Raw genomic sequence first — 277,244 nt, forward strand, 5'->3', positions numbered from 1 at the left:
TTTGTATAAAGAGTTGTATAAATAGTTGTGTAAAGAGTTTATTCTATATGTTTATACTTAAGTAAAATAAAACTAAGCTAATAGGGTGTCAGAAGTCATTTTTTTGTATGGTGAGATTTGTATGTTTATTAGTTATCTATTGCTACCTAACAGATTACTCTAGAACTCTTAAAACAACAATAATAATTTATTATTTCTCACAATTTCTGTAGGTCAGGAATTTGGGAGCTAAGTTCTGGTTCAGGGTCTCCCATAAAGTTTTGGGGACATGTCGGCTGGGCTGTGATCATCTGAAGGCTTGACTGACCCTGGAGACGTGTTTCCTAGGTGGCTCACTTACCTGGCAGGCCAGTGAGCTGCTTTAGTGTCCCCACACCATGGCAACTTGCTTCCCCAAGAGCGAGAAGTCCAAGAGACCAGGGCAGGGGCTGCGAGGCCTTTTATGGTGAGTGCCTGGAAGACACAACACTGTCACTTCTGCAGTTTTCTTTCTGTTGGTCACACAGGTCAGCCCCAGTTCACTGTGGGAAAGACCGCCAAGGATGTGCAGATAGAGGCCAGGGTCATTGGAGGTCACCTTAGAGGCCTGCTACCATAGTATATTATGCAAATTTGAGAAACACTAGAGTTTTTAGGGCCCCTAGATACTCTTCATGGCTCCCAATTACACTAAAGACAAGAAAATAATTTTTTCTTGTAGGAAATATAAAATTAGCAGGCTGTGGTCATCGTGGCTCTTGGACAAATGTCATGGATATCTTCGTGCCTCATTCCCAGATTATTGTTTCATATGTCAACAAGGAAAGGGATCCCTGGCTGGATGGCTCAGCTGATTGGAGAGTCTACCCTGTATGCCAAGAGGCTGGGGGTTTGACCCCTGGTCGGGGAGTGTACAGGAGGCAACTGATCAATGTTTCTCTCTCTCTTTAAAAAAATCAATAAACAAATCCTCAGGTGAGGCTTTAAAAAAATAAGGAAGGAGAATATGTAATGTCTACAAATTTCTCATTAGAAATTCTTTGTTTAGAAACCATGCTGACCTGCTTTCTACATTTCAATGAGAGAAGTTGTCAAGAATGTAATAATTATTTGTCACTAAGGGTGTCGTGCTTTTTAATCCTAAAGGAAGGTAAAGTTGTTTCTTGACAACCTGAAATTTTCAGTTTGGATTAAAAATTATAATGCGTTGACTCAAAAAAGATTAATCTTAGAGATCTAAGTTAGATTAGGCACATGTATTCATTCAACAAATACTTAATAGGCACCTATTATGTGGCAAGCACTTTTGTAGACACTTGGGAAGAGTCAATGAACAAAATAAAGGTCCCTGTCCTGTGATGATGGGGGCAGGAGTGGCTGCAGATGTAATAGAGAAACACATTTTACCAGCATGTAGAAGATGGTGAGCGATTCAGAACATATGAAAAGTAGAACAGGGTAGGGGAGTTGGGAATGTGGGACTGAAATGGGGCAGATTGCAGTTTTAAAAGGCAGTATTTAAACAACTGTTCAAAGTTACAATAAGCACTCAGGGAAGGAGTAGACAAAACCATCCCTCTATATTAACTAATCGAGATGCTCCTTCCAATTACAAAAATACTTTAACCTACAGAGGGAACTTCATGGGCACTCTCACAGACCTATAACAGAAATCATTGTGAATAACTTTTCAGCATCTTTAGATCTCACCACAGAGGTAGCCACCTACATCACCTATTCATAGGACCAGTGACCCTTCCTTCCATTTATGTTTTGTTACCTAGCCCCTAATAAACTCAAGACTAAGGTGGGTAAAAATTATGAGATAATAGATACAATGGAAAGGAGAAATGTTAACAACCCAGAGATGATACAGTCTGCAGAGTCATAGTCTAAGGTGTGAACAAGTTAACAGAGAATTAGAATTAGGAAGAGGCAAACCAGGATGATTGGTCACCAGGAGTATAATTCAACGTGGTAAGTGCTATGAGAAAGGAACCATAGAGTGTTAGGGCAGCAAAAGTAGGAGGTTTCTGACCCACCTCCAGGTACCCGAGAGGAGGCTAGCCCTGAAGCATCGGGTAGGGCTTGAAGTCAAAGAGGCCAATGAAGGTCAGAGTGTGGGAAGGAACATCTACACAAAAATAAATAAATAATATAAAAAAACAAACATAGTGATGACATGGCAATTAGGGGAACACAAGCCATCTGTTATGATCTTAGGTGAGCTAGGTCAGGGGAATGGTGAGAGGTGAACAGCAGGCAAAGGCCTGACTTTGGTCATGTGCTAGGCTAAAACACTCGGATTTTATCTTGAGGGCTCTGGGAGAGAATTTTTTTCCTGACTACAAAAGTAATACATGCTTATAAAAAGGAATTTGGAAAGTACAGAAAAATATAAAGAAGCTAAATCATACCAGATGCATATCATATATTGTTTTTTAGTTCTTTAATTAAAATATTGGCAGTCATATGAATTTATATCCATTTATTTTTATCTAATGTATAACATTTTTGTATTTAATTAGTAGTCTTAGAAAATAGAACTTTTTAAAAGATTTATTTATTTTTATAGAGAGAGGAAGAGAAGAGGAGGAGAGAAACATTTATGTGAGAGAGAAAGATCAATCGATTGCCTCTTGTATGTGGTCCAACCAGGGAACCAAACCCACAATCCATGCAGATATTCTGATCTTTTGCTTTGCAGTACAATGCCCAACCAACTGAGCCACATTGGTCAGGGCAGAAAACATAACTATTAATTATGTAATCATTTGTTCACACAGTAATTTCTTACCTTATCCCTTATTATTGGACATAATAGATTTTTCTAGGTTCCACTATAATAAATAATACTGGCACTTCTGTGCATAAAACTTCAACCACATTTCAGATGATTTGCTTATTTTTAAATTTTAAATCATGTTTATTCTATTACAGTTTTCTCAATTTTTCCCCCTTTGCCCCTTCCACCCATCCCACCCGCACCCTCCACTCCCACAGTCAATTCCCATTCTGTTGTCCATGTCCATCGGTCATTCATACATGTTCTTTGTTTAGTTGCTTCCCCTTCTTTTCACCATTGTCCTCTTTCCCCATCCCCTCTGGTCCCTTTCAGTCTGCTCCATGTTTCCATGCCTGTGGTTTATTTTGTTTGTTAGTTAATTTTGTTGAATAGATTCCACTTATAGGGGAGATCATATGGTATTTGTCTTTCACCGACTGCCTTATTTCATTTAGCATAATATTCTCCAGTTTCATCCATGTTGTCGCAAAAGGTAGGAGTTCCTTCTTTCTTTTTTTTTAAATGCAGATTGATTTTATTTATTCTTTTAAATGTCAAAATCCATCATAAAATATTGAAAAATTTAAATCCATTATAAAGTCTCATCAATTAAAACAATATAACACCAGCAAAGAAATAATCAAGTAGATCAATGAAATATAATGAGCATTCTAGAAACAAACATATATATCTAACAATGTAATATATTAATAAATTGATATTTCAAATCAATGGGTAAAATAAGGCTTATTCAACAAATAAGGTGCATGGACTGCTATTACTTGAAATAAAGCAAATACAGAGCTCTATTTCACACACTATACAAAAAATATTCAGGTGAGTTAAAAATTAATATGTAAAATCTAAGGAGTTTTAGGAGAAAATACAAACTAATATTTTTCTTACCCTGAAGTAAAATATTCAAACTGAGAAGCTATAAGTAAAATATTGACAATATGACTATATTAAACGTTTAAGACTATATAGGAATACACCTATAAAAAAAGTTAAAGGACAAGTAATAGAATACGAAAGTATTTACCATACAGCTAAAAGAGGTTAATAGTTTTTTATGTCTTTTTTAGAGAAAAAATTCTACAAACCTTTAATCAATAAATGGATAAAGAATACCAAAAAGTCATTTAAAGCTTTTTAAAAATAATAGAAATAGGCAAGAAATATACAAAAACAGGTTTAGTTTCAACAAATAATAAAGGAACAATTAAAATAACACATCATTGTCACAATCAGATTAACACATATTAAAAATATTGGTAGCATCAAGGATTGGCGACTGTGAAAGGAAGTGTGCATACATAGACTCTTTTTCTTCATCTTAAAGCATTCCCTTTAGCATATTTTGCAATGCTGGTTTGGTGGAGGTGTGTTCTTTTAGCCGCCTTTTGTCTGGGAAACTTCTTATTTCACCTTCCATCTTAACAGAGCCTTCCTAGGTAGAGAAATCTTGGTTGTAGGTTTTTGCTTTTCATTACTTGGAATATTTCTTCCCATTCCCTTCTGGCTTGCAGTGTTTCTGTTAATAAGTCAGCTGCTAGCTGAACCGGGGCTCCCATCTATGTTACTACCTCTTTTTCCCTTGCTGCCTTTAGGATTCTCTGTTTGTCTTTGATATTTGCCATTTTAATGATGATGTGTCTTGGAGTGGGCCTCATTGGGTTCCTCTTAAATGGGACCCTGTGTGCTTCCTTGATTTGTGTAACTTTTTCTCTCTTCCAATTAGGGAAGTTTTCCATGATTCCTTTTTCAAACAGGTTCTCTATCCCTTCCTCCTCCTCTTCTCCTTCTGGTATCCCTATTATATGAATGTTATTACGTTACAGGTTGTCCTGTATTTCCCTCAATGCCTCTTCATTGTTTTGAGTCTTTTTTCATTTTCTTGCTCTTTCTGGGAGCTTTTTTCTACCTTGTCCTCCAGCTCACTGATTTGATCCTCTGCTTCATCTAGCTTGCTTTTGATACCTTCTACTGTGTCCTTCAATTCAGAAATTCTATTCTTTATTTCCTCTTGTCTCTTATTGATAGCTTCCATGTCCTTCTTCCTGTTGATATAGTTTGCAGTAAGTTCCTTGTAGCTTCCCTGTAGTTTCTGGTAATTCTCTCTGAGCTCACTGAGCTCACTGAGCTTCCTTTGAACCATTGTTTGGAACTCAATATCTGATAGTTTACTTGCCTCTATTTCTTTTAATTCTCTTTCTGGGGATTTCTCCTTTCCCTTTGACTAAGAGGTGTTTTTTTGTCTTCCTATTATTTGTGAAACTCTCTTTTTTTGTTTCTGGTTCTTAAATTGATCTGTTTTGATTTCCTGACTTTGTGGTGTGAACTTCTATGGTAGGACACCACTGTTTTTTCTTTCTGGATCTTCCTCTGATGATGTCAGATGTGGTCCCTGTCTGACTTAGGCAGTCTGTTTGAGACTTCCAGGACTCTACTGTCTGTGGCTGTTTCCTTCAGCTGTTAATCTAGTCACTCTGCACTCAGCAGGCCAGCATAGACAACACAGAGCAGGGCAGAGTCCCTCCTAGGAGGCAGGGTCATTGGGTCCTCTCACACTGTTGCTGCTCAGGGGAGTGGTCTGCCTGAGCAAGATGGCTGCTCCTGTATGGGGAATGAGTCAGCACTGGGATCCTGCTGGCTACTCTCTCAGTTCTCTCCCTGAAGCCTCCTTACCTAGTCTCTCCTCAGGGGTCTCCAGCCCACTCTGCCCCTGCCTTTCCCGAAGATCATGGTACATGGCTGCAAATAAAAATTTATGCATTGTCCCTTTAAATGGCTCTTTACATTTCCAGCTGCCTGTCTCTGGCAGAGAACAACCCTACTGCTTTTCAAAGCTGGTTGTTATCTGTGTACTTTTTGGGCTCTGGTGCTACAGACTGGAGATCCCCGCTTATGGTTTATACCCCACTCTTCTCAGGGGGATCCAACTGGCCGTTTCAATATCCTTTGGGTCCTGCCACCCGCAGGCGCCCCATTCACCTTCTCAGGTCTCCACCGCACTCCTTACCAGTCAGGTTGTGCTGAAGCTTATTCTTCTGTCTGTCCAAGGTTACTTATAACTCCTCTCTTGCCATTGTTCAATTGTTTGTTCTAGGTGCTTTCTCCACAATTTAGTTGTAATTCTAGATTGGTCCTGGGAGGAGGTCAGTGTGACTTCCACTCACTCTTCAATCAGATGATTTTTTAAAATATTATTTCAAGTCTCTGTTCATACTGGCATTGTATTAATGTATATGTCTGCCTTAAATAAGTAAGTTTTATGTTATCCCACCCACCCCAGCATTTAAAAAAAATCTTAATTCAAAGGATAAAATATTTTTTCTAATGAGAGTGCATATATTTATGTTTATTAGCCATTTTTATTGCTTTTCTTGTAACTTTTCTGTGTAATTTTCCTTTTATCCATTTATATGAGCTCTTTATATATTAAGGATAGAAATCCTTTACATTCATAGTTGTTAAAATATTTTCCTCAGTTTTTCTGCCTCTTTTTTGTGACTTTTTAGGAAGAAAAACATTTAAAATTTTTATGAATTAAAAACATCAGTACTTTATCTTTTTCCATATTTTAGGGTGTATTTCTGATCATGGGATCTGATCAATATTCTTATTTGCTTGAATTAACTTTCAATCCATATGAAATTCATTTTGGAATGTGGTGTAATGTGAGGATCTCCTAAACAGATTTACTTATTTATTTATTAGCATAGCTATCTATTGTCTCTGAACATTGTTTCCTTGTTACTTTAAGATATCACCTTAATTTATTAAAATGTTTACACATAGTTTTTGGGCTACATTTTTTTGCACTAATCCATCCTTATACCAGCACCGCAATACTGTAATGATTGTAGTTTTATAATATTTTGGAATCCAGAGGGTAGTTCTCCTCACAATACTCTTATTTCTTACAAATATATTCTGTCTGATGAATTCTACACTCACTTTTTATACTCATTTATTGACCTTTCTCCTGAACTTTACGTTTAGTTAAAAAACTAGCCTTGGCTGGTGTGGCTCAGTGGATTGAGTGCTGGCCTACAAACCAAAGGGTCACAGGTTTGATTCCCAGTCAGGGCACATGCCTGAGTTGTGGGCCAGGTCCCCAGTCAGGGGCACATGAGAGGCAACCACACATTGATGTTTCTCTCCCTCTCTTTCTCCCTCCCTTCCTCTCTCTCTAAAAATAATAAATCTTAAAAAAAAAAAAACCCTAATGCATGTTTATAATGAACTCAAGAAATACTAGTGTAAACAAAAAATATAATCTCAGAATCCTCCTTTATCCCACCACTGTCTTTCTCTTCAGATTGGAACACTTCAGCATAGATATTTCTTCTTGTACGAATTCTCCACCTTTCTTGTGATGGGAAGGGAGGAGCACCTTCCCTTTTTAATCCCCAAGAATGCAATCTTTGCCCTTCATCCGTGTACCTCCAGAAGCTGTAGTCCTCTCCCTAAAGATCTGTGAAAGTCTCCAGGGTGTTTGCTTTTCCACAAGTTCATCATAACTGTACCTTGTCCCTCTGCTGCTCCAGTTTTCTCCATCAATTCCTTGAACCTGCAACGACTTCTTCAGGCCATAACACTTGTCCCTCTGCTTCCACCCCAAATATGGACACAGTACCTGTCTTCATCCCCCAAATCACAGCGAAGGCATGGCTGTCACATTTCACCGACTTTAGTAAGGAGCTGGGCTAAGAAAATGCAATACAGAAAGGGAAATTTAAAACTAGATAGGATACAGAATTGCTCCTCTAGTCCACAAGAGTGTCCCTCCTGTTGATCTCTGCCTTGGGTGCCTGCCCCCTTACTGCCACTTCCAAGGACCTGCTCATCTTGTGAGGGTCACTTCTTGCTGGTTCCCTCCTTTCAGTACAGGATCCAATTCTTACTGCCAACCAGTGAAGTTCAAATTTCCCTTAGAAACCTCTCAAGTAGCCAAAATGTACAGTACGTGGTTTTGTGTGTGCATTTCTGTAGAATGATTTTTTCATTTTTCTAATTTTTGATCATTAGTGTTTCTCTGCAGCTGTCAGTCCTTCACTTTTTTCCTCAAGGAAACCATCTTCCCTAGCCACTTACACAAAAAAAGTTCACTCTCTTTGGTGACTAGTTGGGAAACCTTTAAAACCAGAAATTTTTTTCTGAGGGTCTCAGGACCGTAGCGTCCTTTGCCAAGGGCACACACTGCCCAAGTAATGTGCACCATTGAAATGGTTAGTTCTCGATCTTTTTTTAGCCAATAGTTGAATTCTTTTAAGTGAAATGTCTACATGTGGCCATCAGATAATCTTTGTAGAAGACAACCTTTTGCACCACCAGGCAGAACTTTTAACCTCTTGGTCTGCAGCTTGTTGGCTCTTGTATTTTGATCTCTATGTGTTCAGGGCTTCTCCAAGGAGAGCAGGAAAACAGATGCTGCCGAATCATCCTACAAACGTGTGTTCCAGGAGGGGGAAGGAGGTGGTGTGACAGGAACAGAGTGACAGGAGGAAACTAACAGAGGATGCAGTCCGAGATGAAGTCTCAGCAAGATACAGTGAGAAGGATTTGGTTTCTACTCTGAAATGGGGAGTAGTCAGCTGTTGGCTTTGAGCAGAGGAGTACCATGACTGACTTTAGGTTTCAGCAGGACCTCTTTCGTTGCCGCGTCGACTGGCTCAGCGTGAAGGAGACTTACCTCAGGTACCAGAGGAGGAAGGTGATGAGTGTCATTTGAGCCTTGAGACAAGCTCCAGCAGTAAGGGCCAACAGGAATGGATGAGTGTTTCCTAACATTTCCTAAATGGACCAGGTCTATGGGAGAAGCACAAGGGTGCGCTGAGAAGCTGTGGTGGACAGCCCAGACCCCCTTCCAGGATGGAGCCTATGGACTGCCCGGACTCTCCCTGAATCCCTTTTTGGGAATTGCTCTTGGCTGAAGGGTACTGCCTTGTCCAAGAGTACAGTCCCTTTCCCTGGGGGAACTGCCTCAGTGACTAGTGACAGGGGGGTGAAAAGATTTGGGATAACTCCAGAGAGACAGCCTTGGCCTCTGCTGTAGCTGTGTCACGGTTCAGCTTCCCCCTCTGTGCTGTGCTGCGTCCCTTGCTCCTCGTCAGTGCATCCCCAAGAGCAGTCCCCAAGGAAACTGCTCACAACCTGAGTCTCAGAGCCTGCTTCCCTGGAAACCTGATCTAAGACAGTCCTTCTTTAAAACTTAAGTAAAACGATGCCATTTCTCAACCAAACACCATGCCGTGGCTCACAGATCACTCCCAGGGAAACCAAGTCCTGGTGATGGCCTCCAGGCCCAATGCAGCCAGAGCCCTGCACCCTCCAACCTCGCCCTTGTACCCTGCCCTTTGTTCACTTTGCTCTAGAGCTGAACTGGCCTCTTGTCATCCTTTGAAAATGACAGGTGCGGTCTTGTCTCTTTGCACCATTGGTCCTATTCTTCCTCTGATTCTTCATGACTCACTGCTCCTTCACCTCCTTCCGGGAGGCTACTTTACCTGCTCAGTGGAGCCCTCTCTGTCCCTTCTTCCTAAACCGGCACCCTCCCAACCTCCATTACTCTATTCTAGATCACGGTCACTCTCTAACATACTGTCCCATTTACCTATTTTTGTTTATGGATTGTTGTCTTATTGTCAACACAGAGCAGGAATTTTTCCCCTTCTATTTTGTTCACAGATACAACCCAGAACCCGGAGCAGTGACGGGAACTTTGTGAGTGCTTCACAAATATTTGTTGAACAAAAGAAAGAGCAGATGGATGAATTTGGGAATCTTTATCAATTTGATTGTAGAACTAACCCAGCGGTAGTGCATAGAGCAAAGGTGAACAGAGACATGAGCTTTTAGGTAGGGGAGGAGATTCTAAAGGATGCTGGGAAGAAGCCAGGATACAGGAGGAAACGGGAGAATGTATCACAGAAGAGGTGGGATGGGAGGGAGAACAAGCAACTGGGAACAGTGCAGTCAATACATGAAGCAAGGTGAAGGCTTGTGGACTGAATGTGTCCCCCAAAACCCATGTGTTGAAATCTCACCACAATCTGGTGGTATTATGAGGTGGGGTCTTTGGGAGGTGATTAGGTTACAGGGGTGGAGCCCCCAGGATGGGATTAGTGCCCTTATAAGAGGAGCCAAGAGTGCTGGGCCATTCCCTTTTATTGATGTCTACAAGAAGCTGGCGGTCTGCAGTCCTGAAGGTGGCTCTCACCAGAACCCAACCCTCCTGGTGCCCTATCTCAGATATCCAGCCTTGAGAACTGTGAGAAGTAAATATCTGTTGTTATAAGCTGCTCAGTCCACATACTTCGTTACAGCAGCCAGAGCAGACTAAGGCAAGGACAGAAAAGTGCTTCCTTTGTGACAGTTGGTGGGTAACTCAGTTTTGAGGAGCGGGAATGAACGGATGGAATGAGATGGAAGAGGTACATGGATTACTTTTTCAAGAAGCTTGGTTGTGAAGACAAGAAAGAAAGATTGGAGCTGAGCATGGGACGCAGATGGAAGGTCTGTATTTAAGTGGGAGAAAGAAGGTTAACATGAATTTAAAAAAAACAACAGACTTTATTTTTAGAGAGATGAGAAAGGAGGGAGAAAGAGAAGGAGAGAAACATTGATGTGAGATAGAAACATTGATTGGTTGCCTCTTGCATGTGCCCCAATCTGGGGCCAGGCCCACAACCCAGGCATGTGCCCTGACTGGGAATTGAACCAGCAACCTTTCAGTTTGCAGGATGATGCCCCGCCAACTGAGGCACACTGGCCAGGACAAGAATAACTTGAGTTTTAAATGATGTATGGAGAGGGCCAGTAATAACCACATAACTTCTCATCCAAATCAGAGTTTTGAGGGAAAAAGGAGACGGGACAAATGCTAAATTGGAAGGATGTCAAGACATTGGTATATACAGTCACACTGTCCCTAGCTGAGGTGCTCTCTGCAGGTCATTCCTTTGTACTTAGCAGGCCACTACATTTTCTAATGGTGGCAGAAATAAGCTTGCCTTTTTGCCTTTTTTTTGGTGGGGGGTAGGGGGCAGCAAACAAGTATTGGTAAAGGTTAGTTTAGTCACAGACATATGCTCAAAATACAAGATTTTAATTCAGATTTTACTTTGAGAAAGTTCATTTGACACCTTTTTAAGAAAAGAATCATCTCTATCAGCTTTCAAAGAGGAAAGACTATTAAGCAATTATAAAATGTTGTGTTGCATTTCACTGAGTCATTTTACCTTTAAAAGATGAACTTCTGTTTTCCTCTTAATACAGCACAATTTCTGTTAGTTTTACCCCTTCCATTTCAGCCCACATACTGCTATATCCACACATTTCTTATTTGTATATATAAACTTTTACTCAAGTTCAATTTCAGTAGATCTTGGAGGACCTTGCTATTGGAGACTTATAAATACTTAAATACTATTGCAAATGATACCAAACTTCTTTTTATTAAAGATAAGACTAGAGATGTCCAAAGATAAAAAATTTTGGAAGTTGAGAATGGCACAAGGAAAGAGCATACATTATTCAGGCAATCTTGGCAGAATCTAATGTCTTAGATTTAAGATTCAGAAAACTGTGTAAAAGAGAAAACAGAATTAGAATATTCTCTGCAGGTCCTTCAGACAAGTCCGAGGTCAAAGCCCAGATTTGCGTTTATTAGCTATGTGACCTCCAGGAAAGAACTTAACCTCTTAGGTCTCAGGTTCCTAATCTGTGAAAAGAGATTCAGGGCATACTTCAGTGAGTTGTTTTGAATATTAAATGGGAACACATATGGCGAAAGTCTATGAATGCTGGTTTCTTATTGTCCTCTGAACATGAATATGAAGACATGCAGGCTAAAGTTGGGCATACGCAACCATAGCCTTGGAAAAGATAACATGAAGATTAAGAAAAAGAAAACGAATCTAATAGTTGCTTTAAAACAAACAAAACAACAACATAAACAGAAAGGACCAGACACATCTTAATTCAGTAGTTTTTAACTTTACATCTCAGCTCTCCATTGTCCGGGTACATCTTGACACAGAGAGAAGGAATTTGGGGACAAAAGGTGTTCTTTACAACATTTGCATTAGGGCCAGAATCCACACTCCTGCTGAGTTTTCTGTGTTTTTAAATTTAGTGAACATATTACTCTGTTTCTTCCTTTAGCTCCTCTTTGGCTTAAAAGAAATGCTAAAAGTAATGCACAAGGTCAGTCACATCAGACAGCCTGGGTTGAGCACTCAGCTCTGGACGAGGTGACCCCCCTGGAGGCCCTGCTTCGCCACAGAGGTCAGTTACCGAGCTGGAGCCTTCGGCCAAACTGGAATTGGTAAAGCCAGAGTTCCTAATGGCTTGACAGAAAACAAGGAGTGTTCCTTGTCACTGTAAGGCTCCCTGAAGTGCCCTTACTACTAGAAAGTTCTCCTAGCTTTCTCCTGCGAGCACAGACGGATTTGTTCATCAGCTGGTTGAGTCCTCAGCCTCTGTGCACTGCATTGGCTCGAGTCTGCAGTGAGTATGAGGAATATGGTAGAGGGAGGAGTGTAGGGGAGAGCCTGGTGGGACATGGTGCTGGAAATGACCGCAACTACTGCACATGTAAAAACAGGGCTACGTATTGCACCTTGGAAGCAAAACTCACCTGTAGTGAAAATCAGTCCAACTTGGATAACATTCTTCCCTCCTCCCTTCCCTCTGTTCTTTCCCCTTTCCTCCTTTCCTCTCTATCGACAAACATTTATGTGTCTATATGTGCCTGGAACCCCGAAGGATACAAATGAGAACAAAGCACCTTGACAATTGTCTCCGTGGAGCTTCCACTCTAGCAAGGGAGGCCCACAAGGAACCAGCACACGACCCAACACGCGAAAAGAGGCTATTGCTTCTCTGGAACTGATCAAACGCCACAAGTCTGCTGCCACTGTGTGGGCATGACACCATCCCAGCTTCCTGCCTTTGCAGGCTGCACAACTAGGTTTCCCACTGAAATGAATAACGGCCATCTAATTTTTTTTATAAAAGAAACCTTTATAATTATAGTCAAACAAAAATATTAATAATGAGCTAGCCTCCCACTGCTGCTCAGAAGACGTCATAACTGTGGCATCTTCTGACTAACTTGCCCTGCGCTCAGAGCCCCTCCTGGGCCTCCTCACTGCGGCTCACATTGGAAACTGCTGCCCTCGGTGCCTTAACGTGACCGAGGGGCAGCCCTCCCTGCAGGGCTCGCCAAGGCCTGCAAGTTGTGCCCCAGGGGCTGATTAAATAAAGGCTGTGGGGAGCCGGGCTGTGTGGGGTGCACCTCCCAGGAGATGTAGGTGACAATGAAAACCAAGGAGGACCACCGGCTGGGTGTAAAATGAACTAAGTGAAGTGTCCTGAAAGCAAAGGAGGTGCGAAGAAGGAACAGGAATCATCTATGCAAGGAAGGAGGCACTGGGGAGTCCGGCAACATTAAACAGGGGAAGCGATTTGCTCTGTGACTCAGGGAAGAGAGGTTTTCCATCTTGTAATTGGCACTATGATTGCACAACATAAATTTAATACAGAAAAACTTAAAAGAAGAACTAAAATTTCCTAATGAACAATTTTAAAATCTAAGTAAAATATAGCCTTTTTCTCATTAATGCTTAATTGTCTTCAGTCAACACAGTCCAACTTGCACACTAAATCCTTTTCAGTGAGAAATTCCAGACCTTTCCACTCTTGCTCCTCTGAAAGCTCTGCTCCTCAGTATTCCTGTCAGCTGTGTGAGGTATACCGTGGCGGATTTCTCTTAGTCATTCTTCACGACCACCCAGTGCCCAGATGGCAGAATCCCGCCGCCTCAGACTCTCAGAGCGGCTGGGCACAGGCTTAAAGGAAGGCCCATTCGTATCCCCAATTCTCCTCTTTCTCCTCCTTGTTTGCTCTGTACCTTGAGATACCTCAGGAGTCTCACTCTTAGATCAAAGGAAATCAAGCTTCTCCCACACTTTTGTCTTCTGTTTAGAAATCAACATTGTCTTTATATTTGCCCAAGATACACTGTTAAAACTTTAAAGGTTTGTGACCAAAGTGCAAACAGAGAAGCCTTGTGGCGAAAGGCAGAGCTATTCTATGAGAAATTAATTTCAAATGCTAGAGAGAGGATGGCATTAGGTTTCCAAAATGGCATTACGTTAATTCAGCAGGAATATCTTAGAGCCATTCTGAGTCAGAGGACAGGATGATATTTTGATCTTAAAAGATAAAAGGGTAATTCTAAACAGCTAATTATGCATAGGGTTCATTATCCACACTGATACAGGTAATGTTAGGGTGACTTTTTCTCTGATGTGACTGACAGATCCCACCCCTAGCCAGTTAAACACTTTTTCCTTCTGGTTTATAAACAATGAGGTGAATGTCTCTTTCCTCTGATGAACGAGTGTTAAGGAAAAAAACCTATAATTACCTTCGGTGGAGATGGCAATTAGAGACTCTGGGGACCTCATCCGATCTTGGTCACACATTCGGCTGTAATATTTCTCAGAAGTCGGAAGGCCTGTTTGGAACTCTGTCACTCACCAAAAGCGTAACTTCGAATAAGCTACTTCATTTCCCTGGGCCTCAGTTTCTTTGTCTGCAGAGTGCAAACACTCACGACGACCTCACAGGTTTTTAAAAAAATTAAATCTAATACTGTGTGTGAAAGCCCTTGGCACCAGCAGGTGCTCAGAAACGTTCACTCCCTTCCTCCTGGGCGGCCAGAGGCAGGAGGAGGGGGGAGACCTGCGAGTGCGACACCGCGCCACGTCTGGAACCGCACGGGAGCCTGCGTCCTCGCTCAGCCCCTGGCAGGCGGCCGGTGGCGGCGCAGGCCGTCGGGGGCTGGCTCGCCGTGCTGGTCCCGCTCTGGGGCCCCGGGCTGAAGGGACAAGGCCTACCCAGGCACGTTCCCACCTCAGAGGCAGACGCAACCGAGGCCGAGGATGAGGGGCACCAACCAGAATAACAGCTGGGCCTGTCCGGGCCTGGGGTTTGGCCAGGTGCGCTCTGAGGAGCGGGGAGTGGGAAGCCGGGAGCTGCCGGGCGGGGGCTGGCGCGATGGCTCACAGACTCGGTGGTTCAGGGGAGGCCTGGGGAGAAGGAAGCACCGGGTGCGCAGGGGAGGAAGGGGCTGCAGGCCCTCTCCACGGAGAGGGATGAGGACGAGCCGGAGGGACTGCTCGGGAGGGGTGGTGGTAGTGGAGTGACACCTGTGAGTGGCGACTCCAGGAGGGACCCGGGCAGCCAGCTCGTCCAGGAGTTTATCCGGTAAGCCTGAGTCACGTGATGCCCCTGAGGCCCAGAGGCGACTTCCCTGCGCCTCCGGCAACGCCGGGTTCAGTTCTCTGAGTGGCACCGCGCCCGCCTGGGGGCGCCCTTCGCCCACCCGGTGATCCGTCAGCCCAGCGCTCGGCTGACTCGGGGCCTTCCCCGCACTGCCGGGAGCATTGTCACACTGGCTTCACTATACTTACCAGCTCATAAATGTCTTGACATTCACATCGTTTCAACACGTTACTAAAATTTCCTGTTTTGAAATGTAATCCAACGAATGATTCAGAGCGGGCTCAGGGGCAGAGCTGAGAGTGAGGAAGAGGAACGGAGCCTGCCGTGCTGAGGCAGGGGTGGGGGGTGGCGCTGAGCGGCTGGCAGGGACGCACCACAGAAGGGCAGAGCCTGCACAGTCAGGGTCACCGCCACAGAAGCCCAGGGCGCACCTGCCCAGGGCGACGGCCTCTGTCCCAGGGGACTCTAGCTTTCTGGGCCCAGTGGGAATTCTCTGCCTGTCGCGATTCCTCTCCCTTCCTGTCTCCCTTCTGTTATCCACTTGATGCATTTGGGGAATACACGCCAGCCCACATTGCTGTACTTTAACTGTGAGTGTAGAGTAAGTGGAGGCAGTCTGGCTGCCTCACCCAGGAGCTTCGGTCACTAGGGGGAGCAGCTTCTCATAACCTTGAAAGAGTCTGATGAAGCAGTGTCCTCGTAGCCTTGAGCCTGGGTGCCATAAACTGCCCCTTGGCCTTAAGCAGGCTCACATGTGCAGCGCATGCTAGCTTACCTCACTTTTTGGCCTGAGGCTGGCTTTGTTTGTGCTAGTATTTAAGAAGGTAGGGGCTTCTCACAGAGGGAGTGAGTGAAGGGGGCATTGAGGGAGTCGGGGTGCCAACATAGACATGGGTTTGTGGCCTTTGTGACTTCTGAATAAAGGCATGTCAAGCAGCCCCATGGCTCCACACATATTCTTCCATCTACCTGAGTCTCGAGTGGACCTGCCCAGCCTAGGGAGGCTGCAACACAGTGAGTGTGTGTGGTCACCAAAGTATGTGGTATTGTTTTAAAATTTTCCAGTCAAGATGGAGGCATAGGTGGAAATGCTTCCTCACACAACCAAAAGAAGGATAACAACCAATTAAAAAAAAAAAAAAGACAACCAGAACTGCTAGAAAACAAACTGCATGGAAGTCCGACAACTAAGGAGGTAAAGAAACACTCATCCACACTGGTAGGAGGGGCAGAGACAGGCAGCCCTAAGGAGAGGACGCAAGGCAAGGGGGTAGATCACACCAGTGACGCAGTGGCTGATGGAGCAGGGGTCCCACATTCACGCGTGGATAAACCGGGAGGAACAACTGGGGAGCCACACAGACCACGAAACCCTGGGTTCCAGCACAGGAAACTAAAGCCTCAAAACCTCTGGTTGTAAAATTCTATAGGGGTTGAGGTGCTGGCAGAAACTCCCAGCCTCACAGGAGAGTCCACTGGAGAGGCCCACAGGGTCCTAGAATGTACACAAACGCATCCACCTGGGAATCTGCACCTGAAAGGCCATAATCCACTTGTGAGAAGTGAGGGAAGTGATGGAATGTGAGGCAAGAGCCGAGCAAGTAGCATTGTTCCCTCTCTGGCCCCTCCCCCCACACAGCGTAACAATGTAGCCATGTGGGTTGCCCTGCCCTGGAGAATACCTAAGGCTCCACTCCTTCCAATGTAACAGGTGTGCTGACACAAAGAAATGTGGCCCAAATGAAAGAAGAGATCAAAGCTCCAGAAAAAGAACTAAGCGACCAGGAGACAGCCAACTTGCCAGATGCAGAGTTCAAAACACTGGTAATCAGGATGCTCACAGAAATGATTGAGTTTGTCTGCGAAATGAAGGCTAAACAAAGTGAAATAAATGAAAATATACGGGGAAGCAATAGTGAAGGAAAGGAAACTGGGACTCAAATCAACGATTTGGAACAAAAGGAAGAAATAAACATTTAACCAGAACAGAATGAAGAAACAAGAATTCAAAAAAATGAGGAGAGGTTGAGGAACCTCTGGGACAACATTAAACATTCCAACATCCAGAGCATAGGGGTGCCAGAAGGAGAAGAGGAAGACCAAGAAATTGAAAACTTATTTGAACAAATAATGAAGGAGAACTTTCCTAATCTGGCCAGGGAAACAGACTTCTAGGAAGTCCAGGAAGCTCACAGAGTCCCAAAGAAGTTGGACCCAAGGAAGCACACACCAAGGCACATCATAATTATGTTACCCGAGATTAAAGATAAGGAAAGAATCTTAAAAGCATCAAGAGAAAAGAAGGACAGTTACCTACAAAGGAGTTCCCATAAGACTGTCAGCTGATTTCTCAAAAAGAAACCTTGCAGGCAAGAAGGGGCTGGAAAGAAGTATTCGAAGTCATAAAAGGCAAGGACCTACATCCAAGATTACTCTATCCAGCAAAGCTATCATTTAGAATGGAAGGGCAGATAAAGTGCTTCCCAGATAAGGTCAAGTTAAAGGAGTTCATCATCACCAAGCCCTTATTATATGAAATGTTAAAGGGGCTTATGTAAGAAATACAAGAAGATAAACTATGAATAGCAAAATGACAACAAACTCACAACAATCAACAACTGAACCTAAAAAACAAATAAAAACTAAGCAAACAACTGGAATAGGAACAGCATCACAGAAATGAAGAGCATATGGAGGGTTTCCGTGGGGAGGGGGAGGGGAGAATGAGGGAAAAGGTACAGGGAATAAGAAGCATAATTGGTAGGTACAAAACAGACAGGGGGAGGTTAAGAAAAGTGTAGGAAATGGAAAAGCCAAAGAACTTACATTTATGACCCATGGAGATGGACTAAGGGGGGGAATGATGGAGGATGGAGGATGCAGGGTAGAGGGGAATAAAGGTGAGAAAAAAAACTGGGACAGCTGGAATCGCATAATCAATAAAGCATACTTAAAAAATTTACCTAAATGCATATTTTATATGTTGTTCTAAAACTCATTCTCCTTGTGCAACATATTCCCAACAGCTGTCTTATTTGACATATGTAGATCTAATTCATTCATTTTAACTGCTGTGTAGCATGAGACTGCATGATTGGATTAATTTTTGCATTTTCCCACTTACGCACATGTATGTAATATTCATTATCTGCTAGGAACAGTTCCAAGTGCTTCAAAAATTCTCATTCACGTATCCTCATAACAATAGCACTAGTACCCTATTTTATAGACAAGGAGACTGAGACACAGAGAGCATAGGTTACCCATTCAAGGTCACACAGCTAGCAAGTGGTAGAACCGGGATTCAAACCCAGATTATCTGTCACATTGGGGACTCCATCCTCACCCCTGGGCTGGGCTGCCCCCTTAAGGTGTCTCAGTTTTTCCCTCGTACAGTCTTTCTGCACTTACTCTTATGCCTACTGCCGCATGCAGAGGAGTGGAGTTCCTTTCTGGTTTATACCTGGAACTGGGGTTCCTGGGTCCAGATGGTCTCCATCCTGGGGATGAGTTTTTCCTGTGTTAACCAGAGTAGGGAAGAAGGAGTCGCAGTGACACTGAGCCCGGGTTCGGCTGCCTGCCGCTTCAAAGCCAATAATCAAGGGACAGGGGTTCACCGAAGCAAAGTAAGTCTATGCAAGAGCCGGCAGCTTGAGAAGATGACAGGCTCACGTCACAAAGACCATCTTAACAATTGGACCTGGGCAAGAGTTTTTGTAAGGACGAGGGAAAAATAAACAGAAACAAAGGAATCGAAAGGAAGTGCTTGAAAATTCTTCGCTGAGCGGACTACGTGCAAGAAAGCACAGCCTGTTCAGGTAACTGGTTGAAGGTCAGCGGATCTCCTGGAGCCTGAATGTGTAAAGGCTGGAGTTGGTTTCTATTGACGTTAGTTCCTAGGATTCGGAAGCAAACAGGCTGTCCACCCGCAGCCACGCATTGTTAACAGGTCACCATGTACAGAAACGACGTGAGGTGAGTGGCGGGGTGGGTCACGCTAGGGACAATGCCGGGGCTTTGTAGGAACTTGGAGCAGCTAAGCAGTCACCTCAGTGTTTTCTCCAGCTCCTAACTATGGGGTCCCTTCTGTCACTGTAGTCACCGAGAGGAGGGTCACAGAATGTGAAAATACGTTGAGAAAAGACGGAGGACAGGTGACCCATGTCAAATAAGCAACACTTCTGAATTTCTTCTCTCCCCCATCATTAACACACTTTAACACATCTGTCTAATTTCAGCCTGTAAATTTAACTCATTAGTCCACTAAATCACTTTTGGGATTCTGTATGTTGACCTAAATGAACAATTTTGAACACATTTTTGCAACATTACTACTGTAAGAATAGGTAGCTTTTTAAAAATTGAGGTATAATTGACATACATTATGTTAGTTTCAGGTGTACAACATAGTGAATTGATATTTGTATCTATTATGAAATGATCGCCACAATAAGTCTAGGAACATTCATCACCACACATAGTTACAGGTTTAAGTTCTTCTAATTTTTAAGATCTACTTGCTTAGTAGATTTCAAATCTGCAACACAGTATTATTATCATGGTGTACATTACATCCCCATCCATGGAGGGATGAACGGATAAACAAAATGTGGTATATACACACGAAGGAAATACAGCCTCAACAAAAGAAATAATGTCACGTGCTGCAACACGAGGGAACCCTGAGGACATATACTCAGTGAAATAAGCCAGTCACCAAAGGACAAATACTGTGTAACTCCACTTATATGAGGTACCCAAAGCAATCAAAGTCGTAGTAAAATGGTGATTGTCAGGGCCTGGGGGTAGGGAACGGGGTATAGAATTTGAATCACACCAGGTAGAGAAAGTTTGGGATCTGTTGCATCACCATATGCAGATAATTAACAATACTGTCCTGTCACTCAGAAACTGTTAAGAGTGTAAATTTATGTGACGTGTTTTAATACACACATGGAGTCTGAACTCAAGGGTTCCCAGGCATGTACCAGTTTCTGCCTACGGCTCCTCTGCCTTCTAGGACCTTCAACATCTCTGCAGAGCCCTACAGGTGACCCTCCGCGGCCCAGCCACTGTGCCCAGGGGCTGCCTCTGCTTTGCTGGACCCTCCCGCGGAGGCCTGACTCCCAGGCCCCAAGGCTTGAATGGGAGGCCAGTGGAGGCGTCGCAAACAAAGGCAGCTTAATTGCCCCGCCACCTTCAGCGCTCTCAGGAACAGGACATTTGTATTAAAAAACAGAAACAAATGCTATAGCGTCTTTTCAAACTTAAGAGGTGTCCCTTGACAATTTCTGTCCATTTTTTTTCCCTCTGAGGGTTCACTGTGTTAGATGATCTACTTTCCCTCCCCTTTTCTCCCTGAAGCCGCAGGTGAGAGCCACTGCGCACTTGCCCCTCCTCACTGACTGAGTCCAGGTGCGGATGGTGGGTGCCTGGGCCTCTTTTTCCCCTTGTGGATTATTCTTCCTAAAACCTGGATGGGATCACAGGCTCTCTGACATCAGACTCCCTGATTCAAATCACAGCTATCCTATTTGCTGCTTATGTTTTGTGAACATGAGCAACTGATTTGATTGGCCATTGTCAACCAATTGCTAAATTCTCAAGAGCTTTGCCAGCCTGTTGCTGTCCCGTTGGTAAGTTGATGGGACTATCTACCCCATGGAAACTGGCACAGACTGCAGATTGGTGCCCGCCCCCTTCCCTAACCCGGTTGTCACCATTTCCCTACATGCCACTGCTCAGTTCCCTCACCTGTGCAGTCGGAGTGATGACAGTGGAGAGTTCTGTGGGGGCTCAGTCGCAGGTGCTCACGAACGCTCAGGGATTGCCAGCTGCGCTGGGCGTTTCTCCATTTTGCGTGGCCCGGAGCCTTTCTGCCACAACTTCAAGCGCTCAACAAGCCACACCCAGCACACACAGTGGCAATAAAAGTTTTTTAAATATCACTTAGATCAATAAGGGCCTGAAGACCACTTGCTCATAACGGACAGGAGCTGTGTGGTCTGCATTTATGAGGCAGAAACACTGATGACGCATTGCTGTGAAAGAAGGATTCTGAATCCGCACAGATTGCTTCTGCTGCACGCATTGCACGTGGCCAGCTGTTAGAAGGACTTTCTCCTTCGGAATTCCTATTTGTCTTCTCCAAGTCAAGGCAAAGACTGTAACGATGGTTTATTGCAGCATTTGGTAGTTTAGTAAACAAACATATTCTAAAAAAATTTTTAGCTGTGTTAAAGTAAAATGTGCTGAAAATTCACATTAATTATATGCAAGTTAATAAAGACTTTGGTGAGCAAATAAGCTCTTGGTAATATATTCCTGTTACTTGAGTGCTAAAAATATAATATATATTATAAATATCTGACTCACTCTGATTACTAATTAATTAATCACTTCTGTGTATTTAAAGATAAATATTATACTGATAAATCTTAAGCTAACTTTTTTTTTAACTATCTATTGATTTTAGAGAGAGAGCAAGGAAGAGGGAGAGAGAGAGAGAAAAACCCTAATTTGTTTTTCCCCTCACCTATGCGCTGATTGCATGTGCCCTGACTGGGGATCGAACCTGTGACCTTGGCCCATCAGGACAATACTATAACCAACCGAGCTGCCTGGCCAGGGCCAAGCTCTGTTTCTTAATGAGTCCTTCATTTATTCTCAGAAGGTGGGGCCTTAATTTCTATAAGTCTTCATGATTAATGGAATATGTGTACTTAATGTAATTTTACCAGAATTCGTATCTTATTATAGAAAGAAAAGCATTATAATATATATAAAAAAGTGTTATAAAAGTCTATCATCACAAAATCATTACAGATTCCAAACCCAGGCTACTTGATTTTGGAGGAGTTTTCAACCAAGATGCTTAGCAGTTCAGCTCTTCAAATGATTGCTTTTTTCAGAAAAAATAGCCTGCTTGGGTGATGTTTTCAAACTGCTAGCTGTCAACAGGTGAAGGCATTTGAAGGACCAGGGAGCCTGCTCCTGGGGTGGAGGAGGCCGAACCCTCTGCCCGAGGCTGCTTCTCGCCCGAGGTCCTGCTGCTGCCGGGCTGACGCTTGCTTGCCCCTGGAGCTCCTCTGCATCGGAACAATAGGCCTTTTCTAAGCCTTTCTCCGTTAGTGGCTTGAGTCCGGTCTGAGCAATAAGTTTAAAAAAATTAATAAAAATAGATACCATCTCCTCCTGCAGAAAAGGACACCCCCAGAGGATGCTGGGGTCTCCGCAGAGTTTCTCGCCCACACTTCCGGCGCTCGCTCCTTCCGTCGCCCAGGCCTGGGCTTCCTGAGTCCGGGGCAGCCGGTCCCAGCCTGTGCCTCGCAGAAGGGTTTTGTCGCCACCCTTCCTAATGAGGCTGAGTGGGGAGCAGGGCCCGCCCCCGGCTGAAATCTGCATTGTCCTCCCGTCCAGTGCCCCCACCTCCCTTTCCGCTCTGAGGCGTCTGGCCTGGTGTTCCACCTGGTCTCCCCTCCCCCACCCCCACTGCGCGTCCCAGTTTTCAGGATCAGCCTTCCCCTCTGGTCTCCACCCCAAGGTCTTTTCTGGCCAATTCTAGTTCCCCAGACACTACATGAATCCCAATTTTGCTCTAGACTGTCATGACTGTCTAGACTGTCTAGGTCTGTCATGACTGGGGTTTGGCCCTGTGACCCTGCCCCATCGCTGTGTCCAAGCGTCTGAAGGTTGATGGGTCCCATCCCACATCTGTGTCCCCATGATGACCACCTGCTGGGTTTCTGCAGTATCGCCTGTCAAAAGCCCCAAGGCTCCTCGGGCCCCTGTTCAGCTGCCGACACTTTTCATGTGAACCTTGGCATCAGCGGGTTCCCCGCTGCTCCATGGGGCGGCAGAGCTGAGTGGTTGAGAGGCGCTCGGGCCCTCGATGGCCTGGGCTCCAGGTTTACCTGCTCCCACTGGGGTGACAAGGCAGACACGTAACCTCTTTGTGCCTCATTTCCCCCTCTTTGAAATGGGTTCATCCTAGTCCTCACAGGGCTGTTAAGCAAACCTATTTCCAAAGTGCACCTGGTGAGCTCTGCATAAGGATTTGAAAATTTTAGTTTGCTTGGGCTGCCATAACACGGTACCACAGACTGGGTGGCCGAAAACAGCAGGCATTTTTTTCCTCCCAGTTTTGCAGAAAAGAAGTCTGAGATCAAGATGTGGGCAGGTGGTTCCCTCTGAAGCCTCTCTCCTTGGTGTGTAGACGGCCGTCTTCTCCCTGAGTCCTCACATGCCCGCCCCCCGTGCGTGTCTGTGCCCCATGTCCTCTTCTTATGAGGACTCCAGTCATAGTGGATTAGGACCCACGCTCATGACCCCATTTTAATTTGGTGACCTCTGTGAAGATTCTCTCTCCAAATGCAGTCCCCTTCAGAAGGCCTGGTGGTTCGGACATCAACGTACGGATTTTAGGAGGACACAGCTCAGCCCATAACGATGAAGTAGTTTGTGCCCGGATCCTGACAGAGCTGTGGACGTCCACAGGGCGGGCCCCCGAGTGGTCTCTACAGCTCCCAGCCCCAGCGTCAGGCTGAGCGGCAGGTGCACGCTCCATGCCAGCCCTGCCTGGGCCCCCACAGCCCGTCTTCTGTCCCCTGTGGACTCGCACTGCAGGGGCAGGGGCCGGCCTTTGGGACCGCGGTCCAGTGTTCATTCGTTCAAGACTGTCAGAGGTGCAAGCCAAAAGAAGATCGTGGTAAAACCAGCTCACCACAAAAAGACAGCACCTCCTAGCAGAGGTTACTAAGTTCCGGCCACCGGAGAGGCCCTTAGTGGGTGACTCCCCTGGGCAAGTACTGTGGTCCCTTCTGAGGCTCTGAATGTTTTGCTAAATACGTGGAGCTCCTGCACTCAATATTATCATCACCCCTTTAAAGAGCGATTTTGACGTTTGCAAACGTACAGCTATAGGTTTGACTGCCTGCTCTGTTGATTACCATGAGGTCTTGTCTTCCCCGCATATCATGGGGTCCCTTCTCCAGAAGGCAGTTCTTGGAAGGAGGTGGCGGCGGGGGAACCAGGCTGCGCTCATGTGGAAGAAGCCTATAAGTCTGATGTGTCAAGGTGCTCGAGTGTGCTGGGCGCCCTGCTAGTGACTGGCGGGTTTTACCTTCTCTCCCTTTTTCCATGTGTCTTCAGTAAATGGCCAAGTCTCATTTTAAATTCTGAGTCTCTCTCTGTTTGGTCTTGTTTCCACACAATAATTGTTAACAAGGTCAGCCGGGTCCCTGTTTGTTGAGTGTGTGCCAGGCGGTGTTAACTGTTTACGTTATTTCATGGAATCCTCAAGAGCCCCCTGTGAAATAGGCCCCGGTGTCCTCAGCTCGCCAGGCGAGGGAACGAAAGCTCAGTGCAGCGGCAGGGCTGGGAAGTGCAGGGTCGGGATGTGAACCCGAGTCCCTCAGACTCAAAGCCCAGGCTTCTTGCCGCTCTGGTGTGTGTTTGTGTGTTTTACCTCCTACAGCCTCCTGGCTCACTCATTATTTGTCTGTCAAGTGGGGCCCGTCTTCTCTTATTTTCCTGTTCCTGTGTCATTTTAACCAGAGATGGGCTGATGTGAGTGTGTATTTATGAGTGTGAGAGACCAGTAAGGGCTGCGATGAGACAAGCAATCATTTGATCAGGAAACCAGGAAACAGGGGTCAGGAGAGTGGCATTGATGACAACGCATCAGGGACACCGATTTCCTTTGCTCTGCCCCAGGGACTGGTTTCCTTAGAAAGGAGTTGAATGAAGTCCAACTTGAAATTAAACAATAAAATAGAATAAATAACATAAAATCTTCAGCAGTTGATAAGCATTTTACCAAGTGATTTGGAAAAACGAGTCGGAGACTTAATACTTGTGCACACACCTGGCCGTGTAGCAACAGGTCACTTTCCCACGGCTCGCCCACGAGCGGCCCCCTCACCGGCCTCCATCCCCGCAGCCTCCACCCGCCCAGCGTGGTCATGCATGCACAGCATAACCATAACACAAAGTCAAGAGTTTGCATCAGGCTTTCCCAGAAGCTAGTTTCTTTAGTGGAGGGTGGAGGGGGTGAGAGCCTTCACTTCTGAGGTGCCCTGGTTTGACGACAGGCAGGTGTAGGGTAGCATCAAGTCAGGAGTGACTGGGATTCGAATCCAGCTACTTGGCAAGTTACTTCATCTGAACTTACCGCCTTGCGTGCGTCCGAGGAACATGTGGTATACAGGTGGCTCGTCCCCCAGTTGTGAGGGTCAAACACGAGCTCCTCTGCTGGGTGCCTGACGCCACAGGTATGCACGCCACAGAAAGGGCTCCCCTCCCTCCTTCCCCCGTGGCTGTCTCATAAGGCCTCTGGAGCGCCCACTCACACAGCTCGCTCGTGGAGAACCCGAAGAAGCACTCAGTGTCAAAAAGGTCGCGTGGTGACATTCATAATTTCTGTGGCTGCTGCTCGTCGAGTGCCTCTCATATGTCAAGTGATGTCAAGTGCTGGGGACACAGGTGAGTGAAGCCCCGATGGTTGGTGCTGAGAGGTCGTGTGCACAAATGGGGAACTGCAAGGCCCCGCACTGCAGGGACAGCTCCTCAGCGCAGCAGGAGCCCGTTCGCGGACCTGACGTGGTCAGAGAGGGCAGGGCAGGGGTGGACCTTCGGCCGCGCTCTACCTGAGGCTTAAACGATCAGCAGAGCTGGTGAAGGGCGGTGCGCCAGGCAGTGGGGGCAGCTGATGCAAAGGCCCTGAGGTGGCAGGGGCAGGGCTGCGAGGTGGCCTTGAGCAGTGCTGTGGGCTTCGCGGGGGAGCGAGGTGTGAAGGTGACTCTGGAGGGGACACGGGACCAGAGCAGGCAGGGCTTTGGAGGTGGGACACCTTCAAAGGTAAGTGGTTACAAGAACACTGGCAGGTGGCTAATCACCATACCTAGGCTTGAACATTTTGCGAATTAGTGAATTACTTACAGCTGGAACAGTATCAGGGGTAGGGGTTCCCTTAGACAGTGGGTGGCATGTCAGGTTCTGATCAGTGGGAGTGGACAGGGCTCCTCCACACTTCTCTCCGGAAACCCTGACTCTGGGAAGCGCCCTGCTGGCCGCACTCTCAGCTGTGCGCCTGCGGAGGGCACAGCGGGGTGCTGCCCAGGAGACACAGCTGAAACCGGGCGGGGCAGGGGCATCGTCCTGTCCTCCGTTAAAACCGCCAGTCGCCTGGTGCCTTCTCACCTGCTGTGCTGCGGGCTACGGAAGTGTAAACAGATTGTGTTTAATCTGTTAGCAAAGTCCATGTTCTTCTCAGGACCGATAGGTTAGTTGTCATTATTATTTTCATCTCCAGTTCGAACAGGCACCAGACAAAATTCCTTCTGACCTGGGTGTGCGCCCCTCCCCCAGCTCCCTCGGAGGGAGGCTGCGGACAGCTCTCGGACGTGCGGTGGATGGTGGAGCTCCACGGGGCAGGCGCGCAGAATGACCCACAGAGAAGGAGCCCCAGGACACAGCCAGCCGCTGAGCTCTCCCTGGGACCGAACCTGTCACAGCTGTGAGAAGAATGGCCAAGGCCACATGGCAGCTGAGAGCAAAGGAGACGCACGGGGACTCTTAGAAATCTTCAGAGGTCTGAGAGGGGGCTGAGGGCTGCTGGGTGGCACAGAGGCAAAGGAGTCATTTGCCTCTGTGTATCTACGGCTGGGTGGCCCAGGGGACTGGGCTACATGCAGGAGACACATCAGCGCAGAGCCGGCTGGTGCCTGGTGCGGCTCCTTCCCCGGAGGTGATGTTTGATATTCGGGCCTTGTCACAGCCACCCGCTCCGCTCATTCCTGACTGTCAGAGGCAGGAGGGGCTGGGAGGACGCCAGCTGCCTCAGTTACCAAGAGGACCCTCCGGGCTGGAAATCCCAGGGGGGTTCCTCACCGTTTTCCCAAAAGACACAAGTTCCACAGCCTGGCGTTCACACACCCCTGTTCACAGGGGACCTCTGCATGGTGCCCCAAGCCCATTCTCCATCCGGAGGGCTGTGGGTCGTAAGTACTTCCTGTTTCAAAGTGTTGTCAGAGATACTCTTAAGTGCCCCAGGATGATGTTAGACCTGAAGAGGAGTCAAGCCTGAGCAAAGTGCCAAAAAGACAAAAACAACAACAAAAAAACAGTAGAATTTTTGACTGCCAGCCACAAAAAACAACTTTTATTGAAGTATAACATATGTACAGAAAAGTGCACACATTGAATGTATACGGCTCAAAGAATTTTCGCAAACTGGACACGAGAAACAACATTGCAGAAGCCCCCCGGCCCCTCCTGGCTACCAGCCCCTGGAGAGTGACTGGCGGCCCCCCTACCGCGGCGCCGAGGGCTGTGCCAGGTCTCACACTTGACAGACATGGAACCACACAGCACAGACTTGCCTTGGCTCGTGTTCCCGTGCCCCGCGGCAGGACACAGCGGCAGGGCTGTTGGTTCACACTCGTCGCCCTGCAGGATTCTACTGTGTGAATGTGCCGTCATCTGTTTATCCATTCAGCGTGGGCACGTGGGTGCCTTCCAGCTCGAGGGTATTTTGAATAGTGCGTCTATGAACATAGTACATTTCTTCTGGTGAACACAGGCACACATTTTTGTTACATACACACCTTAGAGTGGAGCTGTTAGGTCATATGGTATGAACATCCAGCCCAAGCTACTTCAGGGAAGAGTAAGGAATTTATTGGCTGGATCTTGAGGGCTCAGAGTGGACAGAAAGCTAGAAAGGAAACCTAGGAAAATGGGCAGGCACCGAGGCAGCTCAGTGGGGCCAAGGAACGAGCAGGAATGCGCCGCTCAGGACTCCGCCGGCCCCCCACCCCGGGCGTGGCTACCCGTGGACCCAGCAGTCCGAGACGTCCCCGCTGGGCCACGGGCAGTGCTCATGCGATAAATCTCAGCACACTGTCGTGTCCGTGTCACTGGCCCTGGGGTCAGATCCCAAGCAGGGAGTCCATGTAGCTCACCCCGGGTGACTGGACACTCCCTGGCCAGTTGGCGCTAGGAAGGGGGTGCACCCGAGACACAGGGAAGGCCTCTCCACTTGACCGTCCCCAGCGGCGGGCACTGCCTCTCACTAACTTGCTGTGTAAGGGGTGATTCCTCCCTGCAGGAAGGGGGGTCAGGTGCTGGACGGCCAAATTGGAAACACATACCCAATGACACAGGGACAACTGCCTACCGCAGGTGCACTCCTGGCCACTCACCTCCTGATGGTGGCAAGAAGGGGGAGGGGACCAGTCACACATTTGTGTACCTCATAGCTCACAAGCCTGAACTTGCCTTTAAGAAGGTGGCCTTGAGTTCAGGGACACTTGGGGTCACGCCACACAAAGACCACAGGTTTGGAAGGAAGAGGTGTGGTAAAAGGACAGAAGATGTCACAAAGGGACGTAAGGCAGAGAGGGGAAGGAAGGCAGAATACGGACGGACAAAGTAAAGACGAACGGGGGAGTGGGAAGCACATTTTTTTTCTTGACCTGATTTAGCCGGTTTCTGTGCTGTCGCACTTTCGCAGGCCCTCTGATGTGCTTTTATGGATTGTACTTTGTTTTACCAGGTTAATGATGTTAACATGGACGACACAATAAAGAGACCCGAGTCATATACTGAGAGGGAGAAGGAGTTGACGTCTTACTTAACAACACTGGTATTATCAGTGAGCTTTAATGAAGAATGGGTTTCAACAAAAGCAGCAAAGAATAAAAATGCACTAAGACCATTTACAAGGGTGGTGAGCCATTAATTGATCTGAAAATCACATTTGCCTCTTTGTAGACACTTTTACATTAGCCTTCCAGCGGAGCCATGGCGCCTTTGAAGCCAGGCAGCTCTCCCTCCATTACAGAGGCGTCCGGTACATTTACTTGTTTCAAACGGTAATCACGGCTTTCATCTTTGTGGCCCCTCGCGGTGTCCTCCCCGGCAGAAAGGCAGGAGGAGCCGTTCGCATTATTAGAACGTCTCAGGAACCCACGGCTTGCTCACACAGCAAGCCCCGTCAGGACCAGGGACAGAGGCCGTTTCCCGCCGGCAGAAAGGACAAAGGCTGGGGGCCGCAGTGGGGTAGTCGGGTTCTTCTTCAGTGCGGTGTGAGTGCGACTTGGGAAGGGTCTGCAGGGTTGTCTCAGAGGAAACAAGAGCTGACTAACCTTCCACAGGGCAGCCATGTGCCATCTCCATAAACTGCAGGCACACGGGCCCGACATGCCTCCTCAGAGGGGAAGGGGCTGTGCTGCTGAGCGGCCGCTGCTGTGGAGCACACGACATCGGTCAGGCTGTTTGCGGGTCTCCCTACCTGCAAGCAGGTAGACCTGGGAGGCAGCCTCGCCCAGGGGCCTGGGAGGGCTCGGGCCAGGCTGCCTGAGCTCAAGCCCCAGATTTCCTGCTTGCTATCTGTAACCCTGGGGAACCATCACTCTTCTGTGCCTCAGTTTCCCTCTCTAAAACAGATATGCTCATGGCGATTATTTATTGTTGGAGGATTAAATAAGTGAGTACTTGTGCATGCCCAGGTCTGCTGTCTCTGAGACTCACTCGTCTGGGGCAGGGCCACCACGTGACACCCCGCAGGGCCCAGTGTTGGGCGCAGGATGGCTGTCGTTGACGCTGCCGGTGGTAGGACTCTCAGGAGGAGCCAGACGAGAGGGAGCAGGCAGAGGTGTTGTGTGGAGCGGACAGATGGCACCTTGGGCAGCTGGAGTCGCCACGCACATGGACGGCCAGGCTTGCTGTGGTGTCCACTCCACATCTACGTCTGTAGAAGGACCACCTCCAGAGTGGTCAGTGACAACCATTGGGAAACAGGGGCCTGGGCCCTTGGCGGCATCTGGGCCACACATGTTAAGAAAACCGTTGATGCGCGCTGGCCAGGGGGCTCAGTTGGTTGGAGCGTCGTCCTGTGCACTGAAGGGTTGCAGGTTTGATGCCCGGTCGGGGCACATTCCTAGGTAGCAGGTTTGATCCCAGACGGGGCACATGCAGGAGGGAACCGATGACCATTTCTTTCTCACTGTGGTGTTTCTCTCTCACTCACTTCCTCTCTCTCTAACATCAATAAATATGTCCTCAGGCGAGGGTTTAAAAAAACCCCAATTGATGTTGTGGGTTGTTTCTTCTCTGAAAAAAATCTTTACTTATTGATTTGAGAGAAAGAGAGAGAAGTGTGGGGAGAGAGAGAGAGAGGGAGATCAATTTGTTGTTCCACTTATTTTTGCGTTTATTGGTTGCTTCCTGTATGTGCCCCACCTGGGGGTCGAACCTGCAACCTTGGAGAACTGGGGTGACCCTCTAACCGACTGAGCTGCCCGGCCAGGGTGGTGGTTCCCTTTTTAATAGGATGATGGAAAAGCAGGAACTAGAGGCCTTCCAGGACTGTTTTCTCCAGGGAAGGAGGTAAAAATTTTACCTATATTTCAGTTGGTCAAAGTGCTCTTATTTGATGCTGAATTGTTGGGAGCGGGGGATTCTTGGGTATCCACCGGACCCCAAAAGGAAAATTATCCTTTTTCCTTTTGGGGTCCGCTGTATTAATTTTTCAATACATTATCCACTGAAAGGTATTGACTTGGTGTAATTAAACTTGGGAACTGATGTTTAAAAGTTTAAGCCCTGAAATCCATACTTATTTTTACTTGGCACATTTGTTATTTGGCTACAAAAATGTCTGTTTTCTTTGCCAATAATGAAAATACTTGAAAATGAAAAGAAAAACTAATGCCATGAAGAAAACCAAGGGACAGACGAGCCCGGCTCCCTGTGATCGTGGCTGGGCAGGGACGGGCAGGGACGGAGGGGCCTCCCTAAAGCTACGCACATGCGGGTCCCACGGGCGCCCCAGAAACGGAGGCGCTCCGGCGCGCCGGAGTCAGAGGATGGTGCAGAAGAACTTCTTCTCGCGGAAGGGGTTTTCGGACGCGGGCACGGGGATGATGAGAGGGTCCTCCCGGACGTGGGCCTCGCAGTACGCCAGGAGGTCCGCGGCTGCCTGGGACACCTGTGGGGACACAGCACAGGCTCAGGGTGGGGGGCCGGCCCCGAGGTCCGTGGGAAGAGTGGACACGCCCGAGACAGCCGTGCCGTGTGCGTGGCCAGCGGCAAGGCCGTGCCCGGCCTGGAAGGGGCTCTGCGCAAACCCGAGGAGACACCCGTCTCAGAGAGAGGGGACGCCGCCCCAGATGGCAGGCCCCCGCCCGGAGGAGGACGGAGCCGGAGCGCAGGAGCGTGGGGCACCCCTGCTCTCTCTGGCGAGCGGAGAGCAGGGCCCGCAGGCCGACAGCCCACGGTCGCTCTGTTAGACCGCCTCTAGACGAACGAGGCGGGGCGCTGGCCCTGGCCAAGCCGGTGTGACTGCATTTTCATTATTCACTGTCTTATTGCAACCCACTCTCATCAATGCATACTACAAGCACAAGTCTACGTAACACAGACACGTAAGCTGCGTAGCGCAGGCACACAAGACTCAGCTCGGGCTGGCGAGCCCCCCGCAGCGAGCGGGAAGCTCTGTGCACCACGGCCGAGCAGGAGCCGTGGGGGGGGGGGGCAGGGTGTGAAGTGTTCGCTCAAAAGCAGGCACTGTTACCGGCTCACTGTCCTTGTCAGCGGGTGGCCTGTGCAGGAGCCATCCTGCCACTGGGCTGCTGCGTGGCCAGCAAGTCGGAGGGTGTATAACAGTGCGATCAATGTGAAATCTTCTCCGGAATGGCAAGAACGCCCCACGAGTGAATGAAACAACATACAACATTCCGTACAGACAAGCCACACACATTCCCTCAAGGCTTTTTAGATGGGCCTGTCTTCCAAAATTTTACAGAAATTCTTTGATTTCCAGTGGCTGGACTCCTGCAAATACCTGCAGTAGAGATGCATAATGGATCTTCCCCTCCAATAAAACCACTAGAAGTTGGGCTGATAAGTCAACCTAAACCCCGACAAAGTCTGTTTGTTGGGAGTGTGGAACAGAGTAAGGGGTACAAGGGACAGCAAACTTCCAGTGCCTTCTGTGCCCTAAGCTGGCTGTGTGACCTTGGGTAAGTAACTCAACCTCTCTGAGCTTCAGTTTCCTCATCTGTAAAATTGAAGAGCGTTAGATATCTCGAGGGTCCCTTTAACTCTAAAAGTCCACAATTTTGCCTCTCATCACACCGTGGGCAGTATTTTAGATCCTAAATAATTGGTATTGGGTGGAGTGAGAGTGTTTGACATCTGCAGTGGCTCACAGGACACCCACCAGGACCCTCTCAGGGAAGGACAGGCCTGCGGGGGGCAGAGAAGTGACCCTGATGCCCACGCAGCTGCAGCGGGCACCCAAGACGCGGGAGGGTTAGCAAGAGCAGCAGCGGGGCGGGGTGGTGGTGCGTGGAGCCCGGGAGGCTGAGCCCTGCGTGCAGCCGGCTCGCTGCCACCTTCCGAACAAAGCCAGTGCTGTCCCCGCGGCCTCAGTCACGGCCTCCCTCCCCTCCGGCTCCAGGTCTTGCCGCGCCTCCTCCAGGGCCACCAAGTTAGGAGGCCCGCCTACTTCACCTAGTGGCACCAGTGGTGGCTGCCCAGGCTGGCAGACAGGACAGGACAGGCTGGTGGTGACAGCACCACACCCTCCTCTTCTAAGAGCCACAGGCCTCTGCGCCCTGCTGGGTCCCTGAGCTCAGCGAGCTCTTCCAGATGCCCCGTTCAGGAAGGCCTCCTCCGCCCGCCGCCCCGCCCCGGTCTTCACTGCTCCCAGCTATTTCATTTTTCAGATGTGCTTCCGTTTATTCAGAATTCTCTATAAACCTCATTATGTCATCCAGGAAGTATTTACTGAGAGGATACAGGGAAAGGATAGGGCAAGGCTTTTGCCTTGTAGAAGGTTTAAATGAGAAGACGCAAGTGTCATAAAGTTACTATAAGAATTGGCATTACCATACAAAGAACAGTTGGATGCCACTGTGGGTCCATGACAGGCAAGGAGACGGGGTGTCTGATGGACCCATCCAGCCCCGCATGGTGGCATTCACCTTGGAAAACCTATGCCCTTTATCCAGAGGCAAGTCCCCAGGGTCTGGGCCCTAAAATGTGATTTTCTGGCTAAGAGTGGGCCCCCTGCTGCAGCTGACCCATATTACACAAGCTTAAGGGACAGCCGCATACAACCATTAATAAGAATAATGGCTGGCAGTCACCGAGTGTCACGACGTGCCAGTCGCTGTGCTAACTGCAGCGTCACGTGAATTACCTCATTCAACTCTTTCAAGTAACGTTCTTAAAGCCACTTCCCAGATGAGGAAACTGAGACACAAAAGTTATGAAGCTCGCTCAAGACACCTCTCCGGTAGGAGAGGAAGCCAGACTCAGAAGGAAAGCAGCCTGGCCACAGAATCTATATTCCTGAGGCACCTGATTAACTGATCATGAAAACCAAACGGCCGCGTGCTGGCATGTTCTCCTCTGTGCGGCCAGCACACTCCCTTTTTATAGACCTGCTCTCTGGGAGCACACGTGACCGAAGACGACTCTTGCACCTAAAGTGTCTTAGGTTGTTCCGTGCAGTCTGGCCGAGGAAACCCTACCGTGTAAATCTCCTCGGCTGGGATCTGCTTCCTCTCCCCCAAGCCCTGGCCAACGTCACTGCCAGGACTCTCCTCCCTCTGGCTGTGACCCACACCCTGTTAAAGCATCTAACCAAGGAGGTCACCAGACTGAGGACGCTCTAATGCACGGCGGCCCACAGGAGCTAACTGGCACCCAAGCCACTGCCTGCCCCGGGACCTGAGAAAGTGAAACTGCAGAACAACCAATTACAAACAGCCAACTAGGTTTCCCCAAATAAGGGAACCAATAAAGTAATGCCTCTGCCTTGTTCCCGCCTCTCCTCTGTAAAGACCTTGTCCCAGCTCATGTCAGTATAAATAAATTACTGTATCATCAAAGTATCTCGCATGACCCCACAAGTTTCTTGGGATGTGATCTGAACAGATAAATACTTGTAGTGAGCATCTTCATGTTCTTATAATGAAAGGCAAACTCCTGACATATGCTTGGGGTCCAGGGATGAATTCACCTAAATTTTCTCTTAGGTTCAGTGGGAGGGTTTTCTAATCAGCCCTAGATTGACTTTTATGGTTGAAAATTTCCTTCAAAATATATAAAATATTGGTTGTAGATAGTGCCAAATCCTGCAAAACTGCCATCTTTGAACGAGATAGATGATCCACATTTAAAAAGAAAATTTTAGTCTGGTTGGAAGTATAAAACTCCCTTACTGTGTAGATTTTCTCACCAAATCTCGTCTCCTTTACCTAAAGCCCTCTGTTCCAAATTGCTCAGAGCATCCCTGTCTCCTCTCTATGCTACTGAACTGTTAAGAGTTCCAAGAAAACAGATGTTGAAAAGAACCAGCAAGTACAAACAAGGTGGCAGCTAGGTGGATGTTACACTCACCTCCTCCCAAGACCAAACTGGAATTACAACTAAAATATAGAAAAACCAGCCTGAATAAGCAACTGAAGGCCAGCTGAATATAAGTCTTATAACTGAGGCCTTACAGAAGCAGCCACATTGAGACTGGTAGGAAGCACAAAGATGTGAAAAGGGCCGGCCCCAGCCACAAAGGGGTGCGGCTGAAGTTCCAGAGAGACATCTCAGCTGCAAAGTTTCCCCCTCATGAGTGTGGGGTCTTAACCCAACACCGGGCTCCCCAGCCCAGAGCACCAGAGCTGGGAAGAGGTGCCCACGTAACACCTGGCTATGAAAATCAGTGGGGATTGTCTGCTAAGGAGAGACAGGAGTCTCCTAGAGACACAGGCTCCCTCATAAAGGGCCAATGCACAAAATTTTGTTGGCCGCCACGCATCCTGGGCTCTGGCAGAGAGAGGGCAGAGTAGACTGGAGCTGCATGAGGAGAGACTGGGGTTTGTGGCTCTGGGAAGAGAGCTGAGAGGACAGCTGCCAGGATCCCTGTGCTGAGTCCCTCTCCAACATGCCATCTTTCTTGAGTGAAGCACTCCCCTCTTTACACCATAAACGTGGGGGAAAGCAATCACTCTATCATGCAGCACTCACAATCTGCTGAGGCATCAGCTCCCTGGACCATGGTGTAGAGTCTGGGCAGACTCAGGGGGTGTCAGTGACTGAGTGGTGTGGCTTTGGGGTGGGGTCCATTCCACCCACTTTCCCATGAACCTGACTGATGCCGCCCCTCCCAGAGGAAATCCTCTAGTTCTACCCTCTTGACTCCTGTTGACCTTGTCCTGCTGAGGTCAGGGAAGAATCTGGGAAGACAAAGGAGCAGAAAATACCAAAGAGAGCAGCAAAAAGAAAAAGAAAAAATGAAGATATTTGTCCTGGCTGAGTGCCTGGGTTGAATGGAGTGTTGTCCTGTACAACAAAAGTTTGAGGGTTTGATTCTCAGTCAGGGTACATGCCTGGGTTGTAGATTTGATCCCCAGTTGGGGCATGTACAGGAGGCAACCAAATGATGTTTTTCTCTCATATTGATGTTTCTCTCTATCTCCTTCCCTCTCTCTCTAAAATTAACAAAACATGTCCTTAGGTGAGGATTAAAAAAAAATAGGATAGTTTAAGGGACCCTTGGGACAACATGAAGTGCTGCATCATAGGGGTACCAGAAAGAGAAGAGAGTGAGCAAGGGATCGAGACCTATTTGAAGGAATGATTGAAAACTTCCCTAACCTTGTGAAACATCTGCATCATAGAGGTACCAGAAGGAGAAGAGAGTGAGCAAGGGATCAAGAACCTATTTGAAGGAATGATTGAAAACTTCCCTAACCTTGTGAAAGAAAAAGATACACAAGTTTAGGAAGTGCAGAGAGTTCTAAACAAGAGGAACCCAAAGAGGCTCACTTTAAGACACAACATAATTAAAATGGCAAAGGTTAAAGACAAAGAGGGAATCTTAAAAGCAGCAAGAGAAAAGCAGTTAGTTACTTACAAAGGAGCTCCGATAAGACCAGAAGAAAACTGGCATGAAATATTCAAAGTGATGAAAATCAAGGACCTACAACCAACTACTTTACCCAGCAAGAATATCATTTAAAGTTAAAGAAGAAATAAAGAGCTTCCCAGACAAGAAGAGCTAAAGGAGTTTATTACCATTAAATAAGTATTATAAAAAATGTTGGAAGGTTCTTCTTTAAGAAGAAGAACAACAACAAAAAAAAGAATATAAGCTTAATTCTTAGCTTATAAACATAAGCTAAGAGAAACATAGTTAAAAGGATAAAATAGCAATAAATACATACCTATCAATAAACACTTGAAGTGTAAATAACTTAAATGCTCCAATTGAAACACATAGGGTAGCAGAATGAATAAGAAAACAAGACCCATATATACACTGTCTACAAGAGACCTACCTCAAAACAAAATATGTACACAGACTAAAACTAAAGAGATGGAAAAATATATTTCATGTAAATGGAAGTGAAAAAAAATGCTGGGGTAACAATATTTATATCAGACAAAATAGACTTCAAAATATAGGCCATAACAAGAGACAAAGAAAGACATTATATAATGCTAAAAAGATCAATCCAACAAAATGATATAATCCTTGTAAACATTTATACACCCAGCATAGGAGCACATAAATATATATAAAGCATATCTTGATGGACATAAAGGGAAAGATCAATAGTAATATAGCCATAGTAGGGAATTTAACACCACATTGACATCAATGGGTAGATCTTCCAGACAGAAAATCAACAAGGAAACAGCAGCCTTAAACAACACACTAAATTAGATAGATTTAATTGAAATCTTCAGAGCATTTCACCCCAAATCAGTAGAATATGCATTCTTTTCAAGTGCACATGGAATGCTTTCTAGAATAGACCGCATGTTAGGACACAAAACAAGTCTCAATACATTTAAGAAGACTGAAATCACATCAAGCATCTTCTCTGACCAAAATCGTATGAAACTAGAAATCAACTACAAGAAAAAAAAAAACAACCCTGAAAAGCACACAAAGTCATGGAGGCTAAATACATGTTATACCATGTTATTAACAATGAATGGTTTAACAATGGGATCAAGGAAGAAATCAACATCTACGCTTAAACAAATGAAAATGAGAAGACAACAACCCAAAATCTATGATACACAGTGAAAGCAGTCCAAGAAGGAAATTCATAGCATTACAGCCTACCTCAGGAAGCAAGAAAAGCTCAAATAAACAATCTAACTTTACACTTAAAGAGACTGGTAAAAACCAAACAACCCCAAAGGGAGTAGAAGGAAGGAAATAATAAAGATCACAGCAGAAAGAAATGAAATAGAGTGTAAAGAAACAATGCACAAGATCAATGGAATCAAGAGCTGGTTCTTTGAAAACATAAACAAGATTGACAAACCTTTAACCAAACTCATGAAGAAAAGAAGAGGGAGAAGAACCAAATAAATATAATCAGAAATGAAAGAGAAGTAACAACTCACTCCACAGAAATACAAAGGAGTATAAGAAAATATTATAAACAACTAAATGCCAACACATTGGATAATCTGGAAGAAATGGATAAATTCCTAGGAACATACAATCTTCCACAATTGAATCAAGAAGAATCAGAATCTGAATAATCAGATTATAAATAGTGAAATTGAAGCAGTAATCAAAAATCTCCCAACATTACCCTGGCCAGTGTGACTCAGCTGGTTGGAGCATCGTCCTGTAACTGAAAGGTTGCAGGTTTGATTCCCAGTCAGGCACATACCCAGGTTGTAGGTTCGAGCCCCAGTCAGGGAGAGTACAATCCCTGCCCCACAAGCATAGAATCTCCAGTCAGGGTGTGTACAGGAGGCAACTAATTGATGTTTCTCTCTTGCACCAATGTTTCTCTCCATTCCTCTTTCTCTCTAAAAAAGCAATGAAAGAATGATCTTGGGTGGGGATTAAAAAAAAACCCCTCCCAACAAATGAAAGTCCTGGACTGAATGGCTTCACAGGTGAGTCTTACCGAACATTCGAAGAGGAAATAACACCTATCCTATACAAACTATTCCAAAAAATTCAAAAGAAGGGAAGACTCCTAAGTTTATTTTACAGGGTCAGTGTTATCCTAACTCCCAAAACCAGATAAGGACACTATAAAGAAAGAAAATTATAGGCCAATATTCCTGGTGAACATAGATGCTGAAATACTCAACAGAATATTAGCAATCCGGATCAGCAATGCATTAAAAAGATAATATAAAATGATCAAGTGGGCTTTATTCTGAGGGTGCAAGTTTGGTACAATATCCATGAATCAATCAACATGATACACCATATAAACAAAATGAAGGCTAAAAACCACACTTATCATAATAATAGATGCAGAAAAAGCATTTGATAAAATACAGCACCCATTTATGATAAAAACTCTCAGCAAAGTGTGGACAGAAGAATCATACCTCAACGTAATGAAGGCCATATGTCACGACCTACAGCCAACATCATATTCAATGAGCAAAAGCTAAAAGCATTCTCCCTAAGATCAGGAACAAGACAAGAATGTCCACTTTCTCCACTCTTATTCAACATAGCACTGGAATTCCTAGAAACAGCAACCAGACAAGAAGAAGAAACAAAAGGCATCCAAAATAGAATGGAGGAAGTAAAATTGTCATCATTTGAAGATGACATAGGAAATCCTAAAGACACCACCAAAATCAACTAGAGCTAATAAATGAATTAGGCAAAGTAGCAGGATACAAAATTAATATTCATAAATTGGCAGCATTTCTATACACCAATAATGAACTATGAGAAAAAGAAACTAAGAAAACAATATGTTACTATTTTAACATAAACAAATAAGGTACCTAGGAATAAATTTAACCAACGATGTAAAAGACCTGTACTTGGAAAACTATAGGACATTAAAGAAAGAAGTTGAGGAAGCTACAAGTAAGTAGAAGTATATACCATGTCATGAATTGGAAGAATTAACATCATTAAAATATCCATACTACCAAAGTAATCTATAGATTCAACACAATTCCTATTAAAATACCAATGGCATAATTCATAGATCTAGGACAAATATTCCAAAAATTTATATGGAACCAAAAAAAAAAAAAAAAGACCCCAAATGGCCTCAGCAATCTAGAGAAAGAAGAAAAAGTTGGAGGGGGTCACAGTACCTGATATCAGACGATACTACAAGGCCATAGTAATCAAAACAGCCTGATACTGGCATAAGAATAGGCATACAGATCAATGGAACAGAACACAGAGCCCAGAAATCAACCCACACCTATATGGTCAAGTAATATTTGACAAAGGAGGCAAAAGCATGCAATGGAGTAAAGACAGTCTCTTCAATAAATGGTGTGGGGAAAATTGGACAGGTACATGCAAAAGAATCAAACTAGACCACTAACTCACACCGTATATAAGAATAAACTCAAAATGGATAAAAGAATTAAATATAAGTCACAAAACCATAAAAACCCTGGAAGAGAACAAAGGCAGTAACAACTCATACGCCTCTCCTAGCAATATTTTTGCTGCATGTCTCCTAGGGCAAGGGAAATAGAAGAAAAAAAATAAACAAATAGGACTACATCAAACTAAAAAGCTTCTGCACAGCAAAAGAAACCATCAACAAAATGAAAAGACAACCCGCTGAATGGGAGAACATATTCATAAATGATACATCTGATAAGAGGTTGATTTCCAAAATATATAAAGAACTTTTATAACTCAGCATCAGGAATACAAATAATCCAATTAAAACATGGGCAAATGATCTGAATAGCTCTGAAGAGGACAAACAGATGACCAGTAGACATATGAAAAAGGCTCAATGTCACTAATCATCAGAGAGATGCAAATTAAAACCATAATGAGATACCACCTCACACCTATCAGAATGGCCATCATCAATAAGTCAACAAACAACAAATGTTGGGGAGGATGTGGAGAAAAGGGAACCCTAGTGCCCTGTTTGTGGGGACGCAGACTGGTGCAGCCACTGTGGAAAATATTATGGAGCTTCCTCAAAAAATTAAAAGTGGATCTGCCTTTTGACCCAGTGATTCTACTTCTGGGAAGACACCCTAAGAAACCTGAAACACTAATTCAAAAGAATATATGCACCCCTATGTTCACTGCAGCATTATTTACAATCGCCTAGATTTGGAAGCAGCCCAAGTGTCCATCAATAGATGAGAGGACAAAAAAGCTGTGGTACATTCACACAATGGAATACTACACAGCTATAAAAAATAAGGAAATCTTACCTTTTGTGACAGCATGGATGGACCTGGAGAGGATCATGCTAAGTGAAATAAACCAGTTAGAGAAACACAAGGAGCATATGATCTCACTTATACGTGGAATCTAATGAGCAAAATAAATGAACTAACAAAATAGAAACAGGCTCTTGGATACAGAAAACAGAGTGACGGCTGTCAGAAGGGAGGGGTTAAGGATCTGGATGAAAAGAACGAAGGGATTAAGTAAAAAAATAAAAACAAAACAAACCTCATAGACATAGACAACATATAGTCATTACCAGAGGGGAAGGAGGGTTGGGGGAGGTAGAAGCAGGTAAAGGGGGAATGAACGGTGATGGAAGGAGATCAGACTTTGGGTGGTGAACACACAATACAATGCATAGATGATTTATTGTAGAACTGTATACGTGGAACCGATAAAATTTTATTAATCAATGTCACCCCAATAAATGCAATACAAACTAAAAAGAAAAAGAAAGAAAAAAAGACAAGAACCAGCAGCCTGGGAACCACTGTGGAATTTTACCATCACATTTCAGAGGAAACGAGGTGATTAAAACAGCCCAAGTTAGCACATAATCCCGGTAGCTGCACTATAATTACAAGCTTCAATGATGGGAGAAAACGTTGCAATTACTATTGTCACATTCCACGACAAGACAGATGACATAATTACTACTCTGGCAGTGACATCCGCTGCATTTACCCTTCGCATCTACAGCAGGGTGCCTCACACCTATTTCTCAGCACTCCCGGTATCTTTAACAATACTTGGAATCAATTACAAGCATCTTTGATGCCTGTTCCTCCCTCCACCCCAAGAAAACAAAGCAGGGGAGTGCGGCCGGGCTGCGGCCCCCAGGTGCCGGTGTCTCCGCCAAGGTCACACCTGGCGCTCACCCCAGCAGAAGAAACCTGCTGCTGCCCCCTGCCCCCAGGGAACCCTCAGGACGGAACAGGTCTGTGCCTCTCCTCTAAGTTCTGAGCAAACACTGCCTGGGGAATCCTTTGAATTTCCTTTTCTTTCTTCTAACGTTGGGATGCATTAGAGGTCAACACACAGTTCCTGAGGCACCATGCACTGAACGTTTGTCCCCCCAAATTCCTCTGCGGAAGCCTCAGTCTCCAGTGCGACAGCATTGGGGGTGTGTGGAGGTGAACAGGTCATGAAGGTGGGACCCTTACGAATGGGATCAGTGCCCTTATAGGAGGAGACAGCAGAGAGAGGACCTGTCTCTGTGCCGGGCGCATGAGGTCACAGGAGAAGGCTGGCAACCGTCCGTAAACTAGGAAGAGGGCTCTCACCAGAGCCTGGCTGTGCTGACGCCCAGACCTCTGGCTTTCCTGCCCCAGGACCGGAAGAAGTGAATTTCTGTTGTCCAAGCCACCCGGCGGGGCGTTCTGTCAGAGCGGCAGGAGCTGATGGAGACATGGCTTCCATGGTCCCGGCAACAGCTTTGTGTGGCTCCAGATCAGCACCGGCAATCCTCAACAGCTGGCCAGCGGGAAGGGGCGTCTGCTCACCCCGGGGTCCTTGGATGCAGATGGCATCCAGCTGGGAGTGGAGCTGTGTGTGAATAAATGAGTATTCTAACAGAGAGTACCCCTCTGAATCCTTAGTCAAGTGTCCAAAATAATGGATTCCCTACTGTCATCAGCATAAGGGGTTTTTTCCACATCAAAAGCTGATTGCAATCCTGACTGGCGTGGCTCAGTTGGGTGTCGTCCCGCAAAGCAAAAGATTACCAGTTTGATTCCTGGTCAGGGCGCATGTCTAGGTTGCATGTTCAACCCCTGGTTGAGGTGTGTGCAAGAGGAACCAACCCTTGTTTCTCTCACATTGATGTTTCTCTCCCTCTCTTTCTCCCTTCATTTCCCTCTCTTTCTCTCTTAAAAAGAAAAAAAAAAGTTGATCGCACATTGAGAGGTAAATCTAAGATACTTGAAAGCAGTTTTAAAATTCCCAGGTTAACTTATGTAAGAGCCTTCACCACCAGAAGATACAGGCCCTCACTGAGCCTGTTTAGAACGACACAGATCCAACCTGGACCTTGATGTAACCAAACCTTTCAAAAGGTTAGTACATGTCCCATCTGACTCTGACCCCCGTTCCATTATGATGTATCCCTCTTCTCTTCAAAGGAAACTCTCAAATTCCATTATTGTGCACTTTCACCAAAAGAATAATTTACCTGGTGATAGAAGCTAGCAAGTCACTCAAAAGGTTTCTGGGACTTGGTTAGAGGTGAAAGAGGAACATAACCAGTAGGATCCAGCTCTGCAGTGTTCTAGAAAGCCAGTGGCATCTCTAGGGAGGGAGCACAGGCTGTGAGTCAGGAAACAATGTCCCTGGCTGAGCCGCCCTCAGCACTAACGAGCTGGTCATCTGGGTGAGACCAGCTCTCGGGAGGAGCCACAGCTGCTGGCCTGTGGCGAAGTGACTTCATGGGCGCTGTTACATTGACGGCGTGTCAGCGTGTCATTATGCATTTGGCCTCTCCGGCAGGGCTGAAAGGACGTTTGAGAAACAGAAAGAGGAAGTTTCTCAGGAGTTATCAGGGCAGCTGGAGGCCCACATGCCCCCAACTAAACAAACACCCCCTCAAGGTAGGGGAGCCCTTTTTGTTTTTCAAACGCACCTTATGTAATTCAAAGATTTTTCTCCTTTTCTCTGGTACCTGTTCTAGAATGACTCATTCGTATTGCCTTTTCTTTGAGTTTATTTCTAAATTTGATTGTAGAAAGTTATCGTCTGAATCGTTTAATTTCTAAAGGATGAAGATGTCTGGTAGAGGACAGGAGACTGGCGGGAAGGTTTAAACTGAATTGTAAATGAGCGCAAGCTGGAGCGAGGAAGGGCACCCAAGGAGTTCAGCCAGACACACTGGACGCGGACCTAGAGGCACTGCCTCTGGACTTCTGGCTGGGTTAAATGACAGAATTTATACTTATTTTCTTTTAGAAATGTCACTCTTTTGGCCTTAACATTATTAATCATAATTACATCCCTTCCCTGGACTTCCCCATACCCTTTTAATCATCTGCCAGTCACCTCTCAGAACAGGACCAGCTCCCAGGTTTTGCTCTTATAATTTTAACCCTTTGTTTTTCATGATAATTTTTTTTTTTTAGTTTTATTGATTGGGAAATTTTTACCACAGAAAATTTTCCTTTACAGATTTTATTTATTTATTTTTGGGCAGAGGGGAAAGAAGGGAGAGGGGGAGGGAGAGAAACAGGAATGTGTGGTTGTCTCTCATGCGCACCCCCACCGGGAACCTGGCCAGCAACCCAGGCACGTGCCCTGACTGGGAATCGAACTGGCGACCTTTGGTTCACAGGCTGGTGCTCAATCCACTGAGCTGTACCAGCCAGGGCACACATAAAAAATTTTAAATGCAGTCAAAACGTTTACTTTATGAACTGGATTTTGTGATACATTTGGCCTTTCCATATTCATATTATAAAACACTTGCTTCTGTTTTCCTAGTGCATTTATGGTTTTGTTATATTTAAGTCTTTAATGCAAATTATAGACTGAATTGTTTCCCCCCTCAAAACTCAGATGTTAAAGTCATAATCCCCAAAGTGCCTCATTCGAAGGTAGTACATTCAGCAGGTAATACAGGTTAAATGAGGTCATAGGAGTTGAGCCCTAGTCTGATAGGCTTGGGTATGTTTATAAGAGGAGTAAGCACCAGAAAGTTCTCTCTTTGACTGAGCACAGAGGGCGGGCAGTGAGAGGGGTTGTGTGTCTGCAGCCAAAGGAGAGAGGGCTCAGCAGAGGTCAACCCTGTGGGTGCCCTGACCTTGGACCTGCAGCCTCTGGAACTGAAAGGCAGTTGCTGTTGCTTGAACCACACAGCCTGGTGTTCTGTTGTGGCAGCCTGAACGGACTCATAAAACCCATCTGAAATTTATCTGGATAGAATTAGCGATGTATGCAGCTTTATTTTCCAAAGCACTAGCAATTCCCAGGAACATTTATTAACAATCTGTTCTCACTGAGTTGAGAAGCCGTCGGATCACAGCCCAGATTCCCTTGCGCTTCGGCCCGTTAGGGACTTACCTCCCCGTCTGTCCCACCGAGCTGCCTGCTGCTAAGGGAGTGTCATCGGCCTTTCAATACTATGACTTTTTAGCACATTTTGATACCTGGGTGGAAAATTCTACATATCTTCCTCATTGAACATGCATACTTTTCAAAAAATAAACTTCCTGGATATTCTCCCACATTTATCCATCTAATTAAATTTTAGAATAATTTAAAATTTGCTTTTTTCAAAAGCAGAAATAGAATTTTGATTAGATTTGCTTTCCATTTGTATGTTAATTTAAAGAGAATAGACATTTTTGCAATACTGACTCTGCCAATTCAAGAACAAGGTATCTTAATCCCTGGCTGGTGTGTCTCAGTGGATTGAGTGCAGGCCTGTGAACCAAAGGGTTGCTGGTTCGATTCCCAGTCTAGGGCACATGCTTTGGTAGCAGACCAGGTCCCCAGTACAGGGCATGCGAGAGGCAGGTACACATAGATGTTTCACTCTTTCTCCCTCCCCTTCCCTCTCTAAAAAAAAATAAATAAAATCTTTAAAAAAATCCCAAGGTACTACTGTCCTTTTTTCAAGTCTTCCTTTATGCCCTTTTATGTTTTGAGTGTATTTATTTATTTATCCCTCACCTGAGAACATGTTTACAGATTATAGAGAGAGGGGAAGAGGGGGAGAATGAGAGGGAGAGAAACATTGATGTGAGAGAGAAAATATCAACTGGTTACTTCTTGTACGCACCCTGACCAGGGACTGAACCCACAACCTGGACATGTGTCTTAACTGGGAATTGAACTCGAGACCTTTAGGTTTCGGGATGACACTCGAAACAACTGAGCCACACTGGCCAGGGCTCAGGCTTTTTCCCATCATTGCCACCATTAATTTCATTGCATATGGTCAAAGAATGTGCCATTGAGTGCTGCTTATAGAAAACTGTAGTGTTCTTGGTAGTTTCTAGGTAAAATTATATATCTCCACATATATGTACTAGACAAAAGACAAGTAAGCATACATTGATAAATAAAACTAATAAGGTTGGTCTATCACATATATATTAATTTTATTTATGAATACATGCATACTTGCCTTTTATCTAGTTTACCCAAAAAGGACTGGGAAAGACATACTAGACTCTTAACCAACTAGTCAATTTTTCCTGACATTTCTTCATATTTTGCATTGTATATTTTGATATAATTGGATCATACATTAAGACTATGTTCAGCTTTGTAAGAAACTGCCAAACTGCCCTCAAAAGTGGCTGCACCATTTGGCATTCCCATGAACAATGAATAAGAATTCTTGTTGTTTCACATCCTCACCAACATTTGGTGTCAGAGGTTTGGATTTTTGCCATTCCATTAGGTGTATGGTGGGAGTTCCTTGTTGTTTTAATTTGTAATTCCCTAGTGATATATGATGTCAAACATCTTTTCATATGCTTCTTTGCCATCTGCATGTTCTTTGGGAGGCATCTGTTCAGATCTTTTCCTTTTTTTTCTTTTTTAAATGGGGTTGTTTTCTCATTGTTGAGTTTTAAAAGTTCTTTGTTCATTTTGGATATCAGTCCTTTATCAAATATGTGTTTGCAAAGATTTTCTCCCACTCTGTGGCTTGTCTTTTTACACCCTTAACTTTTCATAGAAAAGTTTTAAATTTGAATGAAGTCTAGATCAGCAGTTTTTTCCTTTGTGGATTGTGATTTTGATGTTCCATCTAAAAACTCATCACCAAACCCAAGTTCACCTGGGTTTTCTCCTTTATTATCTTCTAGAGGTTGTATAGTTTTGCCTTTCACATTTAGGTCTATGATTTATTTCGAGTTAATTTTTGTGAAGGGTGTAAAGTCTGTGTCTAAATTCATTTTTTCACATGTGGGTGTCTAGCTGTTCCAGCACCATTTGTTGAAAATGCTATCCTTTCTCCATTGTTTTGTATTTGCTCCTTTGTCAAATATCAGTTAACTATATTTAGTGGGTCTATTTTGGGCCTATCTATTCTGTTCCATTGATCTGTCTGTCCTTTTGCCAATATCACTCTGTCTTGATGACTGTAGCTCTATAGTAAGTCTTGAAGTCAGGGAGAGTCAGTCTTTCAACCTTCTCTTCTCCTTCAATATTGGTTGGCTATTGTGGGTTTTTTGGCCTCTTCATATAAACTCAAGAATCAGTTTGTCAATTATCAACAAGATAACTTGCTGGAGTTTTGATTGGGATTGTGTTGAATTTATAGATCAAGTTGGGAAGAATTGACACTTTATTGATATTGAGTCTTCCTATCCATGAACATGGAATATCTCTTATTCAGATCTTCCTTAACTTCATTCATGAATTTTGTAGTCTTTCACATATAGATATTGTACGATATATTACTTTCAGCCTAAGCACCTTTATTTTAGGTTAATGTCTAATGAAAAATATATTCTATTTTTTTAAATTAAATCTGAGAGTCTAAATTAGTTCGACTTAATACTTATTATTAAGATAGATATATTTGGTATTGCTTCTGTTGTTTGTTTGTTTCTTTCTTTCTTTCTTTCTTACAGTCTCTTTCATTTTCTAGTTTATGGTTTCCTCCCATGTGGAAAACTATTTGTAACATAATATTCAAGAAACTGTTACTAATCAATAAGAAAAGGTAAGTGCCACTGTAGAAAACTGGGCCAAAGGTAGGAACAGGCAATTCACAAAAGAAAAATTTAACATATGAAGTTAGTTTAACCACAGTAAGAGTCAATGAAATACATGTTGAAATAATAAGGTATCAACAATCAGGAAAAGGAGGGACAGAAAGGTAGCAGCGAGGTGCCAGGAGCCGGGAGCCCTGGGTCCCTGTCCCTGTGCTTCCACCACTTTCCAGCTGCCTGGTCCTGGGCAAGTTGCTCAGTCTCTGCAGACCTCAGTCTCCTCTGTGAAGTGGGTGTGTTAGTAACAGCTACATACGGAACTGTTGCGAGAACTAAGCACATTTAATATAAAGTTTTCAGAACAGCAGATAGTAAGCACTTAATAAATGTTGCTCATTCTTACTACTTTATTATTATCTATTATCTGTCAAGTTGAAATGGCTTAAAAAAACGGCCCTGGGCAGAGTTGGGGGGGACAATCTCTCACATTGCTGATGCAAGAATGAGCTGGTATCTCTTTTCATAGAGAAATCTGATACTGATTCAAGTACTTCAGAATATAATACATCCTTTGACCAAGCAATTTTCAGTCTGTGGAAATTTATCTTAAAGGAACAATCAGGAGTGGGCAAGTTTTATCTACCAGTGTGTTCACTGTTGTACTTAAAAAAAAAAAATACTGAAAACTTGGAAATAATGAAATACCCAAGAATAGGAGACCAGTTAAATAAGCTATTGTACAATACATCAGATGATGGAGTAAAGAGATACTAAAAAATGACCTTTTAGGAAAATACTTAGTGGCCTGGGTATATAATCACAATGTACTGCTCAATGATAAATCTGTTTACAAAAAGTGATAAATGTACATTATAACCACAATTTTGTAAAAAGAAAAGCAGGTAAACAGCTAAATGGAAAAACATGAAAATATACTAGTTACAGATCATTTAAATTTTCTTTTTATACTTTTCTATGTTTTCCAACATTTTCTAAAATAACTACCATTTTTATGAACAGAGAAAGAGCATTATTCTCCAAACGAGAGCGAAAGCCCCGGAGGCAGACCTGTGTCTGCACAGCCTCGCTGCGCGGCCGGCAGGTCTCCCCCGCGGAGCGCGCGCGCCTGCGAATGTGACGGACGCCCTCGCGCTCGCGGTGTGAAAAAGGAACCTCCGCCGAGTTAGGCAGCGTGTATGTAAGAAAGAGCTCGAACACCTGGGCATTCAGTTTTTGGGCCCTGTGTTCCCCGTCTAAAATACTGCTGACCATGTATTACTCTCTTCTCTCTGGAGCACCAGAGGCTAACACCTCAGTGTCAAAACCTAAGTGGAATACTCCTTTCCCCCCCATAAAGCTCTTCCCCTTTTTCAAACTGTTTTCTCCACACTTTCCTACCTTTGACGGAGGACCGTCATGATTTGTCCTGACATCGCTCTGGTCCGGGTGTCCCCGCCGGCCAGCACCGGCCTCGGGCCGACGCCTCGGGCCGTCCCCGCCGCACCGGCCCGTCGCGCCCTCAGGCAGACAGCGCAGCTCCGTCTGCCGGCCAACAGTCCGCGACAAGGCCTGTGCTGACACAGCGCAGCCTCAAGGCAGCCCTTTTCAGGTGGGGAGCACATCCCGCAGACGTTCCCGCAGTGGCGGGGCCTGGCCCCCTCCACCGCTCCGCTCCCCGCCCCGGCAGGTCTGGCAGCTGTTTGCAGGTCACTGGCCGAGAGCCACGGGTGTGCGGAAGGCATCCGACCACGTCCAGCGCTCACGCGGGATTGACCCCACCCAGCAACTGCCCTCTCCCCTGGGGCAGGAACACCAGGCGCCCTCAGGGGTTCCAAACGGAGAGGCGGCTCCCAGAGGCGCCGCGGGAGCCCAGGCCGCGGCCCGCGCTCGGCCCATGCCCCTCCGGGGGGGCCCAGGCCGGCCCCGCAGCTGGACTCCCCGCAGCCTGCACAGGCCTGGGCTGGAGCCCGCTCTCCACGGAAGCCTCCCACGCGCCGCTCAGCTTGTACCCGCCGTGACTGCTACACAGGTGCTGCCCACGTTGCGATCGAAGTCACGTGCGGTCCCCGTGGCAGGGCCGCGTGCTGCTTGCGTCCCCAGGGAGCGAGGAAACGAGCCCGTCACGGCTCCGGGCGCTCTCTCCCCGAAGCCCTAAAGACATTCTGAAACAGTCATCTTTTCCGTGCGCTCGCTTGTATTTATTTAGTTATTTACTGACTTACTTGGACCCTGAGCATTATCGTCTGAGCGTCTGCTTTCGCGAAGCCACGCAGGCGTAGGTGCTGGACGCCCCTTGTGCCTATGGTAACATTGATGACGTTTACAGCTTAGTGGCTGACACGGGTTCTCAAAGAGGAGCACCCACCTTTGTTGGGAGACGCCCGGTGAGCTTCCGGGCAGGATGGAGCAGAGCCCTGGCGTTGCGGAGAGAGCGGGCGGGCCCTGGGGGAGGGGCGGGCGGGGGTGGCGAGGAGAACGCGGCATGCAGGCGATGAGGGCTGCGCGTGCCGGGTCTCAGCCCGGCTGGGGGCGGGGGCTGGCCGTGGGTCCCGGGCCGCAAAGGCTCCCTCCCTTCTACGCCCCCAGAGCATCTGGAACAAAGTCTACATCGGCACTAGTGCTTTTGTGCAAACAATGTTTTGAGGGGGACAAACAGGACCTCAGGATAATAGTGGGTATTTTGAATACATTTTTTCTCTATGAACTGCTCAGACCTCTCTGAGTTCACACTAGTACTTTTTATTACCTTTTCAACCCAAATAACTGCTTAATGTAATTTATCTTTTCCTTCTCTTTGCATTAGCTGATCTTTCAGTCTCTTGAGCTGAGAACACCCTCCCTCCCTCCCTCCTTCCTTCCTCCCCTCCCCCCCTCCTCCCCCCTTCCCCCCTCCCTCCCTCCCCCCCCCCCCCCTCTCCCCCTCCCTCCCTCCCTTCCTTCCTTCCTTCCATCTCCCCTCCTCCCCGCAGACACTCCTCCAGAGGCCATGGAGCCCAGACGGGACTCTGCAGGTGGCCGCACACACGGCGCGCACACACCGCACACACGGCGCGCACACACGCTGGCTGTGGGTCCCCTTTCTGCGTCTGTGCATGTGCCTGCTGTCACTGGGCTGTCCTCCGGGCCCCCGCCTGTGGCACGTCCACCTGGGAGCCAGCTCTGTGGGACTATCTGCACTGGCTTTTCCCAAGGCCTCCAGCTGTTCCCCTGCAGCCCGGGGCCCCCCGCCAGGGCCCCAGGCCCAGTTCCCTTCCTGCGGCTCCCACACAGTCGGCCTGTCCTCTCCTCCCTTCGCCTGGACCCGACACCCCGTCAGGGTGCGGACGGCTCCTCCTCGCCTCCTCAGGGCGGCTTCCCTCTGCCATCCACCCTCCAGGCTCCCTTCTTCCTCCTCCCCTGCAGTGACCTCTCACCCACCTAGAAAGCTGGCTTCTGTCCCCCCCCCCCACCCCACGTCATGACTCTTCTCCTCAAGGTCCTTAGCAAGGTCAATGTGGAGTGTCCTTGAAGGCTCCCTCTCTTCCTGCAACCTGTCTTTTTTGTCCGGCTAATTGACACCAACATGCTCTTTTTTGCTGCCAGGAGTTGCACCAAGCAGATTTCCCACCAAAGCCACGGAGCCCTGAAGTGAGGCGCGTCTAGTGCCTGAAGTCACGTGTGAATGTCAGGCCCACATGGCAGTTTACAGATGTTGGTGCAGATGTGGAGAAACAACCCTCGCCCACCGCTGTGGGGAGAGTGAAATGCTGCGGCCTCTCTGGAAACAAATACAGTTTCCTCAAAAAGCTGACTTCCCATGCGGCCCAGCAATTCCACCGCAGGGCCACACCCCGGAGAACGGAAAGAAGGGGCGCGAACCCCTGCACACGCGTGTTCACAGCAGCACTGCTGATGAGAGCCAGGAGGTGGAAACAAGCCAATGTCCACCAACAGGTGAACTGGTAAATGAAATGTGGGTATCGGTACAATGGACTGTTCTTCAGCCATAGACGGAATGAAATTCTGACTCTACCCGAATGAATCTTGGGGACATATATCGAGCGAAACGAAGCAGACGTGAAAGGACAAACACTGCGTGATTCCACCTGCATGAATGAGGTACCTGGAGCAGGCCAACCCACAGAGGCAGACGCTCGACAGGGGTTGTGTGCGGTGGGGGGCGGCTGGGAGGGGGAGGAGAGCTTGTGTCAAATGAGGAGAGTTTGTCTGGCACAATGAGAAAGTTCTGGGGACGGACTGTGGTGATGGCCGCACAGCGCTGCATCCTGCGTCCCTCCCGAGACTCCTCCGCGGTCATGTCACCTTCTGCGCGTGGCTCCCGCCTCCTGGGACAGGGCGCCCGGAGCCCCAGGGAGGGCGGCGGCTGTCCTGCGGCGGCCGGAGCGGGCTCCCAGGCCCCAGAGCACGAGGGGAGCACGCACTCTGGCGCGTGAGGGGAGGTCTCGGCGGCGAGGGGGCTGCAGGAGGGACTGCCCGCGGGCCGGCAGAGGCTTCAGGAGCCGCCCAGGGCGCCGGGGCCTCGGTCTGTTGTGACTCAGAGGCCCGGCAGCCCCTGCTTTTGTGCCCACAGAAACAGGGAGCCTGGTCACAGGCTCTCATCCCGTCACAGCCAAGGAACCTAAGCGGAGTCTCAGAGCCTCCTGCCTGCCTCCAAGTGGCATCTGGAGAGGAGGCGGCTTCCTCTGGCTTCCGCCCTCCCACTACACTCGCCCGCAAGATGGGCAGGGCTGGAGCGGGCCGGCCCCTTCCTGCACTTTCCCCGAAGGCACATTTGACTCGCACAGTGCATGGCTCAAAGCTTCACTGCCCAAGGCGCCCCTGTCACACCAGCCGGTACTGGCTAACCGCAGAGTCACTGGATAAAACTATGGCTGATGTCCTTGTGGGACTCCTCGCTGCGGGCACGACAACAGAGCTGCGAGGACTGGGCTTACTCCCAGGGGCCCCTCCCAGCGCTCGCGCCCGCTGTGCATCACCTGGACCCCTGGGCACACTCGGCTGCCAAGCTCAGCTAGGGGACCTTGGGGTGGGGGACTGTTGTGGGCGGGGCCTGGGCCGCGGGGCAGCCAGTGGCGCTTACCTTCACCCGGTCCATGCACGCCTCCATCTTGAGCTGCTCCACGGCCTTGCGGGCCTGCGAGATGCTGATGGTGCTGTTGTTGGACATGCCCTCCTCCACCCTGCGGCCCTGGAAGAGCCCAGGACAGAGGGTTGCGGTGCTGCTTCCCCAGAGCGGAGGCAGAACCCTCCTCGGCGTCGCCCGTCTGCCACCTGCCGCGGCCTGTCTGGCGGCACGTTCCGGAGCACAGTCCTGGGGTGACAAACGGAGTGCCCCGCCAGGTGACAAAGCTTTTGTTTGTAAAGACTCTCAGCCGGGGGAGAAGGAGTAGCAGGTCACAGACCGTCCACTTTGCTGCCCCCACGACCGTAAGAAAGACCTTGACATCTGTAGAGTTTGATACTTTCTTAGTATTGTGATAAGCCATCCATTCCCTAGCGGCCCATGAAGTTGGCCAAACACATTGCTTCCAGCACCTTCTTTCCATGCCCAGGAGGAGGACCTCCTTTGTGTCCAGGTGGGGTGGGGCCCCAGCACCTGGGAGCGAGATCCACGGACTCTCATGTCTCACTTCCTCTCTGCCAGCCCCCGCCCCCTCGACCCCACCCCTGTGTCCCCTCCAGACCACGTCCGGGCTCGGGCACCACCCTCTGACCGCAGCCTCGAAGCACCGTGTCCCCCACGCTGTCACCTCGATGACAGCCTTTCCACGCTCTGGACACCACGACAGGCAGCTAAACGACAGGACCCAGCACTGCCATCACGCGCTCCCAAGAGCTGTCGTCTTGCCTTCGTCCCTAAAACCTGACATGTGCCCTCCAACTCTGCACTGCTCCGCTCACACTGAAGGACGCTGTGTGGCCCGAGGCCGGGGCTGGTGGATCAGACAGTCACAGACCGGCCCTAGCGCGTCCTCAGAGTGGCCGGGCCGTCGCCCCCGGCTGCCTCACCCCCTTCCCCTCCTGACGGGCTCAGCCCTCAGTCTCCATTGCTTCCCTCCACATCTGTCCTCGTGTGCTGAGTGGGTGACCTCGTTCCCACTGAGCAGAGACAGGCAGAGCCTGCTCAGCCCTCTCCCTGCCTCGCCCGCTGTGTCCTGGTGTCCACCCAGCACGGTGGCTGCTCCCCTGCGCCAGCGCCTGCTGCTGGCCATCCCCGCTGCTGTCCCAGCCGCTGTCCCAGCCAGCAGAGCCTCCGAGACGCCACTCTCTCCCTGCCTGCCTCCTGCAGCAGGGCCAGGGCGGGGAGCTGTCCTCACCAACGGGACACGTAGAGGGGTGTGCAGGGGACTGGCAGAAAGGGCTTCTCCCTGGCGGAGGCAGGAGAGGACAGACCCGGCCTCAGCTGCCTGACTGAGTCTGGGCACACTGACCGCTGGGGACTGACCTGGGGCAAGGCCAGGACCTCTGCAAGACACTGACCCACGGTCCTGCACGGGGTGGGTCCTGGGCGCTCTGCTCCAGCCTGCGAGAATATGTTCCTGGCAGCCAGGCCACGCGGTGGGTTGGTGTTGCTGGAAGTTCCCTGCCCAGAGCCCATTCTCCACACGGGTGCTGCCCCTCCTGACGGCTCTGCCCCTCACCCCGCTTTCCCCATGACGTCCTTGCTCCTGGTGCCTTCTCCTCAGCACATTTAGACCTTCTTCACCTTAAAACCACCACCAACAACAAAGCAGAAAGCCCTCCTGCCCCCAGTCCCCACTCCTGCCCAGGAGGGAGATGGAGCGGAAACTAGAGGGGCCCCGGAAGGGCCCGACCGCGCTAACTGCGGCCACGTGGAGCACCCGCCAGGAGGCAGGTCCGGCACAGGTTGCAGAGAGCCGGCCCACTCACCCGCTTGCTGCCCCTCAGCCCGCGGACCCGTTTACAGATGTTGCTCTTGTGGCCGGCAGTGACCGCATGCTGCGTCATGTGTGGTCACACTCTCTCTCCATGTGTATGGGTCCTCGCAGCACATGTGCAGGGACCTGGCCCGAGACCCGCAGCGCAGGCGTCTGCACGTCAAGCCGCTGGGCCGACTCCGGCAGGTGCGGAGGTGGAGGCCCACGCGGCTGGGGTGCCCTCGTGTCACCCAATCCCCTGGCACAGCCTCCCGGCATCTGCAGGGCTCTCAAGATCAGTCCTTTCTGAATTTTCCTGGGGACCTCGATGACAGGCTCATTCCGGCTGGGAGGCTGGGGGCCGGTCCTGTCCCGAGGCTGCATTTCTAACTGGTCCCAGTTGCTGCTGGTCTGCGGCCCACGCTGAACGGCCGGCTCCAAACCCCGCGACGTGACACCAGGAGGGGCACTCCGAGGCCAGGCCCAACGCCCTCGGTTTCAAGTGCAGGAACATGTTCAGGGAGGTTCAGTAGCTGAACCCAACGCCCCTCCTGGCCTGGCCACCCTCCTCATGCAGTGCGGCCTTCAGGGCAGAAACAGGGGTCTGCCCCCACATTCTACCCCCACATCTGGTCCACGCTGCTCTGCTTGGACAGGCCCGCCCTCGAGTGAGCCTCGCCTTGCCCGGCTCGGAAGGGGCGGCAGGGCCCCCGCGCCCAGGGCAGGCAGGGCCGCCCGGCGGCATAGCTGGCAGGAGAGGAGGAAATGGATTTGCCAACCGGAGCTAAAGACCACCGAGGCTTTTACAGATGTGACCCCCAGGGGAAGGTCCCCGAGCCCCCGACCACCTGGCCGGGTGCCCCTCAGCCCCACCTGAGGACCACTCCTGCCCTCCGAGGCCATCCAGGCACCAAGTGCCAGCGCGACCTGGTAACTGTGTCCCTCTGAGTGTGAGCATCTACACCCCACGTTGACCCCAGAAGGAAGGCCGGGAGCGGGGTTGTCGTGGAGACAGAGCGGAGCTGACCGTGTGCCCTGGCCGCCGCTGGACCCCTCCGTTGACTCATGAGCGTTTAGCAGCAGAGGCAGAGGGGGAGCGAGCCCCTGCTTGGGGGACAGGCCCTGTCACCCGGGGTCGGACAGCTCCTTGTCCTGGGCGCCCCGAGTCCTTCACTCATGGGCAGGTCCCATGGGAGGTTCTGACGGGCTGTCCCTTATGCACAACTCGGCAACAGCTGGGGCAGCAGGCGGGGTGGGTCCACCCCCGGGCTGCTCCCTGACTGCATTTGGACGCAGTGGCTGGAGTTTCTGGGTGAGTGGACGCTGTTGTGCCTTCTCAGCCGCCCGCCCTAACAGGGCTCCTCTCCGCGGGCTGTCCCTATGCCTTGTCTGGCAGAAGGGCCGCAGTCTGCGTCCCTGCGAGATGCCTCAGGGATGAGGGACAGCTTCTGCCAGTGAGCACGGACCCGCCCCTCCCGGGCCTGAAGGGACCGACCAGCTTAGGCGAAAGGGGGAGGTGGGGTGCTGGCCGGCTCCCCGCTTGGAACAGGGAATAGCTCTTTTGTTCAGGGGGGCGCCGAGCTTGGGACCCCGGCCAGCCCTGCACCCACCACGATGGCTCGCTTCCCCTCCCCCGCCGGCCCAACTGGGGGCACAACAGGGGTTTGTGAGGGGACTTGTGAGGTTCTGTAAGGGCCGCCCCTGCGCTGGGGTTGGCGGGGGCGGGTCGTGGGGGCGAAGACAAGTGCTGGGAGAGGGAAGCGCGCTGGGAGCAGCCGGCCACCGCGAGGGTCCTGACGCCCGCCCCACCCCAGGCCCGCCCGTCACTGCTGGAGAGGCACCTGCTCTCCAGGGGGCGCCGCCCTCACACGGGACTCGCTCTTCCTTACCTGCTGGGAGGCGGCACGGTGGCACCCCGGGCAGGGGACAGGCTGGTGGCAGCAGCTGCTGACGAGTCGGAAGAGAGGCTGGTTCAGGGCTCCGGCCCTGCGGCTCTGCAATCACAACCAGAGATGAGCGCGGGTGCCCAGGGGCGCAGTGTCCCGCAGACGGCCCCCGCCCACCGTGCCCCTCCTCACGCTCAGCTGCTGTCCCCAGAGGCCTGCGGACGCTGCTACCAGAGCACAGGTGAGCAAGAGGCAGGAAGGCAGGGCCCCAGCCGCCCGGCCCCGCCACAGAGGCCGCCCCGACCCGCAGCCCCTCCCGCTCGCCACCCCGCGACAGCCCGATGCCGCCAAACAGGAACCGGCGTTTTTTCCTTCTTATGAAAAGATATGTCCATTGTTGAAAATGAGAAGAAAGAGACAATTAGAGAAAAGAAAGTAGAGACCAGATACAGCACCTTGCCTCAGAAACAGCTCTGGGTAACTCACCGACGCACACTGTGCTTACATGTTAGAAACAGCCCGACTGACCCCAGGGCTCTTACAAGGGGGGTTCTGTTAGAGGGCTTTACGGGTTCTTTAAAACTGGGGACACCCTACAGAGAGGTGACAGCCCAGCTCCCCCTGCAGCAAGTCGACCCCCGGGACGGGGCCACCTGGAGTCCTGCTTGAGGGGTGGCCCCCAGGACGGCACGGTTTTGGGCACAAAAGTTGGGGACAGGTTCTCCTAATGTTAGAACCACCATTCACTGACCACCCCTCCTCCCCAGTTTTAAGATAAACTGGTTTGAATGGTCACAAAGACTTCACACACTGGACATTTTGGAGTGTTCCCCCCGATAACGTGGGTTACACGAGCTTCGAACAAGGGCTCTAACAGGGCGGGAGACCCCAATTCCCCCCAAGTCATAACCACTGTGGCAGCGGAGGGTGTGGGCTCTCTGCATGTATAAGGGGGCACAAAGTGGCATTTTACCTCATGCGACAAAACTTTGCCCTTTCTCACAGTCACTCTGGGATGGAGATGGGTGTCCAGACCCCTGAGGGGAGCGGCAGAGAATGAGGTGCAGCCCACTTGCTCCATGTTCACAGAGGGAGCATGTCCTCGAGGTCCCCTCTGCAGGGGCACAGCGACCCCCACTCCAACTTGGACCACGCTGCGGAGAAAACGGTGGCGGCCAAGCCTGCTGCGCCCGTGCCAGTTCGCTGCACATGGTCGGGGAAGGCCGCTGGCGGCGATGTGCCTGGGCCAGTGGACCGGATTCCCAGGGTTGCTGTGACAAATGACCATAAGCCAGTGGCCCAAAACCGTCAAGACATCAGCCTGGCCAGGCGCCTTGGCTGGCCGGCGCCTCGCTGCGGGCTCTGCCTCCACCCCCTTCCCTGCGTCTCCGCGCCCTCTCCCCTCCCTCTAGGGACCCCGGCCGCTGGCTTCGATGCCTGCCCTGTCCAGTGTGGCCTCCCTAACTAAGAACACCTGCAAAGGGACTATTTCCGGGCACGAGCATTGGAAGCCCCAGGCAGGCAGAATTGGGGGGGGGGGGGTCACCATTTGACCCAGTATCGCGAGGAACCCAAGATCGTGACTACAAGTCTGTGCCCGTCTCTACAAAGAGCACGCGCGTTTTGTCCTTTGTAAGACCCCTGAGAACGTGGCGCCTGCTCTCAGGAAAACATCGGTCTCCCGAGACTGTGTACAGACAGGCCTGCCTGCGATCTACCCAAACTGCGTGCGCCGTGCAGCACACGCGGTGAAGCCAAAACGCCCACACGACTCAGCGGGCCCTGCGCCCGGCGCCCGAGAACGCGGTCCTGCCAGTCCTCCGTCCCCCCAGCCAGGCCCTTTCATCGCGTCCGCAGCCGGTCAGGCACCTCGCCCGCCCGCGCCGGGCCCCTCCCGGGCGCTCCTCTCCGACGGGGGCTGCCGACGCCAGCCTGGCCCTGTCCCGCCGGGAAGGAGCTGTCTCCGCAGACGGACCAAGCTGTCCCCCTAAGACGAGGCGGCCGCGCGCTCCGGGCCCCGCTTCCACAGACGCCCGCTGCCGGCCGCTGCATGTCACCGCTAATCGTTTCCTTTTTTAAAGTACAAAATATACGTTGAAACGCTTGAATTAAAAAACGTATTGAAGTGACATTGACGCGGCATAAACTAAATCATTCTGAAGGGAACGATCGGCGGCGCAGACGCAGCGCTGTGCGAACACCACGCCCACGCGGCCGCGTGACGTTTCCGTCGGTGCAAACGAGCGCAACTCCGCCCCTCCACCCGGGCCGGGGCAGCCGCCAGCCTGCCGGCCGTCTCCACGGAGTTGCCTGTTTGGAACTGCCGTAGAAATGGATTCACAGCGGGCGACCCTTCGTGTTTGGCTTGTTTCATTTAGCTAATGCTTTGGGGGTTCATCTACTTTGCAGCATGTGTCAGTACTTCATCTCTCGTTATGGCTGGATAGTATTCCGTTATTTGGATATACCACACTTTTTTACCCCATTCATCCCCTCGTGGACACTTGGGCTGTTTCCACCGTCGGTTGTGGTGGACAGGCTGCTGTGAGCATGACTCTATCTGTGTTTGTTCGAGCACCTGTTTTGAAGCATTTTACCTTCCCTCCAGCAACATATTAGGGTTCCAATTTTTTACATCCTCACTAACATGTTTTCTGTGTTTTTCACTGTTGAAATTTTAATCATTGTAGTCGGTGTGAAGTGGGTCTTCATGGCGACTCTCATTTGCATTTGCCAAAGTGATGTTGAGCATCTTTTCATAGGCCTGTTTTCATTATTTACTTAAAAGAAAAACCCTGACAACAGAAAGGTTGTGAGTACACACATCTTCCTGACCCCCTTGAGTGTCAGTGGCCCACATGACCCCCACTACCCCGGGGAACTCTGTAGGTCCTATAAGCCAGGACATTGTCTTACGAACCATCAAAGTCAGGAAGTTAACGTTGACAGCGACTGCCACCTAATCGAGACACTCGATTCAAGTTACCAATAATGTCCTTTATTGCAAAGGGATCCAATTGAGAACATGTTGCATATAGTTCTCATGTCTTAGGATGTCCTTCAGTCTGGGCTTGTGTCATGTTTCCTCGTGACACTCAGGTATTATTCCTGGGCACGGACGCTCTGGAACACGTGCTGCGTTCTCGTTTCCTATCAGGTGGCACAGGGCTTCAATTTGTCCTGTTACTGATCTTTTTCCCACATCATTAAGGTGGTGTTTGCCAAGTTTTTCCACTCTAAAGCTATATTTAAAAAAAACAAACCTGCCCAAAGATATGTTTATTGATTTTAGAGAGAAATGGAAGGAAGGAAAGAGAGCAACTTTGATGAGAGAAACATAGATCAGTTGCTTCCCATATGGACTCCAACTGGAAATCAAACACGCAACCTAGGCATGTGCCCCGACCAGGGACTGAACGTGCAACTTTTCTTGGTGTATGAGACAACATTCCGACCAACTGAACCACCCAGCCAGGGCAACTTATACTTTTTCATTTTGAAATTGTGGGAACATACTTTGGAAGTATGCAAAATTGTTCCTCGAGCCTTCAACGTACATTGATTCTTGAACGACACAGGTTTGAACAGCGTGGGTCCACCTGGAAGCAAATTTTTTCAATAAATATACGGTTGACCCTCCATATGCCCAGGTTCCACACCTGCAGATCCAACCAACTGGGGACTGAAACCAGTATTTCTGTGGGGGGGAACCCATGCATGAGGAGCGCTGACCTTATGCATGTTCTACGCCATGTTATATGAAAGACCGGATCGTCTGAGGATATTGGTATCTGCAAGGGTCCTGTAACCAATCTCGCATGGGCACCATTAATAACTGTTTTTAGGTTTTTGGGGAGTCAGAAGTTACACATGGATTTTTAACTGCGTAGGGTGTTGGGCCCCTGACCTCCGCCTTGTTCAAGGGTCAGCTGGATTCACTCGCTGGCTGGCGTCAGCAGGGACTCCGGTTTTGTTTGTTCAGTGGGCTATCACGCGTTACTGCCAGTACTCGTTCTGATTCATCCGCTGGCCCAGGTTCGGCCGGCCGGGAGCCGCCAAGCTGGGGCCTGTCTTTCTCCTTTGCATCACTGTTCTTCGACCACGGTACTCGGACGATGCTCCTGCTTTAAGTTCCTACCAAGCCCGTGTCTCCCCCTCCCCTGGCCAAGCGACTCTGCTGCACCTCAGACAAACGCTGCCAAGCCCTTGGGCCGTTTCCAGCGTGTCAGAGGAGAAGGGCCTGGCTTCCCAGGCCACCTCGGCTGAGGTATCCAGCTGCTCCGGGTGTTGGTCTTGTGCTAACAGAGCCGAGCATTGACTGTGCGTGAAAAGGTGTTAAGATGTGAAATATTTACAAACGTAACGGGCGGCTCCTGTTATGGACTAAACTCCTCCCCGTTCATATGGCAAAGCCCTATGGCCGAGTGTGACTGCTCTTGGAAACAGGACTTTAATGAGTAATCAGATTAATGAGGTCATACGGGGGGGCCATCATCACATAGGACTGCTGTCCTTAGAAGCAGAAGAGACGCAGGACCCCCCTCGCTCTCTCCCAAGCCCCTGCCCCCACCCTTGCACAGGGGAAGGGCCACGTGAGGACACGATGAGAAGGTGGCCATCTACGAGCCAGAAGCAAGGTCTCCCCAGGAGCCACCCCTTCCGGCACCTTGGTTTTGGGTCTCAAGCCTGCAGAGCCGGGAGAAATAAATCCCTGTTGTTTAAGCCTGTGGCGTCCCCTGTCGATAGCCCAGGCAGACTGATTCCGCTCCTCGCTGCTTGTAAGACGAAGGGCAACTGCTCTCGCCCGCCCGGGGCGAGGCCCGGGGCTGACGGCTGTTCAGAGCCCGGGACTGCGGTGGAGCACAGCCCCAGCTCGCCAGCAGGGCGGCGCCAGGACCGCGCACGAGGAGTCCCCGAGACGTTCTTACAGCAGCTCGAGAGCATCGGGAGCCGTCTTATCCCCAGGTCGTAGCGAGGTGCCAGGTGAGACCCATGACGTCATTTGCGAGAGACCCTGCCCCACAGAAGGGGACTGTCTCCACGTGGCTTCCAGGCCTCAAGGCGACATGCCACTCACGAGTCTCCAAAACTTGGGGAAGCCCAAAGTGCAGTGTCCACATTAGGTGTCTGAAGTTCATTCATAGCTGCTCCCAGTCCACATGTAACTTACCAACCAGGAGCCTTTTTTATGATAAACAATGCTGTCTGACAACATAGTTGGTACACACTGTCTCGCGTGGTTTCCAGGGCGTGGCAGGGAGAATAATGGCTTCCCAAAGATGCGCACGTCCTGACTCACCTGTTCCCATGTTCTGCTCTGTGACGAGGGATTAAGACGCCAGGCTGGGAATCAGCAGGCTTTCAGGTAGGGAGGGTGTGCTGGACGGGGGGCCCAGCGGAAGCCCCAGGAGGGAGGCAGGGGGGTCAGGGTCCCAGGCAGAGATCAGAATGCCCCAGGGAAGATGTGTGGTCCCTCGGGGCTGGATAGGGCAAGAAATTGGATTTTCCCTTAGAGCCTCTGGAAAGAACCGTTGTTCTGCCAACACCTAATGTTAGCCCAGTGGGAACATCCAGAACCAGGATACGTAAGTTTGTGTTATTTTAAACCCCTAGGTTTGTGGTACCCCAGCTGCAGACCAGGGCAATGGAGTAACAGCGCTGGGCGGTCAACAAGGCCAGGTTCTCAGAGCAGGGACGAACCTTTCCCACAGGCACCTGCCGCACAGCGGGCCCCCGTTCCTCCGGCCTCATCTTGGTCCCGCCCGGCTGCAGCAACGCTTTGCTGGGGCCATAACGCGGTACCCCAGTCTGGGCGGCTCAAACAACAGAAATGAACGTTCCCACAGTTCTGGGGTGCGGAAGTCCCAGCTCCGGATGTGGGCAGGGCTGGTTCCTCCTGAGACTCTCTCTTTGGCTTTGCATGTGGCCCCCTTCTCCCTGTGTCCTCCCTCTGCGAGGGCCTGTGTCCTCATCTCCTCCTCTGAGGACCCCAGTCAGCGTCAGGACCCAGCCCCATGATCCCATAATCGCCTCTTTAAAGGCCTGTCTCCAAATACAGTCACACGTGGTGACATTCTGAATTTGATGGGGGACACAATTCTGCCCATAACTCCGTCCCTTAGGCCCCTCATATTCATGTCCTTCTTACACAAAAAATAAATTCACACCCATCCCAACAGCCTAAATGTTAGTGTATGTCAACATCAACTCTAAGTCCAAAATCTCTTCTAAATCTCACCTAAGTCAAGTGTGTATCAAGTGTGGGCGAGAGGACTCACCCGGAGGCAAAGTCCCTCTCCAGCTGCGAGACTGTGAGCCCAGGCCAGGTGTCTGCTTCCCACACGGGCGGGGCGGCCGGACGGACCTTCCCACCCGGAGGCGGCGCAGCCAGAGCGGAAGGGGCCGTGTCCCGGGAAGGCTCACCCGACCGGACGCCGTCTCCGTGGAGAAAGCTATTTGTACAAAGTGGGGAGTGACAGAGAGAAATGATGCTTTTGAGTTTTGCATGTAATTTTTAATTAAGAAGAGGACAAATGCTGTCATCTTTCAGCTCATTGCTATATTCAAAAGAATACATTTTCTGTAAAATTTCTAAGGGCAGTTAATTTTCTCACTTCTGGATAAATGATCTTATGTAAAAAAAAAAAAAAAAAAAGAGAGAGAGAGAGAGATGATTTTGTGCCAAAGTATCAGGATGTTACTTTACATTTTGTGTGTGTGAGAGAAAGACAGGTAGGTGTAAGACCAATGTGTGAGGAGCACGTGTGTGAGAGGGAGGTGTGTTTGAGGGATGTGTGAGCTGCGCGTGAGAGAGGGGTGTGTGTGTAATCTATTTCCCATTGCCTTTGCTTTCTGCGAGTAATGAAACTACTTGCAGAAAATCCCTAAAAATCCTCTGAGGACCCGTCCAATCCCTGCCCCTTCCCGTTCACACAGGGACAGCTGTGGCAGGCTAAAAACAGACGCGGCCCACGTCTTTACAACTTTTGCTCCCAAATTCTGGGTAGAGGGAAAAAGCGCCATGGCCACATGTAGAGGGAGGCTGGCTTTGGAGTTAAATAGCCACCAGGCAAAAACACCTGGAGCACCCAGGCACGCGGGAGGGAGGCCGCTGTGTTGATGTGTTGATTTTGGATGTCTGGCTTCCAGAACTGAGAGAGAATAAATTACTGTTGTTTGAAACCTTCCAGCTTACGGTGATTTGTTTCCGCAGCCCCAGGGAACGAATAAACTTGGTCATCATGTGTATACAGTGACTCCTTCCTGTGCTTCATTCTTACCACTCACACCCGCACTGAAAAGTAACTGACACCAACGAGATGAGCAAGCACAGGCAGAAACTTTCTGCTGCCTTCAAAGTACAAGGTCTGTCTGGAAAAAGTCCAGCCACTGTTAAGATAACGAGAACAGTTTGCATGACATCGATGTAGCTGGGCAGCCAAGGCCAGTGGACTGGACTGCGCATGCGTGAACAATGACGCCTCCACTGTACTAGTCGGTGGGGGTGGTAGATGCTGTTGAGTGAGCATGCGCATTGTGTGGCTATTGCATTCAAAATGACTGAGTGAGTAGAGCAATGAATCTGCATCAAATTTTGCATTAAGCTTGAACATTCCTCTGTGGGAATTATTTGGCTGATTCAGAAGGCCGCAGCTGTGGGCAACTGGTGATTGGCAGCTTCATCATGACAAAGCACCCACTCATGCATCATGTCTTTTACAGAGTTTTTTGGCAGAACAACAAATCACCTGGGTGACTCAGCCCCCCTACAGCCCAGATTTGGCACCTTGTGACTTCTGGCTTTTCCCCAAACGAGAATCACCTTTGAAAGGGATGAGATTTGAGACGGTTGATGAGATTCAGGAAAAAACGACAGGACAGCTGATGGCGACTGGGAGAACTGTGTGATGTCCCAAGGTGCCTACTTTGAAGGGGACTGAGCTGTCATTGTCCTATGTACAATGTTTCTTGTATCTTCTTCAATAAATGTTTCTATTTTTTTATAGTACATGGCTGGATACATTCTGGACAGACCTCATACTTCCTGCCGGCAAGAGGATAGATCATATACATTAAGAACATTCAGAACTGCAGGCTATGGTAAAAGGACACCATTTATGGATGCCATTAAACAGGGTGATTGACTGATTTGAAAACCTGTACCTTGTACTCACCAATCTGCATGATTCAACTAGTAGTCCCAGAGGGTGGGGGCAGGGGGTAGAGCGAGCCTTGGCCAGAAGTAGGAGGAAGAGTGGAGTTACCCCATGACCAGAGTGGCCCTTTCCACTAGCCAGGCAGCTAGGGGTGGGGCAGGGACTCAAGCCTTCTCAGGTGAGGCAGGTGAGGCAGGTGTGGGGTTGGCAAGACCGCAGAGCAAAACGGCCACCCGGTGGCCTGAGGCAGAGGGCTCAGGGGCCGCCTTGAGGAGAGTGTTTTGCCAGAGGCAGGATCCAGGAACAGCAAGAACCACCAGCCTCTAGGACAAGAGGGGCACCTGTCCCCACACCTTGGCCCCCCGAAAGTTCTAGGCGGACCCTCAAGCAGCCCAGAGAGCCTGGGGACACCTTGTCAAGCCTGGGATGAGAGCTCCTTGCCAGCCAGTGGGATGCCCACTTCAGTTAAACGAGAAGTCTCACTACCCCCCGACCTCCACCCCAGGTGGTGGGTGGAGGTTCGTACCAGCCCATCCACCTCGGTGCACTGGTGGGACAGCAGCGTCCGCTAGGGGCGGCCTCCCTGCGGCAAGCCAGCTGCCGGCCGATGCCTGGCTCAGCTGCTGCCCTGAGCCCTCCTCTGCCTGCTTTGATCCCAGGGCTTCCACAGGAGACCCCTCCAGGCACCTGGCCTCGACGTCTCAGCCAGCTCATTGTCTGTCTCCAGGCCAACACATCCTTGAAGGCTGACTTCCTTGGAGTCTCTGTGACTGATCCTGGCTGCCAGAGCACTTGTGTTAACTGCTCCCCCAGCCCAGGGAACGGAGCTGGACCCGGACTCGGTGCAGCTCCCCTCTGAGCAAAACCCGCGCTTGCTGCCCGAGGACTCACTGCAGCCAGGCACTGGCCTGGTGTTCATTCAGGGAGCTAATTAGAGAACAGGTGAGGGAGGCGTGTATGTACGAAAGGCAGAGATCCAGGAAAAGCATTACATTTATTTTACTTTTGACCACATTTAAGGTAACGGCTGGCTTAATTCTTCTGAAATGTCAAACAAGAGACTTGTAAAAATATTGACACCAAACTCCCTCCATGCGATATTTAAAAATTAAAAAATTCCAATCCAGCCCCGGAGTTGGCCGCCTGAGTTTACTGTTAGGTGCCTAGAACTTTCCATTGTCTTGCTTTCACTTCCCCTGTTTCTTCACTGCACCACCCTTCCCGCTGAGGCCGCCTCTACTCATCTTCCAGGCCCTGCTCAGGCGCTGCCACCCTCTTGGAAAAAGCCACCAAGCTGGCCACTCCCGTTCCTTCTGGGCTTCTCACCATCCGCACTGCACTGGGCCTTCAAACCACTGTGAACCTGTCTCTTCTTCCTTTCCAGACTGCCGGCTCTTTCGAGGGTAGAGTCTGCTACGTTCATTTCTACATGCTCAGGGCACCTAGCAAGTGGTGTTCTACTCAGTAGACGGTCAATGAACTAAATGGAATGCAAAACAACGAACAAAAAGCCCGTATCAACTCTCTTCTCTGAGTCCATGCCACAGGTGCAGGAACGGTCGTGGCCCCTACAGCGTTTTGTTGTTTTTTATTACAGTTTACATTCAATTCTGTTTTGTACTCGCTTCAAGTGTAGAGACGGTGGTTAGATAATCACATACTTTACCGAGTGCTGCCCCGACATTTCCAGTACCCACCTGGCACTGTACATAGTTATTATGATATTATTAACTATATTCCCTGTGTTGTACTTTATATCCTGTGACTATTCTTTAACTATCAATTTGTACTTCTTTAAAAAATGTTTTAAACAAATCCTCATTTGAGGACATTTTTTCATTGCTTTTTAGAGAGAGGGAGGGAGGGGTTGGGGGAGGGAAAGAGGGCGGGGAGAGAGAGAGGAAAACATTGACTGGCTGTCTCCTGTATGTGCCCTGACCAGGGGTCAAACCCACAACCTTTCGGTGCATGAGATCATGTACCAGCCAACTGAGCCACACCAGCTGGGGCCTGATTTGTGCTTCTTAATCCCTTCACCTTTTCACCCATCCTCCCAACCCTCCTCCGCTCTGGCAACCAACTGTCTGTTCTCTGTATCTAGGAGTATGTTTCTGTGTTGCTTTTTCATATTGTTCTCTAAATTCTACATGTAAGTGAAATAATGTATTTGTCTTTCTCTGACTTATTTCACTTAGCACAATACTCTCTAGGGCCATCCATGCTGTCACATGGGGTAATATTTCCTTCTTTTTTATGGCCAAGGAGTATTCCACTGTGTATATGTATCACATTTTCTTTATCTAATCATCTATTGGGCGCCTGGGTTGCATCCATTTCCTGGCTATTAAAAATAATGCTACAATGAACACAGAGGTGCACATGTTCTCTTGATTTAGTGTTTTGGGTGTTTTTTTTTTTGATATAAACCCCGAAGTGGAAGCGCTGGGTCATAATGCAGTTGCACTTGTAATTTTGGAGGCCCCTCCATACTGTTTGCCACAGTGGCTGCCCCAGGCCGCATTCCCACCAACAGCGAGTGAGGGCTCCCTTTGCTCTACAGCCTCACCAAGTCTTGTTTGTGGGTTTACTGATGACAGCCATTCTGACAAGTGTGAGGTGATATCTCACTGTGGTTTTAATCTGCATCTCTGATAAGTGACGTTGAGCATCTTTTCATATGTCTATCAGCCATCTGTATGTCCTCTTTGGACAAATGTCTATTCAGGTCTTCCACCTACTTTTTAATTGGAATTATTTTTTTTGAATCATGTGAGTCCTTTATAAATTTTGGTTATTAACCCCTTATCAGATGCATCATTGGAAAATATCTTATTCCATTCAATGGGTTGTCTTCTCTTTTTGTTGATGGTTTCCTTTGCTGTGTAAAAGCTTTTTAGTTTGATGTAGTTCCATTTGTTCACTTTTTTAAAAAAGATTTTATTTTTAGAGTGAGGGGGAGGGAGGGAGAAATAAAGGGAGACATTGATGTGAGAGAGAACTATCTATTGGTTGCCTCCCGTACTCACTGTGACCAAGAGCTGAACCCACAACCCAGACACATGCCCTGACAAGAAATCAAACTGGCAACCTTTTGGTTTGTGGACAAGGCCCAGTCAAGCCACAGAGATCAGGGCTGCTTACTTTTTCTTTTGTTTCCCTTGTCCCTTAGGGAAAAAATATCGCTAAGAGAAATATCAGAGGTTTTACTATATTTTCTCCTAGGAGTTTTATGGTTTCGAGTCTTACATTTAATTCTTCAATCCATTTTGAATCTATTCTTGTGTATGGTATAGGGAGGTGGGCTAGTTTCATTTTTTTGCATCTCTCTCCCCAATTTCCCCAACATTACTTATTGAATAGACTGTCTTTACCCCATTGTATGTTCTTGCCTCCTTTGTCGTACATTAATTGACCACGTAGGTGTGGGTTTGTTTCTGAGTGCTCTATTTTGTTCCATTGATCTATACGCCTGTTTTTAGGTCAGTCCCATGCTTCTTTGATTACTATAGCCTTGTAGTATAGTTTTATATCAGGTAGTGTGATACCTCCAATGTTTTTGTTCTTCCTCAAAATTGCTGTGGCTGTTCGGGATCTTCTGATTCCATATACATTTTTGAATTACTTGCTCTAATTTTGTGAAATATGCCATTGGTATCTTGATAGAAATTGCACTGAATCTACAGATTACTTTGGGTAGCGTGAATATTTTAAGGATGTTAGTTCTTCCCATCCAAGAACACAGTGTGCGTTTCTATTTCTGCCCCTCTACATTTTGTTCTAACACTTTGTAACAGCCTGTCACCTTGCCCTGAAAAGATTATATCAAGTGAAATACGTCAGGTGGGAACAAACTAGTAAGACAGCTCTGGCTGGTGGGGCTCAGTGGACTGAGCACTGACCTGTGAACCGAGCACTGACCTGTGAACCAAAGGGTCACGGATTCAATTCCCAGTGTAGGGAACAGGCCTGGGTTGCAGGCCAGGTCCCCAGTAGGGGGCACGTGAGATGCAACCACTCATGGATGTTTCTCTCTCTCCCTCCTTTCTCTTCTCTGGGAAAAAAAAAATTAAAAAAAAAAACCTTCCTTAAAAAACAAACTAGTAAGACAACTTAGCAAATTCATAGAATATTAGACCCTGTCACCTAACTTTTTGGAGACTACTTAACAACTTAATGGCTTGATCCTGGGGGGAGGGGAACCCAGCAATGTAGATTTTGTTCTAGATTAGAACAATTTATGACCAAATGACTCGAGAGACAGCCAGCTGTCTTCCGAGGAGGAAGAGCCGACACTGAGAGCTGTCACCCTCTGACACGGCCGACAACTCGGTACTTATATTCACAGATTTCTCCATGGTGCCTCTTCATACTGTGTGGACAGACGGATCTGCGTCACTCAGGCGAGCTCTGCACGAAGGAGCGTGTTTTAACAGCAGTGGGGGGAAAAAGACGTATTACATGAGCTCGAAAATAATCTGGCCATATGCATATTTTCCAGGAAAAAAGACGCAGAGTCTGACACATGTTTTTCCTTTACGTGTCGACAGGTTGCTGCTGATCCTGGCAAAGTAGTTTTGGGGGTGAACCGTCCCTGAGTAGCAGAGGCCGGGTCGCAAGGGGCAGAGCTGGGCTGGAGGCGAGCAGAGGGAAATTCCCCCGGCCCAGCAGCCGGAGACGCCACGGGCCACAGACCGGTGCAGCTGACCTGACCCACGGCAGCACCTGAAGGGACACCGGTCCTCCTGGGCCGTGTGGCTGGGTCCCGGGACACCTCTGGGCAAGACAGCGAGCCAGGGGCACTGGCTCTGGCTATGCGGTGAAGAGGGACCAGAGGCGGGAAAGCTGTGAGTAAAGAGACACAAGACAAGGCTACTAAAAGCAAGAAAAATGGAAAATGGGCATGTGGTCCAGCTCACGTACAAAGTCTTTGTAAGTAAGTAGGGAAGGATGCAAAGACCAGTGTCCACATCCAAGAGCAGGAAAAATGAAGGTCTGGTCCAAGGAAAGGCTCACCGGGACCTTCCTTGGACAGGAGAGTGGGCATGCAGTGACGGCCCCTACCCAGTCCCCCTGGTCACTCACCAGGCCCCATTCGGCAGGGCGGGTGGGGGACCAGAGCTGCCTTGTGCATCTACCTGGGGAGACCCAGCCTTCCCTCACCGCCCTGTGGAAGGAGCAAGGGCGCTGGGAGATTCTTCCACAAGACGGCATTGTCAGTGAACACAGAGGACCGGAATTACAAGGGATTCCATGGACAGGGTTCTGATGGGTTTAAGTCTACAGGTCCCTTCTAAACTTAAAAAATAAAATAAAAATAGCAGCCTCCCTTATAGCAGTACTTCTAACAGCTATTGACTCACAGATGAGATGTAAAGAATTCAGCAATACATTGAAGTTCCTTTTTACCTCGTTGATGCCCACTTGGAAATTAGCCATTTACTCGGCATGACACCCTGCACTCAGTGGGCAGCGGGTCCGGCGTGGCTGATCCCGAGCCCTCGGCAGGAATCCTGGGCACCGCTGGGAGGAGCCAAGGGCTGGAGGAGGGGCCGCCTCCTCTCCTGTGTCCAGCCAGCTGGTGGCTGAGAACTGGTGGCACTGCACTGTGAGGAGCCCTCCGCTCACCTCCACGTGGGGACCCTGGGGGTCCTCCCTCTCACTGGACAGGCGAGCCCAGGCCAGGAGTAGGGGAGCAGGCTCCGGGCGCAGACAGAGCATCTCGCCTGCGGCTCAGAGCTGCCTCCGAAGGCCGCGACAGACAGACAGACAGACAGACAGACAGACAGACAAGGGTATCCCGCTCCTCACCTTCTCAGCAGGTTCTGACGGCTTGTCTCAGGGACATGTTGGGGACTCAACGCTTTTGGTTTATCTGAGGAAGGCTGTCAGGAAGGGAGGACCCCAAGAGCACCTAGACGGAGGACGAAGGCGAGGATGGGCCTGTCCCGGGACACCTGTGGCCGGGGGAGGGGCTGTGAACAAGGCGAGGCAGCGTGGGGCCTGGGGGACGCAGGTGGAGGGAGTGCAGCCGGCCCCGAGCCGCAGGCCCGCAGCCCGACCTCCCCGCGCTGTGAGCCCACGCCTGCAGCCGCCTGTGGCCGCGCAGGGCCACCGTCACCCGTGCTGGTGCCTCGTTCTCCGAGCGTCTCCCACCAGCAGACCCTCAAAGCACTGGGGTCCTATCCGCACCCGAAGCAGAGGCAAGTCGCATCCAAACCACCCCGCGTGACACTCAGGCCAGAGGCCCAGAGGCTGCAGGCGCCCCTCCAGCAGGGCGGGGTCCCCAACATCTGACAGGTGCTGCTCCGTGGCTGCCCCAGCATCTACTTCTGTACTTGGGGGGCACCTCTGATCTGGAATCTTGCCCCCTACTTCCTTTTTTATTTTTAATGCATGTTTTACTTTTATTTTTTCCTTGAAGAGGCAAAATAATGCAGGAGGAAGTGGCAGCTGGTTTCTGTCCCCTCTCAGCAGGGCACCTCAGCCCAGCCGCACCTCTCGGACCTTCGTCAGGAACGGTGACAGGTCCTGCCTCCCAGGGCTTCTGAAGAGCTCAGTGCGTGAGGTACGTGGACGCTTTTGTAAACTACAACATGCTAATCGAATGTGGGCTTTTGCTCCTTTGAAAATCTAAGCACGACCCATAAATACTTGGAATACAAATTAAGGAGATGTATCTGGAGTAGTGGATCTAGGTGACGTTTATTCTGTTTAATATTTAAAAAACAACCTTAAAAATACTGCCTCAAAATTCCTCCCACCGCTTTTCTCAGTCACAGACTGAGGGACGGGGGATGCTTTGTATGAAGAGCAACAGAATTAGAATGAATAAAAGAATTACAAGGTAGAAATAGATGTCTGAAGATTGGAGAATTTTCGATGTGTAAGGGTGCTGCACGTAAGCAGTGCCTCTCCTCGACTACCGGGCGGGGGACCGGGGGCCGCTGAGGCATTTTCAAAGCACCAGAGATGGAGACAGAGTGGGGGTCTGAATCAGCAAACGGGGCCTGTAATGGGGAGGAGGCGGAGGCCTGGATCAGCAAACACCGCCCATGTGCTGGGTTCATCTCCTGATGCGCAGGCAGCCTGAGGGCCTGCGTCTCAGTCCGGGCCGGCACGGCTGGTGAGATGGGCAAGCGCAGGACCCTGAGCCAGCAGACGGCGGAACTTTGCGTCCTGCGCCTGCTCTTCATTCACTATGCAGCTTTGGGCCATTATTTAACCTCCTGCTGTCTTCAGCTACAAGATGGGAAGAGAAAACGTTACATTGGTCTCCTGTGGCTGCTGCAAGGGTACCACACACTTACGGCTTGCAACAATGCAAACTTATTATTTTATAGTAAGTTTTGTAATTATTTTATAAGTTTATAGTCTGGTGTTTGGAGGGCACAGCTGCTGGGGGTTCTGGGGAAGAGTCGACTTCTCCTGCTTCTGGCGCTGCTGGCATGGCCTGGGGCCCCTCTGCCCTCAAAGCCAGCAGCCCAGTGTTCCTGCCGCTCTGGCGCGGCTGTCCTCCTCTCTAAGGACACGTGACGACAGCGGGCCCACCAGTTAACCCAGGATGATCTCCCCACCTCAAGAGTCTGAACTTAACCACCTCTGCAAACTCTCTTCTGCTCCGTACGGTAGCAGATTCACAGGTCCCAGGGATTAGGGTGCGCCCATCTTTGGGGGTCCACTGCTTTGCCTACCACGAGAGCTGCCAAGGAATAAACAGCCAGTACAATAAAAGACACTTAGAGCCTGGCCTGCAGCAAGCACTCACTAAATGCCAGCTGCTGCTATTATTAATGTTATTTGCCCGAGCAGAAACCCAGCCGGGAAAGCCTTCACCCACTGGCTCGGCCCCAACCCACACCCCGCTGTCCCCGGCCAAATCCTGAGCCCTCCTGGAAGCCTTCCCTGACCTAGGCTGGGTTTGGGGTCCCGCACTGTTCAGGTGGAACCTGTTCTTGATTCTGTGTCGTGTCAGAATCACCTGCCTCCCTCGCTAGAGGGTCGGCCTCTGAGGAGCGGGGCCTCCTTGCGCCGTCTTGGAGCTCCACCCCCGACACACAGCCCGGATGCATTGGCGGCTCATTCACTGGGTCTGGCGTCTGCCCTGAGTCCAGGCAGACAGGGGTGGGGGTGGGGTCACCCGGACCACAGGGCTGCTGCTGCCAGCGGCGGCGGAAGGGGAGGCAGGCGGGTCTGTGCTTTGGGGTCACCACGCTCCACACTGAGGCTATTCTTCAGGGTGCACAGCTGGTTCCCCAGTGAGGAGGAAAGCAGGGAAAGACGGGGCCATGCGCTCAGCTGGAAAGGAGACCCGGGCCCTGCGGTGTTTCAGCCGCGCGATGTTTGCAGGCAGCCCCTGCCTCCCAGCTCCAAGGGGGAGAGGCCGGCAGAGGAGACAGAACTGGGGATACTTCCCTAGTCTGGGGGTTATCACATGCAAGGAGGAAGGTGCACAGAAATCACCTGGTTCTGTGGGTTGTGAAACACAGATTCCCAGCTCTACCCCAGGCCTGTGGAGTCAGAATGGCCAGGGCCAAGGTAAGAAGTGGCAGTTTTGAAAAAACCACCCAGGTACGACTTCCCATCAAGGTGGTGACGTAGGTAAATGTGGCTCGCCTGCTCACACAACCGCATCAAAATTACAGCTAAACTACAGAACCACCATCATTCAGGACGGTCAGAAATTGGGCTGAATGGAAGTCCTACAACTATGGAATTTAAAGAAAAAACCACATCGAGAGTGGCAGGAGGGGCGGAGATGCAGAACAGCCGGCCCCAACCCCCTGTGGCAGATGAAAACTGGGAGGGGTCTCTCGGGGGTGAGAGGCCCCAGCCCAAGTCACAGGGCACAAAATCTGAGCTGCAGAGGGGCTGAGTCACCTGGGTGATTTGATGCTTCACCAAGAAACTGCATGAGAGGTGGTGCATGAGCAGGCACGTTGTCATGATGAAGCTGCCAGTCACCCGTTGGCCACAGCTGCGGCCTTCTATGTCATTGGAATAGTTTCCGCAGTTCAAGCTTAGTGCAAAATTTGATGCAGATTCATTGCTCTACTCTCTGTCATTTTGAATGCGATGGCCACAAAGTACACATGCTCAGTCAACGGTGTCTACCACCCCCCCTGGCTAGCAGAGGGAAGTTGTCATGGTTCATGCATGTGCATCCCAGTCCACCCTTCCTGGCTGCCAGGTCACATCAACGTCATGCAAACCGGTCTTGTTATATTAACAATGGTTGGACTTATTCCAGACAGACTTCATATATGCATGACCCATGGACGTGGACAACAGTGTGGGGACTGCTGGAGGGAGTGGGAGTGGCTGGGGGGAGGGGGGCAGAGGGGGGAAATTGGGACAACTGTAAGAGCATAATCAATACAATATGATTTACAAAAACCACCCATGTGACCGCTCTGCAGCCGGGCTGGGGGACCACTGGCGGGTCCGTGCGGAGTCGTACGGACAGGCTGGGCTGCCAGCAAACGGCTTCCGAAACAGGTGTGTAGAAACGGAGGGGCAGCCGGTGCAGCCTGTCATCCAGCAGCAAGTCTGCAGCTGCTCGCCAGGCCACGTGTCAAGGCACAGTCGTCCCCGACGGTGGGGACCGTGCTCTGAGGCCCTCAGCAGAAATCGGCGGCTACGGACGGTATCAGGCCCCGCGCGTTCGTGTGAATGAAGCGCTTCCTGGCTGGTCTTTGGCGCGTCTGGGTTGCTGGCGTCGCCACTCTGCACAGCGACATGGGCACCGGCACTGCGACCCCCCTGACAGGCATGGCACCACCCCAACGGTTACTATGTGACGAGTGGGGGGGAGCACCCACAATATAAAGACGCCAGACAGAGGGGCGACCCACACCCTGGGTGGGAGAGAGCAGGACGGTGCGAAATTCCATCATGCTTCTCAGAATGGCGCACAATTTGAAACTTAAGAATCGTTAATTTCTGGAATTTTCCATTTTTAATATTTTCGGACCTCAGCTGACCACGGGAAACTAGAGCCACAAAGGGACCACGGCACCTGAGTCTTGCTGAGCTGTCTCCTCGCCCGTCCAGGTCTGCAGCAGAGGGGCTGGGTGGCCTGTGCTCTCGCCAGCCCCCAAGCTTCCCAGCGTGGGGTCGGGATCCAGCCCTCCGGGCGCCTTGGGGGGCTGGTCTCTGGGTCTGTGTGGTGTCCACAAAACAGGGTGAGAGCCCTTCATGCTGTGTCATGCTGCTCCGTCTGTTCCTGAGTTATGCCACCAAACACTCCTCTTGGGAACGCCACGCCCCAGCTGCCTTGTGCGCTGGGGCGTGGCAGCAGGCGCCCGAGGGAGCGAAAACCCGGCCCCGCCCAGAAGGGCAGCTGGGCAGCACCCGCCCGCGGCCCTCGCATCTCGCCTGCTCCCCTTCTCCTGGGCTCCGCACGCCCGTCGCCTCAGTCTCGGCCGTGAGCAGGCTCTGCAGGTCTGCCCCCCCGCCCCCCGCCCCAGGTGCCTGGCTTCCTTCCTGGTTGCATTTTTTCTCCCAAGCACTCGTTACAATTTAAGATGCTTATTTATTAACTTGCTTCCTTAGGTTACTTTTGATTTCTGACTTGTTGGTCTGATTCCTCCACTAAAATGTAAATTCTGTGAAGGCAGGACTGTTTTGTTTTCCACTCTGCTACCTGCTCTCCGGTTGCTGCTGAGTCCCCAGCACTTAGAAGGGGCAGCGAGAGGAGAGGGAGAAAGCCCACCCCAGGGCGTGCCTCACAGCTCCCGAAACGCGGGGGGCAGGGGCGGGGGGAACAGGGAGGGCAGGGAGGCCTGGGTTGCCATGGTGACTGTGAAGCAGGGCCACCAGAGCTTGGGGGCTAGAAGAGGGGGACCCGGAGGTTTCAGAAGAACATAAAACAAAAACTCCTCTCACCAAAGGCTAATGAACTGCAGCCCCAGCGAAGCTGGTAGGAGCAGCACCAGGCCAGATGGGCAAGTGTCAGGGACAAAGAAGCACAAACAAGAGGCCAGGCTGGAAGCGCTGGCACAGGACATGAGTCACCAGAGCAGGTGGTGGTGGCGCTCGGAAGCCTCAGGGACTGTGGGGCGCGGGGCCCCTTCTGAGGGACCTCACCACATGAAAACCTGCATTCGAAGAAGTCTGCATTTCAGAGTAATCTCTGGTTTGCCCAACACGCGCAGCTGCTCTTTGAAGCCCCCACTGTGTGTACCGCCCCCTTGGAGCCCCTGGAACGTCAGTCGTCCACCAGTGGCTTTGCCTGGGCACCAGCGAGCCCTCTGCCTGTGTCCGGCCAGACTCCTGCTCCTCCCGGACGGCCCCTCCTCACCTGCCCCTCACGCTCACTCCCTCCACCCGCCTCCTCCTGCATTCACTAAGCCAGCTGTGTTGCCCTGCAAGGTCAGCCCCGAACTGGGGACCCTGAGCTCCCTGGACATCGGCTCCTCCCTCCCCCTCGCCTTCAGCCAGCCATGCTGACCGGCCGGCAGGCCTGAGGGCCCAGGGACCCACGGCGGTCCCCCCGCGGCTTCTGCCTGCTCTCCCTCCGTCTCCGTGCCCTGGCTGGCTCCACGCGGCATCTGAGGGCCAAGGCAGGACCCGCGAAATCCTGCATCTGCGCAGCAGCCCTGGGTCCCTGCCCGCAGGGCGCAGCCTCCCACAGGCACCCCCTCCCCCGCACGCCCGCAGCCCCTGTCACGCTGGTCCCTCTGCTGGGGAAGCCCTTCCTCATCGGTGTGGACTGGAAACCCGCCCTCAGCTGCCAGGGCTGAGGACAGGACCTCGCTGCCTGGCCCGCCCCGCGTCCCACTGTGCCGGCGTCACTGCCTCCGCCGCCCTCTGAGCGCGCCTGTCACAGCATCTGTCCAGGGGCAGGGACACTCCCGGGTTCTGTGACAGGCAAGCCGTGTCTGCTTCATCCCGAAGTTGCAGGGAGGCCCCTGGGGCCCAAGCTGCTGGGGCCTGTCTCAGGAGCCACAAAGGAAGCCTTCAGATTCACACGGGTATGGACGGCCTTTAGAGCCTCGTCCGTTGCTTGCAGCAAGACACACGCACGGAGGAAGCTGTTCCGTGGTGTCTGGTGATTGAGGAGAACGTGGTTAGCAGCAGAAAAGCACAGGAAAACCAGAGAAAGGCAGAGCGTCCGGGAAGGCTGGTCACAGTGCGGACCAGCAGGTCTCTGGGATGCAAACTCCACGATAAACAAAACTTCTGTTTAATAAAGCTGTGCCTGGGTCCGGCCCAATGATCAGCTTATTGCAAACATGGTTCACTACACCAAACTCTAGCCCAAGGAGAGGGTTCAGAGAGAAACCAGCGGGTTCAGGGGAACCTGACCCATCAGAGGGCACAGTGAGCCTCAGGGACAGGGGTTGGTCCCTGAGGCAGGACACAAGCGCTCTTGTCCAGTGTCTGCCTTCCTCACGGTCGCGAGCACGTGGAGACAGGGCTGAGCGGCGGCAGAGGGTGTGCTCGCTGCCGTCTGTACCGAGCGGGCACGGATGAGCCAGTTCCACCAGACCGACCAGGAGGAGGAGGATGGGGCTGAGACTCCAACTCGGGGCCGGGGCCGGGGTGGCGGGTCCAGAGCGGGATCTACCAGGGACCCAGAGGGTCTAGGTGAGCAGAGACTGCAGTCCCGTTGGATGAAACTCAGCGAAAGAGCAGAGCACAGAATGCTGACAAGGCCAGCTAATGGCCTTCGCCTCCCCTCCCTCCAGAAACTGTCTGGTGGCTGACGTCGCTGTCCGTCCCTGTGTTACCTCCCTTGAGGTTCACCGCGGGGGTCTCTGCTCCCAGGCCTGCCGCTGCCCGGAAGTGCTCGGGTCGGCTCCCGCGCCCCTGGCTTCCCCCGTCGAACGTGCACTTGTACACTTCGGTCACCTGTCCCCTTAACCAGGGTGCGGCCCCACAGCTGTGGGGGGTAAACAAGCAGCTGCAGATGGCAGAGGCCCTGGGCGGTGAGAGCAGCTCTCAGGGGCACAGGGCAAACAGAGCAAACCAAACGGAGTAGGACTCCTCACGCTGGCCTGGCGCACCCCGGGCTGGGGGCTGCAGGCTCCGCTGAGGAAAGGGCTTGGTCTCTGCTGGCCATGGGGAAGGGGATCCGAACGCCCCACCCCAAACGGGCCACTCTGGCACAGGCAGGGTTTTGAGCTGAGGGCAGTGAAGAGCCAGCGGCACAGCAGGACTGCCCTGGCCTCCCCCGCAGGACCTAGCTTTCCCGGGGTGCGGGCTCGCCTGGCCACCTCCCACTGCCGAGCAGGCCGGCGGCCTCACCGGCCGGCCGACCTCCCCAAGCCAGCCCTCATCTGCCGTCTGTTAGTCACCTTCCCAAATTTACCGTCTCTAGGAACTCAGTGTCCCCGCTGTCTTGTCACCTTCCCACAACTTCTCTCCCTTTGTTTCAATACAGGCGCCGGGCCTCCGCCCCCCTGCTTGGCGGCGCGGCTCTCACGGCAGGCCAGGCGACCAGCCTTTCCTGCTGTTCTCTCTCCTGCTGTAGCTTAATTCACAGGCCGCAGACACGGAACCTAAGAGGACGGAGGAGAAGTTTCCTTCCTCCCCTACTGTTGCCATCAAGGCACGCAGAGCAGGTGCCCCCGGGCGACAGGACAGATGGCCCAGGCCGGAGCGGACACAGGCTGCAGAGACAGCGGTCCTCGGGCTGGTGTGGACGCTGACTCAGAGAAAGCAAAAACGGAGGCTGGAGGCCCCTGTAAGAGGGGTCGCAGATAAGAAGGGGGGTCTCCCGCAGTAGAGACTCAGTCTGTGAGGGTCCCGGGCTGCCGGAACCTCCCAAGGACAGTGGGTGTCGGGGGAGAAAACAGCTCTTTGCAAGGGGGGCTCATGATTTGATTCTGGGCACAGGAAGGCAGGCCCTGTTGCCTGACCTGGAAGCAGACCTCGCTGCCTTTGCCCCCGAGCAGCGTCAGACCTGGGCCACAGCTTCCGTGTCACGGACAACAGCCTGCTGGCCACAGGCAGCCCTCGGCGCCCCGCCCCCGCACGCCCCTGCTCTTTCCCTCCTGTTCTCTAATTCTGTTTCTCCTGCTTGGACCTTCACGCAGGGGGCGGGACGTGGGAGCACATTTATTTGTCATGCGACACCTTTTGTGGCAGTTATAAAAGTGTTCTAATAAGAACTCCCCAAACCCTGAATGATGTTTCCTTCTCCCCGCCGCCATCCCCTCCTTCCTCCTTTGGGGGCGACAGGACGGGGTGGAAGCGAAGGCCCACAGCGGCACACACTGGACGTGCGCGCCAGGAGGATGCGCAGGGACAAACGAGAAAGTGGAGAGGCGCCCCGGCTGGGTGGAGGGCTGTCCTCCGCGCTGTGCGCACGGCCTCAGCAGAGAAGGCAGGGCCCCGAGGGATGCTAACCCACGTCTTTGACGTCTTCTCTCTTCCCTCCCAGGCACCAGGGAGCAAAGGTCTGAGAAACGTGAGCCAAGCGGGCAGAGGAGCCTCCGAGGCCCTGGGTGTCTCACCCCCTCCCCTGCTCTTCCCCGTCCCGGCCGCTCTCACTTCCGTGGGCAGACGCTTGTCCTTGGTTAGTTAAGAAGTCGCCACCGTCCACCAAACACCCTGCCGGCGGTCACCCTGTGTTTTGCTAAAGAGAAACGGTGCAGCTGTGGTGTGAGGACTAACGAGGCCGCCCTGCGATGCGCCCACGAGGCGCTCCCTCCCCACTGCCAGCGGACCCGGCCTCCTCCCCGCCGGTCCCCCCAGCCTGGGCCCTGCCCGGGACCCTCAGGGCCGCGGGGACGCTCGCTCCCCCGCGGCTGCAAAGACCTCCGCCGCCCCGGACGCCTGGAGCCCGGGCACGAGCACCACGCCTTCAACACACGCACGCTCCCCTCGGCGCAAGACCTGCCGCGGTCTGCCGAGGGCCACCACGGACGCCGGGCCCAGGCCGGCGGCCCTTTGACCTCACAGAAGCCCCCTGGCCGAGCGGGCGCGGACAGTCCAGCTCGCGTCTGAGCCGCTGGCCTCTGCGGCCTCGCTCTTTCCTCTGAGGCGCTTTTCACCAGCAGCGTTTCTCGCCTCCACTTCCTTCCCCAAGTGGAAGGTTCATCTGCGTTTGTTTCCACTTCCGGCCGCTTCCTGAGGACACCTGCTCATTCTCCCCGCCGTTCAAGCCGGGGGGCCGGAAACTCGCGGCAGCACGACGCCCACTTTTATACACGACAGCGGGCCGTGGTTTTCCTTCTTCTGACACTCATTCAGCTTCTCTCACTGGCAGTCCAACCAGCCTGGCTACTGTTAAAAGGACATTTTATAGTATTTTTGGTGTATTAAAGAAGTTAAATTTCAGTTTCTGGGCTACAAAAACTGAACATATAATCTCTCCACCTGGATAGTAAGTCTCTTTATGCCTACGTATGCCTAGAGCCAATAAAAATACCAAGTAAACAAGGAAAATCTGCAAGATCGGAGAGTAGTATATGCTCACAAAGGTGTTCTGAAAGCAAATCAGGTAATGTCTTGAAGATACTGTTCCAAAATTCCATGAAGAAAAAGGGCAATTAAAATACATTGCATTTTAGGCATTCTCTTATTCAAGTAGAACAAAAACGGGAGGAACTGAGAAAAAAATGTGAGAGTGAGACGTGGCTATAAATAAAGGAGACTGGTTGTGGTGTAGACGTCAGTCATTTCTCAGCCATTTGGCCGCCCCCCCCCCGTAAGCGGTGGGGCTGCGCGTGCGCGCGTGCGGGGGCGCGTTACACACAGGCGCTCCGAAGGCCCCGCCGCGCCCCCAGACGCAGCCACTGGGGACCTGCTCCCCCAGGGACCAGGGCCCAAGTTCCCACCTGACGCTCCACCATTTCCGAGAAGGTACAGAGATTTGGGGGCGTCGGGGACTGCCAGTTTGGCTGTAAAAACTGGAAAAGGCACATGTGAAAGCTTTTTCCTGGTTTTCCCACCACCGACAAAGGCGATGTCTCGCCAGTCCCGGCCGTGGGAACGGCCCTTCCGCGGCGCGATCTCAGGGGCTTCGCTCGGCAACCTCCTGCAGGGAGGCTGAGGCCTGGGGCCACGTGCGGACGGAGGAGCAAACAGGAAGGCCATTGTCCTAAATGGTCATTTCAGCCTCATAACCCCAGTGCGGCCACTCCTTGAACTGGCACAGCACCGCGGCACGCCTCGTGTTTACGCCGACACCGACTAGTGCTACGCCGGCCTTTCCCAGCGACTGGTCAGGGAGCCAGCTTTACACTCTGGAAACAACCCACAGTTCACAGGTTCGGGGTCTCCTCTCTCGGGACTGAAAGGCCTTCCACCCGGGGTTTCCCCTGCAGCCTCTGCGGGGACAGGGCCAGGTCCTCACGGCGCCGCCCACCCCTCCCCCGCACGCAACCGCCAGGGAACGGGCTTCCCCAAAGAGCCCCGGGGCCAGCGCTGAGCCGGGTCCGCTCACGGCCGCTCTGAGGCTCCGGCCCCTGGGTTCTGCGGTCCCCCTGGAGGCCTGGGACGCAGAAGGGGGCACTGGCGCGTCTTCCTAGGGACCAGAGTGCAGCCCAGCAGGCCTCTGGCTGTGACCAGCCTTTTACAGACCTGGGAGGGAACGGAAAACCGGGAGAACTGGGGGTGCGGAGGGGGCCTGGGTGGCCACCAGCCACTTCACCACTTGATCAAACTTTCACATTTCGGACTTCCTAATACTCTAGTTCAAAATGCACAAAATAAGCAAATCCTCCTAAATTAAGTCGCCTTCTCCAGCCACACCTCTGCCCCTTGTCCTCCCGTTATTATTTCTAAGGCAACCAGAAAATCAGACCAACGCTCCCTAAAGCCACCGGGTGCGCGCCGCGAGCGCAGTGCAGCTCAGCACCAGCCGCGGGGACAGACGCCATAGGAGGGGACAAAGCTTCGCCTCGTCGTCCTCGGAGCCGCTTTGAGGCAGGTGTCCCGGCTGTCAGGAATCAACAGAACTTCTGCTGGTGCCCACCGAAAGCATTTCCCCCAATAGAATGACCAACTGGCCAGCACAACCCTTCCATGACGGTCTGGTTCAACGGGGACGCCGCTGCCGAGAGAGGAGCGACCCTCCCTGACCTACATATGGACACGGATCCCCGGGAGCCTCGCCGCCTCCGACGCCGACCCCAGGGGACTGCGGGGCGGTCCGAGCGGCCCGTACGCACCTGCGCTCGGCGGAGAGCCCCGGGTCAGGGCAGCCGCGCACCTGCCGCCGAACCTCTGGCTGCGGCGTGTCGGGCCGCGAGCTTCCGGAGCGCGGCAGCCCCACGGGCACCGGCACCGCCCTCCGGCTCCGGGACGTTCCGCCGACTCCCGTTCGTCTCCGCTCCCCCGAGCGCGGAGCCCGGGCAGCGCCGCCGTCCGCACCGCCCTGCCGCCGCTCACGCGCGGGCTTTGTCTCCGGCGCGGCGCGCGCGGGGGGCCAGGCCGCGCGGCATCGCCCCGTGGGCGCGTGCGGGGAGCGGGGGCCGTCAGCTGTCGCGGGCCTGGGAGCGGCTGCAGTGGCCGAGCGCGAGCCAGCGAGCGAGACCCGCCGGACGCTGGGCGCCTGTCCGATCGGCCCCGCCCCTGGCCCACGGGGGTCGCGGCCGCTCCGCAGCGGGGTCTCCCCGGGCGCCCGGGAGGGGCTGGGAAATCCCGCCCGCCGCCGACGTCACTGGTGCGTCACCGGGTCTCCCGCGCCGGGGCTCCGCGCCCCCAGCCCCGCGTGCCCCGCCTCGCGTGCCCCGCCTCCCATGCCCCGCCTGCGGCCCCCGCCCGGCTGCCGGCGCCCCTCGGCCCCCGCGCCCCCCGCATCCCCAGTCTGGCTCCCCGCGCCCGGCTCCCGCGACCCCGCCAAGCGCCCCGGGCCGGAGCCCGCCCCGCACTCCGCCTGCAGCGCACGCCGCCCGGGGCCGGGGGAGGGCAGGTGGGGTCCCAGTGCCCGCGGGTTCCGAGACCAGAGCCTCCCGCGGCCCTATCTTTACCTGGGGGTTCGGTCTAGTGACACGCTGGGCTGGGCGCGGCAGTTCACACGCATCACCTGGGAATGCGTTATAGCCCCTCCCCCCACCCACCGCCGGGGCAGTAACACCTGTGCGCGCTGACACTTACCGGGGAGGCCACGGCTGCTCGGACTCCGTGACGCGAAGTGCAGGAGGTGCGGGGCGCGGAGGGGCCCCCGGGAGGGAGAGCAACTGCGACTCAGGCGGGATCGCGCGCCCGATATTCGTGGGGACCCAGAGAGGTTCAGCGCAGGGCTGGGGTTGGCTTTTTTCATTCAGCCTGAGAAACGTTACAGGCCTTTGAATAATGAACTCTCTAGGTAATTTACTTTTACGTAATTATGATATAGTTGGGTTTTTTCCTTGTTTTATTTGTTGAATTTATTGGGATTACATTGGTTAATACAATTACATAGGTTTCAGGTGTACAATTTGATAATGCATCATCTGTGTGTGTTCACCACCCCGAGTCAGGTTTCCTTCCGTCACCATGGAGCCCCGCTTTACCCTCTTCTACCCCCCGGACCCTCGCGTCCCGCTTTCCCTCTGAAACAGTAATCACCGTACTGTTGTCGGTGTCTATGACCTTTTATTTTTATTTTTATATTTTTGCGTAATCCCTTCACCTTTTCCACCCAGTCCCCCGAGTCCACTCCCTTCTGACAGCTGTCAGTCTGCTCTCTCTGAGTCTATTTCTATTTTGTTAGTTTATTTTGTTCATTAGATTCCACATATAAGTGAAATCATATGGCTTTGTCTTTCACTGACTGGCTTATTTCACTTATCATAATGTTCTCCAGGTCCATCCACGCTGTCGCAAAGGGTTAGAGTTCCTTCCTTCTTTTTTACAGCCAAGTAGTGTTCTATTGCATAAACGTACCGCAGCGTTTTATCCACTGATCTCCTGATGGCCACTTGGGCTGCTTCCAAATCTGGTCTGTGGTAATTAATGCTGCAAGAAACATAAGGGTGCATGAATATTTTTTTTGAATTAGTGTTTTTGGTTTCTTTGGATAATTCCCAGAAGTGAAATTGTTAGGTCATGTGGCAGTTAATTTTTAATTTTTTGAGGTAACTCCGTACTGCTTTCCACACTGGCTGCACCAGTCACCAACTGTGGCTGCATTTCCACCAACAGTGCATAAGGGTTCCCTTTTCTCTACATCCTCCCCAACTCTTGTTGTTTGTTGACATATTAGTGGTGGCCATTCTGACCCGTGTGTGGTGATATCTCGTGTTTTTAATTTGCATTTCTCTGATTAGTGATGTTGAGCATCTTTTCATATGTCTGTGGGCCATCTGTATGTTGTCTTTGGAGAAGTGTCTATTCAGGTCCTTTGCCCATTTTAAAAATTGGATTATTTGTTTTTTTGGTGTTGAGTTTTATCAGTTCTTTATAGAGTTTGGATATTAACCGCTTATCAGATGTATCATTGGCAAATATGTTCTCCCATTCAGCAGGTTGTCTTTTCATTTTGTTGATGGTTTCCTTGGCTGTGCATAAACTTTCTAGTTTGTGTAGTCCCATGTGTTTATTTATTTATTGCCTTTGCCCAAAAAGATATGCCAAAAAAATTGGTATGAGAACTGTCCAAGATTTTATAGCCTATGTTTTCTTCTAGGATTTTTATGGTTTTGAGTCTAACATTTAAGTCTTTAAATCAGTTTGAGTTTATTCTTGTGTGTGGTATAAGAAGGTGATCTAGTTTCATTTTTTGTACATATCTAATTTTGCCAACACCATTTATTGATACTCTATTTTACCCAATTGTATGATCTTGCCCCATTTGTCAAACATTAATTGGCCATAAACATGTGAGCTTATTTATGGACTCTCTGTTATGTTCCATTGATCAATATATCTGTTTTTATGCCAGTGCCCTGCTGTTTGGATCACTGTGGCCTTTGGTATCTGGTGGCATGACTCCTCACACTTTGTTCTTTCTCAAGATTGCTGTGGCTATTTGGGGTCTTTTGTGGTTCCATAAACATTTTTGGAATATTTGTTTTAGTTCTGTGAAATATGCCGTTGGTATCTTGATAGGAATTGTGTTGAATCTATAGATTGCCCTGGGTAGTGTGGACATTTCAATGATGTTAATTCTTCAGTCCATGAACACAGTGTATGCTTTCACTTGTTTGTATCATCTTCAATTTATTTCTTCAGTGTCTTATAATTTTCCAAGTACAGGTCTTTTACATTCTTGGATAAGGTTATTCTTAAGGTTTTTTTTTTTTTTTTGATGCAATTGTAAATGGGGTTGTTTTCTTAGTTTCCCTTTCTGATAGTTCATTATTGGTGTAGAAAAATGCAACTGATTCCTGGATATTTATTTTGTATTTTGCTAGCTACTTTACTAAATTCATTTATCAGTTCTAGTAGGTTTTTTTTTTTTTTTTGGAATCCTTAGGGTTCTCTGTATACAACATCATGTCACCTGTAAATGACAGTTTTACTTCTTCCTTTCCCATTTAGATGCCTTTTATTTTTTCTTCTTGACTGCTGCTGTGGCAAGGACTTCCAGTGCTCTGTTCAATAACAGTGGTGAAAGCAGGCATTCCTGTCTCGTTCCTGGTCTTAAAGGAAACACTTCTAGTTTTTGCCCAGTGTATGCTGTTGGCTGTTGGTTTGTCATATATGGCCTTTATGATGTTGATGTAAGTTTCTTCTATTACCATTTTTCTGAGAGTTTTTATCATAAATGGGTGCTGGATTTTATCAAAATCTATTTTGCATCTGCATCTATTAATATGATCATGTTATTTTTATCCCTTATTTTGTGTATGTGGTGTATCATGTTTATGATTTGTGGCATTGTATCAATCTTGCATCGCTGGAATAAATCCCACTGGGTCATGGTATATAATCTTTTTAATGTATTACAGGATCTGGTTTGCTATTATTTTTTTGAGGATTTTAGCATCTATGTTTATCAGGGATATTGGCCTATAATTTTCTTTGTAGTGTCTTTGTTTGATTTTGGACTTAGGATACTGCTGACCTCATAAAATGAGTTTGGGAGTCTTCCCTCCTCTTGAATTTTTTGGGATAATTTGAGGACAGGTGTTGTTTCTTTGAGCATTTGGTAAAACTTCCTGTGAAGCCATCAGCTCCAGGACTTTTGTTTGTTGGGTGTTGCGATTACTGCCTCAGTTGCGTTAGTTGTGATAGGTCTGTTCAGGTGTTGTGATTCATCCTGATTGTTTTGGAAGATTGTATGTTTCTAAGAATTTATCTAGTTCTTCCAGATTGTGCAATTTGTTGGCATATAGTAGTTCATAAAATTTTCTTACAATGCTTTGTATATCTGTGGTGTCAGTTGTTACTTCTCTTACATTTCTGGTTGTATTATTTGGGCCTCTGTCCCCTTTTTTCTTGTTGAGTCTGGTTAAAGGTTTGCTGATCTTGTTGGTGTTTTCAAAGAACCAGGTCTTGGTTTCATAGATCTTTTCTATTTTTTTAAATTTCTATTTCATTAATTTCTGTTTTGATCTTTATTACTTCCTTTTACTCACTTTGGGCTTTGTTTGTTGTTCTTTTTCTAGTTTCTTTAAGTATAATGTTAGATCATTTATTTGAGATTTTTCTTGTTTCTTGAGGTAGGCCTGTGATGCTGTGAATTTCCCTTTTAGGATTGCTTTTGCTGTGTCCAATAGATTTTGGTTTGTTGTGTTCTCATTTTCATTTGTTTCAAGGTATGTTTTGATTTCTTCCTTGATCTCATTGTTAACCCATTCATTGTTTAGTAACATGTTGTTTAACCTTCATGTGTCATGTATTTTTCAGGGTTTTTTTTTCTTGTGATTGATTTCTGGTTTCATACCTTTATGGTCAGAGAAGATGCTTGATATGATTTCAGTCTTCTTAGATTTATTGAGACTTGTTTTGTGTCCTAACATGTGGTCTATCCTAGAAAGTGTTACATGTGCATTGGGAAAGAATATATATTCTTCAGCTTTTGAAGAAATACTCTGAAGATATCAATTGAATCCATCTGATCTAATACGTCATTTAAGGTGGCTGTTTCCTTGTTAACTTTCTGTCTGGAAGATCTAGTCATTGATATCAATGTGGTGTTAAAATCCTTTACTATGACTGTATTACTGTCAATCTCTCCCTTTATGCCCATCAAGATTCCTTTTATATATTTATGTACTTCTTTGTTGGGTGCATGAATATTTACAGGGATTATATCCTCTTATGTATTGTTCCCTTTATCATTATGTAATGTCCTTTGTTTCTTACTATAGCCTTTGTTTTTAGTCTATTTTTTTAGATACAAGTATTGCTACTCCAGCTTTTTTTCCTATTTTCATGAAATATATTTTTCATCTTTCAATTTTGTTCTTGTGTACATTTTGTTCTGAGGTGGGTCTCTTTTAGACAGTGTATATATGGATATGGTTTCTTTATCCATTCAGCTACCCTATGTCTTTTGATTGGATCATTTAAACCATTAACATTTAAAGTGATTATTCATAGGTACATGTTTATTGCCATTTTATTCTTTATAACTATGTTTCTTCATTCTTCTTCTTCTTAAAGGCCCATTAACATTTCTTGTAATACTGGTTTGGTGGTGATGAACTCCTTTAGTTTTTTTCTTGTCTGGGAAGCTCTTTATCTGTCTTTCAATTCTAAGTGATAGCTTTGCTGAGTAGAGCAATCTTGGTTGCTTTTCATCACTTTGAATATTTCTTGCCAATCCCTTCTAACCTGTAAAGTTTCTTTTGAGATATCAGCTGACAGTCTTATGGGAGCTCCCTTGTAGGTAACTAACTGCTTTTCCCTTGCTGCTTTTAAGATTTTCTCTTTGTATTTAACTGTTGGCATTTTAATTATGATGTGTCTAGGTGTGGCCTTCTTTGGGTTCATCTTTTTGGGACTCTGTGCTTCCTGGACTTGTATGTTTATTTACTTCACCAAATAGGTTTTAATTTTCTTGTTCTCTCTCCTCTCCTTCTGTCACTACCATGATGCAAATGTTGGTACACTTGAAGTTGCTCCAGAGGCTCCTTATACTATCCTCATTTTTCTGGATTATTTTTTCTTCTTGCTGTTTTGATTGGTGTTTTCTCCTTATATTCCAAATCATTGATTTGATTCTCAGCTTTATCCACTCTACTGTTGATTTCCTGTAATTGTTCTTCATTTCAGTCATTATATCCTTAATATCTGGCTGGTTCTTTTTTATGGTTTCTATGTCCTTTTTTATGCTGTTGAAGTTCTGAGTTCATCGCTGCCCCTGTGTTCATTGATCATCCTTATAACCAGTTTTTGAACTCTGCATCTAGCAGAGTGCTTGCTTCCATTTTGTTCAGTTCTCTTTCTGGAGTTTTGTTCTGTTCTTTCATTTGAGCTGTATTTCTTTGTCTTCTCATTCTGGCAGCTTCCTAGTGTTTGTTTATTTATTTCTATGTTTCTATGTATTAGGTAGGGCTGCTACGACCCTTTGGCTTGGTAGTGGCTTAAGGTACTAGGTCCAGTGGCACAGCCTCCTCTATCACCTAAGCTGGGTACTTGAGCTACTCCCACTCTGTGGGCTGTATACAGACAACTCTTGTAATTGAGCCTTGATTGCTTTTTCCAGGTCAATGGGTGGTATCTTCCCAGGCAAATCAGCAGCAAGGATTGGCTGTGACCTTTGATCACCATGAGGATCAGCTGTGCAGAGGCCTACTCCACAGAGCAAGAGTTACTTCTACATGGCTCTGGTGCCTGCTGAGCCTGCCCCTTGAGTGTGTCACTTGTGGAGGTGGTTTGGTGGTGGTACTCTGATGTGGTCTGTAGCTGTCCATTGGATGCGCAGTCTCTAGGGCGTCCCAGGAAGTGCATGCCAAGGTCAGTCACCACCTGTGTTCCATCTGGTTGTAATTTCTTTTTAATTTCATAGTTGTGGGACTTACATTCAACTCAGTTTCTGGTGGTTCTGAATAACGGTTGTTCTATAGTTTACTTGTAATTTTAATGTGGTTGTGCAAGGAGGTGTGTTATATTTACCTAACATCTTGACTGGAAGTCCAGCACAGTCTTCTCAATCACCTGAGCTGGATGCTCCAGGAATGTCCCTTTTGTCAGTTATATGGTCTCTCCTGATATAATTGTATTGATTGCTATTTGTCTGTTTGTGCGTGGGTTAAACACTCAGGCTAACTGACTGTGAGTTTCAAACCCAGCCATAATGTATGAGCTGCTGTGCAGGTTGCAACCACATGAAGTAGAATTAGCCTCAGCAGAACTTGGTGACTGCTGAGATCTTGTACCATTCATCAAGCTAAATGGATCCTGCTCTGATGTTGTCTGAAGCTGGCCTCTGGGTGTGTTGGTTCTTAGGCCTCTTGGCAGGGACTTTGGTTCAAGCCAATGTCAGATGCAGACTGTGACTGGCTCTGGGCAACCTGTTTGGAGGAATAAAGTGATCCACATTTTATGGTTGCCTCTGCTGGACCTGGGTGTGCATGTGAAAAACAAAGCTGTGCACCATGGCTGGCTTTTACCAGCACCAGGCCCAGGGGCAGGTCAGCAAAAGTCCCAAAGCACCCTGAGATCTTCCTTTGCCTGTCTCTGCCCGCTGGCTGCCTATTAGGCTCAGTTACTGAAAAAGCCTCCAGTGGTACTCAAGTTGCATGAGATAGGTTCTCTGTGAGTCACCTGGTATGGGCAAGTGGTGTTCACCAGATCCATACAGGTTAAATCTTTTTGCTTGTGTTAGGTCTGAAACTGTTCAGCAAGCATCCCAGGGTATACCAAGTCTAGCTGCCACCTGCTGGGTGCTTGCACACCTTTGTGGTGGGATGGGGTCATAGAATTGTCGGGGTGAGGCCAGCAGAATTTTTTAGGCCCAAATACACGAAGATTTGGCTATGTGAAGGGAGGGTTCTGCACTGCTTGGTCATGCAAGGGAATAACGACCCCCATCCTAGAATTACACAGTTCGGTCTGTCCCAGATTCTGCTCAGAGCCTGATCTCATCAGGGCAAGGCTGCCAGGAGTCAGGAGGGCATGACTAGTAGATCTCCTGTGAAAGGGAGGTACTGGTTAGGTGTGGTTAGGGCCACAGCCTCAGAGCCACACAACTCAGTCTGTCTTGGATTCTGCACTCAGCAGGAGTCAGAAGAGTGGAGCTGCCATGAGCCTGGAGAGTGGGGATAGCAGATCTCTTGTGATGGGGAAGCACCAGTCAAGTTCATAGGACAGTGGGGTTAATGGCCCCCATTCCAAAGGCACACAACTCAGTCACTGATACCCCTGAACCTTCCTAGATTTTACATCCCAGCTCAGGCAGCTCACTCCTCAGCAGGGTGCAAGATCCACGCGGTGGCGGGTGGCAGGGAATCCAAAGATTGGGGCTACTGTATTCCCCTTGGCTAATGCCATATGGAGGGGAATGCATCCTAGAAATATGGCGTCTGTGGTGTGGAGGACTCAACGCAGGTATCCTGGTGGCTGTCCCTTCAGCTTTCTCTCCCCAAACCCAGTCTCTCATCATGACTCACCTGCTCCACTCTCCCTCTGCTGGAGCCCAGGGTGAGTGGCTGCGAATGAGATTTTGTGCATTGGCCCTTTAAGAGGGTGCCCATGTCTCTAGCAAACTCATGCCTCTCTCTTTCATTTGATTTCAGCTCTTATATTCGGTTCTTTAACCCATTTTGAGTTAATTTTGTGTTTGGTGTCAGATAGTGGTCTAGTTTTATTATTTGGCATGTGGCTTTCCAGTTTTGCCAGCACTTTTTATTAAAAGAGACTTTCCTTTCACCATTGTACATTCTTGGCTCATTTTTTTCTTAAAGGACAGAATTCCTGCTGATTTTCACAGCCAGATGTTATATGGGTTCCTCCTTCCGACTCTGGTGCACTGGGCTGGGGAGCCTGGGGTGGGGTTGATTCTCGACGCTCTTCATGGGGAGCCACTTGAAGCTGAGATTTCCCTCCTAAAGCTTGACCATCTTTGGGAGTGGGGCCGGCCCCTTTCACATCTCTGTCCTTCCTACCAGTCTTGATGTGGCTTTTTCTGTAAATCCTTTGTTATAAGACTTCTATTCAGCCAGTCTTCAGTTAGTTATTCAGAGAAAGGTGCTTAATCCACTGAGCCACACCAGCCAGGGCTCTTTTATTTTTATTTTAAAAAAATTAATTTTTTTATTGAGGTAATTGCTTAGTAACATTATATACACTTTAGATGTACATTGTAATTCAATATCTCTATGTGCTATTGTATGCTCAACCACCAAAAGTCTAGTTTCTATCCATTACCACATATTTGACCTCTTTTAACAATTTTGCCCACCCCCATCCCCTTCCCCTCTAGCGACCACAGTTTTGTTGCCCTATTCAGGAATTTGTGTTTTGCTTCGTTAGTTTATTTTTTTATATTCCACACAAGTGAAATCATATGGTAAGTCTTTATCCTTTTCTGCCTGACTTATTTCAGTTAGCATAATACCCTCAAGATCCATCCATGTTTATGTAAATGGCAGTATTTACTCTTTTTATGTTGAGTAATATTCCATTGTGTGTATATACCACAACTTCCATCCAGGAACACTTAGCTTGTTTCCATATCTCAGCCATTGTAAATAATGCTTCAGTGAACATAGGAGTACGTATCTTTTCAAATTAGTATTTTCATATTCTTCAGATAAATACCCAGAAGAGGAATTGCTGGACCACATGATAATTGTATCTTTTTTCTTCTTTTTCAGGAATCTCTGTACTGCTTTCCACAGTGGCTGCACCAGCCTACAATCCCACCAATGGTCCCTGAGGGGTTCCCTCTCTCCATATTCTCTCCAACACTTGCTATTTTCCATCTCTTTGATAACGGCAACTCTAACCGGTGTGAGGCAATAACTCACTGTGGTGGTGATTTGCATTTCCCTAATAATCAGTGATATTGAACATCTTTTCATATGCCTGTTGGCCATTTGCATGTTTTTTTTTGGAAAAATGTCTATTAATATCCTCTGCCCATCCTCCAAATTGTTCATGATTGTTGTTGAGTTTATGAGCTCTCTCTGTATTATGGATATTAACCCCTTATTGTAAATATCATTTACAAGTATCTTCTACCATTCGGTTGGTTGGTTGTTTTGTGGATGGTTTCCTTTGCTATGCAGAAGCCTTTTAGTTTGACATAGTCCCATCCATTTATTTTTGTTGTTTCCCTTCCTTTTGGAATGAAACTCATAAAAACTCCACTGAGACCAGTTTCCAAAAACTTAAGTGCCTGTGTTGTCTTCTATGTATTTTTGTGTTTCAGCTTTTATATTCGATTCTTTAACCCATTTTGAGTTAGTTTCGTGTTTGGTGTCAGATAGTGGTCTAGTTTTATTATTTGGCATATGGCTTTCCAGTTTTGCCAGCACTTTTTATTAAAAGAGATTTTCCTTTCACCATTGTATATTCTTGGCTCCTTTTTTCTTAAGTGAGTTGCCCAGATATGTGTGGATTATTTCTGGGCTCTCAATTCTGTTCCATTGGTCTGTGTGTCTGTTTTTCTGCCAGTACCAAGTCTTTTATATTCACCATTTCTGATGCAGATCATTTGTGAAGATCCAAATTTCTCTATGGTATTTCCTGCTGCCTGAAGAACATCTTCCAGTGTTCCTTGTAATGTAGATCGGCTGGTGCATTGTCTCAGCTCTTGTTTGTCTGAGTAAGTTTGTATTTGGCCTTCATTTTTGAGGGATCTTCTTCTAGCTTGCCAGTTGGAGCAGTTTGAAGGTGTTAATCCATCACGCTCACATAGTTTCTCATAGGAGATCTGCAGTGTTTTTACCTTCTCAGCATGTAGTTCATCTCTCTCTGTGTGCTTTTAAGGTTTCCTCTTTATCATTGCTTTCCCAGTATGATTATGAAGGGACTATGAAGTGGTGTTCTTGATATTTATTCTGTTTGCTAAGACCAGTTTAATTTACGCTGGAAACGAGCCAAACTTTGCCACAAAACAGTCTTTTCTAAACTCATCTCCCATTAACTTTGTTAATGAGAAAAGCAATAAGCTCAGCACTTGAGTGAGAATATTGTAGCCCAGTCCCAAATGATCTAGTCATTTTGGCCTCAAAGGACACATTGTATTATTTAATTTCTCTCAAATAACTGAGTTGAAAGCCAGTGTCCCCAAAGTGTCAAGATAAATATATTTTTGTTCAAGTCATATAACACAATAAAATTATTGGCACTTCCTTCCCTACTCAGTGTATATTTTGTATTGGAAAATGTAGCTGCTTTTAAAAATTTTTTGATTTTTAGAGTGAGGGGGAGAGAAACATTTTGATTTGTTGTTCCACATATTTATGCATTGATTGGTTGACTCTTGTATGTGCCCTGACCAAGGATCGAACCCACAGCCTTGGTTTATCAGGACAATGCTCTAATCAACTGAGCTGCCCAGCCAGGGACGTAGCTGCTTTTTAAATTGTGCAGTTTGTGAAAGCTTTCACACTAAGATCGGGAACACGACAAGGATGTCCGCTCTCACCGCTTCTTTTCAACATCGTATTGGAAGTCCTAGCCACAGCGGTCAGACAAGAGAAAGAGATAAAAGGCATCCAAATAGGAAAGGAGGAAGTAAAACTATCATTGTTTGCAGATGACATGATAGTGTACATAGAGAACCCTGTAGACTCTACCAAAAAACTCCTCAACCTAATAAGTGAATTTGGCAAAACAGCAGGATACAAAGTCAACATTCAGAAATCAAAGGCGTTTTTGTACACCAGCAATGCAATAGAAGAAGAAGAAATCAGAAAAAATATACCATTCGATATAGCACAAAAAAAGATAAAGTACCTAGGGATAAATTTAACCAAAGACACAAAAGACCTGTATGCAGAAAACTATACAACATTGAAAAAAGAAATTAAGGAAGACACAAATAAATGGAAGCATATACCGTGCACATGGATTGGAAGAATTAATATCCTCAAAATGTCCATACTACCCAAAGCAATTTATAGATTCAACGCAATCCCTATTAAGATACCAATGACGTATTTCACAGAAATAGAACAGACATTTCAAAAATTTATATGGAACCATAAACGACCCCGAATAGTCGCAGCAATTTTGAGAAAGAAACACAAAGTAGGAGGGATCACAATACCGGACATCAAACTCTACTACAAAGCCACCATACTCAAAACAATCTGGTACTGGCACAAGAACAGACCCATAGACCAGTGGAACAGAATAGAAAGCCCAGAAATAAGCCCAGGTCTCTATGGACATCTAATATTCGACAAAGGGGGCAGAAGCATAAAATGGAGCAATAACAGCCTCTTCAACAAATGGTGTTGGGAGAGCTGGACGGCTACATGCAAAAAATTGAAATTGGATCATCAGCTGACACCATACACAAAAATAAACTCAAGATGGATAAAAGACTTAAATATAAGTCGCAATACCATCAAAGTCCTCGAGGAGAACATTGGCAGGAAACTCTCAGATATCCCACGCAGCAATTTTTTCACTGATATGTCTCCTAAAGCAAGGGACATAAAGGAAAGAATAAACAAGTGGGACCTCATCAAAATAAGAAGCTTCTGCATGGCGAAAGAAAACATCAGCAAAATGAAAAGGGAGCCAACCGTATGGGAAAATATATTTGCTAATGATACATCAGATAGAGGTTTGATCTCCAAGATATATAAAGAACTCACTCGACTCTACTCCAAGAAGACAAACGATCCAATCAAAAAATGGGCAAAGGACCTGGGCAGTCGCTTTTCTAAGGAGGAGATACAGAGGGCCCAGAGGCATTTGAAAGGATGCTCAGCATCACTAGCCATCAGAGAAATGCAGATCAAAACCACCATGAGGTACCACCTCACACCGGTCAGAATGGCCATCATAAACAGATCCACAAACAACAGGTGCTGGCGAGGCTGTGGAGAAAAGGGAACCCTAGTCCACTGTTGGTGGGAATGCAGACTGGTGCAGCCACTATGGAAAGCAGTGTGGAATTTCCTCAGAAAGCTGAAAATGGAACTGCCTTTTGATCCAGTGATTCCCCTGCTGGGACTATACCCTGAGAACACCAAAACGCCAATACAAAAGAACCTATGCACCCCAATGTTCATAGCAGCAGTTTACAATAGCCAAGTCTTGGAAGCAACCTAAATGCCCATTAGTAGATGATTGGATCAAAAAATAATGGTACATATACACAATGGAATACTACGCAGCAGAAGGAAAAAAAGAAGTACTAAACTTTGCGACAGCATGGATGGAACTGGAGAGCATCATGCTAAGCGAAATAAGCCAGGGGGCGAAAGACAAATACCATATGATCTCACCTATAAGCGGAACCTAACCAACAATGCAAAGATGCAAGGAAAATATGACCAGCAACACTGAAAGGAAAAGAAATCAACAGAGACAAGAGGGAAGGGGCGGGGGGCAGGGAAAGGGAAGGGAAGGGGAAAGTCAAGGAACATATAGCAAGGACTCATGGACAAAACCAAAGGGGAAGAGCTGAGGGAGGGAAGGTGGGAGGGGGCAAGGGAAAGAGGTGGGGGGGAGGCAGAGACAAATGTATTTAAAAAGTAAATAAATTAAAAATAAATAAATAAATTGTGCAGTTTGTAATGGGACCCCCTTGATCCTTCCTGTTCGGCTCTCAGAGGACCCTGTACTCCACCTTCACAGCCCTTACCTCGCTCTGTAACTACACAGTGTGTGTTGTCACAGCAGGTTCCTTCATAAGCCTACAACCCCCAGGAGTGCAGGGAACACCTGTATCCTCAGCACACAGTAGGGGCTCCATACAGATCTGCAGGTGGCAGATGTTCTTCTCTTTAAAAGGAGTGGTTTCGCCATGGGCCTGACTGAAGTCCATTTAAGGGTAGTAAAGTTTGAAATATAAAATTTCTCACAAAGACCAAAATTAAGAAATGAAAACTATCCTTTCATAGTGACAAACTCATAGAGGAGCTAAACAGAGTACTTATGTGTGTTATAAGAAAGCCATCAATATGAGATCTGGTCATAATGTTTAGATTGTATAAAGAATAAGTCTTCAAATTTATGAAATTTATTCCCAGCCCGAAGTGGCAGTGTATACAAAGGGAAGAGCTTGTGGTAATTTACAGAAATGTTTGCTACAACATGCACATCATGAGGTGTTTCAAACATATACATATTAAGTTTCATGCTGAATAAATAATCCCCCCAAATTAATTTGTATTTTTACATAAAAATATAATATTGCACTCTAAACAAGACCAGTTGTTTTGCATATTTCCTCTTTAGATAAATGATGAAATTCAGCCTTAAAAAAAAAAAAAGACTGAGTAGCAACACTATTCTAAGGGGACTAATTTGAGGTTCTCAGTAGAAAAATTAAAGCTAGACAATAGCTGCAATTTTTTTTTAACAAAGCAAATCACTTCAACGTGAACAGGAATAATGTCATCTCTGCACCCGTCTGGACCTCAGCGCTCACAACTGGTCTGTGTGAACATGATCGAAATGCAGCCTGTGTGGCGTTCTGACGCGCGTCCGGGCTTCAGGTCACAATCACCCACGGCCACTTGCTGCTGCTTGTGTTGATCTTGATGCAGAGACTTGGAATTTGTTGTTTTATACAGTTTTTAAGTACAGTGTTTTAGAAAGTTTGGAAGTTATAAAAGTAGTTCTGTAAACACCATGTGAGTCAAAGTTCCATAATAAGCATGCCAGTCATTCTCAGGCAAGAACACGTGTTTTAATCCCATGGTAACATGTCACTCAGTTTAATTAGCAGTGTCTTCAAAGCCAATAAAGCAGCACCCATGTAGAAATACAGCCGTAACCTCATGGTAGAGACCACTCCAAGACTTTCAGGAATTCTGTCCTGAGGGTCGCGAGTTTGCTGTGGTATACAGTTAGATGCTTCCATTGTTCTTCAAACTCTCAGGCGGTACAGGTGAGTGGAAGAACCAGAGTGGAAACTGTTTCCTAAACGAATTATTCTGCCTCATGTTTAAAACAAAGTGGGTGGTCACCTCTTCTTTTGGGAAAGAAACATCTTCCTGTGCATCAGTTAAAATGCCTCGCCTGGACTGGATTATCACCACTGGGCAGACGCCCTGCCGGCGGAGGCTTTCTGCTGCGACCGGCTAGGCTCTGCGTGCTCTGTACAGGGCAGGCATTCAGAGGGTTCTCATGGGTTTAAATCTTAGTGACTCCACTATGGGGAGTTGGTATCTAGTGTTATGGGTTTTAAGTGGGCTGTTTATGAAGACACGCAACGTGTCTGAAGTCAGAGATGCCCCGCTCTTATTTGTGGCTGTCAAAAAGTTCTGGTTCTCCTCAGAGCTAAGAAGGCAACTGGCAGAAACTGCGTTTTAATATTGAGATTCACTAGCAGTCTTATTCAGTCTGCGGACACTCCACAAAATGGTGCAGAGGTGCTTACAGACCAATGCACTTCTCCAGGAAAGCCATCATCGGGCCCTGGATTCTTTAGCCTTTCCTTTTTCGGGGTGGGGGGTTGTCTTGGCATAAAACCTTCTAAATATAATTTTTAGAGTTTTATAAACAATTCACTAACCAATTTAAATTCTATTGGCCCTTTTGGAATAATAGAAAAAGGGGTGACCCCGACCTTTTCTTTAGCGTACCCCTGTAGAAAGAACTCTATGATTTTCAGTTGCTACGAAGGACCTCCGCCCTTCTGGTCAGTGCACGCCGCCACAGCCCTCCAGACTGCCACTAACTTAGACCGAAACTTCCTCCCGGGGCCCTGGGAGGCTGCAGAGTTTTGTGCCAATGAATAGCTTTTATAATTATTTGGGAGGTTTGTTTGGTCATCCATTTCTTCAGGTTCAACCTCCTAAAACGGGTGAGGTCACAAACCTAGCATGGAGTTCATGTGCTCAGAGAACACACAGCTCTCGCCTTCAGCCGGCTGCATAGCTGCTCAGGAAGGAGTAGAACATGGGCTGCTTCAGGCGCTGCTGGTCCTTTCGACACCAGGCAATCACGGTCCCTTCACTGTTAGCTGTGTACAGATGGTGGCCGTCACAGGAAAATGTGAGGCTGTAAAAAAGGAAAAAATCCCATTTGTACAGCATGTCTCTTAAAATTGTATTAGCCTACTGGTGATCGTATAGGGATTGGTGTGAAGAGGTTACAGTGTCTTTATTGGAGCAGAGGGACCCGAAATGACTGCCTGCAGCCCACTGGCTTCGACTGTGATTCTCACATAGGCAGTGGCTCTGCTGCCACGTTTGGGATGCTCCTTATAACCAGGTGACACAGAACAGTATCAGCAGCCCAGAGACCAGTACGTGTCATTCCTTCCTTTCTTATTTTCTTGTTCCTTCTCATTTATCCTTTGTTACTTAAACAACTACTTCAGTATAGGAAACTAAAAAATGTAACAGTACTATATTTTTTCTTTACAGAAATAAATAATTACAGAGATATTTTATTTCCTTGAAAGGGAAAAGGGTAAAAATATAACAAATTATTAATTTAGGTTCATAAACTTTAAATTTAGCATTTTAAAAATAAAGTAGAATCTGAATCCCTTATGTCCGCTCCAGTTTTTAAAGTCAACTTTGTTAATGGAGGAGAGGACAGCTGAGTGTTTATCAGTCTTGCCAAGCGCACTCCTGCAGCTCCCAATCACCATGATGGTGTCTTCAACAGGGAAGGACACAAATATCCCCTCTACAGTTCAAGAGGCCTTCCCTGGGCACCGCCCCAGTGCGCCAGCCTGTTACACTCAGTTCCTCACTCGGACTTTTAGCTCCACAAGGACGACTGTGCCACTGGGTCCTAGACAACCTGGTGCTTGATAAATGCGGCCACTTACAAGACGCTCATCATAGGTCCGAGTGCTTTAATCTCTCTCTGAGAAGAACGGTTACAAAGTGTATTATGAAGAATGGGGGTGGTGGGCTTACCTTACAATTGGCTGATTTGATTTAGGAAACGTGATTTCCCGCACAGGCTTTAGGTCCCATGTACTCCATAACCTAGAGATGAAAATAGTTGCCATCTAATTATGCAAACTACATTTCCTTCATCAAGAAAACCTACATACTTGCTCATTTGTTAAAAAACATCTAGAAGGGAACACAATAAACAGTTAATAGCAGTTACTTCTGGGAAGTTTGCAGGGGTGGGTATGGGAGTAAGAAAACCTAACTGGATATATTTTTGTATTGTTAATCTTTAACTGTTAACAAACAATATAAAATTTCACAATGGCACTAAAGCCATCTTTATTGCTTCTACATAAAACAGGAATAACTGAAGAACTTATATTGTAAGGTGACTCTTAAATTCTAGTGGTTCAATATTAATCTTCCTATATGTTAACAACTCATTTTTGAACTGCAGGTCCTTGTGAACAAAAGCAGACAGAGATCTGGGAGCATCTCACCGCACGACCCCGTTTTCCAGGCCCCCCGCAATCACGTTGACAGAGACACCCTCCGGCTGGTTGGAAAAGGCCACGGAACAGATGATCTCCCTGCAGTGCACGTGTCCCACGAGGTCCCCGTTCACCGTCCACAGTCTGAGGTCGCTACCTCCGCCAGCTGGAACACCAAACCAGTGCGGTCACCAGGGGGGCAGCTCCCGCCCTCCACCCTGGGCTCTGGGCATAGCCTGGGGCCAAGCGCACGTTAGTGATGAGGCTGGCAGGCAACTCCCAAGTGCAGAATGAACAAATGAAATCACTACACTGTAAGTCACAGGAAGCTCTGCGTCTTTCTAGACACAATAACCAGTAAAAAAAGGAAAAAAAAAATTGCCATTGAGAGCAGTGAGGTAAATTAATCATGAATCATAATATTTCAACACATGAACTGCCAAATCTGAATCTGAAAGTACCCAGAAAGCTAAACAATCTTCAAAAGGAGAAAATATTCTGTGAAATCTATAAGTGACTTGTATGACATCTGAAGAAAAAAAAAGTTACCTGGGTAAAAACTAATTCTTAAAAAAAAAAATTCTTTAGAATGTCTAAGATTGTCTTATAAATCAATGCCTTATTAAGCTAATTTTCTTCTTTTCACAGACACTGACTAACCGAACTTTCTATGGTTTTCCATGGGCTGGAGGAGGCAGTATTGCGGCCATTCTCTGTGAACAGGCTTTTGCTGCCTTCCTTGGAGACACATTCAAAGGCTGACAGGGAGAAGAGGGCGCAACAAAGTTTGGAGGCCATCATGTCGTGATACTACAGTTGATTTTATTTCTCAATTATAACTAACATAAAGGCAGAGGATTTATGTCTCTCCTTCATTAAGGCAATGAAAAGATTTCATATTTTATAGCAAAGAAACAAATACTGGAAATACTTCTTTATTTACAGATATGCTAAAGACCTTCAAATATCACGATCCAAAATACCTAGTGTGTTGCACATTATTCACAGTAGCTGAAAGGTGGAAACAACCCAAATGTCCATCAATAGACAATTGAATAAACAAATGTGGTCTATCTGTGCCAGCAATTTTCAACCTTTTCCTCTCATTGCACACATCAACTAATTACTAAAATTCTGCTGCACACCAAAAAATATATTTTGCCAATGTGACAAAAAAAATAGGTATAATTTTGATTTATAAAAAAATAAAATTACCTTTTTGCTCCGTATTGATGTTTTTAAAAAAATCAGGTGCCTATGCTTTGTATATAGGGATTTCCGTTACTAAGAATTAACTAATCAGACACAACCTTATTATATGACATGACCAATAAGATGCAACTCTGTTATATGACCTATATATTTATGATTTAAGACAGGCCATTCACACTGGATGGCTATTGTTGTGTTGGCTGTTGTCATTTTTTTTTATTTGACAACCAAAGGGAAAAGACGTCAGTGCCCCTGACTAAATAGTCAGATATTTCATGTTTTAAACATTCTTGTGGCATACTGGTAGAAAATCATTGATCTATACAATGGAGTAATATTCAACCATAAAAAGTAATGAATCCCTGACTGGTGTGGCTCAGTAGGTTGGGCATCATCCCACAAACTGAAAGGTCGCTGGTTCGATTCCTGGTCAGGGCACGTGCCTGGGTTGTAGGCCAGGTCCCCAGTTGAGGGAGTGCAAGAGGCAACCTATCAATGTTTCTCTCACATATCAATGTTTCTCTCCCTCACTTCCCCTTTCTCTAAAAATAAATAAAATCTTTTTTAAAAAGTAGTGAAGCTCTGACACATGCTAGCTACAACATGGATGAACCTTGAAAACATTATACTAATTAAAATAAGCCATACATAAAAAGACAAATGTTGTATGCTTCCATGGCTGGAAAATATCTAGAGCAGGCAAATTCAGAGAGACAGAAGTAGGACCGAGGTTCTTAGGAGCTGTGGGGGAGGGAGGAATGGGAAGTTACAGCGTTTCTGTTTGCAGTGATGAAAAAGTTTTTGAAGTAGTGGTGATGGTTGCACAACATTGTGACTGTAATGGTGCCACTCAATCATGTACTTTTAAATGATTTAAATGGCAACTTTTCTGTTAACTGTATTCTAACATGCACACACACACAAACACTCAAATTTTAAAATATCCAATGTTCTACTCAGACTTCTGATTGTAAACTATTGATTAGGAGATTATCTAAATAAAGCATCAAGATGTAGGAGATGATAAACTCATCTTTCCCACAAGTAGATTACATTTTACTTTTTCTTTTGAATTTAATATCTGATAAAAGATAAAAAAAACCCTATGTGTACTAGTGAGGTTAGAGGGCATATTAAAGTCATTGACTACATGTCTATAAAAGTTGATACAGGGTTTGGTCCCTGTAATCCCCGGCTATGGCATGGCTAGTCCTTCAAAACAAAAGCGTAAACGTGTCTTGGGCTCTCTGAGCACAGAATGGAACTTAACTGGCAAAGAATTACCACCGCAGATCACCCAGCAACTTAGGTCACAAAACCAAGTAAGTATTCATCTAGGGTTGCAAAAGTCAAAAATATCAAGGCCCTTATCCAGCACTAGGTTGCTTTCATGTACAATTTAGCACATCAACTAAAAGTCAGAGAATTGGGCTTTGCTGGAAAAACTTTATTCTTCCTATGCATCATCACTGAAATTAAAATAAATTGGAGAACCATCATCTACCCTGAATCTTAGGATATTATATTCACTTAATAATGACACTATAACACATAACCAGGCTATGAATCCTATTTAAAAGGCATAGATTTTGATCCAGTGATAGAATGATTTAAAAAAAAAATACAGAAACCATTTAGTATAGTATCTACATAGTTTGAGAAAATTTCACATCTTACCACTATGAAAATGACATCCGATAATAAGCACTGTGGAATTATCAGGAAGAATGAGCTACTGTAACCTCAGCCCCGATACAGAAGTTTTTGAGAAGATAGTATGCATGTTTGTAGATATGTACACATGTATACACACAAAACATACATGCATAACATACATATATTTATAATTTTGATTTTAAAGTTACTTGGATGGTATTCACTAAAGGGTTAAGACTTTCTGTAGACTAATAACTTTCTTCCCTTCTTGGTCTATAAGAATAGGAAGATGAACTTTAGTCTGAGTCACCAAACATAAATTTGGTCCCTTTTTAAAAAAATCATTATTTTGTTATGCTCTCTATATACCAAATGTTCTTTATGACTTCTCCCTAATATGTACCAAAAAACCTTTAAAAAGTTGAGAAGGCCTTTTTCTTCAAATTAGGAAAAAAGTTCTACCATTATCACACTATGTGCTGCCTAGGGACACCTGCAAACCTGCGAGTGAGTTGGTAACTGCAGCAAAAGTAATTTTGCCTCTTGTTCCCATATGACTAGCTGATATAATAGCACAGAAATAAATCACTACTGGCAGCAGGAAAGTAATTAACTTTAGAGAATTCAGCTCCCTCAGGACTAGTCCTAACTTCCAAATGTTGCCAAACAAGAAAATAGAGACCTCTATATAAATAATCATTATGTTATTCCCCCAGATTTCCTCTTGATGTAATACGCCAAGAGTGGCTATCGTACAAGTCAAGGAAGAACAATGGGCAAGGTCATCAGTCATCTGCCCGCACTCATGTTTACCATGTCAGCTGTTTAAGAGTCTTCCCCTCAGCTGTGCTGCTTAGCAAATAAAACTGTTTTCATGGCATTATTTGATGAATGGGACTAAGATAGGAAAATCACATCTGAAATCTTTAACATGGCTAAAGACATTACTTTCCTTGAATGTAAGAATGAATGAACATTTTGTAAAAACAGTAAAACTCCAAGAGATGTTTGTGGTAGGAAGAAATAGGTTTTTCTCCTAGGTTGCCGGCACAGAGCTCCTGAAACCGTGGTAATTTACTGTCTTTTGATGCTCCTGGGAGGGGGCAGGGAAGAGACTAGTTTCAGGATGGGGGCTGGTCCCCAGAAAACCCAACCATGGGATTAGAGAGGGTTAGGACACACAGCACCTCCCCACTTCCTGGGAGGCAAGAGGACCTGGAGATTGAGCTCAACTACCAACGGCCAGTGATATAATCAACTATGCCTACCTGATGAAACCTCAGAGAACACCCTAAACAGGGGTAGGAGAGCTTCCGACTTGGAGAACACACTGTCGTGCCAGGAGGTGCTACCCTCTGACTCCATGTGGACAAACCGTCTGGATTTCACTCTAGGTCCCTCTTCACCTGGCTGTTCATATGTCTGTCCTTGATAATAAACTGTAGTAGTGACTCTAGTGTTTTACTGATTTCCATGAGTCCTTCCAGTGAGACTCTGAACCTGGTGGGGGGGTCTCGGGACTGACTCCCTAATTTGCCAACCTCAGTAGCTGGTAAGAACTAAGCTGCACGGCTGGACACCCAGTGGTGTCACGGAACTGGAGGACTGTTTGGTGTCGGGAAAGACAACGTGCATTTGGTTTAAAAAAAAAAAAATGCAAGCAAAGGCTAGAGAACTACCCACTACAGATGTGTTAAAGATATTCTATACAGAGTGGACAGAAAGAAACAGTTTTTCAAAGGATGCTTTCAATTTTAAGATCCTGAGGAATAGAAATGCAAATAGAAAATTTAGGAATTTTCCAAATGTTTTCTGCTGCATCAAGTTTTCTAATATGTATACATGAAAAAACAAAAACCAAAAACAAGACCTTTAACTTTGTCATGTAAGTTTCATGTGAAATTATACCTCCATTTGCTACTCTGTGTCACTGTTCTCTCTGGCCTGGAAGACACACATTCAAAGCCAAAGCTGACCGACCGCCTGCTGATGCTTTTTATTTCAGGAGGAAGATAATGAAGTTAGTAGTTAAAAAGCAGAAGAAAAAAGGACAGAAGAACAAAACGCAAGAAAATTCAGATAATTACCTAACAATAATTACATATGCTCAAATACAATATTAAATATATCAGAAAAAGAGTTAAATTAGGACAATACTAACTTCTGTATCAGCTGATGCCTAAATTGATGACTCACTTCTGAGCCTGGCTGGATTTCAGTACAGTGCTATTAACAAAGTGGTTGGATCTGGAAGGGCCTGCGAGATGTATCCAACAACGTAACTATGATGTCACCTTAGCAACGGCCTTGTGCGTGGTTTGGGGCTGGCTTACCTGAATCACACACTGTGGCAATGTCACCTGTCGTCTCACTAGCAGAGACGGCTGTGACAGGGCTTTTGTGTCCTGCCAGAGTCTGTACGTAGCACAACCTGAAAGACCAAAGACATGACTTTGCAAATAATCATGAAATACAATTATATTGTCTTATTTAGGTAGCTACTATTTGTAAGGCATTTCCTAACTGACCTTTTGATTTCAAAGATTACAAAGGTAAAGTTTGTACTGCAGGCTTTAAATTATTGTGATGTAAAGATGTTATTTTTGTGCACCTGTCATGCAGCAAGAGCCAGAACGTCAGTTGAGTCAGCTGTGCTGGAGCGGGAGACCCTCCGTACCTGTTCAAGTCCCAGATGATGCAGGTCCCGTCTCTGCTCACACTTATCAGGATACTGTACGGCTTGCAGACAAACAGGCTAGTGACCTCCTCGGTGTGCCCATAGAGATGTACCTGGGACTCCATCTCTATCTCTGAAGGCTGAAACTCAAAATTAAGGAAAGCATAAGATAAAAGCAATGACAAAAGTATCCTTGTATTTACCTAAAAAACAACTGAAGTGACTCAAATATTTGCAAACATTTGATTTTTCAATCAAATTCAGTTCAATGTTTTCTAAAAAGTAAAACTAAACATTAAAAACATTTTTTATTGCCCTGACTGGCATGGTTCAGTGGGTTGGGCATTGTCACACAAACTGAAAACTCGCTGGTTCAATTCCCGGTCAGGGAATATGCCTGGGTTGCAGATCAGGTCCCCGGTTGAGGACGAGCGACAGGCAGACAATTGATGTTTCTCTCACATCAACGTTTTTATCCCTCCCTTTTGCCCTCCCTTCCCCTCTCTCAGAAAAATGGTAAGTAAAATCTTTAAAATTTTTTTCATAAATATGTTTATTTTGTATATTCTTGTTCAGTCTTTGTCCAAATACACATTTTTATAGTTGTAAAAACTGCCATACGAAGAATTTTCTATTTTATATTTTACACAATCTCCAATAAGCATTTTCCATTTTTGAAATTGTCTTCAAAATAATTTTAATAGTGTTATAACTAATATTCTATATAGTTAGTATCCTATAATTTACTTGAATATCCTTTATTGATAGACATTTACAATTATTTATAATTTTAAAAAGTTATAGATTCCATAATTAAATTCTTCATGTATAATAGTTGTATTTCCCCTCTGAATTATTTCTTTAGAATAAATTTCCAGCCCTGGCTAGGTAGCTCAATTGGCTGGAGCATTGTCCCATGCACCAAAACGTTGCAGATGCCTTGGTTGCGGATTTGATCCCTGGTCAGGGCATGTATGGGAGGCAACCTATCAATGTTTCTCTTTCTCTCTCTCCTCACCCCCACTTCCTTCTTCTCTCTCTAAAATCCTGGGGTGAGAATTTTTTGAAAAATTTTTTAAATTTATATTTCATATACACACACCGATGTATATACAAATATATGCGTGTCTGTATTTTTTTCATCTCCCTGACCATGAATAATATTTATGGAGTAAACACAACCTGGGGTCCCTATAGTGGTTTTTGATAACTTTATAGATTTTACATTTTAAAATGATTCTGAGAGTTAGTGTTACTAGATGGTTCCCTGGTGGATAAGAAAATAATTTCTATGGGTGGAACAGGAATCTTGTGCTGGCTACTTCTTTTTAAAATTCTTCTCGAATGACATAATGCTACCTTGGATAAGCTGCATATACATTCTTCTCTCCCCACCAGTTTAGAGAATAGAAACATAGATGTTCATTTATATGAAGATGAGGTGGCCACACTATTAGAGAAAAAATAACTCAAGAGCAACTGTTTTAAAATCAGTTATCACTTTTGGAAAATATTCTTCCCTAATATGTAAATGGCTTACAGATAACAATTCCTTATAACAAGTCCACTGATTCACCATTACCTAGGATGCATTTTACAAGACTACCTTGGGAGGTTCAACAGACAGGTAAAATGCTCAAAGTTAGATGTGCTTCATGAGTGAGCTCAGGAGGGTATTCCATAAGATCCCCTTGCAAGTATTTTCAAATAACAATTATTTTGGTCAAATCCTGCATGGCACGCGGGGCACCTGTCTTTTGTGAGTGCTGAAGCCAACACGAATAAGAGTACAGCGCTTTGAGAGGCCTGGCATGCAGTTGGGTGGGAGAAAGGACCTAGTGAACAAGAGGCGCCTCCCAGCAACTCACAGGCACAGGGTCACAGGGCAGTGTTAGGGGTGCCAGGCTGGTGAGGTGGTCCCTGGGTAAAAGCAAGAGTCACATCTACAAAAATCCGAGCAATGTGCCATCAGGTCCAACAATGATAAAAGCACACCATTAAGATGCATTGCTGGACATAGTTTCAATAGTAACTATTAATCTCATGATTTGATTACCTACTACTAATAATACTTAGGAGAACAAGAAAAGCCTTGAAAGTAAACTGAAGAACCTCCGGGAAAATATATAACTGAGAAAAGATAAGCAATATGAGACAAGCCTACAGTAACTTCCAGATTAGAAGAAGACTATGTTTTGCTTGTTCAAATTATAATAGTGACACCCTTGGCTTGCCATAGTCAAAGCTATGCTGTGCACAGTCACTCCTATACTGACAACTTTATCCTTTTAAAACCTATCTACATACTGCTTAGTGTAGAATTAAAAATTTAAATTATATGGAGAATGGGCTTCTGGCCAAATGTAGGTGTAGGTAGATACACTTTGCCTTCTTGCACAAGATAAGAAGGACAACAAAAAATTTAAAAACAAAAATGAACAAGAACTGCCAGAAAATGGAACTGTAAGGAAGTCTGACAATCAGGTCGCTAAAGAAGAAACATTCATCCAGACCAGAGGAGGGAAGGAGACGGGCAGCCGGGGTGGAGAGGACACACAGCAAGGCGGTGGCTGGCAGACCAGGTGGTCCCTCACTTGTGTGCAGGAAAACCAGGAGAGACAGCTGGGAAGCGAGACAGACTGTACAACCCAGGGTTCCAGTGTGGGAAACTAAAGCCTCAAAACTTCTGGCTGTGAAAACCTGTGGGGTTGCGGTGCTGGGAGAAGCTCCTAGCCTCACAGGAGAGTCCGCTGAAGGGACCCAGAGAGTCCTAGAATGTACAAAAGCCCACTCACCTGGGAATCAGCAGCAGAAGGGCCTAATTTGCTTGTGGGTAGCAGGGGATGTGACTAAAAGCTGGTGGAGAGCCGAGCCAGTGGCATTGTTCCCACTTGGACCCCTCCCCAACACACAGCATCACAACACAGAGACCTGGGTTGCCCTGCCCTGGTGAATACCTAAGGCTCCACCCTTTTCAATGTAACCGGTGCGCTGAGACAAAGAAATATGGCCCAAATGAAAGAACAGATCAAAGCTCCAAAAATGGAACTAAGCATTGAAGCAATAGCCAATCGGTCAGATGCACAGTTCAAAACACTGGTAATCAGGATCCTCACAGAAATGGTTAAGTATGGTCGCAAAATGGAGGAAAAAGTGAAGGCTATGCAAAGTGAAATAAAGAAAAATATCCAGGGAACCAACAATAAAGGGAAGGAAACCGGGACTCAAATCAACAATTTGAAGCAGAAGGAAGAGATAAACATTCAACCAGAACAGACTGAAGAAGCAAGAATTCAAAAAAATGAGGAGAGGCTGCAGAACATTTGGGACAACTTTAAATGGTCCAAAATCTGAATCATAGGGGTGCCAGAAGGAGAAGAGGAAGAGCAAGAAATTTATTTGAAAAAATAATGGAGAATTTCCCCAATCTGGTAAAGGAAATAGACCTCCAGAAAGTCCAGAAAACTCAGAGAATCCCAAAGAACTTGGACTCAAGGAAGCACACACCAAGGCACATCATAATTGCATTATGCAAGATTAAAGATAAGGAGAGAATCTTAAAAGCAGCAAGAGAAAAGGAGCAAGTTACCTACAAAGGAGTTCCTGTAAGACTATCAGCTGATTTTCAAAAAGAAACGTTGCAGGCAAGGAGGGGATGGAAAGAAATATTTGAAGTCATGGAAGACAAGGACCTACATCCAAGATTACTCTCTCCAGCAGAGCTATCATTTAGAATGGAAGGGCAGATATAGTGCTTCCCAGATAAGGTCAACTTAGAGGAGTTCATCATCACCAACCCTTTATTGTACGAAATGTTAAAGGGACTTATCTAAGAAAAAGATAAAAAACTACGAATAGTAAAAGGACAACAAACTCACAACTATCAACAATGAACCTAAAAAAAACCCCCCAAAACATAAATTAACTAAGCAAACAACTAAAACAGGAACAGAATCAGAAATGGAGATCAGGGAGGGGGAAGAATGGGGGAAAAGGTACAGGGAATAAGAAGCATAACTGGTAGGTACAGAATAGACAGGGAGAGGTTAAGAATAATATAGGAAATGGAGAAGCCAAAGAACTTATACGTACGACCCATGGACATGAACTAAGACGGTGGAGGCGGGGGGAACGCTGGTGGGAGGAGGGGTGCAAGGTGCAAGGGAATAAACGGGAGAAAAAAATGGGACAAATGTAATCGCATAATCAATAAAATATATTAAAAACTAATAAATAAATAAATTATAGTGAGAATGGAAGTAAGAAAAACCTTATAAGAACAAGGCTGTTCAAAGTGTTGGGCAAAGCAGGAGGAAAGGAAAAAACCGCCAACGAAGCTGGTTTTTAAGTGGGTTCTGTGAAGCTCTCTGAGTTCACGAGCAGTAGGCTGCTCCGGCGGCACTGATCGGAATGTATTCAGGGGAAAAGGGAACAGAGGCTGAGCTCAGAAGGTAGAAGCCAATGGCAGCAGTGACCATCAGCAATTTTATAAAAGGAATATCCATTTCAGGCCTTTGGGAGAAAAAGAGGAGATGTCCGGCAGCGAAGGCATTTCCCTGCCCAGGTTCCTCAGCGTTCTCTTTTCATGGCATTGCGCCCCCTCAGCCCCTTCCCTGCCCTGTCTTGGCCGCCATCCCAGCATGGAGACGTCTCCAGTGCCCCAGATCACCAAGCCTTTGCTTCCACGTGGCCGGCTGCCTGTGAACCCTTTCCTCTTCACTCCTCCTAGTGACATGATCCTTTAGACTCCAGCTCAGTGTCACTTCTCAGGCTCCCTGACATCTGGCCGGTGCCTCTTCTGTGCCCTTCAGACCGGGGGAGAATCTTTCCTGAGCACACACTTCTCTGTCCTGACTTCTCTGTCCTGCTAACATCTGCCCTCGCCTGTCTCTGGCCAGCGTCACTGCAGTGGCCTCTGACTGGTGTCCTTGCTTGCCTTACACCCCCGGTTCTCCTTGTGGGTTCCACAGCAGTCTTCCTAAAGTTCTGATTGGATCATCACTCTCCTGCTTAAAACATTTTAATGGCTCCTTAGGCTATGTGGCAGAAACAATATTACGGTCACAGTTATACTCCAAGGATCACGGCACAGAACTTTAACAAGGGTTTAGAGAGGAATAGTCTTGGACAGGAAAGTTAGAGGAACCTAAGTGTTACCCTATACTAGGAATACAGGTTTCACCTGCTAAAACATAGTAATATAGTGGAGAAAGTTGTAATGGGAAAAAGTCCCACAGAAAGTTCTAAATCAGAAGATAATTACTGAGTTATCACCCTGAACTTGCCACATATCCTCAACACAACCACAAACAGTTGATTCAAGAAAGGAACAATAGTAAACTATAATGCGTCTTTGTTTTAGAATGTACTCAAGCCCTAGAGCTTCAGTAAATGGCTGAAAAAATTTCTTCTAGTAAGTGGTAGCAGTCAAGACAGGCTGTGTGGATTTTGTCATTTAATTCACCAGGAGGGTATAGCAGTGTTGGCTGTTAGGGATTCTAAGTTTTAAATGTTACAGAGTCTTGAGGTTTATGCCGAAATACTCAAGTTGACACTGAGAATATGGGCAACCAAGCATCAGGCTGTGAAAATATCTAAATACAAAACAAATCATAACTCAAAACACTGTCTGTGACACCAAACAATAAGACCCTCACAATTATTTTCAACATTTCTTTTGTGATCCTAATAAGCCTAAAACTAAAGTTAGATATATGACCTTTTACATTTTAAGAGCTTATGTAAAGAAAAGATTAAAACTATAAAAATTAAGTACAAAAGTTTTGAGTTAATCATATGTAAAATGAGTCCCAGTGCACAAAGCTTCCTTCCCCTCACTGGCGCGAAGACCCCGGTGCCCCCAGGGCCCCGGCGCCCGGCCTGCCTACCGAGCCGCTGGCCAGCCTGTTGGCGTAGGCTGTGATGACGCCGCACCTGCTCCCAGTGAACAGCTGGCAACTGTCAGGCACCCACGCACAGCTAGTCACCTTTGGAAAAGGACAAATCAAAGACTCACGTTACAAAGCATCAGAAATACTAATTTTCTGACAACGATTTAAAAAATATATGATCACAGAATTTGAGGTTAACATTTTACTTGAAATGATTACAATGGTGCAAAGATAGAAAAACAGTATTCTGTAACTGTTTCCAAGTTCAAATGCATTACAATGTAACATTTATGATTTTACAGTTTTCTGTACAAACATGCACAGCTGTGTGTTCCTCAGAAATTTAAACAAAATGATCCAAGATTGACTAGATCCAAGGTTCAGTGTGTGTGATGTGCGTTTATTTCACATATTTACTTATTTTTACTTTTAGTTATATTTTTTCTGGTTTTGTGGGGAAACAGCACATACAAACAGAGGTATTGCTTCTAGCAGTTTTAAAGATTGTTAAATAGGAGACTGATGTGGAGACAAAAATCTGGGCTTACCCCTTTCGGTTATGGGGTGGGCTGACCACGGACTGAAGGTGACACATCTCCCGCGTCCCCTCTCCCCCTGCTGACAACACCCTCACAAGTCATTAAGGAGATGGTGGTCACCAGCCACAGACCACACCCCCTCCGCTCCTGTGTGCCTCACACTGTCCCTGCGTCTTCTCTCGATTTCACAGAGGGAGCCCTGTCCACCTCGCCCCCACGTGCCTTGGAACCCTTGTCACCTCTTAGAATTTCAAACTGCCTTTTGCTGGCATCTTTCCCAAGACCTACAAGTGTGTTCAAGTGTCTGCCACCTTAAAAAATGACTTGCTTTGATCATGGCTCTTCTTAACAACATAAATCATCACAGTCCATTGGATCCAATTTTATCTTTGAGTTTCTTTCTTGAATAGTTCTAACTATTTGTAATGATTGAACTTCGTAACTTTGTTCTCAGAGGGCTTTCAAAAAACAAAGAGAACACGTACTTTTTTATATATAGAATAAAAATTCCATCTTGCAATTACCATATGGCTCTACTCAAATCTTTTATAAACCTAAGTTATATTACAGGATTTTAATAATCTTGTTTTTCTTCTCTCTTGAAACATTGTGCTATTTCATCATTCTAGGAATTAGTTCATCCCATCAATTATTCCTAACTTTGCTAAAACAAAACAGAAAAAAGCAGGAAATGGAAGAGTGATGGGTCTCCCAGAGGATAATGCAATCTGTGAAATAAATTGTCTTATTTTGGTTTCTTAATGCATTGTACAAAGAATGTTGCCATCTTTCAAGAAAGCATAAAAGGAGATTGGAGACACCATTTCTGAAGTCTGCTTTTAGCTTTCATTGAACACAATTGGAAATAAAGAATTTTCCATTTTCTACCAATAATAGACAAGAGAAAAAGAATATGTTCACAGTTATGAAATCAATCAGGAGATGAAGACAAAGAGACAGCAGGACTCTAATCCCTACTCAAGATGATGAAGTTGGTCAGTGTGTGAGTCAACCATACATTTCTAAGGACGAAAATGAAGTGCAGTACTCTCATCTGGCTAGTTACTTGAGGGAAGTACTTTTATCACACAGTGTCTTCCTAAAAGAACCTGAACCATCCTGCTTTGCCAAAAGGACTTACAACAATATTCTGTTAATCTTTAATGAGGTTGGTGTGCCAAACTTTACATGATAGAAATAACTTTGCAATGCTTACATTCTTATTAAAATGTCTAACAAGTCTGTTTTTCACTGTCTTTTATTCTTACTTTTGTTGACTGGTAAGCCAAATAACAAAAGGTGAACGTGACATTTTCTTTTCAGGTATAGTAAGGGTTAGGTAAACAAGTCATTGCTCTCCTTTCTTTACTGCCAAAAATTCCCCTGAAGCAACTTACTCCATTTCAGACCGCTCAGGGAATGGGCATAACTGACTGGACAAACCAACAGGCAGCAGGCGCAGGCGATGGAAGTCCAAACGGTAAGAGAGCGTCCCATGGGAGGACAGTCAAAGAAAGAAGGTTTCACATACAATTTAGGAAGTTGTGGCAGTACTGCGCATGTATACACATGTATGTTATATGGTTTTATAATTTCCAAAGTAACTTACAAAAGTTGGAAACATTTTTACAACAGCTCTAAGAGCAGGCAGTGGAAGTACATCATCCTGGTTTTAAAGAGGAGGAAAGCAGCTCAGGTTTGGGAGGGTGAAGTTACTTGGCAAAGGTGACACAGTAAATAATGAAGCTGGACACTAACTCAGGCCCCGGGGCTTTCGTTAGACCCAATGCTCTCTCTGCTGCTCGTGATGCCTCATACCCGGCCCATCTTAGGGAAAACCAGGTACAGAAGATGACAGAGGGGCAGGAGGCAGGCGAACCCTGAGGAGAAAGCAGTGTTGATTTTGTTCAAACATGGTGCCATGAGCTGACAGCTGAGAGTCTTACACTGACTCGACGAACTGCAGGTAGGAGACTAATCTGGGGACATAGGCAGAGTAGCAGGGGCTAGGACGTCAGTAAACAAGGTGCATGTCTAGCCCCACCAGCTTCTCGATAGGACTAAATCACTGAATCCCAAACACTGGCTATCAGTCTGACTCCTAGTTAAAGCACTGTATTTAATTATTGTTATAAAGTATTGCATAAAGAAGTTTACCTGATACTGTTGTGAGCTTTGTATAAAGTTTATTGGAGGCTCGCTTTGCTTACTCTTCAACCTTAAAATGTTGTCAGCGTACCCCCAGCTCAGGATGGCTGACCACTGGATGTCTGTGCTGTTCATGCTTCTCACGCCTGGAGAGAAGGAGAGATGGCTCGTCAGACTGCCCCCGCCAGCGGGGGTCCCTGGCAGCGCCCCCCAGCGGCAGGGTGAGGCTGAACACAGCGGCACTTGGGCACAAAGTCATTTTTACATCCTTAAGACAGACTGATTTATGTGAGCTTTATCCTTTTAATGCTGATGGGATTCTTTTCCATTCATGTTAAGAAGCTTTTATAAAAGACGATAATAGTCAAGCTTACACTCTTCATATTCTGCAAGTTTTTGAAAATAAATATGAACCAGGTGTTGTGTGAATAACTCCCTAGATGACCCCTGTAGCAGTGACATCGCCCTGAGGAGGGACAGGAGCCCTGCTAACTTCAGGAGTGCACGCGAGACCTTCGGTAAATGAGGTTCTGCTCTTTTTTCCTCCTCTCTTTTTTTATTTTTTAAAGATTTTATTTATTTTTAGAGAGAGGAGAAAGGAGGAAGAGAGGGAGAGAAACATCAGTGTGTGGTTGCCTCTTGTGTGCCCTCTCCTGGGGACCTGGCCCGGAACCCCTGTGTGCCTCTTGTGTGCCCTGACTGGGAATCGAACTGGGGACCCTCTGGTTCGCAGGCCGGCACCCAATCCACTGAGTCCCACCAGCCGGGGCTTGCGCTCTTTCTTTTTAACCTAGTTTTATGTCCTTTTGAGATAAAGATTTGGACATTTCAATGTTCCTTTTCAGCACTATTCATAATCCATGCTTTGCTGGAATCCTGAATGTACCTGTGGCAGCAGAAATGCTATGATGGGCGCTGCCCTGACACTTGGATGCTTTAAGCTCCTTAAGGAGAGAATGTGCATGGTGCCTGGCATATAAAGCAATAAAACGAATATTTGTTAAATGAATCAACAGCACATTGAAAATGTAATTCACCGATTTTTTTTGTTTTGTTAGTTATAATACCAAATGTTGACATCAGTTTTGCAATAAAGGAATTGGGAAACATTAAATATAAGCTCCTCTAAAGCTGCAGGGAAAGGAGCCGTGTTTCACGGCACCCAGGACCTCTCCTATGCTACCAGAACGTCTGGCAAGTGGCAGGTGCTCGATGGACCGAGTATACTTAATAACTCTTCCCAGTTTCTCACTCCAGTAATATAAAATGCACCATCTCTTTTTCCTTTTTTTAAAAACGAAAAATACACTTCTCTTTTTCCTGTTAGAACAGTGGATTGTAAATAGAAGTTTGCAAGAAAATTGCTTTTTCAGCATACATAGACTTGGGCCCAAGCCCTGGAGATTCTGACACAGTGTGTCTCAAGTGGGACCCAAACTAATACATTTTGAAAAAAATCACCTCAGGCAATTCTAAGGCACAGTCAATTCCCAAGTAACTGGCCTACCATTAAAACCATCCCAGTTCAGTTGTTACATTGACCATCCACATATAACTAAGCAAACCTACACAGTCAATTGAAATGACACTGCTCAACACTTTGCAGCTGCTAACACATGACTCACATTCCACCGGCTTTGTCCAAGGCTTCAGGGGAATGGCCAGATGGACTGCTGTGCGCTGGGTGCAGCCACGAGTGGCCACGTGGACCCTGGCCCCAGGTGCTCGCAGTTCTAGGGACATTTACTGAGCACTCAGAATGAGCCAGGCCTGTGCTAATCATTTCCTACACTATTTCACTTAAATCCTCAGAGTAAAGTACCCTGTGAGGTACATCCTTTTGTTATTCCCTTTTCATCGATCAAAAGCCAGGATCTGGAAGGCATGAGGAATTTTCTCAAGGTCACACAGCATTGAGTAGCAAACTTTGGCCCTCCTAAGTCCACTTCCCTGGACACACCTAGATTCTGGCAAACCCCAAATTCATTCTGCAAGGAAATAGTGTAATCTGAATGAACCCGGATATTAATAAGGGCACACTGAGGGCTGTGACTGCAGTGGTGCAAATTATATTTGCTGACAATTATATAGGCTGACAAATATTTAACATATTTAAATCCTATAATGCTAAGTGCTAATATCAACATGTTCTCTTCTGCTCAACAGACATGTACCTCAATCCACTCTAAGTAATTTTTTAAAGGTAAATTGTTCACACATTTTAGTACGTTTAAGTATTACCAGTGGTAAATTACTTGTGACACACTGAACAACTAAGTGCAGCATGTTAGTGAGAATAAATCACTGACCTCAAAATAATTACAGTTAAACAGATTTATCCTAGCCTACTAATTCATGAACGTTAGATGAGGTGGTGTGCAGGCTCTTTAGATTTACAACTATAAAGGCGACCACTCATTTCATGACAGAATTAAGAGAGACACTGAAAGACCTGTGGCTGGGCCAGTCTTAAACATGTCCTTCACGTGATGGATGACCAGCAGGGGACCCGGCGCCCCGGGATGCAGGGCTATGTGCGGTGGGAGGCCGTAAGGACCCCGAGGAGCACAGTGCATACACAGCAATGTTAAATGCTAATGTGACTGCTTGAGTGGCATCCAACCCAGGCCACACACTGGTGTCCAGGCAAAACTGCATGGACCTGATGTGAACAGACGGGCGAGCACCCCTCGCCATCCACTTCAGGGCCCAAAGCCCATGCCTCGCAGCTCGGGGGCACTCCCCTGCCCTTAGAGAGGTGGCTACTTGGGAAGGCTGAGGGATGACTTGAGTGGGAATGCCCCCGTGTTCCCGGGTCTAGGTGATATTAAGGAATGTGAAGAGGGCCTCCGGTGTCCAGCACTTGAAAGAGTGTGACTTTCAGTGAGTCGGTGCCTCGGGAGGGAGGAAGGTCTGCCTTCCAGGCACACGTGCTTTTAAACCTCTTTCCAAGGCTCTCTTGACTTCCTTGCTTTGTTTGGTTTGACTCCAATGACTGTATCGTCTGAGGATGAGGTTTGCTGGTCAAACAAGTCTATCTATTCTGGGATTCAAGAGCCTCAAACTGAACATTTCCACCCAGTTATCCATTGGTAATGCTTTCATCTTGTAAGAACCATCTATTCTTGTCCCTTTCAATCTCCTCCTGTCATTTCCAATGACACTGCATTTAATACCCATTTTTTTAAATGTATTATGTTTTAATTCCTACTTTGTACTACATAACCACAAATATGAGCAGTTTTCCCCAAAGACTCAAAAAACTTAGGAAAAAAAATCCAAAACAGCAGCACAGATGATAGGGAAACACTCAGGTCTCATGAAAGATACAGGAATGACTTTCACTGTTTTATTTTACCTTGTTCTTTGCTGTACGTCATCAGGAGGCAGAAGTTTCGGGACAAGCCACAGATGGCTCTGGTGGGCAGAGCCTGCAGGGACGCCAGCCTCTCTCCATGGGGCTGGCTGAAGCAGACCACAGGCATGGCGGCACTCGGAGAGCCCACGTACTCCCCCCACTTCAGGCCTTTTATCCATGACAAAGGACTCTAAAACCAAAGTAAAAAGCATGTTTTTTTAAAAGGTAGTAAATATAGAATTACTTCTAATTTAAGTCCTAAACACAGTAAGAGAAAGTGACCTGACTATAAGCCCATCATGGGCAAGACTTTGTACTTTTTTACTTCCCCCATGCTTAGCACACAGGGCTGAAGAAGACAAAAGCTCGCCCTGTGGAGCTGCCTTCTGGAGGCATGGGGGCTGACAGGCACATGAAGAGATATGTGTCTGGTGGTGGAAGTGCTGTGGGGAAAACACAGATGGGGGTGAGGCCTGAGGGTGACGGGGCTGCTGCTTCCCATGTGGTGGTCAGGGAAGACTCTCTGAGGAGGTGACATCTGAGCAGGGACCCAAATTAAGTGAGGGAGCAAGCTGGGGCTGTATCTGGGGACAGGTCATTCCCCATGGAGGGGGCAGTCAATGTGAAGGTCCAGCGGTGAGAGTGAGGACGGTTGGCACCATGTCCCCAGTGAGAGCCACACACTGTGTACGGCCTGTCTGCATACACTACTTACTTCACAGAGTTAACTAGCAGTAAGTACTAGTAAATTAAATGGCATTGGTTACTTTTTACGGATGTACCATTAAATTATTTTGCCATGTTAATGTAATAGATTCTAGTTTAAAAGAATAACCTTAGCAATGACAATGACCAAAATAACTTGTGAGGCTTCAAAATCTTCTGAGTTACATTGACAAGTAAACACAAAACAGAAAACACAGCTGTCAACTATGAAACACAACACTGGGGATGTGGTTTTAGCAAAACAGCATTGTCTATCACACTGATATTTTAAATTAGAATATTACTGGTTGTATAAATTTTGTTTGCATTGACATGAGCTATGAGAATGAAAAATTCCATTTAGTGCTCTATTTGTGTTCTATCTTTGGTGTATTTAAGTAATATTAAAGAAACAATTGGGAGGAATTAAGATAGCGGAGGAGTGCGTGGAAGTCACACTGACCTCCTCCCAGGCCCAACCTGGAATTACAACTAAATTGTGGAGAAATCACCTGAAACAAACAACTGAACAATAGTGAGAGAGGAGCCTTATAACCTCAGAGACAGAAGAATCGGCTTTAGCGCAATCTGACTGGTAAGGAGTGCGGGAGAGGCTTGAGAAGGCAGGCAGGGTGACCACGGGCAGCAGCGCCAGAAGGATATTGAAACGGCCAATTGGATCTCCCCGAGGAGAGTGGTGTCTGAACCAGGGGCGGGGATCTCTGGCCTGCAGCACCGGAGCCCAGAGAGTACACAGAGAACAGCCATCTGTGAAAAGCGGCAGGGTTGTTCTCTGCCAGAGACGGGCGGTTGGAGATGCAGGGAGCTGTTTAAACGGTCAACACATAAATTTTTATTTGCAGCCACTTACCCTGGTCTCCAGCAAAGGCATGGGCAGAGTGGGCTGGGAATGCCTGAGGAGAGACTAGGGAAGGAAGCTTTGGGGAGAGAACTGAGAGAGTGGCCAGCAGGATCTCGGTGCTGAATCATCCCCCAGGCGGCAGCAGCCATCTTGCTCAGCCAGAGACCACTCCCCCTGAGCGGCAGCAATGTTAGAGGACCCAATAACCCCGCCCCCAGGTGGGATTCTGCCCCACCCTGTGCTGTCTAAGCCGCCTGCTGAGTGCAGAGTGGCAGCCACAGATAGTAGATCCCTGGCTAAATGGGGCGCAGAGAGATCTAGAGACACTTGAGGAGAGACTGGGGATGGAGGCTTAGGGGAGAGAACGGAGAGAGTAGCTGGTGGGATCTTAGTGCTGAGTCATCCCCCATGTGGCAGTGGCCATCTTGCTCAGGCAGAGACCACTGCCCTGAGCGGCGGCAACATGAGAGGACCCAATAACCCTGCCCCCCAGGAGGGACTCCGCCCTGCTCTGTGCTGTCTCTGCTGGCCTGCTGAGAGCAGAGTGACTAGATTAACAGCTGAAGGAGACAGCCACAGACAATAGAGTCCTGGAAGTCTCAGACTGTGTAAGATCAGACAGGTACGACATCTGGCATCATCAGAGGCAGATCTGGAAAGTAAAAACAGCTGTCTCCTACCATAGAAGTTCACAACACAAAGTCAAGAAATCAAGACAGATCAATTTAAGAACCAGAAACAAAAGAGAAGAGTCTCACAAATAATGGGAAGACAAAGAAATACCCCCACTCAAAGGGAAAGGAGGAATCCCCAGAAAGAGAATGAAATGAAATAGAGGCAAGTAAACTATCAGATATTGAGTTCCAAACAACAGTTCTAAGGAAGCTCAATGAGCTCAGTGAGCTCAAAGAGAATTACCAAAACTACAGAGAAACTACGAGGAACTTACTGAAAACTGTATCAGCATGAAAAAGGACATAGAAACTATCAATAAAAGACCAGAGGAAATGAAGAATACAGTTTCTGAATTGAAGAACACAGTAGAAGGAATCAAAAGCTGGCTAGATGAAGCTGAGGACTGAATCAACAAGCTGGAGGACAAGGTAGTAAAAAGCTCCCAGAAAGAGCAAGAAAGTGAAAAAAGACTCAAAAAGAATGAAGAGGCATTTAGGGATATGCAGGACAACCTGAAACATAATAATATCCATATAATAGGGATACCAGAAGGAGAAGAGGAGCAAGGGGTAGAGAACCTGTTTGAAGAAGTAATGATGGAAAACTTCCCTCATTGGAGGAGAAAGTCACACAAGTCCAGGAAGCACAGAGGGTCCCATTCAAGAGGAACCCAATGAGGCCCACTCCAAGATACATCATCATTAAAATGGCAAATATCAAAGACAAACAGAGAATCCTAAAGGCAGCAAGAGAGAAAGAGGTAGTAACATAATACGGCTCGCAGCTGACTTCTCAATAGAAACACTGCAAGCCAGAAGGGAGTGGCTAGAAATATTCCAAGTCATGAAAAGCAAAGACCTGCAACCAAGACTGCTCTACCCAGCAAGGCTCTCCATTAAAATGGAAGGCAAAATAAGGAGTTTCCCAGACAAAAGAAGGCTAAAAGAATATACCTCCACCAAATCAGCATTGCAAAATATGTTAAAGGGACTGCTTTAAGATGAATAAGAAGAGTCTATGAATATCCAGTTCCTTTCACAGTTGCCAATACTTGATATTACCAATATTTTTAATATGTATTAATCTGATTGTGACAATGATGTGTTATTTTAATTGTTCCTTTATTATTTGTTGAAACTAAACCTGTTTTTGTATATTTCTTGCCTATTTCTGTTATTTTTAAAAAGCTTTAAATTATTTTTTGGTATTCTTTATCCATTTATTGATTAAAGGTTTGTAGAATTTTTTCCCTAAAAAAACAAACAAACAAACAAAAAAAACTATTAGCCCTTTTTTTAGATGTGCAGCAAATACTTTCCCATTCTATTACTTGTCCTTTAACTTTTTTTATATGTATGTTACTATCTAGTCTTAAATATTTAATATAGTCATATTTCAATATTTTACTTTAGAGCTTCTGGATTTGAATATTTTACTTTAGGGTAAGAAAAATATTAGTTTGTATTTTCTCCTAAAACTCCTTAGACTCTACATATTGATTTTTAACTCACCTGAATATTTCTTGTATAATGTGTGAAGTAGGGTTCTATATTTGTTTTATTTCAAGTAATAGTGGTCCATGCAACTCATTTGTTGAATAAGCCTTATTTCCCCCATTGATCTGAAATATCAATTTAATCATTTATTACACTGCTAGACAGATATATATGTTTGTTTCTAGAATGCTCATTATATTTCATTGATCTAATTGATTATTTCTGTGTTGGTTTCATGTTGTTTTAATTGTTGAGAATTTATAATGGTTTTAAATTTTTTAATATTTTATAATTAACTTTGACATTTAAAAAAATAAAATCAATCTGCATTTAAGAAAGAAGGAAAGAAAGAAAGAAAGAAAGAAAAATAAAAAAATGGAACTCCAATTTTTTGCGACAACATGGATGGAACTGGGGGATATTATGCTAAGTGAAATAAGCAGCTGGTGAAAGACAAATACCATATGATCTCACCTATAAGTGGAATCTATTCAATGAAATAAACTAATGAACAAAATACCACAGGCACGGAAACATGAAGCAGACTGAAAGTGACCAGAGAGGATGGGGAAAGAGGACAATGGTGGAAAGAAGGGGAAGGGACTAGACAAAGAACATGTATGAATGACCCATGGACATGGACAACAGAGTGGGAATGGACTGTGGGAGCAGAGGATGGTGGTGGGATGGGCGGAAGGGAGTAAAGGGGGAAAAATTGAGAAAACTGTAATAGAATAAACATGATTTAAAAGTTAAAAAATAAAGTATACAACTAAAAAAAAAAGAGAAACAGTTGTCAAAACAAGGTCTGTGACAACTGTTTTCTCTTAAAATGGGGCACATATCAGAGTTTGAGCTACGCTGCTTTGCTTCACCCTAAGGTCCCTCACAACCCCTCCCTTGGCTTTTCATTTTCTGCGATTCCCCTCAGCCAACCTCCATGGGCACTTTACCATCCACGGCCTCCCATTTTAAGCTGCTTTTATAATGAAGAATTTAGTTGAGGATTAGAATTTATTTGACTATTAAGGTTTTCTTCCTTCATTTTTCTATTTCAAAGTAAAAGTTATTCCTGCTTCCTATTTTATGAGGCAATACTTCTTATCGTTACAGTCTGGGGAGGCCAAGGAATATGGAAGGTTCCTGTTAATTGTAACCCCAAACCTTCACACCTGTGGCCAGGACCTTTGGGGGGCAGTGATCGCCAGGGCCCTGCCGCACATGTGCACACTGGCACATCCACGTGCAAATGGTCTCCAGTCCTGGACAGTGCCTCACCTCTCTGCATTTTCCTGTCCCTGTCACTGCCTTGTGAGGCTTTCCCTGGTAGTAACTCTCAGAGGTCACTTTCTGACCTGACCTCCCCCAAGCACTCTCTTCAGATTACTAACCCGGCATTTGCTAAACACAGAACACAGCTGGTAACTGCAGGTATGTGTGCTCACGGGCTGGCACGTACACCTCTAGGTTGGGGCCGGGCTGTTCACATGGGGCCCCTACAGCCTCAGGGCCCGATGTTTCTGGAGGAGAATCAGTTTCTGCTGAATTCTGTTGCCATCCACATGACGTACCGGATAGGTGATTTCCTTGACCTGTTCTCGGGTCTCCCTGAAAGCCAGCTGCACTAACAGCCCCACGGCTGCAGGAAGCTCCCCTTCGATGTTGAGCTTGGTCCCAGGTCTGCTCACGTGAGCCGACTGGAACAGCTGACGAGGGGTCTGGCCGTAGGTTTTGATCATGGTTTCCAGAGCTCGTCTCTGAACTGGATCTTCAACTGCAGAGACATCCATTCCAAAATATGTCTGAAAGGTAAAGGGGGAAGGGAACCAGAAGTTTGTATAAAGCAAGATCGGTCATAACACCAAAGGGGAAGCAGCAGGTACTCTGTTCTCCAGTTCATGGTCTACTCTTCTGTTTCAGATGGAAATGCTTTTGATTAGGTTCATAATCATTAATGGACTCACTAAGATTAGAAATTAATATTTCTGAAGGGATGAGCAATAATACTGCATCTTGATTGGTTGGTGCTGATTGTTTATAAAATTGATTTTTACTTAAGACCAGAGAATACCATATAAGACTTCCTGTCTAATACTAAATTATTGAAAAAGTCATCTGTCCAAGGTAATTATAGGGAAAGGCAAAAATAAAGTTAATATACAATATTGGTAGGTTCAAGAGTGTGTCATTCAGGTTCTAATGAAAATTGTGAGTGAATCTGAAAGTGCAGAAAGTTCCAAGCTCTTTAGTGTGAAGGTGTCAGTATACTAGTTATGTGTACAGACTTCCAAAGCTGGCCACTGGCAGCTGGGGACAGATCTGTCAGGTTCTGCACAAACCTACTTGCCCAATTTACCTTTTAGCATTGTATCAGTCATTGCAAGTTTCATGTGCACACCTGGATATACTATTTCTACAAGTACCAAGATAAAATCTCACAGATCCTTCAGCAGGTTAAGTAGTTCCCGGCACCACTCCCTCCTAAGACCACTCCTAGTCAACTACTTGTTATAAATGCCCATCGGAGCGGGTGGCTCTTCATGGATGCTTGACTGCACGGAGTGAAAAGTTCAAATGATGGCGGGAGCCATCCTCAAGACAGAGCTCTTCTTTATTCATATTAAAATAGTGCTTCTTTACATTCTGTGGTGTCAGTTTCTAAGCGACGCCATAGATTAGTGAATGATGAATTGATGTCAAAAGCATTTCTATATTCTTTTTAAAAAATTAACATATATTTGTACTTAATTGCATGGCAGACATTATCCTATATAAATGTCCTCCCTTATTTATGAGGTTGGTGTTATTGTTCACATTCTACAAATTTGTCCATTTAGGTACAGAGAGACCGAGCTATTTGCCCGAGGCCACACAGCACGTGTCAGAGTCACAAAGCGAGGATGAGAAGTCAGTCCTGAATTCAGAGACTGTGCTGCACTGTTTTGCTCCATGAATTGAATTTTATAAATTTCTTAGAGCAATGGCATAAATTGTCCTTTTTAAAGTTCTAAAGTCCCAAAGAATTAGTGAAAAAAATTCTAGGAAGATGAAAATTGTGTGGTATATTTCAGCATGCAGATACTTTTAATGTGAAATTTATTTCAGAATAGTTGGAAAGATGGGGCAGGATTATAGGCACAGAGTATACTGAGGTTAATGTCAAAATTGCTAATTGCTTTTAAAATTACATTTTAGGTCAAATACGAAGTTCAAATATTACACCTGAAGCCTTGCCTTTATTTTATACTACTCTTAATTATAAAACTATTATTTGTCAACCAAACTGTATTATTCCCCCTTTCAGAACCCTTTGTCGTAGCATTTATCTTGTATTCGAATCATCAGGAAACCTGTCTTATTCTCTCTTCCAGACCTTAGGTCTCTTAGGAATCTAATTACCTTAGAGGTACTTAAAATAAGCAATGAGCCGAAGAGAATTTTATTTTAAAACTACTATTCAGGAATGTGTCTCTGGTATAAACAGGCCCAGACACAGAGCATGTTACTGCAGGTTCTAGGTGTGCATTTCAGCTGTTATTTGTTATAAACACTGATGAATCTACACAGAAAATCACACCTGAAGGGGAAGGACAAGTCCAATCTAATCCATAGCCTAACTTCAAAGTTAGGTAAACAAAGAGGCCGCATGTCAAGGCAGTACATTAATGGTTCATCTGCTATATTTGTTGTCTTTGAGTAGCCACTAGACAACGTCAGGAAATAGCTTTTTCCTCTTAATTTGCCCTTTGACCCCTCACTCCCTGAGGAATCTCCTTTGAGAGGCCTCATCTGGACTCCACTCCCACTCTCCCTGCTTGAGTCTTAGTCACCTTTACATTCCCAGAGGAAAATTAATGTTTCCTGAATACATAAGTTTTTGGTAGCTTATCTAACAATATCAAAAAGGATGGGTGAAAGTGTAACAGTGCCACTCCGAGGAATTTATCTTAAGGAGATAAAGACACACAGAAAGAACCTCAGGAATATAAATTTTAAAAGCAAACCAATACTAACTAAATATCCAAGAATGGGGGACTGGTTAAAGAAATTACTGTATAGCCGTACTTGGGAAAAGTAAGTTGTATTAATAGTATATAAATGGAATGATATAGAGAAAAAAGTCTAGAAGGTGGTTCTGGTATTTATCTCTGTAAGGTGTTACCAAAGTTGGTTTTTAAATTTCCTCCTTTTGCAGTCCGTATCTTGTACATTTTCCTAACAAGGCACAATTCCTGTTTCTGCAGTCAGAAAAAATGATGCCTCATTGAGACAGAACATGTCCACAGGACAGCGTGCCCAAAGGACAGTGTGCCCACAGGATTTCACATGACAGGTCCGGGTGGCTCCCCTGGAGGGGTCTGCTCACAAGGCTGGCCCTTGGCTGGGTGTGGGAACGTGGCTCTCAGGACAGCTCCCGCCACCCCTGACAGAGTGGCTCCCTGTGCCAAAATGGTCTGCACCGACAGTGTGGTTTGTGCTGGACACGTGCTTTCCTTCTGGGAGTCCAGAAGTTCCGTGCATGCGTGAGAGAGGGGCCTGATGACCAGCCCCCAGTCAGAACCTTGCGCATTGCGCGCCGAGTGTCCCTGGTAGGACATCACACGCACTGTCACAACTTGCAGAGAAGGAAGTGCATTCTTTGTGATTCCCTGGAGGAGAGTCTTGGAAGTTTGCCCCAGGCATCTTTTCCTTTTGCTGATTTTGCTTTGTCTGTTCCTGTAATAACCTTAGCTGTTAAGTCTGACCATTTGCTGAGTCCTGAAGTCCTCGGCCAACCTGGGGCTGGTCCTGGGAAACCCCGACAGATAGTATCGTACTTATTTTTAAGGAGGGGAAATATAAAACCTAAAAAACCTTGGGTAACAGTTTAGTGTCATTGCCAATTCTCTTTGATAACTTCAGTGAAACCGGATAATCTTTAAACGTTCAGGTTCTCCCTTATATAAAAGCAGATTATTTTAAAAGAGTTGCTTACAGCAGGATGGAAAACATTGATGGCCTGAACGGAAGCCTTCCCTTTCTGCTTGTACCCGAACACCAAGTCAATCCACTGACAGATGTTCTGAGACACGTGCTCAGACTCCAGAGCCTGTCGATGGATGAGGATGAAAAGGCGAGGGTCGTTACGTGCCCACGGCGGGAGGTTGACGTGATTAACCCGTTCACCATTCTGACGCACACCAAAATCAAAACCTAAAAAACAAGACTAATATTAATGTTTATCTCCCCCAAAGCATGCTTCATGCGGCCCACCGACAGGTCTTGAGAGTTCACAGAAATGGCTGCCGAATGCTATAAGCGGGGAAAGGGGCAGCAAAGAGGCCATGACACCATTGCTCACCCACTCACCTAACAACCACCACATGGCTCAGTCCTGTTCTAATCAGCTTGCAAATCTTTCCACTTTATCCTCCTGCCACTTTGTGTCATATCAAAGAAAAATCAGAAAATCACTGCCCATTGGATAATTCCAATATCCACGAATCAAATCTCCAAATGCAGTAAGTGCTTCAGTATCTATTCAACTGTCAGCTTGATTAAAATTAAACTAAGACTTGTATAAGTATTTCTGAATTAGTGGTGCTAATAATAAAGTTAAGATCATTTATATTTAGTAAGCATTAGTATTTTGTAGTTAAAAAATGAAGCTAAGCAAAACATACACACTTCTAGAATGAATGTCTGTCAGTGAACTTGATGGAAAGTCTGCAGGTCTGCTCTGACTTCATTTCTACCAAACATTCTGTGGACGGACAACTATGGACTTAAGTTCTAAGACTTAGAAAAGCTATTTTTATTTTTGGAAAATTATAAAATAAGTACAAATGCTCAGAAAAATATACCAGAAATGATTTATTGTCATACCTTCTCGGTTAACTAAGAACTCTGGGAGATAGAAAAATTCTGGGATAAGTTCTTTCACATCGGTCATGGATTCAAAGGATGAGAGACGCCAGGTTGTATTCATGGAATGAAAGGTTCTGTCTGGAATATCAAAGCTTTGATCTATAAAGAAATATAAATAATAATTAAGACACAAAGGCCTGATTTCATTTGAATCCTATCATAATTTATTTTTGCTACTCCAGAAAGGATCAAAATGATGTTCATTTTGTTTATCCATAGTTTAAAAGAGGTTATTCACCTATTCTTGGGAATAAATATTTCTATACACAATTTGAGACCATATTATAGTATATTATTTAAAGTATATATTGTTTTCATAATACATAAAACTAGATTAATTTATATCATTTGTTTAACTGATGACTCTCTACTCAAGTAGAAAAAGAATTCCATAAAAGCAGGGACCTGGCGTATCACCCACACGTAGCACATATGAGGTACTCAATAATGGTTTACTTATTGAATGAATGTAAGTAAAATTAAAGTTCAAGTGGATAAAACAGCTTTTTCCCCATCAGGAAGCAAAATTATTCCTTTACCTCTAATTGTTAAGACTTTTTCTTTTTTCTTTTTCTTTGGGCAGGAGTGCAAGAGGGGCATTACTTTTTAGATGTTCTAATTCTGTACTTTGCTAAGGTTTTCTGGTGCCGATTACGAATCACCAAGAGCTGAGTTTTGGCCCATGTCTCTCTGTCGACAGCTATCAGACTGTCTCGTACTAGGGCAGGCCTGGGACATGAAACGCACCCAAGGCAGCCCCTGGGAACAGCAGCATGGGTGCTCCCTGGGAACCGTGTTGTTCCGTCCACAACCCCTCCGAACTCACTGAAATTTGAGCACACTTTTTCATTTGGAAACTCTCACAGATGACTGCCAGCATCAAGCGAGCACGTTCTTTGATGAGATGCGCTCATTTAGTCCCAGCGCCGGGGCTGCTCTGCGAGCACAGCCCCATCACCTTTATTACTTTCTTATCTGGTCCGTCGAGCCCGCCAGCACTGCCTGGCCACCATGTAAAACCTGCGAGGAAGCGAGGTTTACAAATACGGCCTTCTCCTCAGAAAGTAGGGAGGGCCACTGGAAGAAATATTTACTAACTCACTCAGGAAAAAATGTTATCAATCTAAACGGACTGCAGAAACTTAAAGGCAATTCTGTGAGGCTACAGTGGAGACCCACATCCGGCATGGACACTAGGAAACTCTGGGACAAGACAAGACAAGCACAATGGTTCTGTTACACACTGGAGAGCTCTCAAACCACTTCCAAAAAATTCTTTTTTTTTACTCTGACAGCCACTTTTTAATAAGGACATTCACAAATCAAAACATGTCCAAAAAGACGATCAGAATAGTGACAGGTTTGGAAACCAGAGCCAAAAAGGATGGCTTAAACTGGGGCTGGAAGGCCCTTTACTAAGTACAGAACAGTCCTGTCTATTTGTGTGCCCCTGGCAGCAGCTGGGGTAAGACCTTGCACTCAGGAGCCTCTCGGCCTGATGTCAAATTAACCAAGGATAATTAGCCTGGGCACAAACAACACTGAGCAGGAGAAAGGGGTCAGGGCAGTGCTCTTCAAATATTTGAACAGCTGTCCTGTGGAACATTTGTTTTGTGTTCTTACAGAGGGACAAACATAAGAAAGCCGTTTTTACAGACAAAAAAGAGATTTCTTCCTCCAAGAGGGTGCAGATGAGTAAAAATAAATACAGAAGTAAATGGATGGATAATAATTCTACAAAGGACTGCAGAGGCCACAAAGAACCAACAGCCCCCGCCCCCAGCCTAAAGCTGTGGTTCCCATTGGCAGCCAACAGGTGAGTGTGTGTCTGCACACCGGTCAGTTGGCCTCGTTCTAAGCATCTTCCAGCCCGCAGGCTGCCACTTAAAATGCCAAAGTAGGGGATTATTAACTAGAAAGTTACTATGGCAAAAGTTACTATGGGGATTATTAACTAGGAAGTTACTATTATTTATTTAGGAGTTATTTATAAGAAATCACAATAGCATTATTTCCCTTTAGGACTCAAAGATAACCGTGATCTGAAATAATTATTAAGCTGAACATCTTTAAAATGTGAATTGCATGCACTTTTAAAAGGTAAAAGGGGTCAATTTTATGGTATGTGAATTACATCCTAATTTTTAAAAGTGAACTGCATTTTATAAACTTAGATATGTTTAATTTGGAGCTAAAATTTAAGACATCAGCAAGATGATTTGGCTTACTGCAGGTGTTCTGAAGAGAATTTTGTTGAAGGATTACATAGAATCCTTTTTCCCGTGGTTTGATTGGTCCAAGACCTTCTCAGGAAGTCGGCCAAGTTTTCCTTCGGCAGCTCTGACACAGCCTTACCTTGATAGGCCAGGAACATCCTGGTGAAGGGCGGCATCCGGACCAGGAAGTGCAGCACCGTGCCGCTGTTGGAGTAGTGGGAGCCGTAGTGGTACGGCTGCACCGGCGGCAGCGGGTCGTCCTCTCTGGCCCCTTTGCGGTACTCTTCCTCCAAGTACTGAAGGACAAGGGGGACCCAGAGAATTCATGCCGGTGAGCTCCACGCAAAAGCCTCCCTCTTTCGCTTTTCCATCCTTCCCTACCAGCCCTGTGATACCGTTCTCTGTGGCTGCCCTCCCCTCGTGTTCAGACCTCAGCCACCTTGAATGTCTGGGGGCTTCCCCTGGGGCGCCCCACTGAGGCCCGCCACCTGGAGGCATCTCCCAGTCCGCACCCTCCCTCCCAGCGCCGGCCCCACTAAGGTCTCCTCCTGTCCAGGCTGATCAAGCAGCTCCTGCTGCCAGGGTCATCTGCACTCTCCCAGGGGGACTCAGGGGTGATGCTCGGTTCTGTCGGGCAGTGCTTCTCTAGCAGCGGAGATGCAGCAGAAATGGAAAATCTGTATCACAACATTGGAACTCTAGCTATAACATCTTACGGCTGTTTGGCAGGTAGTTACACCGAAATAAAACATATGGAGACTCTTCATGACTCCTATCTTCCCATCACAGAGTGGGAGGCCCAACTACGTATTTAGTATCTGTCACTATTCTCTTCTCCTACAGCGCCTGCCTGGCTCTGGTAACAAAGTCATGCGACAGGGATTTTCGGGAGTCACTTCTCCCTGGCCCCCACAGCACTGCCCCATTTTCACTGCAGAGTACTATTAAGCTGCGACAGTTATAAGATGCTTGTAGGGAACTTTCTGGAACTCTGACATGATAATGTGGTAAATTTAAGAAAACTCCTCCTATCTGGATACTGTTGTGAAGAATGCAACATGTTTCTAATGAGTTTATTTAAATTTGAAACAGAATTTCATTAATATTAACTTCAGAGAAATAGGCCATTTCTTTCTCTTTTAAAATTTTAAAATCTGGTAAATTTCTGCTAATAAAGTAATGCAAAACTGACTAAGAATAATAAGGGATTATGATGTATCACAAATATACTAATATTGTTATAGAAATAACACAGGGACGATGCATCCCTGGAAATCTGTGATTTTTATAAGGAATATAGTTATTTACGTATTTCAGTATCACAATGGGTTACTAGCTTCCAGTTTAGGTCACTATAAGTATACTTCTTTTTCTGGGCAAACTGTTTTCAGAGAATTGAGACAGAGTAATATTCGAAATCATGCAATGATTTCCAGTTGCCTGTCAATCAAAGCACAGGAAGTGATAAACAAAAATCAATACTATACACTTAAAATTTATAAACACAAGTCTATAAAATGAAGCTCCAGTTTTCATTTATTGAAAATGAGGAAAAACTGAACCTACCTTGTATGTGTCCACATAACGATCTTCCTTTTCTTTATACTGCACAGCTATGGGCTTGGAGAGAGTTCTATAAAGGAAGAGATGATGAGAAGTGGAAAGTATTCTGACGCCGTCAGGATTAAGCTGCCCAGGAGTGTGCATCATTCAAGTAGATAAGTGATTGACAGAGCACTTGGCCCTTAGTTTAGGCTTGCACATGTTACTTTGCAACTAACAGTCACCATTCAAAACTACAATTTCATAGACTGTTAGAGTAGGATTTTCTAAACAGACCCACGCTGGTATTAGGAATCCCTGACGTGCGAGCAACCACCACGAGAACAGCACTGCTATTCCTCTACTGGCTTCGCCCTCTTCCTCCAGACTCGTGATGGGGGCTGCCTGTGGCAGCTGAGTCCTGCCAGGCCCTGGGCTTCTGTCCCCATTTCCCAGACTTTATTTCCCAGGCAGTGAAGCCTGAAGGGCAGCTGGGACAGGAAATAGGATCATGAGATGTTACATAATTATTAGGATGGTTAGTAAAAACTGAAGAAGCTACATACATATGCTTAAAACGACCGAGTTGATATTTGGAGTGTGAGTACCAAAATAAATATTTTGCTATCTAATTCACAGATCATGAGTGATGCCATGTGTGACACATGTGGATGTGTCTGTGCTGCTGTGCACACTGCACCAGGGAGCCACAAGAACTCAGGGAGGAGCCCTCACTTGTACGAGAAGAAGCAAGAGCTGATCCTAGGGGAGCTGGTCTGGCACCGGGACGGGGAACCTGAAGTTTCAATATCTGGCACTGTACTACAGCAACATCAAGACTTGCCCAAATTGCAAAAAGTCAGGCCAGCTGTTGCTATATTTATTTATTTATTTTTGGTCATTATTTCCTAGGGATTTGCAATTAGTGATGGTAAATACACTAATTTTGCTTTTGAGACCTTTCTAATCTTAAAAACTTGGTTAAAAAGTAAAAACAGCTTTACAGAATAAATACGAGTCGCATCTCAATATAGGAGAAATAACGTTTATGATCCCAGCAAGCAATTTTTTCTAAATTGCATAAATAGGTTTTTTTTTAACACAAGTAATATTTATTGTTGTGGCTGAAAATCAGAAATTACTGATGAGCAAATAGAAAAAAAGACAAAACATCAGCCACACTGCTATAAGCCACAGGTACAACATTTTGGTATCACCCTTCCAGATGTTTTCCCGCATATCTGCGTATGTGTATTCACTTTTTAAAGAAAAAGAACAGCTTTCTCTACCTATAATGTATATTTGTATGATATGATTTGTAATCACTGCAACATTTAACAATTTACTTTAAAACATGATGTAAGGCGTGTCCTCAAGGCTGTCTTTCAGGTACAAACAACATGATGATTCGATATTTGTATATGTTGCAAAATGATCACCACAGTAAGTTTAGTTAACATCTATCACCATACAGAGTTCTGGAAGTTTTCTCTTGTGCTTAGAATGCTAGAGATTTACTCTTTTAGCAACTTTCACACAAGTAATACAGCCTTATTAACTACAGTCACCACGCTGTGCACTCCATCCCCAGGGCTTATCTATTTTATAACTGAAAGTTCGTATCTTGTGATCTCCTTCATCCACCCCTTGTCTCCGGACTGGCAACCACCCAAATGCTCTCTGTATCTACAAGCTAGGTTTTATATTTGTTTGTTTGTTTTTGTTTAGATTCCACATATAAGTGAATTGTATGGTATTTGTCTTTGTCTGACTTATTTCACTTAGCATAATACCCTCAAGGTCCATCAATGTGGCCACAAATGGCAAGATGTCATACTTTTTTATGGCTGGATAATATTGCATCGTATGGATATACCACCTTTTCTTTATCCACTCATCTATCGATGGACACCTAGGTTGTTTCCATATCTTGAAACCTGCCTGAACTAGGCATAGATAGCTATTATAAATAATGCTGCAATGAACATAGGGGTTCAGATATCTTTTTGAAGTAGCATTTTCATTTTCTTTAGATAAATACCCAGAAATGGAATTGCTAGATCCTATGATAGAGCTATTTCTAATTTTTTGAAGAACCTCCATATTGTCTTCCACAGTGGCTGCATCAATCTACAATCTCACCAACAGTGCATGGGGTTTCCTTTTCTCCACATCCTCACCAATATCTGTGACTTCTTGAGTCTTTTTGCTAATAACCAGAGAATATTTTTAGAACTAAATAAAGAGATTATTCTCTCATCAACTATGGCAATTTGGTAACTCTAAAATGCAACTCATTCAGGAAAGGCAGGATAAAAGCTTAATTCTTTTCCTTTAATTACCAAGTTTCAAAAATACAATATTGGTGCCCTAGTTATATCCAGTGACAATCAATGAGTTTAGTTTTGCTTTGTTTTTGGGACTTTTAAAAAAGTATTATGATTAAGTATTTTTTATTTACATGTGTTTCAATCAGCTGTAGTTATTAATCTTTTTGATGCTCCAATTGCCATATCTTTGGCAGTGAGAGCCATTTTCTAGCTGTCTCCTGAGTTCTTTATTTTTTCTAATTGTAGTAAAAAACACACAACATACAATTTACCATCCTAACTGCCCTCAAGTATACAGCTCAGTAGTGATAACTGTGTACACATTGTTGTATAGCAGGCTTCTAGAAGTTTTTCATCTTGCAAAACTGAAACTCTATACCCACTGAGCTACAACTCTCCCACTCCCCTCCCCATCTCCCAACAAGCACCATCCGCTTTCTGCCTCTGTGAGTTTGGCTGCCCTGGACAACTCACAGAAGGGAATCACACAGTGTCTGACTCTTTGTGGTTGGGTTATCCCACCTAGTACATTGTCCCAAAGGCTCATCCGTGTTGTAGCGTGTGACAGGCCTTCCCTCCTACTTAAGACTGAATAATATTCCATTGTCTGTATCTACCACATTTTTGCCACCCATTCACTCATAGAGAGACACCTGGGCTGCCTCTACCTCTTGGCTACTGTGAATAATGCAGCAATGAACATGGGTGGGCACCTAAGGTTTTTTGATAAGACTATATTGGTTTCTTTGCTCTCTAACACAAATTAGCTCAGGCTCACCTTGTATGTTTTCTGCTAATAAACATAGAGGAAACAGGAGAATAGGAAATCACCATCTTATAATCTCTAGTGAATTGAGTGACTCAAGCAATAATCATCCATGAAAGAAACAAGTTCACTAGTAGCCTGAACCCACGTATCAACATGAGTGTCCTTGTAGTGGGACATCACACCCTTTTGATGTGAGGCCACATAAAATCCATATTACTACCTGTACAGGATTCTGCTCCCCTGCCCTGCCAAAAAAATAAATAAATAAAAGTTGAACCTGAATCTAAGCAAATCTTTAGAATGAATTTCCAGTCTTTAGGAAATATAGAGGTTAGAGAAAAAGCTAAGTACTAACATGAAATGAGGGACATCTTACAAAGTAATTTTATTGCTTTTTTCAACAAGTCATTGTTAGGAAGGCTGTTTTAGATGTTTATCTTTAGAGACATAGCAGCCAAACGTGACAAGGGGCCTGACTCAACTAAACCAACTATAAAAGGACATCTTGGTATCATCAGGGGACATCTGAAAATGGCTGGATATTAGATGATACCATGTTAATTTACTTAGGTATGATAATGGCACTGAAGTTATGTAAGAAAATATCCTAGCCCTGGCAGAGTAGCTCGGTTGGTTGGAGCATCATCACATACACCAAAAGCTTGTGGGTTCGATCCCCGATCAGGGCACATACCTAGGTTACACATTCAATACCCAGTTGGGGCATGTACGGGAGACGATTGACTGATGTTTCTCTCTCTCTCTTTCTCCCCCTCTCTAACAAAAATCAATAAACATATCCTCAGGTGAGAATTTTAAAAAAAGAAAGAAAATATTCTTTATCCTAGGAGATATGTACTGAAGAACATGGGAGTGATATAACAAGGTGTCTGTCATTTGTCTTAAAAAGAAAAAAAAAGATGATACGAGTTTGGCAAACATCTTCATAACTTGTGATGGGGTGATGGACATACGGTGGTTCGTTCTATTTTTGTTCATGTTGTGCATGACTGAGGATATTCATGAAAAAGACTTTAATGAAATAAACACAGCATGTTGACAAAGCCAAAAGATGATGATATTTTTGTTACCTGTAGACGGAGGGATCACTGAGGTCAAGGGTCTCACTAATGTAGTCAGCGAGTATGAATGGGAACACCGGATACTGCATGAGATCATTGAAGGATCGGCCAGCATGTTTGTTTAAGTGCGTCAAATATTCGAAATTAGTAATCTGTCCAGTATACCATAAATTTGTCAGGGCGGTGATGTTGCCATATTCCAGAAGGTTTGGGAGGTTATTGGTCAGTATACTGTGGTACACATCATCACGAACCTACAAGGGCAGAGAAAGAAAACAACCAGATTTAATTTTTAGGCTTAGTGACACATTCCTCCATGATATTATAGGCATGGTGCTAATCTTGTCCTCCAAGACACCACTTTTTACCCGGTAACATGAACTGGTAGCGAACTGAGACTCATATGCGCTCCTCCTCCAAAGCTTGGGCTCTGAACTGCTGTAGTGTGCTTCTGGAGAATCCGTTAATATGAAACTAAGGAGAAGTTTATATAGAAAAATCACTTAAATACAAATCCTTAGAAAAAAATTTCAGTGAAGGAAAAAGCGGAGTCTTCATCTAAATGAAAGCAATATGATGTAGCAACAAGAGTATGGTTTCCTGAATTAGATAGACCTGGTCTATTTTCCTGCTTAAACCCTTTGCGCTGCCGTTACCACATCTGAAGGATGGGGGTAATAATATTTATTTCATTAAAATGAAATATAATATCCTATGCAAAAGAGGATATTTGATTTTCACAACTGATTGAAAATACAAAAGTACTGTCCCAGAAAAGTGGTATTCTCACTTCTAAAGCAATTTACATGATGATAATTAATAAATGGGAAAAAATTAGAGGAGCCAGGCCTTTGATAAAAACGAATTTGTGAGTACGCTTCAGGCTTAGGAAGAAAAGACACAGGTGTGGGTACTCAGAGATGGTTCTAAAAGTAAATGAGAAGAATAAGCTAAGGTTATGAAACAGGCAAGATCACAGGGTGTTTAAGAACCTAGTCTGGAGATCTGTTCAGAAGAAAATGTGAATTTAACTCTACTAAATTCTATGCTTAAAAATGGCTAGGACTGTAAATTTTATGTTATGAATTTTTTTACCACTTAAAAAAAAAAAAACAAGTTCAAGGCCATAAAAAAAGAAAGCAAACCCCAAAACAAAATCAAAAGCAAAAACTTAAACGTGTAGTTTAAGTCTGAAGGCTGTCCACTTCCACTGCTGAAGCTAAGGCTGATGGGAGGGAATTAAGGACAGTCTGCATACCAAACTCTGCGAGACGCAGGAAGCATTCACTCATTCGACCACTGTTTCCTGAGCACCTACATGCCAGTGTGTTCAGGGTGCTGTGAGCCAAACAAAGCCCAGATATTCTATTGGGGAGACACTGTTGTATGCCATTAAGTCCTGGAAAGAAAATAGAGCAAGATAAAGGCAGGCAGGCTTGGGGGCAGGAGCGGGAAAGGCATTGCTGTTTTAGTAGAGTAGTCAGGGGTGGTCTTCTGAAAAGGAGCCATTTGATCAAAGAACCTGAAAAAAGTAAGGGAGTGAGTCCTGTGGATTACCAAGAGGGAAAACATTCCAGGCAGCATGCAGGGAGCTGCAAGTGCAAAGGCTCCGACATCAGTGTGCCTGCTAAGTTCAAGAAGACAGCACAAGTGGAGAGGAGAGACTGGGGTGGAATGGCAGGAAGTAACGTCAGCATTAACAAGGTGCCAGATTATTCAACACTTTGTTAGGCTATGAAAGGACTTTGGCTTTAACCAAGTAAGGCAGGGAGTGATAAAAGGGCTTGAGCAGCGGAATGGCATGATCCGAGCTGTCTCAGCTGCTGTGTTGAGAGTGGTCTGATAGGAAGGGGAGTATGGAAGCAGGGAGGCCCATTAGGGGGCTGGTGTGATGGTTTCAGTGAGAGATAATGGGTGCTTGGGCCAGGATGGCAACGGTGGAAGCGGTCGGATTCTGGATGTAGTTCGAAAACTTACTGATGGAGTAGATGTCAGGGATGAGGAACAGGAGGAAGTCTGGGATAATTCCAAGGATTTTGGCAAGAAGAAAGACCACAGGTTGCCATTTATTGAGATGAGGAAAACTGCAGAGATCTGGGGGGAAGACTGAAGGTTCAGATCTGTACATGTTAAATTTGAGATGCCAATTAGGCTTCTAAGTGGAGATGTCAAGTGTGGAGCTAGACATTTGAGTGTGGCGTTCAGGGAGAGGTTTGGATAGAGGTACAAAGGTAAACTGTTCGACCATAGAGAGTATTCAGTCACAAGGCTGGACGAGAAGAGAAGAGGCCTCAGAAAGCGCCCTGAGACACCAGAGGCACTGTCTACAGGCCAGACTGAGAGGGCAGGGCTGGTGAGGTGAAAGTGGAAAGAAGACAGTGGTAACCCAGAAGCCCAGAGAGAAAGGTCTTTCCTTTTTTAAGAATGAGAGAAAAATCGCTGTGTCAACGCTGCGGACACGTCCAGTAAGATGATGACTCTGAAACATGAGCACAGGAGCGGCAACATGGAGGTCCCTGGGGACCTGAGCCGAGGGCTCGTGGAGCAGTGAGGAGGAAACGTGCCTGGGGCAACTCCAAAGGGACTGAGGGGGCCCGGAGGGGTAAGCACACACAGCTTTGTCCAAGAGGTTCTCTATGAAGGAGAGGGGACAGGTAGAAGCTGAAGGGATGTGGCGGTCAAGAACGGGGTTTGTCAACAGCAGAATCCAGTCTCAAGTTTAAACTACTCCTTTGGGTTGCTTATGCATTCATTCATTCACTTTTTACAGATAGAGACTCTTTGGGGAATCAGAATTTAAGTTCTGGAGGACAACAATGATCCTAATATAACCAAGGGTTTACTTTAGTTAGCACTGAGAAATAAGGCAACTTTTAGTTGGTTTCAGAAACAGTGAGTGGAAGTTAAAATCAGGCCAACCTTCACTTGAGCAGCATGAGTAGAGTCACCCTGGTGCCATGAGCTTTGGAAAGCACGGTCACGAAGCCCGGTTTACCTTGATGTTGTCGAAGGCTAACAGCAGTGTCCTGCCATTGGTCAGGAAGATTTCCACAGCATTTTCTCTCAGCTGCCACCAACGCTTGTGAACCTCTTTGATTTCTTCATATGTCCAGGAAAATGATGCTGGTTCCAATTCTCCCTGAAGGCTCTGGGACAAAGGAAGTTGATGAAAATATTTGCTTTACATGATGAAAATATAACTATCATTTTTAGTTATAAATTTTTAAAAAATCAAGATACTATAGCAAGTCTTCCTTTTGTAGCAAAATGGCAGATGAGAGTCTCTGAAAAATCTTCCCATTACTATATACTTCAAAATGTTGAGTAAAACTTAGAAGTGTTTTTTAGTTAATAGGCTTTACTTTTCTTGTAACAAACTTTATTTTTCAGAGCAGTTTTTTAGGTTTAAGAAAATTGAGCAGAGAGCAAGAGTTCCCATGTGTCTCCTCTCCCCACTCAGCATCCCTGTTGCTAACATCTTGCATTAGTGTGATGCTTGTTACAAATAATGAGCTAATACTGATACCTTCCTCCTAACTAAAGTCCATAGTTCACATGAGGGTTCAGTCTTGGTGCATATATTCTGTGGGTCCTGACAAATGTGTAATGACATGCATCCACCAGGACAGTGTCATAGAATAGCCTTCCTGCCCTAAAGACCCTCTGGGGTCCCCCTGTTGGTTCATCCTTCCTGGCAATGCTGACCGTTTTGCTGTCCCCACAGTCTCCCCTTTTCTAGGACATAGAGTTGGGTCATACAGTGTGTAGCCTGTTCAGACTGATTTCTTCTACTATGAAAATATTCTTTTACATGTATCCAAGAGCCTGCAAGAAGAGTAAGAAAAATGAGACCTCCAGGAGTCACAACAAAAGAGGAATTTGAAACCAGCAGCAAGGAGGAAGTGACACTTTGGCCTGTTCTGTGTGTGATTTACTATCTCACCTGATTCTTAAAAGTAGACTCGGGAAATCCATTACACATAAATAAAATGTCTTAATGAAAATGTAATTTTTTTCATCCTTAAAACCAAATCCTTCCTATTTAGCTACAACATTCAACATACAGTCAATTCAACACTCACTGAGCACCTGCAGAGGTGCCCCTCAAGGGCTGTGTGTGAAGCAATCCCATGTAAGATGAAGGGGACAGACATTTGGACACACATCTAAGATACAAGACAGCAAGTGTCACATTAAGTAAGGACAAATGCTACAAAAGTACAGAGGAAGGAAGGAGCCTTTAATCTATTAAAAGACGAGGATATTTTTAGGAGAGTTTCAAAGAAGGAAAATGTTATCTTTGGACTCAGAAAAACGTTGGCTATATATCAACTATTTGTTGGTTGTTAAGAAGACACTTCTCGAAAAATAAAATAACTATATTTTTACTAAATAGTATAAATGCTGTGGTAGTTGCTATTAAATCATGAAAGAATGCCTACTCATTCTGGGGGGCTATATTCAATATTCATACGAATTTTTACCTTATTTCTTTTACAACTAAATTTTATTTTCTCACTTATTAATTTCTTTGAATCAAATATGTATTCACCATTAAAATGTACATAATTTTTTTTAGTATATCCTTAGGAATGTCTAGCTTCGAACTTTTCAGAAACAAAAAGCCTTATTTCTCTTATTACAAGGATTTCAAAACAATATTTTAATGACATGTAAGTGAATTCAAAGGAATAAAAAGCTTTACTATATAAAATGTGTATTGAATCATTTTATTATTTCCTACTATCAGTATTTCCAGAAGAATGAAAATTATGATTACTAATCTATGTGACTATCAGGGTAACTCATTTAATTATGCGATACTTTCCTATCTTCCTGAAGGCAAGTGGACTGGGAAGTGAACCGGAAGTGGCAGGAGTAGTTGTTTGTGGCCACCGAGAATAGCGGTGAGGAACAATGGGCAACACGGAAATGACAGGAGCGACTGAGAACTCCACTCGAAAACTAATGGCTGAGACTCAGACCATGTGCCAGCAGAGACGGCATGGTCTTCTTGTTACAACGATCTTCTAAAAAAAAAAGTTTGAAATTCAGATAAATCGAGATATTAAGTCACAATAAACGAGCTCTAATAGTTCTGCCTGTTTTGTGGTAACACTGAATTTACCATCTTGGGAATTTGTATGAATTTAACTAGTGCAAACTTAAGCTCCTACTCACCGAACTTTCAACTGTATCCGAAGCATTATCTTCCACAAAATACATTCCACATTTACCTGCAGAATAGAACTGTATGTGAATTTAAAAATGTATGTGCACTGTTACCTGATATGGTTACAAGCATGCCCTTTGGAGTCAGTGGCCTGAATTCGAATAGCATCACCCAGAAACAGTTTCTGACACTCACGACCTATTTTTGAACAGCATCCATGAGATCTCAGGCACGCTGTTCAACCTCTGCGTCTTAGTTTCCTTATAAAAAGAAGAGGGAGGAGAGGACTCTATTTCACAGGGTTACTGTGGGAATTAGATTATATGCAAAATGCTTATTAATAGCGCCTGGTACTCAGTGCTAAAAAAGGCTGGCTATTTATTATCACCAGTATTCTTACATTACCAGAGTATTATCTTGCTTTATTTTGTCACACATTAACTGAAGTCAAGTTGTAAACCAAATTTCCTAGCACAAGGGGAATTCTTAATTATTTTGCTGACTTAAATGCTCAAGAAGGCAGAAATATCTTAAGAGATCGTCTTCCAATTTTTCCTGCTTCACAAGGAGTTGATAAGACACGTCCCTACATCATGTATCCCAAAGGCGGGAACTGCCTGGGCTCTGCACCGTGTGCTGGTCACGTTTGAGCACTGGCCTGGCTGGCTCAGAAGGGGCACTGTCCCAGCAAGCTCAGAGCTCTGCCCACTGAGCCCTAGGGGCAGCGACACTCACATTTGAGGGCTCATCAAAATGCTTATGGCTGGGACCCTCCCCAGAGTTTCAGATTTAGTTGGTCAGGGCTGGCGCCCAAGAAAATGCATTTCTAAGAAGTCCCATGTGATGCTACTGCTGCTCCTGATCTGGAGACCATGCTCTGAGGACAACCAGCCTACAGCACACAAGCTGGTTCTTTGAGGGAACAGACCAGGTGCTACAACTTCATTCCTTCATATCCCGAGGAAAACGCTCCCCACCTAATGTGACTATATAGGTCTCCATGAATTAACAATAGAGAATATAAACTATAAATCTCAAGGTAGATATAGGTCATAGGTGTATCTGTTAAAACAGTAGGCATATAATTATACTATTAATAATAATTGTTCACTTTAAAATCAAAATTGATATATAATAAAAGGAATGATTAAATATAAAAATGTACTCATGAAGAAAGTCAACTTTATAAAAATTAAAATGTTATTCATACACTTTCCAGGGACAAGGCTGTCATTTCTCCACATTCATGAGCCAATGCATTACATACAATGTTAAGGCAAAAACACCTATGTGATGGTACAGAAAGTTTATCTCAAGTAATGGCAGTGTGTCAAAACAATGCTGGAAATTATCCAGAATAAAATAACACGGGGTTAGCCTGTGTAAAACTCTTCAGAATGTGGCTCACCTAATAACAATTCGCCAGCTGTCTCTCTAGATGGTGCAACACTGATACATCTTCGATTCACTCTGTCAAAATATATTTAAAATTACTATGATTAAATGTTTTGACCAGTTTTAGAAAGTATAAGCTTATTGTATCTAGTGAAAAATTTCAGCAAAGCAGACAAGTTTCAAATACAAGATGTCTTGTCAAAACCCACATAAAAATATTATCTCATTCTTTAACATTCCAGTAAAGGAAAAAAAAGACTAAAACTTTTAGAAAAAGCTAATAATCCCTATATTCTGTATGCAGAATACAGGATTCAGTTACTGAAACGAAACTTCAATATTTTATATTTTCCAGTAAACAAACAAACATTGGGGCATGCCTCTGGTACTTCAAACACATAAAAGAAGCCTAGTTTCTAGGAAACACAGGGGATTCAGAGTCAGAAAAGTTCTTCTATTCTTTAATCAAGTCGTTTACGTTCTGTGAGTCTCAGTTTTTCATCTATAAAATGGACAGGGTAATAACTGACCCGTTTACTACTCAGCAATTCTATGATATGTTGGGCGTTACCACCTTCCTCCTGTACCAACAGATAAGGAAACTGATACAGAGAGGTAAGTAACTTGCCCAAGATCAGAAAGCTAGTAAGAGCAGACCCAGGACCTGACCCTTCCTCACTACTCTGACTGCCTGTGGATGTCACCAGCAGGGCTGTCTGGACCCCAGAGCTAACAAGTCACTACAGAAACACGTATGCAAATGAGGGCCAGAGCACAGGACCGAAGTCCAAGGGCTCCATTCTGTCAACAGTGTCTTTTCCTTTTGGATTCTGGCCATTCAACCTTGTCCCCTCTTGAGCCACGTTTAGGACCTTTCCTAGAACCACACAGCATTGTCTAAAACAAATTATAGACAAGTACTACAATAGACTATAAAAATCTTTAACTCCTCAACAAAAAAGAAAGCGCCTTAAGGATTCAAAGTTACCTTATAGACTCACTTGCAGCTTTGTCTTTTACAGTAGAAGAGAAAGAAGAATGAGTTTTGTCTTCAAAGAGGTAAGAGAGTGGTGGTTTGACCACATCTGCTGAGGAAAAGAGCACATATTATCTTTACCTAACGACCATAGTTATCTGCTCTATTTATATGTTGATCAAAAGCCACTATTACCTTCTGATTTCTGCCTATCCCTAAGGAGATACTTGTTTGGAATAGTTAAGTAACATCTCTGTAAACGTCTTCTCTCTCGATTTGGCCCTTCTGTTGGATCCAACTGCCAGGAAGTTGGGTAGTAGATGGGGTCATACCAGACTGCTCTGCAAGTCAAAAGAAAAGAACCTGTTAAGTCGCAACCTGTAGTACCTGTAGCTGTAAAAAAAAAAAAAAAAAAAAAAATCATTGTATAAATTGAATAAATCAAAACTGATCTATTCAATTTAAAAAAACTATTAAAAAAAGAAAAAGAAAAAAACCCAACTATTTATATAATTAGGCTAAGAAATACAGATACATAGAGAAAAGAACAACATAAAAAATTAAGTATCTCAGTCTCCTCGTTCCCCACCTAGAAGAAAGTTCTGCTACCAGTTTCCTGTATCTTAAAATTTTAAAAACATATAAATGACTACTATGAATGCTTTAGCAACATGTATGCTTTAGCAATACAGTAGGCTTAATATGGTTAACTTAAAAAAAGACATTTTCCAAATTAATCTTTTACATATTCCATTTTGCCTAATGTAACTAAATTAGTTCACTTTTGTAGTATAAATCACATTTATTAAAAGATTTCAAAATAAATTAATATTTTAAATGAAATAAAATAGGATAATATTAAATACATTTTTAGAAATAAATAAAAGAAAAAAATTACCCTTAATCCTACTACCCTAAACATACAAAAATTTTGGTAGTGGTTATTTTTTCATTTTTTAAAAATTGCAGTTATACTTATTATGTATGTAAACACATTTCTAAATCTTACCTTCTTTCACTGAACACATGATAATCTTAACTATCATCAGTTTAAGTGGCTAATATTGCATTGAGTGGCTAATGTATTTAACTCTATTACTATTATTATATATTTGTTTCCAATTCATTCACTAGCATAAATAATGCAAAAGACAAAAACTTTTATGTTCATTGTCTTTCCATATTTTAAATATTTCCCTTAGGATATAACCCCTAAAACAGGATAACTGAAGCTAGAAATAAAATGTTTGTAGGGTTCCTGACATATAATGTCAAAGTGGACAAAAATCACCAAAAATGACCAAGGACTGACAAGTTTCATGGAAATTAGCAACTAATGATTTCTTTTGTAACATAAAGGTAAAATCTGGTATATAAAAGTTTAAAAAAACCAAATTAGCCTCTAGTGATATTCACTGTTTTATCATCCTTTTATTAATTCTTTTTGTCTATGTGAGGAGTATATTCCATATCTTTTGCTCATTCAAACTTTGAAGATCTTAATATTTTACTTTCAAATCTTTATGAACTTTAAAATGATAAAAATATTAACTTTGATATATTTGCTGAAGATAAATTTTCGCTTGTTATAGTTGTTAATCACACTGGAAACAAAATCCAAATCCATTAATTTCTTCTCTGTAGTTTCTATGGTGTTCAATCTTACCCTATTTACTTTATAAATTTTCTTCTACTTTATAGTTTTCTTCCACTTTAAAATTTTTCCATTCACCTGGAATTTACTTTAGAGTATAACATTTAGTGTTTTTTTAGCACCCCAAAGACATACTAATCACTTATCTTATGGCCAACACACACATGAAAAGATGCTCAATATCACTCAATCATCAGAGAAATGCAAATCAAAATCACAATGAGATATCACCTCATACCTATCAGAATGGCTATTATCAATAAATCAACAAACACCAAATACTGGCGAGGATGAGGGAACCCTTGGGCACTGTTGGCAGGATTGTAAATTGGTGTAGCAACTATGGAAGATAATATGGTGGTATCTCAAAAAATTAGAAATAGAACTATCTTATGACCCAGCAACTGCACATCTGGGTATTTATCTGAAGAAATCCAATACACTAATTAGAAAAGATATATGAACCCCAATATTCATTGCAGTGTTAATATAATAGGCACTACATGTCCATTGATAGACAAATGAATAAAAATGTGGTGCATATATACAATAGAGTATTACTCAGCCTTAATCCTGTCGTTTACGATAATATGGATGAACCTAGCAGGTATTATGCTAAGTGAAATAAGTCAGACAGAGAGACCAATACTGTATAACTTCACTTATATAGGGAATCTAAAAAATAAAACAGAAATAAACTCATAGACACAGAGAACAAACTGATAGTTGCCAGATGAGAGGGAAATCGGGGAGAACGATCCAAGAAGGTGAGAGGGTTCAAAAGTACAAATAGGCAGAGCCATGAAACACTCGTGGGAATGTGAAGTACGGCACATGGAGTAGAGTCAACGGCATTGTCGAAACGATGTATCATGCCAGGCGGGTACCAGACTCATGAAGATGATCATTTCATAAGCTGTAAGCATTTCTACTCACTCTGCTGTACACATGGAACTAATATGATATTGTATGTCAATCATAACTGAGAAATAAACTTAAAATAATCTAATTTGTTATCCAAATTTAGAGACTAATACTTTAATTTCCATCTTCATTATTTTTGAAGCTTCTTTTAAGTATTATTAAAGTCTTAGCTAGAGAAATATCTACTTCCCAACTACACTGTTTCAGTGATTTCTCAATTATTTTACAAAGATCATAGTTTAAAATTCAAGCCAATCTGTACATTTTACTTGCTGGAAGAGCTAATGACTCTCTCTACTTTTATTTCTCCTGACAATTAAAAAAACAACTCTCATAGGATTATTCATCAAGATGAAATAAATCACAAATGATTAAAAAAATTTAAACTAATAAAATAATGTTATGACTGTTTATTGTGGAATGAAACTGGTATTTAACATGGACATGTAAAATATTCATGCAAGACAACCTGGACACCCTCGCGCTCTGCTCACCTGTCATGTGTCAGCTGCTGACTAAGTTCCTGCCAGTGTCGGCTGGCACTCAGATCTCCTTTGTACATCCCTCTGATGTGCTGGATCACCTTTTTTCTCTCAACTCCTTGGGAGAAAGACACTGCTTGGGTGATGTCTGCAGCTATTTTAGATATATCCTTTGATTTTGAATCAAGACGCTGAAAGAGACTAAACAAACAACATTGTTCATAAGTTAAGCAAGTGTGGAACATGAAATGTGTATCAAAACATGATCCTTAAAAACTAAAAGTATATGTGAAATCTAATGGAGTCCTAAAAGACATGACTTTACAACCATAATCCTACCTTTGTTGATTATTATTAACTGTTTTCTGCCAGGTAGCTTTAGTCACACCTTCTTCAGTTTCATATTTCTTTTGTTCCTAAAAGATTTAAATAAGAATGTAGTATATAAAACTTCTTATTTATCATTTAACACTGGCACAGAGCCCAATAAACTAATTGTAAAACCAAGTTAACAAAGGAAAAAATATTGTCCCCAGAGACCAGAATATTAAAATACATCAACCACTTAAAAAAATGCGATAATTCCCCTTTGTTTCCATATAATTTGGGTCACAGGAACTAGCATAGAATAGTTAACCAGGGTTGCCAAACCCGATGGGTTTGCATAGGTGCTTGCTTCCTGATTTTGCGCTTTCTTAAAGAACCCATAACTCACGGTTGGTTCTTCCACTTGCTTGTAACTGTAAAAATCTTTCCCTCACTGAAAGCTACTGGTAACAGATAAGGATGACCACTGAGGATAAAGCATTCCTTAAATAAGCCTGTTTGCTTTCTCATGGTAAAAAAGCAATAGACAGAAACTATTTCAAATTCATGATCAATGATACTCTGTAATTAAAAAAACAAGCCTTCAATCATTCTTTCATTATATTCAATGGGATCTTCTAAGAAAAGTTTTTGTTTCATCATCTTACCTCTTTGATCATTTTAAGAAGCTCTGGTTTTGTTGCTGCACTGGGAGGGATGCATTTGTGGCCACATAACTTTAAAGCATTCATAAGCACTTCTGCTGTGTCTAGTTCTTCCGGAGTCAATTCATCTTGGTGATTATGTATCAACTCAGACAAATACAAAACTAACTTGGCTCCATGCTTTAAAACAAAGTAACAAAGTTTTAAAGAATTTTTATTCCTTACATTTAAATTATTTACCAGTAATTAAATTAAATTATATTGCTAGTTTTTTTGGTTAGATCTGATTTGAATAAATGAGCTAAAAAAAGACACTCTAGGGACAACTGAAAAAATTTGATTATATACTGGACATTAACGGAGTATGCTAATTTTGCTAGGTATAAAGTTTGCTATGTTTATATAAGAAAATGTCTTTTGAAAACTGTCACTTCTATCATTTACTTTAAAATATTTCAGAGGAAGAAAAAATGATGCCAATATAATAAAAATATTAATAATCATTAAATCTATGTGATAGTTATATTCCATTCACTTTATTATTCTATTTTCCTTAGTGTGTTTGAAAACTTTCATTGTCAAAGGTAAAAAAAGGGAAGAAAAAAGAGGGAAAAAGAAGAAAGGGAGGAAGGGAAGGAAGAAAAGAAGGAAAAGAAAGGCCAGCAAGCAGGCTTTGGGGGAAGACTTCTGGAGAGGATTAGCTAAAGAAATACAGGAAATAAGGTTGGAATAAGGGGAAATCATTCTTAGTTTTTCTCATAGAAAAATTTAACTGGAAGGGGAACTTTCCTTTAAACATTAAGGGAGTTTTGCTTATTTATTCTTTATCCTTTGACTTCTGCTTGGTAGAACAGAAGTTGGTGAAAATTCCAAAATGAAAAGCTATCTTTGGATAAGCTTTTAAGGACTCCCTAGGGAGAACTCTAAAATCAGGGAGACCTCTGCACTTGTGAACATCCAGAGAAGGGTTGGCTTAGGCCAATCTTTTATGAACAGACCCTATAACTAAAATTAGAGTGTTGCTACTTAAGGCAATTACAACTGTCTTTCATTGCATGAACCTACACCAAGCTTTGACTCATGATTTTTTAGGTGGCTCTTCTATGCTCCAGAAGTTACACCCAATTATTATGTGTACACATTAATTCTGCCAACAAGTTAAACATGCATAATTTTACTTTTTAAACATTTGCATTAATACAAATACCACTGCATTTGGCTTTATGACATTTAAGCTGTGAATAGTATTAAATGTCAACAAATGGATTTGGAAACTATTACATTTTGGGTGATATTTACATTAACATGCTGAATCACATCATGCCATTTCCTGAAAGCATAAGATGAACATATGCATGATGAAAATAGCAAAGCTCATTTTGATGCAACATTTTAAATGAGTCGGGAGACAGCTGCTGCCCGACCAAAAGAGAAAACTGAGCAGATGCTCTGTGAGTAAAAGGCCCAGGGAGTTGGCAAATAAAGAGAAGTGGTAAATGACTGGAATATTTTCACGTGTGTCTTGAAGGCAAGGTTCTTAATATAACTGCAAAAATATTTCCATTTAGTATTCAGGGACATTCTAAAATGATCTTGAGAAACTATCAGAAATGTTTTTATTCACTCTGAATATCCACATAACAGATGATTTAGACACTAAAGTTGTTTCTAATAACTCATTTTAACATTCTCTGACCAATCATTTATTGATTGTGGTTCCTGGGACTAGAAAAGGTATGACTGGGGATTGATTAAAAAAAAAAAAAGAGTCTTGTTTTCAGATCTCAAAAGGCTAATTTTTAAAAATTATTTATTTTTAGAGAGAGTGGAAGGAGGGAGAAAAGCATTGATGTGCGAGAGAAACATCGATCAGTTGCCTCTCATACACGCCCATTCGGGGACTGAATCTGCAACTCAGGCATGTGTCCTGACTGGGAATCAAACCAGCGACCTTTTGCTTTGTGGGATGATGCCCAGCCAACTGAGCCACACCAGTCAGGACTCAAAAGGCTAATTTAAGGAACTGAATCTATTAAACAGAAATCCATAGACAATAATAAAAGGCTAAAATGTGTAAAAATACAAATTTCCATTAAAGTATCTATGAAGAAAGAGTCCTGAGTGGACCAGAGAAAGGGAGGAAGGTTTTGAAGTTGGAACGAAGTGAGCTGGGTACATGGATGAATGGATGGAATGGCAGGTAGACAGACACAGGAGGGGTGAGAAGGTTTTTCAGGCTGCAAGGACAGATGCAGTAAGCAGCATGTTAGCAGGAATACACAGGCTGTGAAGAGGGTACAGCAGAGATGAAACGCTCTTTGAAAGGAGACGTTACACACTGGAGAGTTAACCAGACTCAAGTTGTAGCAGAGGAAACCTAGGGCTTTAAAAATCACGCAGATTACAAAAGGATACAGCTTGTAGGCAGCTGTAAAAAGAAAAAAAAAAAGACAGTATATATTTATACTGCTGTGGAATGATCTCTAGGATACATTGTTAGTTGAAGAAAACAAAGTGCAGAAGAGTGTGTACAGCTTGCCATCTCTCTCTGTGTCAAGAAGTGGAGGAGATCACATACACGTGTGTGTGTGTGTGTGTACAGAATGACTCACATGGCCCAAAAGAGTAAAGAGCAAGTAAAGATGGTTTCCTACAGGGAAAGGGAAAGGGTGAGGGAAGGGCCTAGAGATAAGAGCTAGAAGCCCTCTTAATGTGCTACTTTCACAATTTTGCCTTTGGATCCATGTAGACATTTTACATAATTAAAAATGAAATTAAATGCAATGGGATCCTTAAAAATAGAAAATGAATTTAAAAAAATCTAACTAGTTAGTTGAAGTTCCTGGCATAACCTAATAAAAAAATTATTTTCAGTGCTTTTACCATATAGTATTTTCATGGTACATCCATAATGCTAAGCTAAGGACAAAAATAACCACAAGAGATCTCAAAATGCATTCAGTGGGCTTGTCACTAGTGATACGGTTGGTCATCTTATTTTGAAGATAGATATAGATGTAGAAAGATAAAACAAATTAGTATGTTAATGTCATAAGGAAGATTACAGGTGAAATATCAGTATGAATTCATGATTTTTTTCTAAAAAAGATACATATTTCCCAGGCTTTCCTATTAAAAAGGCTGAGAAGAAATGATAACCTAATATAAATGAATGTACCTAGTCACTGAACTGTGGTCTTTAAGTACTATTATTTCATTAAAAGAAAGTAGGGGCTTTTTGAGGAAAAGTCTGGTTCCAGGTTGGGAATAAACACAGGAAGAGCGTGGGGAATTCTTCTGTTCCACAATGAGGAATTTAATCACATTAATGTGTTCAAAATTAAATGGCCATGTTAAAAGAACATAACTACTTGAATCTACAGAAGTGTTAATTTAAATATCAAACAGAACAAAAGCTACAACAGTTTGAAACTGTAAACTTTATAAAAAAAACCCTGAGTTCATAATGATACCTCAAAAATAAAAACAAATATGAAAATTAAAGGTTGCTAGGGTACCAATTCATTTTCCTAAAAATTAATAAATAAGGTAAATAAGTGTTTATCTTGCCTTTCCTATAGACTATATTTTAGGGTAGTCAAATCGTTGATAAGGGAATATTCTTTCCCACAGATGAATCAGAATTGAGAGCTGCTGGGGGAATAAGAAACAGAGAAATTGCAATTTCGCAGCTCCTAATGAAAAGTGGATCGTGGCACCTATCATCAATGGCTGCTACAACTATTAAGTTAAAGATTGAGGGTGAACTTTATAATGGATGGCTCAGGCTGACAACCATTTCAAATAGCAGGGCAACTGGACATTCTCTGCCTTCTGCTATGATGTGATGGAAAACACACTCCTCGTAAAGTATTCTTTAAAAAAACAACCATAAAACCATAAAAACAAATATGAAGCCAAGAAATGGAATCTAATCAAGGCTCTAGAAATAGAGCCACAAGGATATAATCAGCCAAATCCAGAATGTGGGAAATTCTACAGGATAAACGACCCAGTTTCATCAACAAATAAATAACATTAAAAAAAAATGGTTGGGGAGAGTAACTGCCACGGGTTAAAAATATTTAGCACACACCAAACGAATGCAATGTATGGGCCTTGTTTGGTTCCAGAAACAAGCAAGCTATTTAAAAATTGTAAGAGATCCTGGACAGGTAGCTCAGTTGGTGAGAGCATCATCCCAATACGCCAAGATTGTGGGTTCGATCCCTGATCAGGCACATAGAAGAATCAACCAACAAATGCATGAACAAATGGAACAACAAATCAATGTGTCTGTCTCTGTCTCTCTCTAAAATCAATCAATAAATTTTTTTTTAAATTATGAGAACTGTGAGAAACTTTAAATGCTGATTGAAAGCCCTGGCTGGTGTGGCTCAATGGATTGAGTGGTAGCCTGCAAACCGAAGGGTTGTTGGTTTAATTCCCAGTCAGGGCACAGGCCTGGGGTGCAGGCCAGGTCCCCAGTAGGGGGTTGCATGAAATGCAACCACACATTGATGTTTTCCTTCTCTCTTTCTCCCTCCCTTCCCCTCTCTATAAAAATTAATAAGTAAAATATTTTTAAAAATGCTGATAGGGTATTAGATGATAATAAGGTACAATTAATATTATTGAGTGTGATAAGTTTTAAAAAAGCCCTTATTGGTTAGAGATACATACTGAAGTATTTACAGGTAAAATGATTTGATACCTGGCATTTGTTTCAAAATTATACAAAGACAAAAATAAAAATTAAAGCTGGCTAATGATCATGTGGGGTTCTTTTATGATTTCTCTTAACTTTAAGGCACAAATATTTGAAAGTTTCCATAATACACTTTAAAAAGTCAGGTACAGTCATTTGGTCTTGAGTGCAAAGGTATCGTAGTGATCTGAGCATAGGGGAGAAGTCTGAACTTGGATGAGTGGGTAGACTAAAGAGACAGGGAGAGAGGGTGGTGACTAAATAAATCCCTTTCTCTGGTGATGAAATGGATACAGGAGAGAAGAAAAAATCAAACAGAGTTCCAGTGCTTTAGGCCAAATCAATAGGGGCACAAAGACAGAAAGGGAGTTGCAGAGGAGGGGGGCCGAAATGAGGAAACATGACTGTTAACTAGGGTTGGCTTTGACGGATGGCACGTCTGCTGACGGTAAATGAGGGAAAGACCACTCCACATTCTCCAGGGAAGGAAACCAGGGGCCTGGGTGTGCTTCTGCTGTGGAAAGGGAAGACAACGCCTCTCATGGGCTTGAGACAGTCTTGATATCAGAAAGAGCACCTACAAGTGTTACTTTAAAGCTATAACCTTTTGGTTCCTAATATGATACACCTGGGTTTCCCAGGGATTAATAGGGACACCTGTCCTTTCTTATACAGGGTCCAGCACAAATAACGCCCCTTTTTTATTACAAAATCATAAGCATGTACTTCTGTAACATAACAATATCATGCTTAAGCACACAATATGGCATTTTAAGTGAAATGTCCAAATGAAAACTATAAATTATTGCACTCATATTATTACCCTACCAACCACACTCAGGCAGGCGTTGCTTCTGCTGGACTCTGTATCTCATCTCCTAGTTTATGTATAGGGGTATAGTTTACATACAATAAGCATACAGACACTAAGGGTTCATTTCTATGCGTTTTGACAACAGCGTATACAAAATAAGACAGAGTACATTTTCATCACCGCAGAAAGTTCTGTACGGCTCCTTTTCAGTCAACGCCCTTCTCACTGCCTCCTCCTCAAAGACGACCGTCTATCACCGCACCTTACTTTTACCTGCTCTTGAACTCTCTTGTGTTTGGTTGTCCCCTTTGCCAGTGCAATGTTTAGAGCTTCATCCATGCTGGCAGGTATAGCAGTGGTCTGCTCTTTTTTGTGGCTGTACAGACTCTATTGTATAAATATCTCACACTTCGCTTACATACTCTCCTGTTGGTAGACATCTGGGTTATTTCCAGTATTTGGCTATTAGTAAAAAGGCCGCCATGAATATTTTTGAACAAGTCTTTTTACAGATGTATATTTTAAATTCTCTTTGGTAAATAAAAGTGGAATTTTAGAGTCACAGGTTAAGTGTATGTTTAATTGTACAGGAAACTGCTAAACAGCTCTCTAAAATGACTGTAACCATTTAAACTCTCCAACTATCCTTCTTGAAGTGATAGGATTTATTATACAGCCTGAAATTTTAAAAGGTATTTTGGTTTTGATCATTCCAAGTGATCAACAATTTCTTTCTATTTTAACTTACTGTAAATATTTTAAAAAATATGTTATATGTACTGTTGTTTGAGCTATTCAGTATAGATGTTTCATGGATAATATAATGCTTTAGAAAAGGCTCCAAACAGTTCTTAAATACTTTAAGATTTAGTAACAAGCTACAAATGATCTTCCTTTAAGCACTGGAAAAGAATGGGAAATAAGTAGGTCAAATTGAAACTGGAAGGAAGACCCCAGGTGATGTTTGGTAAGAAAACTATATTTATAATGTTTCACATGAAAATACAATTTAATTTCAGTTCTTGTTTTGTACAATTTAATGTTTCACCAATAGTTTTTGCATATTAAATACTGAGATTCTTACTTGCAGGGATGGGCTAAGACAGTCCCGCAGTATTTCCTGATGACTAGGTTCATGAACTATTTCAAATATTTGCTTTCTCTGTTGTGAAGGGTGGGCTGGTGACAAAATATGTGTGAGCAGTCTCCCCAGTTGCATTCGGAAGGTTTCCTTACATGACCATATGATCTTCGTCCACTGCTGCTTGGAACCACTGGTTTTACTTGAACCCTTAAACCAAAATAGAAATGAATTAGGATCAGGCTTATTATATACTAACCTCAACACAGCCCTAAAGAACATCATGAAACATGTTTTATTCTTGATTTTTAAAGATAGTGTAAATTAGAAAGACATAGACATCCGTATAAATGGTGTTTAAAAGAGACAGACATACACCTTTGTTCCAAACAGTCAAAAGGCAGAAACAATCCAAATGCGCATTGATGGATGAATAAATAAACAAAACACAGTCCATAAACAAAATGGAATGTTACTAAGCCTCAAAAATGAATGAAATATTGATACATGCTTCAACATGGATGAACTAGAAAACAGGATGTTAAGTGAAATAAGCCACACAGAAAAGGACAAATGTTGCATGAATTATTGTATTATAACCTATATGAAGTATCTAGAAAGTCAAGTTCATAGAGACGGGAAAGGAGAAGAGTGATTATAGGGGCTGGAGGAGGGGGAATGGGAATTAGTGTTTAGTCAACACAGAGTTTCAGTCTGGGATGATGAAAGATTCTGGAGATGGATGGTTGCACAGCAACGTGAATGTACTTAATGCCGCCGGATTGTGCCCTCACAAATGGTTCAAAAATGGTTCAAATAGTAAATTTTATGCTGTGTATTTTACCACAATTTAAAAAAGGAGAGATGGATGAAGAAACTGAAGTCCTGAACCACTTATAAAGCTACCTAAGAACTTGGAAACTAAAAAAAAAAAAAAAGAACCATCAGAGGACAATGGTAGGTGAGGTCCCACTGATTTTCGCAATACAAAAGAGAAAGGATTCATAATGAAGACTTGAATTAGTACTAAAATATATTGAGTACAGTAGTCAGAAGTAAGGACTGCATATAAATTGATCACCAGTATTCCGTAACAAATAAAAAAAGAAGCGTTCTGACTGTGGCCCCAGTAAGGCTAACCTAATCCTGATCAAATCTCCTGTTTAACATGGAAATCAGTCCATTTTAGAGTTTACTCTGAGTTTTGGAAATTGCTCTCTAATTACTCCTAGTCCTGAGGGCCCTGTGTGAATTGAATGACTCAGTTCTAGTGGAACCCTCAGACACCAAAATCTAGTTTAGATGTAGAGACTGGCAGACTCATGATTTATGAGCTCAGCTGGAATTAGATTGGTCTTTGGTGTCTATGGAGTGTGCTGACCCATTTGTTCCCTGTGGTCAACTGTAAGTGACTCACAGAAACCCAAGTGAGTCAATGATGAATGGAGCCTGACACTTGCCCATATTCTCTATACAGTTCTGAAGGAGTTGGATACACTTAAGCCAAGATCTAAACTTCATAATAATTCATAATAATAATCATTCAAAAGAAAATAGGTACAGATAAAGTACTTTGAAAACAGGCTATTAATTTAAACTTTCACAGAATCTGTTAAAGCCCAATTCTTTTCTGATGCTGCTTGCTCTTACTAAACTATAATATTAGAAAATGACTTTCAGGTCACAGACTTAAAAACCAATGCTGCACCCAGAGAGTCCTTTCGGAAAGGGTGACTCAGCAAATATTACTCCACTATTAAAAATTCAAGTTGTCTGAGTTTCAGAAAACTCTGTGAAAGAGTAGAAATATTTTGAAAACATTAAATACAGACATAAAACTTCTACTCCTTTTGTGTGACTGAACATTCCCCATTTAATTAATTTACTTACAATAGATACTTTGAATACTTCTACCAGGTACATGAATATTTCTTTCTGAAATGGATTAAAAACAGAAATATGTTCGTGATGAATATTTTCTTCAGAAACTTCAGTCTGGGAAACTGAGGTCTTGCTTTGATTGGCATTTTCTGGAGTACTCAAAATGTCAACAATGTCTGGATTAAACTCTGAATTAAAAAAAGAATAAAAAAAATTAGTCAAACCACTAATACCTAGCCATTACAAATGTAATAATGCTGGTAAAACTATTCTATGTAATTACTAAGTCAGTTGTCACAATATAAATGTGTTGTTGGTATATTAATTGTAGAATATACTGGAGAAAAGTGACCTTACTTAAAACAGTGTAGAAATTTAAACATGTATAAGCCATGCAATTCTAAGTTAAAGATTTATTTTACTGATGAAGATGATTACGCTGCAAAATCATTAAAGCCACAGGGTTCTAGCACAGGTCAAACGTGCAGACCATGCAATGTTCACACTTGGTGGGCGTGCAGAGCTGCATCTCCTGTGCTGTCCCTGTGAGTGTTGTACACGTGATGAAAATGGCTTAATTTTGAAGTTCAGCCTGAGGGCCAGTTGCTCCAAATATAAATCAGAGAAGTTTTAAAAGAAAATCTCGGGTCTATTATTTTTCTAATGATTAACAAATACTGCTTTCTTTTTCCTGCCTTCTTGGGGTTATTTGAACATTTCTTAGAATCCCATTTTGACTTATCTATAGTGCTTTTGAGTATTTCTTTGCAGAGCTTTTTAGTGGTTGCTCTAGATATTATATTTTATATATAAATATGTAAATCATTAGCCACTATAGAAATACAAATTGAAGCCACAATGTGATATCACTACACATATCAAAATGACTAAAATTAAAAACAGTGACAATTCCAAATACTTAAAAGGATGTGAAAAAACTGGACCATACATACAAAATTATATAGTCACTCTGGAAAAGTTTGGCAGTTTCTTAACTAGAAGAAGGCACATACTACCACACAATCTAACAACCGCACTCCTGGGCATTTATCCCAGGAAAATGAAGACTTATGTTCACACAGAAATCTGCACATAAATGGTATAGCAGCTTTACTTGTAAAAGCTCCAAACTGGAAACAGCCCAGATAGTCTTTCAACAGGTGTGTGGCTAAACAAATCACACTAATCCATACTGTGGAACACTACACAGCAAAAAATAAAAAAATAAAAAAAAAATAAAAAATGTAACTACCGGGCCAACTTTCTAAAAAATTATGCTGAGTGAAAATAGCCAAGGCTATATTCTGTACAATTCCATTTATATAACGTTTGAAATGACAAAAATATAGGAATGAAGAACAGAGTAGAAGTTGCCAGACTATGGAAGCTTGGGGTAGGAAGAGAGTGAGTGTGACTATAAAAAGGCAGCATGGGGGGGCCTTGCACACTGTCCCGAGCGGCGCGCTGAAACCTCCCGCGCTGTCTGGGGTGGGAACCGCCCCCGCACCCAGCCCGTCCTCGCTGCAGTCGCTCCCTGGCTGTTAGTCAGCTCGTAGCCCTCTTGACTATCAGACTGACTGTCGTGGCATCACAGCGCTTGTGTCCAAGTCCCTCTTATTTTACTTAGTCATGGCCACAAAGCTCCATAGTAGGAATGCTGGCGACTCGGCTGTGCCAAAAAGAAGCTGAAAAATGCTTCCTTTAAGCGAGAAGATATGTATGTAAAGGAAAAAGCAGTATATATCAGGGCTCACTACCATCCATGGTTTCAGGCATCCATTGGGGGGGTTCAGAATACATCCCCCGTGATAAGGGGGGGACTATGGCCTCTTGAAAAAACTTTAAAAAGTCAATCTATGCCAGCATTTAACACATTGAAAAATGGACTTTATTCAAAACTATTATTTCCAAATAATTCTTTTAATAGGATGGGAACCTATTCAGTTCCCTCTAAAATTATTTTCCTTTTAGTTCAAAATCTGAGCAAGGACATATTTATTCTCTAGTCCCACCTTGATAAATAATCCTGTTAACGGCCAAAATGGTGAGCCTCTGCAGTCTCTGTGCAAGCTCTGCTTCGGTGGCCTGGACAGGGTTCTCCTGGCTCATTCTCCGCTGCATCATCACATGAAGTTCATCACTCGCCACTGAACGCATTTTCATCAGAAGGGAGTCAGTTTGAGCAAGGGGAAATTTCAGAGGACCTTCAAATATATAAATTAAAACATCAAATGCCACAGTTAACAAGATCAAAGAAACTATTTTTGCAGCAGTTTTTGATCATCAGAGCAAGAAAAGAACCTCATTTAATATAAAGTTAATTTACAGAAAGGAAAGAGAGTTATTAAGAGAAAGTGATGTTTCCCCCTCTTAAAAGAGGTGCAACAGTACCTCTGATCTCAAAGTCCTAAATAAGAATAGCTTAGGAAGATGGACACCATTTGGCAAAATTTGAGTCTCCTGAAAAACTCCAAGAATTAAAAGGGTACATATAAGTAGTTCAGAATATTTTGACAAAATATTTTCAAATACTGTTGCACTTCCTTGTATTCTAAAATAATCAATAGATTTTTATTTTTTATTAAAGATTTTATTTATTTATTTTTAGGGAGAGGGGGAGGGAGGGAGAAAGAGAAGGAGAGGAATATCACTTTGAGAAACACCAGCTAGCTGCCTCTCATAAGCACCCCAGCTGGGCACCGAACCCGCAACCCAGGCATGTGCTTTGACTGGGAATCAAACCTGTGACCTTATGCTGTTCGAGACAGCACCCAACCAACTAAGCCAAGCCAGTCAGGGCATCAATAGATTTTTAAAGCATATTATATTTTAGAAAGAACATTACTATTTCTGGATAACTGAATTGTATGAAATAGTTTTGAAAAGTGCACATAGTGACATAGTAGAAATCAGTCAAATGAAGGTGAGGAGATCAGAAAGGTGAATATCATTCCGGTGACTTGCTAATAAATGATTTGCTGCACATGCATCGCTTGAAATTTAATCCTACAAAAGCATTTCCTGAGAAATGTTTCCTCAGATTGAACAGGTAGAACTGGCATTCAGGACCATTACTGCACCTGCTCCGAGAGGTACCACACAGGGAGTGGATCCAGGAGAAAATGGGGGGAATGAGTCTTGATTGAACGCACTGAAGGAAAAGTGCATCGGAAGTTGACCATAGGAACGAAAATGGCGTCTTGGTAGGTGAGGAGCAGTGGAACCCTTCATTGGAATTGAACCTTTGTTTTAGATTATGAAAACATATATCAATTTCCATAAACATTCTCTATACACATTACTTACATATGACTAAAATATGATATTTTAATGACTCATCCTGCAAGATACTTAAATATTTTAATAGCATTTTAGATTGTCCACTATTTTAGGTAATCAGTATTTTTAATCAGTTAATACATTTTGGTGGGTAGAGTCCCCTTTGAGACAAAAAACCCCAAAGCAAATAAAAAGAAAAAATTTGTCTCTGTGATATATTCAAGAATAGTATTTCAGACTCTGCCCTTAGTTTAAGCAGACTCTCCCTAATGTGACCCCTCGGACAGCCTGCACCTACGTGAGCAGCCGACGCCCCTGGCCCCGGGGCACGGCCACACACTGAACGAGGGGGTGTGAAGTCCTCTGCAGGACTGTGCGTCGGCAAAGTGGAGGGCTGCACTCATGCTGTGAGGCTGCACAGAGCTGCGGTGGCCCTAAGCAAACTTTTTCTAAGTTTCAGTTTCTTCATATATAAAGCATGGGGTAGGAAGGAAAATAGAGCCTTACCCACGGGTAGACATTTGTCACTATCTGACACTATATTAAATATATTTCTTTACAGATTTAATGATCATTTCCTCCAGGAAAATATAAGTTCCATGAGAGCAGATACAATAACTGTTACATGGCGAATGCTCAATAAATATGGTTGATGGTCGGAAGAATGACTAAAGAGAATTGTTCTGTAGATTAATAAAATAATGGCCATAAAACACAACACTTATACAAGGAATCAAAAGCTGTTAATAGTTGGTAATATTATTAATGGTTGAAATATAAAGGAAATTCATACACTATATATACACACATATATATTTATTTATGACAGTTTAAATTTATGTGTATCCCCTTAAATAATGCCCAATGCTTACCTTCACATTCATGTATCAAGGTGATATGTAGTTTTTCAAACTGATAAGCAGTAAAAATATGTATATATAAAATAATGTACATTACATTACTACCCTGTTTATAATAGCAAAATCAAAAAAGGAAAAAAACAACCTTTGTTTTTTAATAAAGGTTAGGAAAGACAATCATGGCAAGTGGATATAACAGATTATTATGCATTTGTTCAACATAAACAATATTTACAGTATATGGAAAGATGTCTATAATATATTTATTAGAAACAGAAGCCAGGTACAACCAGAGGTAGAGTATCACACTGCCGAGGCAAAATTACACTTTCTCTTGTGTATCTCTCTACCAAAAACCCACAAAGGCCAAGCAACTGGTGCCCTGTTCACTGGGTGGTAGGGAACTGCCGGCCGTGAGCGGAAGACAGGTGCATGTGAGACAGACTGTAACGAGGCTGGCCCGACAGTATCACAGCACCTGGCTCCTCCCAGTACAAGACCTGAATGTGGAGGTCTGATGACAGCACTGCTCAAGGCACTCTGGCCCCAGCCCACGGACATCCTGATTCCCACTCCAAGTCAACCTGCTTATTGTCAAAGAGCCCGGTGTGGCCCTAACAGAAGCAGCAGCTGCTGGCTGTCCTCACAAGTCCTGCTGGAGAGGCAGGAGTGGCAGTGGGGCTGGAGGTGTCACTTGTCTCAGCAGTTCTCAGTAAATGCTAAATGAGTCTGTTTAGAAAAAAGCCACCCCCACATTAAAGAGGAAGCTTGTTTTACGAGAGACCTTCGCAGGAACAGGGCATCATCTACACGACGGACACAAGGGCATCCGAAACCCCGCAGTCACTTTCATATCATGACAAACGGATTCAGAAGCCTCAGAACCACACTGCCCAGAGGAGAGGGGCTGCAGTGTTTGAATCTTTCGTACCCACAGGGTGGAGACCCAATATGTTTGACAATAACATTCACTAACAGTAAACAAACAAACAGAACAGAGTCTTTCCTGAATGCATGTGTAAAACAACATGGAACTAAACAGCAACAACTTAACACATAAGAAGTGGTATTTTGTGACAGGACTCAGATGTACTTTAGTTAAGGTTGTATTTAAAATCAGAAACTTCTAGAGAGAGATTTAAAGAGATAGGTCTTAGAGATCTGACAGACCTGGTATGAATGATACAGCTGGTATAGGTCACAAAAAGAAAAGTAGGTGTGAGTGATGCTGCTGGTGTAGGTGTGAATTGAGGCTGGAGTAGGACACAGAGGGGAGAGTGTAGGTGGTGCTGTTCCAGCAGCCTGTTGTTCTTGGGCTCAGTCGACCTGTTAAATGAGGAGCCTGGACATCTTGTCTTTTAAAGTCTTTTATCAAGTTCGAAGTTGGTAGGGTCTGTAAGCCTCATCTGGTTGACTGCAACTGTACTGACAAAGAGAAAAATATAGGCCCAGGAGAACTGGCTAGGAAAGTCAGGAGAAAAAAAGAATGTCGTAGAGAACGGACTAAACATTCTTTATCCACTTTAAAATGACAAACAAACAATAAATAGCAAACTTGGAGCTAGGTGATAAAAATGCTAATGTCTGAAGAAACAGAGGGGAGCTTGTTAGAGAAATCACAGAGAAAACAGAAAGCAACAAGAGGGCTAAGCGTAGGCTGGGGCCCAGAGTGCTGGGACACTCCTCCAGGGACCTAGGGATAAGGGGGAGAGTGAGCAGTAGCAGCAGGAAAGAAAGTAGTAAGAAAGTAGTAGAAAGTGTGGACACCCCTACGTCCACAGAGGGTGGGTTCCACCTAAACAGTCGCTGACTACATATGGATTCCTGCAAAGGAAAGGTACTGCCAAAGCCATCATTTGGCATGTACAAAGCTGAGCATTACTGCCAGACTTGGTGTCAGTGAAATTCTAGCTGGGACAAGAGGTACAACTGGGAAGCCAGCTCCAGAGACTGTTCGGGTGTTCAATTAAGGAAGGTTGTAGAGGGCAATGTGGATGTCTAGAAGTTTTATTTATATAAGCTTTTCCCCAGCATAATCTAAACATACTACTGCAAAACAATGTACATTTAATAGTTTTCTCTTCCGATGAGCCTTTTTCCACATGTCTTTTTAAAATCTGGCATAGAACTGAACACAGTGAAGGAGTATAACACATGCAGAAGAAAAGTCTGTATTAAAAAGCCCTTAAAAATTCAAGGGTGATTGAACCTCAAATAATTTCCCAAGTACTCTGATTAGAGATATATGTGTGTATACATATATATCCAGTATTCAAACACACGTGTGTTTGTGTGTGTGCACCATACAGATCCAACGTGTGGGGACGGGGTGTTTTATGCTATCTTTCTGGATTATGTGTGTGAAATTCATAGCGAATTTTGTGGAAACATAAGGGAGTTTAGCAATATTAATGCTTATTATTTGATGCTTTGTACTAATTTACAGCAAGCCCTGATGTCACACACGTTCTAACCACTTGTGAGCCACCATCGCCTCCTGCCTGGACCCCCAACCCCGTCTCCCGCTCTCCCCTAATCCCCCGCCGCGCAGGAGCCGTAGCGGTCCTTTACAAACAAATGAAAATCTGAGTATGTCATGCCGCCTGTTCTACACCTTTGCCAACACCCCACTAGGACGATGGCTGAACTCTGGCGCACAGCCACTGCGACACATGCGCTAGCCCATGCCAGCGGGGCAGCCTCATCCGCATCACTACCCGGCGCTCCACTCCGGCCAAGGGCTTCCCTTCACTTCTGCGCAAGCCCTGCTTTCTCCTGTCCCAGTGCCTTCCTGTGAGCCGTCCGCTCTGCCAGAGACACACGTCCTCTGACCCCCTCCCGGGCTAACTCCTTTCCAGCCATGTTTAAATCTCACCTCCCTAGACACTTCCCCACCTTCTGATAAACTGGTTACCCTGTCATTTCTACTCCCTATAATTCCCTACTATTTTTTAATCTCTGCAAGGGCTGATTCTGTGTCTGTTCTTTAAATCATTGTATCTTCAACATTTAACGCAGTGCTTAGCACATACTAGGTACTCAAGAGGTAATTAAATTGGAAGAGCACTGAGAAGAAGGCAGTGAGTAGCTTCTTCTGGAAGGAAAACTTTCTAAAACCTTATAGCTTACGTTTTTAAGCTAATAGTATTTAAAAAATGTGAATGGCATCCGAATATAGGAAAGCCAAGCTACCTACAACTCACAATTATTACAGTGTTAGTCCATCACTCACCAGCAATGCTCTTCCGCTTTTGAGATACTGTATGAGGGGGAGCAGAAGGTAACTGGAATGAATTTGTAAGGTTTTCTGAGTCATGGTTTGCGGTGGTCCTTATAAATTCCATAGCAGCCTGGAGAACTCTGAACTGCAGTGCAACAGCCATATCTAAAAACAAAAGGAACTAGAATGTTTTCAAGCTATGTGGTTGTCAATTTTGATTGTTACATTCATACAATATCTAAACTGTCAATAATGGTTTATTAGCATAAATTAAAATTTTTATTTTATTTATTTATCCACACCTGAGGACATTTTCATTGCTTTTAGAGAGAGAGGAAGGGAGAGAGAGGAACATCGATGCGATAGAGAAGCATCGGTTGATTGCCTCCTGCATGCGCCTGGACTGGGGACCATATGCACCTAGACTGTGCTTGAACTGTGCCCAAGCTAGGGATCAAACCCACAACCTAGGCGTGTGGCCTGACTGGGAATCGGACCCTCAACCTTTTAGTTACAGGATGACGCTCCTACCAACTGAGCCACACTGGCCAGAGCTAAATACAAAATTTTAAATCAACATGGGTTCTTGATGGTAGTAAACATTTTTTAGCTGTCTTTTAAAGCAATTTTAAAGCAAATTTTCAAATGGTCACTGTAAAATACTAACCCACAAATTTATTTCATTTTATGTAATTGTTTTAAAGAACAAGCTTTTTAATATATAAGGCAGAGGTTTAACCAAAAATTTTCACACTTTTCTGTTTAATATTTGCTAGTAAATAAAACAAAAGGGCATTATTATTCAAAATAAGCCTTTTAATTCTACTTGGTAAGAAAAATCAGCAGCTCCTTTTAATATGTTGCCTGCTACTAATTAAATAGAGACATTGCTTTTTTAAAAAACCTTTTTTTACCACTTAAAAAGGCTTCTTTTTAAAGCTGACACATATCATCACAAATTAGTAGAAAGTTTCCAAGAAGAAAGAGATGAGGTTCAAAGAGCATTTTTTGGCTACTATACAATTCCCCCCGAACTTTATCAAAATTAAATCTTACTTTGTGTCCTCTCGTTTTTGCTATTTTGAAGATATCCAAGCAATACTATAAGGTCTTCAATAACTCTAAAATATTGTGAGCCCGAGGAACTGCAGGCATGGATTGTAACGGCTATGAAAAGTTGCTGTATATCACAAGCAAGCAGTCTGTATTCATTCAAAGGCATGCTAAAAAGGAAAAGAACTTAAGGTAAAGAGAGCTGGTTGAAATTCTTGTTCTGCCAGCAGTCATTAATGCATACATTCATTCAATATTTACTCATGCTTATTCTATGGCAGGTAATACGAATTGCATGCTGGAGAAGATGTAGGAAGGCACACTTTGATTCTTATCAAAAAGGTGATTGTCCTGCAGACAACCAGATAAGTAAAGAAAACTATAAACAGTAAATCACGGTAAATGTAACAACAGAGGTTAACACAAGCTATTATGGAAATATATAGGTAGGTTCCTACCCTACACTAAAGATGGAGATTTTGTAGGTATGAATATGAACACTCTGCAAAGATTTCTCAGAAAAGATAAATTTGAATGTATTAGTTAACCCCTCTGAATCTCACTTAAATTATAGTTATTTTAAGGATTTGAAGAGATAATAGATTTGAACACATATTACTCACTCATAAATACCTAATATAGATGAATTAGTTACTTCTGCCCCTCAATTTTTAACCTTGATAACCTACCTTAATGTGTGGTATTAAGCATAAATACTTATATCCATTTACTTTTCCAAATCAAACAAAAGTTAGATATTGGCTGCTGTTTTGTGCCAATTAATAAAGTAGCTTATTAAGGACATCCAGCAAGTATAACTTATGTTTTAAAAATAACAACAACAAACTACTCTTAGGAGAAGCTTACATGTACTCTTTCTGAATTCTACCAATTTCATGCTTTGTATTGTACTCACGATTAAGTGTTCTGAGGAACTATAATACTTTGTATTTCTCATATGCCTAGCACACAGATCCTAAACAGACCAGGTGCCCAATAAACACTGAATTGAGCTGAGTATGAGGAGTGTCTCTTGTACTCAGAGCCTCCTTGGTCTAAAGCAGTGATTTTCAAACTTTGCTGTCTCATGGCACACATAAACTAATTACTAAAATTCTACAGCACACCAAAAAATATGTTTTTTGATGATCCCAAAAAAATGGGTATAATTTTGATTCATTCATACTGGACGGCTATTGTTGTGTTGGCTGTTGTCATTTTTTAAATTATACTTTATTGTTTATACTATTACAGTTGTCCCAATCTCCCCCTTTGCACCCCTCCACCCAGCTCCCCCCACTCCCTCAGGGAATCCTCACTGTTGTCCATGTCCAAGGGTCATGCATACATGTTCTCTATTCCTTATGCTGTGCTTTTATATCCCCATGACTATTCTATAACTACCAATATGCACTTCTTAATCCCTTCACCTTTCTTGCCCATCTCCTTAACCCCCCTCTCATCTGGAAACCATCAAAACATTCTCTGTATCTATGATTCTGTTTCTGTTCTGTTAATTCAGAAATCAGAACAGAACAAGGTTTTATTTTATTTTTTTATCCATACCCGAGAATTTTAGATTCAATTGTTGATAGATATGTATTTATTGACATTCTATTGTTCATATTTTTGATTTTCTTCTTAAAGAATACCTTTTAACATTTCATATAATACTGGTTTGGCGGTGATGAACTTAATTAGCTTTTTCTTGTCTGAGAAACTTTTTATATGTCCTTCAATTCTATACGATAGCTTTGCTGGGTAGAGTAATCTTGGTTATAAGTCCTTACTTTTCACCACTTTGAATATTGCTTACCAATCTCATCTAGCCTGCAAAGCTTCTTTTGAGAAATCAGCTGACAGTCCTATGGGAACTCCCCTGTAGGTAACTAACTGCTTTTCTCTTGCTGCTTTTAAGATTCTCTCTCTGTGTTTAATCTTTGGCATTTCAATTATGACATGTCTTGGTTGTTATTTTTTAATTTGACAACCTAAGGAAAATGAAGTCAGGGACCCTGACTAAACAATCAGGTATTGCATGTTTTAAAAATGTCTCTGGCATACTGGTTGAAAATCTCTAGCCTAGAAACTCACCAGGATATTCTCTGCCTTCTCTGCACAAATGGAGATAGTGTTTAATGTTTGAACATGCAATAAGATGGTGCTTCTGGAGATTTATATTTTAATGCTATGCTAATAAAAATATTATACTGTACATCATATATGCAAACACCAAAGGAACAAAGCTCAAATAAAAATATAATCTCCTACATATTTCTTAAAGCCATTAATCAATTTGGTAGGCAGCCACTTGCCAATATACTTTGGCAATTGGAAATTAATTTATGGTAGAAGACATAAAAGGAGACTAGCATATGAGTTCAAAGCACAGGCTTTTATAGTGAGACACATACAGTCTCATGTTCTCTTCTTTTTACTAGCTATGTGATCTTCAAGTGACTATATACCTCTCTAATCCTTAATTTCCTATTGCTGATGGCATAATAATTTTTATAAGATACACCTGGAACCTTTGTAAACATATAGGGTGGGGCAAAGGTAGGTTTATAGTTGTGAGTATGCAAAACACAGAGTTTATTATGTTATTACACTATTTATTAATTATTGTGTTATTTTCCATATGAACAACTGTAAACCTACGTGTGTCCCACCCTGCATTTGAAGATAGTTAAATTTATTCAACATGTCTTCAGGTTCCAGATACCTAAAAGTAGGTCATATAAATACCTTCTTATATTTTTTTTTATTTAGGGGAAGGGAAGGAGAAAGATAAGAAGAGAAACATGGATGTAAGAGAGAAACATCGATTTGTTGCTTTTGCAGGTGCCGTGACCTAGGCATGCGTCATGACAGAATTGAAATCATGACCTTTAGGTTTGCAGGACAGTGACCAGCCTACTTAGACACACCAACCAGGGCTAAATATCTTCTTTTAACCTAACTGTGTTGAAAATGATGGAAAATATGTCCCCTCCAAATTTCATCTAACTTAATCAGTTTTGTAGGAAAGTTCCCTATCCAAAGTATTTATCAGATGTAGTTTTAAATAACGATTTAAAACTTACTTCTTTTCTAATCCATTCAGGGCTGCTACTGTATTACATAACACGTAGAGAAGACCATTATCCAGCAACATATCTGCTACCTTAGAACAAGAATTTAATATCTGGAGAAGAAACAGGAGAGCAGTGTGCAAGAGTGTGTTGTCATATAGAGAGGTCTCTATTAGTCCCAGAACAGGAATGACAGCCCACTTCTGAAAAAGTTCCATGTTCTTCACATCTTCCAGATCAAATCTATAATATATAATACACAGATAAGAGCACATTAGAAAGACTTAACAACAAAGTAAGAAAAAAATGATTGTAATATTGCCCATTTTAACTTGATTTTGAAGCTTTAAAAAATAAATTTGAGGAACAAGGATTGTTAACCTTTTTTAAGATCACAGACCCCCTCTGAAGATAAAAGGTATTGTTAAAAGTATGTCCCAAAGTACAAGCACAAACACACAAATGAAACATATAAACAATTTCATGGTTTTATACGACTCACTTTAATTCATCCATTAGCCACTTAGCTGTCCAAAGAACCCCTGCTTTGGGGGTCTATGTAACAAGTGCACTGGAAAATAATAATAATAATAATAATAAATTATTATTCTCCATAGAATTTGACAAACTGAGTTAGTAAAGAGAGGTCTAGAAAAGAGTCTTGAGCTCTTGTCCCAATACTATTGCCTGTCACGGAGGAAGACTCTTCAAGCATTTTGCACCTCATTTTCCTTACCTGTCAAATATGAGTGGTGATATCTGCCCTACTCTTTCCCAAAGATGTTGTGGGAATGAAATGAGATAATGCAGAATCACTTTGAAAGAGCCAAAAGCTGTATGCAAATGAAAAGTCCTGCTGTCATGACCACAACAGCTAAATTTCTCAAGGTCTAAATCGGTCTACTTAATAAAAAGAGACAATTAATAATAATGATAATAATGAGTCACTCATTTCTATCACAGACAGAAATAATAGTTTATCTTTCCTGTCAAACTTCTGGTCCAGGAGAAAACATTCTTTTATTTTTGTGCATGTTTGCTAACCCTTCCGCATTATGCCAGGGTCAGAGCTCAGGAACCAGTGCGCCAGGGTTTCCAAGTACGGAACAGCTCTTCCTCAGACAACCTGAGGGCTCCAAGAGGCAGGGGGCTTCTCCATGGATTACTCATATCATCTGCTGCTAGCACACGAGCCACCTCTGTTCAATAACCTTCTCCTGTGGATGCTGGATATCTAATCTTAACTCTCACTTTCATCTGATGCAACATTTATGTTTCTAGTCTCTAGCTAATGAATGAAATACAACGGGAAAAATATCAGAAAGAATATCATACGGAAAATCATAAGTTGATTCACCTGGAAAATGACTTTTAACAGATTTTTTCTAAAAGTGACCAAATAATTTTGTTAAGAGCCAGTTTCTTAAGTTTTACATTTAAGACAAAAGATCTTCAAGTTATGGTGGAGGAAAGAATGCACTTACTCTTCATCAAGGCCAATATGTCGACCAAAGAGCATTTCTATGAAGCACTCTAATAGCTCCCGAGTTCCCCGATGAAGATACAACTGATTGGCTAGCAAGGAAAAGCCACGATTCTTCAGAAATTTATCTTTTTGCTCCTTAGATGCTCTATTAAAATATGCATCTAATAGCTGTGGAAAAAAGTAAGACAATTTAGATAACATATTAAAATTTTATATAATGTATACAAATCAGTTAATATACTTGTTAGTTATTGTTTAATTTCATGTGCGTAGACATAGAAAGCTAAAAAAAAATGCCACCTCTATAGCAAAACAAAATAAACTTTCTCTCTGACTACTACAGAATGCTAAAAATGACTCTACCTTCTGAATATATTTGTCTGAATATATATATATATATCTGAATATATTTGAATATATATATCTGAATATATTTGTGATGGGAAAACTAGCTTTTTAAGCCAAACATGAACCCCTAGAGGACTAACAGCCTTAGTTAAGTATATGTAGAATATTTGTGCCTAATTCTGAAGGAAAAAAAATTAGTCAACACTGCTCTGTGCTATCTGCAAGTGCACATGCACATGCACATGTGCATGTGTGTGTGCCTAGACCTCTGTTTCTGGACTTCTTCACAGATTATTTATCATAAGCACAGGCCCACATTTCCACCCTTTCCTAGCATCTTAAACACCAATACATATAAAACCAAATTAATTCTTCTGCTTTCCGAACTCATGTCTTGCATGGTTCTGTTCTTAGACCACAGTAGCACCATCCTCCCAGGCTTCAGGGCTAACCTTTTCCTGCCCCGACCCTCTGCGTGTAATTATGAAAGCCCCGCTGCTCAGCTCCAGACAATGCTCTCCAATCTGCGCGTCCCCGGAAGCCCCACTTCCCCGGATGGGAAACTCGTCCTTGCTCCCCGGACTGCTGTCCGGCCTGCTCGGGGAGACCGCCTCCTGTCCTCCTGCGAGGGCTCCTTCACAGTGCTGACAGGCTCTTCCCAAAACACACATTTATTTACTGCCCCACTTAAAATGCTTTCTAATACCAAATACACATTTTGCACGAAACCAACTCTGGTTCCCCCATCAGAATTAATTGCTTTTCCTGTGCTCCCCCTCTTCCTTATTAATACTGCCACTGAAGCACTCATCACAGAAGTCCTTACATTTTACTTAGTTGATATGTGTCTCTCTTCCTCACTAGACTATAAACTCCTTGAATGTACGGGCTTATATTATTCCCCTTTATATCTCACATAGCAGCTAGCCCAGTGTTTTGCACATGAAATGGAAGCTCAATAAATACTGGGTTGAACTGCAAGTGATTAAACAATATCCTACATCTATGTATTTATCTATATTTACTTAATACCTACCATATACCAAACACAAGATGCCTACCCTCATGGGGTTTCTGTTTCAGTGTGGGAGATGAAAAAAACAAGCTCACAAATAAACAAAAAAGGTAATTACAAGGCATAACTAGGATCCATGCTAGAGTAAGCAAGCATAGGGCGTGAGGGCAGCTATTTCAGAAGGTGATCAGGAAAGGCCCCTGAGCTGAAACCTGAAGTGAATACCTATACTCTGAGACTACACTGCAGGAGAGATTCTAATGAGCTCTGTTTTCCTCATAATTGGTAGACTTAAAACATATATATAATTACGTGAATCAATAAATGAAGAAGGGCTTAAAATTAGATGATAATACATAGGAAAATATGGATAAGAAGTCACAAATGCAACAGTTGATTATTCCCAAGTATAAAATAAATCTTTAGGTTTACTTTAACATATATAATTTCAAAGCATAAGTCACGCATTTATTTATTTTCCGAATTGAAACCACATCCAGTCCTTGCCCTTACTTTAATAACTCCTTGCTGTATAGCAGGTGACGGGTGGTTCACGAGGACCAACAGCACGTCTGCTTGAATCAGCTTGCCCATCACATCTTCAAGCATAACATCAGGCAGCACGAGGAGAATGCCACTTAAGAGCTCATACAGTCCACAGCATATGGGAACCAAGCAATCTTCATTTACACTACAACAGACCAAAAGAGTCTTACTAACACAGTATCCGGGGGACGCGGACACGACAATTCCCTTATGACCGGGCTGCATTCTGAGAGACGCTTCATTAGGCGATCTCATCTGTGAGCAACAGCAGGGCACGCTCACCCACTGGACGGCGCAGCCCGCTGCCCACCCCAGTTAGAGGGCACACCACAGTTGTGTGTGTGGTTCTTTGTTGATGGAACCATCATTATGCAGCACATGACTGTTGTCATAATTTTAACATGTGAAACAAAAGTTCATTATGTTAAATTAAAAAATGTTTCCAAATTTAACTGTGATTCACAAATTTGCTATCATTTTGTTGTCACCAGTATCTCTCAGGCAGATAATCTCCTGAACGCTATTCTACTCTATACCTATGAAGTCCAATACTGTAGTCACTAGCCACTGGTGCTATTTAAACTATTTAAAATTAAATTTAAAATATTCAGCTCCTTGCCCTGGCCGGGTGGCTCAGTTCATTGGAGCATTGTCCTGTACACAAAAAGTTGTGGGTTTGATCCCTGGTCAGGGCACATACCTAGGTTGTGGGTTTGATCCCTGGTCAGTGCAGTGGTGTACGGGAGGCAGCTGAGCCATGTTTCTCTCTTACATCCTTGCCCTGTCTCTAAAATTAATAGACATTTCCTTGGGAGAGGATTAAAGAAAATTCTGCTCTTCCTTTGCACTAGCCACACTTCAAGTGCTCAACAGGCACACGTGGCCAGTGTCTACTATGTTGGGCAGGACACGTAAGACATTTCTGTCCTCGCAGTTTCTTGGACTGTGCTACTTGAGAGACTTCTGGAAGAAAACTAACTCTTATAATTTCCATGACCTGAAGAGTTTTTCTCTAATAACCATAAGAATTAAATAAAACACAAGACTGTTTTCTTGAGAACTATTTATGGTTTAAGCTTTTTGTTAAATGTGTAATTCAATATTACCCAGCATTAAAATAAGGAGGAAGGTATCTTTCTGTTTGTCATTAAAATGTTTTTTGAGGGGAGACCCCAAAACAGAATTTTTAATAAAAAACTGTGTATTTATTCTTACATGTTTAAACTGCAGTCACCTTCAAAGTACCCTCCATTTGATGTAATACACCTATTGAGACTTTTTTCCACTGTTCAATACAGTTTTTGAACTTGTCAATTTTGATGCCCTTTAGTGTTTCTGCCATTTTTTCCACATCAGCAAAATGTTTCCCTTTGAGGACTTTTTTCATTCAGGGAAACAAACAAAATGTCACTTGGGGGAAGATTAGGTGAACAGGGAGGGAGGGTGGAGTATGGGGGTCATGCTGCTTTGGTCAGAAACTGCTAAACACTCAGTAAGACTTAGGCAGATGCACTTGTAAATCACCCATCATGAAATGGGCAAACGCACTGAAAGAGTCTTCAAAAAAATAATTTCCTGAAGCCAAACTCAGCCTCTCACAACAATGCCAGCTGGTCCACTGGTACTGATGGGTTCCTAGAACACTCACCTAGAGGGGGAGGTCTGTACTACAGGGGCCCGCACTCCAGAAGATAATTCCGGTTTTTTGAGTCCCTCCTCGTATTGTAAGAAGTGACAAAATGAAGACATTTCTACAAGTATAGAATTCTTAAAAGAATAGTAAAAAATGTAGAAGGGGGGGGTCAACGTGCAAAAACATGTGAGTACCTGAGAGCATTTGCAGTTCGATTGCGGTTTGGCTCATAACCAGGAGAAAAGGCTAAGTTTTCCCAGTCCTCAGTGCTCCTGTCAACAAGACTTGGCCAGCGGCTGACGGCTGTGGACCCGTTCTGTGAAGGAAAAGCCAGCCCCAGGCTCGCAGTGGTGCTGTGGCTTTGCTGGAATGAGGCCAGCCCCCTCAGGTAATCAGGGCGGCGTGGGCAGGACTCATCCCCAGGGCTGTCACCATCTGTTCTGGGTTCCGCTTCCAACTCTTTGTGATCTCCTTTGGCTGGAAACTCCGATGTTCCTTTGGGGCCACCAGTGACAGAGGCTTGTCCTGAAGGGACAGCTTCCACCTCACACACAGCTTTTGCAGACTCACAGCTACTGAGGAATGTGTCCTCTTCGCCTCTTTTCAGTGTCTCTGAACTCCCCGGAGGACGCCCTTTCACGGGCCGAGCAGCAACGTGATCGCTTGCAGCACTCTGTAACCTGTCGATGCCGCCGTCTGAGCTTGCTGTCAGTTTCTGTGGCCGCATTAGAGGAGAGGCAGGAAGTGCTGGCAGGCTTCTAGAGCGCCGCAGGCTGGCAGCCTTCTGCAGTGGAATAATTTGGGGGGAACTGCTTCCTGGTAAGAGTAGACAGAAAAATACTGCCTGTTAAGTGGGAGCACTTCCTTTCTACACTACCAGTCACAACCAGAGCAATAACCTGTTCATCCGGCACCGTTAAAGAATCCATACAATCAATATTCCTAGTAACTAATGTTTGAAATTCTCAAGTGCCAGAATTATTTTTCTTTTAACTACTTTTTATTAAAATCTTCCAAAACTCTGTCTTTTCCTAGCTACTTAACAAAATACAGTATTGATAGAATGACTCAAAATCATGAGGACTGATGATTCTACTGTAGTGGAATCAAGTGAATTAAGTAAAACTTAATTCCCCTGCAGTTACTAGGATGTAGTTTGACATAATGGAAAGAATGGGCTTTGCAGCTATAAGTGGAGTCAGGTGATCGTTCCGTTAGTCCGGTGTTTTTGGGCAAACCACTTAATTCCATGAGTACTGGTTTCTACAAATGTAAAGTAAGCATCTGGAAGTATCTATCTTGAGGCTGCTGTAAGGCTTAAGTGAGGTATTTGCGATGTGCCAAGCACAGTGCCTGGCACAGAACAGGTGCCCGGTAAATGGCAGTAATCATTGTCTCGTTGTCATTATTATTAGACTGAGTGAACCTAGGCCGTTCTCTCTCTCCATTTCTGTAGTCACTTCTTGCTGCTATTAGTGAGAAGCAATCATTTTTTTCCCTTCTTGCTATAGCGCTCCTATTAGCTTCTAATATTCTATGAAGGAGACCAGAAAAAATCCCTCATTCTAAGAGCAGGAGATATAAGTGCATGCTATGGTGTGGTCTGCAGACCAGCGCCCCCTGCATGACTGTTAGGGACGCACATGCGCAGGTTCCACCCCAGCTCTATGCAGGCCCAGGAATCTGTTTTATTTAACAAGCTCCCCGGCTGATTTTTCACAGGCTAAAACCGGCGAAGCCTTCATATAGAATAAATGGGCACTGAATGAACTGCTTTAGGGCACAGACTTTGTGCTAATAAAATAGCTCCACAGCTCAGATGTTTTTCCTAGTTATTTCTGGATTGTGGCTGGAGGGCTAAGCCTGCTAAAAGATTCTGTTCAAAGAGCTGGGGAAAATGACTGTATTTGAAAATGTTCCAGAATGATGTACAATGACTTTTAAAATAGACATTTGCTATAAAATAAAATTAATTAAAACACAGCCTTAAAATAGTATAATGCAAGGCTATAAAATGTACTAGAGAATAACTGAAACACTTTAGGAGAGAAACTGGAGATTCATGCCCATGTATCTCAACCTCAGCTGCAGTGTTTAATAATTTGTACTGCAGCCCGTGACAAGACCAGATGGGGCTGACGATCAAAGCAACGCCCAGCAGTCAGCAAAGGAAGATGCACAGCCAGTTCACAGCCAGGACACACGCACCTGTTTTTTCTTTATAATGGTAGAGATGAGGAAGTCTGTGAGGAGTAAATCAGGAAGGTAGCAAAGCATTGTCAGCTTAAAGACTTGAACATACTTGCTATGAAAACAGGAGAGGGAATTAATTCTGAAAACTAGGAAAGTCAAGGGCAGCCAGCATGAAAGGCTGGCCGCGGGTGGAGACCCTCGTCACGGCGGGAACTCCGCCATGACTTCCTCCAGCAGCTCTCGGCAGTGAGTATGGAGAGATGGAGGCAAGGGTGCTGTTTTTAGGCCAAGAAGGCCAAGAAGGCAGAGAGGACAAGAAAACTGAAGACAGTGTTCGGAAAACTACTGGTTCAAGGGATCTAGGCTGGATAAGGAAAACAGGCAGAGGGAAACCTGGGAGGGTAACAAGAATCCAGAAGGCAGGCGCCTGATATTAGGGAGGTGGGAAGCGCTCCTGCTGAGACGAAGTGCAGGACAGACGTACCCATACTGGCAGACAAAATAGAGGGACAGGTCCCCAGGGTCAATGACTATGAGGCTGGACTATTGGATGGCCATTCTCACGGCAAGTGAACTTGTCTAGAATGATATGTTTAGGTAGGAGGAAAGGGTGAGCCAAACAAAGCTTCCGAAGACAGTAGGAAAATACATCAGAAGCTTAAAGACAAATGACTGTAAGAGGAGACAGAGAGGTGCAGAGTAAGACAGCACGAGCCCATTATTTCCTAAGTTCTCCTGAGCATCTCCTGTTACACCAAGTGAGGGTCATTGACACTAGAAAGTGAAATGGATTCTATAATTTTTGAGTGTAGCCTTTCATTTATTTAATCTGAATATCAGTTTGTACTGTAGTGCTGAAACATGGACACTTTATATATCTGCTACTACTCAGAACTAAATTGGGGAGGTTTATACTTTCATTCTCATTATTTTTACCTTCAGGTGCTGAGGCAGTAAAAGCTGACGGGCTTATGACCGTCAGCCCGGGGCCGGGGACAGCCTTCCCTCCGCTGCTAGAATGCCTCAGGGACACGATCGACTCCACTTTCTCCTGGAAGATCTTGCCATCTAGAATCAAAAAAAATTGTGAGGTAGTAAAATTTTTAAAAAGGATAAAACAAAACTTCAACTGTAAAAGCAAATCATTAAATACAAATTTTTACAAAATTACAAAAGATGTTCAAAATGAAAAATATGGCATACTTTATATTAATGTATGTTTGATCTGTGAGTACCGGACAGTTTCTTACTATAGACATTTTTGTGGACTACTACTATTTTCCTTGAATTCCTGCTGTTGTTTCTACACTTGAACAGCCAGCTGTCCATTTTTATGTTAATCTGATCTCTCTGAGGAGACTGTTCACCTTCTCATTCACTGAGGAAAGGGCTGTGTATTATATTTTTATATATCTCCTACAAGGTCCAAAATGACTCCAGAATTCATAAATACAGCTTCATCTTCCTTCCTGAGCCTCATACTTGTAAATTCAACGGCTTGATTTCTTAAACGCAACATAAATGCAACAAATCTAAACCTGAATCATCGTTCTGCCCTAAATTCACTCCTGTTCTGTTCTCTGGTTTGGTAGAAGGGCCCGTTTCCTACGCAGAAACCTGGGGCCACCTTTGAACACTGCCTTTCCTTTACCGACATCAAGTCAGTCTCCAGGTTCTGTGGCTTTCTTTCCTGCTTCCTGGACTCTTCCGAGCCCTTGCACGGTCCTAGAACATAGGCTCTACTCCCTTCTGACCTGGATTACTGTCACAGACTTCTAAATGGTTCTCATGACGGACACATGGCCACCTCCAATCCTCCCTGCCACAGTGTTCTGTCTAGCAAATGCCACTCCCTGCCGAAAACCTCCCAGTGGCTCTCTGTGGCCTGCTTACCACTCCGCACTTGCATGCTGTCTGCAAGAATCTCTGTGAGCTGTCCCCAGACCCCTTTCCAGCAGTTTTTTTTATATTACACCTTCACAACAACTACTTCTCACAGTTCCTTCTCGGGCTGTTTGCTGTGCCTGGGGAGGCCCTCCCTTCGCCTTGAAGCAGTCAGTGCCTCCTCAGGAAACAGCCCTCACCACCCTTTATGTTACCAGAAAACCAAAGGTTTCCACCACCCTGCTTTCCACAATGTGATGGGTCTGTTCATGTCTCCCTCCCCTCTTCTAGGCTGTGAGGTCCTTAAGAGAGGGAACCATATTTTACTCATTTTTGCAATTACTCTGTACTCAGAATCTTGATGGTACTTTAATCACTAAATGAATGCTGAACCTAACACAAAATCATGCTGTCTAATTTCATGTGGATTTTTACTGCTGCTGAATTAATTTATTCCATTTCTTTAAACGGCTGTTTCACAACCATTTTTCCTCTCTACGTTTACTATCTAGCTTTCTCATAGGTACAGTCTTGCTTGCTTTCTTACCATGTTACCTTTTCCTAGTTCTTTTAAAAGTCTCATTAGTCCATCTTTCTTTTGCACTGATGACTCTTTCTCATCCTGCCCTCTCAATAGTGTTATCACCAATAGTTCTATCCTTGGCTTCCTTTTCCTTCTCTCTCTCTACTTTTCTTCAGTGGTCTCATCTGTGCCTAGAGCTTTCATTCACTTCTGTGTGGGTAGTGCCTCTCTCCTGGTGCCTCCTGTCTCCTCCTGGGCTTTTGGCTTCCCTGAAGGCAGAGCCACGCCTGGGCCACTTCCCCGCCCTCTGCCCTGGCCCAGCCACAGCCTTAGGGCACTCTGTAGCACACACAGGCCATTCGATGACCTTCAAACAAATGCGGATGAAGTGGAAAGGAAAAACAAAAATGGAGATAGCCAAGATCTGACAAAAATGATTATACTTACCTATATGCAAAGAAAAGTAGAAGTTTGTTGGGTTGTGACAAACATAAGTATTAGTAGGAGGGTGAACTGCCAAAAGGAAATTGAAGATAATTGTCAATAATTCCAAGTCTGGAGGAGATCCAAGGACTTCTGCTATAATTTTCACAAATGATCTACAAACCTCTAGGGGTATGGATGTAAGCTGCCCCTCTTTGTGTTCCTGAAAAAATAAAAATCAAACTCTCTTTAGATTTAACGAGAACTGTCAACCAACATTTTTCATTTATGAAAGATATTCCTTTTAAGAAAGAAATAGTAACTTGAACTTCAAGCAATTCTGTTATTAAAAACTCATTAAAACCCATGGCAATTTAATTCTAGCCCATTCATCTTAATTGACTGAGGCAAAGCCGTAGCGCAGCACCCCCAAGCAGGGACTCAAACTGCCTAGGTTTACACCTGGCCCCTTCGCTCACCAGCTGTGTGACCTCGGGCAGGGTTCCTAACTCCACACCTCACAGTCTAATATGGGGATAATACCCATATTACTTCAGAGGGTTGTATTAAGAATAAATGACAGTGCCCCACAAGTAGGCGTTACTACTATTGGCACTATGATCACTGCAATCACTACCACTTCTGCTCCTATGGGACTGGAGAAATTTCTGATAGACAAAACCAATGATATTAACACGGTGTGCCCCAGTTTACAAAGCACTTTTTACAGCAGCTCTGAGAGGCTTTATCCCTCATTTCTAGAACACAAAGGCTCAAAGTGGTTATGTATATGACAACTTGAACCACACAGAAAACACGCAAGTAGTGTGGCACTTAGACCTCTGCCATCCTTCCATGGTGTCATCTGCTGCCTGGAATAATGAGACCCGGCAGACTGCTGGGGAATTACTGAGAGTAGAGATGGCTATAAAGAAACTGTATCCTCCATGGGTAGCAGCAGCCTCTAGATGAAGGCGAAGGGAGCTAAACATCCTCATCCTCCCTCTCCCATGCCCGAACATCTATCTCAGCATCCACTCTTCTTCTCTTGCTCTGCGTATTGCTCAATCAGCAAACGGGACATCTAGATGGTAACTTGGACACAGTTTAGTCTGACTGCCTCAGATGCAAGAAGAGAACGCTGAGTCTGCAGAAGAAGCACAAAACCCCTTGGCCACGTCAAGATGAGAACACAGGTCTCCAGGTCCCCCGACTTCCAGCCTGGTGCTATTTCTGTTATGACCAGCTGCTCTTTTTCTAAAATGAACTGTCCCAAATCTCCTGGTTGCCACCTCAGTCATTCATTCCTAAGCCCATCCCAGCCCCTGTTTCTGCAATCTTGCCCTCTCCACGGACTCCTTACAAATGTCACTGGTGTCCTATTTCATTAAAAGAGAAAAATCCCTGAACTTGACCTGCTGGAACCCTTTCTTTAACATTCGGTTTCTTTTTTCTTTTGCTGCTGGACTTTTCATTTATTATTTATTCTCACTGCTTCCAATGATTCTACTGCACATACTGCCTAAAGTCCCCAACATTTGGCTTTTCTTCGTCTTCTGAAATCCTGCCAGCCATTCAGAACAGCCAAGCCAACGGCCCTTCACATCTGCATGCTCTCCGAGCTTCTGCACCATTTGGCGCAGAGACCGCCTCTTTCTGGACGGCTCTCTCTTCGACGACTTTCTGCGTCTCTGTCTGTATCTCCTTTGTCCTCCACACGCTGAGATGGGTGCTTCCTGAGGTGCATGCTCCTCTCGATACACTTATTTATCTCTACTGCCCATCTATCCCAGGGCTTCGCCCTTCACCAGTGCAGACCAATCCCAACCTCGCTCTGTAATTGGCTCCCACCTCCAATCCTGCCCATCTCAGTGCCTAGCGGTCACTGCCACTGAACATCCACTGTAATTTCAAATGCAGAGGGTATGAACAACAAAATGGCATGTTTCGTTCTTTCCTGGACAGTGCTGCCATTCCTCTAGTCCCCCAGGGGGAAATTTTACATGGTATATGTGATTCTCCTGCAGCTTATACTTAAACAGAGTTGAGCTCCTTCATATTTGTGCCAATTCTTATCACCCAAATTCAGGTCTCCATATTACACACATGACCTAGTGGAACTGCCTCACATCGAATATGTCACCAACGATAATCTCCCTTAAATACTCTAAGATACCTTAAAGGCAACAACTGAGTTCATTTCTTTAAGTAATTCACACAACACATAACATAACTCTATTGTTAATAAATGTCAATTTAATAAACAGGCTCTTTGAATGAAGAAGGATAAAGAAATACACTTTTTCAGGAAAAGAGTAGTACCTAGATTTTTCTAGCATTTTAGAAATAATATGAAAGTGAGAATATATATTGAAATATCCAAATTTATGTGTTACTTTTCTGACATGGTAAGACTGAATAAGAACTTCACAATGTCAGATTAATTCACTGAAAATTGACCAACAAGTTTCTAAATGGATATACAAAGAAAGTGATCTAGAAGACCACTGACATGTAAGTGATACATAAAATACTCAGTAAGCAAGAAGTCTGTGAGCATTTTATGATATTCCCGAAGAGAGGAGTCTAATTTACCACAGTGGCCAAGAAAGACTAAATAGTGTTGTTGTTTTTTTTTTAGCAGTCATTCATTCAACAAATACGGGGTGTGGCAAAAATAGGTTTGTAGGTATTCCTATGGAAAATAATGACCTACTTTTATAGGCACCTCAGTAAACCTACTTTTGCCCCACCCTGTATATTGGTGTCTGTATGTACCAGGCACTAGAGTTACAGTGTGATGAGCAAAAATGTTATCGCTGCCTTCAGGAGGTTTATAGAGAGAAATAAACTGATGTCATAATCAACATAAAACTGACAAATCGTGTATCTTCAGAATAGAGAAAGGGGAAAGGGTTAATTGTACTTGTTATTTCAGGAATGTAGAACAAGGTTTGGTTGACAATAATCGCGTCTCAGATAAACCTCATCAGCTACGATCCTGCCACTGTGCAAAACTTGGAACACGTTAAACTTTCACTACTGTTGATGTTCAAGAGACTACAACATTATTATTACATCCCAATATAAAGAAACATCTCAGAAATTCAGTAGTTGTTATTCTTTTGTAATTGAGTTAGGAACAATGACAGTGTGAAGATCAAACTGCAAGAGGCAGGGGTTGAGAAATTCTCATACTATCTGTCGGAAGAAGGGATCCGGGAGAATAGGGACGAGGGAAAAGAAGAAAATTCCATTGAGAGTCCCACAAAAATTTGAGTTCATAGTACTGAGGTATTAAACAGAGGTAATGGCAAAAAAAAGTCTCCAAAAGTAAAGCTATATGAAAAGTACCTGTAAAACCTGACAAGTCAGGAGAAAGTGATGAACAACTCGTGCTTTCAATAACTGCTTAACGTTGAACATCTGCTGTTGGTGATCTGCTCGGATGAGCACTTCCAGAGCCGCTAGCAGAGTTTCCCAAACACCTGGCTGAGGAAGCAAGCACACACCCGTTAGTACACAGTGACTGAAGAACACGCCACATGCTCTTCAGAGGACACACAATAGATCAGGTTACCAGTGTGTATAAATTAGGGGTCACAGATTAAAGCTGTACAGAAAGCAAATCTTTATTCCTGGGCTACATTTTTTTTCTTTGTCAAAATGTTGTTTTTAAACATGTATATTACATGAAACATGGCATTAGGTGCTTTAATACATTAACTTTCCTGTGGTATAAAATGGTGGATAGTATTTTCAAAAAGTGAATTATCTTGAAATGTATTCAGTATAGAGAAACAGACCTTTTCAATATAATTGTTGACAATTTATTTTCAAAAAGCATTATTAAAAATATATAAACTTAAATGTTAATTTGTGTATATAGCATTTAATCAAACAATTTTAAAACTTGTACTAAATTGGAAAAAACCACTGACAATGTGAAAATTCTGCATTTTTTGGATTAATTTACTTCTAATCCCAAATAATAGAATTCTCTGCTTCCATTACCTGATGGTAATGGACAATCAAAGGCCAAGGAACTGACAGCTTTATCACACAATTCTACTGTTCTACCCACGGCCGCTCTCTTCATGAGATGGACCAAGATGCCCTAAAAAAATGGCATAGAAAACTGGAACACAAGGCAGTCCAAGTAAGAAAACTTGATTCAGGTTTGAAAACAACACCAAATGGAATAGTGCTAAAATAAACAGACACCCACAACAAAAAAAACAAAAACAAATCCAATTAAAATTAGAAAAGAAACCTATTTAAGACCCACACAAGTATTTATATCACTTTTAAATTCAATAAAAATATTTTGTTTTTTAATCAAACCACCCCAAATTAGCATCCTCCTTTGAAATACTAAAACAACTGTCCAACATTTATTAGGTTAGATCTTCTAATCTACGATTGAGCTCATTCCTCACTGTATGTTTATGTTTATGCTGCCTTTGATCCAGTTTGTTTACTATATGCTGTAATTATATTCATTTGCTTTCTCTTCTCGCAACATTACACTTTCATATCTACATATATATGGCTTTTTATTATGAAAGTTTTTATTCAGATGAGAAATCACAACAAATTACAAAGTTTTAAAAAGTCACCAATAAGATCCAGAAAAAGCAACAGTGTAGCTAGCTGCTTGACATGCCTCTCTAATCCTTTTCCCTAAGTCTTATGGCTGCATATTCTTTGACTTTTCATATGACAGCACTTTTGCAATAGAATTTTCTATAGAAACAATAGGAAAATAATTCTTTCCTCTAACACATTTGATCAAAATTTATTTTTATTAATGATAGATTAGCAAACTTCCTTTCAGCTTCACAACTCACTGATAATGAGTAAATTTTTTTGACTATTGCTAAATTTGAAAATAACCACTTCTTTTAAAATTCTAAAGGTATACACTTTAAACTGGTCTTTAATTATGTTTGATGATAATGTTTTTATAGTCTAAATCACTCCAGACAATCTCCGTTGTACACTAGCACTAAGAAGTCTGCATGAGCCTATATACTCTGACGAGTGTTTAGAACCTGGGCAGAAAGGAAACAGCTCTGTATTCATTCCCTGGCTGGGTCCCCGTGAAGACCAGCCCATCCATCACGTTGTTGAGATGCTGTGCCCAGAGCTGATCAAACCATGCTCCTCAGCTTATGTGTACGATGAGGCCAAGACTTCACGGCCTTGCCCTGCATACCCTGGCACAGCTCTGTGCCCCTGGGGAAACCTGGCTCCACCTCTCAAACATGCGTCCATTTCCCTCTCCTTGGTCTGATTCCCCAGACTCTTAGCAGGATCCCCTTTCAGAGTTTATGGTAAATGCAAGTCTCCAACTGACTCAAATGTGCCCCATGTTCTCCAGCCTGAGTTCTGATTCTGATCCAGCATTACTCAAGGCTGCTCAAAAACTTGCATGGGAAATAACCTTCACATTTCCATTTACAATGAGTATTGCATTGAAGCAGTAATTTGTTCTGTTCTCCAGAAGAAGGATTAGATGAATATTTAGAAGTACATGGCTCTCTGTGCAGTAAAGGAGACAATTGACAGAATAGGAACAAATATTTGCAAACCATACATCAGATAAGGGATTAATATCCAAAATATATTAAAACTCCTAAAACCCAATAACCAAAAAATCAAATAAACCAATTAAAAAATGGCCAGAGAACCTAAATGGACATCTTTACAAAGATACACAAATGGCTAAGAGGTACATGAAAAGACACTAACCATCACTAATCATCAGGGGAATGAAAATCAAAACCACAATAAGATGTCACCTCACACCCAAGAGAATGGCCACTATCAAAAAAAAAAGAAAACCAAAACACAAAATAACAATTGTTAGTGAGGATGCAGATAAATTCGAAGCCTTGCACATTGTTAGTGGGATGGTAAAATGGTGCAGCTTTTACAGCAAGTTGTATGGAGATTCCTCAAAAAATTAAAAATAGAACCACTATATGATTCAGCAACCTTACTTCTGGGTTTGCACATTCAAAAGAACTGAAAACAAGATCTTGAAGGGACATTTACACTCCCATGTTTATTGCAACATTATTCACAATAGCCAAGATAGGGAAGTAACCCATATGTCAATCAACAGGTGAATGGATAAAGAAAATTTGGCATATACATACAATGGAACACTTTTCAGTCTTAAAAATTTTGTCATATGCTAAAACATGCATAAACTTTGAAGACATAATGCTAAGTGAGACAAACCAGTCACAGGTACTGAATGATTCCACTTAAATGAAGTATCTAAAGTAATCAAACTCATAGAAACAGAAAGTAGAATGTTGGTTGCCAGGGACTGGGGGGAGGGAGAAATGAGGAGCTATTGCTCAGTGGGTAGTTTCAGTCAAGCAGCATGAAAAGGTTCTAGAGATGCACTGCACAACACATGTATATAGTTAACACTGTACTGTACACTTAAAAAGTGTTAAGAGAATAAACTTATGTCATGTGTTTTTTTACCATAAAAAAAAATACGTGCCTCTGCTCTATTCCATATCTTCCAGTCAAGCAATAGCTCCTCAAGCAGTTTAACATCCTGGATTATAGCTTTGGACTCCACATCTAATTTAAACTCTCCATTCTCATTGATATGAATAATATCTTCACTACAGCAACCTTCGAGAAGGGTCTATGGAAAATTAACATCAACACAAGCCTCATTAGTAATCGATTAATTCCAAAGTTCAGCAGAAACATTAAGCTTTCAATCTTAGCAATCTTAACATTAAATCCAAAGGAAAACTGGTGAATAATTTAAAAATTTCACAAAGTATCTTTAATTTGTTTTGCAAAACAATTCAAATAATTAGAAAAAACAAACTTCTAAATATTTGTACATGATTACTCAGTTCCAAACATGAGGTAAAATAAGCCACATTCTGTTTTTATTTTTTAAATTCAATAAATCTGTTAGGCTATAGAACCTTTCCCAAAAAGTGGCAAGGATTCATGCCGCAAGTGTTTTGATCTCACCAGTGTGAAGACTGGGGTCGGGGCACAGGCTGAGGTGATGTCTTTTGCTTCAGCACTGGACCCTCCTAGAGAAATACTCTCGCAACGTTACTAACTGCTTTTGGCTAGAAAGGGTTTTAGATATATGACGACAACTAGATTGTAATAAGAGCTAAGATGGCTTTCAGACACTGACTGTACAGCAGCACGACCTCATGGAAATGCTCAGCACCAGGCGTCTGCAGACTGGGAAGCAGAAGCAACAACAGCGTCTCTGAGGGTCTCCATTCCTCCATCCAGAGGATGGGGGTCGGCAGAGGACAGGTCTCTGGGCTCATGCAGACCTAAAATTCTACAACTTTATTTTTTCCTCTTACTCTTCTTATTTAGTTTTAAATAAAATAAAAACGTAAGTATTTAAATGATTTAAAAAAACCAGAAGAGTCCCTCAGTTTGATTAAATTTATACTATTGTGATTGCTTCATTCTTCAGGAATAGCGGAAACACAGGCTCTGTTGTTACTGGAGAGACAAAAAATGGCACATGAAATTGGGAGAATAAACTTTATGAGGACATACCTTCAAAATGTGAAAGCCAACAGCGCATTTTTGTTTGATTAACACCTGATGAATCATGGAAAGGCCATCACAGTTTTCTAGTTCCTGTATTCTCTGTTGGTTGTATTTAATTAATGAGAGTACCACTCTCAGGGCCAATGCTTGAGTTTCTTCACAGCTACTGAGTTCCACAACCTAAAAAAATGGGTATTATTTTTTCTGGTTTGTTGAGAGTAAACATTTAACATGCGATTATCTACCTTTATTAATCAATCCCTCAGTTTCATTTGAAAGTTTATTTTTTATTGTTCACACTTTGTAATTACTTAAGAATTATAAACAACATGGAGACAAACTCCATGCTTTTTAGTCTCTAAAATATACTATAAATGAACTGAATAATATTAACAACATTAGAAATCATGTATCATTTTATTAATGATCTGAAATGGCAGCGAAATGCCTGAAATTTCTGTTGATGAGTCAATCGGCAGACAGGCTCTGGCTCCTGCTGTGAGAGACAAAAAGGAGTAAAAGGCATGGTGCCTGCCCTCCATGGGCACATGGTCCAGTCAAGTGAGATGAGTTCACAAAAGCTGTGAATTATGCCTTGTCTGTCAATTCAGCCAACAAGTTCTCACAACTACTACAGGAGAGAAACACACCTTCCTTCCATAAAAGGCAAAGAAGAATGGGACACTGTGAATGCCTCCAGGGCACGAAACTGCTGAGCCTGCTCCATCTGGGCCAGGGAAGCGCAAACTAAGGGAAGATGGCTGGAAAGAGCCACGTCCTGGGTGGATGGGTAGCCAGGGCCAGAGGCCAGTCGGGGGAAGGAAGGGTTAAGGTCTAAAACTGGAAGCTCACAGTTCATCGGTTTGTTGAGGAAGCAGCAGGTCTGATCTGGCTGGATGGTGGACATTAGGCTCAAAAGCTGGGCTATGCAGTAAAAATTTTACAGAGGCTGACTTTCATTTTTGTAGGGGAGGGGGAAAGATACTGAACAGGGTTTCTAAGTTTTAAATGTGAAAACATACTTTAAAAATCTTAAATATATGTGAAATAAAAATTAACCATTTTCTCTAAGAATGTAGTCACCAAGTAGCAATGATCATAACAAATTTATATTCAATAACTTGATGAAGAGGAAAAACTAAAGGTATATACATTTTGAAATTATACAAGTTATCAAAGTAGACTGCAAAATGATGAGTAGTTATATAAAGAGCTTTACTTTTAAAACACTAGGGGGAATCTTCAACTAGATATTCAATGCAAAAAAAAGTCTGAAAAAGGCAGAGGAGGATAAAAAAAGGCAGCCCAGGGTATGGTGAGCCAAATGCTAACAAAATGTTTACCAGAACAGTAATAACAACAACAAACACTGATATGTCTCTTATTGCAAAATTAATAAAAAATGGTTCCATTAAAGGAAGAAAGCCAGGTAGGAAGACTGGAAATTTGATAATGTTGCAGAAGTCATAATGAGGGATGAGGTGGTGAAGATGAAAGACACTCAGAGTTGCTCTAGCTGAACAGGGATACGAGTGCCCAGGGATCCGAGTGCCCAGGGATACGTAGAGGTGGGTCATACAAAAGTGAGTGCACTTGTGTCCCCCACTTTAGACCTCAGCCAACCCTACGGCAGGCACTGCCTACTGAGTGACGGCCTCACCGCGTCAGGAAAGTACACTCCCTGCCCTCAATGGAACAGATAACTACACAATTTATTCTAATACAGGGCTCACAGCACTAGTCCAGCTTTTTATATTTCTCTTTCTCTTAAAAAAAAAACACTTCAAACCCAAAAAATTAAATTATTTTTTGTACTTATTTGTTGATGCTTTTTTTCCCATACAACTGGAAGCTTCTAGGGAAAAACAAGTTTCACAAGCCTTATTTTGAAGAATACATTTCTTCTATGTTGTCACTACAGCATGCTTTTTTTCCTCATAGGCCATTTTAATCTTATAACTTAACATTTAATTGTCCTAATTACATTTTGGGATAAAAGAAAACTTCTAAAATCTTCATGAATTAAAAGAAACTACCTGTGCCAGAAAGCTTGGTGACACCTTAAATAATGTAATTATTTTAATCTTAAAAGTTTAACACAGTCGATGTATAGCTTTTTTGTACTCAAAAAGAAACCCTAAAATTTATCAACAATTAAAAGTTTCTCTTTAGATAAAACTATAATCTTACCCTAGCAAAGAGAAAAACAAATATTGTAGTTCCCCCAATCTCGTGCAGAATGCCTTGGAGAGTTTTACATTCGGTGGGTTGGAGATTCTTTAGGTGATGAAGTTCCAATGAGATGCTCTGAACATCTTTGGAGCTGAAGGGTCTTTGAGAGAGCTGGGCTTTCACTTGGCCTTTAAGTCTAATAACTGGCTCATAGATGGTGTACTGAGCAGGACAGCATGTTGTATAAACAATGGAAAGGCTTTCCTGAAACACAAATATTTTCTCTCAGTAACGAAACAAAGTTTAAAAAGTTATCAACTAGCAAATAAATACTCTAACGTAAAAAGACACCCAACAAGTCTTTTTCTTTGTTTTAAAAGACAGATACTATACTAAACAAAAGTGAACATGAGAAGCTGGGTGGCCCCCCACAAAGGAACAGAAAGATGTGTCACTGAGCGCTGTTCAAGAGTTTACACCACAGCAAGGCTGAGAGATTCCTGCTTTGATCATTTTGGAACAGACATGAAATTATACTTACTATTACCCCTAACAACAACTAAATCTTGTACTATGCCCATCACATACCAGGAGCTGTTCTCTGCACATAAATATTAACCAATCTTTACAATCCTATGAGATGAGAACTCGGGATCAATGTATTCAGTTTTTTCCCTTTTGCTTTACTCATGGGCTTGAACTTAAAAGTGACTCTACACACATGCAATATACAGATGATGCATTATAGAATTATGCTTGAAACCTGTAAAATTTTATTAAACAATGTCACCCCAATAAATTTAATAAAATTTAAAAATATAAAGGTGACTCTAATCGGCCACCTAACTAAAATTGAATAGAACTTCTAACATCTTCCCGTGCGGAGGGTAATTTCGATCAGCTTCTGGCTCCCTGTCAGGCTTCTATTAACTACAGTTGCCCTTCCCTTATTCCACTGGGGATGTACCCCAAGACCCACAGTGGATGCCTGAAACCATAGGCAGTACTGAACCCTGTATATATTGTTCTTCCCTATACATATATTCCTATGATAAAGTTTGATTTATAAACTAGACAGAGTAAGAGATTAACAGTGACAACTAATAGTAAAATAGAACACCTAACACAGACTGTAATGAAAGTTGCGCGAATGGCTGTGGGGCCATCCATTATTCAGTACAACACAGGCGACCCAACCATGGCACTGCAATACCGCAGCAGTCAGCCCGGTCACCTGCGCGCTACTGAGTGACTCCCGGCAGGGCGGCGCTGGACAGACGGATGAGTCACTCCTTGGGGGGCACGGAGTGGGACTGCGTGAGATTTAATCAAGCTTCTCAGAAAGGGGTACAACCTAACATTTATGAATTGTTTAGTTTGGGAATTTTCCATTTGATATTTTTGGACTGTGGCTTACTATAGGTAACTGAAACTGTAGAGGGGGGGGTGTCTGTACTTTAAAAATTATGTTAATTTTTTAAAGATTTTATTTATTTTTAGAAAGAGGGGAAGGGAGGAAGAGAGGGGGAGAAACATCAATGTGTGGTTGTCTCTCAAGCGCCCCCTACTGGGGACCTGGCCTGCAACCCAGGCACGCACCCTGACTGGGAATCAAAGCGGTGAACCTTTGGGTTTTTAGGCTGGCGCTCAATCCACTGAGCTACACCAGCCAGGCAATGATAAATTGAATATGCAGAACGCAGTGGGAGGAGCTCAGGCCTAGCGAAAGCACAAGCTGCCCCCTCAGTGTCTTCACGCAGAAGCTGCAGGGGCCTTGGGCTTTGGTCATTTTCAACCTACTGTGATTTCAGGGCAGTGTGATCAGACACTATCTAGCAAACCTGCACACCAACTAAACCGACTACAATGTCTACAGTAGATGATTGGACTGGTGAAAACAAACTTTTAAACCTGTATAGTTTTTGTCACACACATGACTGATGCTTCCATACCTGAACAAGTCCCACCTGACGACACCTTTCCAGGAGGCACCATCTGAGCCTGATGCTCACTCCACTCATGACCTCATTACCCCAAATTACTAAATCAGTCTTAAAATATTTGCTTTCTAAAAAAGGTTTTCACATAAAACCCATAGAATTTTAACTTGTGATAATTTATGTTAAATTTTACAACTTATATAACTTGTATTCTTTTCAGGCAAATATAAAAAGATTAAGGAAAATTTCTTTGGTGTGTGAAAACAAACCGATTAACTAAAAACTAGAGAGTTGCTGTTCTTATTTGAATACTTGTGTGCACTCCTTGGTCTCATGTGTGGTCCTCAAGCATCAGCATCACCTGGGAATTTTAAAAATGCAAATTCTTGGCCACACTTCAGACATCCTAAATCTGCAACTCTGGCCCCGCAATCCAGGTTTCCAAAAGTCCTCCTGGTGACTCTGATACACGTTCAGGTTTGGGAGCCGTGCCCCTGAAGCTTGTGTTCTCAGTGGTGGGACAGTTCTATGTGGGATGGCACTGCCCATGCAGAACATTTAGATCCCCGGCCCCCAGTCAGTAACAGTGGACAACCAAAACGTCCTCCTACCCTCATTTTTAAAATGCTCCTTAGGGGGAGAAGACTGTATGCCTAATATCAGATCTTTAGTTCAAGTCCATAGGTATTGACATCTACTTTGCCACAGTTACGTATATATTTAACACCACCGAAGACTTACAAGGGTTTTGCAAAATATTGTACTAGGAATTTTTATTTACTTTGGTCAAATGTTAAAGCTTTAAAATATAATTTATTTTGATTGGGAGATACACACTTCACTAACAGCAACAACGAAACACATTCCGAAAGAGCAGCCTCCTTCAGTCAGAAATCTCCCAGCCCTGTAGCCGCACCTCTCAGAACAAGCGAGAGAAGGCGGGACACAGTTTGCTGGCCCCATCTGCTAGTTTGTAGCAGACCTTCTAAGAATACAAATGCTCAGTTTTCTAGTTGCTATAATGAAAAATATCCTTCACAAACTCCTAAAGTGTATATTAGTAGAACAAAATATTGAAATATATAAAAGCAATGTGAGAGTCTTATGTGAGTAGTAGATTTAGCAATATTTTAAAACCAAAATTCCTACTATTACTGATAATAAAGAATATTCTGAAATCTGAATATATGTAATTAAAACTAATATAAAACCTAGCATTTATATTAAGTATGGAAAGAAAATACAATGAGCAATATTTTTAGGTTAATGTGTTCTATTTTCACTATATCATAAACATTTTTTGTTGAATATTTGATAGGTATAAACTAAACTACATTGATACTTAGTAAACAAATATAGTTCCAAGGTAAACGGGATAAAAATTTGAAACCTGAAAACAAATTCTGAAGTCAAAGTATTCCTTTTTTTCTTTTTTCAGAAACAAAAACATTCTCAGGAAAGAAAATGTTGAGAAACAAAAAAAGAAACAGTGGAAATCTATTTCATAGCTAATTACATATTCAAGAAACACACATATGTACAGTTACTATAAAGTTAAACATAAAAGGAAAACTTACAATTAAGAGACCAATATCCACATCTTTGTTGGTCATAAAAAGTTCTCTCATTTGTTCACACTGCAGAATTTCTTTATTAATATATTTGGAGTAGTCATTCACAGGCTTGCCATATTTACATGGCATTATAGATGTATGGTTGGGTCCACAAGCATATAGATAAAAGGCCTCTTGTGAACCAATCTTAGCTCCTGAATGCAGGGAAAAAAAGTCATTTACTTAAAACATTCCAATGAGAATTTTCGACAAAAAGCAAGAAATCAAGAATTTTTTTATGCCAGATCCTTTTAGTTGACCATTATATCTTATAAAATTGATTCAAGACACCACTTCCAATTTGATAGAAGATAAATTTATATACGTACAAAGTTAGCTCTTGATAAAATAAAATCATTAAATTTCTATTTGCTCCTTAAATTATAAAACCAGTTTTTGTTGTTTTGTTTTTCAATAAATGGAAAGTATATCTCGGTAGATTGCTTTTTAAAATGATATGTGAATTGGTATCTTTATTCCTTCCATCCATCCATCTATTTAATAAACACTGTCTGATTTAGTGATGTCAGGTTTGGTGATGTATTTTTTTAAAATGTTATTTCCCTTTTCCCTAAATTTTGGTATTTTTATAGACTATACTGAAATTATAAATAAAAGAGACAATGATTCTTGTTTACCTGTCATAATACTGCATTTTTCAAGATTACAAAATAAAACTGATTTAATATAAGCTTCGTTTTGGGAGTGTAAGGGTAAGAAGTGTACTGCTGCATTAAATGTATATATCAATTACAAGAAACATCTAGATTATAAAAATGTTAAAATATTTAAAAAGTCATCTTGAGCCCTTGGCTGGTGTGGCTCAGTGGATTGAGTGCTGGCCTGCGAGTGCTGGTCGCTGGTTCAATTCCCAGTCAGGGCATATGCCTGGGTTGCAGGCCACGTCCCCAACAGTAGGCACGTGAGGGGCAACCACACATTGATGTTTTCTCCCTTCCCCTCTCTCTAAAAATAAGTAAATAAAATCTTTAAAAAACATAAAAATAAAAAGTCATCTTGAAATCTAGGAAACACAGTACTTATTAAGTACAAGAAACAGGATATTTTATCCAGGATAATATACTTAGTTTAAGAGGAAAAATATACCATTGAAGAGGAGTAAATTTCCCAGGTCCCATTTTCCAGCCAACTGCAAAAACTCTTCTTGGGATGATAAACAATGGCCGATCATGCAAAATGTTTTATTGCTATCAGATGACAAACTTGTTTTTCTTGGAAGGATAAAATCCAGAGTAACATCAGGCTTCCTATATTATAAAAACAAAGTTAAGTTAATTACAGCATGAAGACTCAGTACCAAATATTTTTAAAGCATGAGTGTTTAACAATGGGAAATTCTTAAGCGATTTTTTTGGTTCAATATCAAACAGTTGGTATGGGGATAACTGGTTCTGTTGTCTTGGTCTAAGGTGCTGGCTGTGCCCAAGCCCCAGGAACTAGGGAGCTGAACAGGACGCCTGAGGATGCAACACCAGGCCCCAGGAAGTGGCCTGACGTTTGCTGAAAGTTTTCTTTGCCATTTGACTTCTGCATATATACCTTCTGGTTTACAGACAAAACCCAACCACCTCCCCCTAGTTTTACCCACATGTCTCCCATTTTGGTAAAAAAATGCCTGAAAGCTCAGGCATTCAAAGACTATGAGGCCTTCAAAGACTATTCGGAAAAAAAAGATCACTTCTTCAGGTTTTGCTCTAACTAGCCACTGAAATGACAATGCTTTGTTGCATATTTTTGTTTTCCCTTTCTTTTTAATGCTAAGTCATTACAGCGCTTTTGATTAGTGTCTTGTTTTCCCAGAAATCCCTACAGGAAAGGTACAACAGGCTTGCTCACAGAAACACAAAATGGGCACACTTCATCATCTAGTCGACACCACAGAACACCCAGTTTTACCCCTATTTTAGGAATGTTTTAAACTCCATGTGAAGATAATGATGGTAACTTATAAAGGCAAAGTGCGTGACTAAGATAAATACAGGGACTAAGCTAATCTGGTTAGCTCTTAATGAGAAATTCTACTGTGATATATATTTATTTAAAAACCTTCCCCTAAGGCTTTGTGTTTCATCTTTAAAATAAATTTAACTATTTTATAGAAATATTTTTAATGAATAAAATATGTGAGATAACTTCTTTTTTAAATTGAAGTTTAAATGACAGACAACAGTAGTGATGACACCCATTACATGCACTTCTTTCTTGAACCAAATAAATGGCCATGACTGAAACACTACTGACACCTAGTGGAGGTATGACAATACAGTTTTGAAGGGTAAAGAAAGCTTATTGCATGATTAGTGCAAGATGAATCTAACAAATATTGAGTGTCTGCTATGTACCATATATTCCTACCAGATCTGTAGGATGTTCATCAAATAAAAATTAATAGAAAAATATTAATAAGTTGTTTTTCAATATCACTGGCCTCTTAATACGTCTTATTTGTAGAAATTATTCTATTAGTTCTGAAAGTGATCTAGATAGTACTAAATTTCAATCAGTGGAATAATATATTTGTCCCTGGTCACTTGTGTATTGCTGTATTAACAGATGCAATCATTAATTTGTATCAAATGGCAAAAAAGTTCCTTCAAAGTAATGTAGAAATAAGTGGGTGGGTAAAAAATAGTGGTACGCAAATCAAGCGACTACGCTCACTAACCTCAGAAATGTCCACAATGAACATCTAAACTCTCACTCTGAACATTACCTGTCAGCCGGCCTGAGTCAGAAAAGGGCTGTAGGGGTGGTAACACCTAGGTTCCAACATGTGGGCGCTGTCTAGGGTCAGGGTCCGGGTTGGTGCCATGACTTTGGATCAGTGACTTTCCCCACTCTGGGTCCCAGGTGCCTCTTGTGTAAAATAGAGATAACAATATACCTACTTCACAGCGCTGATGTGAGGACTAACAGAGGTCATTAGGCACAAGCTGAAAGTTCAAGAAATGAGGAGGAAGAGTCCAGGAGAAAGTGGCTCCACACTCACAGCCGCATCCCCAGCTCTAACCCAGCAAACTCAAGGTTCTGAAAACAAACTGGTTGGCTGCAGCAGCCGTTATGCCTTAGGCAGTTGTGAAGACTGAGGATTTCTCAGAAAATAATTTATTAGGAATACGGAAATGAAGCTTCAACAATGTGTTTTCATGTATTTTAAAGAATAAACAAAACGAAGCTCTTGATTTTGTTTCCAAAGCCTGTTCCTTCCAAGGCCGACACCGGAGCTGCAGCCTCCCCTGGAGTCTCCTAAGGCTCCCTCCTGCGCACAGTGCCACTGTCTCCTCCTCCACTGTCTGCTGGAATAATCTGTTCCTGGGAGGCTTCCCCGATCACCCTGTCTGAAGTAGCAGACCCGGTATTTTCTGTCTCAGGACCTGTGACTTTCATGGTGTTTACCAGTTTGTATGTATTCCTTTAATTTTTTGCTTGTTTTCTGCTTCCCCATTAGACTGTGAGGTCAAGAAGGCACAGGACATGGTTGTCCTGTTTTCTGCTGCCCCCAGTCTAACAGAACGTATGCTTGGCTCACACACAGTAATTCCTCAATAAATATGTGCTGGATGAACAAATGAATGAATGAAAAGTGGTTAATTTGTGCTAAGGGTATATTATTTATTTATGTGGTCCAATCTTATTTGGGAGAGTTTTGAGAGAATTGCGAGATAACATACATAAAGTACCTAGCGAAAGTTCTGCGACACAATGGGTATGTGCTGTTTTATGGTTCATTCCAGTAGCTTCGCTGTGCCTGTTTTTTCCTTCTCATTATTCACCTTAGAGTCTTCCTTCCAGCCAGCATGACCCTTTCCCAGGCTAGTTTCCAGTATTGTACCCCCTTTTCATGGTATTTCATTCAATGAAACACTTCCCAATTCTTACAAATCCCAGATACCTTATAGCTTTCTCAGGGTTACAATTTACAATTAAGATATTCCAAAAAATGTTTCCTATTAACTTGACCCATGATACTCCTGGCTGATAAAACTCCTATAGTACATACTATACCTGGATCTGTCACCTAGAGACAGTATATCTCTAGAGCACTGTCTTAGTCTAGCAGCGGCTATACCGGCTTATATTTTTCTCTAGTCATTCTAATTTCTTTTGAATCCCTGATTTTAATTTAGGGATTCAAAATATTAGTCACTTGATTTAAATAATCCTTTTGGTTTAATTTTATAATATATGGGTTGAAGGACCAAATTATAGCTCTTTGATCTAATATATATTCCACATAAATGTCTCAATGTCCAAATTTCTGTATTGCTCCTCCAAACCCAAATATTTCCAACAGTTACTTCTATGGGAAATGTGCTTTGTATAGAAGTGATAAATAGGAAAGTATCTAACTCTGACCTAGGTTCCTATGTTAATATATAGTAAATTTTATCTATTGTTTTTTGTAATCTCTTTTAGAAATTATAAGAGACTAAGCTTAAAATTATAACCAAACTTAGTATTTACTAAAAATGCTTCATACCTCTGTCCAGAGACCCATATGGAGATTTCCCCACGAATATTCTTTTTCCCCTGGGGCTGCTGTAAGTAGGTGAGTACTAAATGTTGCCATTTGCTCCGGAGGAAAACATTCTCTTGTGATTCCGCTTGAGCTAGTAAAACAGCTTTCGTGTCATCATTTGGATCCACGCACACACTACACAAGGGGGGAAAAGGGATAGGCTGAAAACATGGAATTTCGGATCTCAGTATTTAACACGTATATAACAACTGTAACTGTAGATATTTAAGTAAGATTAAAAATCAGTTCTATTTTTAAACTAACTTGAAAAGTTAGTAGGTCTTTGTTTCACACTATAGCCTGCTTATTTTATTATATTATTATCTCAATTCATGAACTAAAATAGATTAGGCTCATTTTCTAGTATTAATAATTTAGGCAAAAATTTTCAGAATTCAATTAGCAAAAAAAATTTTATCATTACTATTATAGTCATTGCCCTTCTAGAAATTACAATGTAATATTTGGTTCATATAAAAATTAATACATATTGTACATAAATGCCTAAATGCCAGGATGTGTTAGAGGTCTAACCTCCTTTGTGGAATTGCTGAGAGAATAAAGATATAATATACATATATAGTACCTAGTAACCTTTATAAACTTTACAAAGCATATACCCCTAAATAACATACTTTTCACTTGGTTTTAAGTTTTATAAAAATAGCCTCATACTATCCATACTCACCCAATACAAATAAAAGACTCGTATCTAAAGTAGTTAACAAAGGCAGTAGAAAAAAAAAGGGACAAGATAGCAAGGAGACCTTCAGCTTATTATACAATGGCTACTAAAATATATAATCTGCATATGGGAAACAGCTGTCTGATGTTAACATCTTAAGATCATTGCAACCTGATGGAATACTTCCTTAGACAGGACTTTACTAAGTATTTGGTCTCAAATCTCATTGAGATTAACATAATCTACTCCAGAGTTTATAGCTTCTCAGATAGAATATATTGTTACACAGGTGGTATTAATAACTGTTAGAATGCATCTCCTTTTAATAAGATTTTTGTTTTGTTGTAATGATCTTTATTAGATTTCACACTTATGCCTCTGACATAAACTATTTAAATACATGATCCGTTTGTGGGGATCAGGGATATCAATACCGGAAGATGAGTGTGCCAGTGTGGGGATCGGCCCACACTTGGATCATCAGCGCTCTGGACCCCAGTGAAACCAGGTGGATGCAGCCCTCCTCCATGAGTCTTTCACCAGGGTTTACGTACTCTGCGCCTTCTGGCCTGTTGTCCTCTATGATGAAAGATGGTAGAATGATCAGTGAAGCAGCTGATAAAAACTGAGAGAAAAGTGAATATAAAATACAAAGCATGGTGGTTCATTTATAGTAATTTACCTGGAATGTCTCAATCTGCCCTGTTCCAAACAATAGTATTCCCAAAGTTTAGATGTTAATTAACTACAAAAAGCAGCAGCAGTGAAAACAGTAATTGAGCGCATTAAGAGTTATTAAGTGTTTTAACATACGTGATAACTGAGGACTAACTGGAGGGAGGGACAGACCCCCTGTGGCGCTACTGCAGTGGACCTTCGCAGTCTGTGCCTCGGTTCCGTCAGGGGCCACTCTGACGCCATGGACCTCAGCCCAGAGGGCACACACGATGGTCACAGGCCCTGCGCTGCTGAGACCATCCTCTAATTATTATGATGGCACAATTTTTTAAAAATGGCTCATATTAAAATTCCTTTTAGAAAAATTGTGTTTGAATATATTCCCTGATAAGTGATCTTTGAATGCAACTGCTAAGTGTTCCTGAAACTCTAAACAGTTTCTCTAAGGCAAACTAAGGTAGCTCTATGCTTTGGGCTGTCTGGTTTTTCAGGCTGACTTTTCTTTCTGTAATGATCTTTATCAGCAGATTTCACACTTATGCCTCTGACATAAACTATTTAAATACATGATCTGTTTGTGGGGATCGGGGATATAAAAATCCTGGGATAAAAAAAATGCATGTCCAAAGGCTCAGGTGTTTAAAGAAAATGAACACTACAGTTATTAGACTGCATACATATTTGTCGTCATTTTTCAACATTTTTCAACAAACATAGCCACTACCAATTTTTAAGAATACTCCCCCTAACAATGATAATAGTCTTAAAAAAGAGTTTAAATTCATTGATCATATTGAAGACTACAGCTCAGGACATAAAATGTATAAAGGACTCATCTGATGTGATATTAAAAAAAGTTTCCATATCAAATCTGAATTTGCACAAAGACTAGAACAAAAACTAGTGTGTATCCAGGATTTGTAGAGTAGAACTATTACAAATATTTCTTAATATAATGTTCACAACAATCTAATGAGGTAAATATCATCCCCATTCTGAAGGTGACAAAATGGAGATGCCCAGTGACACACAGCTGGTTTATTAGCAAAGGAGGTGTTAGCACTGCAGTATTTTCTTCTCTCCTTAACATTTTAATGTGTTGCTGTCTTTAAATATTAGTTTAAAATGCTTATGTAAAATCATCTTTCTAAAATGTGTTCTAATACATTTTTATAATAAAACATTTAAACAGTTTTCCCACTGCCTACTCGTCTCAGATCATTGTGCATGTCCATTCATTTTATGAGAGACTTTGCATTATGACTGCCCCCCGCCACCACTTACATATGAGGAAGCAACCTGCCCTGCTTACAGTGTCACAGTGACGGGTGGGTGTAGAGACCCTGGGAACCAGGCAGTGGTGAGGGCCTGGAGTCTCAGCCCAGGGGCTCCAGTGGGGTGGGAGAGCACCTCCACACAGGCATCACCCCTACACATCTGTCTCATCTAGTCCCCTCGTCCCTTCCATGGGCCCTAAGAAGTTCACTGCCTGTTCTACTTCCATCACCAGCAGGTGCTTCTTAACGAACCAGCTCTGGTCGCACTAGTCACATCAGGACCAAGGTGCTATCTCATCCCAGCGTAACACCTAGCCGATCCGTTACAGAAAGGACGGGAATCAAGCCTGTTCTACCTTTGGGGAATGGCTGATGGATTCAAACACGCCGGGACAGGAACTGGGAGGGGCGCTGAGGGGAAACACAGGCCTGAGAAAGGGAGCTTGATTGAAAGGAGAGAGAGATCCGATGGGGGCTGGCTAGTCGGGGCTGAGAGACAGCAGGGTGGAACCAGGGTGACAATCGGAGCCAGCATAACCCAGTAACAGGGCCAGGGAAAAGGCAGGGAATGGGGGTGGTGACCTCCGCAACAGATGCATGTGTGGTGCGTGCCCATCCCCCAATCTGCGTGCGCGTGCGCGCGTGCACACACATACACACACACACACACAGAACAAAAGTATAGAAGAAAATTGGGTCTTTAAGGCCATCTGACAGCTCAGGCTGGGGTAAGCCAGGACCTGCCATTACTAAGGCATTTTAGGAGAAGAACATATTACGAGTAAGTTCGGACATCACTATGTTCTTACTGGTCAACCAAAATTGCAGCGCAAAAAAGCAGAGCATGACAGGTAACAGTCTTCATACCTGTTCCATCAAAACTATTATCCTGTAAAATTAAGGATTTCTTTCTTTTCCTGATATTCTTTCGTTTTTCGGCAGGATTCTCAGCTTCATGGACACATTCCACGTTGAACCACAGGGAAACACTGAAGCCTTCCGAAAGGTGTGGCCAGCAGTTCTGCCCCAGCAGTGGCAAGTGCACCGGGGCGACGTGCCAAGAGGAGAGCAGCTGCTGAGGAAAACTGTCACTCTCTGCCTCCTTCCTGCTCCATGAAACTCGCGCTCTTCTCCATAATCCCATGGCCTTGCTGTTGAGAATCCCTGGACCCTTCTGTGATGAAGCGCCGTTGCTTAAACTTGGAGTGTGCAGTAAAGGAAAGGTTAGATATTGCAAAGGGCTCATAGCAATATCACTTTCAACAATTTTCAGAATACCCAGGAGAAGAATTTCCTAGAAAAAAAGAAAAACAAAACTTTACAATCATGTTACAAGGTACATAATAATCTTGAAATTCAGGTTATAAATGAACATACAAATGTACCATACATATATCAGCATTTTTATTTACACACATCCAATCTACTATGTCATTACATTTTCACCTTTTTGTAGAGTTAAGAAAAAATATGAGAGACTTCATATTTTAAAATCTCTTGTGGTTCATTTGTTTTAGATTTAGATGCTCTTATGGTACAAACCTAAAAGTTATGAGTTGGCCCTAAGTATTAGAAATTAAATATAATAATTATACCAGGAATCATTTCTACCAAGGAAAGATGTTTATTTCCAAGTAGCTATAGTTGCTTCTTTCAAATATTTTTAAGTGAGGGGTAGAACCAGAGACCTTACAAAATCTCCAGATTTCTGAATGATATTTATAGCATGACTGGCTTTATAAAACTGAGTGCTCAATTACCTTCCAATTGATTTGACATGCCTTTTTCATAATCAAATAAAATTTTTCATCTGTGCTTGGTAAACTCAAATAAGGTTTTTAAGTTTTATTTATAATGACAAGTTTTCAGTTAAACTGAAGTGGAGAATATATAGAAAAGAGAGGAAAAGCAATGACAAAAGAGACAAGTGAAAAGAAGATTAACGTTAAGTATAATTAAGTGCAGTGCCCTAGCCCTACTCATGCACAAAATAACATCTCATGTTGATCATGAGAAATGCACTCAGGACATTCCACAAATGCACAGTCAGGTCTCAACGGTCTACTCGAGTGGTGTCTAAGCCTGTGCTCCACAGAGCCCAGAGCCCAGAGCCCCACCCCAGGCTTGCAGGCTTGCAGGCTGCTGAACATGCAGGGCTCAGGAATAGCAAGCTTGCTTCAGAGAAAGTAGCTCTGCAGTTTTCTGTTTCATCTGCTTATGCTTCTAGTCAATATTTCATTATAAAAATGGACCCTTCAGTGAAGAAAAATAAAAGTCACTAAGCTACGCCAATAGAAAGGAGAGGTGATAGAAGATAATGAAAGAGTGAATAATTTTCTAAAAACAGGATAATTCTTTATACTTACTCACAATTAACTTCTCTTTGGTAATTAAAATTATTTAGCATTTCTTAAGCACAAAAAAGACTGGAGTGGGTTGGGGATAAATGGACTATGATCTCACTGAAATGTCTGATTAGCCAAGACAGAAGTGAAATAGTTAAAGTATGTGCAAATAATAAAATAACTGAGAACACACAAATGATAACATGGAGCTGACTGTATAATAACTACCACATCAGAAGAGAGAGTTTAATGATTTTCAAATACTTTAAAAATATTCTATTAAATATCAGTGAAAAAAATTTAAATTATAGCATATTTACTGTACAAGGAGATTTCTCCAGAAATATTCTCAAAAGAAGGGTTAGCTCTTCTGAACATGTTCTTGAACTCATCAAAGATACCAAAAGATCCACCAATACTCTCTGGCATGCTAAATTAAAGAAAGATAGAGGGGGAAAAATGAAAGCCAAATACAGTTAAAGACACAAAATAATCAATTTCACTGAAAAAGATCAAATACTGTTGTCACATTTTAAATGATTACAAACAACCTAATAATACAAAAATTTGCTGGAAAAAATAACAATATGATTAAATGCAAACCAACTAATCTACTGACAAAAAGCAACAAAATCACTGTTCTTAATGATTGGTTAGCTCCAAGTCAAGTAAAGTTATTATTTAAAGAAGCATAGCCCTGGCTGGTGTGGCTCAGTGGACTGAGTGCCCGCCTGCAAACCAAAGGGTTGCAGGTTTGATTCCCAGTCACGGGCACATGCCTGGGTTGTGGGCCAAGTCCCCAGGAGGGGTCACTCGAGAGGCAACCACACACTGATATTTCTCTCCCTCTTTTTCTCCTTCCCTTCCCCTCACTAATAAATAAATAAATAAATAAACAAATAAATAAATAAATAAAATCTTTTTTAAAAAAGCATAGAAAGGTGAAGAGATTAAGGAAAAAACTCATAGACACAACAGTATGGTGATTACAAGAGGAAAGGGAACCCTGTGGTGTTTCTCTCTCATGTCATTTCTCTCCCTCTTTTTCTCCCTCTCTTCCCTCTTCTAAAAAAAAAAACAAATAAAATCTTAAAAAAAAAAAAGGAGGGAAAGGGGAGGAAATAGTGAAGGGTAAAGGGGGGATAAATGGTGAGGAAGGAGACTTGACTTGAGGTGGTGAACACACAATACAATATGCAGATGATATATTATAGAATTGTATACTTGAAACCTATGTAATTTTATTAGCTAATGTTACCCCAATTAATTTAATTAAAATTATTTTTTAAAGACGCATAAATTAATACAGTATTTATTAGGTTGACACTGTTAAGTACCATAAAATTGTCTTGTTATCTTGAAAATGGTTAAATTATAATGTTTACTTTCTAAATAAAAAAATTAGATGACAAATAAAGTAGAAATATTAAAGATTACAAATACACTTAAATATCATGAATAATTAGTTGGAACATTTTCTTTATTCCATTGTGGGGTTTAGCATAAAATATAATCAGTTGTACATAAATTCATAGAACTTTGAATAGTATTTGTATCCCACATTACAGTGTTCAAAGTATATTTGCATGCATTATCTCAGTTGTTCCTCACCCCTCTAGGAAAGTCCTACAAATTAAATATTATCTCAACTTGAGACATGACAAAAATAACCCTACTGAGAAGCCTAAGGACAGAAGCCATGCTGAAGCCACGTATTTAGCAGAAGCAGTAAACCTGTAAATTCATTTGGAAGAAAACTTGCAACGAGACTGTAAAATAGCACAGACTTTATCCGGTTAACATGACTCCACTAAAGGTTTGAGAGTAAGAAAGAAATAATGATCAAAGTAAAGCATATGTGCTTAGATTTTGTTTTTCAGTTTGAAACTGACAGGTTCCAGTTCAAAACACACACACAGTATTTGCCTTTGTCTGCTACTGGAAACTCACTGAACTACAAGTACAGAATTACAAAAAGGAAGAAACTCAGAACAGAGAAAGAAAGGTGGGAGAGGCAGTGGGCACTGGGAGCGCATCCGATGAAAAATTTTAAAATATTTCTGGAAAATGGAAAAGCCAATAGAAGAGAAAGCTGCAACCTAGAATCTCTTGGAATTACAGAGGGGCTCAGAGGAGCGGAGAGCCCATCTGTCTGTCTAAAATCTGGAGAGGAAGTAAGAATGGGGCTACAACACAGGGATTAATAGGAGATCCTGTCTGTGAGCATCCACTCCTCCCCTTGATTCTGAGTATGGGGCACAGATATCTCAGCTTTTACCTTTATGTTCAAAACCTGATAACTTTTCCGTAAAGAAATGGAATGAATTGTCACACAAAAGCTGGGATGTGTAGTGGGATGTTGGCATCAGGTCTATTATAGTCTGGCCAAGATGCTTATGAAATATTCAGAAGAGGCAAATCTATGACTGGAAATAGACTGGTGATTGCCAAGGGCAGGGGAGGCTGTGTGGGAGGGCTACAGGGAAGCAGGGAGTGATTGCTCAAGGGTGTGGGGCTCTTCCGGAGTGAGGCAACGCTCCAACACGGACGTGATGATGGCCCGACTCTGCGAGTACACTGAGGAACACCAAACTGCGTGCTTTGAGGGGGTGAACTGCGTGTGACTGTATCTCAATAAAATTGTTATTAAAGGATAATGAAATAGGCCCTGACTGGTGTGGGTCAGTGGGTTCGGCATCATCCCATAAACCCAAAGGTTGCCAGTTCAATTCCCGGCCATGGCACGTGTCTGAGTTGCAGGCCAGTCCTTGGTTGTGGGCATGCGAGAGGCAACCAATCAATGTTTCTCTTGCACAGAAATGTTTCTCTCCCTCTCCTTCTCCTTCCCTTCTCCTCTCTCCAAAAATAAATAAAATCTTTTTAAGAAAGATAATGAAATAGACTCCCTCAGAACTAAGCTGGAAATGTCTTCAGATGAAAATGGTCCACTGGGTTCCTAGCACAACAAATAAAAATATACACTAAGTAAGTAAATGGGAGGGAAGGTATGCTTTTTCTCAGAGTACAATTCCAATTAGTAAACATTAGAGGAACGATAGAAATAGTCACTATTTGGCAAACTGTTTCCCGTCATAAATCATCAATGGGTGCTAAAGTTAGTGGGTTAAAGTATGATGGAAAAAAGGGTGTAACAGTCTCAAGTTATCTCCCCACAAGATATTTACTATTATAAAGAGAAAATAATAACTTTATAAGGGAGAAACCTGGCAAGACACCCCCATAACCAAGTGATCAAAGCTCACATCACCAGTCAGACACAGATCCATGAACACCTAGATACGATGCTCTGAGAAAGGCGCTGCATCACTTCTGGCATGTCTGCAAGAGGTGCTTAGCTTGAATTCATCACGAGGAAGCATCTCACAAATTCAAAGTAACATTTCCTGTACGTTAGCCTTATAAGATCAACTAAAATTTAGTTTTTACCAACTAAAATGTAGGTTTTTATATATTATATACAGTAAAATCCTGTTATCTGTTAAGAATTTCTCAACTGTTTGTGAAAGTACAGAGTAGAGAGAAGGACCCCATCACTCTCATACAGCAACAATCCTGCACAGCGTTTACACCTGGTCACAGTCCTCGTAAGGCTACCTCTATGGATCCAACCCCAAACAACTCCCTCCATCCCTTGGAATCCAGATTTTTCTCTGTAAAATCAAGGGACTTGTACTATGTCCAGTCTATTGGGTGGGTCTGAGGAACAAAAGAGATGATGTATGTGAAGCTACTTTTGAAACCACAAAGCACGATGCCAGTGGGAGCCCTTGTTATCCACCCATCATTTCACACAACAAAATCGTTTCAAAAGGATTGTGTAAAACTAACATTTTCAACGCACCTTGAAAATCAGAATCAGCCTGTGTTAAAATACTCAAGAACCCTCCTAAAAGAATTTTCACAGTTCCCTGAAGATTAAAAAACAAAAACATAATAAATTAAATTTCTTACCTCATGAAAGCATGAAGCACTGCAATGTAATAAATTATTTGACAGTCTACTGTATATACATATATACATATTTAAAAGGACTGAAAAGAAGGCTACGTGTAGGATTACATGCAATTTTCATTTTATTTCTCACACTGCTTTTGTTTTCTAATTTGTCAAAACAATGACCATACATTAAAATTAAATTGTGATTTAAAATATACTACCCATTCTCAGAAATATTCTAGGAGTCATTATTAGTTGGTCAATGACATCATTGATTTTGTATGCTACTTTAGAGACCTATGGAATTAGAAGATTTTTTAGAATACCACTTGCAGTTAAAAACACACATCTAAGGTATTATAAATGATAAGTAATCATCTCAAATAATTTTCAGACTAGTTGAGTTACAAAGAAGGAGATGAATAACTGGGGCATGAGTGGGATAAACACTGATCTCATTCAATGAAACACATCCTTTACCTGTTGCATAAGTAGGAAAATATTCTTTTCTTTCTGCCTGATGATTTTCAAAAAACTCTCAAATACATGGGCAAGCACATCAAGTTTGGCTTTACTAGTGGAAAGCAAACTTAACTCCAGCACACAAATCTCAGGATATATTATCTCCCCTTGAGGGAGGTTTTCAAGTATATCATTTGGATTGCTTGATGCAGTGAGACCTTCCGCTTCCGACTTTACGTCTACCCCTGAAAAGGGAAAAGAAAAGATTATTTTTATTCCCTACACACTGACTATTTAAATTCTCATTCATCATTTGAAAGTTCTAGTGGCAAAAGTGCTATTTATAAGATGTTCAAGAAACCTTTTCCTACATCGTGACTTTTGATTGCATGACTAAGACTGAATAATCAAGTAGCAGGGATATTTTGAAGATAAATGAGTAGCCTTCGAAGTAATTTTGATCTTCAACAGAACTACAAATATTACCAGGAGCAAGTTTTATGGACATGTGATACAGATTTAGCACATTCCTCTCTCATACACACACACACACACACACTCTCTCTCTCTCTCTCTGCCCCCCACCTCCCAAACTTTCTGGCCCCCAAACACCTAAATCACGGGGGAGTTCATAAATCACAGAGTTCATATCTCTGTGAAAACGTGGGCTTGGCTGTGGGTTGGATAAATTCTGTACTTTGCCTTCTTCATAAGTGAGAAACAGATATTTTCTCACTAAATATTACATTTTGGGAAATTAAATTTTAAGTTCTTAAAGAGACTGCTATGCTCTTAAACAGTTCCCATATAGTTAAGAAATTTATAAATTTCTAACTAAATCAGAATTCTTTATGTTAAAATCTAGTTAGCAAACTCATAAAAAGAAAATCTGTCATTATAAAATCATGTCTATGCTCTGACAAAACCTATACCATTAAATCAAAGAGAGGAGAAAGGAAGGAGAAGGAGAGGGAGAGAAACATTTCTGCCTAAGAGAAACATTGATTGGTTGCCTCTCGTTATAATGTATATACAAAATTTTTTCAAAAGCAGTTGCTTTGGGTATCTGGGTGGGTGGGGAATTGGAGGAAGGTGGTCAAAAGGTGCGAATTTACATAATAAATAAGCACTAGCAATGTAATTTATAACATGGTAACTATAGCCCACACTGCTGTATGATATATTGGAAAGTTAAAAGAGTAGGTCTTTTTTCTTTTTATTGTATCTATATGAGATAATGGATGTTACCTAAACCTACTGTAGTAATCATTGCACAATATATGTAAATCAAACCATCATGCTGTGTGTCTTAAACTTATATACTGATGTCTGTCAATTATATATCAATAAAATTGGAAACAACAAAAATAGTTTAATAGATCAAGTAAGCTATATGTATATGTGTATACAGGGTTGCAAAAGCAGCTTTACAGTTGTGAGCATGTGAAATGATTTATTCTTGTATTATCATTTATTTATTAGTGTGTTATTTATTAACCTACTTTCCCACCCCTGTATACACACACACATATATATTATTTCAATTTTGGGCTTTTAATTTTTTTTAACATTTTTAAAAAGATTTTATTTGTTTATTGATAGAGAGAGGGGAAGGGCGGGAGAGAGAGAGGAAGAGACACATCCATGTGCCAGAAAAACATGGATTGATTGCCTTTCGCAAACCCCTGGCTGGGGACCTGGCCTGCAGCTCAGGCATGTGCCCTGACTGGGAATGGAACTGGCAGGATGACGCCCATCTCACTGAGCCACACCAGTCAGGGCTGTGGCTGTTTTTTAGTCCTTTTCACTCTCTTTTTGGTAAAAACAAAGCAAAACAAAAAACCTGCTCTGGGTCCATCAGGCCTGTTAAGTAGCACCTGAGCACCTGCTCCCATTCACTCAATAGGAAGAGAAGACAGACCTTGGGGAAGGATAAGCCACTGTAAACTTGGAGAGAACTCACAGTCCTGGGACAGTCAAAGGCCAGCCTACAGAGAGATGCTGGGCTCTCATCAGCCCATCTTTTCCGTTCCACCCAGGGTGTGAGCCCTGAGACACAGGATGGTGTGCACTGTGGTTCCACCCCAAGGACAGATGAACTAAGATGAAACTTATGCTGCAGCATCCTTGGAAGTCACAACAGATGTCTGTATTCCTTATGCAACTTAATCATTGTAACAAAGGCTGTGAAATGCTCTTCCTCTCAATATTGACCTGGACAGACCTTTTTTTATTTAGGCCTAAATGTAAACATAACATCCTCAGAGGCCTCCTCTAGTCACCCAGTCACTACCGTTTTATTTCTTCAGACTGTTTGCATCTGCTACTTATTGTCTTTTTGACTAGAATATATGTGAAAGCAGGGACTTGCTCTCCCCTGTATTCTTAGGTCAATGTCTGTGACCACACAATCTACCTCGGTGTTTTCAATCTCAGGCACGAATGCCAGAATTCACTGTGAAGATCCAATAAGATGGTGGCGCAATGCACTTCTTAAACTGTAAGGCAATACAAATTCTAAAGTAATACTCTTAGGAGCCATTTTGTTACTTAACAGGCTGACGGGCAAATCAAATCAGAAATACTTCTGTGACATTTTACCGTCATCCCGGGTTTCACTGTCCTCAGGGTTGCTTTCACTGTCTGCCTCATAACCTTCTTCTTCAACCAAAACTGTACAACTACAACACTGAGCATCCTCAGCTGCTTCTGGAAAATCTCCAGGTTGGGATGACCATTCTGCTTCAGCCTGATGACTCTGTAAGATTGGTAAAATGAAAAGGCAAAACTTGTAACATTCGCTCATTTTTAGTAACATAATATTTATTATGCAAATGTCATTTTAAGAACAGCTTTAGTATTTCCTTTAAGAGAAAAATCTTATGAATTGATATTTACCATTATAAATAATGAGACTCACACAGCAAAATTTTCCAGAATCTCTCAGACAATTTGATTAACACCTCAAAAATGGGTAGGAGGTATCTCTAACAGAATAAGCTATAGGTCATGTCAAAGCTATAGGTCATGTCAGTTTTTGTGAAAAATAAATCTAAGAAATTACATTCTAGTTATATAATGGAAATTACTAAAAACCACAATAAGGTGTAATTATGCTTCTTAAAACTTAATGCTACTCAATATATATTATTTTTATACATTTGTTCATGGAAAAATATTTTTCCAAAGGATTTTTATATATGTTTTGTAAATTAGATAACCAAAGAGGATATAAAAATTTCTCAAAGGAGTTAATTTTAAGATTTCAGAATGCAATTGTCTATATACAAGCATCTCAGACAAATACCATATGATCTCTCACTTATCTGTGAAATCTAATGAACAAAATAGAAACAGAGGCATGGATACACGGATCAGCTGTCAGAGGAGAGGGAGGAGGGGGGACTGGATGAACGGTGAAAGGATTAGCCAAAGAACATATATGCATAAGCCATAGATACAGACAACTATGTGGTGATGGCCAGAGGGAAGGGGGGAGGTGGGGGCTGGGTAAATGCGGGCAGATGAGGGGAAGTGAGGGCATCTGTAATAGTGGCAGCAATAAAAATAAAGGGACAAAAAAGAGTTCCAACATTTCCTGTGTGAAATCCTGCAGCATGAAATTTCCCTTTTCTTATAAAAATCTACAAATATCTTCATTTTGGATAACATTTTCACTTAAAGGCAGAATAAAGTAGGCATTTTAACACATTTCCATTAACCTACTGGTTCAGTGGTATGATGATGGCATTTGTAGCTATTTCAGTCAGTTTTTAAGTTATGACAAACAGCAACATAAAATATTTTGGCAGAAGATAATCAAATGTCACATATATGGCTAGACTAAGGAATTGAAAGAGAAGTTATATAAAGAGAAAGGGCAAGTGACAATTAATTAAGGTAAAATAAACATGAAAGGGGAAGGAAATGGACTAATTATACGTCATGGTTTCAGGAAAAAATTTTAAATAGTTCTAGAAAAAATATGAACATGAACAACTAAAAACTATGATAGCTATTTTCTCTGCAAGTACTAGTCATTTTTATGTGAAGTGATTTAAAATTAAGTGAGTACAGTATTCGGGAAATGTCAGCTGTGCCCATAGAGATAAGATACCTGAGTCATCACCATCCTTGAATTATCATTTAATAAGCTACCAGTAATTGTATGTAAGACATTAAATCAAATCATACATTTCTATCTTACTGGGAATAATTCTGTCAATTTCCAGATTAGATGAAGAAAAGCATGTCATGTTGCTCTCCTCTTTTTACAAGACAGGGCACTGAGTATATGCTATGCAGCCCAGGGGATGGAATGGACCAAATCCTGGCCCACGTCCTAACCACATCTATCCACAGAGTCCCATCCCACACACGTCCGCTTCTGCGGGGCATTCCCAGACAGCACAACAGTTTATTCCTACCTTCTCAGCCACAGCATCACTGTGGTCGAAGTCTGCTGAGTGATCTCCCAGTGCAACTCTCAGCAGGGCATCGAACAAAGGCTTTGCCAGTTCTGTTTCAATCACCTTTGACTGGGTAAGATGGTCCCTCATCTCAAACAATATGTTTTCCACAGGCAAGCTCTAAGGCAAAATAAAAGAGACTGAGAATATCAATAAAATGCTTTAAGAAAAAAATGAAATAGTGACAGATAGTAGTTTAATAAGTAGAAAGCCAGTCCATTCATCTGCAGTTGATATGAAAGTAAAAAGACTGTATGAGTATCTAGACTTTCATAAACACCCATGTAGTACAATTAATAACTTATTTATCAAAAGTTTTACTTACCTCGTTTGGTTTTGAATTTCAATGTATCATAAATTGTATCACAAAAATGATTAATTGAAAAGAAACTTCAGAGTTTTGATTAACCATCCCTAGATTTTGCAAATTCCTTAAGACTCTAAGAAGCACTTATATTCTCATCCTTCCCTCTCCCCCTCTTTATTCCTGTGTTTGAGGGGACCTCTGGCTGCCTGCCCCATGTGCCAATATTACGTGATGAGGCCATAAAGATGGATAAGCAGCTCACACATCTACCTTAAGGAATTTTCAGTCCTATGTGAGGCACAGACACACATAGACAAGATATGATGACAGCCATACTAGAGCTATAAACAAAGTTCTCTGGGAACAAAACAAGAAAGGGTGCCTGAGAGACACGTCAAAGGTGTCCCAGAGGAAGGGTTGTAGACGACGAACAATGAAGAACTCAGAGGAGACGGCAGGCATACAGAGGGAGAGGATACACCAGGTAGAAAAATGTGCACAGAAGTAAAGAGTAATAACAAAACATGGCATCTTGAAGAGCAGTCAGCTCAGGGTGGCTGGCTGCCTCAGGGGAAGGATGGCAGGAAGTGAGGCTAAACAAGGAAGTGGAAGCAAGACTGTCAGGGGCTCTGTAACTAAACTAAGGAGTGTAGATTTTAATTGGGAGCAACGTGGGAGCATCAAGATATTGAGATGAAGCAACATAGAGGCAGCAGGAGAGCCCGTTGGCTGACAGAACAGTGAGGAGTGGGTTAATAAAAGGGAAGAAGGGGTGTACCACATTTTAAAGTTCCTTAGGAGCCGGGCCTGAAACTTTTGTGTTGAGAAGTGCTGGCAGGAGAAACTTGTACAGGTGTGAGGAAAGCAGACTACGCCAGGGGAAGAATCCAGAAATGTGGTTTCAGATAAATGTCCAGCCCCCGCCTGATACCAGGGAAAGCTCTGGAGCCTGGGGGCCCCACAGAGGCGGTTCCCTCCATGAGAACCATATCCACCTGTCACTGGTGAACACCCCTCCCAGGTATCTTAGGTGGGGCATCTCTCCTCAGAAGACGGGTGCAGGTGTGAGTCCTCAGCAACCGACACCCACAGCAGATGGCAGATGGGGGCATCAGCTCAGTCAGGGGAACTGGGCAAGACAGTGTCACACCAAGACTGTAAAGCATGAACTTTGAAACACAATATCCATTATTCCTCGCATGTCTTTTAGGGCTGGTAACTTTGTCACATATGGGTTTTGCAGTCCAAACTAAACGGTAAGCTTTAAGCTTCTTGAAGACAAGAACTGGGTCATGTGCTCATCTGGGCCCTCCATGGCACCTGGTACCGTGGTGCTAGGCATACCGGCGTTTCTCAAAACTTAGACTCTTTGGAAAGACAAAATGACAAATGTATTATGATAGAACTTTTAAAAAATACCTATTACACAATAGCTGGACAAAGGACAAGTTATTACCTGATCAGGTAACTCCAGTTCCACCTTGTGCTGACTAGCTCTGGTGCTATGAAGACAAATGGCCAGAAGTGCTTCCAAAAGTCGTATGCTCTGAAGAGAGGCCTGACTGTCTAGACTCGTAAGTACCTTTGCTTCCTCAGGAGCAGCTTCAGCAGCTGAAATTCGATCCCCATTTATGTCAGAAATATGCTGAGACTGTAATTTACCTACACTGTCCTCCCTCTCCTTTTGACTACCCAGTTCTGATGGTGTGGCGTGACTTTCCATAGCCAAAGATAATGAATCCTCCTTCATGGTGATCTCAGATGGAGAAGTTCCGATTAAATCTTGGTTCTCGCTCACATCTGTATCTCCCTCCTTTTTTCCCTGCTCCTCTTCATGACTCCTGGACAGTTTCTGTATGATCATAAATATCAATTTGCGGCACACCTGGACACCGCCCAGCCTGTAAAACTGTTCCTGGACAACTGGACTCAACATGTAGATCCGACGACACATGGACCAAATGTCTGCTGCTTGGTGCATGTGCTTGGGAGAAGGCAAGACAAGGCTCTCGAGAGGTACACGTGGCAGCACACGGTGCAGGGGCTCACTGGCTGTGCTGTCATAGCCAGAAGTGTCTTCTGAGTCGTGGGTGGACTCCCCATCAGAGTCTGCTTCTTTACTTACACACAGGAACGCCACACAGAGGAAGAGGTTTATTGTGTTGATGTGAACGTCCTGGTTAACAAACTTCCTTTTCTTGGGGTAGGCATCTCTGAGGCTGGCATAGAACTTGCTGAGACTCTGAGGAGAATCTGAAAGTGCCGGCTGGTTATGAAAAGAGGTAACTGCATTTAGCGATGACAGCTCCTTCTGTTCGGCGTCCATATCGTCAGTACCTGGAATCGAAGACTCTTTCTGTTGTTCCCCGAGGCTGATTATCAGAGTTTCAAATGCTTTTAGGGAATGACCTCGAATATCATCTAAGTAATTTAATTCAATTATTTGACTTACTCCGTTACAACTTAAAAACAAATTTCTTATTACCCTGTGAGAGGGGAAAAAACACACAAGAGGTTTTACGTATAAATAGATCATTTATAAATAGGTACATATCCTATTTAAATATGTCATTGCTGCATGTGGTGTACACTAAACAAATACTACCGAATTTAATTAATCAATCATCTGGCTTAAATTCTCAGTTACTTGTGATCAGGATCTCAAATTACTTTCTAAAGACTTTCTTATCCTTTTTCAAACACTGCATATATGACTCCAGCATTTAAAAAGAACAAAAAATTACATGTATCCCAAGTTAAATGAAGCAATTCAGGAAAGAATATTTTTCTTCAAATAGCAGATTCTATATACATTTTAAATGCCCCAATCACCACCCACTTCAGATGGACACTCTGAAATGAGGCAGACATTTGTGTGTCCCTTTGTTCATCTGCCTGCTGGCTCACTAAGGACTTTTGGTTTGTTTTAAACTCGCACCTCAGAAAGGGAAAGTACCCAATGACAGATCTGAAGATGTTCATCTCTGTCTCAAGTGAGATTCAGGAGTCCAGATCACTCAAATACTGGTAATAACTTTAATATTCATCAGTTCAGCATAGACCAGGTTGTCCACAAATATGCCAGTGAGTTTACAAACTTCAAATCAAAGTCAGTTCTAGTGAAACAATGTCAGAACATCAGGAATTTTTTTAAATGACTGTAAAGATAATGATGGTACATTATTATCTTTACAATCAGGCTGTATTTCTATTTTAAGTTTTCAAATGGTATATGCATTAATTTTAAAGGCCAAGATACCTATCAGAAGCAAGGTTTACTTAGAAAATCATTTTTTTTTTTAAGTACCAGATTTGACAATTACAAAATCTGGAAAATTCATTGGTGAAATTCTACGTAATTTTAATTTTTTTTTCTGTATTTTCTATTTTTTATATATGGTTTGCTTAGGTAATAAATATAAATATGGTATTTAAAAAATAATCAACTTATTTATACTGCCTTGATAAAATAATTATCATTTTATGTACATATATATTTTACACAATGGTAAATAAGTTGGCAATATTTTGAATTTTGTATATCTTATTGCTAAAATAGTGTATTTTCTCATGTCCTAATGTAATCTTTATAACCATTATTTTGAATGGCTAATAATTCCATCAAGTACATATAAAAGAATTTAACCTTGCCCTGCTACTGAATTTGTGTTGTGTACATTTTCTCTCAGAAATATATTTAAAACTTTACTGACAAATTAAAAACAATGGCTCTGTCCTTTCTCCTCTAACAACCCAATAAAAATAAATAAATGTAAAAAACACTTCACATGGGATGGGAAGATTTTTGTTGTTAAACTGCAATTAAATCATATGAAATAATAAAGCACAGAGATATTCAAAAGCATACAATAAGAAAAATGTCTGCATACATGCACACATACAAACCTTGATTTAAGCAGAGTAGGCAGCGTTTTTAAATAAACCTGAAGCACTTCCTGAGGCAAACACTGTTTTTGATGGCTACACACGTGAGTCTGAGCTGAAGTAACGCTAAGGTGCTGGCAATGATGGGCTAGTTCAACTCCCCTTTGGAGCACAGGATTAAATACGTAACTATACAATTTCCACTGAACAACCATATTGCCTTTCTGGATTAAATTGCAAACGTGGTTTGCAATCTGCACACTATGTAATCTGTCTTCTTCAAAAACAAAATCCTGATATGCCTCTAAGGCATCCCATCTCCACAAGTCTTCGGACCCCCTGCTGGGCAGGATCCCTTGACATCTGTAAGGACTGGACAGGCCTGAGGAAGGCTCCTCGCCCTGTGTGGGCCCCTGCAGTGTTTCTTCTAATTTGGCTAGTTGATCAGAGTCAACGGTACAAACATTGCAAGCTGCCTTTTTAATCTTCTGTGGTATCTCGGCACCTCCTAATTGATCCAAAATGAGTTTGTTAAGGATGTTCAATATGTGCTGCTGAAAATTCTTCAGGGCTGGCAATCTGAAAGCATGGAGCAAAGGGAGGATGACAGACTTGGGGTCCATGCAGCAGCATACCCCGACGCTCTGCACCCCTGCCAGCACCTGCACGCACGTGCTGCTCAGGGAGGCCTGCTGCAGCAGACGCAGGCACTGGTGCGCGCACACTGCCAGGCAGCAGCACCGCTCAGGGTAGCAGACGGCACCATCTGCAGCCTCCTCAAATGGGTTTTTGGAAACCTGGTTTTTAAATGCTGAAACCAGGAGACCTGAGAGATCTCTGTGGTGGTGCATGAAGTGGGAATATTCGCATCGTCTGTGCCTCTTCCTTGTACACATTGAATGATGAAGCTGCTCTGACTTCACTTTTTTGACAGTGCTCATTATTTTCATCACACTATTTATTAGGGCTTTCAAATGTTCCGAGGCCTCAGGAGGCACACCGTCTCTTAAAATCAGCCATTCCATTTGAAGAACTGATGTTTCAAATAAATTGAAGCCATGATGCTGAATGAATTCTTGAACCAAATCCATGGCTTGACTGAAGAAGAAGGGATTTGAAGCTGCACTCTGAAGACAACAGATGAGGATCTGTAGCACTCCTTCCAGAAGCTCTGGCAAAAGAAGGGCTCTATGACGGTACTTTGAAAACGAAAAACCTTCCCGAACCTCCTGTAGTGTTTTCTTTTGTCTTGGTGCAAAAGGCTCAGGCTGCTTTTCTAGGCAAGCTCTAATTTTTAAAGCAGCTCTAAGCAATTCAGTTAAATTTTTTTTAAGACTTTCTGGCATCATCTCTGCAGTACTAATATCTACTGACATAAGATGCAACACTGTTCGAAAAAGCATCCGTTGGACCAAGGCCATGGGTTCTTCAGTCCAGCCTGCAGAAAACATTTGACTTTCTGAATTGTCACTGAGATTACAGCAGTCCCCAAAGCCTGCGAGGAACTCAGTCAGTGTGGGCACTACACTGGCTGCCAGAGCAGAATTATGATTCAAGATAATATCAAACCTACAAACTTTCTCTAATAAAGATAACAAAACATGACATAAGTCAAATGGAGAGTTGTCCATGTGACTGATAATAGACAAGGCAGCTGGCTCACTTAAAATATCGGTGTTTGTCTCCTGTCTTGGCACAGTCTCTTGGAGACTTTCCAAAGCCATGCTATCAGGAGGAATCTGTTCTTTGGTTGACAAGTGGTCAGGTTGAGCCATAAACTTGTCTTCTTTAGGAGGCTGTGTTACAAAAGGCTGCAGTTGATGGGGCCGCCTATGCTTGCTCACTGCCGTCCTTCTGTCGTCTGAATCGGCCTCTGAATCGGAGGTGGAGAGCTGTGTCTTTCTTGCATCTCTTACAGAATAACGATGGGTGGTTTTACGTTGTCTTCTGCTTTTTCGAAAAACATTTCCTTTTGCAGAAACCTGACCCAACGGGGTACTTCCTTCTAAATATAATTTTTCCTGAGTAGATCTTTGTGAACTTGAGTTCTTTTCTTTGGTCAGGATTATATCAGCTGAGAACGGTAGATTAAAATCTATGGAAATGAAAAAGGAAATGATATATGCCTTAGTATGTTTCTAAACTCAATTCGTATTTAGTATCCATTTTAGGAGTTTAACCTCAGTTTTCTGTTTTTTTTTTTTTTTTAACTGGGGCTGATTTCCTTTAGTGATTGTTATGTCTCTGGGTCACTTCCCCCCACAATTACCTTTCTCATGATAAGTACCAGGTGGTATTAGTTCAAAGGATATAAATTGATTTGGAAACAATGAAAAATAACAGAATTAGAAACATAAATCTGATTTAAAATCATATACGTATTGCATTCTTACATCGACATAAGAGACTCTTTAAACAAGAGTATTTAGCACTATTGTTCCTGCATTTTACAAATCTCCTCCAATTTGCCATCAATTAAGACACACGAATATATTATATTTTCAAAAATAGTATTTAGGTTATAGCCCTGATATAACTTAAGAACTTTAAGATTTTACAAAATTATTTCGAAATCATACAGGAGACACCAAATACTCTCTAAGACAAGCTAAAAGTGCTCCTTCCTGCAGGCACCACGCACTGAGCAAGGCCCAGACACAAGCATCATCACTTTGTCCTCAGGGCAGAGGACAGAGGGCCTGGGGTTAGGTCAGTGCTCAATGCCTGCTTCCTGGGAGAAATAAATACATCCTCCCTATAAATTAAAAGATCACAAAACTGGTCTCTTTCTCTTTGCAATAGCATGTAACAGATCTATGTGAAAAATATAGTTGCAATTTAGAATGAGTAAATACCAATGTGTAAATAAAAGACCTGTGCCTTAATGAGGGAGGATTAAAAGGAGAACAAATTCCACCTGTGCAAAAGATGCAGGCAATGAAGACTACATGCCCAAAAGAGCAGTAATCACTATCTTAGGCAACTAACAACTTGTGATTCTACGAATTCAGAATAAAATAAAAGCAGAGGGTTAGTGAATCAGCAAAGAAGCAGGATAACATTACAAGACATTGGGTAAGTCCCTAAAAAGAGAGCTCCAGATCAGAAATGTACTAAATATGCCACGTGGCATTAAAATACAATACGGAAGGACTTTAAAAAAATCTGAGAGATCCTTAAACATCTCACAATTTACATATCCCAAAAATGGTCAAGGGAGAAAACTGTTAATCCCTTTACTGAAATATTTAAACTAAGTTTCATATATTTAATGTGATATATATTTTTTAATTTTTTCAAAATCAGGTATTAAAAACATGTATTAACCTTTAAGTGGAGCAATTCTACCCAAACTCAAAACAAAATATTACTTCACATTTATTCTTTGAAAGCAACATTAGAAAAACTAAAGTGCAAAAGTCATTGATAGAATATGGTAATAGAAAGCAGTCTTTAAAAATGAGCAGAGGAACTTTAATTTCTTTCTTCAAGCTTTTCACTATCATTCCTCAGATGTTATGTTGCATGCCTAGATTTACTCCTTTTGCTTCTGCTTCTTCGAATACTTTTAGATTATTGTTACATTCATGTAATCCCCAAAGAAGCAACATGGTTTCTGTATTAGAAGAAATAAAAACGTTTCCCTAAGGAATTTTTCATATTAAGTATCAAAATAATATATACTGCTCTGATATTTGAACTGTGTCAACCAATAAGGCAGAAGTAACTTTTTTTTTAGTGTAAACATAACAGTTTTTAAAAATTCTATCTTTCAATTACAGTTTACATGCAATATTACTTTGTTTTAGTTTCAGGTGTAGAACATAGTGGTTAGACAATTACATACTCTACAAAGTGATCCCTCCAATATTTCAAGTACCCACCTGACACCATATCTAGTTATTAAAATATTGACTATTGACTATATTCCCTATGCTATACTTTATATCCCTGTGACTATTCTATTCTGTTATTACCAATTTGTACAGAAATAAGTTTTCAGTGGAACATTTTTTCCCAGTGGAATTTTGATAACACAAGTGATGTGATAAAGGTAGTGCCTATTTACAGTGAAAAAGAAGACGAAGACAAAGAAGAAGGAGGAGGAGGAGGAGGAAGAGGAGGAGGAGGGGAGGAGGAGGGTAAGGGGGAGGAGGAAGGCGAAGAAGAAGGAAGGAAAGAAAGGAAGGAAGGAAGGAAAGGAAAGGAAAGGAAAGGAAGAGAAAGAGAAAAAAGGAACATACCTGTAGCCTTTTCTTCTTGGACGGGTATCTTCCACACCAATGGAAGGAGTGACAGAAGAAGAGTGAGGAGTTCTTCTCTACATGTCAATGCCTGTATTAGAAATAAAAGAATCCTTCATGTTCTGAGATCAGGAGACTCATTAATTCCTAATACCTTGTCTTAAATTGAACCAAAAAATCCTTTTTTTCTTGAAAGGTTGCATCTAAGAATCAAATTAACCTATCTCAAATCCAATTAAAGCTGTGACAATTTTCAATTTATAAACCTTTCCAATGACAGAAGAATGTAAGAGTATCTGATGGTATTTAGCATGTTCTTGCTGATTTTTCCAAAAATAGCTGGCACAGCACCATGCACATTGCAAGAATTCCTCACCTATGAAAAAACAAATTTTCCAGGTGAAAATGAAAAGTTAAGTCCTATTAATTAGCAAACAAATGATACAAAGTCACTATAAAAATGTAAAGTCTTCATGCAGTTAATTGTAAGACTCAGAGAACACAATTTTAAAAAGAAAAATAGATATTATTAATAAATAATATTTAAAAGACTTATTAGTGAGGGTAATCCAATATTTATTGATGGCACACTATGTCACAGCACTTACTATCTTACCCTTTCTGGAGGAGATGGTCCAAGCCCTGGAGAAGGTCCCCTCATTTGGTCCATAAGATACATACACACAAACAGTTAAAGAACAGAAGGCATGTAGCATGAGTAAGTACCCAGGTTTGGCACACGTGTTCAGTTTAGCAGTGCACAGAAAGGAGTGATCCTATCAGTCAGAAGTGGGAACCAGAGCTACAGAGCCAGAGCCGGGACGCCTGAGACATGGTGCTTAAGGAATTAATGACAAGTCAAGTTAAAATTCCTCACATCAATGAGTGGGGAGAGGGTCAGACCTGCGTGCTTAGAAAGACCACTCTGGCCACTACACAGAGGACAGAACTGGGGGCTGGTCATATTCGAGAAGCCATAAGGGAGAACCAAAATGACTTGCAGTTCATTACCTATGGCTGTAAGGGAGGAAAGGAAGGTCTACAAGAACCCAGAAGGTTTCTGGTTCAGGCCACTGGCTGACTGAAAACGTGCTCACCAAGGCAGGAAGCTCAGGACTGCTATTAGACTGGGGGAAGACAGTGGAGATGCCCTTCAGGCGCACTGAGTCTGCGATGGCTGTGGGATATCCCCACAGACAGAGCTTTTTAGTAAACAGATATATAGATCCGGAGCTTAAGAAAAAGATGCAAAGTAAACAAAGAGTTGGGAGTCACGGGGGGAGAAGTCAAGACGTATGTCAGGTTCCCTATGGAGGGTACACAGAATGAGAAGAGAAGTGTGACGATGATGAAGCCCCGAAGAACATCACGGAGGGAATTAGGGGCAGCTGTGCTGAGAGAAGCCTGCAGAGGAGATGGAGCGTAGCTCCCAAAGGAGAAGTGATCAAGGAGAGAGCGGGGCAGGAAAGAGCTGCGGCTCTTTAGCTGTGGAAGATGAGGTTGACAGCATTTACAAGTAGAGGTCACTGGTGGCCTGACCAGTGCAGCTTTCATGGAACGACTCCGCCTCTTCAGTCCAGTGACAATAGGCTGAAGAGTCAGAGGGAATGAGAAAGCAGACACAGCATTCAGCCTGTTCCTTCACGTGTCCTGATTAGGAGAAGGCTCCTAATCCATTCTTCAAAAGTAAAATCTACACCCCTTTTCGGGCTTCGGAGACCCTCTGTGACGTGTTTCGCAGTGCCTTGTCCAGTTTCAGCTCCACCACCACACCTGACGCTCCTGCAGGTCCAGCTACAGAGGGTCTCCCGACCCCTCTGCTCTCTGCCCCCCGCTCCCTGCCCCCGCATCTTCCTCACACACACTGCTCTTGCCACCCTCCTCTCGCCCTCCTCCCAGCTGCCAAACTCCAACTCGCCCTTCAGGGGTCGGTTCCTCTGATCCTCTCGGTAAAGTTTGGTTTCGTGTTCCGGATTTACTTCCAGCCTAGCAAGCGCCTTGCTGAACTGTTGATGTCCGAGCGCCTCTTTCCCTCTCTTATTCTAACACATCCGACTGAGCCCCACGAGGTGCCAGGCACTTTGGATGCAGCGGTGAACAGGAAGACAATGTTCACATCCTCACAAAGCTGGCACTCTAATAGGGGAGACATAAAATAATGGGTACAAATAAAGTATTCAAATAGAATGAAGAAAATTGAAAAGGGGAGGGATGACAAGGGGGACATTTGACAGCCTATTCAGGATGGGTCGCTAGAGCAGATACACTGGTGAGAAGGAGGAATCCATGCAAAGGTTTGGAGGAAAAGGGTTCCTACGGGATATAAAAGGGGAATGAGGAGGCTGCTGCGATATGAGGTCAGAGGGTGTAGTCAGCGAGTGGGCAGTGCCAGGCCTAATGTGGCCTCATGGGCATATGCTGGAGTTTGAATTCCCCAGATATGGTGGGAAACTTCTCAAACACACTTGCCAGGCCTCCCTCACAGCACGGACTCCAGGCCACAGGCCCTAGTCCTCAGCAATCATGCCCCTCTGCCACCAAATCCTAGTACATAGTTGGATTTTTATAATCATTGTCTGCATGAAGGACTTTAAATTCTGGATTCAAAGTAAAATTGTATCAAAGGGCCCCGTTTCCATGTTATTTACTTCAAAATTAGCAAGTCTAAAGCTGTCCAGATAATATTTCCACACATGGCTCAGACTCCGTAGGAACCTCAGCATTTTTTAGGATGCCAAGCAAAATGTATATGGTTGTAAAAATCTGTACACCGATTTTGGGCACGTCATTCCTGTAAAGTCCTCCTGATGGAGTTTTTCCCTGGAGCAGATGAACTCGCAACATTCCAATCGAGCTTGCAGAAACCTCGAGGGTGTGTCAAGCGCTCCAGGCATGCTGTCCTTATAATTGAGCCCTTGGTCCCCAACAGCACACTGGCGAATCATCACTGCTACGTGAACAGGCATTCCTGCCTCCCCGCCTCTGCATGACGCGTGGTCTAGACCTTCTCTCACTCCTTCTCATGGGGCTACGGGCTCGCGGGCTTCGCTGCCTTCAAGGCCCAGCCCCAGCAACACCACCCCGTGAGGCTTTTCTTCCTGCACCAACCCAAGACTACTGTCCTTCCCGCTCAGGAGGTCAGGCCTGTTGCCCCCGTTCCACCAAGTGGATTCGTTCTTGGGAACCATGGGCCTTGGAAACCAAAAGAATGAGAGGGACGCAAGTGCAGGTTAGTGGGTTTGCCCCCTCTCCTGGAACTGCTGACCCAAGGATACTGTCACCTCCCTGCTGCCCAATACAACGGGGGTACAATCCTTTACTTCACACCAATTGCAATCATTTCTAATGCAATTCACCATGGGGGCACTCTCTTTACCAATCCAGACCTATTACTTTTTGGGGTATTGTATATTCCCAGGTGTATTGATCCTTTCTGAGTCCTAAAGAAACATACATAATTCTACTCTTCTGTAAGTCATAAAATATTTTCCTCTTATTTGTGGACACCCTGGTATATGAGAACTTGCAGCACTATGTTTCAAACCAAGTAGTCACAGTATGCACAGGAATGGGTGTTACCTCATGCCATCCAAGTGGGAAGTTATCAACACGCCGTATTAGGCAATACATGCCCTAAACAGATCCTTTCCCTGGCTATTCCTAGAAATCACACCACTCCTCATTTAATACTTACATTTTTATGTTTCCCTTTACGCAAGGAAAATGACTGTGCTTTGCCTGTTTAAATTCCCCATAGTAATAACGACCAGTAAAAGTAGTCTCATTCAGCTGGTAATTTTTCCAGTTCAATTCAAGGAATGTATTTACGTACCTACCAGGGGCCCGGCACTGTACCTTTTACAAGTCTGTTATTTAGCCTGGATTTTATATTAATTGCCTATCCTACCCATCCTAGAGGTGGTGGCATGATGGGAGAGAAAGGGCAAGTGAGTTGGGAGGAAAGCTGGGACCCCAGGCCAGAACGGTACCGCTGAGGCTGCAATGGCAGGTAGGCACCAGAGCAGGGGGTTCGGAACCTCAGGATGATATGCTGAGAAACTTGGACTGTATCCAGAATGTTATTTTAATTGGGATTAATGGTACTTAAATCAGTATTTTGACATACTAATTAAATTTAACACTACAAACATAAGCAGAATTAAAAGCATTATTTAAGTCTTTTATTTCTTTTATTAGAATTTCAGAATTATTTCTAATATATGTCTATACATATATATGAACATGTCTTCATTAGTACCGTAAATAGAATCTTTTTTAAAATTTTCCGGCTGTATAGCTATAGCTACAGAAAATAATGTAAGTTTGTCTTATGTTTTATAACTTTGCTGAACAGTTTTCTGGATGATCTGGATTTCTCTTACACATCTGTTTAAAAATGGTATTTTTATCTCTCCACCATTCTCACACTTAGTTGTCACGGCTTTCATAGTCCACTTTATTATTGCATATTTTTAAAACATGATATCATGTTTTAATAATAATAGTTATTCTTATGTTGGTTCTATTGTAGAGCTTATTAAAAATATTATTGGTTTTTACAGCGTAGGGAATATAGTGATAATAATGTAGTATCTATATAGTGCCGGGTGAGAACTAGACTTATTGGGGGGAAGACCTAGTAAGTCTAATCATTATGCTGTATACCTGAAACTGATATAACATTGAATGTCAACTGTAATTAAAAAATAAAAAATAATTTAAAATATATAATTGGCTGTACTACTCTTTGCATATGAAACCCTCTATTCTTAATTTATTTTTAGAGCTTTTGTCAAGAATAGAGAAATTTTAGAGCTTTTGTTAAGAATAGAGGTCTCAGAAGAGTTACATGTGCGTGTATTTTCCACTAATGTCAAACATTATGCTAATAGTTTTTCTTGAATTAGACCACAGGCTGCAATGATATTTTTGGAAAGGGCCAGATAATAAATGTTTTAGGCTTTGTGAGTCATACATGTTCTCTGTTGCATATTCTTCCGTTTCTTTTAACAGCCCTTTAAAAATACAGAAACTATTCTCGGCCTGTGGGCTGTCCAAAACCAGACCATCGGCAACAGTTTTGGCCTGCAGGCTGTGGCGTGCCTCCGCCCCTGCCAGGAGAACAGTGACTATTACCGGGCTGTGATACTCTTTGTTAATACATTGCGTACCACATAGAAATCTCTAAGACATACGCCAGGGTCGAATGACCAAAATACAATGTATCTGCAATGCTTTATGGATTCGTGCAATTATATAGTTTTTTGTAGATTGACCTGCACAGTTTCCACCAATGAGATTGCTTCATTCGATGTGGACAAGACACTGTGTTGACATCTAAAATCCATAACAGATGGCGCATGAAAAACGAGAAAACTCGTGAGCGGTCCTTAACAGATGGCACGTGAAACACGAGAAAACCCATGAGCGGTACGCAATGTGTTAAGACTCCATAAGGACTTGTCAGCAGGGCAAGAGTAAGGCTAAGAATCTTGAGGACACTGTTCAACACAAGTTTACATGCCCAAAGTAGAGAAATTTCTGTCTCAAAAACAACAGATGTGGCTTTGGGGCAAGGAGTGAACTCTGTTAAAATAAGAGCAAACACACATTTTTAAAGTTGTATTATCAAAAAATACTAACAGCTTGTACTGAAAGGGACACAGTTCAGAACAAATGGAGTGTGAACAGGTATGCAAATCATATTCAATGAAATTTTTAAAAGTATTTAGAATACATGGTGTGCATACTAGTTCAGTTTTGGTACAGTCTGTTGGTAATAAGTCATTGTAATTTTCTACTCATTACATCAGAATTAAGCTCTCTATATGTTTATAATCAGGGTATAGAAGAAATCAGAAACTATTATAACCAAATATTTCATAGAAACAAGTAATTTTTATGTTGCAAGAGATCTTTAAATCATCCAATTAGATGCACTTATGTTACTGATGAGGATACTGAGATCTGGAGCAATTAAATATTAACTAAAGTCATCCATCTACTTGATACTGGTGCCAAGATTAAAATCAAGGATAATTGTTACTTTTTAAGATGGGCAAAGTTTCCTTCAAAAAACTTGTAAATATCTGAGCATACACTTCAACTCTGCCATCTTTAACCATGAAAAAGAATATATTTTGTACTATATATGCAGGGTATTTTTTCCTAAGAATAAACAGATCAGCATGTCTGTGTATAATAAATCATGACCAAATGGGGTTTAACAGAGAAATGCAAAGTTGGTTCAATATTTAGAAAGCATCAGCATGGTTCACCCACATTAACAGAATTTGAAAAAGATATGATAGTCTCAACAGATATAGAAAAGGCATTTGAATAAGTCCAAGATACATTAGGAATGAAAACTTTTCACAAACTGGAAATCAAATGCCCTCATTCTGATAAAAGGCATCTAAGAAAAACCTAACGCTAACATCAGATTTAGCAGTGAAACACTGAATGCTTTCCCCTAAGGTCAGACATAAGAAAGACACTCACTCTCATCACTTTCTCTGACCTTTGTACTAGAAGCCAGTGCAAAAGGCAAGAAATGAAATAAAAGGTAGAGAAATTAGAAAAGAAGTAAAATTATTATTCACAGATGACATGATTGTATACATAGAAATTACTAAGAAATCTACAAAAAATGTTTCAAGATAAATAGAAATGAATGAACTTAGCAGAGGTCAACATACAAAAATCAACTATTTCTAAGAGCAAGAAACAACAGGGAAATAAATTGAAATGCCATTTCCAATAACACCAAAAAATGTTTAAATATTTAGAGTAAATTTAACCATAAATACACAAAACCTCCACACTGGAAACCACAAAATATTGCAGGGAAATTAGAGAAGACTCAGAAAAACAAAACAAACAAACAAACAAACAAAAATGAAACCCCAGAGATTATACCATGCTCATGGACTCAGAAATTCAACACTGTTCAACTGCCAATTCTCTCCAAAATCATTCCTAGATTCCATGCCATCACAACTGAAATCCTAGAGGGCATTTTTGGAGATTAATAAGCTGATTCTAAAATTTATATGGAAATACAAAGGACCTAGAATGGTCAAACATTTTTGAAAATGAAGAACAAATTGGAGAACATACACCACCTAATTTCTAGACTTACTATAAAAGCCACAGTAATCAGGATAGCAGCATAGGATTAGTCAAAGAACGCATGACAGATGCATAAACTCACAAAGATATAATTAACTGATTTTCATCAAAGGTGTCAAGGCTATTCAGTGGGGGAAAGAGAAGGCTTCTAAGGAGAAATGTTGCTGGAACAACCAGGTAACTATACAGGGAGGAGGGGCAGAAAGGAACCATGACTCTTACCTCACACCATATACCAGTATCAATTTAAAATGGATCAGATAAAAGTAAAACTAATAACTAAAAAGCTCCTAGAAAAAAAAAAACAGAGAGAGTATCTTTACAAGTTTGGGGTTGTAAGACAAAGATTTCTTAGGATACAAAAAGCACTATTCCCAAAAGAAAAAATTGCTCTTCCAAAGACATTGCTAAAAAGTGAAAAGGCAAGCCACAAAGAACATATTCACAATCCAACAAGGCCTTTTATCCAGGATACATAAAGAACTACCATACTGAATAAATAACCTGACTTTAAGAATGGACACAATCCAAACTTTTAAAAAAAGAGAGAGAGAGAGAAAGAAGAAGGGAAGCCATGCATTAATAAAAAGCACAGCAAGTTTATATTCAATTTTGGGGGTTAATGTAAACATAGCCATGTGACTCCCCATGGCATAATTAATAGTCTTGTGTAGTACAATGATTAATGTTGATTTCATGTACTCTAAGAAATTGTTTTTAAAATGAAAAATGGGCACAAAACTTGAACAAACACTTGCAAAAGAAGATACGCAAATGGCCAATAAGCACACAAAAAAGTGCTCATTATCATTAGTTGTCAGAGAAATGCAAATTAAAACCACAGTCAGATGCTATTTTATATTCACTTAGATGCTAATTCTAAAAAGACTGGCAACAGCGAATGTTAGAGGGGATGTAAATATCAGCAGAATCGAGAGCATCAAATATTAGAGAGGATGTAGAGAGGACATTTGGAAGCATGGATTCCTATCTACAGCTGGTGAGAATGCAGTGGCATGACCACTGTGAAAAGTCTGGCCCTCTTCCAAAGTTAAACACCTCTTTGACCCAGCAATTGTATGCCTACATATTTACCCAGGAGAAACAAAAACATATTCACAGCAGCTTTATTCACAATAGCCAAATGGACATGACCCAAATGGTTAAACAGCAGGGGAATGTAAACAAACTGGTGCCTCCAGACAACAAGACACCGGAGACAGAAACCAGTGAGCTGCTGACTCACACAAAGGATGGACCTCCAAGACACAAGAGCACAGACAGCCTGATTCCCTTTACGTGAAGTTCCAGACAAGCAAAGCTACACTCAGATGCTAGAAATCACAACAATGGTATCTTGCAGTGGGGCCCGGTAAACTTTCCAAGGGGGTGGAAATGTTCTAGACATTGATGTGGGTGGTGGCTCCGCAGGCGAATATATGTTACAAATTAGATGCCAATAAAGTCTGTTTAATTCTTTATATTAAACATCAATTAATATAGCAAAAGGACTGCAGTAGCCTGGCGAGGGCTGAAATCGTCCCTCTCCCAAGTGGTTCTCTTCTTGAGAAGCAGACAAAAGCTCAAGGCCCTTCTGAATGGGCAGCTTGGGATCTAGCATTCTGATTCCGCCTTAAATGATTAAATCTTGTGTAATTTAATTCCCCTTAAGAATCTAAATGATCACTCTCTATTCCCTGGTTTAAACAATTAAATATTGATAAGCCCTATTTCTCAAAGGCTATTAATTTCATTCTATTTCTACTGTTCCTACTATCACCGTTAGAAATATTCCAAAAAAATGTGATAGGGGAAAAGAAGGGACTAAAAAATATCATCATAGGAAAACGTATTATTCAATTATGACTTGAATGATTGCAGTTAATAATATATCAAAAGTTATTTCATGACTTAAAAGACAAAGCAGAAAGTCTACAGAGACAAAAAGTAGATTAGTGTTTGCTTAGGGCTGAGGGGCATAGGAGGAATAGGAGACAGACGGCTAAAATGCATGGGGTTTCTATTTGAGGTGATGAAAATGTTATAAAATTGACTGTGACTACACTAAAAAACTGAATTTTGTACATACAAAATAGGTGAATTCTATGATCTGTGGCTATATCTCAATAATGCTGTCATTAAGAAAAAGCCATTGAGATTTTTATTGGAGAAAACAGATATCTTTATAATACTGATTTTTTCAATACATGAAAATTACATAGTTCTGAATTTATTTGGTTCTTTTTTAGTTTCTCTCAACATTTGCTCCTGGGTATTTGACATTTATCAAGTTATTTATGTAGTATCTTTTAAAAGAGAAAGCACTAAATTGTTCTAATGTGGGGTAAGAAGAACACAGTATGCTATGAATATGAAATCATCAAAATTTCAAAATAAAAAATAACTACATGTGGTCTAACCAATAACTTTTTCTCATTTTTAATTTATTTATAGAAATCATACAAATATATAAAACTTAAATTACATTTAGTCACACTTTCAATAAATCACATTCATGAAAAAGAATAAATTACATAAACCTGCAAATATTCAGGAATATTCCATGGTAGGTAGACACCAGAGTAAACAACTACTTCTTTATATTTGTTAGGTTCCTCAGCTTACAGTGAAAACAAAGACATTTAATTTTAGTCTCTGTATTTATGCAACACACGCATTTATTAGAAATATGCTGTCATATCAAAGAGATTTAACAATGGGTAAGTTACACCTAAGGCCAGTAACATTTAAAGTATTTAAAAGTGTCTGTCACACTGGTGCTACAGAGACCTTATTATCTTTCGATTCGAGTTAACTGAAATATTATCTAACTACATTAATTAGTTCCTGAAAACAGATGGAGTTTTTCTTTCATAAAATAAATATCTGTTTTCTACTAAAATGAAATAAAGATATAAATCACATTTGGGCTTCAAGTTAACTTTGAGCTACTTAATGTTTCTGTATCTCAATTTTTCATCTACAAAAGGAGGTTGGATGAAAACATCTCTATAGTTCCAAACTGCTTTAAAATTTTGTTAATTCTGTAAGAAGGAATCAGCACAATACCACACTTTAAGCAAACAGAGTACTAAAGTAGATGTATACAAGCCGGAGGACTCAGTAATTATTAGCTCACACAAAGGGTTTTTCTCTACTTTCATCCCACATTTAGCAAGCTCCCTAAATATAATTTACACTAAACTTTTAAAAAACATATCTGATGTTTATTGAAAGTACAAATTCATATTTCTGAATTGTAATCTTGTATCTTTATTAATAATCATAGTTATTTTGCACTGATATTATGATAAAAATAGTATATATGAAACCATTTTAGAAGAAAGGCCATTTATAATTCTAAGATATTTCAGACATTTAAAAAAATATCCAAATAAACATATGTCCTTAAATGGGGCTACTTTTCTTTGTTGGAGTGATGTAAGAGATTAGACTTTATCTCAGAGACTTCCAGAAATTATGTACCTAAAATTAACGATAATATACTTATGAAAAAATTATTTGATATGAAAATGTTACCTGATCAATGATAGAATTTAGCTTGGTAAGTAAAAGAAATCCTCGGCCGTGGACAAGGTACTGTCCAAGGGTAGCCATGTGTGTTTCTTCCTCCTCCTCCTCCTCTTCCTCGTCCTCCCTGGCCTCCACCCTCTGGACCACTGCATTGCAAAGCCGGTTGACATCGGTCAGAAATTCACGTGCCAAAGAGTTACTGTCAGTGCTCATGACCGAGCTAAAAAATAAATATTACAAAAAAGAAGATTAGAAAAACAAAAGTTCACATTTAAAACTATGAGGTTTTATTGTTTGCAGTTAAATTAATGTCACATAACTATGTGGTTTCAAAGCCTTAGACTGAACCAAGTATTTTGACTGCTAATATTTATTACATTAAATACTTACCAATCTTTCAACACTTCTGTAACATTTAGAGTATAAGTTGAGCTCATGAACTAGGTGAAACAAATATTCTTAGAGTAAAGCTTCACCTACAAGAAAAAAGAGACATATCAATGGCAATAGTAAAACAAATAACTTTAACAAAGTTCTGACATAAAAACCAATGGCCAGAATTCATATCTGATGTATGAAGCAGCAATGAATTTTTGGAGTCTCAAGAGTACACTAAAAGCACCTAGAACTTCAGGAAGGGAATCTTCAGAGAGGGAGTCTTAGAACATTTCATCTGAACAAGGCAACTTGATCATAGCTTCCCAACCTTCCTCTCCCAATGCCTAATTCACAACGGCCAGGTAAATCACCAGTTAACTTATAAGGGAAGACAATGAGACCAGTATCAGTTTTCTTAACACTGGAATCTAGGAGGTAGTGGAGTATCAACTATACTACGGGCAGCCAAGTAAGTTACTCTTATGTAAGACTGAAAAGTACTTGAGATAGATAAGAACTCAGAATATACTAAAGTCAATGAATAAACTACCACCAAATATCATATCCTTATTGAATTTTTTAAATAAACTAATCTTTTGTGTACTATATAATGAAGGCTATTTATAAAATATTAAACGATACATTCCAACTGCTGGGATAGCAATAAGGTGCTTCTCTTTAGTTATCTGTTCTTCTCCCTAGTTTTTATCAGACAGAGGCATGAAAAAGATTTTCCTTATAAGACAAATACAAAGATGTATTTTGAACCACATTTTTTTTTAATCAGAATGATCTTTGCTTCAAAATGCTCCAACCTAGAGAACTGCCTTGAATTCCTTTCAGCTTGGCACACAGTTTTTATAACCTGCATTAATCTAGGCACTTGCGGATTACATAGGCAGGAAATGGGACAGAGCTGCTGTCAGACCTTACACAGGACCTTGTGTGAATTAAGAAAAGCTTCTCTCTTCCCAGGCTGGTGCAGGCCCACAGTAGGCATACAGCTATCAAAGCACAGGCTAGACTTCAGTCCCACTCACCCATTCTGCTGGCCCAACACCAGAGGCCAGTGCATCAGCTGTTCAACCAAATAGAACAGCCCAGGATGGAGTCTCAACACATCTTCCATACCTGTTCCTCCTGCCTCCTGAGCTAATCAAAATCATCCATGTATTTTTAACTCTAAAATTATGGAAAGGGAAATTATCAGTCAAATTACGAGCACAGAGATGGTACTGTATTAACTGCTCTGGCGACCAGCACCCTCTAGCTGGACTACTACAAGGCGGAGCCACCTATCGTGCAACGCCAAGATGATTCCAGCTAACTCAGCATGGCCATTAGAAGGGAAAGCTGACAGACACCAGGATCCATCTGTTTCTCTCTTATCAAGGGACACTTCTAGGCCAAGGGAGGAATTTCTCTAATGTGCTTAAATGAGAACGGCTTCTCTATCTCCTTATTTTGCAAAGCCCAGTTTGGACATCCATGGAGTTTCACTCTATCCACACTCTTAATTCTGTCTGCCAGCACCATCGGCTATGCCTCCTTCACTCCACCACCACTCTTTATACACAGCCATGTTTGAATGTTTCTTACCCTATGACATACTGGGTGTCCCTAAAGTTTGGAAACTCAGTTTTTGAAAATAGACTGAAGGTGTCCTTATGGGCCCTGCATATATTTGCCTCTGTTTCGAAACTGCATGGACACCCTGTAGTTACCTATCTACATGACTGTCTTATCACCTAAGTCACAGGTTCCTTAAGGCTAGGGACCCCATCTTACTGCTTTTTGCACTTTATAGCTGTAATGCCAAACTTTAAATTTATCACGATTACTATAATTTTCAACTTCCAAAGCAACATTTGTAATACCACAATGAATAAAACTTGCTATTATTACTAGAATTTTTATATTCTTAAAATGTGCTATCAATGAAAGTCATAGTAACAAAATGCCTATAATCACATCAAAGACCTCAGAAAAATAACATGTTTTACCTTTTCTAATACAGTGACTGGTAAAGTGTAAAACATGAATGGCCAAAACAAAAGGCAAAAAAACTAACAATGTCTGATGTCATCAGAAATTTCATCAGTATGCCATTCAATTAAACAAAAGTTTATTGAACATTACCACAGCCGGCTAAATATTTTTGGCACTGGATATAGAGCAAAAACAAAATTCCTGTCCTCATCGAGTTCACTTGGGTAGAAATAAAGAACAAACGCTGTAACATCAGGTAGTACTAAGTGCCATGGGAACGAAGTGAAACAGAATAAGGGTACAGTGTCAGGAATGCTACCTTAGATAGGGTGCACAAGGAATGTCTGAAGAGGTGATAGCTGGGCGAAAACATGAAGCAAGTAAAGAAGTAGGCCATGAGGATATCTGGGCAAAGAGCATTCCAGGGCACTGAGTTTCGTGTATGTCTGACACATCAGATGCTGAGTGCGAGAGGATAAGAGAAGTTAAAAGTTACTATTGAGTAAGAAAAGCCACTCACTCCTGCTTTCAGGGACAGAAGGTGTGGAAAGAGGAAACAGATGTGTCTCCCAGAACAGTCTCTCCCTAAGAATGTAAGTCTCCTTCTTTCTTAACCTCAGTAACCCACCCCCCAGAACAAAAGACTACAAGGTTTTTTAAGCCTGTGTGAAGAGTCGCACCATACTCTTAGAGACCACAGAAAGGATATCAAGTAGGCAGTGGGGCACACCAACTGGAGTTCAGGTGGGGAGGCCGAAACTGGAGAATCAATCTGGGAGTCATCAGCATACCTCTGTAATTAATGGGACTAGATGGATGGGAGAGCCCAGAGCAGAGAATGGACCTGGGTTAGTATCCCTCAGCCAAGGAGAGGAGGAGGACCCAGTACAGGAGACTGGGAAACAGTAGCAAATCAGGAAGGGGAAAAATTGGGAGAGTGGTGCCTCCCAGAAACTACGTAAACAAAGTTTGAAACAGGAAAAAGTGATCAACTGTGTCAAATATTGCTGAGTAAGATGAAGACTGGAAACTGACCACCAGATTTAAGAACATGAAAGTTACTGACACCTTGTCAAAGATTGTCAAGGAAATGGAGGCAAGGAGTTTAGACAGCTCTTTTAAGACGTTCTGCAGTAGCTTGAAGGAGACAGTAGATGGGAGAGGGTTTTTCTTTTGCTTCAAGATATTATAGTGTGTTTGTAAGCTGAAATATTATATCATGTTTGTACAGCATCTTTGTCCAACAGAGAAAGGAAAATACATGAAAAACTACAATGAGAGAAGATAATTTCAGGAACAATGAGTAAGCAAAATACAGTGGAAGGAACAGGGATGACAGAGCACATGAGCACAGAAGCAGGAAGATTAGTGCACCTGGCGGTGGGAGGACGAAGATGGGGATGCTTCTAATTCTCAGTGAAATAAGCTGCAAGGCCATCAGCTGCGAGTGAGTAGTGGGAGACGATGTAAAACTGACAGGTGGCGCAGGATTAGAAACAGCAGCCCTAGAGACTCCCTATGAGGCTGCCAATAAGTAACTAAGGTTGAGCGCTGTTGTTCACTACTACTTATACTATAGTCCACTTCTCCATTATGTCCCCAAGAACAAAATACAGGATAGATGATGTCAGAGACCTCATGGGAATCTAGGCCTCTACAATGGCAGCATCCTCCTAATCTGCACATGCAGTGTCCCTGTTAACACTGAAGACCTGGCCTGGACTGCATTGCTTCTTTGAATGTTTGGTAAAACATTTGAAGAAGAACTAACACCCATCCTTCACAAACTATTCTGAAAAATTCAAGAGGAGGAAAGGCTCCCAAGCTCATTTTACAAGGTCACTATTACCCTGATTCCAAAATCAGACAAAGATACTACAAAGAAAGAAAAGTATAGGCCAATATCCCTGATGAACATAGATGCAGAAATCCTCAACAGAACATCAGCAACCCAAATTCAGCAATATAGTAAAAAGATCATACACCATGATAAAGCTCACTAAAATCTATGGCATCAACATTTCTTTTTTAATAATTTTGGAACTTCACTCCTCAACAGTCTTCTAGAAGTTTTCAAATTCACCATAATTATTCAAAAATCACCAGTTTGGCAATGTCGTGAACAAATTTTCTGAGATGTGAACTCATTGAGAGCAGCCAGGAGTTCTGGTACAATCTCTTCCCCAATCTTAGGCTTACATTTTCTCCTATTACTATTCTTACTTCTATCCTCATTAGTCTGTGTGTAGATCATCCTTCATGTCAGAGAATACAGAAACAAAAAAAGGCTGAGAAGTTTTATTTACTCTTTGTATCTGATCATAGGGTCAGTTTGTTAATAACAATCTATTAATTTGCTTATTGTTTTCATCTTCTACATATAAAATGTGAAAGGTCAGCCTTAACCTTTTTTAAAACCTCAGTTCATTATTCTCCTAGCGTTGTGTTCCCCTTTTTATATGTTACATATATATGTTATAAAATATATAATTATATATACACATTTTTCATATCCTTCTGCCTTCCTTTCACATATTATTTCCACTTGTTCAATGATGAATAAGTGGAACCGTGCAACCACTCTCCCTTATACAGACTGTACCATGGCATCTTGCCTATATTTTCTTTGAAATTTAGGAACTCTGTATTTCCAAATCTCTAAATTTTGGTTTTGCTCCATATTCCTCTTCCTGTTTATTATTTTTTCACTTAGCTATAATTTACTAAACACCCACTTTGTGCCAGGCACTAAGAATACAGAATGTAAAAGTAATCTCAGTCTCTGCCTGCAAGATCACCTTCTGGTGGCAAAGGCAAACCAAGACATGGGGTATTATGTACTGATCAGGGGCACTGACCCCAATTTGGATGGTCAGGGAAGCTTCATGAAGGTCATCCTTGAGTAAAAGAGGACTGAAAAAGGTAGAAAAGAAGAGAAGAGAGGCAGTCCAAATTTCAAGAGCAGCTCAAGTCCAGTCCTGGAAAGAATTATAGTAAGTTAGGTATCAAAACTTGGAATGAGAAGCAGGAGAACAAGGATGGAGAGATTAGTGACCAAGGATGAATAAAATAATTTATAATGGGTTGAGAACTAAGCTGAGGTAAAAAATCAGAAATTCTGGGGATATCAATTTTTTCAGCTACTTGAGATTTTCTAGCAGGATCTAGCAGTTGAGAATGCAGAATGCATCCCTGATCGAGATATGGGGCTGTGGTAGATGGAGGCAGCTGAAGCCAAAGCAGAAGGGAATCAAGGGCACAGGTGAGAGAACAAGCCAGATAATCAAAAATGGGGCACAGACTGGGTGGGAAAGAGGAAGAGGCCATGCAAATGCTGATACGGAAGGAGAAATACAGGCTACCAATTGCTATGAGACTGAAGAAAAGAAAATGTGGGAAGAAAGGATATTGGAATTTTTAGATTTTTGAAACAAACTGTTCCAGATCATGCAAACACCCAGCATGTGACCCTGCAGCAGGATTCTGAAGCGACGCGAAAGTTAAGGTCACTGCAGTTAAGCAATCACGAGGCTAGTTTTGTGGACAACAGATCTTTGTCAACTCTTAACATGAAAGTTCCTTGATGACAGAGATTTTGTCTTGCATTTACCCATGAACCCACCGCATCTGGAACAGCATGTGGCACAGAGAAGGCATTTCAATCATTTTGTCGAATTTGTTGAATAAGCAGCATGGCCTTCCTCTCAGGATGCCCGTTATGTTTACTTGTCTAATTAAGCCCTCACGGTGGATCAAATTAGGCTTAGAGTATCAGCTCCCCTGATTATTTCCTTTGCCTTCTGAAATGAAATGATCAGTAAAATTAAGTCAATAGTGGTTCTGTTTCATTGAGTGAGACTTCCCACAGTTAGTTGACTTGGATATCTTAGGTCTGTTCTGGTTTTGTGATTAATTTCCACAACCTATTATCCAAAAGATCACAGAATTAAGCTATCATTCTCAGTCTGGTGGGTTTTATACATTTCTGCTTGACATATAGTACTGCACCTGACCCTTATACCAAGTCATTACTATATACATTCTTTACTTTTACGCATTTTTAAATACCTTGTCACTTTTGTGTTTTAGTCAGCGCCACCAATGACATTACATTTACCACTGAAAATCAAATCTCAAGCTCAATGATAGGTCACCAAGTTTCCTTCACAAGAACTATCAAACAGCCGAGTGGCCACAACTATAAAAAGGGAAGAGCCCATTGTGCTACAGTTCCCCTTTTCACTAATTCATTAATTCAACCAATATTTATTATTTATTAAATAAATATTTCAATAAATATGCACTAATCTGCATAGTCACTCTGCTTCACAAGTTTCTGAGTCTGTTTTGTATTGTCCAGTAGTCAGCATCGTGACAGTGGTAAAAAACACAGGCAGCAGACTGGGAATCTAGCAATTACTAGCCGGCCAGACAGAGCTCTGTGAAGTCTGGCTTCCTCTTTCGTGAGATGCCTAACTCACGGGGTGACCATGTGGATCCTCGGGATTATGTAACGTCAGTAAACATTCTATTTTAAATGCTCCGCGCTGTCTGAACACAGCACAACCGAGAGTGCCACCTGCAGGAAGAGACAGGTCACTGCACCCTTTCCTCAGCACAGACTGCCTGGAAACGATGGTGGTATGCTCTGTGATCATGGAGTTTTAGTTTCAGGATCTAAGTGCTGAAAGTAAAAAAAGGGAGTACCTGTATTTTTTGCCTTTTCCCTGCTTTGTGACTTGTACCAAAAATAAATACTAAAAGGGAAAAGACAAGAAAAAAGGTTATAATAATGAACTTATTCTTATAGCCTGATTAGAAATCAATACTTTTTTCTCATCAAACAATAACATCAATTCCTATTCTTTTCACCAAATGTCAAAAATCCTGGTAAATTACCTTTTAAAAATAATACTATGTACTTGATAAACTTCTTAATTACAGTAGTATTAGAGAAATTACCATTGGAAAGAATTTTTTTCAGGAATAAATTATGTACCAAAAAGAAGGAGATAGCTATAACTCACAGGATTGTTGTGATTAAACAAAATATTGTACAGAATAAGTACTCAATGAATTCCATTGACTATGACTATGCCACAATCTGAAGCAGCCTTCTTGAAAAAAAGGGTTGGTTGACATGGATTCTTAACTGCACTAAATCCCATCTCTCCAGAGTTTAATACATATTGATTATAGAATGATTAGTGACTGTCCCAAAGATCTTTGCAACCCATGACCAAAAATAAAAAAACCTTAGGAGAAAAAAATTATTACACTATTTATACGGTTTTATAAATGACATGAATAAAGGAATATAGATAAGTTAGAATCATATGTTTTCATAACGGCAAAAATTTCAGACATCGTATTCTTCAATTTCATATGCTACAGGTGACAAAAACTGAAGCCCATAGGTCAAAGGTCCCCTGGTTAGTTCCCATGGCAGCTGCCTTGGAATTATATGATATTTTTGGAGCTAATTAACTGGAACTAAAATAACCAAGATTAGAAGACACAGCCTTTCTTCTTCTGTCAGGTCAACTAAAAATTAGACCATAGGCAAAGAAGTTTCCTTAACACAAAATACTCTCTCGAAGTGTTATCCAGAACTTTTACTCAAGTTTATTAGATTACAACCTGTACACCTGGAAACAAAATTTTAAAATTTCTCTCTACAAATTTTTACAAATACAATACAGAGCTATGTTTGAAATGCAGAAAACTTGGTTGGGATGGGGGAAGAGACTACAAACTAACCTTGTTCAAATTAACAGTAGTTAAGGCATATCAGCTTAATTAAATTATACTATATTTCAGCAGTGAGTCTCTGTCCACCTCAGCTTTTCCCTGTAAACTCTGGGTCACACTAGATGTGTTAAGCACATCAGACTTAAAACAGAAAGTTCATCGGCATAGTATTTACATACCATGTATATTTTAATTAATATAAGCATCTTTCCAACCTATGTTGTACTGGATAATTTTGACACTCACAGAATAAAGAAAATTAAAATATGTTTTAATGGGTCTTGTTTTAATAGAATTCTTAGAATTTAAAATGTGGATTAGGGAAGGATATGACTCCTTAACAAAGTTCTAAATTAAATAACTGAATCAGAGAATCCATTAAAAACCACTTTAGCAATGAGATTAATGGCTCCACAAACTGAAAACTTCCACAAGACAAATTACAACTCCATAATAACTGATAACTCACCATACTTGGGTGGTTGTTCAACTTTCATTGGCTCAATTAACTTCAAAGAAATTATAATGGTTGTTTAGATAACTGGAGTTGTTCAGGGCTCATGCCCTACTTGACAAACACTGACTTGATTTTCTGAATTCTGCACTAAAGAACCTCTGATTGCAAGGATGTCACACATCCTTATAAAGTTGGGATTGTGGTTTCCAGCTCCTTAGATACCGGTGTGGTATCATGAAGTAAATGTCGGGAGCCTACGTAACAACTCATGGTCCCACGGGGAAATAAATGCAGAGTTCCAATCAGAACTGCTAGTAACACATTTTGTCTACCCTGCTTATCAAGCAAGGGGAGAAGGGGTTCCCACACCTCCAAACTATTTGTGGTGGCTCCAATGATCTGGAAAAGGTCTCCCAAAACAGGATGGCAACGTGAGGCAAACACTAGGCCATTAAGCCTCACACAATCTCAGCACTTGCCCAAAGCTTCTTCCCAGGGTTCTCTCACAAGGCCAGTCAGGGACATTATTGTTTAAAGAGCCTGGAGAAGGAGAGCTCTGTGGATATACACACCTCATGCAACACTGTCGTTACGGGCAAATCATTGACATGCTAAACCACTACCCTAGAAATGAACTTTTGGAACACAACATTTGTAAGAAATAACTGCCATACTCAAAAGAGTTGTTAGTTGAAAAGTTTTTACAAGTAACATTGGAATAACATGTTGACTGCCAGTGAAGGAAAAGTACCAGGGAGTTTGCATTTTATGAATTATTTGAGAATGAGAATTTACTCTGGAATCAATACTAAGAGAGCAAAATTACCTTAGTACCTCCCTCAAAATTTTATAGGTAAGAATCCAAAACAGACAGAGGTTCAGCGATATCTCCACAATCACAGGACTTCACAGCTGGGTCTCCAGATTGTTCTTCCTAACACTGCATGAAATTTTCGAAAGACTTCTGACAGCCAAACCATGTCTTCCAGAAAGCCAATTGTCAGAGCCGTTCAGTGACTAAGTCTGGCCCTACGTGCCATGTAATTACGCAGCGGTCCTGTCTTCTTGTCCCATGCTGTTATACCCCTCCAGCCAATAGAGTCTGCCACCCCAAACTTCCCAAGGTGTTCTATTGCTTCATGCTATTTTCTTTCACACGTTTCCATACTTCTCATCTACATCAAGAAGTAAATGACCTGAAAAAAATTCTGTTCCTCCTAGAAAGTTTTACATTTTAACAAGGAGTACTGGAATAGCAGCACAGAAGGGGTAAAAGTTGGCTCAGACCTAGATGGTCCCTATTAAAAATGTAGGACTATAACAACTCTTAACTAGTAAATGTGGGGGAAACAGTTGTACTATGCCTACTTTTATTCTGTATTATGCATTTAGGCTGAGTGAAAGTAAAAAATGTGTTGAATAAAATATTTTCAATTTATGTAGAATTGTATATAGCCTGTTCAAATAAAAAAAAAAAGAAAACCTCAATGAAATGAAAAATGGCAATGGTTTGGGGGAAAGGGTGGAAATTTAAGAAAGCAGTGGCCCCAGGAAAATGTACACATTGGGTTGGCCAAAAGGTTTGTTTACTTTTTTCCGAAGGATGGCTCTAGTAGTGATTAGTTGTCTTGACTTCATTGGGAACAATTTTGTTAGATTGTATTGTGACAGCTGTCATATCAACGTGCATTTTTTTAAAAAAATTTATCAAAATTGGTGATTTTTTGTGCAGCAATTTTAATATATAAGATAGAAGAAAATATGCAACATTTTTGGCATATTACGCTTTATTATTTCAAGAAAGGTAAAAACAACTGAAACACACAAAAAAGATTTGTACAGTGTATGAAGTAGGTGCTGTGACTGACTGAATGTGTCAAAAGTGGCTTGCAAAGTTTCTTGGTACTATTGACATTTTGGCCAAATAATTCTTTGCTGTGGGGCTGTCTTATGCATTGGAAGATGCTCAGAAGCAACCCTGGCCTCTACGCACTAGAAGCCAATAGTGGGAGACAGCCGACAGACTCCAAATATCCAAATCAATAAAGCTATTGGTGAAAATGAAAAATGTGTTGTTTATTTTATGGAAACTAAATGAACTTTTTGGCCAACCCAATACTTCTTTTTTCATGTTTCAGGGAGGTAACAAACAATACTGCCTATTTCTCTCTCCTTACCCAAGCCCAGAAAGTCTTGGTTAATACTCTCCATTAAAGCTGCCTTGAAACCTGTGATTGGCCCAGAGAGGTGAGGTCATTCTGGCTCCTTGTGTAACAAAGCTGGCAAGGAAATAAAGGAAACATGGGTACAGTGTAGCAAGGAAGAATTTTAAAAGAAATTCAGAGAAAGATACAAGAATATATCAGACTTAAGTCCTTCAACAAGCTGTTCATTTTCCCTAAAACAAATTGGACAACCAGCTATCTAAGAAGAACCTGTGCTTGATCCTGAGCACCTTAAAAGAATAAAAATTCTGAGACTCTGGTTAAAAGTGAGGTTGCACTATAAGGAATTATGAAGGCCCATTCAGGTAAATCATTTCCCCTGGCTTTACATCCCTGCTAGAAGGAATGTGCTATAAGTTTTATACCAAGTAGCTCACCCAACTTTAAAACGGATCTCTGGATTTTTATAGAATACAGATGATGATGATGATGATGATGATGATGATGATGATGATACAGCTAACGCTAACAATGAATGATTGGTTACTACACCACAGGCACTAGTATAAGCACTTTACTATAGTAGTTGGTTTAATCTTCATAACAATCTCAAAAGTACAACTATATCCCTATTAGTCATGTGTTTAAAACTGAAACACAGTGAGGTTAGCCAATTGATCAGGGTCCCAGGGCTACTAAGTGTCAGAGGCAGGATTCAAACTGGGGCAGTCTCTCTGTACTCTGTATACAATTTCTATTCTCCAAAGCAAACACTGACTCCTCCCTCCAATAAACGAGCTCTTGCTTCCTCATTCCTATTTCACTCAATGGCCTCTACCCATTCACTCAGAAGAGAAACCAGAATAGCACTTCATCCACAGCCTACTCAGTTTTTCCTCTTGACAGCTTGCTGGTTCACCTCTGCATCTGCTACTTGCTAACTTTATGACCGTGGGAACTTGACTTCCTCTCTCCAAACCTCAATAAATTATCTATAAAACCAAGTTACTAAGAGCCCCTAAAATTGTTGTAAATAATAAAATTAAATGAGATAACTCATATAAAATGCATAGCACAGTGCCTGGCAGATTGTGGTAAGATCAATAATTATCAGCCATTATGATCATCACCTTTAATCTGGCGCTTCCCCTCTACCTCCTGCCTAAGCATGCCGCTCCTAGGCCCCCATCTCCTCTCTCAATGCCAGCCACCTCTTCCTTGATCACTCTGCTTGGCCTTTCATCCATCCAGTCCAAATTCTCCAATGGCTAAAATGTCACTCACATTCCTTAAAATCATAAATGACACTCCAGTTCGTAAGAAATAAGATCCCAACTCCTTATTATCATGCTATGCAATTCCTCCACCATCTAACCTTTCTAATCTCTCTACACATCTTACAGCCCACCATACTGCCCAATCATCCCTCCTAAGAGTGCATACTTTCTCAACACTATTTCACTGATATTTTAACCATGTTGCTGCTGCTTCATAAATTCCATTAATTCCCAATTAACTACTTTTCTACATGCCTCTGTCTTAGGTCTCACCACATTGTATTATGGGACTGTACTGATTCTTTCCAAGATAGACAACACTTTCCTTAAAAAGGGAAATCAGGTCTTATTTGTTTGTTTTTTTTTTTTAAATCATTTGTGCCTAACACAGTGCCACAAATAAACATTCACTTAATATTAACTTTGATAGAAAACATTTTAATATTAAAATTTCTTTAGGAAATTTTCCCACAGCTAAAACTCGAGAAATAAATAGGCACATTTACAAAGCTTTCTCCATTCTGCAGCAAGGGAAGTGCTATAGAAACACCTGAAAAAAAAACTTACCAAAATTTTTTAGATTAAAAAAAATTTTCAGCAATAAAATATTTGAAATTTATTCTTCCTATGTTGAAGATTATAATTCAGAGTATATAGTTTAAAAGTTCTTTAAAATCAACTGTACACATAATAGTTTTCCATACCTCCTAAAAAAAAAACCCACTAAAAGCATAGTTTGGACCCTTATCCTAAATGGGAAATGAAAATAAGAAGCACAACTTATATAGTAAAATCATAATAATCAATAAGTTTTTAACATATATTTGTACAAGGTAAAAAGTTCTGCAAAATAAGTTTCAGAAATACTGAACACATTTATAAGATTTACAGATACCCTGTAAGTTGCAGACAGCACCATTTCCCCCTTATTCCTTCATAATTCTTTCAGACACAATAAAAATTAGCTTCCCTTCTAAAGAAAAAAATTTAGTTAAAGCAATCAATTATAGACAAATGTGTTGCAAAACATTTCATATCAAAAAAGATAACAGTGAGATCAAACTGAGATCCAGTTGCGTAATGTGTTGCTCTCTGGCCATCCATGAAGATGGATAAGTAGAATTGAAGGGAATGGGGACTGGGAGTGAAAGAATATAAATAAGAAAGGAATATTTATTAAACACTTTCTGAACACATGTATTTCAAATTCAGCCTACACTTAATATTTTTCTACCACATTGGGTATCATCACAATTTAGTTTCTATCACTATGGCCTAAATGTAGACATGTGTGGAAAAAAAAAAAAGGCTAAAGTTATAAACAAATTGCATATTAGAAACCAAACTCTGTGGTTTTCTCTAGGTATAAAGCATACCTCTTCAATAAACACTTCCTATCCATTTACACTTCTAACAAATTGTCTTATTTAAGACGCATCTTCCTCTCAGTTTTTGATTAGACATTAATAGAAGGCACTGCCTGAACTTCCACCTTCTTTTAGGTTTTTAACCCCTCATCAACATTGGCTTTTCCACTGCCTAAATTTTATATATAAATGAGGGCGGACCAAAAACAGAGTTCATTCATTAAAAAATGTGTATTTATTCTTATAGGTTTAAACTTCGGTCACCTTCAAAGTACTCTCAATTTGATGCAATCCACCCTATTGAGATGTTTTTTCTGCTGCACAAGACAGTTTTTCAATTTGTCGGTTTTGATGCCTTTTGGTGCTTCTGCTGTTTTTTGTTTCACCTCTTCCACATCAGCAAAACGTTGCCCTTTGAGGACTTTTTTCATCTGGGGAAATTTTTAAAAAGTCACTTCGGGTGCGATAGGGAGGGTGGAGCACAGGGGTCATGCCCTTTTTGGTCAAAAACTGATGAACATTCAGTGTGGTGCGGGCAAATGTGCTTATAAATCACCCATCATGAAATGGGCAAATGCGTTGGAAGAGTCTCCCCTCAAAAAACTCACTGAAGCTGAACACAGCCTCTCACAACAACGCCATATGGTAAGATGATACAGATGAGTTCCTAGAACACTCACCTAGTTTGGGAAGCCTGTATTGCAAGGGGTCCTCCCTCCAGAAATAATTCCCTTTTGGGGGTCCCCCTCACATGTATATATCTTGTTGGCACTCCTCTTTCAAGATACGTTGGGGTAGTCTACACTGGGAGTGGTCTTCTCACCTCACCACCCTCTGCTTTCTGCCCTCTGCCCACAATACTCCACGGAAACTACTCAGCCAAGATCAACAATTACCTTCTAACTGCCAAATCCAATTGGAGGGACATGTTCCAGTCCTTATCTTATTTGACCTCTCTGAGGAACATGAGCATATGGAACTATTAATCATTCTCAAATCTCTCTGGACTTGGGAGGTACCAAATCTCTTGGTTTTCCTCTGACTACTCCTCAGTCTTCTTGGCTGGATTCTCCTTTGCCACATCCATAATGTTGGTGAGCCTTTGGATTCTCCTCTCTTCTTCACTTCTCTTCTTTGTGTTCCCCTTTGACCATCGCACCCACTTCTAAGGTTTCAAGTTCCACCTATATGTTAATGCCTACCAAATCTTCATCTAGAGATTAACCCATAACTTTCTTCAAGTCTCCAGGCCCTTACAGAACAAGATGTACCCAGAACATTTAGGGTACAATCGTGGAGCTAGAGAGAATGATCTTAGGCTAGTAGTAAACTCCGTTCATGCCTGGGGGTTCAATTCACTCATTCTCAACAGCACAACCCCTTTCCAAGGTGATCGCTCTCCTGGCTACCTATCACTAAGATGACTAAACATCTCAATTTGGCTGGGACAGTCCTGGTTTACACCTGATGCCCCAGGGTAACTATTAATAACATTCTTTTCATTTTCAAAGTAACACCTGTTTGGAAAATATGACAGGGCAGCTGACAGTGATTGGGAAAACTATTTATATAAATAAATTATATAATCACCCTACCTCCCCACCAATCCTTTCTGATTTTTCCAGCACAACTAAGTGAGCCCTCCTCCCTCCCTGGATTTCGTACTCCCTACCTTTAAGAACCCTAATTCTGTTGCTAAGAAACTTCCCTATATCCTCTACCTTCACTCAGGAAGATCACTTCATCTCTTCCTCTTAATAAGTCACTACACTTGCATTGTAGGCCAGGAAGGCAAGTCAATTTTCCTGGTTTTCCAAAGTGACTTGTGCATCATTATTATCCTATTTTATCCACTGATAAGGCTATATTGTAGTTACATGTGTAGTTGTCACCTACTGACCTTTGAGTCATTCATGTCCATTTACTGAGAACTTTGTCATACAATCCTGTCTTCCTCTCCACATATGAACTGTTACTCTAGGGGCTTCTTACCATAAAAACAATTAGGCCCAACACAATGGCATTTAGAGCTCTTGGAGTTCCTCTTCTTCAGTAGCCACTACTTTGCAGAAGCCTAGCCCGGTTTCGTAACTGGGCATAAGAGTTTGGGGGCTAGAAAGACTTAGGGACTCCTTAGCTATGCCTTGGGGAAAGTTGCTTAACCTCACTGAGACCCAGTTTCCTCATTTGTAAGATGGAGATCGTAATATGTGCCTCAAGGACGGTTGTGAAAAATAAGTATGATAATCAATGGAAAGCATTTAGTATAGTGACTAGTATGTAGTACTCAATAAACAGTAGCTTTTATTAATATGACTGTTGTAATTAGCACTATTAATCTTGGCTACCCACCACTGTCATTGGTCATTCTTTGGCCTTAACGTCACCTGCCACTCCAGATACAGTAGCTCAACCTCCAGTATCTTAGATTAGGACTCTCACGTCACAAGTGCCTACTGTCCTGGCTCCAGCACCCCTTCACTTGTACTGAGCTTACTCACTGAGACTCTTCACCCTCTTCATTCTCAACATTCATCAGCCCATCTTGGCTCGGCTTTCTTCCTTAACCAAGCAGGATATCTATGGTTCAGCCCATCAGTTAACAGCCTTATGACCCCCTCACCTCCTTACCTTCATAACACCCCCCACCCAAGTTCTCCAGCATACTTTCCCTTCCGATCTCCATCCAAGTTCAGCTGAACTATTTGCTTTCTGCACTGCAATAGGGAGCTGCTGGAGAAAACTGCTTAATCATTCTAATTGACCTCCTTCTACATTTGTGATTGCAAGGGTGTTTATCATTATTCAGCAATTAGATCACTTGTCCCTGGTCAAGTCCCTTTTCCAATCACAGGAACATTTCTTTTTCCCTCTAGCATACCCCAACCCATGCTCTTCTTTCTCAATCTCGGCAGATAACCTTGCTTCACAGAGACAAGGGATGCCGTCCTGGACACTGGCTGATATCTGTATCTATTCTCTACTTCCTTCTCTTTTTTAAATAGAAAGGCACATCATTGCTCTTCTTCAAGGTAACCTTTTCCCCTGTGGTCATGTTCCAAACCCTTCCATTTCCTCTGAGATTATGTCTGATTATCTTCTTCCCCTTGTGACTTTAATTTTCTTTTCCTCCTCAGTGCCTCTTTTTCTCAGTCTACTAAAGTGTCCTTGACTATTTCACCTTTAAAGAACAACAAATTTCCCTGATCACATCTCCTCACTCAAGCTTCCATTGTTGTCCTCCCTTCCTTACCAAACATGTTTGAAAGAATATATTTATTGAATAAACATTTTTTTATTTGACTCAGACTTCTCTCCTGAGTCCAGATATAGATATATTTTTTTGGGGGGGGGGCAAAGGGAGGGAGGAAGAGAGGGAGAGAAACATCAATTGGTTGCCTCCCACATATGCCTCAAGCGGGAACCAGGCCCACAACTTCAGGCAGGCAATTCCTGACTGGGAATTGAACCAGTGACTTTTGGCTTTGCAGGACGATGCTCAACCCACTGAGCCACGCTAGTCAGGGCTAGACCTATATATTTTTAAAAGTTAATCATATCTGAGTCAGTTCCAACAAAGAAAACAAAAAAGCTATTTCCACCAAACTGATGTGAACTGATGAATTTCACATCCCCACATCTACTCCTCTACCTGTATTTTTAAAATTAAGATCAATGACCAGCATCACCATTCACCCAGTCAGACAATCAAGAATCCTCTCCTTTACTCCATACTTAAGCAAGTCCTTCCTAAAATCTCCTGTATCTTCCCAGGGCTCCTACTGCAAAGGGATGTCATGAGGGTTGAATGAAATAATACATGGGAGCACACTTTGTAAGATGTGTGGTTTGCATGCAGAGATTATTTAATATTATTATATCTTTGGCAAAATGAGCATGAAATTAAACTTAACATGACTGGTTCTATTTTCTTAAGATTTATTTATTTATTTTTAGAGAGAGGGGAAGGGATGGAGGAAGAGGAGAAGCATTAATGTGTGAGAGAAACATCGATCTGTTGCCTCTCACACGCTCTCAACCAGGAACCTGGCCCACAACCCAGGCATGTGCCCTGACTGGGCAATTGGGGGATTGAATGGGCAACCTTTTAGTTTGCGGGATGATACCCAACCACCAATCAGGGCATGACTTGTTCTTAAAAATACAATTCTGGATCTTAGTAATCAACACTTTCTTTTCTAATCACAAATCATAAAGCATCTGTTTGGCAATTTGGTCTATAATTTTTCCAGCAATCAGTCAGTGTCAAGATGTTCAATGGACATTCACTGGGCTTCACCTCCTCTCACCCCATTTTTAAATGTACAATATGTGATTCTTCAGGTTTATGGCAAAAATCTTCTACTCTCTACTTTTCCAAGATGAGAGGCAGCAGCTGTACTGTACAATCAATTCCAAGTATGTGTCGTACTCTACCTTAGCATTCATCTATTTCTTCTACTCATTGAAAGTTCTATGAAGTTTTAGTTTCCTCATCTATTTTGAGTTTCAATTTCGAAGAATTATATTTGAATGAAACAACGACTAGCCTTTTGTTTGATTCCTTTCTAGTTTAAGTAAGATGATCACATCTTAAGCATTACTCTTTTATACTATTACATAAGATTTTCCTCTCCATTTTCTCTTCCCAGCAGTTAGACCTGGAAAGTGTTCAAAATTTCCAAATATATCAGGTCACCCTCAGCTACTATTAACCAAGGTCAAGAGACTTAAGAGGCACTGGTGAGAGGCAACAACAAACGAAAGTAGTATCATAGAGAATATAGTATTTCCATCAACTGCAAGATAACTTTATAATTAGTTATTAATGTGACAGATTTTTATATACTTTCAACTTAAATGTTGAAAATACATTTAAAAATATTAGCTTAGCCTTGGCCGGGTAACTCAGTTGGTTAGGGCATCATCCTGATTCACCAATGTTGCAGGTTCCATCCCCAGTCAGGGCACATACAAGAATCAACCAATAAATGTATAAATAAGTAGAACAACAAATCGATGTTTCTCTCCTTCTCTCCTTTCCTCTCTCTTGCTCTAAAAATCAATTTAAAAATATATTCGCTTATTACCTGGATTCTTAATGTAAGGGGCAGATCTTAAATCCTAGGAGTCTGATATATTTTGATGTAAGTTTTATGGGTCAAATTCTATTGCTCTGAATACTGCATAATTTGATTTAAAAAAAGATTTCCATTTAACATGAAATGGCTCATTTATTTAAAGCCATCTTTTAAAAAATATTTATCTACTGATTTTTTTTTTTGGAGCAAGAGAGGAAGCGGGGGGGGGGGTAGAGAGAGAGAAACATCCATTTGTTGTTGCAGTTATTTTCATTGGTAGATTATTGGATGTGCCCTGATCAGGGATCAAACTATTTAAAGCCATCTTTAATGAAATAGAAGAATTAGGATACTTTCTATATATTACTGACTTATTAGTAAAGTATTAAAAATACAGTCCATTTCCATTGTAATTTCACAAATGGCTAAGTGAAGCCACATTTGATAACAAGATATCTAAGGATTAAAAAAGTTCTTGAATTTAAGTCAGGCATCTAAACATAAGTCAGAAAAAAAATTAATCAGATGAGGTGGTTCAGGTTAAATACAGCCACAAATGAAAAAAGTACTCTGAAATTCTGGACAATATGGCTTTCTCCACAACTGAATCTAACAAACAGACACACTGAGTGCAAGCAAATAGAAACAAAACTACATTTGGTGAAAAAAGAATGACTCGATTGTTCCAAAAGAGCCAAAAAGAATATGAGCACGAAAAAAGTTGGCCATTCATGCGTGAAAATATTAAGTCCTTGTCATACTCAAGGTAAGGTAAAAAGTGTCTTCCATACAAAGTCAGGAGAGTCTGCTTCTAATGATCTCCATTTGGATGTCTAATTTGATTGTCTCCTAACCTTCTTCCCACCAAACTGCTCCTGTCACAAACCTCCCTTCGGTGCACGGCTACGGCCTGGTGTTCTGGAAGTCTCCTGCTGACTCCACAGCCCTCGGTGTATCCAGAAAGCAGCTGCTCCACCACCTGCACTCTTGCCCAAGCGCCATCACATCTGGCCTGGATTAAGGCAAGAGTCCCCACACTGAGGTCCTTGCTTCTGCTCCTGCCCAACCTCCCTCCCTCAGCAAAGTCTATTCTCCATCCAACCACCAGAGTGACCCTTTCACAAGGCAATCTGATTATATCCCTTCCCCACTCCAAGCGACGAGTCTCAGAGTGGAGGCCCACGTCCTTGCGAAGGCCTCCGGGCCGGGCACAGTCTGGCTTCCCAGGCGCGCTCCATCCCTGACTTCGTTCCCGCGGCTCTTCCACGCTCCCTCCAGGCGGCCAGACCCGCCTCTCCGCCCTGCTCACACGCGCCCACCGCTCCTGCCTCCGAACGCTCTTCCCCTGGAGAGGCGCGCGCGCGGACCACCCGCCCACTTCCTCCCAGTCTCGTGCTGAAGTGTCACCTTTTCCAGGAAGCCTTCCGGGCTCCCTCTGGGTAAAACTGCAACCCTCTCCCCGCTCGCGACCCTCCCTCTCCCCTGCTTTTTCTCTCCAGTCCTTAACGCCATTGGACATAGCACATATTTTATTATTATCTGAGACCTCCCATTCGGATGGAAACTCCACGAAGGAGGGGGTTTTAATCTGTTTAGAAAACTGTGCGGCACACAGTAGGAGCTCAATAGACATTGACTAAATTTATATATAATTTTATAGTTCCTAAAATGCTTTCACGTAAATTAAATTGTATAGTAATTCATTTTCTCCTCTTGCCCCCTTTTATCCAAATTCTCCAATCTTTGCAGTAACAAGACGGATGACAGCAAGCGGTATTGGGCAAAAAGTTGCTGGCTACTTGCAAAGCTCTTTAAAAGAGACAGCACCCACACGAATTAACTACACTTGTACACTGAACGCTCAGCGTCAACGTCTCTCCCAGCCTAGGGTTTCCGGGTGCGTCCACCTGTTCCACGAGCCCGGGGAGAATGGGAGCCGAACTCAGTACCCAGGGCAACACCGGTCCGAATTCGACACCCGCGTCTCCGACTCCCTCAGAAGCCTCCCTCTGCCCGAAGCAGACCAGGTGCTGTCACTGGGTGTGGATGGTCTGCAGGGCGCACAGCGAAGGCTTTGTTGTGCTCAGCCGGCGAGCGCCAGGCGGGGACGCCTTGCTCGCAGCTCGCGGGCTTCCCCCTCTGCCACCGAGCCGCCCGCCGGCCTCCACCCTGCGGGGCCCGGGCGTCCTGGGCTATTCCCCGCACAGTTTAATCCCACAAGTGGCGAAGGGGAAATGAGTTTAATCCCCGACCAGGCTCCAGCGCTGCCCGGGACAGACGGCAGACGTCTCAGAGGACCCTCCGGCGAGCCTCGCGCCCGGGCAGGGCAGGTCACAGGCAGGAGCGGGAGATTTGACAGGTGGGCGCGCGGCGGCGGCGGGGCCGGAGAGCCGGGAGCGACCGGGGGGGGGGGGGGTGCGCGGAAACTGTCAACTCCCGCGGCCAGCCAGGCACTCCGGGCCCGCCCGGAGTAGGGGGGCCCCGGCACCGATAATCAACACAGTCGAGCGTGCTCGACCTCCGACCCCACGCCGGGAAATAAAGTTAGTGGTGGTGGCCGCGCGGCGCTGCCAAGCTCCGGCTGCAGCTCGAGGCTGCCCAAGGCCGCGGGGAGGCGTCCAGAGCCCCAAGCAGGAGAGGAAGCCCAGGCCGGGACGCCGGGCCGCGACCCCAGCCCCGACTGACAGCCACCACTCCAACCGCCTTCCCTCCAGGCCGCAGACAGGGTCCCGGACCCAGCCCTCCACCGGCAACGTCGGCTCCCCGCGCCAATTTTACCTCAGGTCTAGCCTCCGCCGCCGCCGCGCGCTCCCCTCACAGGGCGAATCCCGGGTCCTCGCCACCGCCGCTGCTGCCCGGAGCTCCCACCCCCGCCCCCTCAGGTAACCCAGGAAACCGGGAACACCGCCCCCTCCCCCGCATCCGGGCCCAGACCCGCCCGCTGAAGCTTGCGCTTGCGCGCTGGCCTCGCCCGCCCCCCCCAGCACCCCGCCCCTCGCTGGTTGGGTAGCTGCTCCGTCGCAGAAGTGAGGCGTCGACTCAATGGGGGAAGGAAGAAGGCGGGTCTGGCCAATGGGGACGGGAAGAGGGCGGGCTGGAGTCGGGACTGGGCCGGGGCGGGGCCGGGCGGAGTCGGGGGCGCGGCGGGAGGCGGCTGGTTCCGCGGTGTACCTCTCCAAGGGCTCTGTGAGAAGGGGTGCTTTGGGGCCGGGAGAAAGCGAGCCATGGACCGGCCGTTCGCTAGTTCCATGAGTTGGGCCAAAGCTTGGGAATCGAAGAACTATGGGAAGGGGTTGAGAGAGGGAGGCAGTGTCGCTTACGAAGAGTTACGGTGGCCTTCTTTAAAGAATCGTGAAGAGGTTTATGAAGCCACTGTGGAATTAGCTCAGCGCAAAGGTGCATTTTTCAACTTGGCCTTCTCCCAACACATTTGTGTGCAGCGCGCAGTGTCAACGTTATATGCCTTAAAATAGCGGCGCCTCCAGAGGCTGGGAACCGTGGATTAAATACAAGCGTGTTTTTGGCTGCATCACTGACATTGGCTGCCGGGCCGAGTTCGCAGCTGGACAGGCTGCAGCCGTCGGTAGTTGGGCGTTTTAGAGGACACCCCCTCCTCACCACCCCGGCACTGTGACAAACCTTATGGGGTGTCCAGGGTAGTGGGACAGAGCCTGAACCGTGAGGGCCTGGCATTCAAGGACTACACTACCTAGCAATGCGAACTATAAGCTCATGGTCTACAAATTGACAAATTGCTTTAGAATCAACAACTCCAGTAATTTTTGTACAGGAATCCAGAAATAGAAATAATTTGGGATATTATATCCTAAGGCTGTATACCAAGTACACCTTTTAATATCTCCAACTCCCATCTGACTCAATGACCAACAGTAACAATTGTCCAGTGATGTTCTTTGAAGAGACTCTCTGGGAAAATCTCACGCTTTGACACACGTCCCCACTGAACTCTGAAGTTTATACCTTTGGGCATAGGTTGCCCACTTCCTCTGGCAATCTTTAAAAATGCAAACACTCGGCCCTGGCCCGGTACTAAGTTGGTTAGAGCATCGACCCCATACCCCAAGGTTGTGGATTCCATCCCTGGTCAGAGCACATACAAAGGGTCAACACTGAATGCATAAACAACAAATCGATGTTTCTCTCACTCAAATCAATCAATAAATTTAAAAATGCAAACACTCCAGGGATGGGCTACATCCCGAAGGAGAGCAGAATATGCCACCCTACAATATGACACTTTGGCCCATGGATTATTTTAAGATGAAGATAATCAAGATCCAGCAGATTTAGGAATAACTGACCTCTCCTTTAACTACCTAAAAGAATTTAGATATGTTGCCTGCATGGTGGGGCAAACACCTGATTACCAAATATCTGCTCTTCCTATCTTCCTATCAATTGCCCTCCTCCCCTTTTGAAGCCCTGGGCCCCTTTTCCATTCCTTAGGTCAATTGCCTGCCTTTGTGGCTCATATTTTCATAAAGTTCCAATACATACAAAAATAAATTTGTTTTTTCTCCTGTTAATCTGCCGTATGTCAATTTAATTAGTAGACCAGCTAAGGGAAGAAAGGAAAATTTTTCTGCTCCTGCAATATAAAATCCCTAACAAGTTAGTGACAGAGATGTCTCAGGGAAACTGTTGGTTGTTTAACAAATAGAGTTGATACTTGAACAAGCCAGGGTTAGGGCCCCAACCCCCCACCTAGTCAAAACTCCTTATATAACTTTTACTCCCCCAAAACTTAACTAGTCATGCCTTGGTATCTGCAGGGCATTAGGTCCAGGACTGGCCCCCATAGATGTCAAGATCGATGGATGTTCACGTCCCTCAAATGATGCAGAACAATGCACCCAATTAGCTCTCTGCATCCATGGATTCCTGTAGGGGGCCGCTTTGAGTGGTACCGGGGACTGTAGTCCCCCGCAAGCTGGGGCCTGGGAGAGACCCCATAAGACTTGGCGGGAACACTGGTAATGTGGTTGTTAGGACCTGATAATAACTCTGAGGGTCCCGGGGGAAATCAGGTCTGGAAGTAAATTACACTCCTTGAAGCATGCTTTGTTTCTCCCTCAAGCTCTGTTAATCCTATACCAGATAACCAGCTCACAGGCTGGGAAGGAAATTTACAAAACTCCTGGACCCTGACCCAAATCCCATCTGGCGCCATAATGTTTACTCATCTCAGACTCAAGCAGTTAGGTGCATTCCTGCCCTTGTCTTCTTTAAACATCACCTGTTCTATGTAAGCTTAAATTACTGATGTAATTTGATTGCCTATACATTCCTGCTACCTGTCTCCCACTTGTAACCCTCTCAATAAAAGCCATTGAGCACGGGGGCACAGGGCATTCCCCACTAGAGGGATTCGCCTTACCCTTTCCTTAATAGACAAATGGTGTCTGGAACAACTCTTCCATCTGTGGTGAATCAGGGGCACTCTGCGGGCCAGAGTCCCCCACAGATTCCCAACTGTGGAAGGAAAATACTGTTTTCCATCGGCCATTGGTTGAATCGGCAGATGCAAGACCTGAGGCTAGGGAGGGCCAGCTGTATATTTATTGAAAAAAAATCTGCGTACATAAATGGACCCACACAGTTTGAACCCTGTTATTCAGGGGTCAACTGTATGACATGAGAACCTACTGTGTATTGTGTACTGTGCAAGGCACTGAAGATCTTGGTGAATTTCTGTGAACCCAAAGAGGAAGAGAAGTCAATCTTGACCAATTTCACAGTTTTACCTATAACTAAACCTACTCTTACTTACGCATCACTGGATTTATTGAATGAATGGTTTAATTAAGAAAATTTTGTTTAAATTCAAAAAAGTACCCAAATGCTCAGTTAATCATAATTTTAGATGAAGTGAGACAGCTGTAATGCTCACTGCATGGCAGTGGAGCAGAAATGGATTTGTGAAGAAGCAGTAGAGGGGATGCAGTAACAGGGACATAGTCAAGATTATACAGATGGTCCACATTTGGCCACAGGCCGAGTAATTGCTACATTATAAATTATAGGCGTATAAATTTATTTTGGGAGTGTTTTACTTTATTAGAGTACAATATGAATCTTTTAAAAATTGCTTTTTTAATAGTAACTTTAGTGAAGAGGTCAATTCATAATTCATGTCTCCATTAAATTGTTATTGCAAAATTTATCAGGTTAGCTTTGAATAAGATTCTTTTATGTAATTTTCTCTACTAAATCCCTGATTCCATTTTAAATCCCCCAAAGTGTGTATACTTTGCTTTAAAAATTCATGCCGCTGCATTAAAAAATTTGTAACCATCACAAATATTTTATGAGATGATCTTTTCAAAAGCTAAAAAGTGTTAAAAGAACCTAATTTTTCCTTTTTTGGTATGGAAACCATGTGCCTTTCTGTCCTACTTTAGTGTGTGGGAAAGACTGCTTGTGGGCAACTGTGCCATTAATTCTCATAAAAGCTTTCTTTTTTCCTTTTTAAATTCAGAATTGTTTTTCTGCTTAGAACAAAAAATATTGAATATATGCTATAGTCATAAATTCAAATGTTAAGATAAATATACAATATAGAAAATGAAAGTCTTCTGTGACCTCATCCCAGAAATCTCCACTGCTAAGTGACACACATGCCCACAGACGTTTTAGCGCAGACATACATATTTTGAACGTTTTTATGCACAGGTTCACATGAGTGAGTGAAGAGTGTTCTGAGGAAGCTCTCACCCTCAGGGCCTCTGGTACTTAACGATAAAACTCGGCTGCAGAGGGAAGGGATGATTGTACCTACACAGGGTATCTCGCATCCAAATTTACTCCCCACCAGCAGCCTAGATATTTCTAAGTCCTGAGATTTCAAAGATACTTCCAAGGTATCTGAGATTAAAAATTGAAACGGTTCTTTTCACTGAAACGTCTGTAGGATCCCTAGTCCCAGACCTTAGTTCCATGCAACCACGTGGTCACACCACGGAAGAGTGGTTCTTCAGGTTGAGCACAGTTAGGCAAGTCTCTCCTCATTATTCTCCTTTTCAAACAGGTCCTGACTGTTTCATTTCCTTTCCTTTTATTTTATGAGACACCCTTTTAGAATTTTGCTTGGTAATTGTATCAAATGTGTATACAAATTTGGAGAGATCTGATGTCTCTAATATTGAGTCTTCCCATCCAGGAGCATGTTTGCCCTTCTATTAATTTAGAGCTTTTTTGCTTTCTTCAGTAAAATTTTATAGCACTCTTCAAAGAAAAAAAAAGAGAAGGAGAGAGAGAGAGAGAAGGGCCCCATCTGCCACGTGGAATGGCCTGCATCTCACCAGCTGTGGGATCAGGAGTCCACTCCCTGCCGATGTTTGCCTGAGACTTGGAGTGAAGTAAAAACCCTTCTCGCTGAACATGAGCTCAGCTCACGTTGCAGCAAGGCAGGAAACAGCACTCCATGGGAGGTAGACTTCATTTCGTGAACAGGATACTTAGGGCCAACGTTTGTCCTTTTAGTGCAGCTATTCCAGGAGTAAAGTTCTGAGACAGTTGCTCCCTTAGCATATAAATATACAACCCCAGGGTGCCATCTTACTGAAAATAAAATATATGCTGTGATCCATTTGGAAGTATAACAACATGTGACATGGTAAAGAGGTCCAAAACACACAGTAACATTAGGGAAAATGTAGACACTGAAATATTAAGTAGAGAAGATGGGGGTTTTCAGGCTCTAGGACTCTGAGGAAAACAGCTTATCGGATAAAACATATTAAATCTCCTTTGTGATCTGTAAAGCACTTTAAATAAGCATAAAAATAAAATATGTGGACCTATAATATTCTGGATTTTTACCCTTTTTTTTTTTTAAATCATGATGTCACTTTACAGATCAGCGCCTGGTAATTTAGTCAGGAAAACCCCAAGGCGACAGCCCAGGAGCAGGTGGGCTCAGCCTTCAGCGGAGAAGTATCTCACCAAACTATATGCCTCCCTGCGTGAGGGGAAAGTGGCTTGGTGGCAAGTGACTCTTCCTATGGGGGGCTCTGTGGCCAATGTGCAAAATGCCCCTTAACTCCGCTTCTCCTGAATTCTGTGTGATTTCTGGAACACTCTCCTCCTTCTATCCCACTCTCCCTCCTCCCACCATCAGACACTCTCCCTAAAAATCAGACACCAGCAGCCTGAAATAAAAAGAATGATTATGGTCCTGCTGCTGCAATTGCTGCTCATACTGTACAAGTTTCATCTCCCGACATTAAAAGCACCAACCAAGAACTTGAGGTCACCAATCAAAGTAACAGACGATCCAGGAAATGTGCTGTAAAGCACTGTCATAGGGCCACTCTCCCATTAGGATAACCTCTCCTGACTTGTTTCCTGCCCAACCGACAGAACCGTTTCTGGAACTCAGCTACTGACTGATAACTAGGTCCATGGGAGAGCGAGGTTTCCCTGATGGGGCACAGGAGCGCTGTGTTCACTGGCAGCTGAGCCTCTGCTAACTGTTGGAAGCCTGGCTTTTACCCCTGTGCTTGCTGTCCATGCACCCAGCTTAGGCAGCCTGGAGAGCCGAGTTCTCCACGCACTGAAGGCAGCGATCAGCTGCGCATCTGCCCCACCATAGTTAATTCCTAACAAAGAGAAATAGTTCTAGAACATTCATCACTAGGAAGAGTGCTCTTGCAGCTATGTGGGGGTTTCCTGAAACTCATAAATTCAAGTTAGAAATATAATAGATGTCTTTGAAAATAAGACAGATCCTTGGCCACCGGGGACTGGTTTAGTCAAGAAGGAGCATATGGTGGGAAATGGTTGAGTGCCAACAATATTCACCCCTGGTGCCACCTCTGTTTACTGGCTCCCCAACCAGATGTCTGAGAATTAGTGTGAAAGACACCATTCAGAGAGAAAAATGTTTTCCTCCAAATAGATAGTCTCTTGTTTTAACACCATGCATTGTACTCATATTTTCCCCTCTAATTAGAAATGCCACCTTTATTACATACTAAATTCCCCTCTGTTTTCCAGGCTATTTCTGAACTCTCTAAAATAAAGAAATACATATCCATAAACTGACAGCCCTGAAAATGGATCTTAATTTTCAGAAGTTTGTTAGAAGAAGTGCTGTCCCATTTTTGCTTTAACTGCTATTATCTCTATAACCCTGTGCCTTCTATCTTGTACATACAAGTGAGATTATATCACCTGAACTCTGTACATGTTGCAAACACATAATCTTTTTTTAAATTTTTTAACTTTTTAATCCTCACCGGAGAACATCTTTATTTTCATTGATTTTAGAAAGAGGAAAGGAGAGAGAGAAACATCAATGTGAGAGAGAAACATCAGTTGGTTGCCTCCCATGTGTGCCCTGACCAGGAATCGAACCCACAGCCTTTCATGTATGGGACAATGCCTCAGCCAACTGAGTCACACCAGCCAGGGCCAAGCATGTATTCTTATCCTGGCCAATTCCTCAGTTTCAGAGGGTGAAGGGAAAGGTGTGAAGGAGGGAGACTATATCCTGTTCAGTATTAATTTATCAGTCTATGTGGAAAAAGAAAGTCTTGCCTTCCGGAGGATCAACAGCAGGCGTTCTGAACACTTGGAAGAGGAGAATGTGGGTTGTAAGATCCAAAAGTAACTTTATTGGTCAGTTCTCTTAAAGCAAGGAAGCTATGTGGACTTATTACTCAGTAAAAGTGTCATGATTTGGCACCAGAAATCCTGTCAGTGACTCTAAACCCACCTTTGCTGTACATCATATGCACTACAGGCCAGAAGTCACCATGCGAAGTAGCTTAGAGTAGTTATTCTACCCCAAGGTGTTCACAAAACCTCATGTCAACGCTGCCTGGAAAGAATGCACAATGTAGAACTTAGCCATCTATTTTTACCAAGAGTATTTTTTATAAGCTAGGCTTTCTTTCTCTGTGCCTATTCCTTATTGATGGAGAACGGTCTCCTCACCTCCATGTTTTAAATTCCCACCAGCAGATTTCCTATCACTCCTCAAAGGTCCCTGGAGTTCTACTTCTTACTCAAAGATTTTTCTTATTCAAATGGGAATGATCAGATGTTACTACACCGCATCCTCTAAAGAATTCCATTTCTCTTCCTTTGAGAGAGGGCCACGCATCCAACTGACGACCATTCAGTTCTGCTAAAAACGCCCAGGGCTGCGTAATGCACCATATTTATCACTATGATAATTCAGATGATCCTTTTTTCTTTTCTTTCTTTTCTTTTCTTTTCTTTTTTTTTTTTTTTTTTTTTTTTGAGGTTACCAGATGGCTTTCATTTGCATTGCACTTTTTATCAGGAAGGTACGGGAACATTTGTGATGTTACTGATGGTAAAATTGGAGCCTAGAGAATTAAGAAACTTAACTCAGGTTTCTTGACTCAAAATCCCAGGCAGGTCTTAACAAAGTAAGCACTACAAAAACTACTAATTGGATTTCTTGGATGGATTTTCTTAGAAGAATTTTTCCAGAGTCAAATTTTAGAGTTCGAGTGTTGTTAGCACTGTTGTGTTTCAGCTAGTTTGCAAATTCTCTATGCGGAAAACATACTTTTGCTACAAGGAAGAGCTAAGTAGTCTTTGCAGAGTCTTTGCTGTGCTTTAGTTGTCTAGCATAACTCCCAGGAAATGCATATATGGCTACATAACTGAATGCATACTTAACATGCACCATTATCTTTGATGAAAAAGGAGTTAGAATGACCATATAATCTAGCAATCCCTCTTCTAGGTATAGGCCCTAAAGAATTGAAAGCAGGGACTCAAACAGATATATGTAACACTGATGTTCACAGCAGCATTATTCACAATATTCAAAAAGTGGAAGCAAACCAAGTGTTCACAGACAACTGAGTGGATAAACAATGTATGATATATCCATACAATGGAATATTGTTATTTAGCCTTAAAAAGGAATTCCTGAACATGCTCCAGTGTGGATGAACCTGGAGAACATTGCGGTAAATGAAACAAGTCAGTCGCAAAGGGACTTATATTACATGATTCCACTTATAGGAGGCACCTAGCTATGTCAAATTCAGACAGAAAAAAGGTGGTTGCCAGAGGTTAGGGAAGGGGATAACTGTGAGTTATAATTTTGTGGGGACAGAGTTTCAACTGGGGGTGATGAAAATTTCTGGAGATGGATGGCAATGATACAATAATGTGAATGTACTTAATGTCGCAGAATTCTGCACCTAAAATGGTTAACGTGGTAAATTTATGTGTATTTAAGAGAGAGAATAGGAGACAGAACAAAGAAGCCTGATATGGAGGGTTAAGGATGAGTAGGGCTCCTCAGAGGAAGTGGCTTTGTCATGAAAGATAAGGAGAGGTCTGGTTGGCAGGACAGAAGAAAACAGTATTCTGGGCGGAGGGAGGAGCAGAAAGTAAGGGGCAATTACAAGGTCATATTCAAGGAACAGCACATAATCCCGATGCCTAGATACTGGCAGGTAAGTTACAGGAGGTAAAGCCATGATGGCAGAGGCGCAGATCTGAAGGCTCCTGCATGCTCTGCAAGAAGTTTGGGCTTTATTATGCAGGCAGTGGGAAGCCACTGGTGTCCTTTAAGCTTTGGGACATGACAAAGCTTGCCTTTTAGAAAGATAATGTTTGCCAGTCATGTGAGGGATGGGTTGGAAGGGAAAGAGACTAGAGGCAAGGACACTGGTGGGGAGACTCTTGCGGTTGCCCGAGACAGATGATGAGGGCGGTGCTGACAGGACGTGGGGACCGACAAGAGGCTGGGAGTGAGAAGGCTCAGAGAGCGGAGTGGAGCACCCAGCCTGCTGGTGTGGCTCTGATGGAGTTGTCTTCCCAACCACTTCCATCTCCCTAGCCAGGCTGACCTGCCCTCCAGCTCCCTGGGTCTCCTGGCTCAGAGCCGTCACTCAAGGCCCCTCCCAAACTTGACTTCTTTAGTTCCCAACCTCTAAGCTCCGGGCTTCCCCGCTATCCTCAGCCCCCTCCCAACCTGGCTGGCATTCTGCCTCCTCCTGGCTTTCCCGTGAATCTACTGCGTGGTTTCTCCCTTTCGTACAACTCCAGCCACGGAACTTCGCATTTATCCCTCCGCGATCCCTCACTCCAGTCCTCAGTCTGTGCTGACTTCCTCCTCCTGCCTGACCAGTCTCTAGTCCCTAAGAGAGGTGTACGGAGGGACTCAAGATGTCTTTGGCACAGGTCAGCAATAGAATAGAAGCTGGAGAGTTGGAGAGGGCCAGCAGTGAGGAGAAAGCCTGGGGGAGAGGGGGCGGCGAGAGGGCAGGGCAGAAGAGAGGGAATGAGAATAGCAGTGCATCTGGGATATGCCAGGATGGATGCTCCTCCTCTAACAACATGCCACCTGGGCCCATCTGCCCCCACTTATAGAGCGAGTCCTTGTGATTATGCCACGCCCCAGACCAACAATCCCAGTTTACTGACACCCAAGAATCTGAGCTGGAATCTCTCCCGGCTTCAGAGTAGGACCTTCATTCTCCTTCCTCTCTGCATGGCACTTGGCCCCCGTGAGCAAGCAGTCTGTACGCACCAGCTCCTGAGAGCAGCAGAGCTGCCAGGAACCCATCTGCTACTCACCCTCCTCAGCAGTTCCAAAGCTTCCAGCCTGCATCCAGCCTGCCCACCAAAGCTGCCACGCTCTCGGCTGGCACCGGGAGGTCTCAGAAACACTTTAACCTACCTGCTCGGTAATTGCCTTCTTCAACAGAGCAAGGAGCTCTTCCCCTGGTAGTCAGTCTGCAGGCATCTTCACTGCTCGGGAGCTGGCAAGCCACCCACTCCGTCAGCTGCAGTGACTCTGGCTTCCTCCATGCCATTGAGCAAGCTGGGCTGCTTGTTTGCGGTTAACTCCTGGCTTCTGTTCAGCTGACTTAGAGTAGGATCATTCTCCTGGCATTAGAGGACATGCACAGTTGAGTCAAACAGCCTGAACCCCGTCAGATGGCCAAGGCACACCCTGCTGCACTCTCTGATATCATGGGAGGAAGGTGCAGTAGCTTCAGGCACCACTAGAACCTTGGAACACAACTTCTCCGTGGAAGGATGGATGAGCTGCCAAAAGAGCGATGCACTAAACACCCTAGCGCGACAGCCACTCTTAGCAAAGCCAAATCGTCATTGGAAATGGCTTCTGGGAAGCCCTATGCTGCTTTTTCATTCGGTGATGGGGCTAGGAAATCTCTGGGGTACCAGAAGGCGAGTGGCCTCCTCTCCCTCTGGCTCCTTGGCAGGTGGCCATGCCTGGGTCACGCGGGGAATTTGGCAAGTCAAGTTCAATTCCTTTGCAGTGTAGCTGCAGCAGGATTTCCAGTCAGTGATTTCGTGGTGGCTCCTCTGCGTCACGGTGCCCTGATTCTCCCGCACCGGGGGAAGGCCCCAGTCGGTCCCCCTGAGGGTCATCAATACTCTTGGTTTGAGAATTCTGCCGTCCTTGGAGGACACAGAGCTGAACTGAATGCCAGCAGGGGAGTCCCGAGCATAGTCACTGCCACGACTGTCTGCTTGCAAACGTCCACCAAACTCTGCTGCAGTTTTTTCCTTACTTTGGGCTGACCTCTGCCTCTTTCCCTGTCTTATGCTATGGTTTCTTTTTAAATTTTTTGATTAAATACTATTGTTATCTTTTTAATTCTATGCCTATTGTAGATTTCTGAATTAATGTTTTAGTTAGCAAATTTATGTGCATATACATCCTGTATGAAAACCATAAATTGCTACTTATTTCTTTTTTCATTTTATTGAGGTGAAATTAACATAATGTAAAATTAACCCTTTTAAAGCGGACACTTCAGTGGCATTTAGTATATTCCAAGTATTGTATAACCACCACCTCCATCTAATTCCCGAACATTTTCAGTTGAGCAGTTAAGCCAGGTCCTGGGCTAGCCCTTTACAAACCCGATTGTATTTAGCCATCACAACAATTCCAGCAGGTGGGTATTTTTATATTCCCATTTTATAGTTAAGAATTCTGAGACTTGCACGATGTCACACTGCTTGTTCGTGGTGACACTAGCACCAGAACCCAGGCCTGTTTAACTTCCAATTCCATGCTCTTAGCTACTCACTGGCCGCTGTCTGTTTGTCTGCATGATGCACGTATGTACATACCAACGACATAGTAGCTGCACAATAAATATTTGTTGACTGGCTATTGCGTATTGCATGTATTTGCTCAGAACTTTGCAGGTTATTACTGTATGAGATTGATGCTAATCATATTATGTTCTGGACACAGATTATAGTTAAAGAGGTTCCCGTCATGACATCGTGGTGGGATCTAAAACAATGGCTATTGAAGTGGGTGCTTGTGAGGTAACACCACACTGCTACGTTCCCAATGTCTATGTCTGGCTGAACGCTAAAGCACATGGCATGGTCTTTGTAATTAGTTTTGAAACTAAGAGCTGGAAACATCTTCACGTGAGTCAGGTGCCGTGTATGCGTTAGGTCCCCCGTAAACATATTCTCAATGGGTAGCGACTGCAGTCCCTGCCTGCAGCGCCTCCTGGTCCGGGCCATGCTGGTGGCTTCCCGGCCACACTCAGGGAAACGATAGGGGTCTGACCGTATTTACCATCCTTGTACCGGCTCTGTGTTTACTCAGTGACACGCCCAACAGAGATGTCAGAGTCACATGGACTGGGAGAAAGTTCTTTATCTTTCCAACCTGAAAACTGGCTGAACGCTACAGATAATAAAGTCATACCAATGTATACCACTAGGGAAAAAAAAATCCTCTTTGAAGGGTTCGTTAGCTCTGTTTTATGTTGTAACACACAAAAAAGCCCTGAAGTAGTTGCCATACCTGGGCAGACTTACCTCTGTAAGTATTATCTGCATTCAACATTATGCTTCTTGCCTTGTTTAATTCTACCACTGTCTGACCACCTACCACAACCTGATGCACTGAATTAATGTTTTCCTCTTAAAAGCAATATATCATGGTTAGATTAGGAATTTACAGGCCCTTGTTAACAACTAGGATTTAAATCTTGTTCCCCAGCATATGTTGTCAGTTTGGCTCGAATGAACTTTTTATTTTTTTTGGTAGCTCAGTATTCCGCTCTGTGAAGGTGCCATGTATAATTTATCCGAGCCTCTCAAATGATCGACACTTGGTCTATTTCCAATCTTTTGGATTCAAAGTAGTCTAATGTTACTTCTTCTCCAAGAATTCCAGCTCACAATTTTCTGGTTAAAATTTTTTTCTATAACCCAACTTAATTCAGCCATTTAAATGTAATTTTTTTTCTTCATTAAATAAACAGGGTAACGTCTGGTCTCACTGATTCTGGGGTTCCTAGCTCAGACTCCAATCTGAAGCCCTTTTTCTGCTTTAAAAAGGTGCTTATGTAAGCAACTGGTTAAAAATGGCCAGGAGCTGGGTGGGTGTGCTGCCCGCTCCACTTCAGCGCCATAGGGACTGGCTGGCCCCAGGGTTTGCCAGTGGACACGTCCTGGGGTCGGTGGGGGCCAGGGCTTAGGAACCGACAAGGTTCCGGAGTCAACCCGTGTGCACCTCCGGCCTCCGAAAGAATGGATGATCCAAAGGAAACAACCGTGTAAAGAGGAAACCCCGAACAACCTAGCAGGGGCGCGCTGCCCAGTGCCAGCCTCAAGTCAGGAGACCTCAGATAAACTCTCATACAAATTCTTTACAGGTTTAGATGTTTCTTACGTCGACTAGGGTATATGGGAACTCTGTATTATTTCTGTGATTTTTCTGTAAATCCAAAATCACTAAAAACAACAGCAACAATATTATGGACAGGAAATCTCATTGGCACCTTTCTCTGTGGCCCCTCCTCGAAGGTCATCATCCAAAATGTGGTGCTTATCATTCAATGAGCCTAACACAACTGTTAGTATATACACTAAGGTGTTGGCCAAGGCAACACCTTTTGAAAAAGAGGATTTCTTAAGGGCTTCAGACTTCAGAGAGAGGTCAAGAGTGAGGGTCTTCCCAGAGAAGTGGCCCCTCCTTCAGGTAGCAGCATTGCTCATAGCCTCCCAACCTTGGTCAACCCATTTTCACCCTCCCCAGCTATGAAGCCCACAGGCTGGGTCCCACCCTTCACCTCATCAAAGGTCACTGTCACTGTAGGCCATTGCCGCTCTCTCCCTGCAGCCTCTAACCCAGCCCTTCCCTGACACGCACTGATGCCTCTTAACCTGGGACAAGTGAAGACCTCCGCGAGCGCCAGCCTCGGCTGCGGCCCAGGCCGGCAGGGAAGAGCCTGAGGCTCAGCCATTTCTGTAGGAGAGACAATGTTTGTGTCACGTGGCACATTCTGAGTGGCAGGATCCCCACTGAAGCTGTGCACCTAGAGGACCACACCATCCTGAGGAGCCTGCCCTGGGACAGGGAAGGGTCCTGAGGACTCCTTGCGCTGCAGCTGAAGTAGTTCCCTTATGTCCAAAGGCCACTAGCAGGGCGATAGCTTGAGAGCACATTCATCTGTCTGTGTTAACCCCCAACCCCCGCACCGTGCCTATTTATGAAAAGGTAACTGTGAAGCTAGAGATTCACACAGAGGAGGCGTGGCAAGCCCACCAGTGGAAGAGAGGGAGGCCTGTTGCCTGGTCAAGGCTGCTGTGCAAGGCTGACCAGGAAGAGCTAAGAATGCTGAAACTCCTGGCCAAAGTCTCTGGAAAACAAATAGGCTTATCAGTGGTCCTTAGACCTGCAGATACTATTCTGTTGACAGGAGGAACAGACCCTCCAGTTTTGGGATTCCCAAAAGTCAGCCAGGGAGAGGCAGAGCTCACTTCGGAAGTGATGGTTGGCTAAATTCTCCCGGGCAGTACATTCAAGGCTGGATATGCAAGTAGAAAGACTGCAGATGATGATGGCTGTTTTTTCCTAAAATTAACATGAAGAATAAGAACATCCACAAGAGGGGAGAGAGGAATGGGGAAGGAGTTCAGTGTAAGCCCTTCTGTTACTTCATTCAGCTTCTAAGGGCTGACAACTCTAACCTGTAAGGCAAGGGTGCTTGTGTTGATGTTTCAGTAAATATTTGAGGTGATGTGTCCTTTTTTTCCCTACTAACTCACGTAATTTCCTTTGAAATCTCTATGACATATACTGGATGGTGAAATTTGTTTGATAATACAGACACGTAGAAACACAGTTGTTTTAAAGAATATCATTATGGATCCTATAGTGAAATATTGACATGATTGGTGATATGCAAAGCTAAGTCATGCAGCCTGACTTTCTTGAAAACAATGACACTCTCACAGTTTCAGTGAATAATCAGGACCATCATTGTTTATGTTTCCAAATGGAAAGAAGTTTCCGACTTTGTGCTGTGATGTGTGGTTCAAAGAGCCATGGGCTGCAGACCCGAAGGCCTGAGCTCCTCTTGTGTTGCTGGAACCAGCTATCTGACCATAGGCCTCCAGATTCCCATCTGTGAATGAGAGACATGACGCTTCTGCATATGATCACTAAGACGCTGGAATCGGTGTTACTCATGATGCCGGAGAGGAGAGTGGTCATGTGTAAATATAAAAGCTATATGACAAGTATATGTGAATATACATGTGTGTGTGTGTGTGTGTGTGTGTGTGTATGGTCTCTCCAGAAGGTATCCAGCTATGTAGTATGAAAAATAGAAACATTTATTGAAGAAGATACAAGATATGAGAAACATTGTACATAGGACAATGATGCCTCAGTCCCCTTCAGAGTAGGTGCATTGGGACCTCATACAGGTCTCCCAGTTGCCATCAGCTGCCCTGTCATATTTTCCTGAATCTCGACAGTCTGAGATCTCTTCCCTTTCAAAGGTGATTTTAGTTTTGGGAAAAACCAGAAGTCATAGGATGCCAAATCTGGGCTGTAGGGGGACTGAGTCACCTGGGTGACTTGATGTTCTGCCAAAAAAAACTCTGCATGAGACGAGATGCATGAGCAGGTATGTTGTCATGATGAAGCTTCCAGTCACCCATTGCCCATAGCTATGGCCTTCTATATCATTTGAATAGTTTCTGCAGAGGGATGTTCAAGCTTACTGCAAAATGTTATGCAGATTTGTTGCTCTACTCACTCAGTCATTTTGAATGCGACAGTCACCCAATACACATGCTCACTTAACGGTGTCTACCACCCCCACTGACTAGTACAGTGGAGTCATCATTGTTCACACGTGTGCACTCCAGTCCATTCTCCTTAGTTGCCAGGTTATATCCACGTTGCACAAACAGTCCTCATTATAGTAACAATGGCTGGACTTATTCTGGACAGACCTTGTGATGTGTATGTGTATGTGTATAGTATAAAATGAAAAATGTTGTTATCACAGATTATTAACCAAAGAAATTTTCTCCACAGACAAATAAATATCAAAATTGGTTGAATATGTATGAGACATTCACCTCCTGGGTTAGAAGGGTCTATGTATTGTATTCTAACTGAGTTTCAGAAAAGGACTTTAAGTACCTTCCCTAGCTGTCTCTTGCCTATAGAGCCTACTGGTGAGCAGGTTATTCCTTTCATATGATCCACTGTTACCTTAGCTTTTAATCCCAGGAGGTGTGGCCAAAAGGGCACGGATTTCAATAAGAACCTGTCCTGGCTTTGCCAGCTCTGAGCTTTGTGTGAGCTAATCCAGGTCACCACCCTCTGTGCACCAGCCCCTTTGTCTCTTAAGTGAGGATAATAACACTTGGCGCTAGAATCCAGGAAAAGTGCTTTATAAGGTGACAAAAATGCCAATGATTATCATAAATTCTGAGGTGTCATACTTATAAAAGACAAGGTATTGACATTCTAAGCTTTTGCAATAATTAACTTACTACAATTCAATACAACCACATAAAAGTATCATGCAAAACATAATGTTGAGTGGAAGACGCCAGATAGAACGCAGTAGGCTCTGTGTGATCCCATGGAAGGGCTCCAAGGAGGCTGGGAATGTTCTGTTTCTTGATCTATGTGCTGTTAACGTGGGTGTGTTCAGTTGAGATCTCTTATCAAGTTGTGAGCATAGAATCTGTGCCCTTTTCTGCATGTATGAAATATTTCAATAAAAAGTTAGTAATTCTGATTTCAAACAATTGGACGCCACAAAAACACAACAGCAACAATGAAAATTTCCAGATTTTTCATCTTCCAGAATAGTCATTTTTTTAATTTTTATTTATTGATTTTAGCGAAAGAGAGAAACATTGATTTGTCGTTCTACTTATTTATGCAGTCTTGTGTGTACCTGGACAGGGAATCAAACCTGCAACCTTGGTACATCAGGACAATGCTCTTAACCAACTGACTGCCCCTCTGGAGTCCAGAATAGCCACTCTTCTTTTTAATCCTCATCCAAAGATATGTTTTTATTGATTTTAGAGAGAAAGCGAGGGAAGGAGGGGGAGGAGAGAGAGAGAGGCATTGATGTGAGAGAGAAGCATTGCTTGGTTGCCTCCTGTCGGGCCCCAACCAGGTAGGTAACCTGCAACCTTGGCATATCCAGACATCACTTTGACCAACTGAGCTACCTAGCTAGGGCCCAGAATAGCCACTCTTAACATAGTAGATCCTTCTAGAATTTATTCTCTCTACATAAACACATATTTTACAGAAATGGAATTACTTTACACTTTTTGGTAACCCAGTTTTCTCATTAAACAATATATTATAGTTCTTCCATGCCAATAATCAGTTACTAACTACACAGTTCTGAGGTCTGTTTTTATCAATGCCCTAATTTACTATTACAAATACTGATAAACAAGGCTTGTTCAGACATCTTTGCCCAGGATTTGGTTTATTTTTTTAGGGTTCCTGGAACTGGAATGGGGGATTCTAGGACACGCATCTCGCAGGTCCTGGGCTTTCCTCTGGAAAGACGGTGGGTGAGAATTCTCCTTCCCTGGTCCCCTTCTCATCTTCGCCAGCCGGAAAGTTCCAGGTCTCTGAGCACGAGAGCCGCAGAAGAGGCCGAGGAGTTAAGTCCTGACTCTGGGTTAGGACAGACGTGGTGCTGCCTTCCAGCTCAGAACCTCAGTTTCCTCGGCTAGAAAATGGGCTAAATGATAATATTTCTGAAAGAGAAGAAATAAATACCTTCAGGCTAGTCCCAGCCTCTCCTGACTGTTCTCCCTTCTCCCTCCCAAACTCCTTTCCAAGCTGTCTCCACCCAGCAGCCCGGACGCTCCCTGGGAACGATAATCACACCCCAGCAGCCAGGGCGGCCAGAGTGGAGAGCAAACGCTAACCCCTAAGCCTGCCTGGCCCCAGGCCAGGCCGCCGGGCCTGCCTCTGCCGGCCCCCCAGCCGGTGCTGCCGGCCCCTTTCCCTCTCCAGCCTCTCGTGACTGCGCGGGCAGGGCCCCGGGCAGCAGCCAGGCCCGCTCCTCCTCCCTCCTTCCTGTCCTTGCCAACTTGAGCTTAAAAACCACATCCTTAGGAGCCCTTCCCTGCCCCACCTCCATTTTCTCTCACAGCATCCTGCCTAGCCCCTTCACAGTGCTCATTACTACACGTAATTACACATTTCTTTGCTTACTTGGGTATTTTCTGTCTCCCCACCTCCAAGCTCAATGAGTGCAGAGACCAGGAACCTTCGGGTTCACTGCCATGTCCCCCGAGCCTCCTCCTTAGCAGGTACTCAGTAAGCTGGTTGAATAAGTGAGCAGTCATGTCACTTTTCCTCTGATCTGGTGGCTTGTAAACCCCTGGCACTGTGATAGGTCAAGGGAGCTGTCCAGTCTTGGGGACCTGTCCCTCTGGGCAGCTCTCTTTCTGATCTGAGCCTCTCCAGGCCATTTCTGACCTTTCCCCTCCCCAATCCCTGTGTTCCTGGTTCTGTTCCACTTTCTGCGGCTCTGAAATGAAATATCTGCAATTTTGTACTGTTTGTTCGGCGTTTGAAGTGCATCCCTCCACCTTAGGGACCACATAGGATACTCATCTAGTTCTTTCTAATAGCACTCTGTCTCAGGGGTAGGAGGGTTTTAACAAATATTAATTCAGTATCTATTCATGACACGAATACCAAGTGGACTGTGTTAAACATTAAGGACATAAAGATGAATAAGATACAGCATTTCCTAACCTGAAGGAGCTCACAATCTAGGGAGGGAAACATGTAACTGTAGTGTAGTGTAGCCAGTGCAGTGACTTACTACACAAAAGACAGTCTCACAGGGGAAGACGTCCAACCCAGGCTGAGAGAGGAAGATCTGGGTGGGCTTCCTGGGGGACGTGTCGTGGGGTCTGAGATGGAGAAAGGGGAGGAAGACACGACCAGCCCAGGGAACTGCGTGAGCCCAGACGGGAACCGAAAAGTGACATGCTGTGGTCAGGAAAATAGCGGTTTAATGTTTCTAGAAAACAAAATGCTTGTCAGAAAGTCCTGAAAAGTAAATTGCAGAGACAGCCTGGGGCCTGAGCAGGGAGGGCTTGGGAGTCAGGGGTCGAAGTTTGGGCCTTTGCATAGAAGAGATCACTGAAAGTCTTAATGGGGCGGGGGGAGGGCAAGGAAGGGTGAATTTGAGGAGAACGCATTTGGCGGCAGGGAGACCGGTGAAATATAACGGTGAAATATAACAAGGCTCTTACCTGGGGAGAGATAAGAGAGAGAGAGAGAGGGAGGGAGTCTGGGAGAGTTTCAATAACATTTAAGAGCTAAAGCTGGTAGGACTTGGTTACTAGTTAAGTGTGGGGTACGTTGGCTGAGGTTGCAGAGAGTTAAGCACTAGGGAGATGCAGTTAGGATGCAATTCCATTCACGAAGAGAATGCCTGGCAAGGAGATTTCGCGGCTGGGAGAGAGTGAGGTGTGAGTCCTGGGAAGTAATGCGCAGTATGGTGACAATGGCTAGCGATGCCGCATTGCATGTTTGGACGTTGCTTAAAGAATAGGTCTTCACAGTTCTCATCACAAGGAAAACAAATCTGTAACCGTGTGGTGATGGGTGGTAACTAGACTCATTGCAGCGATCATTTCCCAGCACATACAAATAGTGGACCATTAAGTTGTACACTTGAAACTGATAGGTCAATTACAGTTCAATTTAAAAAAATTAGCCCAGAATTTCTAACTCCTCTTTAGGCAGAGCAAGAGAAATTTAGATACTATTTCCAAATAAGCCTCCAAGTAAGGCAAAAAAGAGAAATCATTTATCCATTAGTAGTGGGCTAAAATACCAAAATTCCATCTTAAAATGTTGTGAGACAAACACATGCTTTTATAGAACTAGCACATTCAGAGGTGTTTTATGTATATATGCACTTTAAATATAGACTATAATTTAAATATATACACAATTTACCTTGATAACTGAGTTTTTTGGGGGTACCCTTAAATGTTACACAGGAGGCTATTGCCTCAAGCACCTCGCCCTGGTCCCAGCCCTAAAAATTAAAACCTCTTGAAGAGCAACTATATGTCACAGGACTTAAGACATTAAAGCAAAACACTTCACACAAAATCTCTTTGACCAATACTCAAAACTTCACCCGCTTTAATTTACAACTCTATGGTCATTATTGTGCTTTTTCTCCCTCTCACACACACATATAAACTCTCGTACAAACACACATTCTCCCCCTGTGGTTCTTTATTAAAATGTCAACATTTCCAGTAATAGTCACAGCTAACTTTGTAGAACGCCCACCCTCTACACCAGGTCATGGAATCCAGAAACTCTCCGGCATGGGAGGCAGATTTAGTCCCACATCCATGCACAAACCGAAGCTCAGAGAAGGTAAGTACATGCAGCTTCTAAGGCTACCTCTGTCACTCCAAGGTTGGCTTAGCCACCTGGAGCCAGTAGAGCTCAATCATATTTTGTGTCATTCAACCACCTGGAGCCCCAGATTCCTTTTGGGTAAGATGTGAATGCTGCCTGCCCACACCTCCCAGTTCTACATAAGGATTAAGAGAATAGACTTGCGTGCTCAGCTCAGTGGCTGGCACCGAGCAAGAATTCAAATTGCTGATGATGATGATGATGATGATGGTGGTGGTAATAATTCGTCAAAGGTCTATAGCTACCAAGTGGTGATGTCAGGCTGGTCCTGAAGTCCCAGAATTCCTTCCTCCAGAGTCAGGGCCTCAATCAGCTCTAGGGACGTGGGAGGATAAAGGTAAAGGGCATCTATTTACTGCCTTCAAATTAAGTAAAATAGACCGAACTAGAACATATTTTCTAAATGGATCATTGCCTTGACGTTTGCCATCAGCTGAGCTGCTCTGTGAGCTGCAGCAGGGACTGCTCTGGAGTTGTCTGGAGTGTTGGCCTGCCCCGCCTCCCCCCGACGCCACGCCCACCTGCTCTCAACATCCCGGTGCCACTGCCCGGCCCAGTTTGGAAAGCAGTGCTCTCCCCCTGCCCCTGCAATGCCTGGTTCACAGCCACCAGCTACCCTCCTCGCCTCTCCCCTGCGATAACCACCGCCCTCTCTCCCACTGGCGTATACTTTTTTCCAGTCTGGACTCTACATTGAATCATTTAGTCATAAGGATTTTCTTTTTAATCTCCTTTGCTTAAACTCCGTTCAATCACTGAGAGCCCAAGAAACTAAACTAAATTTAACGTCAGCCTCTCTGTTCCTCGCTCTCAACCTTTCTCCTTGTCACCCGGAATGACTGCCATCTCCTCCTGGGTGGCCGCTAGTTGTCTAAACGACTTTCCCCCTCACCTTCCCGTCTCCAGCAACATCAGTTTCTCCTTCCATCAGTTTTACCAGCGTAGGAATTATTTCCTTACAAAAACCCTTGGGTCCTAACCCCTTCCAGCTGCGGCTGCACTGCTCCGCTGCCCCTCCCAGAAATCCGTGCACCTGCTTCTCTCTTGCTCTTTCCAACCTATTCTAGCTGGCTCTGGCCCCTTCCTTTCCAGAAAACTGCTCTTTCGAGGTCTTCAGAAACACATGAAGCAGTCGTCTGTCTGTCCCTGCCTGACCTGACTTCTCGGCGGCGTTGGTCATAGCGACCACTCCCTACCTAAGTGCGGGTTCCTTGGCTTGGGCGTATTAGTTCTCCTGGGTGTTCTGCCGCTCTCTGTCTGTTCCACTTGGATCTCTGAATTTGGGCGGATCCCTGTCGCATTAGTTTGCCAGGACTGCTGTACAAAGAACCCTGAACTGGGTAGCTTAAACACCAGAAATTTGTTGTCTGAGTTCTTTCTTTAAAATTTTTTAAATGAATTTATTGGGGAGACATTGGTTAATAAAATTATATGGCTTTCAGGTGTCCAATATTATAATACATCATCTATATATTGTGTTGTGTGTTTACTGCCCAAAATCAAGTCTCCTTCTGTCACTATTTATCCCCTCTTTACCCTCCTCTGCCTCCCCCAACTCCCTTTCCCTCTGGTCATCACCATATTGTCTGTGTCAATGAGTGTGTGGCTTTTTTGTTGGGAGTTTTTTTTTTGGCTTAATCCCTTCATCTTTTTCACCCAGCCTCCTAAATCCGCTCCCCTCTGAGAGATGTCATTCTGTCCTCTGTATCTATGAGTCTGCTTCTATTTTATTTGTTTATTTTGTTCATTAGATTTCACATATAAGTGGTATCACATGGTATTTGTCTTCCTCTGACTGGCTTATTTCATTCAGCATAATGATCTCCAGGTCTATTCATGCTTTTGCAAAGGTAATAAGATTTCTTTTCTTTTTATGTCCGAGTACTGTTCCATTGTGTAAATCTACCGCAGCTTGTTTATCCACTCATCTACTGATGGACACTTGGGCTGCTTCCAAATCCAGGTTATTGTAAATAACACTGTAGAGAATATAAGGGTGCGTATATTCTTTCAAATTAGTGTATTGGGTTTCTTTGGATAAATTTCCAGAAGTGGAATTGCTAGGTCATAAAGCAGTTCTATTTTAAATTTTCTGAGGTAACCCCACACTGCTTTCCACAGTGGGCGCGGCAGTCTGCGTCCCCACCAGCCGAGCACGCGGCTCCCTTTCCTGCACATCCTCACCAGCACTTGTTGTTTGTTGACTTACGGATGATGGCCATTCTGGCAGGTGCAAGGTGATAGCTCCTTGTGGTTTTAATTTGCATTTTTCTCATGATTAGTGACCTTTAGCATCTTTTCATAGGTCTATTGCCCATCTGTATGTCCTGTTTGTAGAAATATCTATTCAGGTCCCCCACCCCTTTTTTTAATTGGCTTGTTTGTTTTTTGGTGTTGAGCTTTATAAGTTCTTTGTAAATTTTGGATATTAATTCCACATCAGATGTATCATTGGCAAACATATTCTCCCATTCACTGGGTTGTCTTTTCATTTTGTTGATGGTTTCCTCTGCTGTGCAAAAGCTTTTCAGTTTGATGTAATCCCATTTGTTTATATTTTCTTTTGTTTCCCTTGCCCAAGGAGATATATCAGAAAAAAAGTATTGCTATGAGAAATGTGCAAGATTTTACTTTCTATGTTGTCTTCCAGGATTTTTATGGTTTTGAGTCTTACATTTAAGTCTTTACTGCATTTTGAGTTTATTCTTGTGTATGGTGTAAGAAGGTGGTCTAGTTTCATTTTTTTGCACATATCTGTTCAATTTTCCCAACATCATTTATTGAATAAATTGTCTTTACCTCATTGTATGTTCCTGCCTCCTTTGTTAATTATTAACTATAAATGCATGGGTTTATTTTTGGGCTCTCTATTTTTGCAAAGATGTTATTTATTTGTTTTTACAGAGAGGGGAGGAGAAGAAGAGAGAGAGGGAGAGAAACATGGATGGGAGAGAAACATCAAATGGTTGTATCTCATCTTTGCACCAACCAGGGACCTGTAACCCAGGCATGTGCCCTGACTAGGAATTGAACTGACAACCTTTTGGTTTATAGGATGATGCCCAAGAAACTGAGCCACACCAGTGGGGACTGGGCTTTCTATTCTGTTCCATTGATCTATGTGTCTGTTTTTATGCCAGTACCGTGCTGTTTTGATTATTATAACCTTGTGGTGTAGTTTGATATTAGATAACATGATTCCTCCAATTTTGTTCCTTTTTTCTCAAGATTGCAGATCAGCAAAAGGCCCAAAGCACCCAGAGATCCACCTCCACCTCGCTCTGCGTACAAGATGCCTGTTAGGCTGAGTCACTGGCAATGAATTAAAGAGCCTCTGGCAGTACTTAAGTTTCATGAGCTAGGTTCTCAGTGAGTCACCAGGTAGGGGAGAGTGGTGTTCTCCGGTGATACAGGTTCAATCTTGGTGACATTGCTGTGTCTGCGGCCACTCAGCAGAAGTCCCAGGGTATACCAAGTGTGGCTGCCACTCACCAGGTGCCCACAGACCTTTGCGGTGGAGCAGGGTCTCAGGACATTGTTGGGCTGAGGCTAGCAGAGTTTATCAGGCCCAAGCAGACCAAGATTTGGCCGGCGAGAGGAGGGCTCTGCACTGGATTGGTGTGCAAGGGAAAGATGGCCTTTGTCCTTAAGCCACACAACCAAGTCTGTCCCAGATTCTGCAGGGAGACTGAACTCATTAGGGTGGGACCACCAAGAGTTGGGAAGGTGGGGCTGGTATTTCTCCCTCAAGGGAACTGTCGCACTTGGGGGAAGGTGGGAGGACTCTCCCCGTCCCAGAGCCACAGAACCCAGTCTATGCTGGATTCTTCAGGCCTCCTGGAGGGCTCACTGGTGGTAGGGTGGGGCCATGGGGAACCTGAGTAGTGGGGAGAGGCACTGATCAGGTTCGTGGGAGAGTGGGGGGACTGGCCCCCACCCCAAAGCCACACAACTCAGTCAGTGACTCCTCCTGAGTGTGCTCCAATCTCTACACCCTGGCCAAGGCAGCTGACTCCTCAGCAGGGCCTAAACTCACATGCTGGGGCAAGAGTGAGTCCAGAGTGTGGGGCAGTTGCTTTTTCCCAGGCTGATGCCATATGGGGGGAGTGCTCCACCCAAGAAAGATGGCATCTGCAGTGCAGGAAGAGGACTCAGCATAGGCGCCCTGGTGGCTGCCCCTTCAGCCCTCCCCAGAGCCACAAACCCGTCTCTTCTCACAGGATTCCAGTCTGCTCCGCCCTTCCTCCGCGGGAGCCCAAGGTAAGTGGCTGTAAATGAGATTTTGTGCATTGGCCCTTTAAGAGGGCACCTGTTTCTCTAGCAGACTCCTGTCTCTCCCTGGTGAGCAGAATCCCTGCTGATTTTCACAACCAGACATTATATGGGCACCTCTTCCCGTCTCTGTTGCTCTGGGCTGGGGAGCCCATTGCGGGGCTAGTGTAGGGTTGGGACCCCATGGTCCTCCAGGGTAACCTTTGCTGCTGAGATATCCCTCTGGAATCTCAGCTGTCGCCCCTGGGAGCAGGGCCAGAACTTTGCAGGTCTCTGCCTCTCCTACCAGTCTCGATGTGGCTTCTTCTGTAACTCCTTGGTTATAAAAGTTCTTTTCAGGTAGCCTTCAATTGGTTATTCAGGATTATTATTCTCTATTTTAGTTGTAATTCCAGTTTGGTTCTGGGAGAAGGTGAGTATAACTCCCACCTACTCCACTGCCACCTTGGGCTGGAAAAGTCTGAGTCCTGACTGATAAAATGAGAGAGTACAGGCAGGAGTGCCTGGCTGCGTAAATTCCTTGTTGAAGCAAATTCATGTTCACTTGCACAATATCCCTTTTTAAATCTGTTTACCTGTCCCCTTCCACATATGGCGAAGATGATGTGTTCTAGTCCCCTTTTATCCCTGCATCAGACAATAGAACTAGCATTTGAGTGAATCATTGAGTACGATTTTAAGGGTATTTGAAAGACAAAGATTTAAACATAAATACAACAGAGTAGTCTTCAAGGAGCTCATGGTGGTCTGATTTTTTTCATGGTGGTTATAATTTTTTCTTCTATAAAAGAGTGGCTTGTATGTGAAACTGAGTTTAGTTTAATATTTACTTCTTTGTTATAATTTTCATAGTAATAGAGTAACAAATCATTTAAAATTTCGTCTGTAGACCAGGAGACCTAATTTTGTCAGCAAATACTGTCGGTATGCCAGTCAGACTCTGGCTGTGGTGCACTCAGTCCACGTTACTGTTTGGCTGAAAGGCAAGGTTGCTGGTTCAAGGCCCACTGAGTGTACTTGTGGGGGAACAGGGACCCTATAGTGGGACATGTTGGAACCTGAATCCAAGTTGTAGGGTGGGCAGGCTCACTTTACACAGCAGGCACCTTTAGAAGTCCAGGCACTGGATACTCTGCTCCATGCTTTGAGATGACATCAAAGCTTGGTTTGGCCTTGACTTTAGCTTTGGTCTAATAATAGTCTGATAGGTAATGGCTGCTTTGTAATTCAACTTTTTCCCTTTAAAGACAGGAACACAGACAAAATCTTTTATTTTCTTGGCATCTGTGAGGTGAGTCACGCACATTATAGATGCAGAAATAGAAAGAGGAATGACTTGCATAAGGCCAGACAGCAAGTCCAAGAATACAATGGCTGTGGAGCCACAAGGCCACCCAGAGCTCCTTGGCTGCTGCCACCTTCTCGTCCCTCCACTGTGCGCGGCAAACGTCAGCACAGAAAAATAGTCTTGGCCTGTGGAGAGCAGAAGAGACAGAAGACAGTGTTCTCAGCATTTGAAAGGGTGATGACCGGCCCAGCTTGCACTTCTGTGCTGTCCATTTGGGGTAAAGAAGTACAGGGGGCGAGCTCCTTCCTCCTCACCTGCCCCTGCCTCCTTGGCCTCCGAAAGGCAGCCTGCCTGCTTTCTTCAGCAAATGTGGGCTTGATTCTGGGGAGACAGGTTATAATAAAAACAAAAGGTGAAACATGATATCACCTCTAATTGCCCCAAAGGATTTTTGCCTTTAACCTAGGAGACATGTAATATTGTATTTTCCTGTTAGAGATGAAGACATTTTACTTGTCACCCATAGAAGGTCTCCCATTTCCTTAGGTATAATGGATGTTAGCAAAAGCATCCATCACTTACTGAACACCTATTTGAGCCAGGTACCATGGGGCATTTTGTATGGTGCCACTTAATCCTCATGACAATAGATCTTTATTGAGCAACTACCACATGCCAGACACTGTGTTGGGAAGAGGAGATAGAAAAAATATATTGGGTATAGTCCCTATTCTCCAGAGCTGTATAGTCTAGTGTAGAAGGTATAATCATGACCAAGTAATTATAATCCAGTATTATAAGGGCAAAGAGGTGAGCCCAGATGGCTATGGGAATACATGGGGGCAGACCCTAACCCTATTTAGGGTGCCAAGGAAGTCTTTCTATACAAAGTGACATCTGAGCGCTATTCAATGGAAGTCACCGTCTCCATGATTACCTCTGAGTCTCCCAGGGCTTGTGAAATACAAAACAGCAGTTCCAAAGATGCCCACGTCCCAATCCCCAGACTACGTGAGCTTATATGTCGAAAAGGTCTTTGCTGGTGTGATTAAGTGAAACCTATCGAGATGAGGAGACCATCTTGGGCTGTCTGGGCGAGCCCAAGGTGAGCACAGGTGAGCAGTGCCTCGTTTGTGGCGGTGACAGCTCGAGGCTGGGGGGTGAGAGGCAGGGCCATGGCATCCAGGTGCCTCCAGCAGCTCGAGGAGGCGAGGGAATGGGTCCCCCCAGAGCCTCCAGAAGGAACCCTCCCTGCCGACATTTGGTTTTGATCCGTAAGATTCATTTTGACTTATAAGGGCTGCAAAAGAATAAATTTGTGTTGTTTTCAGACACTAGGTTTGTGGTGATTTGTTATAGCAGCAATAGGAAACATACAGATTTTAAATAACAAGTTGCCCAATATGACAAATTAGATAGGATGAAGCAAGGATTAAAACCAAGAGTGATGTCAACTATATTTCAGTAAAACTGGGGAAATAACCCGGAAGACAAGCCTGACTATTCCCAGGCCCGGGTGGTCTTTTTCCAAAGCTTATGTTGTCGCGTAAGAAACTGCTTGGACGTGAGCTCAGACTGCCCTGCAGAGCTTGCCTGCCAGTCTCCTTCCTGACTTTCTTGCCAAAGGCACAGTATGTACTTAGGGAGACAGTAAGTGGTATTATATGCTAAAACGCCAGGACACCAGATAGAGGAAGAAGTCTGTGGATCGATGAATTTGTTCTTTGAATAGTAGAGCGGGAAGAACAGATTACAGCTAAGAGGCCCAGGCTGTAGCCCTCTCACCGGGAGGAACTAGCTCTGAGGCCTGAGCAGACGCTTTCCTGTTTGCGAAGCTCATTTTGCTCATCTGCCGGATGGGGCCTGAGCAAACTCCTGTTCCTTTGATGTTCCTTTGGTGTTGACATCTTACAGTGTCTCAAGACTACCAGTCTGTCCTGTCCTTCCTCCCCAGCATAGCGCTGTGAGGTCATTAAGCCTGGGAGTTCAGTGTTAGCAACTCAGATGCCAGTTTATTTATTATTTAACCACAGAAAAGCAAAGAACCCTCTCCTCTTCCAAAGGGGCCAGGCTTAGCACAGATCATCTTAAACTCCCTGAGTTTCAGACACTCTGCAGATCAAGCTGAAATATTAATTAACAATGGGCAAAGTTGAAGAGAATCATCTTAGTTTGTAATTTCTTTTAATATACATCATAAAGTATTATTTGAATGATTCAAGATGAAAAATGATTCTAGCTGATTCCGGAAACAACCATACTCCGTGTTATCTGGTACTGGAGCCTGAAACAGGAGCTAGAAATGTGATCTGGATCTTTGGTAAATGATCTTAGGGGCCCCAGCCCATGAGACAAGGCTGCCTCAGATTATGTGTTCAAATTAAATGCCAATTTGTTTGCCTAGAGCGATTCTGAGGCTTTAGAAATGCTGTCGTGATAACTTGTGGGTTTCAGGCGACCTTTATAATACCTGGCACATCACAGCTTTGCATCTCTGATGCGTGGAAACCACAGCACACACCCCTCCCCCGTTCTCTGCTGTCCCGGGTGCAGTTCTATGAATGCCACTGATGTTCCCCAAGTTGCTTTCTCAGCATCTTTTTGCTTTGCGCACTGCAGATGCCCAGGAACACTCAGAAAACATACTGATTATTAACCTGACCAATCAACAGATAATAAACAGTCCCATGGCCCTAAAGTACTTCCCTTCCTTGATGGCTCTCAATTGCACTCGACATTATCATCATGCTCTTCTAGAAGGTGTTTCCACCTTATTCAATGGTGCTTTACTCTGTCCACTGCCCTTCGCGACTGCTCCTGCTTAGTCTACCCTGTGGCTTCCATCTCCCAAAGCAGAACGTTGCACATGACCTCTCTAAGGGTTCCTGCTTCTGTTCGTGGTGTCACCTGCCTCCCCATTTGCTAGACCCAAGAGCTGAACGTCACCTTTTAGCCTCTCTCTCGTTTGAGCTTTTATCTACTGAACTGCCGTGCGCTGCCTCTCTGGTCCTCCCCAGTCACCTAATCTGATTCCTGCCCTGGCTCCCTGACCAACCTCCCTCACTCGGGTTTTCCTGCTGCCGGCCCACCCTGCGCCTTGCGGAGACACTCCTCTCAGCCTCGAGCTGTGTTTGCACACTCCCCTGGTCCTAAGCGAACTTCACTGACTCACCCTACTTGTGACCGAAAGCCAATTCCTCCATGTGACGCTCCGGTCCCTGCAGCAGGGTAGAGGCTGTCAGGCATGTGCCCGGGGCCGGGAGAGGGCTGCCCTCTGGCCGCCAGAGGAGGGGCAGTTGGGTGGGACCGAATGTGAGTCACTCGATTGTGGAAGAGTGTACGTAGAGAGAATGGAAACTCGATGCAGATAGCAAAAATATCAAAAATCATATGGGCGTGATGGACATTTGATCAGAAATATTTATCAGGCACCTACTAAGTGCCAGACCCCGTGGCTGGGTGTTGGGAATAGAGCATGAAGGGAGCACAGTGTTTGCTCTCAGGGATCTACAGTCAGAGAGGGAGACGGGTAAGTCCACGGGCCCTTGTCACAGCGTGAAGCCCGCTGCGGGGTTCTGTGGGAGCGGCAGCCACACGGGCGGTTTGGAGGGGGAGAGCTGCTGGGAGGAAATGACGTCCTGGCTGAGACAGAAGCCTAAGGAATCGCTCAGCCAGGTGAGGTGGAGAGGTAAGCGTGGGGAGGGGGTTCCAGGATAAGGGGATGTCTTGGCGCCACCGAGGCCTTGGTGGGCAGGTGCAGTTGTCTCAGGCTTAGGTGGGGGCCGCCGTGAGGGGTGCTAAGAGATAAGGCTGAGAGGCAAGCAGGATTATGAGCTTTCTTACCTTGGTAAAAGGATTGGATTTTATCTTGAGGGTAAAGAGGAGCCACTGACAGACTTGACACAGAGGAGTGGTTTTGTCCGACGTTCTTTATTCTCAGAAGCTGAGAGAAAGGCTAGGATTTTAGTTGGGAAGAGGCTGAGTATATCAATAATTAGCACTCAAACAATTTCAATAATTCTATTTCAACAACTGAAACAATTTCAATTTTAATACAGTTACCTCTGGACCCTCCCGGTTTATAAGTAATGAGGGAAGTCATCAACTGATTTATGCTTTGTTATCTAGATAAATATTTATTAGGATCATAATTATAGGATGTCAGAGTCAGAAAAGACCTCAGACAGGGTCTGCTTGAAAATAAAAGCATCAGGGCGCTGAGTAGTGATGGGGCCTCACTTTTTTCTGGTTTGCTGTCTGATGTAGCACTGTCTGTTTCTGAGACCTTGAGTCACCGTAAAACCACCCGAGGGGCCAGCATGATGCGTGGGGGGGCCCCGCGGGGCCCCGGGGCCTGGCCCGGCCCAGCAGCCCCTTCTCAGGGAGACAGGCCAGGGTGCGCTCCCCACAGTGAGCCGGAAGCCGGTTCGCCAGGGAACAGATGAGAGTGCGCTGGAGGGTCAGGCGTCCTGAGCGGGAACTCGCTGGGAGGTTCACAGCGCTGCCCCTTTAGCCCGGTTTTGAAAGGCGCAGATGCAGCCTCCTCTCCAGGCCCAGACTCAAGGGCTGGCTTAGGAGAGGTCGAGGCTCTGCAGCCTGTGCCATTGGAGAATAATCTGTCTGATAGCTCAGTCACTCCAGGGGCAGAAAAGACTACAGAGTGGAGGTGACTTATGATTGGATTATTTCTCACAATGAAGGGTGAAGAACTGGCTTTCTCAAACCCCAAGCACTTTTTAAGGTCACTGGAAATGTCAGTGTCACCGTATTCTTAGCCTGACCACTGTCACCAG

At 43.4% G+C, this 277,244-nt stretch overlaps 2 protein-coding genes across 4 annotated transcripts; both read right to left on the reverse strand.

Moving 5' to 3' along the window:
- Positions 1 to 30,037: 30,037 nt before the first annotated feature.
- Positions 30,038 to 81,846, reverse strand: GNG4 (G protein subunit gamma 4). 3 transcript variants are annotated; one of them, XM_054575486.1, is made up of 4 exons: positions 81,799 to 81,846; positions 55,725 to 55,829; positions 52,038 to 52,145; positions 30,038 to 31,055 (listed from the first exon to the last, which is right to left on the reverse strand). In XM_054575486.1, the coding sequence occupies exons 3-4, from the start codon at positions 52,122 to 52,124 to the stop codon at positions 30,927 to 30,929; spliced, it is 216 nt and encodes a 71-aa protein (XP_054431461.1). In that variant the 5' UTR covers positions 52,125 to 52,145; positions 55,725 to 55,829; positions 81,799 to 81,846; the 3' UTR covers positions 30,038 to 30,926. The 3 variants fall into 3 exon arrangements, with proteins under 3 accessions (XP_054431461.1, XP_054431459.1, XP_054431460.1); XM_054575484.1 differs by lacking the exon at positions 81,799 to 81,846 and adding an exon at positions 80,998 to 81,103; XM_054575485.1 differs by lacking the exon at positions 81,799 to 81,846 and adding an exon at positions 62,000 to 62,063.
- A 13,019-nt stretch (positions 81,847 to 94,865) lies between these two features.
- Positions 94,866 to 226,147, reverse strand: LYST (lysosomal trafficking regulator). Its single transcript, XM_054575499.1, has 53 exons — positions 226,043 to 226,147; positions 225,659 to 225,872; positions 214,988 to 215,078; positions 210,765 to 212,838; positions 208,315 to 209,344; positions 206,510 to 206,671; positions 204,684 to 204,840; positions 202,101 to 202,327; positions 201,526 to 201,592; positions 197,984 to 198,093; positions 196,186 to 196,612; positions 193,798 to 193,942; positions 192,640 to 192,813; positions 189,246 to 189,406; positions 188,103 to 188,293; positions 184,604 to 184,849; positions 182,420 to 182,593; positions 181,368 to 181,517; positions 178,199 to 178,336; positions 174,869 to 175,067; positions 172,951 to 173,082; positions 170,016 to 170,637; positions 168,156 to 168,333; positions 166,278 to 166,447; positions 164,806 to 165,036; positions 161,723 to 161,889; positions 160,679 to 160,831; positions 156,388 to 156,549; positions 155,320 to 155,511; positions 153,317 to 153,495; positions 151,430 to 151,636; positions 144,827 to 145,003; positions 144,192 to 144,268; positions 143,865 to 144,053; positions 140,988 to 141,133; positions 140,805 to 140,901; positions 139,830 to 139,891; positions 138,430 to 138,485; positions 136,244 to 136,396; positions 133,258 to 133,502; positions 129,092 to 129,158; positions 127,665 to 127,821; positions 125,268 to 125,408; positions 124,378 to 124,595; positions 120,974 to 121,204; positions 115,665 to 115,854; positions 112,316 to 112,452; positions 109,617 to 109,715; positions 103,729 to 103,868; positions 103,385 to 103,482; positions 98,193 to 98,349; positions 97,711 to 97,782; positions 94,866 to 96,838 (listed from the first exon to the last, which is right to left on the reverse strand). Exons 1-53 carry the CDS (start codon positions 226,087 to 226,089, stop codon positions 96,700 to 96,702), a joined length of 11,625 nt encoding a protein of 3,874 aa, XP_054431474.1. The 5' UTR covers positions 226,090 to 226,147; the 3' UTR covers positions 94,866 to 96,699.
- Between the last annotated feature and the right edge of the window lie 51,097 nt (positions 226,148 to 277,244).

Source organism: Pteronotus mesoamericanus, unplaced genomic scaffold (assembly GCF_021234165.1).
Source record: "Pteronotus mesoamericanus isolate MK-2021 breed Mesoamerican mustached bat unplaced genomic scaffold, CSHL_Meso_final contig_303, whole genome shotgun sequence".
NCBI lineage: Eukaryota > Metazoa > Chordata > Mammalia > Chiroptera > Mormoopidae > Pteronotus > Pteronotus mesoamericanus.

Excerpts from the sequence above, each read along its gene's own strand:
- GNG4 (XM_054575486.1), bottom strand. The coding sequence starts at position 52,124 with ATGTCCAACAACAGCACCATCAGCATCTCGCAGGCCCGCAAGGCCGTG. Across the intron at positions 31,056-52,037 it reads CGTGCATGGACCGGGTGAAG|GTGTCCCAGGCAGCCGCGGA; the intron begins GTAAGCGCCACT and ends GTGTCCCCACAG.
- LYST (XM_054575499.1), bottom strand. The coding sequence starts at position 226,089 with ATGAGCTCAACTTATACTCTAAATGTTACAGAAGTGTTGAAAGATTG. Across the intron at positions 196,613-197,983 it reads TGGAGAAATCTCCTTGTACA|GAAATTCTTCTCCTGGGTAT; the intron begins GTAAATATGCTA and ends CTTTTTTTCTAG. Across the intron at positions 192,814-193,797 it reads ACTGGCACACTCATCTTCCG|TGTGTGCGTGGATCCAAATG; the intron begins GTATTGATATCC and ends CCCCTTGTGTAG.